Here is a 288,358-nt window from a genome sequence, read left to right as displayed (position 1 = left end):
TGTGCCCTCTGTCTGGAGCAGTCCGAGTCCTTTGTGCCTGGCTACTGCCTGCTGGTCCTGCAACATCCGCTCAAGTTACCAAAAAGGGAAAGGTTTTCTGGCGATCCCCTGCCCTGAACCCATATGTGGGTGCATATGCAGAGCTATGGGAGCACACAGGGGCCTCCTCTCCCTGTTCCGGGTGTCTCAAGGACAGTCAGCACGTCTTGTTCCACATTCTGACCTCTGACCAGGATGGGTCTTTAAGGAGAGCAATGACGAATAGCAGCGGCCTATTATTATTGATGTCACCATCTGATAGGGATGACAGCTGCCTACACACCCACCAGCTGTCTTTGTTCCTGGGCTGTGACTGGGTATCGGGCTGAATCCTAAGCCTTATGCCCCCTGAACCCCATGAATTCCCAGTGTTCCCTCTTCATCCCAGCCTCCCACCATGGGAACCTTTAGTCAAAGGCCATGCTGGCCGGAAGGACTCACCTGGATATAGACTGACTGTGTGCTCTGCAGGACCACCAGGAGGACCACAGCCACTCCAGACAGAAGCCCTGACATCGTCCTGCCACCCATCTTGCCCCCACCGTAGACCACCATAGCCATCCACCCAACTGCCACCTGCTTCCCTGGCCAGCAGCTTTTATAAGCCACACTCCAGCACCCTGGTAACTCATTAACTGGCCAGCTGGGGTGGGGTTGGCACCTGGCTGGCTTTGTCACAAGCCTAGAGTGTATTCCCAGGAAGGGACTGAAGGCAGGGTGGCCCAGGGCCCAAGCGTGTGTTGTGGGGAAGGGCCTTGGACCACACCAATTTCTTCACTTCTCGAGATACTCAACCACGTGAAGTGATAGGGAGACAATTTTACAAACAGGGAGTTAAAGTGACTTGTCCCAGGTCATGGCACTCGTGGCAAAGCAGGGACTCAGGTTTCTTTGACCAGGTCAGCCCATGGTTCTTCTCTGGGGAAAAGATGCAGACAGACAGGCTGGCCCCAGGCAACGTAGGCAGAGGCAGAACTCTGTGCCCCGAGCTCCACATCTCTTCCTCCACTCTTCCCAGCTCTATTCTAAGAACCATCCTTCTGGTTAGTCTGGACCCAGGCTCTCCGCCTGCCTCTGCCAGCATCTCCTATGTGTTCCTGCATGCCCTCGAGTCATGTTTGACTCAACTCACCCGTCTGTACCTTTCAGAAGCCAATAGCCTCTCCCAGCATGGAGGAAAGAGCCTGGCCTTGGAGTCTGATTGACTTGGTCCAAAGTCTGCTGCAGCTGTGTCATCTGGGACAAGTCACATCAACTCTGACTGGGCCTTAGTTCCTTCTTCCATCGAATGAGCAGAATGACAGAGCCCACTGCGTGAGGTTGCTGTGAGAACGATGGGGCCTGCTGGAGCTCGCCCTCTCCTCCTAGGCCACAGGCGCCGTCGCAGGGCCCTTACGCTCACCGTTGCTTTCTAGGCAATGCGTAACCCATGCCTCCGTGGTTGAAGGTTGGGTCAGGGACAAGAGGGTAAAGTCTACAAGGTGTTATCACCACTGCCTGCCCAGGCAGCTATAAACAGTACCTGTGCCAGCCCTCGTTCTGCTGGGCACTGAGCCTGGTACATGGTAGGCACCCACAATAACATTGATTTGAAGCCCAGAAAGGCCAGCTAGGCAGGGAAGGCCCACTCTCCACCCTGTGCCTAACATCTCATCATGCTCCCTCAGACCAACTGTCCTCACGCAGGCCTAACTAATCTCATCTCATGCTCTCACAGACGCTTTCTACCAGCTGCAGTGCTCATCTCCTTTCTTAACTTGGGTATTTCCTCTGTTTTGCTTTGAATCCAGATTTCAGCCTTTACTCCTTAGAGTATGAAGACATTATTGGACTCCTACATGCTTTATCATCCGTGAGCTGAAAATCGTCATCAGTTACAATAACTCTAATTTCTTGAACCTGCACTGTGTGTTAGGCGCAATGCTGTTTTTGTGGGCGTAATCCTGTTTAATTCTATAGGATGAATGTAATGGTTGTCTTCATTTCACAGATGAGTAACCTAAGGCCCAACAAGCTCGAGCACCATGTTTAATATCGTGTTCACCTAACAATAAAAGCCCTTTCAAAGAGAGAGGCAACAAGCAATTATTTGAGATCAAAGAATAGTTACTTTGGGAAGCACGGACTGAGACAGAAACCCAAATAATGTTCTAATTAGGAGACAAAGGTGAGGGGTATTTACAAGAAAAGGAAGGGGAACGATTACATCAAGAGGGAAGGCATTTCTATCAGGGCAGATAACATAACATAGGGATGTAAATTCTAAACAGTTTTTGATGTTTAGCCTGGCAATCACGATGATCTGCTTTCTTGTTATCTCCGCAAACAGTTCTTTGGGACACGGTGTCGCTGGAGGCTGAGTCCACGGTTTATTGCGCCCCGTCTCACTGTTCCAAAGGTTGGACGCGGAAGACATGTGAGGCAGCTCCTCTGGGATGGCAGCTTCGGGCCGCGGCTCTGGCTCTGCTTTAAAGTGGCTCCGTTTATATTATTTTTTTAGAGTTACTGTGAGAGCAAGAGGGGTGAGCACGTTCTATATTTGGAATTCTCGCCTCTACTCAGCTTACAGTGTCACAGAAAGAGGAATTCAGGCCTTGGAGGGAAGAAGCTCTGGGTTTAAATGACTTTTCAGCTGTTTGTTCTCAGACACGTTACTTGGCTTCTATGAGCCTCTGCTCCGTGGAAGGCAGCTCGGCTCACCACTAAAGCACCAGCGCCGCCCTGAGCCTCTGCTTCCTCATCAGTAAGTAGAAGAAACAATGAACGACCTCATAGTGGCCGCTGTGAGTTCACACTTACAAAATCCCACCCCAGCGGAGCCTGCAACAGGTGACCAGCGTGAGCCTGGCCTGCGGGGCCACAGAGTCAGGTGGTGGGGGTCCTGCCTCTCCTTCTCCATGGGGTCCTCCCTGGCAAACCCCGTCTCTGAACCTACAGCCGGAACAGTTCTCATCTTAGTCCTGCGCAGCCCGAACACTACGATGTGCCATCTGTCCAGAACTGGGTTTGACCAAATGTATGACCGTGGGCAAGTGACATCACCCCTGTGACCTCACGTTCTCATTTGTGAAAAGATGATCAGCCTCCAGCTTTTGAGTTTCTCATGAGGTTGCTTGACTCCCCAAATCCTTGTTCTTTCCACCAGAGCAAGTTAAGTCGCATTGACCCTACACGAAGGGACAAGAAAGAAACTTGCAGGTTTTGGAGACCCCTGTGGCCATGGTCTCATTCCCTTGTCCACCTTCCAGCCCCTCCTGCCAGGGCTCATCGTATGTCTCTGTTTTCCTGGGAACAAGTGTGATTTTCTTATCGACCTAACACGGCGCAAATTCACATTTCAATCCATGTCTTTCTAAGCGCTTCACGAATGACCCATCATCCATCAAAACCAGACATAAACCCTTGCTGCTGCACCCACTGAGCCACTGTACACTGATGCCTCTCAGGACACTCCCTTCTTTAGGAACGTGGGAAGCAGCTGTGACTCTGGTCTCTGTGTGGAAGCCTCCGTCAGAGTGAAGGACAGGTGGCCTGTGTGTGTGTTTGGGCTGCTCCTTTCTCCACACAGGGTTTCCTGTTAAGTGCCTGCCACCATGGTGCCCTGAGCCTGTGACTCTCCCTGACTTCAAACTGGCCATTTCCCCAGGAGCATTTGTCACAGCTGACCACTCTGTCCTTGGAATAAAGCACTTTCTCTCCTTAGTGTCTGGGAGGCATGTCCTCCAGCTTTTCTGTCAGTCTCATTGGCCCATCCTCTCAGTTTTCTTAGTTGGGTTTTCTTTCTGTTTTTGACCTCTAGATCTTAGAACGCCCCAGGGGCTCCAGGCCTCAGTCCTCAGACCACTTTCCTTTGTCTACAGCCACCAAGGCTGATGATCCTATCCAGTCTCATGTGCTTCAAAATCACCACTAGGTGCCCTGTTCACTCCCTAGCCTGACCTCTTCTCTCAGCTGTGGACTCACAGATCTAGCTCCTCAGCTTCTCCCCTAACAGCTGGGGGCACTACCATTCATCCAGTTGCTCAGGCCAAAAATACGGGAGTCATTCTCGATGCCTCTTTTTCTTCTACTAGCCAAATTCAATTCACGGCCAAATCCAGTAACTCCACCTTCGCAATATTTCTAGACTCTACTCACATCTCACCATCCCCACTGCTGTTAAGTCCGAGCCATCGTCATTGATCTTTGTTCCCAGGGATTATTGCAACAGCCTTGTATTAGTCAGGATTCTCTCGAGAAACAGACCAATAGGTGAGAGAGATAAATGTCCTATTCTATTATAGATCTCTGTCTGTCTGTCTGTCTGTCTATCTAGATTGATTTTAAGGAAGTGGCAGGCTGGACATTGAGATAAGAGCTGATATTGCAATCTCGAGTCTGAAGCTGCCGGAGAGGCCAGCAGGCAGGGAACTCAGGCAGGGTTTCTGTGCTGCAGTGTGAGGGCAGAATTTCTTTTTTGTTAGGAGACTTCAGTCTTTGCTCTTTTTTTTTTTTTTAAGATTTTATTTATTTATTTTTAGAGAGAGGAGAAGGGGGGAAGAAAGAGAGGGAGAGAAAGGTCGACGTGAGAGAGAAATCTCCATCAGTTGCTTCCCGCCCATGCCTCAGGGTGGACCGAATCTGCATGGGCATGTGCCCGACTGGAGAGTGAACCCATCACCTCTGGCTTTGTGGGACAAGGCCCAGTCAACTGAGCCACACGGGTTGGGGCAGTCTTTGCTCTTGAGACCTTCAGTTGATTGGATGAAGTCTGCCCACCTTAATCATTTAAATTCTACTGATTTAAAATGTTAATTGCATCTAAAATAATATCTCTACAGCAACATCTAGACTAGTACCTGACCAAATAACCAGGCTCCATAGCTTGGCCAAGAGAGAGCTCCAAACAGATCTCTCTATGTCCACTCTTGACCCTCTTCAGGCTTTCCTCTCTGTACTAGCCAGAGTGATTCTGTGGAAACCTAAGTTAGACCGTTTCTCTCTGTTCAAACCTACTAATGGCTTCTCACCTTACGCAGGGTAAAATCCGAACACTTCCACTGGCCTGCAGGGTCCCTGTGGTGTTCCTCCCTATCTATGACCTCAACTCCAAAATCTATGACTTTCACTCTCTGGGTTCCAGCCGTACTTGCTGCCTTGCTGTCACCCAGATATGTCAAAGGTTGTTTACCTTGGGCTCTTTGCTCTTTACCTGCATATTTATATGGCTCACCTCCTCACTTTATCCAGGTCTCTGTTCAGATGTCACTTCCCCAAAGAGACATCTTTCCTGACCATCCTCCCTCAAGAGCTTTCTTTTATTTTCACCCATTTCTTTACCTGTTTTTGTACAACACCTGTCATATATATGTTTTGTTTCTTGCGTTTTCTCTCCTTATTAGAATGTAAGCGCTATTAGAGTACGAAATTTGTCTAGTTTGTTTCCCCGTAAACAATACCTGGCACATAACTGGTGCTCAACAAATACTTTATAAATAGAATAAATAGCGATGATTCAAATATCTGTTCTACCAACCACTAGACGTTGACCTTGGACAATTTTCTACTTCTCTGAGCCTCATTTCTCTCATCTACCATCTTCTTGTCATAGGTAAGTGTTCTGGCACATGGTAAGTATTCAAAAAATGTTGGTTATTATTATTTTTACAGTTGTAAAATCATTTATTTATCAAGATACAGAATCCTTTTTGTGTCTTCTGTACACAACAAACTCTAGGGTATTTTATAACTTAATCAACAAAAATTTACTTAAGGTCTACTATGTGCCAGGAACAATTCTAGGTACAAGGGATGCATCGGCCAACAAAGCAGACAAAGCCACTGACCACAGAGCATTGCCAGTGGCTTGGATGGGGCATCAGAATAGAGGTGGTGAGGAAGGGTTGGCTTCTACAGCTTCATTGAAGTCACAGCCCACAGGATTTTCTGTTTCCTCGGATGGAAGGGGTGAATGAAGAAAGGAGTCAAGGACAACTCTAACCTGGTTCCAAGTCAAATGGCAAGATGAGAACTGTGAGGTGAGAGGACCAAAAGATTGGACATATTACGTTTGCAATGCCTGCTTGACATGTGACTAGAGACGTGGGCCACAGATACACATGTTGTGGTCATCAGGGAGTATCTGATACTTAAAAGTCCTGAAACTGGATTGAGGGAGTAACTGAATGTAGAAGAAGAGAAGTCTCAGGTCCAAGGCATTGAAGAGCATTGCAGCATTTGAAGGTAAGACAGAGCGGGAACAATCAGTAAAGCGGGTGGAGAAAGAGCAGTGATGGAGGCCAATGAAGAAAGTGTTTCAGGAACAAGAACATGCTCACCTGGTTAGGTCTGCTAAGATGAAGGCTAAGCACTGCCCCTAGGTTTGGTGACATGGAGTTGCTTGTAATTTTGACAAGGTCAATTTCAGGAAAGTAATATGTGAAGATCTGATTGGAGCAGGATCCAGAGGAGAGGAGGAGAGGAAGTGGACCCAGGGAGAATGGAGACCTTGCTATAGAGCTAGAGCTCTGAATTATCACTTTAAATTAAGGGGAAAATGGAGAGGTGACAAATTTAAAGAGGATCAGCATATTGGGCCTAACACAGGAGCAGAATCAATCTGGAAGACCCTGTATGGAGAGCTGTATAAAACAAGTTGTGGGGGGTTTCCCAGCAGCCTTCTAAATGCAATTTTGACCTTTCCCTAGAGAAGTGGATGACCCAGTAAATGGTTTTGTTTTTGCTTTGACCAACAGGAATCTCAACCAAATTTGTGCCCCAATATTAGTAACTGAATCTCATTCACTTGGCATCATTTACTCAGTCTACCCATATTGTACTGATCTACACACACATACACTCCTCTCAGTTTTGTCTACCTTCTCTCCAGCCAATTTCTGGGCTGGGGGTTCAGTGACATGTTTAAACACACGTGAATCAGGGCTGCCCTCTGGTGAAGGGCAGGGAACACTGCAGACAGAAAGAGACAAACTGTCCTTGTTCCTTAATGAATCTGGATCTCGCTAGGGCACCACTTGAGTTATAGGTTGAGTAGACATTTATGATTTGAAGGACAATGGAAAGCCCCTCTGTCCTTTTGTCTACACCTAAGGGAGTCCTACCAATGTGACCATGACAGCCACCTAGCAATACTCCTTGGAGCTGCTAGGAGGTGCAATGAGGTCACAGGGAAAGTCCAATGACTTGCTGGCAGATGCCCGAGTCCTTGGTTCCCAGATAGTAGATACTGAGGTGAACAACAAGGCTGAAATGGGGAGGAGAGGAAGGAAAGAATTCAGGCCACAGGAGAGGCCTGGTACTGAAATTGGGTCTTGGGGTCAGCCAACGGGCAGCAGGGGCAGTGGAGAACCAGGGCGAGGATGAGACTGGGACCTCCAGAGATGGTGTTGCCTGTGGTGAGCTGTTCTGGGAGGAGGTGGTGTGTGCCTATGACCCTGGCTCCTGCCAGCATTCCTGCCCTCCTCCCATGGTGGTCAATGGCGTGTGTGGTCAGTGTGTGTGTGTGTACGTGGTTTGTATGTGAGTAAGCATGTGTGTACATGCCTACATGCCTGTGAACATGTGTATATATGTGTGCTCTTTGTGTCTCTAGGTGAGGGTGTGTGCGTGAATATGAATGGGTGTACCGGCATGTCCAGAATATATCCAGGCATTTACTATGAAAAATAGAGACACTTATTGAAGAAGATACAAGATACGTGAAACATTGTACAGAGGACAATGATGCCTCAGTCTCCTTCAAAGTAGGCACCGTGTGACTTCACAGAGTTCTCCCAGTCGCTATCAGCTGCCCCGTTGTATTCTCATGAATCTCATCGATGGTCTAAAATCTCTTCCTTTTCAGAGGTGATTTTAGTTTTGGGAAAAGCCAGAAGTTGCAAGACACCAAATCTGGGGTGTAGGGGTGCCGAGTCACCTGGGTGATATGATGTTTTGCCAAAAAACTCTTCATGAGATGTAATGCATTGAGTGGGCACATTCTCGTGATGAAGCTGCCAAGCACCAGTTGCCCATAGCTGTGGCCTTCTGAATCATCCAAATAATTTCTGCAGAGGGATGTTCAAGCTTAACACAAAGTCTGATGCAGATTTGTTGCTCTACTCAGTCATTTTGAATGTGACATCCACACAGTACCCTTGCTCACACATTGACATCTATTGCCCCCAGTGAACTAGTACAGTGAAGTTGTCATTGTTCATGCATGTGCATTCCAGTCCACTCTCCTTGGCTGCCAGGTTACATTGATGTTGCGTAAACCATTCCCGGTATATTAATGTGGCAGACTTTTCTGGACGGACACTGTATATCCGATAGTGCATGTGAGCAATGTGCATACAAGAACAAGAATGGTGTTTTGGTGTGTGGGAGCATGTGTATATGGGTATGTTTCTGTGTCTGTGTGCATCTGTATATGGGTATGTATATGGGTATGGGAGTGTGTATGAGTATGTGTAGGCCCTCACACGTGTGTGAGCAGATATGTACCTGAGTAGTATGTGATAGCGTGTGTGTGAATGTGAATATGTGATGGTGTAAGAGTGTGTGTTGGGTACTGGAAGAAAGACCACACATGCTTGGCTGTGATGAGTGGCTGGGTGGCAGCAGGGGCCATGTCTGATGTAGGAGGCCTGGTGGTTTGGGGCCAGGGTGGGAGCAGGGCCTGTGGTGCAGACAGATGGAGGCAGGGAGCTGGGAGGCAGGCCATAGCTCAGCTTCCTGGAAGCTGGGGAATATATGGAGGACCCGGGTAGGTGCCCATCCCCTTGGCAGCCAGATCGAAGTGTTCTCCCTTCTTTAACTCCCTCGTCTCCCTCCAGCATCCATCTAGATACAAATCATTCACTTCTCTGAGTGCCAGTGCTCTCAGCTGGGAGATGGAAATGACGCACCTTGGCTGCACCGTGGGGATCACGAGGACCAAAGGAGAGCACCGGATGCCTGCTAGTGATCACTGGCAGCTGGTGACCGGTGAGGCCCTTAGCTCAGGTCTCTACAAGTACAAATACACAGATGTCTCATACATCCTGAGGCTGTAGAAAACTCTGTTTGCAGAGAACATTGGAGCACAGGGAGGTTTGCCAACTTGCCTGGCAGAGCTCCCAAGTTGGCGTCATAAGCACTGTATGCCTTGCCTGTGTGAGCAATAAGTAGATATAAGGCACCCCTCACAGTACTGGACACATTGTAGACCCTCAATAGGTGTCCCTTTGTCCTCTCTGTCCTCCGAATGTCCCTTCTAGGGGTTAAAGAGAGCAACTGAGGGAGAAAGTAAGCCTTCTCCACTTTCCTCCATAAATGCTAGCTACCCTACAGAGGTTCCTGGATTCCTGGCCTCCTGATCTCACAAAGCAGTGGCGCAAATGCTAGTTCATAACTACACCATTAGCAACAGTAATGATAACGACAACATACTGAGAGCATATGACAGGGTTAGGTGGGCCAGGTGCAGTTCTCCATTTGGCCAACAAACATTCACTGGGGACCAGGGCTCAGAAGTGGGTAAGATAGACCCCCTGCTATGTGACAGGAGCACCGGGAGGCACTGCCTGCCTCCAGCTGGACAGTGGGGGAGTTCTGGGGCTCCTCCAGCCCTTTGCTCACATCTTGTGCCCAGCGTGCCTCCCCCCCGCCATGTCCTGCTCAAGCCCCTTCTTCCAGGAAGCCAGCCCTGACCATGGCCCTTCTTCCTCTCCTCTTCTTGGGGACTCCTGTGGCCCTTATTCTCTCATCATGGAACAGAGCATCTGCCACCTTTATTGTTTCTGTTTTTGGTGCAAAGGACCCATCTGTACAGTTAGACAGCATCCCGTCCAGGGCCTGACCTTCATCTCACATCCCTCCAGTGCCTCAGTGGCCCCCCCGCAAGACGGGGACACACTCGTATTTATCATGCTCCGGTCTGGGGGTCCTTTGTGTGCAGCACCCAGGCTGAACTGCTGAGGAAATCCTAACTGCTGAGTCAGGGGCCCCGCTTTGCCAGGCAGGATTAAGGTTCATTAAGTGGGGATGAGAGACAAATTCCCCTGCAGCACGCGTGGGATTGAGGTCCAAGGCACAGCTGCCATTTATGTTTTTAAATTTGCAGTTGGGGACCATTGTGAAACTTGATTGCTCTGTCTTGGGGGCTTCTTGAAGTCCAACACCACAATAAAGCCAATCAGACTCAACCATCAAATGTCAAATAGGAGCTAATGAACCATTCACAGGCTTGGGAGAGAAATCAGGCAATCTCTTATTTCAGGATTTATCCCTTCCAAATATTGAATCTGAACTGTAAGCAGAATTTGCTCTAATTGCGTCCCCCTTCTCACTGCTGTGGGGAATCGTTGGCATTCACTTCCTGTCTTGGCTTTTTGGGGAGAGGCTTGACAAGCCGACCTGCCGCTTTCCAGAGGCACGTGTTCCTGGGCCGACATTCAGAGAGGGAGCAGGCAGAGGCTGCCGGGATTCCTTCCGCCCTGCTGGCTGTGCCCTTGAGCTTGATGCTGGCTGGGTGTCCCCATGCATTCGTGTCAGTCTCTTCACTGGGGAGGTCACATGCCATGAGAGAGGTGGATCCCCTCTCACATGAGCCCCTTCAGGAGCCTGGGTGTGACTTCAGGAGGCTAGGTGGAGCCCAGGGACAATGGAATGTATCTGATCTCTATCTATCTGCTGCATTAGGAGCTGCAAAGACCAGCATCATGGCAGCGCTGGTAGATCAATGCCTGAGTGTGTACGCTGCTCTCTGGTACCCCTGTGAAGCATCTGGCTGGGTGATTTGGGCCACTATAGAAGGATTGCCATCCCTTCTACCTGGGGCAGTGCTATGGCGCAGGAAGTTTCTACTCATTTTCGTTCCCTTAGGAATTTAGGGTAGCACAGTGGTGAATCACTTCCTGTGGCAGAGACGGCTAGTTGTCCATCAAAGTTCCCTGTCCCCTGCCATACTGCCACAGACTTGACTGGAGAGCCGCTGTCTGGCTGCAGACTTGCAACCAGGCTTCATCGCATAACTGGCTTTTACCACTGGAATGTGAGAGGAAGTGATGTGGGCCACTGGTAGTTCAAGGCTCTTAAGTGGCAGCATGCCACCTCCACCCTTATTTCCCCTTTTGCTGATTGGTTTCAGGTGATGACAGAGCTTTGGGGGTTGGCTCCATCACAACAATCAACACATTCAGGAGAGAGGACACGGTAGAAGGAGTGGATTAAATGTTTCTACTTCTTGTCCTTCCCTGTATTGGTGTCCATCGTCATGTCCCTCCCCCCAGCCCCCCATAAAGGCTGAGTGTATATCCCATTGCTTTTGCCAATAAAAAGAGGCTGAAGTGATGGTGTGCCAGTTCCAGGCCAAAGTCTTTAGAAATCCTCCGTGTTTCTGCTTATTTGTTTGCATCTCTGCCGTCTCCATGTGAATATTCTGGACCGGTCTGCTGGAGGAGAGGAGACACACACGGTGAGCTAAGTCGCCCACCTGTTCAGCCCGGGCCAGCCTGCAGGCCCCACCCCATGCTGTGTGAGTGAGCCCTGAGCGCTCAGCAGAGCCGTCCAGCTGAGCCCCATACGACTCCAGATGCTTGTGTCTTAAGCACTGTTGCGTGCCTCTGAAATTTTGTGGTTGTTTGTTACACTAGGACAGGAGATAACTGAAACAGCAGCCTCCCAACCAGGCGTGAATCTGTGCCTTGGAGTGTGATGTGAATGAGGGAGAGGGTTCTGTCATGACTGATGGTTGTGTATTTTGGAGTTGATTTGTGATAGCAGCTTAACTGACCCTAATGAAAATGTCTCACTACTGTGGCTCCCTCATTGTTTCAGAATAAAGGATCCAAAGAAACCTGGCCCCTGAATACCTCTCCAGCGCACACCACCGCCCCCCAATCCCTGCCCCAGCCTGTTTCTCCCCCTTCTCTCCACCCTGGAAGTGCCCTGGATTTCTTTCAAGTCCCCGAGTACTCCAGGCAGTTTCTGACATCATGACCTTATATTTCCCCTCTGTTTTAAAACCCTCTCATCCCCACATAGCAGTTGAAATGTCCCCAAACCCCTCTCTACTTCCTCTTAGCACTCGGCACCTTTGCGACTCCCAGCCTGGCGTGTCTTCCCCATCGTGAGGAGGGAACCCCGCCTGGGTGCTCACGGTCCTGTCCCTCCCACTGGGCACATGCCTGGCACAGTGTACATATTTCTTGAGTATTTCTTGAATAAATGGGCTGATACAGGTGACACTTTCCAGTTCGGGGTTCTTAAGCTTCTTCCCATTCGTCCTCGCAAGGTGGGCTTCTCTGGGTGGAGCAGCCTGGCGCCTCCATCGAACCCTTCTGCTTCTGGTCATTCTCCTTCACTCACTTCAGGAACCTGCCTCAACACTTTAGAGCACTTAATGTGCTCAATAGATGCCTTAATCCTCTTGGCAAGGGTCTTGCCCTTAACTTGTCTGTTTATAGCAATGCCAGCAGCAGTCCGCGTTGTACCATGCTCTGCCACAACGACACTTACGGGGTATTCCTTTTTGAACAGTGCCCATCCCCTTGATGCCTACAGTTTCGCCTTCCCTGTAGACTTGCATGTAACAAATCGATGCACGGAACAACTGTGTTTTCTCAAAGGGCTAGAGGACACATAGCACATGTCTCTTCTCTTTCCCTTTGGGTTGGCCATTTTGGCGAGTTACTAGAAGATGGTGGTCTGTCTGAAAAGCAACACATAGTTTTTAAATGAGTGAATCAGAAAAGTCATGGAAATAATATTCAGAAAGGGTCAGAGTGAAACAGCTATTCAACTTCAAAGAAGTGTCACAGTCCCTACGTTCCACAACTTTTTCACCGCTCAAATGAAAACGGTGTTTCTTTTGTACCTTATTTGGACCCCAAATGGCACACCAGCTTGTCCTCAACTTCTTTCCCGGGAAGGTTTGCCACTCCTGGGGCTCCTGAAGAAAGGGCACAGGAATCTACAGTGACTCTGAAAACTTTCAAGCATTGTTGGATCCCCTAAGGTGGTACATTCGAAGGGATAGCATTTATGGATATGTGTCCTCATCTGTTTATTTAGAAATCCATTGTGTTGTTGATACATACATCCCTGAATTGTTCCAATTCTTCTTTCACCATGATTTGGAAAGAGGCTTGGAAACCTGTTGGGATGTTGTGATCTTTATGGAAATTGTCACCATCATGTCAATTCTCAGTAGTGGCTGAGAACTTCCTCTGTGCAGGCAGTTGTCATGGTTTTACACGCAGTCACTGGCTTAGCCCTCACTTCAGAGATAGAGAACTGGGGCTTTGAGAGATGAGGAGTCCACGGCGGCACACCAGCAACTAACAAAGCCACAGACTGGGAGAAAATGTTTGCAAATCAAATGTCTATAAAAGATTTAAATCCAGATTCTATAAACTCTCAAAAGGCAATAATAAGAAAAAAACCCCTCAATTTTTAAAAATGAGCAGAAGATCTTAACGAAGAAGATACATGGATGGCAAATATGCACATGACAAAATGCTCAGCATCAATGGTCATGGCTTTAATGCAAATTAAAACCACATTGAGATATCAACCTTATACCCAGTAGGACAGCTAAAATTAAAAAGACTGACTATGTCACACTTTGGCAAGGATAAGACATAAAAAGGTACAATCACTTTGGAAAACAGTTTGGCAATTTCTTAAAAAGGCAAATTTGTACCTACCTTATGATCCCAGCCATTGGGTTGTAAGTACTCCTAGGTATTAACATGTCCGTGGGAAGACTTGAACATGAGTGTTCATGGCAGCTTTATTTTTAATAGCACATCAAGTGAATGGATAAACAACTCTTGGTATAACCACACAATGGAGTACTATTCAGCAATGAAAAGGAACATACCACAACATGGATGAATCTCAAGATAGGCTGAGTGAAGGAAGCCAGGTTAAAAAAAGGTGGATCTCCATAATCGCATTTATATAAAATTATAGGAAATGCCAACAAATCCATAAAAACAGAAAGCAGGTTAGTGGTTGCCTGGGGATGGGTAAGTAGGGGGAAATATCGAAGTAGCATAAGAAAACTAGGAGAGAAAGATATGTTTTACCATCTGGAGTGTGGCAATGGTTTCACCAGTGTATACATTTGTCAAAATTTAGCGAATGGTAGGCTTCAGATATCTTCAGCGTTTGTCAATTATACCTCAATAAAACTGTCAAAAACAAAATTCACATGTGAAGATTGAGGGTTTTGGCAACTGTTAGAAGCACTGAGTGATTCAGTTCATGCTCCCTCTAGGTTGCTGTCTATTTGAGAGTTATTTTTAAAAATTAGATCTCCAATAAAGGCCAGGCCCTCTAGTAGGTACTTTTACTTTGTTTCCTCAAGACCTGGGTCATCGGTGCAAGCAGGTGTCCCGCCCGCCCCAGAGTGCATGGGGTGGTGGCAGGGCCTGCTCACAAGGCACATGGGGAAGCCTTGGGGAAATCCCAGTAAATCTCAGTCAGATTCCCTGCTTTATAAATGTGTTGGGCTGGCCCTTTTAGGAAGTGAATTCTGTGGAGCTGTGTTTCCTAAACCTCCTTCCCACATGGTAGAGTGTGGGAGGGAGCTGACAGATCGACGCGTTTCAGGGATGCTGTCAGTCCTTTGGCAGCACCAGCCCCCCTTGCTGAGTGCTAAGGGAGGGGAGGGGAGTCTTCAAGGGCAGGGCTCTGGGTGTTTTCTCTGCCCCAGGCTGTGTGTTGTCATTGTCAAGATCCCCTAGGGACATGGGACTGTCTCATGCATATTCCAGCTTGTCTCCAGTGGAGGCCAACTCCGCAGGCAGACAGGGCTAGGCGGAGACAATGCCTCTGTTCACGGTCTGGCGCTCCTACCCTCTTTCCACAAACTCTAGTGAAGATTTTTAACGATACTCAGAAATGGTTTGCAATGGAAATCGCCACTGGATCCCACCTTCCAGCTGCTTGGTGTGCATATTTTGGGGTTGGGGTGGGGAAGACAAACCCACGGTGGTGAGCCTCGAATTGGCACAGCTGACAGGATAGACAACAGAAGGAACAGGCTCTGGAAACAGGAGGGGATGAGGAAAGACTCAATGAATGCAAGCGTGAGCCCCAGAGTCCTTTGTTTCACCCTGGGCACTACTGATGTCTTTGGCCAAGTCGTTCTTTATTGTGAGGGGCTGTCCTGTACGTTGTAGGACTTGTAGCAGCATCCCTGGCCTCCACCCAGTGGATGCTAGTAGCATTTGCAACACTTTCCCCATTCAAAATGATGACAATCAAAACTGTCTCCGGCCCTGGCTGGTGTCATTCAGTGGACTGAGCACTGACCTGAGAGTCGAGAGGTCACTGGTTTGGTTTCCTTTTAGGGCACAAGCCTAGGTTGCGGGTGAGGTCCCCATCTGGGAGGCAACTGATGGATGTTTCTCTCACACATTGATGTTTCCCTCCCTCTTTTTCTCCCTCCCTTCTCCTCTCTCTGAAAATAAATAAATAGAATCTTTAAAAAACCAAAACTGTCTCCAGACGTTGCCATATACTCCTTGGGAGAAATCCCCCCAGCCGAGACCCTCTGGACTATCCACTTTGGATCTCAGTTGCATCCCCTGCAAAATAGCCACACTTGACCTCCCGGAGGCCAGGAGGTTGGATGAGACCTGCACTGTCGATACAGTAGCCACAAGTCACACGTGGCGGTCAAACACTTGAAATGTGGCTGGTCTGAACGGAGATGTGCTGTGTGTAAATGCAGACTACATTTTGAAGAGTGAGTAGGATGAAAATCATGTAAAATATGTCAGTAATGATTTTTAGTTTGCTTACAGGTTGAAAGGATGATATTTTGGATGTGTTGGGCTAAATAAAATACAGTATTAACATTAATCTCACTAGTACCTTTTTACTTCTTTAAATGTGGCTATTAGAAAATCTAAAATGACCTCTGTACCTCACACCGTGTTTCCATTCATGTTGGTGCAGAGAAGGGACACATGTTAATTTAAGAATCATCCAATTAGCGTGATACTGCACTGACAAGGATAGTGCTGTAGCAGGTAAAAGCATGGACTGAATGTGTTCAAGGGCCAGGGGTAGAGGGAAGGTTTGAGGGAGGAAGAGAGCAAGGCAATTTGTGCAGAGGGAGGAGCTAATGCCAAGTTGCTGCGGTGGGAGCGCACCTGGGGCCTGAGACACAGAGAGCAGGCCCCAAGGTGGGACCACCCAGGGCTTTGTGGGCCCTTGAGTCTTAGAGGGCTCTAGAATGGCACTGCAGGGTCCAAATCTGAGCTCTGTCACTATGTGTGCAGTCTTGGGCAAGTAAGTTACACTCTCAGTGCCTCTGTTTTTACATCTGTAAAGTGGGGATGATGATAATAATAGCACAGTCTTCAGAGGGTTGTTGTGACGATTAAGTTATTACATGAAGAACACATAGAACATGGCTAGACACTTAGTAACTACTCGGTGTTTTCAATATGAACTTCCTGAAGGGGGAAGACTCGATCTTAGAAATCTTGGCTTTCCTCATTCTGAGTGCACCTACAAGTATGCCTTGTGTGTATGTTTCTCTTTCCCATTAGACTTTCCCCTGTCCCAGGAGTAAATCCCAGCCCACTTTGGAGTCTTGCCTTTGGTTCCACATGAACCCGGAGCACACAAAGGAAGGAGCTGAAAGACAGTCAAGGGACAGAGAGAGAGAGCCCCACCAAAGACCTCGAGCCTAGCTTCTCTCTAACAGCAGGATTCCTTACAGCTTCTCCCAAAGTTGCTTCCTGTTAGAGCCACTCTGTAAAAGAGGTGTGATCCTAGCAGGAAGGAAAAGAAAAATGAGCTTCCTCTGGCCTTAGCCCAGTGGAGCGCCCCAGGCTGCTGGGCCAATGTGGGGAGAAGGCACAGTTTTCGCAGCCTCATGAACGTGTTTGGAAAAGTCCTTGATGGCTGAGCTCTTTGACTACATTCTAAGGACCCAGCAGAGTCTCCTCAGAAGGTGACCCCAGAGAACCGAGACTGGTCTAGGATGTTGCAAATTGCCCGGGTGGTTTATATCAACTTTGGTGGAGTGATTTGTATACATAAGAGCTCAACATCTTGACAATCCTTCTGGGTACCAAGCTGTGTAAATAAAACCAAGCACTTCTGCAGCTCTGCACGAAAACTCAACCAGAAATTCCTCACTGTGCTTAGCTGTGAACTTGACTTGCCATCCGTGGAGAGCTTCCGGGGATGAGCCACTGAGTTTGTCTCCTGGGAGAGTGATGTGCATGCCGTGGGCGCCAGCGGCAGGGGAAGGGAGGCGGCCTTCTGTCCACCATGACCCAGGGACGCCTGAATGTGCTTGTTCCTTGTCCTGCTTCCTACACAATCAAGAGCTGAATTTGGTCCAGGTTTTCTTAGAAACTTTGCTCACCCTGGGAAAGGGCTTGGGCACTTGAGCCTTCAGAATTCCCAGGGGACTCTGGGTCATTCTCTCTAAGGTGTAGCCTGGGGGCTACCATGACCCAAAGTGTGGCTGCAGCTCCGGGCAGCTCATCCTTCCAAGACAGTGTCCCAAGCAGAAAGAAAGGAGCTTTTCCTAGCATGCTGAGGGATAATGAGAAATATGTTTGCTTTTGTCTCTGGTTTCTGGCCCAGAGCTTCTAAAACCCTTGTAATTTTCTGAGTGATAGGTGTGCGAGGGGCATCTTGTATTCTAATATTTAATTTTTAATCCTGGTTCCTAACTCAAGAGCTTCTAATACTTTTGTAATCCCTGAGCGATGAGTGTCTTTTGTATGCTCAGAGATGACTGGTGACCGAGATAGCTTCAGGAGTCAGAGATCAGGCCATCCTCCAGGGAGGGTGAGGGGATGGAGACTGATTAGTAATCAATTATACCTCTGTGATAAAACCTCCATAAAAATGCCTAGACTTGAGTTTAGAGAGCTCATTGCCCAAGAAAGAGATGGGAGAACACAATCTAGAACAAAGAAATCATTGCTACTCTTAAGTTTCAGGCTAGACTTTGTAAATCCACAGAAAGACAATAGTCTAGAACAGGAGTCAGCAGACTATGCAGGTGGGGCAGCTCAGGTGGCTGTTTTAGTAAATAAAGTTTTAGTGGAGCCAGCTGTGCCTATTTGCATATGAATTGTCTGCGGCTGCTTTGGCACTACAACAACAGTATTAACTGAGGAGTTGTGAGTGGGACTGTATGGCTCCTGAAGCCTAAAATATTTACTATTTGGCCCTTTATAAAAATAAACACGTTTGTCAATCTGTCTTGAAAGGCAGACTTTGGAGAGAAGAGGCATTTTCTTGGAACTCCTGAAGCTGAATTTTTACATATGAAGACCCAAAGCAGAAGACTTACAACAGAGCAGCAACAATGAGGACTTATCACAATGGGAGTTTTGGCCACACACACTGGGGTCATCCCTCTAGTGCTGAGGCAGGTAAGGCAGGGTGGGTTTTAGATGTGAATGCCCTGGCTTCCCCTTCAGAGTCAGGGTCCCCACTGCCCGTGCGGAACTTCCAGGCACTCAGAAAGGTCTTGCGTTTTCAGGGTGCAGCTCCAGTGTGGGTTAGTAACAACGGAGTCACAGTGTTGATGAAGACTCATTACAAAGGGGAGTCTGTGAGTGGCCTCACCTGTCCCGTACATTCAGACTCTGCTTGGACAACTTTGACACTTCAGGACAGCCTTGCCTGATTCCCCATCCTCATTCCACGAAGTTAGCTGCCCCTTTATATATTTACAAAGAACTCCAGACTTCCCCTTTTATAACACTCATTAAACTCATAATTAGTTATTCAGTATCTATTTGGCCTACCAGAAGATTAATTCTATGATGCCATAACTTGTTTGTATTTTTATCCTTACCGTGTAACTCAGTGATAACACCAAATGAAGTGGATGTCCGATAAATAATTGAATGAATGAATAAAGACCACTTCCGAGTTTACCCCTGCCTGTTTGGTATTTTATTGTCTAGTAGTTCTTGGCACCATCATTATGAAAGGCAGGATCCCCATTTAAGAAAGGAGATGAGAAAACCATTAACTTTGTGGCTGCATTTGCAGTCAGCACTCAGAAACCACAGAAGGCCCTAGAGCTAAGGTGTGTCCTTGACTTTATTGTCTACATTGACACCAGAGTCTCCAGAAGGCTGTTGCTGGTATTTCAAGGGAACGGACTTTTCTACATCGGTTTCTTAGTTGGAGCAGGGCAGCCAACTGGCCACCATTTAACTGGCCCAGTTAGGCGTGATCACTGCACTGCTGGACAGGAGCAGTATGTGCAGGAGGGATGCTCTGGCAAAAGGGCCTTAGATGAAGTGGGGTGGGGGTATGGCCAAACATTCAAATAATTTTGTGCTTTTATGTATGTGTGTTGTACTGCAGTAACAAGTTAAAAAATGAAAAAGAAAAGGAAAATAATCTTGATAAGCTGTTATCCAAAACAATAATGACAATAAAAGGCAACCTTTGTTTTGAGTTAGACAGGAGCCAGATGCTTTGCTAACCTTGCATGTATTTTCTGGTTTAATCCTCACAATAACCCTGTGAGATAGTCATCACTCACCATTCATTTATTAAAAAAAATTTTTTATTTTTAAATAATGTTTATTCTATTACAGTTGTCTCAATTTTTCCCCTTTGCCTTCCTCTACCCATCCCACCCCACCCCACCCCCCGCTCCCACAGTCAGTTCCCACTCTGTTGTCCATGTCCATGGGTCATTCATATGTGTTCTTTGTTTAATCCCTTCTTCTTCTTTCCACCATTGTCCTCCTTCCCCTTCCCCTCTGATAACTTTCAGTCTGCTCCACGTTTCCTCGCCTGTGGTTTATTTTGTTTGTTAGTTTATTTTGTTGAATAGATTCCACTTAGAGGTCAGATCATATGGTATTTGTGTTTCACCAACTAGTTTATTTCACTTAAGCCAGTCATTCATTTAAAAACTATGTAATGTGCACATACCTGTACCAGGGATCGCCCAGACCCTGAGACAGAGCAGGAAACAAGAGAGACCAGTCCCTGCCCTCATGGAGCTTACATTCCAGTGGGTAAGTGCCACGATTAGCCCCACCTTATAATTTAAAAAACTGAGGTTCTGGAAAGTCCAGTAATATACCCAATCCTGTGTCTAGGAATTGATCAGACCAGGATTCAGTTCTAGACGTCCCTGATTTCAGAACTGCTACCAACTCTGCCACGCTGCTTCCTTTACATATATTCTCCCAGAAGCTTGGGCACACAGCCCTCTCTACTGGTTCAGGAGTTTTTTCCTCAGTGCACTGTAGTATGGATGGATTTTATTCATTTATTTTTTTAAAGCAGAAAAGATTTGTGTAACTGCAAAGTGCAAGGAAGGGGAGATTAAGGCAGTGAAGACACCGCTGGGTGGCCCTGCTTAATGGATGAGGAAGATGGAGGGGCTTACCCGCAAAGCTCCCAGGGTTATGGACAGTGTTGCTAATGTGTGAGGGGACTCTAAGATACGTCCCCAATTCAGGCTGAAGCCACCTTTACATGAACCACCTCTGTTTCATTAAGCCTGCATTCTAGAACCTTGGAGCATCCACAGGAAACGAGTCCACTCGTGTTCTGGAGTCCTGTGACTTTTGTTTACTGAAAACCCACTTCAAAGCCTGTGCTCAGACAGGAGTGTCCCCACAGAGGACCATCAGGGATGGAGTGACCCCTCTAAAATACCGTGTCCTCTCCACCCCTGTGAGCATCCAGCTTTCCTCTCTCTGTGGCCTCTCTCGGGGCCTGTTTCTCTTTAATGAATTATTTTTGAAAACACCCCAATTCTCCCCTATCCAGCTCCTATGCAGGTAAGAGAAATTTGAAATATTGAGCTGTTGGTTTTAAGGAAAGCCAGGGTAATCAGTTCTTTGAATCTTAGGTGATAGAAAACACGAGCCAGTTCTGATCACCAGCAGCAGGTCATCTTCTGGGAATGGGTGGGCATTGTGTGCTCCACAGACTTGCTGATGGGGATTGACTCAGTGTCACATTCAGACCGTTTGGCAGGACAACACAGTTAACACTTTAATATCTGCTGAACTTATCTCTCTCCTCAGTTTCAATAGGAACCAAGAATGTGTATTAGAAATGGTTATTTCTAACCATCCTTTGAGATTATACATAGTACTTTAATGCCAATGTGCATATAATAAAATAAGAAATATTCAAGATCATAAAGTTGGCATACTGTTTTGTTTTGGCTTTTATTTAAGTGGATGTTTTCTTTTGCAATGAAGCATTCTGTTGTCAAACACCATTTGGCTCTGTCTCCATGCCCCCATCAAATTCTCCAGACTCTTGCTAACCCAGACCCTATTTGAATACATCGTATGCATATAGGCATTCTGTGGGAACTGGGTCACTACTGCAGAAGCTGCCCATTTTCTCCATGCGTCAACCCTCCAACACTCTCTGAATTCTCTGCCTATGGCTACATACTATTGGCAAATGAACATGGGAGCTGGCACACAGCAGTGGATGAAGGTCAAACACTGACCTGTTCCAATGTGCACCAGGCATGAACCAGTGTCTAAATTGCTTATTTAGAGACTGGCTAGAGATCTGGGGCTCTCACAGGGTTGGCTGAAGAGTGTTGGCTGCTTTAAGACCCTGAGGAACACGGATGGCCAAGACATGGTCCCATTTTGAGCATACTAGAGTTTAAGATGAAAGATGGACATTAATTTGAGGAATATTTATTGCACATGTGCTATGTGGCAGGCACTAGGGAGACAGAATAAGGTGGGGGAAGCTGTTCCCTGGTAGTCCATAACTTGATGGGGAGACAGCCATGTGAAAAGAGAGCTGAGATGCCAAATGAGAAGTGAATGTCAGAGTACTCTTAGGAGAACGGAGAGGGGCATAGAGGGCCAGAAATAGCTTCATGAAGGAGGTGATAGGAGCCATGACTGGTGAATAGGAGTTTTCCAGGTACATGAGATGGGAGGACCCTGGGGTGGAGGTGGCTGAGAGAAAAAAGCACAGCACAATAGTAAGTAGGAATGTTTGGAATAATTGTAATGATGGTAATACTAGCACCCAGTGCTGTGTAGCACCATCGTCAGGCACTGTTCTTAGGTGTTGGGTGTTCTGGCTCACTTAATCCTCACAACAGCCCCACGCACAGGTGAGACGGGGTCACTTCTCCATGGTCGCAGTGTTGGTTAGGGATAGCTGGGGTTCCAACCTTCACAGGCTGGTTCTGGGGTTTGTGCCCTTCACCACTACACTCTGTCATCGTTTCTTCTGAGCACACAACACAGGGGTGGAGGAAAGCTGTGTACGTGTATGTGAGGGCTGACACGGTGGGGAGCACTACCTGCCACTTGCTGGAGCTGAGAGTTTACCCTGTAGCAGAAGATTCTGCATAGGAAAGTCAGCCACGGGACCTGTGCTTTGGAAAAACCACCTTGGCAGCTGTGATGATGAGGAGGAGCAGAAGAATCTGGAGGTGGCTTAGGGCCGCTGCAGTTGTCCAGGTCAGAGCTGGTGAGGCCTGAAGGGCAGGGGCCGTGGGCTGGGAAGGAGGGAAAAGATTTAGGAGTAACTTAAGGAGTAAAATGACCAGGATTGAGGGAGCTTATGGATAGAGAGGGAGTGACAGTTGTCAGTGACTGAGGCAATATAGCTTGGGTGCCATTTGCAGGAGCCAGCTCTGAACTGCGGCTCTAGGCATGTGCAATGTGGGGACTAGCCCTCCACGGAGACGCTTCCAGTTGCGGGCCTGTTCAGTACCACAGACCCCAAGCCACAGAAATAACAAAGAAGCAGAGACCTGAATGTAGCACAGAGGAACTAGAGCACCGCTTACACAGATGACCTATGCCCTCTCACAGGGAGGTGAAAGCTCTTCCTGTGGCAGAATCTGCTAAACCCAGAATCCTCTTCTCCCCAGTCCTAGGGTCCCACTTTCCCATACACTCCCACCCAAGAGAGCAAAGATTTTGTTTGCTTCATTATAACTTCTGCACACCAGGTGCATTTTACATTTTCTGTCACTGCAGTTCATTGTCTCCACGTCTCCTTCCAGACTAATTTCTCGGCCTCACCTTTGCATACTCAAGAGGCTCATTAAAGCATTTTCCCAAACAAAAGAACAGTCTCCTCCTAAAGATGAATTTTGCTGTCACCCCTAGAATGTAGAAACAGCTGCAGGCATTTTGAAAACTGCAACGTTTTCATTTCTACCATAGTATTAAATATTGCAAAAAGGCCAAGAATGGAGACCATTAGATATATCTAGTGTCTCATTGAAAAAATACTTATTGAGGGAGAATTTCGACCGCTAATAACAGAGGGTCAGTCCTCTTACTAAAGACAATGAGAAATGCTGGGCATATTAAAAACAGCCTTTTGTGTCTGAGAAGTCAGCCAGCTCAGGCTGCAGCCCAGGCTCCACTCATCGTTGTGGCCCAGAAAAATCTCAGTTCCTGCAACTGGGTTAAGATGATCCTGGATTTTTAGTGTCTCGCCTCCCAATCACCCCTACCCCTAACATCAAGCAAAAGCAAACATAAATCTTCTCTAGTGGGAGATGTCTCTAGTGAGACTTCAGGTTATGCTTATAAACAATTTTTCTAACACAACATCCAATGTCAAGTCAAAATAAACCAGGAATATGAGCAAATATGATAATATGATGGATACCCATAAAAGATAAGAGATACACAAGAGCTCAGATATTAAAAGTTATCAGACACATTTTAAAATTAGTTTTTGAGTAACTGTTATTTGCCAGGCATTTATGGTAGCCATTGAGGATAAAATAGTGAACAAACAAAACATAATTCCTGCCCTTATAGTGCTTTATAGTCTTCTGGGAGAAAGAGACATTAATGAAATAAGTCACCCTGTAGTAGATTGCAGACATGGACCAGTTCTGAATGTAATTTGGTACCATTGTTGTGGAAACAGTAGGGAGGTTTTTCAAAGAATTAAAAATGGAATCACCATTTGACTCAGTGATTCCACTTCTGGGTATAGGCACAAAAGATTTGAAAGCAGTGTCTTAAAGAGATATTTGTATACACAGGTTTATAGCAGCATTATTGCCAATAGTGAAAAGAAGCAGCTACCCAAGTGCTATCCACAAATGAATGGATAAGAAAAACGTGTTATGTACATACGATGGAATATTATTCAGCATTGGAAAGGAAGCAAATTCTGATAGATGCTACAACATGGGTTAAACTTGAAAACGTGAAGCTAAGTGGAGTAAGCTAGTCGCAAAAAGACAAACACTGTATGATTGCGATTATGCGAGGTTTTTAGAGTAGTCTAAATCATAAGGACAGAAAAGATAATTGTGGTTGCCAGGGATAGGGGAGAATAGAGGGAAAGTCATTGTTTAATAGGTGTAGACTTTCAGTTTTACAAGCTAAGAAGAGTCATAGGGATGGATGGCGATGATGGTCACACAACAATGTGAATGTATTTAATACCTTTGAACTGTACACTTAAAAATCATTAAGATGGTAAATTTTGTGTTATATGTATTTTAACACAACAAAAAAGAAAAGAAAATGAGTCCAGTTCCCACCCTTTCCTATATTCACACCCTTTGCGGTGTAACTTTGCCGCCTCCCAACAACAGATGCGGTCTATGATTGCTCACCCCCGAATCTGAGCGAGCCTTGCGTATGCTCTGGCCAATAGAATGAAGCAAGGGTGATGGTTGTGCCTGTTCTGAGTTCAGATCTCCAAAGACCTTGTGCCTATCTACTCATTCTCTTGGAATGCCAGCACTAAGAATAATTCTGGGCTATACTGTTGGAAAAAGACTCTCCCAGCCAAGGACCCAGACTTGAGAAAGAGTCCGGCCAAGGTCAGCAAACATGCCTACCTGACTGCTGCTGACCACACACGTGTGAGTGAGTCCCACCAAGCCCACTTTGTGTCAGCTGAACTTTCCAAAAGAAGCATGGACTTTTGAGAACAAATATTAATTGTTGCATACTACTTTGGTGATGGTTGTTATGCAGCATTATTGTGGCAAACATGGCTGATATACATACATGAGTTACTATAATCAGAGCAATGAAAAAGAAGATTCAGGGTACTGTAGGACTATTTAACAGGATAACTTGCTATAACTTGGAGAGTAAGGAAAGTCTTCCTTGAGGATGTGATGCTTGAAATGATATCTGGAGGATGAAAATTGTTAAATGAGCAAAAAAGAGCAGAGAACGTTCCAATTGTGAAGGATTCATGTTTGAGCAGAGGCAGTGAGGACATCTGGGACACTAAAGGAAGTCAACAGAGTTGATAAGAGGCAATGTGAGAGGGTTTACGACTAGATTAAGACAGCAGGCCGAGAATAGACTGAAGAGGGCCATGCCTTTATTTTTCCCATTCTATCAAATAGAGGCAGTGTCTTTTGATTCTCCTCTATGTATGACGAGGATATTAGTGTCTGTATTTTTCCCTTCACTCCTTTTCCCTCTTTCATACCCCAAGACTGTCATTTATATACTTTTATATTGCCAAAGTCAATGATGTTTATACTTTAGCTCCAGGTTAGTTCTAGAAATTAACAACAAAGTGTTTATATTACCAAGACTATTTCTATTATTACGACGAGGACCTCATTTCATGCACAGCTACGGGACTCACTATGATTTTAATTTTCTCACATAAATTTAAATTAAAAATAATTTTCTTTTACTCTATTTTTTCTAAACTCTTATAATATCAGAACTTCTAGTGAGAAAAATGTTTCCATAGAGAATTCCTCCGGGGACCTGAGCCCCCTACTCCAATTTAGACTGTTTGTTCAGATGTCTGTCTGCAACTTCTCTTTACTGTATTTATGGATTACGCAGCTATTTCTAGAAACCAATGTTTCTTTTGTTGATCCTGAGAAGGAATAACCTGCCAAGGGCTCCTTGTGATTAATTGGTCTCAAATGCATAACTAGAGTCTAGCAGCCATTGCTGCAGAGGCCTCCCATACACACTGCATTTCAGGGAACAAGACTCAGACTCACCTGTCAGCCTCTTGCACAGTGTTCCTGTCATCTGAGCCAACCCTTATATGGGAATTCCTAGAATGGCTTTTCAACCAATAGGCTGAGATCTGCCCTGTCCAATCAGAAATCCACAGCTATAGCCTTATTTGCATTTTTACTGACCAATCAGGGCAGCTCCATAATGATCAATCAGAACACGCAAATCTCACCAGTCAGGACAGTGCCGTTTGGGCCAATCACACTATATAGATTTAAATTCCCATTTGCATGGAAATAGACCAGTCAGGAATGAGGAGGGAACCTTCTCTGTAAGAGTGGGCCTTCCCTTTGTCACTTGGGAGTACAGTTTCATTTTCTACTGGAGGCTGCTTTGCAAACTGTTTATCTGAATAAAGTTTCTCCTTTTACAACACCCTAGATTGGGAACTTATATTGGCATTAGATTAGTGGCAGTGAACAGTTGTTGACTACTCTTTCTTGGTTTACTACTCCTGTCTTGCTGGAGCATGTATTCAAGGAACTTCCTTAGAGGAGGGAGAGGTAGGCGGGAGAAAAGGAAGGGAAGGGGCAACTCAAGGAACATATAGCAAGGACTCATGGACAAAGCCAAAGTGGGGAAGGATTGAGGGAGGGCAAGGGGAGAGGGGGGCCAGAGAAAGTAGTGGGGGGAAGGTGGAGACAAATGTATTTGGAAAAATTAATTAATTAATTAAAAAATTAAAAAAAAAGAAACTTCCTTAGAGTTGTGGAAGGTAAGTTGTTTTTTGTTCATATATGTCTGAAAATATTTTTATACAGCTCATACATTTGATAAATAACTTGACTTATTTATCTGTAACAATGTAATAATCTATGTTGAAAATAATGATCTCTTAGAATTTCGAAGGTGTTGTTCCATTATATTCCACTATCCGGACTTGCTGGTGGAAAACCTAATGCCTCTTTTTATTTCACTTAACATAGTTTATTATGGAATATAATGCACTTTCAGAAAAATACATATAAATATAGAACTCAGTGGTTTATCACAAAGTGAACATGTGTAACTACTGGGCTCATCAAGAAAACAAAACATTCCTAGCATCCAGACCGCGCCCCAAGCCCCCTGCTGTATCTCCTCCAAATTACTACTCCTTCCCTCACCCCAAAGGTGACTATTATCCTGTCTTTAATGGTAATCATGTCTTTGGTTTACTTTATAACTTTACCACTTAAGTTCATATTCCTGAATCCTGTAGTTTCGTTTTGCCTATTTTTAAAACTTAAATGTCTGGAAAAAAAGAATGTTTGCTTTTGGGCATAACTTCTTTCAGTCAATATTATGTTTGTGAGATTACCATCTTGTATGTAATATTTCATTGCTTGAATATACCCCAATGAATTTATGCATTCTATTGTCGATGGACATTTAGGTTATCTCCAGTTAGTCATTACAAGCAAACCTGCCAGGATCACTGGTGTACCCATATATACGTTCTTTTGGGTAGTCTACATCTAGGAGAATTGTTGGGTTATGTAGCATGTGGTGGCATCTCATAATTTTAATTTGTATCTTCCTGGTTACCAATGATATTGAGCACTTTTCACATACTGTTACCTATTTCTTTTCGCCCTCTTGTGATGTGCCTGTTCAAATTTTTGCCTACTTTTCTATTTACAGTCTTATTGATTTGTAGATGTTCTGAATACAAGCCCTTTGTCAGTTATATCATTGTAAATATTTTCTCCCATCCTGTGGTTTGCCTTTTTCACTCTGGAAGAGATGGTCTTAAATTAATGTTGTCAAATTATAAATCCTTTCTTTATGGTTAGTACTTTTATTTCTTGTTTATGAAATGTTTCCTCACCCTGATATTGTGAAGGTCTTCTCCTGTATTATTTTCTCAAACTGCTATTGTTTCTTTGCATTTAGATTCAAATTCACTTGGAATTCATGTTCATGTATGTTATAAGGTAGGGCTCAATTTTGATTTTTTTCTATATGAATACCCAATCAACCGAGTACCATTTATTTAAAAAACTATCCTTTCTTCAGTTCTCTTTAATATCATTGTCTCTGCAATGGTCATCAATCATTTACGTGCGGGTATGCATTTCTGGGCTCTCTAATCTTTTCCATTGGTTTATCTAATCTTGTAGCCATACCACATTCTCTTCATTAGTGTAGGGTTATTTGTTCTTTACAAGTGACATATTTTGGGACCTCGACATTTTCAAATTATTTTTAGAATTAGTTTGCCACAAAATTAACCCATTGATATTCTTATTGGAGTTGTATTGACTCTATAGATCAGTTTAGTGATAATTGACATCTTTATCTAGTCTTCAATCCATGCACATAGTGTATAACTTCTATTAATTATCTATTTCTGTATAACAAACTACCCTAAAACTTAGTGGATTAAAACAACAATAATTAATTATTGTTCATGATTCTGTGGGTTGGCTGGGCTGGGAGGTCCAGGATGGCCTCACTCATACATCTGACAGTTGGTGAAGGCTGACATGCCTTGGATCTCCCCCATGTGGCCTGTCAACCTCTAGTAGCACAGTTTGTTTGTTTGTTTGTTTTTAACATGGCAGTCTCAGGGGAGTGCTCCAAGAGGTCAAAGGTGGCCTCTTGAGGCCTGTACTCTGGAACTCACACAACATCATTTCTATCATTTTTCTGTTGGTCAGAGAAAATCATCAGGGCACCCAGCTTCAAGGAGGAAGGAAATAGAACCTACTTCTTAATGAGGGGAGCTACAAAGAACTTGAGAAATATTTAATATCCCACATTATTCTTTTAATTAAGACTTAAATTTTTATAATTTATAGTTTTCTGTAGAGGGGAATGTGTTTATTAGATTTATTTCTAGGTTGCTGATTTTTTTGATGTTATCATGTATTATTTTTTCTTTTTCAAACTAACTTATTTTAGTATAAATTATATACAGTGAAATACACCCATTTTAAGTGTCCAGTTTCATGGGTTTTGACAAACATTCACACCCATTTAACTATCACACAATTAAGATAAAGAACATTTTTGTCACCCCAAATATCTCTCATGCCCTTTCATGTCCCCTTCTACATCTGGCCTCAAGCAGTCACTAATCTGCTTTCTATTTCTATAGATTATTTTTGCCATTTGAAACTTCATGTAAGTGTAATAACATAATATATACTTTTTTTGTGTCTGTTTTCTTTTGCTCATTACAATATTTTTGAGAATCATTTGTCTTATTGCATGTATCATCAGTTCATTACTTTTTTACATAACTTTTGATTCACTTTTTATTCATATATTGTAATTTTATTCATGGGGGATATAAAACAAAAGAACAAATGAACAAACAAAACAAAAAAAACCCCTCATAGATACAGACAGCGATTAACAGAGGGGAAGTGGGATGGGGGAGGAGTATGAAGAGAATAAAGGGGGTTAAATATATGGTGATTGAAGTTTTATTACATTTTATTGCTTAGTAGTAGTAATGGATATGCCAAAAGTTTGTTTATCTAGTCTTTGAATGATGGACATTTGAGTTAGATTGGGTTGTTTCCAGTTTAAGGCTACTATGAATAGAGTGGTCAGAACATTTGGCTATAAATGTTATACATTTGCATTTATATTGAATAAATAATGAGGACTAAAATTACTGGGTTGTATGGGAAGTATGTATTTAGTTTTATAATAAAGTAACAAATTGCTTTCTGAAGTAATTGCATCATTTTACGGTCCCACTAGTACTATATGAGAGTTCCAATTGTTCCACTTCTTTGCCTTTGCTGGGCATTGCCAATTTCCTTGTTCTTTCTTGAACCTTATTCACCTAGGATCACTTTTCATCTACTTGAAATAAACCTCTGGAATTTCCCTTAGTGTGGGGTCACTGGTGGCAAATTCTCTCTGTTTTTATTTGGAAATATCTTTATTTTACCTTAATTTTTGAAACACATTATGATGGGCTATGTAATTCTGCTTTGACAATATATTTTCATTTTGTAAATGATATGATTTTATTGTCTCGTGGTTTTCATTGTTGATGTTTAGAAGTCGGCTCTATTTGAGGATCTTTTTTAAACAGTTTTTCTTCTCTGTTTGATTCTAAGATTTTTTCTTTGTCTTTGGTGTTTGGCAGTTTTCTTATGATGTATCTATTTGTGTATTTATTTATATTTATCCTGCTTGAGATTTGTTCAGTTCTGGAAAAATTATCAATCATTTCCTCTTTTATTTATTGAAGAGAGAGAGAGAGAGAGACATCGATTTGTTTCTCCATTTTAATGCATTCATTGGTTGCTTCCTTTGTGCCCTGATCAGAGATCGAACCCAACTTGGGTACCGGGATGATGCTCTAATCAACCAACCTACCTGCCCAGGGCAACCATTTCATCTTGAAATATTTTTCTGACCCATTTTCTCTTTTCTATCTCTTTCTGAATCAGAAAACATTAAATATATAATGGACCATCTCACTTTAGGCTCCATAGCTCAACCTATTTAATATATCATTCATATTTTTGTCTTTACGTGTTGCATTATGGATCTTTTCTGACTTATCTTCAAATTCACTTCTCATTTGAATATGTCAAATCTTATTGTGTCTAAACTCATTTGTTGTGATGTTAATTTTAATTATATTTTATTTCTCAAAATAAAATGTTTTTTATTTTTGGTTCTACTTGGTTCTTTTTCTTATTTCTTTTTTTATTTTAAAATATATTTAATTGATTATGCTATTACAGTTGTCCCAATTCCCCCTCACCCCCCTTAGTTCATGTCTTTGGGTTGTGCATATAAGTTCTTTAGCTTCTCCATTTCCTATACTGTTCATAACATCCCCCTGTCTATTTTGTACCTACTAATTATGCTTCTTATTCCCTGTACCTTTCCCCATTCTCCCTCTTCCCCCTCCCAGCTGATAATCCTCCAAATGATCTCGATATCTGTGATTCTGTTCCTGTTTGGTTGTTTGCTTTGATTTTTTAGATTCAGTTGTTCATTGTTGTGAATTTGTTGCCATTTTAATGCTCATAGTTTTGATCTCCTTTTTCCTAAGTACCTTTAACATTTCATATAGTAATGGCTTGGTGATGATGAATTCCTTTAGCTTGACCTTGTCTGGGAAACACTTTATCTGCCCTTCCATTCTAAATAATAGCTTTGCTGGATAGAGTAATCTTGGATGTAGGTCCTTGCTTTTCATTATTTTAAATACTTCTTGCCAATCCCTTCTTGACTGCAAAGTTTCTTTTGAGAAATCAGCTGACAGTCTTACGGGAACTCCTTTGTAGGTAGCTCTCTCCCTTTTCTTGCTTCTTGTAAGATTCTCTCTTTATCTTTAACCTTTGGCATTTTAATTGTGGTGTGTCTTGGTGTGGCCCTCTTTGGGTCCAACTTGTTTGGAACACTCTGTGCTTCCTGTACTTGTATGTCTATTTCCTTCACCAAATTAGGGAAGTTTTCTTTCATTATTTTTTCAAATAAGTTTCCAATTTCTTGCTCTTCTTCTCCTCTGGCATCCCTGTGATTTGGATGTTGGTATGTTTAGAGATGTCCCATAGGTTTCTAAGACTACCCTTGTTTGTTTGAATTCTTTTTTCTTTTTGCTGTTCTGTTTGACTGCTTATTTCTTCCTTATGTTCTAAATAATTGATTTCAATTCTTGCTTCCTTCCCTCCACTGATGGTAGACTTTTCTTTATTTCACTTAGTATAACCTTCATTTCTTCCTTTATGTCGTTGCCATATTTAGTGAGTTCTTTGAGCATCCTGATCACCAGTGTTTTGAACTCTGCATCTGATAGGCTGGTTATCTCCATTTCCTTTAGTTCTTTTTCTGGGGTTGTTCTGTTCTTTCATTTGGGCCGTATTTCTTTGTCTCCTCAATTTGGAAGCCTTCCTGTGTTTGTTTCTGTGTACTAGCTAGAGCTACCTTGACTCCCTGTCTTAGAAGCATGGCCTTTTGTAGAAAAGGCACCTGAAAATTATGTGGGGTGGAGCCTTGGGTCATAGCCAGGGTGGGGCAATCCACTTCACCACTTTGTGGCTTTGTGTGGTGGGAGGGCTTGGAGAGGGGACAATGAAAGCTGCTATGGTTTCTGGAGGTTTGCCCGGCACTTGCCCCATTTCCAGTCACTTTACTCACTTCCTGTATGCAACTGGTGCCCTTCTGGCTGTTGCCCTGCTGCTGAATCTCAGAGTGGGTGGGTGTGTATATGTTCTAAGTCCAGCTGGATCCTTTAAATAGAGTCTCTTGAAAATCTAAAAGTTTTTTCTGCTATCCCAACCCCCACTGGTTCTTATAGCCAGAAGTTCTTATCTTCCCAGAACTGGGACCCTGGGCTGTGTGATGTGGCCTGGGGATGAAATTGTTCACTCCCAAGGTATCCCTCCCAATTTTTATCTACCATATATTAATGCAGGACCATCTGTTCTGCTGCGCAGCTGCCTCTCCACACCTCACTGTGTCTCTGTGCTTCTCTGTCCATCTCTGTGACTCCACCCTTCCTATCCATCTGGATGAATGTGGCTTGTTTAAAATCTTTGGTTGTTCAACTGCCATTCAGCTCGATATTCTGATGGTTCTGTGTGTTATTTGTTTTGAGATCTAGTAAGACAGCTCTAGTAATCTGAGTTCTAGTAATTCTTTCTGTGGTTGCATGAGGAGGTAAAGCGTATCTACCTATGCCTCCATCTTGACTGGAAGTCTCTCTTTTTCACATTTCTAAGTCACTGTATATTTTTATTTTTCCTGTAAGTTACTATATTTTCTTTGTTACCACTGTGTCTTATAAACCTTGTATTTTATTTAAAAATATTAATTATAATTTCTTAGAGTTTTCTGATAACTCCAATTCCGGAAGTAGGTGTGGGTCTTGTTTTGCTGTCTGGTGTCCGCTGATTTTACTCAGAGCACATAGAATCTTTGTGCTCTTGTTTATGATTATGTGCTGCTCAGTGTCCTAAGGTGAAGTCATGGACACAGATTAGAAAAGATTTTCTGTAAAGAACTATGTAATAATCAGTATTTTAGGCTTTGCTGCCCACATACCTTCTCTGTCACTCCTTTCTTCCATTTGTTCTCCTTCTTCCCCTCCTCCTCCTTGTTCTTGCTTTGAGCAAGCATTTAAACATACGATAACTTCTTTTATTTTGTGGGTCTTACAAAAACAGGTAGAGGGGCTGGATTTGGCTTATGGGCTATGTTTGCTAACCTCTGGGCTAGTTTGTCTTTCTTCAAAGAGTTTTGTCAGTTATTATTATTTTTTTAATTTTTAGATTATCAGCCTGGACTTATTTTATTTTATTTTTTATTGGGCCACTTAGGTGATGTGAGTTAAGGCTTCCAATACATGAAGACAGTTTGCTTTTGGTTCACTCTTATCTTGAGTCCTGCTGGGTGTGTGGAGGGTCTACGATTGGACACCCTACCTTTGGTTTCTGAGCTCTTGCTGGCAAAGCTATTGAAATCAAAGTCCAAGTTTGCCAGGATTTGAAAATGCCTTTGGGTAATGGTAGCTTCAGTGCTTCACTTACTACCCTGGATTCCTGAATCTTCTTTAGCTGTGGCCTGATAATCCTTACTTATCTTGGTGGCTCCACAATGCTTTTAAGAAGTGTTTAGAAATATCTTACTCATTTCTTTTAGTTTATAGCAAGGAGGAGAGCTGAAACAACCTAGCCTGCTATAATAAAAACAAGAGTATTAGAGAGAGGATTTTATTTTCTTCTAAAAATTATATCAAGTTGCCTTTATGAAGGAAAGTGACCTTTTGAGAGATGATTTAAATTTGTTTTTTTTAGTTATGTTAGTCTTAGTGGTAAATGAAACATCTTATTATTAGGAGAATAGAGTATAGCAAATGAATGCTCAGTTGAAAAAAATCATTGTGAATTTATGACCTTAATAAGACATATATTTCAAGCTCTTTTAATTAAAGTGTCCCAACAGTAGCAAAAAACACTTTCACCATTAAGAAGTCCAACCCAGCACCCAGGTTTTGGTATCTGATATCATTCTTCTTTGAAGAAGTAGGAAAAATCAGAAGGGTTCTGGAAAGCTTTATTGTTTTTCAGAAGCAAGGATAATATGAAATGTGTTGGGCTAAAAGGACTATTCATCAAGTTGTGACAATTTGAACATAAAGAATATGAATAATTATCATTGTAATTATTTGGAATAAATTAAATACATGGAAGCTGATAAGTTCCTAATAATAGTCAAAAGAGAAAAGTTAATATAAAATGTACAAAAAGTAATTATAATACAAAAGAAAGGATGGATGTAGTTGAAGATACCTAATTTTTATTTTTACTTTTTACTGAATTTATTGGAGTGACATTGATTAATACAATTATACATGTTATATTGTATGTTCACCACTCAAAGTCAAGTGTCCTACCATCCCCATTTACCACCCCCTTTACCCTCTTCTGCCTTCCTCCACCCCCTTTATTCTCTGCTAATCACCATATTCTTGTCTGCATCTGAGTTTTTTCTTAATCCCTTTACTCTTTTCCTCCAGCTCCACAGCCTTCTTCTCTGACAGTTGTCAGTCTGTTCCCTATCTGGGAGTCTATTTCTATTTTGTTCGTTAGTGTATCTTGTTCATTAGATTCCACATATGAGTGAAATCATATGGTACTTGTTTTTCTCTGACTGGCTTACTTCACTTAGCATAATGTTCTCCAGGTCCATCCATGCTGTCACAAAGAGTAAGATTTCCTTCTTTTCTTATGGTCAAGTAGTTTTCTAGTGTGTAAATGTGCCACAGCTTTTTTATCCACTCATCTACTGATGGGCACTTGGGCTGCTTCCAAATCTTGGTTTCTATAAATAATGCTGCAATAAACATATGCAGTATGTCCAGAAAAAGTCCAGCCATTATTAATATAACGAGAATGGTTTGCATAAAACATTGATGTAAACTGGCAGCCAAGGAGAGTGGACTGGAATGCACATGCATGAAAAATGATGACTTCACTGTACTAGTCAGTGAGGGCAGAAGACACCATTGAGTGAGCATGTATACGTGTGGCCATTGTATTAAAAATGACTGAGTGAGTAGAGCAATGAATCTGGATCAAATTTTGTGATAAGCTTGAACATTTCTCTATGGAAACTATTCAGATGATTGAGAAGGCTTTCAGGGATGATGCAATGACTACAGTGCAAATAAAGGTATGGCACAAATGCTGCAAAGATGGTCGAGAATCTGTTGAAAGTGATCCACATTCTGGAAGGCCTGCAACAAGCAGAACACCTGAGAATGTTGAACATGCCCAGGCTGCAATCAATAAAGATCGGCCACTGACAGTACAAGAATGAGAAGCTGATCTGGGAATTCCCAAAAGTACCATGTCCGAGATTTTGATGCAGGATTGTGGCATGAAACATGCTGTGGCAAAATTTGTTCCATGGCTTCTGCTACCAGAGCAGAAAGAACATTGTGCTGCAGTTGCTAATGACTTGATTCATACTGTTACCAATGAACCAGATTTCCTTGAAGAGGTCATAACTGGAGATAAATCATGGGTCTATGGCTATTTTCTGGAAATGAAGGCCCAGTCATCCCAAAGGAAGTTGCCTGGTTCTCCATGCCTGGATAAGGCACAGCAAAATAGCAGCAAGATCAAGACCATGTTTTTTCATTGGGAAGGTGTTGTCCATTACGAGTACCCTCCTCCAGGCCAAACAATGAACAAGGAGTACTACCTCAATGTTCTTCACTGGTTGAGAGGTGCAGTATGACAAATGGCCACAATTATGGGCAACTGGTGATTTGCAGCTTCTTTAAGACAACATGCCCGCTCATGTATCACATCTTGTGCGGAGGCTTTGGTGAAACATCAGATCACCCAGGTGCCTCAGCTCAGATTTGACACCCTGTGACTTCTAGCTTTTCCCAAAACTAAAATCATCTTTGAAAGGGAAGAGATTCTCATCAGACTGTTGATGAGATTCAGGAAAATACAACGGGGCAGCTGATGGTGATTCCAACCAAAGATTTTTCAGAGTGTCTTTGAACAGTGGAACAGACGCTGGGAGAACTGTGTGAGGTCCCAGGGTGCCTACTTTGAAGGGGACGGAGGCATTGTTGTCTTATGTACAATGTTGCATCTTCTTCAATAAATGTCTCTATTTTTCATAGTATGTGGCTGGATACTTTCTGGACAAACCTTATTCTTTTGAATTAGTGTTTTGGGTTTCTTTAGAAAATTCCCAGAAGTGAAATTGCTCAACCATAGGCAGTTCCATTTTTAATTTCCTAATTTTTGTGACTTTATATAAGCAGAAGAATCTTAATATTTAGAATGTTTGATGTTTTTTAAACACATGGTAGGCTATTATATACATTTAGTGTTTTAATCTTGTAAGCAAGGAAGAATAAACACAAACATGTAAATAAGCCAAGAATCCTGGAAAAAATCAGAAAGGTACCAAGAATAAGGATTGTTTGAAACCATGGGTCAATCAAAGGGGCCAGCCTAATAGGGGGTCAGCTATTGCTCTGCATCAGTGGTCATCTATGATGGTAGGACCAAAGTGAGTTCGAAGATGATAAATTGCCCAAGTCTCCCAAAGAGGAGGAGTGACCACACAGGCTCTAGCTCTCATTTAGATGTTCTTGCTAATTATAATGAAATTCTGACAAGGCCTACTTAAAATTTCCGTAACACTAACAAAGTAGATCAATAGATCACAATGATAATCCATTCATTAGGTAATTCTGAACTTGTGGAATAAAGGGGGCATCATATCTGGGAAAAAGATGAAATGTCAAAAGTCTTAATTTTACATGAAATCAATTCCTCTGATGTAATAAGTGAAATTTTCTTTTAAAGAAAACTTTGGTCAGTGACTGGAGTCTCAGGTTTTATTCTTCTTGGACAGTGTAAATGGGTCCTGTGTCTCAACCAAATACAAATAAGTTGACTCCCCAAATCTTGCAAATTTAGCTTTTCTGAGGCAGCTATTGTTTTTTTTTCCCCTGAGTCTAATAAGATGACTACAACCCAAAGAAGGTACAGACTAGCTCTGTCCAAAAGAAACATCTACAATAGTAGAAATACTCTATGTCTCTCCGACCCATATATTAGTCACCAGTTACCTGTAGCTACTTAGTTCTTTAAATGTGGCTAGTGGGAACTGAATTTTAAATTAAATAACTTAAATTTTAATAACCATACATGACTACTGGCTACCCTATGGGACTAAGTAGGTATAGATATCTTTTCTGATAAAATTTCTGCAATTGTAGGAGTTAGCCCCAGGAGAGGGTTACATTATTTAAATTTAAATTAGTGGTATTAGTATTTTTAAATGGTTTTTAAAATATAACAGTATCAATGAGATTTTAAACATTTTTTGGAGGTATTTTAGGTATTTAAGGAAATCTGATATGATCGTGAGAGCTATGATCTTAAACACTCAGAAGAATAATAAGGTAGTAATCATTTTTTGCATGTTTGTGGAAACCTTGTTTGATAAAACCATCAGGTACGATTTGTATTTTGTGAGTCATGTGTGACTACCAGGAATGCTAATGGCTTTGTTTTTACATTTTAATGTAATTTAATTTTAAAAAGTAACATGGTAATATTTATTTTTAAGTCTACTTGGTGTATGATATTATATTACTTATATTAGTTTCAGGTGTACAATATAGTGGTTTAACATTTTATATATATTTTTAAATTAAATTTATTGGGGTGACATTGGTTAATAACATTCTATAAGTTTCAAATGTATAATTTTGTAACACAGCATCTATAATTGTATTGCGTGTTCACCACCCAAAGTCTAGTCTCCTTCTGTCACTGTATGTATGATCCCCTGTAACCTCTTCGTCCTGTCCTCATTCCTGTCCCCTCTGTGTCTGCGAGTTTGTTTTGTTTGTCTCTTTGTTGCTTTCTGTTTTACATCCCAAATATGAATGAAATCATATGGTTCTTGTCCTTTTCCAACTGACTTATTTCACTTAGCTTGATACTCTCAAGATCCATCCTTTCTCATGGCTGAGTAGTGGAATGCTAATGGTTTAGATGTTTTGTTTTTAGTTATTTACTTATTTATAATTTGAAAAATCTTTCAAAAATTATTTTATTGTTCTATTACAATTGTCCCAATTTGCCTCCCTTTGCTCTCCTCGGCCCCCCTCCCCCCGCCACAGTCAGTCCTCGCCCTGCTGTCCATGGCCATGGGTCGTTCATACATGTTCCTTGACTTATCCCTTCCTCTTCTCTCCTCCCTTCCCCTCTGCCCCCTCCCCTCTGGTTGCTGTCAGTCTATTCCTTGTTTCCATCACTTTAGTTCTGTTTTGCTTCTTTGTTTTGTTCATTAGGTTCCTCTTACAGGTGAGATCACCGGAGGATATATTTACTGATTTTGGAAAGTGAGGAAGGGAGAGGGAGAGAGAAAGTACCATGGATGTGAAGAGAGAAACATCCACCGGTTGCCTCCCTTACACGCCCTCACCATGCCCCGACTGTGCCCTGACCAGGGATGGGACGGCAAACTTTTGGTTAATGGGAAGATGCTCCAACTAACTGAGGCACTCAGCGAGGGCAGTTTTGATGTTTTGAAAGATGCTAAGTGCTCAGTAGCATTATAAGATCAATAGCCTGGATATTAAACAAAGTTCAGGGAGTAGAGAGCATTCCTCTGAAACTGCCCCTAGACAAGTGTCTTCTTTTGGATTTTCCTATCACAAACTCTTTACATTTTATATTTCTAAATATAGATGTGCCTTGCTTTCAGGAAACTCAGCATAGGGTTACGTGCACTTACCTCCCTGAACAGTAATATTCATGGACTATAAATATCTTCAGGAAGGTGCAATGTTTCTAAGTAGACAGTACTCTTTATTTTCTCCACTCAGCCTTCCTAAGTGTGTCTTGGTGGATCACCCAGCCTTGCCCACGTATTGCTCATCCTACCAGTAAGTTCTGCTGAATACTCAGTTGCTGGTATCAAGATTGTAGCTTCACATGCAGTTCCCAAATAACAGGTTGGAGAAGAGCTCAGGAGTGGGGACTCTGGAGCCAGGAAGCTGTGGGTTTGAATCCCAGCTCTACCACTTAAATCTGTGTGACCTGAAGCGAACGACTTTGCACTTGCTAAACCAGACGCTTCTTAGTGGGTTTGGTTAGGATTAAATGGTCTTGGCATTAACACTGATTTATCAATAAATAACCAAATTCTATGTACTCAGCAAATCAGCTCAAATCCCATGTCCAACCACAAGGATCATCCTTGAGGCCCTTATTGTCTGATTTACCCAAAATGATGTGTAGGTTTTCACTCCAACCAAGAACATCCCTCACCCCTTCCAATTCTGCCATTCTTTTTCCGCAGTTTACTTTATTGGAATGGTTACTAAGTCTACTGTTTCCTATTTTCAGTTAGTGAGATTACTCCCTGGTCCATTCTTTCTCCAATTTTTCTTTCATGTCTCTTCCTCCCTCCTCAACCCCCTGCCCTAACTTTCTCAGAGAAAATAGAAACTGTCAGAAGAGAACTTCCACGAGCTTCCTACCCAGCCACCAGCCCCTTCCAGCATCCATACCCCTGGCCTCCACCGTTCCTCCCCTTACTGTGGATGAAGCATTTGTGCGCCTGTCTCTGGCCTGGGCCTTTACAGGTGTGAAGGAGCCCAGCCTCCACCCTGACTCCAATGCTCTGCCTCCTTTGTTTACCTCCCCTTTATCCTGCACCCATCATGTGTTGTTCCTACTCCATCATTCCCATTGTCAAGCAAACATGCAGAAGTGCTCCTGTTCACATGATCTCCTCAAGGAGCCACATAGGGTGTTATCTCCACTTCCTCTTCTCTCCTGAGTGATTATGGAGCCTTCTTCTTTAAGCAGGACTTTGCCTTGCTCAACACTGCTCTCCCCAAGGCCATCGATGGCCTCCATAGGGCCACATCCAAAGGTCGATTCTCGGTCCTCACCATACTCGACCCATTCGCAGGATTTAGCAGCCTCTCTCTCCCTTCTCCTGAAACACTGTACCCTTGCCTAATAGGACACCATGGGCTCCGAATGCCCCACTTGCTGCTCGTTCTGTCTCCTTCACTGCTCTGCATCTTCCCAGCCCCTAAATGCTGCGCTGTTCCAGTGCTCGGACCTTGGAGCTTTTCTCCTTTCTCTACCAACTTGCTTGGTGGTCTCATCCAATGGAGTTTAAATAACATCTACACGTTAACTCTCAAGTCTTAGCTCTCACTCAGACCTCTCCCCTGGATGCCGGCCTTGTGGGTCCAACTTCCCTCTAGGAAAATTTCTGCTTGGATGTCTACTAAACATCTCAAATGTAAAATGCCCCATGTGAGCTCTTGATCTTCCCCATAAAGCCTGCCCTTTCTCCCCTCAGAAATGCTTCCTGCATCCTTTTGATCACTCAGGCCCAAACTCTTGGAGTCACCCCTGCCCCCCTCGGTTTGCCTTGCACCTACATCCATTTCTTTCAGAGTCCTGTTGCCTTCAGAGTCAAAACATACCCGGAATGTGACCACTTCTCACTGCCTCGTTGGCTCCTACTCTGATCTCACCTCCTCTGTCTCTTGGGGGTATTCTCGCATGTGCCTCTCACATGGCCTTCCTGTCTCCACGCTTGTTCCCTAGCACAGCAGTCAGGGTTATCCAGTTAAAACCGAATGCAGATCCCATCATTCTTCTGTTCAAACCCCCCAGCACCCCTGTCTCATGCAGAATGAGAGCCAAAGTCCTTCCAGGGGCCTAAGCAGCCCTGTACAAGTGGGTCCCAGTTACTCTTGGACCTTGTCTACTGCTTGTGCCCTCCCTGCTTTGTCTTTTTTTAAATTAAAAAAAGAGACTAATATAATGGCTTTATTCTTCTTGTTACTTAAAACAAGATGATGTGCTCATCAGCATCATACAGGGAAGAGCAAGTCCCCACTTTGTCCTGGATCAACTGTTACTCATTCATGGTCTTCTTGGTTAAGTCACTTGAACCCACAGTGACAGACTAGGTCCCAGCATATACTTCTGTGTAGAGGTCCTTAGAGATGCTCTCAGCCATCTGGGCTGCCTCCAGAGCACATGCTGACACTTGAAAGATGCCTCCAAGACCCAGGGATGTATCTTTTCTCTGACTGTTTCTTTTGTCTGAACACAAGTTCCAACCTCCCCCTGTGATTAGGGTAGACATGAATTGCCCCTCCTTCCGTTGGCACAGATGAATAGTATTTCTCTCCTAAAATAAGGCTCTGGAGGGCAGCTGCCAGCCATCTCTCTTAGGGCTGTTCCCAGGAAAGGACCTTCAGACTGTCTCTGGCCTCCTTGCTGTCCTTTGACCTTGCTGGGCACATCCCATGTTGGGGTTTGTCTCTTTGACTCATCTTTTCATCTGTATTGGCTTGCTTCTTGGCCATTTCTTCAATATGCCAGGCTCTCCCTCACCCCAGGGCCTTTGCACTTGCTATTTGCTCGTGGCTTGCTTGTATACATTTTCAGGTGTTTTAGTCTCAGTAAGGCTTTACCTGACATCTGTATGTAAAATTAGAACACTCATCTCCTGATATTTTGTTTTTCTTTACTGCATTGTTTACTACCCATTTCCCATCCTTGCTATGAAGTAAGTTCCACAAGGGTCAAAATTTTAAAAATCTCTGTATGTTTTAAAAACAATAATTTCTAGCACTGAGGAACACAGTAAGCACTCAAAATAAAATATTCACACAATAAATGACTGAGTACATGAAGTTCATTTGGCTTGATTAACTTTTGTGCAATGTGAGAATTCTTTGAAATACAATCACTTTCAATTAATTTGCCTAAATTTAGAGTTTTCAAAGCTGTTCTTAGTGTTTGATATAATTGATGTTCCTTTTCGACAAGATCTTGTATAATAGAATAACATTGCATTTTTGTTAGATAAAAAGGCTGGAAAGAAACATTCTTTTAAGTTGACAAAGTAAGAATTCTTCCTTTCTCCAAGTCCTGTATTAGATTGCAAATTATCATAAGGGAAGAATCATGAATTAATATTTCATTTGAATTCCTGAAGGTGGACACATAGTAATATAGAAAACTTTTGAGCCTGAGTATATTGTGTTCAAGTTAAAGCTTTCTTGCAACAGGAGAATGTTTGACTGAGTTCATGCTTTTATGCAAGACCAAAAGTACTCCCGTTCTAGATTCTTCTCACACAGCAACTCAAGGCTCTCTCCTGCTTAAAAGCCTCATGTTGCTTTGTGTAAAGACACATCCTTAGCAAGGTTTGCAAAGCCCTCTTATGTGGTCGTTACCTTTCTCTCCTTTCCTTGTGTCATACACTAGCCACACGGTCTACCTTTCTGTTTCTCAAACGGGTGCCCAGGTTTTGGGGGAGGTTTTACCACTTCCCCGTCCCCTCCCTGCGGGGTTAAGTGCTCTGCCTTTTATACCTCTCCCGCCTCCTGTGCGCGTCAGGAGCACCGCCCTGTGTTTGAGAGTTTGTGAGTGCCCTGGGTCATTGACCAAAGGGAAGCTCCAATGACACTCAGCACAACTTTGGGGTCCAGGAGAGTGTCATGTTTTTGGTATATCATGGGTGATCTGCGAGCAGCTGTCAATAAAAGGCCCTCTCCAGAGCGTGGTGGCAACACTGCTTATGTGGCTCCTCAGGCAGGAAATGACCTGGGGCTCAGTGATGGCCCGTGAGGACTGGCTTGGCTTCCACACTGCCGCCTGGTGCTGGAGAGAGACAGTGCTCCGTAGCTTTGCTGTTCCCTTGGCCAGGACACACCAGATTTCTGCAGGGAGGGTCACTACTCATCCAACTCCCCTCCTCAATCCAGGGCCCAGGGAAGGGGGCAGTCGATCTCTTCTATTTTCTCTCCATTCTGCACGGCTTCATTTCCAAACCCTTTCCCTTTGGGGTCTCAAGAGCTACTTTTTCTTCTTCCACTAAAACCCAATTCTTGTAAATTCAAAACTATTTATGATATAAGGTTCAACACAGAAGCCTATTTTTAGAAGTTGCAAAATAGAGTATTAAATATTTATGTCTTTGCATTCCTAATTAAGATATAAAAAATCTTAATTAGATCTGCAGCAACCAGATGCTTTTGATTGATTTTTGATACCTTACAGGAAGGAACTACGGAAAAGAAAAGGCCAAATGCAATTATGTTTGGATATTACCATGTGATAGGCAACTTCTTTTTTTACCGCAGGACCTTTACACATGCTCCGGCCTCTGGCTTGAGCACTTCTCTTCCTCCTCTGCATGGTGGTGCTACAAAGCTCCCTTCAGGTCTCCTCCTAATGATCGCTCCCTCAGGCAAGCTGCCCCTGCCCTTCCTGTTCCATGACCTCCTGGTCACATACACTGCCGTTCCTTAACGTTGATCACAGTCACGAGTTTATATTGTTTTCATGCCTTTATAATTAAATGCGTATCTCAACGCTAGGTTGTGAACTTTAAGAAAATGAGGACCAAGTTTTCCTTCCTACTTATCCCCAGTATCTAGCCCAATGCCTGACTTACAATAGACACTCAGTATAAGGAAAAGGAATAAGTAAATAAAAAGGTAGCATAAACCTAGCTGTGGTACATCACAGTGTGCTCGAGTCGCCCCGTAGCCACTTGTGGCTGAATGTGCACATCTGTTCCTAACTCTGCATTCAGTGATGTCACAGTAGCTTGAAATCAACGCTGATGGCAGTATTTATACAACAGAAATCAGAAAATGCTACAAGCCAGACCTCTTTGCCCCGACTCCTGCCCCCCATTCCATCTGTTGTTAAGCATTTACCAGCTCGCCACAGGGAACATCTGATTTCTGAGAGTTTTTCTCCTTAACCTCTACCTGTTCACTTGCACACTTTTGATGTAATGTTATGTAATCTCAATATACCCACGGTCAGTTCTTTGCCAGGTTTTCCTCTAACAGCAGGCATTCTTTATTCTATGTAGGCACGTAGTGTAAAATCAACAGTAATTGAAATGTATGGGTTTAAAATGACTGTCATAATAGAACCTAAGGACTTCTCAACAGGCCATGTCACCAAAAATTTCTGAAAGCAAGGAGTCAGAAAGTAGTGGTTACGATTCCCTTTACTAAGAAACTACAGGCACTGCAGAGAAAAGACACCAGTCCGGTGGCAGCATGATGTCACGAGAGAGCCAGCTAACAGGAACACAGGAGAATTCACCTCTGTGCCTCACGCCGCCACGTAAGGGCTGTGCAGCTCTGGAAAACCACCCAGCCTCTCTGGTTCTGTTTCCTCCGGTGAAGCATGATAGGGTAAAGTTTAATGATTCAGTTATAGGCTTCACTGAAGTGTGACCAAGGTTGACTGTGCAGCCTCCAGGTAGAGGACAAAAGCTGATGGAGCTGGGCTAATAATGGAGAGGCTCTTCGCTCACTTCTGTTTTTATCATCTGTGTAATTTGTCTTGTGAGAGCAGGCGTCCATCTGAGGGACATGTGTTTAGTTTTTATGACCTACTGATATTTAGTGAATTCAGAGTCTCAAGTGTAGTTATGATTGAGAATAGGGTCTTGGGCATGGAGATAAGGTGAGGGTGATTCCAAACCACAGACGTAACTACAGTTACCTCTTGAAGAGATATGTTCGTTCTACAAAAATCACAGTTACCTGCCACACATGGTTGCTGCCACAATCATGGATTTCTTCCCAAATCTGCCTTTATCTTGGGTTATGTGTGGGATGCACTGACTCTAGTCGAAGCTATTATTAGTCTCAAAGCAATATAGCACACAGCTCTGCCTTTGGGAGATCGTGGTAGACTCTGTAATGCTAGCAAAGTACTTACCTTGATAAATTTGGAGAAGTTTCTAAGTTGCTTAGGGAAGAGAGATCTAAGAGGCATCATTGACATTGTTAATATTAGCAGCTAGCAAGTGGGGGAGGGAGAAAGAGGAAAAAAGCTGTCTGAGGCTTTCTACCTGCAACTTGTGTCAGCTCAGCACAGGGGGAATGAGTAGTTGTAATGCTGAATGGATTTGGGAGATTTGATACCTACGTGGTCACTCCGATGACTGAATGGGGAACTTTGCATGACCCAAGAGTGATCAGAACTTGCAGGAACAGTGGAACTTGCTGGAACAGTTACTTTGGACCACAAGTCCTGCTTGTTCAACACACTGTTGTTCTTGTTCAAAACACTACATAAAGGTGAAAACTCTTTATGTGACTAGGTCCTAAGTGCCAGAAGGACAAGGTTGGCATCTGCCTTGCTCATCATTGCATCTTAAACACCTGGCACAGTATCTGGTGTATGCCACAAATTCCATAAATTTTTTTTGAATTAATTAATAAATATTGATAAAGCTGAGCAGGCTGCACTGTGAAGGGGTGAGTTTCTTGTGATGGGAAGAATAGAAGCAGGTGGTCCCTGAGGGGGACTTGCCGAGGGGTCCTGCTTTGTGGGTGCCAGATGGCACCTGCTTTTCCTTCCTGCCCTCTGTTTTCCTGGCTCTGGGTTCTAGCACGGCTTACCTACCTTGCCAATAAGGAGTTAACACCTAAACCCAGGATAAGCCCAGGGTTTCAGAAAAGGGTGTGTGTGTGTGTGTGTGTGTGTGTGTGTGTGTGTGTGTGTGTGTGTGTCTGCTGTTGCTTTTTCACAAAAATAAAATTAGCGAGCAAAGTGCAAATCTCTGTGCTTGGTATTTACACATATTATCTCTTATCCTTGGAACAAACCTGAAAAGCAGGTATTATTTTTAATCCTTAACCTCAGAAAGGTTAAGTGATTTACCCAAGGCCACTACCCTACCTAGCTGGTAATTCACCAAGAAGGGATTCAAATACAGGATGTTTCTTCTTAGGAAGGTGGGGTATGGATTCTGTGATAATCTCTCCTTATTAATGAGGTGGGAAGATTTTTCAGGTATGTGGGTCAAAAGGTTCACATGGTTTTAGGGGAAAACCTGGAGAAGGCAGGTTTTGAGAGGCAAGAGGCCTCTGTTCAGAGCGTGTTAGGGCCAAGGAAAGGAAGAGTGTGGCAGAGCGGAAGCATCAGCCCCTCGCCTGCCTTTGCAGGCGGGCACCGTGGCCTGCTGGGCAGCAGCAGACCCAGGACCATGAGCCAAAGCCCACGGTGTGTGCTTGCATCTCCGAGGGTTCTGAGGAGCTGGGTGATGGTTTCTCCAGACCTGAGAATGCATGTCAATGAACACCAGGGCTGCACCACTGTGAAGGACTGAGGATGAGAATGTCATTGCAGTTTTCATGAGTAGACATTTTAGTTTTCAAGCTTTTTAAAAAAATTAAAATATACTATTCCTCATGAAAGCACAAGTCATACGCATACAGTTCAGTGACTTGTCCCAAAGTAAATGCTAGTGTGTGGTTACCATGCAGGTCAAGAAACAGAACATAAAATATACTCTAGACTGCCACCCCATCTCTCCTGGAAGTCACTAATCCCTCACCCCACAGGCAACTGCCACCCTGTTTTTCTGTCACCGCAGGCAGCTTCGATTGGCTTTGAAATTCAAATGGAACCACACAGTGTGTATATTTTTTGTGTCTAGCTTCTTTCGTTCAGCACATGTCTCTGAGATTCATCTAACTGTTGTGTGTAGTGTATTCCTTCTCATTGTTCAATATTATTCCATTGTAGGACTTTAGCACAGTTTTTTTTTTGTAAATTCTATAAATAGACATTTGTTTTTCCATTTTTGGGCTATGACAAAAAATGATGCTATAGACATTCTTGTGCACATATGTTTCTATTGTGTATACCTAAGAATGACATTTTTGGGTCGTAGACTATGCATATGTTAAACTTTACTAGATACTGCTAAACAGTTTTCTCCAGTGATCATACCAATCTACACATCCGCCGGCCAGCGTATGAGGGTGCCAGTTCCTTCACATCTCTACAAGTACTTGGTGAGAGTCCTTTTCACTTTAGCTACACTGATGAGCATGTACAGGAATCTCACTGAGAGTTTAATGTGCCCTTCTCAGACACCCAGAGCAGTCGAACATCTTTTCAGAGGTTTACTGGGAGCCATTTTGTTCTTATCTTATGAAATGTCTATTCAAAGCTCTTGCCCATCTTTTTTTTTTGTTTGTTTTAAGATTATATATATATATATTTTTTTTAGGAAAGGGAAGGGAGAGAGAAAAAGAGGGAGAGAAACACTGGTGTGTGTGGCCTCTCATGCTCCCTGTGCTAGGAACCTGGCCTGCAACTCAGGCACGTGCCCTGACTGGGAATGGAACTGGCCGCCCTCTGGTTGGCAGGCTGGTGCTCAATCCACAGAGCCACACCAGCCAGGGTCTTGTCCTTCTTTTTATTGTTTTCTTTTTCCTTATTGATTTGCCAGTATTCTTAAGATATTATAGACGTGAGTTCTTTGCCAGTTCTGTGTTCTGTAAATATTTTCTCCCAATCTTTGACTTAACTTTTTATTCTCTTAATGGTGACTATGTAGGAATAAAAATTACTAATTTAAAAATATTTTTTATTTTGGTAAAATATGTATCATAATATTTATCATTTTAACCATTTGTATGTGTATAACTCAGGGGCATTAAATGCATTTGCCATGTTGTGTAACCACACCTCTTATCTATACCCAAAACTTAGTCATCTCTAACAAAAACTCTGTGATCATTATACAGCAACTCCCCCTTTCTCTTTCCCTCAATAACCTCTATTCTGCTTTCTGTCCCCATGAAATAGTAATACTTGTCCTTATGCATCTGGCTTATTTGCTAAGCAAAACATTTCAAGGTCCTTTATGTTGTAGCATATACCAAAATTTCAGCTTCAATCCTTTTAATGGCTTAATGAATATTCCATTTTATATATATATATATAAAATCTGTGTATGTATGTGTAGCCATTAATCTATTGATGGACACTTGGGTTGTTTTCTCTTTTTGGCTATTGTGAATAATACTGCTATACACATTGGTGTACAAGTATTTGTTTAAATCCCTGCTTTCAAGGCTTTTGGATGTATACCTAGGAGTGCTGGATTGTATGATATCTGTGTCTAACCTTCTGAGGTTGGACTGTTTTCCACAAACAGTTGGATTGTTTTCCACAGTGGCTGTAATGTGTTACATTCCTACCAGCAATGCCCGAGGGCTCAACTTTTTCCACATTCTCACCAATGCTTGTCTTCTTTTCTTTCTTCTCCTCCTCCTCCTCCTCCTCCTTTGCCTTTTTTTTTGTTATAATCATCCTAGTAAGTATGAAGTGGTATATTAGTATATCAGTGTGGTTTTGATTTTAATTTACTAATGCAAATGATGTTGAGCATCTTTTCATGTGCTTACTGACCATTTGTATATCTTAGAAGAAATGCCTGTTCAAGTCCTTTGCCAATTTTTGTATTGGGTTGTTGTTTTGTTGTTGTTATTAGTTTTAGGAGTCCTTTATGTATTCTAGATATTAATCTGTATCAGATATATGATTTGCAAATACTTTCTCTCATTTTATAGGTCGTATTTTTGCTTCTTTATAGTATCCTTTGATGCACAAAAGTTCCTCATTTTGATGAAGTCCTATTTATCTGTTTTTACTTTTGTTGCCTATGTTTTGGTGCCAATAATTTGTGAAACTCAGTGTCATGAGGATTTTCTCCAGTATTTTTTCTAGCAGCTTTTTTAGCTTTTACATTTAAATATTTGATCTATTTTCATTAATTTTTATATATGGTATAAGGTAAGAGTCTACCTTCATTGTTTTGCATGTGGCTATTGTTTGCCAGTAATATTTGTTGAAAAGATTGTCCTTTTACCACTGAATGGTCTTAGCACCCTTGTCAAAAATCTACTGATCCATTTCTTCACATCTTGAAATTTAATTTCTGAGTCCTCTATTCTATTCAATTGGTATATTTATGTTTGTTCTTATGCCAGCACTATACTGTTTCAACTATTGTAGCTTTGTAATAAATTTCAAAGTCAGGAAGTGTGAGTCCTCCAATTTTATTCTCCTATTTAAAGTTTGTTTTGATTATTTGGGGCTCCTTACAACTCCATATGAATTTGAAGATTGGTTTTTCCATTTCTGTGAAAAAGGCTGTTGGAATTTTTATAAGGGTTGTGTTGAACCTGGTGGTCATTTTGCATAGCATTGGCATCTTAACAATGTTAAGTCCTCCTAGCCATAAATATGGAAAATTTCCATTTTTTAGGTATTCTTTAGTTTTTTTAGCAATGATCTATAGTTTCCAGCACACACATTTTTTTGCTTTCTTGTTAAATTGTTAAAGTGCTTTTAGATCTAATATAATTTAATTCTTTTAGATGCTACTTTATCTTTATTGTTTTATGTGAAAGGGTTTCAGCTGCATCAACAAGCCAAACCTCACACTGTCTGACTCCTTCTCACCTTTCTTCTTCTATGCTGCAGCTGGAGCAGAACCAGCCGAAGGAGCTTCAGACCCTGGGGTGGCAGGGACAGCCACAGCCCTGTCAGCAGGAATGCTGGCCAACTTGCCAATACTCTGGGCAATGACATCTTCCATGTTTTTTTTTTTTTTTGGTTCAGCTCACTGATGGCCTTGTTGAACCAGCTGTCACCCACCATGATGTCCGGAATCTTCTTGATGTCTTTGGTGCTGGGGGAGGCACTACTCAGAGGGGGGCCAGTAGGAGGCAACATAGTACATCTTGGTGACGTCAGGCAGGGAGAGCTACATTTTATTTTAAACGAAATTACTTTCTCAATTTCTTATGTGGTTGTTCCTTGCAGGTATACAGAAACCCAGCTAACAATTGTGTGTTGGGGTTATACCCGGCAACTTTGTAAATTGGTTTATTCACTGTAGTAATTTTCTGGTGTATTCTTTGGGAATTTCTATATATATGCGATCATGCCATCTGTGGATGGAGATAATTTTACCTCTGACTTTCCTAGTCAAATGCCTTTTATTTCTCTATCTTGTCTGATAGCTCTGGCTAGAACTTCCAGTACAGCGTTGAGTAGTAAGAGTGAAAGTGGGCATGCTTGTCTTGTACCTTGTCTTGGGTGGAAGGCTTTCAGTCTTTCACCATTGACTACAATGCTACTTGTGGATTTTTCATAAATATCCTTTATCATGTTGAAGAATTTTCCCTCTATTTCTAGTATTCCAGGAGTTTGGGTTTTTTGTTTTGTTTTGTTTTGTTTTTATCATGAAAGGGTGTCAGAATTTTTCAAATGCCTTTCCTGTGTCAACTGAGATGATTATTGCTTCTCTCCTTTGTTCTATCAATGTGTGTTACATTGATTAATTTTCTTATGTTGAACCCCCTTGCATTCCTGGGATAAATCTTATTTGGTCATAGTGAATAATTGCTTTACTATGCTGTAGAATTGGATTTGCTACTTTTTGTTGAAGATTTTGCATCTGTAGTATTAAGTGGTATTGGCCTGTCATTTTCTTTTTCTGTGATGTCTTTACCTGGCTTAGGTATCAGGGTAATGCTGGTTTCATAGAATGAGTTAGGAAGTTACAGGCCAAGAGGAAGTCCCCTCCTCTTCAATTTTTTTGGGAAAGTTTGAGGCAAATTGATATTGTCTTCTTTAAATGTTTGGTAGATTTAGCTAGGAAAGTCATTTGGGCCTGCACTTTTCTTTATGGTAAGTTTCCTTTAAAAATTATTATAACTAATTATTATTAATTTATTGTCTTATTATATTCCAGGCTGTAACACCTCAGGAGAGCTCCAGCCTATTCAATAACTAATTGTCACCTTGGAAACATGTAAGTGGGGCAGTGTGATCTAAGAGCACTAGACAGAGTAGGTTGATTTTGATGAGAAGTGAGAAAAATTACAGGGTATGGCTACAGAGATGGGTGTAGCTTGACCAGGGCAAGGTCTGAACAGTTAGAAATCAGGATAGTGGCGTAGCAAGGAGGCAGGTGAGAGGGGCGAAAGAAGAACTTTACAATTTTGTTTATGGTTAAGTCCTAATTGTCAGTGCACATCCAGATTTTGTGAGGCCTGAAATTATACAACATAGAGGGAAAAAAATTTTCTCTTTAGGAAAAATAACTTACAAAATTCAGTAGTAAACTGTTTTCTGAGAAGAAAAAAAAAAAAAAAAGAAGTCATGACAAATTGCTGGGTCCAGGAGCTCTAAGGCCCTTTCTTCTGAGAGCTCTTTAGGTATTGTCCAGAAATACCTTTACATCATTTCTTATTACCACCTGTCTTCCCCATCCCTTCTGGAACCCTCAACTATTTCCAACACCTGCCAGCTGTCCCAGGGATATACCCATGTGAGGGGTCCTGAAATTTATGTCTCATTAGCTTCATGGTAATTCTGCTTTGGCTGATAGTCTTCCTCATGGCCAATCTTTTCAAGCTTTCTCCTGGTTAATTCTTAGACTCTCAGGTGATAAAACTATAGGATAGTGATTACTCTATGAATTCTTGTAGGCTTATCATATCCCAAGCTGCTCTGTAGTCTTTTCTTTTTCTGTAGTCTTAAAGTAAAGGCTTTTATTCCTTTCCTGCTTTCCCTGTAAGAAAAAGAGAAATGGAAACTAGAATTATTATAGAGAGGTCAACGGTTTTGTCTGAAACAAAGACTCCAGAAAGTATGTAAATTGTGCAAATTCATTTCCCCCCTCTCTGATATTATTGTGGGTGGTTCAGAATTTATGACAAGTGTCTATTGTTGATTTCACAAGTGGAAAAACTGTAAGTCAAGGGGTCACACAGGCCCAGATTTTTAGTTTTTATTTAGGTAAAATATGTAGCTGAGCTTTCTAAGTGCTCAGGGAAGGTGTCACTGGAAAATATATTTCACTGAATGGTAAGTTTCCAAGTAATACAGAGTAGCATTTCCCTTTTTTTTTTTAAATCTGAGAAATTCAACATGCATAGCAAACATTTACTACTTAAGTCTCATATCACTTATGTCGAGAAGGTTCAGCAAACATTATCTTCATTGCACAGGTTGGAAAAATTGAAACATGAGGAGATTACAGGGATATGTGTCAGGCTCGTCCATTGAAGCTAAGAAATCGAGGAGGCTCCTGCCAGTCATTCCCTCCTCTCCCTTCCCTGTTTAGTTGCTCGTGGGAGAAAGCACGAGGATGGTTGTGTATCCAGCTCCTTTGCCCAGTTAAGCCAGGGCGCCTGGAGACCTTCTGCTCTTGCTCTTCATGGGTTGGAAAATTCAGTAGAATGCTTCTGTTTGCGAGGAATGGAAATCTAGTAGAGTGAGCATAATCAAGAAGGAGGGACTGTATTATAAAAATATAGGAGCGTCTCATGGAACTCCACAGTCACCTCAGAAACAAACCAGGAGATGGAGAGAGTCCATCCCTCATCTCTGTTTTCGTGTTTATTACTGGAGACAAACTTTCTCTATTTCTTCCACTCACAGGGGAAAATTATGGCTCCTGACTTTCAGTTATAGGCAGAGAATCATTTGCTGGGTTTCTCTGTGTCAGTCAGAGAGGATCTGTTTGCTCTTGGGACAGGTGTTCACCCTGGTTCAATCTTACACTGTCACACGGTACAGACATGGCTGCCCAACAGCCTGCTCTGGGGGATCCCAGGTAGTTCCGAGAGAAAAGGGGAGGAAGAATTAGGAGCTGGTCCAATCACCCTCAGAGTGTTTATTTAGTTGGAAAATTTGTGACAGAGCCGAAGGCCTCATTAAGGGCTACCTTGGGGATATCAATCTTCAGCTTAATCAAGCTGGCATAGCAGGCTCCTTTCTCAGAAGGCTGCCCAGTCCTTGCACTGCTTTATAAGCGTTCACAATGTGTGAATAGCTGCAGTGGTGACTATCCTGTAAGATGCCCGGACATCCTCTAAAGATGGTCCTGAGCCTTCCAAGTACAAGATGAAAGTGATTTCAGCAACAGTGGACTGGAGGGGCTGGACAAGATTTTTTGAAAGACTTCATACAGAACTTAATCATTAATTCTTCTATTAAATACTGTCAAGGCACCGGGAATATTACAATATCATAATATTCTTTTAGTGATTTTCCTAAAATTTTTAACATATTCTATTGGAATTAAAAATATTCCAATGAATGTATTGTTAACATTTCTGTCCTCCTAAACATAGCATATGTACAGTCAACATTTAATAAAGCCTGAAACACATTTTTTTCTCACCATTATTTCAGTGTTTGTTCTATCCCTTATCTTTGCTGTAATTTCACATTGCTTTTTACTGAATAACACACTTTATTAAGTATGTAAATGTGGATCAGTATGTGGGAAGACTTACTTAGTTTTTACGCTTTTGAATGTGCCTTTTTTTGCCCTCACTCTTAAATAATAATTTAGCTGAATACAAAATTCTAGGTTGACATCTATTTTCTTTTGTATGTTAAGAATTTTACTACCTTGTCACTTGTCCAAATTGTTCCTGAAAATCAGTTGTTGCCAGCCTAATGGTTCCTTCTGTGTATTTTGGGTTTTTTCTTTTTTCTTTTTCTTTTTTTTTGTCTTATCTCTCCAGGAGCTTTTAGGAGATTTTTGTTATGATTGGTGATCTGCACTTTCACGTGTGCTCCACAGTGTCCTCTCCATCAGAAGGTACATGTCTTTGGCAATTATTAAAATTCTCAGCTGTAATCCCTTCAAGTATCACTTCTCCATCATTCCCCCCTGGTTTCTTCTTTTGGAAGATACCAGAATAGGTTGGAACCTCATAAGGTATCTTGCATGTCTGTTGACTACTATATTAAAAATCATCTTGTCACTCAGGACTAAGTTCTCTGTATATGTCTCACAACTATTTTCTAATTATTCTCTGGATCTAATCTCTAGTTTTTTTGTTTTGGTAGCTATATATTTTTTTTAGTTCCAATATATATTTGAGTGTTCTTAATACCCACTTGGTTTTGTTTCATTTGTGTCTCTTACTCATTATTAATGGGCTTGATACCTTGGCTTATGCCTTTGACTAGTCTAGACACACTAATTTTAAAGTCTTTGTAAGACTGTTTCAGAAAACTAATTTTATCTCTAGGCATTTCATGTTTTGTAGACTGTCTTCTTTATTATTAGATTTCTTCATTTTGAATGTATAATGTGTTTCTCTCATCCTGTTTATGTAGCGATTTTGGAGATTTGGGGTTGCCCCTTCTGACGCACCTTCATGTCCCCAGTACAGCACCAGGTGGAGTTTGCTCTGCAGTGATGTTGAGCTATCACAGACCCAGTCCTGGAGCAGCAGGTGGCTGGCTCAGTTCCTGGCCAGGAAGTTGTATCTATAGCCTGCTTTCCTAAGCCAAGAATCCCCTGTGTATTTCAGGAAGTGAGCTGATAATTGCTTTTTCTTAAGAGATTCCTTTTTATAGAAGAATAGGTTCCTATCCCAGCCTCTGGGTTCAAGCAGTGAGTCTGGTTCTGATCCCCTCTTGTGCATGAAGCACTTTTAGTTCCCATGACATAGTGGGAGTCAAAATTTGATGCTACTATGTACTTGCAGACTTGGAACATAACAGACCTGTGATTTCAAACCCACTCACTGCTTTGTAATTCACTGCCATTGCTGGTCAATGGAGATGTTTATCTTTTTTCCTCTCCCTTTTTATGTTTGATCAATCACTGTAGTTTTTTTGGAGCAAAGAAGGTGGATCAAAGCATTCATATTTGATGTTTCATCTTGATTGGAAGTCCAGTATACACTGTAACATTTTTCATTTTGTTTTAAGATCCATTTAATTTTAGTTTTGGAAAGCTACATATTGTAACTATATAACTACATACTTAAAATAATATATTTTATTAAATAACTTTACTTATATTTATTATAGAAAAAAATGTCCAAAACTGATTTGTATTTTTATTGTTTTAGTGAAAATAAAGCAACATAAAAGTCTGTTGTTTTTCATGGAGATTTCCACACTTGCCATACAGCATCGCATCTCCCCCAGCAAAACCATCTCAAAAATTCTATGATCAACTGGAGAACTGGATGGAGACAGTGCACAATCCATTTCTTGATGGAAGTCAGCTCAATGTGGTGCTAAGAGGCTTGGGGAATCCCTGTGAACCACTCAGCCTTGGCTTTTAGTCCCAGCAACACTGATTACTAGTTGTATGACTTGAGGCAGGTTATCCAAACTTGTAAGCCTCCTTTTCCTCGTTGTCAATGTATTGGTAATAATAGAAACTAATAGTATTGTTTGAGAATTAAATGACATTGTATAGCTGATGTGTTTAAATACAGTACCTGATACATAGTAAGTGCCCAAAGAATAGTTAACCACTATAATCATTATGATTAAATAATGAGTATATGTGTCAACTAGTTTTGATAAGTAAAATCATAAGGTTAAGATATAGATGGAAGTTCATATGAAAAAATAACAGAAAAATAAACTCACTCTTTTACCATGTGTCATGTGTAGTTCAGACAATAAAGACCACATGAATCTCTACCATATGAACAATAAAGTTATATTAAACTGTTATACTCTATTTTGTGAAAAAATTTGACTAAATTGAGTTTTCCAGACTAGTAATTTTAATGAAATTTGCCCTCGCCTTCAGTGGCCAAAATATCATCTTTGAATTTTTCATAGCTATGAGTCAAAATCTTGTCAGGAGAGAAATTGCCTTTTGCACCAATAAAAAGTTAGCATCTCAGTGTTTTTCTACCCTTTTGTTTTTACCAGTAGTTTCTGTCAATAAAAAGAGAGTTCATTTCTTCTCTCCTGAATTTAAAAAATTCCAACAAACTGAAGAATGATCTCAGATTGAGGAGAACAATTCTACTATGGGATGATGCAATGCCTATAAATATTGTCCTATTAGACAAGGGCTCAGCGGTTTAAGTGGCCTAGTTAAACATTTAAGGCTAACCTGCTTGGTCCCTCGGGCTCACAAAACCAAGAACCTAGGGACTCAATACAATCCCAGGAGACTCAACTTTAAAGGTACCTTATTTAACTTGCTTTTAAAAATAGTGCATCATATTTTTATGTGCTTTACTTGGCAGACGCATTGACTAAGGGGGTTGGTCTGTCTGCCTGGTTTAGCATCATTACAACACTTTTTGTTAACTGATATAGGAAGTAAATGTGCTAAAATGAGGCTTTGATGCGTGTGTAAAAGCTTCACTTGTTCACAGAGTAATGAGGCAACTCTAGGGGAAAGAAGAGGTCAAGGGCATGGTTTCTGCTCGAGAGAAAGAAAGGACTGTGTCTTAAGGGTTGAATTCACACCTTATTTGGAACAAACCTCAATGTTTGACTATGACATATCTTTCTTTTTTCCAGTTATATTGAAAAATAATGGACATGCATCACTATATAAGTTTAAGGCACACCATATGATAGTTTAATTTGCACATATTGTGAAATGATTACAACAACAGGTTCAGTTAACATCCAACTTCTTACACAGGTAAAAAGAAAAAAAGAAGAAGAAAAAAACCCTCCCTGTGATAAGAACTCTTCGGATTTACTCTCTTTAAAATTATTTATTTATTTATTTATTTACTTTTAGACAGAGAGGAAGGGAGGGAGGAAGAAAGGGAGAGAAACACGAATGGATGATTGCCTTTCACACGCCCCACAACCCGGGACCTGGTCTGCAACCCCAGCATGTGCCCTGACTGAGAATTGAACCAGCAATCTTTTGGTTTGCAGGCCGGTGCTTAACCCACTGAGCTATACCAGCCAGGGCAGGACTTACTCTATTAATAATGAATTGGTACAGCTGCTATGGGAAACAGTATGGAATTTCTTCAAGAAATTAAAAATGGAACTATGATATGATCAAGCAATTCCACTTCTGGGTATTTATCCAAAAGAAATCAGGATCTCAAGGAGCTCTCTGCACTCCCATGTTCACTACAGCGCTATTCACAATAGTCAAGATATGGACACAACCTTAAATATCCATCAACAGATGAATAGAGAAAGGAAAGGTGTACATTATGCACAATGGAATACCATTCAGTGTTAAACAAGGAGGAAATTCTGCCATATGCCACAACATGGATGAACTTTGAGGACGTTATGCTATGGGAAGTAAGCCAGTCACACAAAGACAAAGTCTTCATGATTCCACTTAAATGAGGTCACTAAAATAGTCAAATTCATAGAATCAAATTGTGGAATGGAGATTGTCAGGGGCTGGAGGGAGGGAGAAATGGGGAGTTACTAATAAATGGGCATGAAATTTCAGTTAAGGAAGATGAATAAGCTGGAAAGATCTGCTGTATAACATTGTACCTAAAGTCAACAGTACTCTATTGTACGCTTACACATTTGTTAAGTGTATCTCATGTTAAATATTCTTACTGGAATACAATACAATACAGAAAATAGGGAAGGAAGCCAAGGAGAGAACCTTGGAGAACTAGGAGAACTACTCAGGTTTGTAAAGTTGCGGAGTCTTTCTGTGGTCTGACATTCTCAACTTTCATGTCTTTGCACAAACTCTTTCCCCATCTTTAGATTCTCTTCCACCATCTCTAATGGTTTGGATTCTTCTAGCATCTCAAATGGAAGTAATGCTCCTCTTTATTGGTACTGTTCACTCTCTGCTTCATGCTATAGCTATTTGCGTACTCATATGTATGTTTCAAGGTCTGTTTTCTGGTGGCGAGGAATCCCAGCTTCTTGCTCCTGTGGTCCAGATTCTCAGTGAGCTTCCAGGAGAAGAGGATGACGATGATAGTGAGGAGAAGATGAAGAAGATTTTGGTGGTGGTGACAGCCCATCAAAATGGAGCAAATAGAACTTCGCAAGTAGACCACCCTTGGTTTGAACTTCATTCACCCTGCCATTTGCTAATTGTGTAGCACTTGGCAAGTTCCTCAAGATAACCAGGTAAAGTTATTTTGAGAATGAAATAAATTAACCGACATTTAGATATGTTGTATTCTAGAGCACACAGTAGATGCTGCTGAAATAGTAAAGTCCGTTTTCTTTTCTGTCTCCCTCTTACCCAGTCCATAGTGGTTCTTAGTTGAGAAAGAGCTCCCATTTTCAATGTATTAGCTAGGTTTCTTTCAGTTGCAAGTAACAGAAGCTCAAATGATGTGATCAGAACTCAGTTTTTCTTTCTCCATTTCTTAGCTCTGTTTCCTCTATGATTGTTCAGTTAGGCAGGCTCTACCCCTCATGGCAGATGTCCACCAGAGCTCGTGTTTATGTCCTCAGCAACCTCAGAGGAAGGAAAGAACCCTTTCCCCAGATGCTCCAGCCAAAGTCTCAGACCTTCATCTAGTTGGTTTCCACTGACCACATGCACATCCCTGAACCAACATTGGGGCCTGGGGCACTGATGCCCTGAGTGGCTATCCAGCCAGAGTCTCCTATTTCCTCTGAGCTGAAGGTAACGATAGCTCACCTGATCCCCATGTACCAAAAAAAAGGGAAGAGATGGCTTCTCAAGGAAAATCAGGGGGCTGTGACCAGAAGCAAGTGACCAAGTGACAAGCAAAACCAACAGGTGTCATTATTTGTATGACTGCAGTGAAGTTAGACACGCCTGGAGTAAGCTTCTCTTCTGCTTTGTGGAACTGCTAAATACTCAGTAGTTTTACAATACCTTATTACCTTCCCAGTTATGGATTTTTTTTTTTTAGTTTGTTTTGGTGGGAGGTCCTAGTGAGCTAAGGTTTGTTTTAGGAATATGGTGGTTCTCTCTGTGTCTGGGAAGGAAAGAGCTGGTGCACTCAAAGAGGCTGAAGATGAAGACTAGCCACATAGATATGGACAGGGCTAGCCACCTTGGGGTAGTGAAGCTCCCAGGAGCAGCAAGGAGAAGGAAGGAGATTATCAGAGTCCAGGGAGAGCTGGTCTAGGAAATTGGGGCTGTTGATGGGAGCCATGGCCTAGGAGGAGCACAACTACTGCATGACCCAAGGCCAGCAAGGAGGGAGCAGGGGGAGGAAATAGAGCCTCCCTCTAGGCCCACCCTCCATTCTCAGGCTGGTCCCTCCCATTGGCCAAACCCAAACAGAAGCCAGAGGGCAAGGACGCCCAGGTGAGACCATCCACAGAGGAGGGTAGAGGATGGAGACTAGCAAAAGAGCCTACTGTTCGCAAGGTTTATTCTCTGGGAGGAAAATACAGTGTGTTAGGCACTTGGCCCATGATCAGTGCAGTTGGGGGATGGGGATGTTTAGTCAGCGTCTGGATAAAATCTGATTTATTCTCTTTGCTTTTGGAAATGTAATAATCTCTCCATCAAAGCTCCATCTATCTGCCAAAATAATGCATGTCCTTTTTTACAAATGAAAGAATTAATGCTATTATGCAAACACTGAAAGCATACCACATTTGCATGCAAAGGGGAAAAAAGAAAAATCTTATTTGCAATAAAACTAATTATACCAATGTGGCAGAAAGACACATGAGCATCCATTTAACACTTGGACAGGACCAGAACTAACTTTTCTTGCCAACCCTGATGAAATAATGGAAGCCAAAAAGAAAATCCTCTGAAAATAGAGGCCTAGATAGAATAAACAGGAACTGGGAATTTCTGACCATTTTAAGACTCCTCCTCAACAGAAACAAAAGAGTGAAACAAAGGTTTTTACAACTACTAACCATGAATATTAATGTTCTATCACTGATGCCTGAACCAAGTTCTTCATTAAAATGGCCTTTTGGAGGAGCAGTGTTAGCATGCAGGATTTGGGAGCGGTGTGAGGTGGTGCAGAGAACGTGCTTTGCATCTGAAACCGGAAGGAAGGTGGATGCATTAGGTTTCAAACTTGTCAGACGTTTATTATATTGCTGTGTTTGACCATCAGGAACAGGAGCTTCGAAAAAAAGGCAAAGGAACCATGTATTCCGAAGACGGGAAAGTTGAACTGTCACCTGCGGGACAGTTAGTTCATAAAATGCTCCCTGGCATCCCAGGCTCCTCATGTCGTTGGATGCAGTTGGTTTGCTTGTCTACCTGCCCCAGCCAGATCAAGAGCTTCCAGGAGGCAGGGCCTATGTCTACCTAGGTCTTGCTCACCTTGTGTCTCCACTTGTTGGTATAGAGTAGGTATCTAGTAAGTGTTGAGTTGAGAAATGTGTTAATGAATGAACCACAGAATTTTAGACAAAGTTCCTTTAGAAATCACCAATTTCAATGGTTCTAAAAGAAAAAGTGCATTGGGAATGAGAGATTGCACAGTGGTGGTAGTAGTGGTAGGAGAATTAGAAAAATGAGATGTACCTGGGAGAGATTTAAAAAACAAACACATGTTCTCCCCATCCACTGGCCAGTCTGGCGTCAACATGGCTATCAGGACCTGGTGGGAGTGAATGCTGTATTTTGAAAAGCTTCGTGAGGGATGGAAGATGGCTGCAGAGTAGCTGGAAGCTCCGTCCACTTGCTCCCGGACCCAGACTGGTTTTGTAGCTCAATCAACTTGAAAATCCAGCTGCGAGTGAGTGAGCGTACGTGTGAGTGTTGTACACAGACGAGTGTGCGGGGCATGTGAGTGAGTGGGCGAGAGCTCGCCCACCTGTGGGGCACTTGGGAGCAGGCAGTCGGGCTCTCCCAGCGGAGCAGCTGCCACCGCCACCACCACCATCCAACCCAGCACTTCTGGCCGTGCAGATCTGGGGCAGGAGCCATTGCAAGGAATTTAAAATATCCTCCTCAGGAAGAGGCCTCTGGAGTGCCCGGACCTTGGTGCCCAGGCGTATCCCTGCGCCCTCTGTCCTGGCAGGGCTGCACCCTCTGCCGCCAGCAGGGGCCGGGATCTGGGGACTGCAGTACTTACTAGGGAAGGGGCTGTTGCCTCCTTGACCCCAGGTGCCACGGCAACCATGAACAGGACAGAATCTGACTGAGGGGGCTGCGGTTTGGCTCAGGAGCCATGAACTCTGGGGGCAGAGAGAGGCAGCCAGGGTGGCGCTGGCTGCAGAAACAGCGTGGCAGGAGCAGACCCACCCAAGGCTGAGAATCACTGGAGGGCGTGGTGAGAGTAGGTGTCCCATACTCTCCCTGCCGTTATACTATCGATGTGGGACTCCTTCCAGGGCCACCCAGGAGAGACCCAGAGAGAAACGCTATCTAATACTGTCATAGGCTCTGGCAGGTTGTGGCCAGCTCTGACTGAAACTGTGCTTTTTGCCAGGGTGGGGTGGGGGTGGGGTGGGGCGGGGGTGGGGGTGCTGTTCACAGAGAACAGGGCCCCTGGGGCTCAATGTTTCAGTGTGAGGGCCACGCAGAAACTGTTTTAGAAGAGGAGCTGAGGCAAGACTAGAGACTCGGCAGGGACCCTGTGCTTGCGTGTGCTTGTGCATGTGCAGCAGCTCTGCCAACAAAGAGCTCCGTGTGATAAAGTCATGCTGAAGGGACCGTGGGACCTGACCCAGCAGGGCTGGTGAGCAGAGGACCATGCAGAGTGGAGAGTTTGGGACTGAGCCTCCTGCAAGAGCAGCAGACTGGGGACTGAACAGCCAGGAGCGGACCAGCTGAGATTCGCTGCAGCCAGGCAGGTCCCCTCACAGGCAGGTGTGCCCAACCCTCTCTTGCAGATTACAGGCTCTGCAGGTCAGTGTGGCCAGGCTCGGGAGGCCCCTGCTGGGTGCATACTCACTGGGGAAAGCTAAAAGCTCTGTAAGGGCCCTTTCTACCAGACACTACAAGCTACACTGTTCCTCGGGCCCTGATCCACTGAAACCAGCAGAGCAGAGAGATTAAAGACAGGTGCAACAACGGGGGATCGTGGCCCTGCCCAGCCTCGGTGCCTAGACAGAGTTGCTGCCTGCGTCAGGCAGGAAAGAGCTGCCCCTTTTACACAGGTTGGCCCCTCATGGGAAATGGGCAGGTAATTCACCATAAACCATATATTATTGGACATAATCTGGGACAGACCAAGATTTGTGGTGATGGGACAGGGAAACATGCCCACCATTATCCTTGAAAACTGAACAGCACCCCCTGGAGGTGACCCAGGGTTCCCACCGTACCAATTGCACCAGAGGCCCTCTCTGGAGACAGGCAGAGAAGGTACTGGCAGTCCTCTCAGGTCATTAAATGAACCACTCCTGGGCCCTAGGCTGATGGAAAGCCAGCAGGACAGAAGAGTGGGAACCAGCCAGATCTGAAGGAGACAGCAGCAGACTGTGGATCGCTTCTGATCCACAACAAACAGGCTGCCTAGGACCAGACCAGAATGCCATCTGGCATTACCAGGGGTGGACCCAGAAAGAGAAGATAGTGGTAAACACTGGATTTATGGAGATGAGTTCCACCTCAGCCTTCTTTGTTATTTGCATTATCTTCTCTCCTGCATAGCTTTTTAACATTCATTTCTTTTCCTTCCAGTTTGTGCCTATTATTTCACTAGCTTTTTAATTTCAGTTTATTTCAAATCTCATACTTTGCTCCTTTCTTCTCTTACTCCATTTTACCTTCTTCCTTCCTCTTCTTATTTTTGTTTTAAATTTTATTGTTTCCTCTGGCTATGACTTGTTTCTATCCTGCACTCTTATTATTTCTCCCACCTCTGCTTCTCAAAACCATTTTTCTTGTCATTAGTTGCCTCACATTCTTTTTCCAATTCTTAAAATACCATTACACTCTTTCCACCTTTATCAGTCTTGGCCCTTTGGTTGTTGATATGTTGCATTTCTTCAGTTTTATTCCTAGATCTTCACTATTTTTGTAGTTAAAATTTTACTTTTAAATACAAATTTTACTGTTCCCCTCTCCCACTCCATTTTGCCTTCCTCCTTCCCTTTTTTTTTTTTTAATTTTACTTTTTCCCTGACTGAGCCTGGCTTTCATTCCTCACTCTTAGTATTTCTTCTCCCTCTATTCTCTAAAAATCAGTTTTCTTTCCTCTAGACATCTCATAAGCTTTTTTCTTTATTTTTTCCTTCTTATTCCCATTCTACTGGTATTAATCTTTGCTCATTTGTTGTTCATATTGCTGTGGATCCTTTTCACAATCTGGTCCCTATTTTTTTCACTATTGTTAAAATTTTTTTAAAACTTCATGCTATGCTCTTCCCTTTTCTTATTCTATTTTCTCTTCTTCCCCCTTTTTTAATTATGATGTAAATTCTATTTTCTTTCTTCACCTTGTTTCTATTCCCTACTCTTATTATTTCTCCTCCCTCTTCCTTCTCAAAATCATTTTACTTTTAGTTAGTCATCTCATATTCATTTTCCCTTTCTTATAATAATCTATTTACATCTTTATTAATATCTGCTCATTTGCTGTTGGTAATGTGGTTGTGCATGGAGGTTATTATATGAGTGTGGGTTTTGTTTCCTGGGTTGTTTTGTTTTGTTCTGGCCACACCTGTACAACAGGATACAAGACATGGTAGGTGGTATGATTCTCTGAGAGTTAGTAGGAGGGAAAAATCTGTCAAAGAACAACCAACAACAGCCAAAACTCAATTACAAAAATAAAGCCCACATAAATGGCATAAAGGGCATCCCAGGAGCATCCAGCTCAGAAGGTCAAGGAGACTGCACCACTGAGTCCCACAAGTCTCTTACTACAGGAGGTCACACCACGAAGATGAGGAGTCAAAGAAGATCAATATAATACTCAGAAATATAAAAGAACAGTCACCTAAAATGGGGAGACAAAGAAACAACCCCCAGTAGAAAGGAAAGGAAGAATCCCCAGAAAGAGTGTTAAAAGGAAATTGAGGCAAGCAATCTATCAGACACTGAGTTCAAAATAATGGTTAAAAAATGCTCAAGGAGCTCAGTGAGAACTATGGAAGCCACAAGGAACTTACTGTGAACTACATCAGCATGAAAAAGGACATGGAAACTATCAATAAAAGCCAGGAGGAAATGAAGAATACAACATTTGAAAAGATGAATGTACTAGGAAGAATTAAAAGCAGGCTAGATGAAGCAGAGGATTGAATGAGCAAGATGGAGGACAAGGTAGAAAAAAATTCCTAGACAGAGCAACAATACAAAGACAGACTCAAAAAGAATGAAGAGGATTTATGGGAGCTGCAGGATAACACAAAATGATATTATTCCTATGATAGGATACCAGAAGTAGAAGAAGAGGAGCAAGGGATAGAAAAACCTGTTTGAAAAAGTAATGATAGAAAACTTGCCTAACTTGATGAGGGAAAAAGTCATACAAGTCCAGGAAGCACAGAGGGTCCCAATCAAGATGAACCCAAAGAGGCCCACTCCAAGACATATCATAATTAAAATGGCAAAATTTAAAGACAAAGAAAATCTTAAAAGACAGCAAGGGAGAAGCAGCTAGTTACATACAAGGGAGCTCTAGTTTCTCAACAGAAACACTACAAACCAGAGGGAATGGCAAGAAGTATTCGAAGTAATGAAAACCAAAGGCCAGCAACCAAGACTACTCTACCCAATGAGGCTCTCATTTAAAATGAAAGGTGAAATAGGAGTTTCCCAGACCAAAAACAAAAAAAAAGGCTAAAGAATACATCTCCAAAAAACCAACATTCCAAGAGATGCTAAAGGGGCTGCTTTAAGAAGATGAAGAAAAAGAGAGAGGGGGTGGGGCACAGAGGTACAAAGAGAAAAAATGGCAATGAATAAGTACTTATCAACAATAACCTTAAAGATAAATGGATTAAATGCTCCAATCAAAAGAAATAAGGTAGCTGAATGGATAAGAAAACGTGACCTACATATATGCTATATACAAGAGACCCACCTCAGGAAAAAAGATCTATACAGCCTGAAAGTGAAGGGATGGAAAAAAAATTTCAACCAAGTGGACATGAAAAAAATCTGGTGTTGCAATACTTTTATTAGACAAAATAGACGTCAAAACAAAAGCCATAGAAAGAGACAAAGAAGGTCACTACTTCTTTGTCTATATCTTGTCTACTAAGGGAGTAATCAAGAAGATATAACCCTTTTAAACATATGTGTACCCAACATAGGAGCACCTAAACATATAAAGCAAATCTTAGAGGACTTCAAGAAAGATATCAACAGCAATACACTCATCTCAGGGATTTTAACACCACATTGTCAACAATGGACAGCTCTTCCATGCAAAGAATCAACAAGAATATTGTGGCATTGAACAACACTTTAGATCAAATGGACTTAATTGATATATACAGAAATTTCCACCCCAAAGATGCAAAATACACATTCTTTTCAAGTGCACATGGAACATTTTCAAAGATAGATCATGTGGTAGGATACAAAACAAGCCTAAAGAAATTCAAGAAAATTTAAATCATATTAAATATCTTCTTAGATCATAATGGCTTGAAACTATAAGCCACTTCTCAAGGAAAAAACTAAAAAGCATTCAAATACATGGAGGCTGAATAACATGCTATTAAATAACGAATGGGTTAACAATGAAATTAAAGAAGGAATCAAAAAGAATCTGGAAACAAATGAAAATGAACACACAACAGCCCAAAACCTATGGGACAGAGCAAAGGCAGTCCTGAGAAGGACGTTCATAGCAATACAGGCCTGCCTAAAAAAGATAGAAAAATATCAAATAAACAACCTAACCCTACATCTACAAGAACTAGAGGAACAACAACAAACAAATTCCAGAGTGAGTAGAACAAAGGGAATAATCAAGGTCAGAGCAGAATTAAATGACATAGAGACTAAAAGAACAATTCAAAGGATCAATAAATCCAGGAGCTGATTTTTTGAAAAGATAAACAAAATTGACAAGCTTTAAACCAGACTCATTAAAAAAGGAAAGAGAGGGCCTAAATAAATGAAATCAGAAACAAATCATGAGAAGTTATAACTGATATCACAGAAATAGAAAGGATTTTAAGAAATTACTATGAAGAGCTATATGCCAAGAAATTGGACAACCTGGGTGAAGTGGACAAATTTCTAGAAACATACAATCTTCCAAAACTGAATCAAGAAGAAGCGGAAAACCTGAATAGACTGATAACAACTAGTGAAATTGGAGCAGTAATCCAAAAGCTCCTGGCATAGAAAAACCCTGGACAAGATGGCTTCATAGGGTAATTTTACCAAACATTTAAGGAAGAAAGAACACTATCGGTCTCAAACTATTCCAAAACATTCAAGAAGAGGGAGGACTCCCCAATTCTTTTTATGAGGCCAGTGTCATCCTAATTCCAAAGCCAGATAATAACAGAACAAAGAAAACCACAGGCCAATATCTCTGATGAACATAGATGCTAAAATCCTCAACAAAATATTGGCAATCTGGATTCAGCAATACATTAAAAAGATCATACACCATGATCAAGTTGGATTCATCCCAGGGATGCAAGGATGGTACAATATTAGAAAATCAATAAATATAATACACCACATAAATAAAATAAAAGACAAATATCACGTGATCATATCAATAGATGCTGAAAAATAATTTGATAAAATCCATCACGCACTTATGATAAAAACACTCAGTGAACTGAGAGGAGAGTGAACATACCTCAACATATTAAAGGCCATATACAAGAAACGTACAGCTAACATCATACTCAATGGGCAAAAACTAAAAGCTTTACCCTTAAGTTCAGGAACAAGACAAGAGTGTCTGCTTTCAGCACTTTTATTCAACATAGTATTGGAAGTTCTAGCCACAGCAACCAGACAAGAAAAATAAATAAAAGGCATCCAATTGGAAAGGAGGAAGTAAAACTGTCCTTATTCGCAGACAGCATATTAATGAACATAGAAAACCCTATAGTCTCCACCAAAAAACTACTCAACCTAATAAGTGAATTTGGCAAAGTAGTGGGTTACAAGTCAATATTCAGAAATCAATGATATTTTTGTACACCAACAATGAAATATCAGAAACAGAAACTAGGAACAAAAATTGCATTTACTATAGCAACAAGAAAAATAAAGTATCCAGAAATAAATTTAACCAAGGAAGTAAAAGATGTGTACTCAGAAAACTACAGAACATTAAAGAAAGAAATTAAGGAAGATACAAATAAATGGAAGCATATACTGTGTTCATGGATTGGGAGAATTAACATCACTAAAATATGCATACTACCCAAAGCTATCTATAGATTCAAGCAATCCCTATTAAAATACCAATGGCATATTTCACAGATCTAGAACAAATATTTCAAAAATTTTTATGGAACGAAAAATGACCCTGAATACCCTCAGCAATCTTGAGAAAGAAGAACAAAGTAGGAGGGATCACAGTATCTGATATCAAACTATATTACAAGGCCATTGTAATCAAAATAGTCTGATACTGGCAAAAGAACAGACACATAAATCAATGGAACAAAATAGGGAGCTCAGAAATAAACTCATGTCTCTATGGTCAACTAAATATTTGACAAAGGGGCAGGAGCATAAAATGGAGTAAAAATATCCTCTTCAACAAATGGTGTTGGGGGGACTGGAATGGTACATGCAAAAAAATGAAGCTCAACCACCAACTTACATTATACACCAGAATAAATTCAAAATAGATAACAGACTTAAATATAAGTTGTGACACGAACGAAGTCCTAGGGGAAAACAGGCAGTAAAATTTCAGATATTCCACTCAGCAATGTTTTTGCCAATATATCTGCTAGGGCAAGGGAAATAAAGGAAAAAAAATAAACAAATGGGACTACATCAAATTAAAAAGCTTCTGCATGGCTAAAGTAACCATCATCAGAATGAAAAGGGAACCAACCATATGGGAAAACATATTTGCCAATGATACCTTGGACAAGGGTTTGAGCTCCAAAATGTTTAAAGAACTCATATGACTCAACACCAGGAAGACAAAAAATCCAATTAAAAAATGGGCAAAGGACCTGAATAGACAGTTTTCCAAGGAGGACATATAGATGGCCCATAGACATATGAAAGATTGCTTAATATCACTAACCATCAGAGAGATGCAAATTAAAACCACAATGAGATACCACCTCATGTTGGTCAGAATGGCTATCATTAATAAATCAACAAACAATAAGTGCTGGAGAGGATGTGGAGAAAATAGAACCCCAGTGCACTTTTGGTGGGAATGTAGACTAGTGTAGCCACTATGGAAAACAGTATGGAATTTCCTAAACAACTGAAAATGGAACTGTCTTTTGACCCAGTGATTCCACTGCTGGGATTATACCCTAAGAATCCTGAAACACTGATTCAAAAGAACCCATGAACACCTATGTTCATAGCAGTGTTATTTACAATAGCCAAGTGCTGGAAATAACCTAAGTGCCCATTAGTAAATGAGTGGGTCAAAAAACTGTGGTACATTTACACAATGGAATACTATGCAACAAAAAGAAAGAAGGAACTCCTACCTTTCACAACAACACAGACGGTACTGGAGAATATTATGCCAAATGAAATAATCCAGGAGGTGAAAGACAAATACCATATGATCTCACCTATAGGAGGAACCTAATGAACAAACCAAACAAATGAACAAAAGAGAAGCAGAGGCATGGAAACCATGAACAGATGGAGAGCAACCAGAGGGGAAGGCAGAAGGGAATAAAGGTGGAAAGAATGGGGAGGATCTAGTCAAGAAACATGTATGAATGATCTATGGACATGGGCAACAGGGTGGGGATGGACTATGGGAGCAGGAGGAGTGGACTGGGCAGAGAAGAGCAAAGGGGGAAAAATTGGGACAACTGTAATAGAACAACAATAAAATATTTAATTAAAAAAAAAGAAAAGCTTCATTAAGTGACTTCCTGGCCAAAAAGGCTGAGAACCACTGACCCACCCATCCAGCTACTCCTCCAGTTTTCCCGGCTTCCAGGGCTCAGCTCGCAGCTGCCACACAATGGGGGCCACCAATTGTTGCTGAGTGAATAAATACTACAGGGATACTACTCAGAAGTAGCAATAATTTGCCCAAGGCCCCATAGAGTCAGGCCTTGGTATTCCAGGCATTTAACATGAATGTTCATCACAGAAGAAATGTTGACAATATTTTTCCTACACCTTTCCCTCTGTCCCCAAAGTTGAAAGCTTTCAAGTGTGAATGAGGATGAAGATCAGGGCTCTCTAGAGATGAGATGTCATTAAACTGTGGGATCGGACTGCAGAGGAAAAGTGGGATTCCCTTGCTAGGTCCTCCACTGAAGTGTTAAAATGTGGCGGACATGCATCTTTGTAGGATTAAGATTAGATGCAGCCTTTGTGGAGGTGCAGTGTGGACTAGAACTAGAAGCTATCCAGTGCAATGGATCACGCCGTGCTCTTCAGTCTTTGTAAGGAAATTACATTGTTACCTTCCAATACAGGAGAGTGGATGAAAGAAATGACCACTCCATCTCCCCAGCTCTCAGTCTGTGAAACTGATGGTTAAGTTGGGTTTATTTATTTAATGACATATATACATATAGTTTTGGCAATATAGTATATCATTAAAAGCATGGATTCTGTGAGTGTACTAAATACCACTGAACTGTATACTTTAATATAGTGAATTTTATGTTTTGTAAATTTTAACACACACATACACAACACACAAACACATGCACAAGGCAGTTGGATTCTGGAGCCAGATAGTTTGAGTTTGAATATTGGTTCTGGCACCTAGTAGCTATGTGACCTTGGGCAAATTACCTAACCTCTCTTTGCCTCTGTTTCTTCATTTGTAAAATAGGGGTAAAAATAGTCCTTGCTTCATGGGGTTGTTGTAAAGATTAAATGAGCTAATATATGTAGAACTCCTAGAACAGTATTTGGCGTGTAATAAGTGCTATCCGAGTGTGAGCCCTCATTAGTGTTAGTGCAGATGGCTACCCCACGGGGAGCTGAGGCTGGTGTTAACTTTTGTTGCTTGTCTACAAGAATTTGCATTATCGAATAGATGAAATGTAGACTAACAACTGGAGTTGTCTTAGTTGTATGACGCTGAATCAGAGGGATCCCCTTTGTGAGAGAGAGCAGCGTCTTTTCCAAGGAACGGTACTAACATAAAAATATTTCTGTGGCATTTCCCGAATCACAGAATCCTAAGTTCTGGAAAAGGGCTCACGGTTCATCTCAGCCTGAACGGAGAAGAAACCGACTCGCCCAAGGTTGCACAGCTAAGTGTGGCCTGGTCTCCTTGCTGCCAGAGCAGAGCTTTTTCTTCCCGTCACCATAGTTACAATAACTCAGCACATGGAAATGCATTTTGTTTCCACATCTGTAATGTTTAAAGTGAAATACACATACACACACACACACATGAGAATGAAGGTGAAGACAGTACTTCAATTTTACAAGGAGCTGTGGGCATCTTGTTGGACTGTACCATGTTTCTGGTTTTAGGGCTCCTAGTTTCAAGTAACAGGATCAAGCTCTGGCTAACTTGAGCAATCAAGGAATTTATTGGAAGGCTAGTTTGAGAATTGAAGGGAGACTGGAAAACCCGGTAGGGAAGAAAATCAGAACAAGAGGCTAGGCAGCGGCAACACAGCCAGGCTCACCCCTCAGGGTCAGTGTGGTGAAGATGCTGCAGACGCAGCTGCTCCTGGACACTCAATGCCAAAGCCCCACACTCTGCTCACTGCTGCTGCCAGTGGACTCTCATCCTCAGGCTTCATTGTCACAAGCAGTCTTTCATCTGCTTCTGTGTCTTTGTATCACTTCCCATAATTCAATGTCCCAGAGGGAGTACCCCATTAGCTGAGCTGGTCAGGTGTCTGAGATCCAGTGTGGTTGGCAGATGGGGGCACAGGGTACGGCGAGAAAGTCTCTGGCCTCCTCAGATAGTGGATTGCGAAGAAGGGCCCTTCCTATAACCAAGTTTTACAAAGAGGGGTCTCCCCCTCTTCCCGGAAGGTGATAGATTGCAGAGTAATTGAAAACAAATGAACACAAATAACAGAAAATCCATGACATCAGGAAAATCTAGGAAAGGCGTATTGCCCAGGTGCCTGCCTTCTCCCCTTTCTGCATCAGCACCCTCTCCTTGGCCTGTGCCCTCCCCTGCTTGCCTTCATCCCCTTTACTTCCCCGTGCTGGGGGGAAGAGGTGCTCAAAGAAGGGCTCCAAGGTCAAATGATTCTCTTACGGCGCCGTTCGCTTCAGTTACTGCCAGGTTCACCCTGGAACCCATGAGTGCCTTCTCTCTCCAATTAGAATAAAATCTGACTGCCTTTTTTTTTAATTGGGATAAAGGTCATATAACATACAATTCACCATTTTAGCCCATTGTAGCTATTCTTAGTCTACATTCAGTGACATTTAGTACACTTACAGTGATGTGCAATCATCACCACTATCTAGCTCCAGAACATTCTCAACACCCTAAAAGTAAAGTCCATACCCATTAAGCAGTCACTCCCCAGTCCGCCTCCCTGAGCCCCTGGAAACCATTAGTCTGCATTCTGTCACTCTGAACTGGCCTATTCTGGAAACTGCCTATAAGTGGAGTCATACACTATGTACCCACCTGCCTATTATTTATCCTTTGTCTCCTCCTGCTACAGGTTCTCTATGCACTGCATCATCCCTACCTCTGAAACCTCATCTTAGCACAGGACAAGGAACAAGCACTGCTCACTTGGCACTTCCCTGACAAAGCCAAAAGAGAGGGAGGGAGGTCGATGGTTCTGAGAACCATCTGAAAGTTGGTGAGAAGCCTTGGGGTGACAATATATTTGGGGTCTCCATGTGATTAACAACAATACATATCAGTAGAGGGCTGCAGAGGAGATGGTGGGCAGCCTGAGGAAAAGCTTTTTAGTTGAGTTCGATTCTTTCTCTCTCCCTGGGCAGATCACTGCTTACCTCTTCATCTCTTCAAGGGGAAGGCACAGCACAGAACGTTAGTGCTGCCTGGGGTTGGCAGGTATATCAGGGCTGAGATGGACTGGATGGGGCAGGGAGCTATTCAAAGCAGGTTCAAGCAGACCTACTGGCCTCCTAGTGTCTCTTCGTTCCTCCACTCTCCTCTCCACCATCGAGGGAGGGCACCTGAGCAAGAGCAGTGCCTGGAATTGAAGCACAGGGTGGCTTTCCAAGGCGCAGGGTTGCCTGGTGGGGAATGTGCAGCACATGCGTGTATTTGAGCCCAGGGCACAGTGCCAGAGGCTCTCTACTCTCTCCCTCTTCATCCCAACCCCCTCCCAGCAACTCAGAGAAAAAGAGCACAAGTTAGGGCTGTACTAGCAGCCAAGATTGCTATCTCAGTTCATGTTGAAGTGATGTCACAAGGAGACCCCAAAAGAGAATTAAGAAATATAAGCATGCATTTCTCTCATACATAATAATTCCAAAAGCTGTGGGTAGCTCTGCTTTATATCATCCCCTAGGGATAAAGAGTGACAGCATCTCTGTCACCTTAACACAGGGCTTCTCGGTATCTACAGTGAAGGTTCAGTGGGCAGGCTGGGATATGACGCCATGCAAGGCTTTGAGCTCACCCGCGGGATGTAGTCTATGCTTTAAACCAGTGGTCAATGTCTCGTGTTATCTCCATAGTGAGAACACATGGCCTAGGAACCCAAGAGAAGTGTTAGAAGTGACCCTTCTATTACAACTAACATTCCACTTAATGGAACTTTTGTTTCTATCTCCATGATCTTGGGCTTGATGGGTTTGGGTGCTGATTCCTAAGAGCAATGTTCCTACCGAGGAACAGAGCCATGGTGCTGATGACTGGAAGCTGAGCTTTTCCCTGGCCACTATGGGACTCCTGATGCCATTGAATCAACAGTAAGAGAAGGGGATCATTTCCCTGACTATCAAAGGGAAATTGGGTTGCTGCTATGCAATAGGGCTGAGAAAACTATGTTCTGAGCTCAAGGGGTCACTTCTGAGGACTCACGGGGCCACTTCGTAGGACTTCTATTTCAATAATAAAGTTCAGTGGAAGCTGGCAACTGAAATAGAGAGGGCTTGTAGGGGCTCAGTTATTTTGAGATGAAGGTTTGTGTCCCTCACCCCCCCAGCTTAGGGGCTGGTAGCAGGTAAGGTGAACACAGAAGGGATAATGAAAGAAGAATCAGTCAGCTCTGGCCTCATGACAGGATACGGAAGGGGAAATTACAGCAGCCAAGTTTATGTTATGCTAATTGATTCCTTATTTCCCGCTCCCTTTCCCCTACTACTTTATATGAAGAGTATTTGTGGTAGCTAACCTCAAAATTTAGATTCCTGGTGCGATGACGCTTGAAATGACATCACCAGCAATAATAATGGTAGCTAATGGCATTTGGGTCTCCTTGTGTTTGGGATGAGATTTTCATCATTCAAATGAAGTGCAAAAATGGAAGCTGGATGGCAAATGGGGTGGAGTGAATTGATTATTCTTTGTTTATTCTGCTACATCCATTCTCCACTGTTTCCCAGCGAGGCTGTTCCCTGTCGAAGGCATTATCTGGACTTCGCTGCTCATAGGTTTTCTGTTCAGGTAAGCCAGTGACAGGCATTTGCAGGAGGCTGGAGGAGGGCTGGGAGGCAGTATAGAGGTCAAGGTGCTTTTTCCCCAGCCCTCTGCTCTGAAGCCATTCTTCTGGCAGAATCGCTGCCTGACTGTACCTGTGGCCAGGCAGCCCCTCCCCTCAGTTCCCACTCTCCTGTGTCCTCTGCTTGTCTCTTCATTCTTAGGGGTGGTAATGGTTTTCTGCTGTGGTGCCTCACCACTCCTACCCACATTTCTGCAAGTAGTCCTTTCATTGAAGTCTCTTCACTTGAGCCATGTGAAGCAAGCTCTATTTCCTGCTGTAATCTGACAGGTCTAGGTCCGTTTCCTCCTCCATCTCCCGAACTCCTGAAAAATAGGAACATTGTCTTAGTTATTTCTGTATGCAAAAATTATCTGACCATAAAATATTAAGTGAATTAATCAAAACACTGCTGAAGATCTGCCTTCTTGCATGAATCTCGCAAAGCCAGAACCAAGAGCAAATTTAACGAGCAGCATGTTCTTAATTTCTATTTCCAGGAAAGCAGTCCAGATTCTTTCCATATTGCCTCTTCCTGCGGGTCCCAGTGCCTTCAGGTATGGCCCCAGGGTCCCAGTGTAATATGTGGCAGGGAGACCCAGTCAATGCTTTTTCAAATTAGGATGTTGATTACAATTGCATGTCCAAATGCATTATTTTAAATGGGCTACACATCCCTGCATACGAAACCTTTCACACATAATTGCTAGTACAGTGTATCAAACAATTTGCTCAACCCTTCAGGCTTCTAAGGTGCTTAATCTCTTTTATTAAGTGAGTCCCCACTAAATAAGCATCTCTGTCTCCTTCCTCTAGGCCCTGCTGCTACAGATAAAAAAAAAAAAAAATCTGTGCTCTGGAGTTGCTGGCTAATGTGTCATCACTTCCAGCTGATCGCAGGTGGTCAGTGCTGGGAGCGCAGACATGAGGGGGTGCTGGCAACTTAAATATATGATTTATAGGTCAGACTGGCGAGAGACAGAAGGCACAGAGGAATGCTTAGGTCAAAGAGTTTGGGGAGAAGAGGTCAAAATCTGAATGAGGTGTCTAAGGCCATGGGCAACAAGAATCTAAGGCCTAAAGCAGGGCCATCTTACATGCCTCCTTTCACGCACCCCTCCCCCACACTCAGAGTGTACAAACAGGTGGCTGAAGTACAGGGGAGAGGGTGGAGGTCCTTGTATAGGCCAAAGATTAAGGATTTCTGCTTGCACTGCCAGTCTTAGCTATCTTTTGTTGGGATAGAGAGTCTTATTTTCCTAGTGCTTACTAGTAAATGATAGTGCACTTACATTTTTATGAGTATGTTTACTCTTCAGAGACTCACAGGATGTAAGAGCTGTCAGAATTCTTAGAAATTATTCATGTTACCTTTATTTTATTTGTGAGAAAGTGGAGGCCCAGAGATTGTTAAGTATTATTGTTAGGAGTATATATTCTACAGACAATAAACTAAACTCTAACAATAAAGAAAATTTATTGGCTCTTATAACTGCAAAATAGTAGGTGACAGCTTCAGGTGTGGCTTGATCTAGCTGCTCACTTCTCAATAGTGTAAATAAGATTCTGTTTATTTTCCACTTTCTTTTCCTTAGGATTCATCCACTGCCTAGCAACTTAGTCTCTATCCTGGTGGTCGTATGTGGCTGCATTAATTCTAGGCCTTACATCATTGATAGGACGTATGGTGGGGAGAGGAATCCTCTTTTTGTAAGAAGCCCTTGTAAATGTCTTCTTAAATCTCATCACCTTGATTGGGTTTCATGTCTGCCTTTGAACTAATTTCTGTAACCAAAAAATTGGATAGATTGATTGCTGTAAGCCCATCAGGCTTAGCTCCTGGAATTTGGGGTCAGGTTATACAAGACCACATGGGTTAGAATGGAGAAAAAGTAGTTTTCCAAAGAAGTATTGGGGTTCTGATGGTGGGACAATGGAGGGATGGATACTGGGGAGGCTGACTGCAAGTGTCCAAGGGCAGTGACTTACGCAAGGTCAAGCAGCTGGGTATAATCAAGTTGGGACTGAAACCCAGCTCTCCTCACTCAGCATTTGAATAGCTATCTAATGGATGGTTATATAGTCCCATTTAAGGTAATATATGGGGGTGGGCAAAAGTAGGTTTATAGTTCATATGGAAAATAATATAATAATTAATAATCTAAGAATAAACTGTTTCATTAATCACAACTGTAAACCTACTTTTGCCCACCCTATATGTATAAGACATCAAAATGGAACAATGGATTGGCTTATGTTTTGTTTATTCTTCAGCTATGATTATAAATAAGTACAAAAACATACCTTGTGAGAGGTATTAAGTACAAATTGCCAGTTATAAAAAACAGTCACCAGGATAAAAAGTACAGCATAGAGAATATTGTCAATAATATTGTAATAGCTATGTATAGTGTCAGATGGGTATTGGACTTATTGGGGCAATCGTTTCATAAAGTATGTAAATGTCTAATTAGTATGTTGTACACTTCCAACTAATATTATATGTCAATTATAAATTAATAAAAATATATAACAATCCTTAACTCCAAAACAAAATTTTAATATCTTGAAATAACATAAAATTTCCAGGCATATTCTAGGGAGGAAAAACCCAAAACATGCCTTGCCATTTAGTCATAATGAATACAATTGTCTGAGTTACATAATTTTGCATCTCATGAAACCATGAGGGCTTTCAGGAGAAATTGAGTAATTTTAGAGATGAGAGTTATATTATTTATAAATGCCCTTTAGTTTTACTGAGGTTTTAGCAGCCAGTCTTCTGGGACATTTTTTTTGAAACTGGAATACAGTTTTTAGACAAACTGTATGAGATACCTGAGGCATAAATTTTTGTTTTTCCTATCTCTGGGGAAAATGCTTGTTAATGTCTCTTAATGAGATCCCTTTCTCTTATTTAAGAATTACAGAGGCAAAGAAGAAGAAAGGAAGGGTTCTGAGCACCTGCCAGGCAGTGTGCTAAGCACTAAAGATATGGAAAAGAAGGTTATAGTTCTCGAGAAACTACATACAAGTTTTGTGGACAGGTAGATAATTAAATAAGCAAAATACTATGGCATTAAGTGTAATAATAGAGTGCTTTGAGAACACAGAGGAAGGCAGAATGTTGGGAGCAGAGAAGAGCCAGGGAAGGCTTTCAGAAGGAGGAGAATTTCTTGAAGGATGGTTAAGTTAGCTGGGAAAAAACAGGGAAGGCTATTCTACACAAGGGGCTCATGAACACTGAGGCATAACATCTTACAGTGAGTTTCCATGAAAATCCAAATAATTCAGAGTGTAAGGTCAGGGGATGGGGAGAGAAAGTGCAGGAGAGGCAGGCTGGGTCTGGGTCATGGAGCGTGTAGTATATCTTATGGGCAAGAGGAAGTCTCTAAACAGTTTTAAGTATGGAAAGACAGGATTTGTGCCTTAGACATATTTCTGTATCAGTTAGGTTCTATGGTTTTAGGTAACTCTGGTTAACTTCCAAAAAAAAAAAGGAAGGAATACGTTGGAAAGATACATGGTTGATCAGAAAACTGAAGGAAAAGAAGCAGAACCCAAGCTCTGAAAGGAGCTGCTAGGGCAGAAATAGTAGGAATTGATCAGCAGTCTCCTTGGTCTGTAGGAATCAGGTCCAACCACCTGCAGTTTTTATGTTGTTCTGTCCAGGATTCAAATTCCAGATGAAAGATGTTGTATTGCCCCAGCTTGAGGGCACACCCAGCCTGGGCCAGGTAAAGTCAGCGTCTTGAGTGGCAGTCTCATCAAGCCTAGATCTCATGAGGGTAGATTCTGAAAGCAAAATCAGGGTGGTGCTACCATAAGAAAGAGGAATGCCAGCCACGTCACCTAAAGCAATGTATGTCCACTTCACCAGCTGGTTGGAAGCTAGATTTGAAGAGGACAAAAGATGAAGGAATTAAAAGGCAAAAGATGATGGAGGTGTGGAATATGGCTGTGTCAGAATTAGAAAAGAACTGGGACTTAAGAATATTTACAGGATAAAAATTGGTGGTTGAAACTAGAAGAAAGGGGGAAGAGTCAAGGGTGACTTCCAGGTCCTATCATTCAGTAATAGATATCACTACTGGAGAGAAGGTAGAGGAAGGAGAGGGGAGATGACAAATTGCTTAGGACACAGTGAGTTTGAGAAACATATGGCATATCAGGTGGCATTTAGAATTTGAAGCTTGTTTTCCATGGAAGGGGCCATGGAAAACAGCAATATTTAAAACTGGCTTGCCAAAGAAAATAAGGTGAAAAGACAGAAAAAAAAATGGAGAGGAGAATGAGGAATGTTCAGGGTCATAGAAAGCCACAGGATTCAAGGAGAGAGCAGATTTGAGCTCTGTTGCGGGTAGAAGCCACATTCTAGAGAATTAAAATATGTAATTGAGAGATGAGGAAGTACTGGTAAAAATGTGTAGGCCGCCCTTGTAACAATCTTGGATGAGAAGGGCTGGGAAACTGCATCGTAGCTGGAAGGGAGTTAACTCTCAATATCAAGGGAGTTATGGGTTTGGGTTTTTTTTGTTTGTTTGGTTTTTTTTTGTAATTTGATTTTTTAAAAGTCAAGATATAATTCACATACCATAAAATTCACTCTTAAAGTATTTTATTCAGTGGCTTTTAGTATTTAACAAAGTTGTTCAATGATCACTCCTAACTCCAGAATATTTTAATCACCCCCTCCCCCTACAAGAAACCTCATACTAATTAGCAGCCACTCCCCATTTTTCCATTTCCCCAGCCCTGGCAATCCCTAACTTTTTGTCCATAGACTTGCCTATTCTGGACATTTCATAATTGGCCTTAACAGACTATGTGATCTTTTGTGTCTGACTTCTTTCATTTCATTTTCAGCGTTCATCCATACTATAGCATGTAGCAGTACTTCATTTTTATTGTCCAACAATATTCCTTTGTATAGTTAAACCATAATTTGTTTATCCATTCATGAAATAACTACTATTTCATTTGTTTCCACGTTTTGGCTATTATGAATATGCTATTAACATTTGTGTACAAGTTTTGGTGTAGATATGTGTATCTAAGTCCCTTGAGTATATACTCAGGAGTGGAATTGCTGGGTCTTAGTTTGGAGAGATTTGATCTTGTTTACAAATTGATGGTACTGTGGGAACCAGTGAAGAGGGAGGGGAGGGAAATACAGAGAGGGTCGGAGGAGAAGAGGTAGGGGCTGGAGAAGGGCAACTTTCTTCATAATCACTCACTTTCTCTGTTGGAACACCCTAACGTTCTAACTTCGTTTCACAAACACTAGACTCTTTGCCCATACATCACACTTGCTGACAACGGAGCGAATTCAATGCGTGGATAAAGCACCCTTAGACCCTTTGCAGATGCGTCCATGAGGTTTCTGTTGCAGTTCATAATTTTGGGATCTCTTCTGGTTAGACCCTGGTACATTCCGGTTTTGTTTTCTCCGGTACATTCGTTCATAGGTGAAAAAGGACAATTCACCATGAAGCCTGAGTCTGATACCTGGTTCCGCAGGTCATTCCAGGCTCCCAGCCGTCCAGGATAGAGAACGATGATGGATACTAGCGGTCGGACACCAAGTACGCCTGCACTCAGCTCCTTACGTTCCCAGTCGCAGCAACCGCGCACGCGCTGCTCCTTTGCCAAAGAGTGGGCGGGGAGTAGGTAGGGAGTGTGTCTCCAGGGCCAATCGGAAGCGAGCGCCCCCGCCCTCCCGGTCGGTGGACCCAGCTTGACCCCGGCGGTGGGCGGAGGAGGCGGGGCCAGTCGCGCGGCCGCGGAGGGGGCGGGGCCCGGGGCCTGGAGGCGGAGCCTAGGGCTGTCAGTCCCGCGCTAGCCGCTGCCGCTACCGCTGCCGCCGCCGCCACGGTTCTTTACCTACTGTGGCCCGGGTGGCTGCCAGCGCTGCTGCTCGCTGCCCGCCGCCCTGGCATCCCAAGCCGCCTCCCATCGCGCTGGCCCGGCGCGCAGGTAAGGCTGACCGCGCTGCCGAGACCTCGCGTCCTCCTCGGCATCGTTCCGTCGCGCGGGCGCCCCCTCCGGGCTGTGTCAGCCCCAAGGCTCCCCTGGCCGCCCGGGGGCGGTTCCGGGGGGCGGGACAACAGTCTTCCCATCCCCCCTTCCAGGCGCCACGCCTGTCTCCGGGGTCTGGGGGCCAAGTCTCCTCATCCCCGCGTGGTTAAGGTCTAAGCTCCCCACAACCCCTCCCGCGCCGATTACACAATCACTGGGTCTGGGGGCGGGGGTCCCCTTTCGAGCCTCGGCCCCACACCTGTTCTCGCGACGCGCTCCCAGGCAGAGGGCAGAGACCTAGCGCGACAGCGGGGCCGGGAAAGTTTCACTTGTGGTCTGGGTTTGTTGACATCCAGAGATGCAGGGAGATGGAGGCTGAGCAGCGAGGATGCGCCTATGCGAGTAGCGTTCTCTTTGCCCCAGGGTGGCCCTGGTCCAGGTTTCCTTTCCAGAAGTCCTGCCGAGAGCCCTGCTCCGGGCCCGGAGTCTGCTGCAGGGCACACCGGGTCTTGCCGCGGCTCCGCTAGGGAGCCGTGGCCCCTGGATTGCTGCAATCTGGGGACGGCTCAGCCTCCCGCTCTACGCTCTTCCTCCTTTCCTAATTTAGCATTGACATTTAGACCAGGTAGGCGAATTTACTTAGCATTTCCCTGACACTTTATAGTTGTGAGGTGCTTTGCCATCCCTGATTAGTTAATTAACAAAGTGAGAAAGCAAAATAGATTCTGAAACGCACGGCTAATGCCTCTCGCAACTCTTTAAAGAACCACTGAAAGCTTTAGGCTGTTTTCGGAGAGAGATGCTTCTGGCCAAGGTGCTGCTGGGAGAGCTATTCAGCGTCTTCCCGTTGCCTGAGAAGGCTTTGGCCATGGCAAGGTCTTCTTTGCCTCTGCTTATGCTGTTTATTGAGGGTCGCCAGTCTATGGTGGGTTATTTTGGTTTTCTTCACTTGAGCAAAGGGGGAATTAAAAGTGTTTCTGGCGAAGCAGTCAAGAAAAAGACTGAGGTTCAAATAACTTTGGATAGTTGTATGCTTTACCCGGTTACCCCTCCTGTGCAGAAAATCTTGGCTCTTTCTGTTCTTTCTCCGTTGTCCCGGTAGGACTATCCAACTGGGTAGGTATTGCTGGTTCCTCATTTAGTCTTAAGACCTCTTGCTACGTGCAGTTTATAGACCTGCCTAGGGACATCCTCTAAGAGTGAGCTTAATTAGCACTTTTATCTGCCCATTAAGCAATACAGCTTGAACTCTTTTGTAATCAGGCTCTGTTGTAGTGTTGGATCTTTAATAATATCTAATTCATTTTAATAGTGTTTCTATAATAATCTTTCTATTAGTATGCCGGTTCTGCAACTCCAGTACTTTTAGTATGGAAGCAGCAATTTACTAGAAATATTATCATGGTAAAAGCAATTCTCAAACAGATTTGCAGCTCACTTCACTTAGATAATTACTACTAGTGGCTGTTAGGGATTTTTATTCTTTGGTGCAGTAGGTGTTACAATGCTTTTGATCTATGAGGTCATTATGAGGTCATTCCTCCCTGGGAGTAACAATTTCAGTCACTAAGTCACTTAAATATTTTTGGACTAATATTGTAAGAGATTTTCCCCCATATGATTTCTTTTTGGACAGGATTCAGAGCTAACAAGATTTGGTTTGGTTTGCCAGCCTAAGCTTTAAGAAGGATAAAATTAATTGTATTGGGAGTTTATAGTAGAGCTATGATGGTGATTTTATTGGCACATGGACCAGACACTGTTTTTGGTGTTTTACAGATACTAATTTTCCTAACAACCCTTTAAGGAAGGTTGTTATAATTACTCCATGTTTCAGATGATGAAACTGAGGCCCAATTGCTTGAGCCAGGGGTCCCAGTTAAGTAAATGACAGTCACACTCTAGCCCAAGTTGAGCCCAAGTCCTTAACAACTGTGCTATCCTGCCTCTGTGGATTATTCTTTCAACAGGTATTTTATTTCTACCTGCTGCCTATACAGCATTGCATTCTGCACTGTGAGGAGAAGAGCACTTTACAGTATAATAACAAACACTGGATTAGGAGCTTTTGTTCTGGTTTTAACTCTGCCACCAGCTAATCTGTGATTTTGAGCGAGATAACTGATCTCCCTACTTTCCTTTTCCTGGTTGGTGGAATAACAGCCATGGAAGCAGATTAACCAACTAGCATTTACCTCCTGGGGAGCTGGAGAGATGAGTCAGTGCATATAAGAATTAAATGTCCTCCTCCCTAAGGAACAGGATAAGATCAAGTGTCAAAGGAGCAGGGTGTGTGCACACGCAGCCTGCACATGGGTCATAGAGAAGGACTGTAAGCTATGCACCTTATACTGCCAGTGGTGACTTTGGGAGTGCAGTAGTTGAGAGATTCCATCTTACATGCATCAGTATTATTTTATTCTGTTGCTACCAGCATTGTTCCTTTTGTAATTAAAAAAAAAAAAGACAACCTCAGAAGAAGTCATCCTGTATCAGTGGGGTAACCATGTGCAGGACTACACGAGAAACATTTGTGAGGGACCGTTTCGCATCATTTTGCAGAAGGCTCGGGGTCAGATGATGGCAGGATCTGAATGGCAGTCCCAGGAGTTCCAAGAATCATGGAAAGTCAAGCTTGGAAGGAAACTTTAACGTCATTGGCTTCAGCACCCTCCTTCTTTTTTCTCCCTCCACCATCTTTCCAGTAAATAAATCCCCCATGTGTGTTGCACCTGTCCCGCTCAGCGCTCGTCCTGCTCTTGCTGGGACACCTTCTGGACCAAATGTTTGGTGTGCTTCACAGATCTGTGCACCAAAGAAGCTGGGATTGTACCTGGCAATTGGGAATGAGGAACTGCAGAGGATTCTGAACCCTTTAGGCTTGTGCTCTTCAAAAATCACCATCGATGTGAAACCTGGATTAGAAGGGAATCAGTAAACCAAGGAGACCAGTTTGGAGGCCTTGGCCAGAATCTAGGGTTCAGGTGATCCAGACTGAGACAGGTGGTGGCATGAGATTGCAGAGGAAGGAATGGGCCCAAAAGATAGACTCCCCTGCACCCCTGTCCACAAGCATTAGAGACGAGGGACAAGTCAGCATCTCCCTGAGGTGGGGGGGGGGTGTTGGGAGCACTACTCAGTGGAGCTGAGGGCCTGATGGGGTGGGAGGAGAGTCAGTTATGTGTGTATACCCCCCAGAGGTGGGAATAGACTGTGGCTAACATAAGGCCTCTGCAGGCCAGAAGACAGAATTTGTTTCTTCTCAAGAAGGGAGTGAACCATTTAAATAAAGTAGGAAACTCCCTTTGCCTAATGAAGAAATATACCAGTATTTCCCCTGGGGTGTTGCAAACTCTTACACTGGCTCCTTTAGCCTGTGTTAAGATTCTTTGTCATGCTGGAAATCCAGTGTTATTTGAAGTTGTACCAGGAGGGCATCGTGGTGATGCTTTTTCTCTGATTTTGTTGGGAAATCTTCTTTTGGGGGATTCTGTTCCACAGTGACACCTGTTACGTAAGCGCTGGAGGGCCAGCGCCCTTCATGGGGAGAGCTTGGAGAGTCATTGGAAGTCTTTCCTTCCAATGAAGATTGTGTGGCTCTGCAAAGTGGGCCGGAGCTGAAATGATTAACCCATTGACAGGAAAACAGGATCATTTGGAGGAAACAAGATTTACCCACAAAGGCAGTAAAAAAGTTGCAAGTGTTGTAAGTTCAGTTTTCTCTTGTTATTTTATATGTTTCTGGCTTAGGATGCAACATTTCTTAATATTCATATTTATAAGTTTATAAGTAGAAATACATTATCTAATAGTATATATGGAAATAAACTGTTTTCTTTTTCTTTTTTTGGCCAGGACAATATTGATCTTGATTTTCCAATACCTTGTAGGCCAGTGCTTCTGAAACTGGAGCAATTTCCCCTCCTAGGGAACATTTGGCAGTATTTGGAGACATTGTTGGTTTTTACAGCTTGGGGTGGGAAACATGCTACTGGCATCTAGTTGAGTAGAGACTAGGGATGGTTCTGAACGTCCTACAATGCACAGGACAGCTCCCACAACAAGGAACTGTTCAGCTCGAAGTTAATAGTGTTGAGGCTGAAAACTCCACTTTAGATGATAAAACAGTTTGTTTTTAGAAGCAAACTGAAGTTTAAGGGAAGAGAAAGAGTAAATAAATCTAAAGTATTTTTTGACTCCTTGGTAGTGTGAAGAGCACCCTCACTTCTGACACGCAGGAGGAAGACCCAACAGGCTGCCAAACACAGCTGCCACCCAGGAGCTATTTCAATAACTGGATTGCTCAATGCAGTAGTTTGGAACAGGAAGTAGAGGTCCTCGTAGTGGGATGAGGTTGTAGGGTAATTTGTGGAGGCAGAAGGGTTTATAGGCCAAGAAGGGAAGTTCAGTCCTGCCAGAATAGTTTTGAAAAGTTCTAGGGAATTTTTCAAAGGTGATTTTTTTGGAGACACTGAGTGTCGTGCTCAGAAGGTACAATTTCTGCTCTGGAAGTGCATGAACCTTCTAGGCTGTTGATCCGAGCACTTCCCAGAGTCTTCTGTGTCCATAGACAGAGTGGACAGTGAAGAACACTTGGTTTTACTTTCAGGTTGTATCTGTGTCTTCCCCAATTCTTCTTTAAAAGCTTTTCTATTATGGAAAAATGTAAACATATACAACGATCAAGAAGAGTTTAACAAACCTTTGTTTGCCCAATGCCCAGCTTCAATGATTGTCAACTCCTGGCTGACCTTGATCTGTACCTGCTCATCTTAGGCTCCTTCCCCTCTTTTTAAATCTAGAAATTAGCTTAAATAATTACTGATTGCCTCCCAACTAGGAGAGGCTTGGCAGTGAAGGAGATATGTGATTTTCTGGTGCTTGGGTCTCCCTGGAGGAAGACAGGTAATTGGCATGTGTGATCACAGTGGCCACAAGGGCCTGAGAAAGAAGAACAGGCCCAGGCAGATCTGGGATCGGGGCTCAGCCTTTCTTCTTGGTGGGAAAGTATGGGAGATCAGAGACAAGTTTCTTTTCCTTTCTTTTTTATAGCCTCACAGGTGGAGAAGCCTCCTTAGAGCTGTCTGCTGGTAGAAATGTGTTTCTGGGTTCTGTGGGTCAGGGTCCTCTCGGTTCCAGGAGGGACTGTGGTTTGTGAGTTTCCTTTTAGGATGACCCCTTTCCTGTTTCAAGACCCTCCAGGTATGTGCTGTGTCGTGGGAAGCCGCATGTTCTGTGTGGCCCCCTGGCACACATCTGATGGGCCTTCACGGATTGCGTCCTCCCTGGAAAGCACAGGGGAGGGGAGGGGCGGGGGACAGAGGCATTATTTCCAGTGCTTGTGGATTCTCTTCTGCGGCAGTTGCTCCTCTGCTTCTGTTCGTGGAGGTAGGGCCGCCCTGTTGCAGCCACTGGCAGCCCAGCCCAGACAGAGATGGCATTGCAGTCTACTCTTCGCGAACGGGGCTTGCTTTTCCCACATGTGTCCCTTGAGCTCCAGGACTAACTTTTTTAGGCCATTGGGGAATTGGGATGCATTGTCTTGGCTCAGTGTTGTGTTGTAATGTGCATATAAGAAGTGGCTTCAAAAGTTGAGAGAGTTCTTGGGTAATCAGATAACTGATATCTATGAATTTTAATTAGTGTTAGTTTCTACAAACATAGACATTCTGGACTAAGCTCACAAGCAGCTGCATTTGTGTGAAGCCCTGGGCCCCTGAATGACTGTACTTCCGGCCTGTATTTTATTTATTAAATGTATTTTCACCTTCTCCTTGTTCCACAAAAAGCTTTAGGCGGCATTAGCTTGCTATGAACATCCTGTATCACAATCATAGATTTTCAGGTACCATGACTTTCAATGGGGAAGGGCAGCTCCTCATCCATTAATAATAGTTATCTACTCTGTGCCTCTGTTATGTACCAGACACTTTATTTACATTAACTCTATTCCTTAGAAGCCTTCTAGGTAGGAATTTGTACAGTAAGTACTTTGGGAGGTTCTTGGAAGCTGTGACTTTATGAGAAAAAATGCATAATGAAACTAGTTTTAACACAGGCGAATTGATATAAACAAGGGTTAAGTTTGTATAGTATATTTCTGGTCACAAAAATATCACCAGACTTCTAAATGAAGACCCTCAACACTTCTAATATTAAACACTGAAATAAATGTGAGCTATACATGCACTTAAGGAAGATTAATAAAAACAAGGAAGATGATAATTTTCCAACCTGCTTATTCCAGGTCAAGGTCATGGGTGACCAGAGTCTATGCTGGCATCTCAGAGCACAAGGTGGAGCCCTGTCCTGGAGAGGACATCCCTCCATCTCAGGGTACACTCACACCTACACCCATGCTCACTCAGATTGGGACAAGGTGGATGTGCCAATTCACCTCATGTGCACATCTTTAGGATGTGGCAGAAAACCCACACAGGCATGAGGAGAATGTGCCAACTCCACACACAGACAGTGACCCCGGCTGGGAATGGATTTCTTCCCCTCATCAACGTTATAACAAAACAACATTGAATGAAGCAATGTTATTCAAGAGCCTGCTGTATTCCCATTTTGCAGATGAAGAAACTGAGGTTTAGGGAGATTAAGGAATGCTAGGAGGTACCCTTGTTTGATTGCAAAGCCCAAGTACTTTCCACTAAGCCTTGTCTCACATGGTTAAAAGTTGGTGGGAGTTTGTACTAGGACTGGTAGAGCAGCTGCTATGAAAGGGGATTGGGAGTTCTGGTTACTCCAGCTAATGAAATCTTCACATTGAATCCCCTGGGAAACATTGCTTTTGAGTGTGATAAATTACCTGTGTCCTATTTTTGAGCTGACTGTATAAAATAGAATTGCAAATTGGTAGCCCTGAGCCAAATTTGGTCAGCAGATGTATTATATTTGATCTGTGCAGTGTTTTGTTTTGTTTTTTTAAAATTGTATGAATTGTCATCATTTTATTTTTTAATTTTTAAAATTTATTTTAGTTTATTATTTTTAAAATATGTAATATTTATTATATTTTCCATTACCATTTAGTCCCCTTATACTCCCCTCCCCCAGCAATCACCACCCTGTTGTCCGTGGGTTGTCATCATTTTAAAAGTTGGAGATTTTACACTGAAGTTTCCAAATTTTCAAATTTCTTGGCTTCTCTTCAACCATCAGAAGACTGTGCAGCACTGGGCCCACATTCTTGCTTGGCAGTACTTACTGAGTGGCTGTCTTCTCCACATACAGGAGAAACTCCCTCTTTCTCTGTCTTTACCTCTCTGCACTCTTCATTCATTCATATGACTTGCCAGGACTCTGAAGGCATTTGAGTTAACAGTACCCTCATAGAAGTTATGCACATTCTCTCTGTCAATGTCAGAGCTGTATTAGGAAGGCTTGTTCTATATTTAAGTTAAAGTGCTCCAGTATTTTTTTCTTTGTAGAGAGCCTGGAGACTCGACTTGGCATGTAAACAGACACATCTACATTTTCCCCTTGTAGCCCCCAGCCATGGCTGTTTGGACTTTTGATGGGTTCTTGGACTGAGGCAGAACAGTCTGATAGTTGGGAGTTGGACACCAAATCAGTGGGCTGAGGAGTCTCGGGCGGGAAGGACTGTTGACTCAGGCTGAGGATGGTGATGATGGAGCAGCTGGACAGCAGGTAGGTGAGAGACCATGTGGCAGCAGAGAGGGAGGAGCTACCTGGACTCTCCTTCCTGCAATTGGGGTTCTACATAGTCACAACATTCATTCAGTGACCTTACTGTGTGCTTACTGTAATGCTAGGTACTGTGATACATCAGTGAACAAAAACAGACAAAGGATCTTTTCTTGCAGAGCTTATACTTTAGTGGGGGAAAACAGATGACTCTAGACCAAAAAACAAATAAATATGGAAGGTGGTGATAAACACCAAGAAGAAAAATAAACTAGGGAAGGAGACACAGAGTGGATGTATGGGGTAGTGATGTTATGCTAGAGAGGTTGTTTAAGGAATGCCTCTTGATAAAATGATAGTTGAGTAAAGATGTGAATGAAGTGAGGAGTGAGCCATGAAGAAACCTAGGGGTGTGGCATTCCATTCAGAGGGTTTCGCAAGTACAAAGGCCCTGAATATGGGACTATTCAGGTGGGAATATGCTTGACCTGTTTGGAGAATAGCAAGAAGGATATTGTGGTTGGAGTGCAATGAGTAATGGAAGAGGGGAAGCGTGTAGGACATCATGGCTGTGTTAAAGACCTTGGATTTTATTCTAGTGAGATAGGAAACCATTGGAAGATTTTGAGCAGGTAACATGACCTGGCTTCTATGTAAAAAAAATATAAACGCTGTATGGCAAACAGACTGTAAGGCAGCTAACGTGTATGTAGGACAATTAACTCAGAGGCTATGTAATAGTCCTTATAAAATTCAGTGGCTACTTAGACTAAGGCAGAGGTGGAGTTGGTGGGAAGTGGACAAGTTCTGAATATATTTTAAATGTAGTGTTGACAGTATTTGATGATGTATTTGATATTGGATGTGAGAGAAAGAGAGGAATCAAGCCCTGGCCGGGTGGATCAGTTGGTTGGAGCATCATCCCGTGCATCAAAAGAGGTTGTGGATTTGATCCCAAGTCGGGGCTTGTACAGGAGGCAACTGATCAATGTTTCTCTCTCACATCGATATTTCTCTCTCTGTCTCATCCTCTCTCCCCACCCCCCTCTAAAATCAATAAACATCTCCTCAGGTGAGGATTTAAAAAAAAAGAGAGAGAGGAATCAGGATGATTCCAACCCTTGAGCATATGCACAAACATTGCTGCAGTAGTTAGCATCTCCCATTCTCTTTCTGGAAAACATTCAAAAGCAACAAGGAAGGAAAAAAAAACAAACACCAAAACCTTGCAAAGTCAATTTCCAGCAAAATTAAGAGAAAAATTTAATCCACAGACATCAAAATGTATGTAAAGACTGTCCCAAGTAAATGTGATCGCCATGCAGAACAAATGGAGAGAGCAGCACAGAGATGGCGAGAGAGCCCTGCAGCAGCCGATCTCAGAAAAGTAATAGAAAAGCCACTTATTTAGGGGGAAAATTGTGGGAACTGCATGTAAAACTGGTGGAAGAAACAACTGGATGCAGTTTGATTCAAAGAAGCAAAAGAAGTGGGTTGTATAAAGACTCACAGGCAAGTGGCCATATTTGTAGGAAGTGTTCTGTCTCTGTGCCAGCTGGGAGGAGAGGCGCCTGTGGGTCATGAAAGCTGAAAGTGCATCGTGGCCATTCTCCCCTCCGCTGCCGAGAGGAACCTCATGCAAACAGCTGCAAGGAAAACAAGTTCATTCATTGGTAATGAAGAAAGGAAATGGTAGACTTCTGTTTCTGATAATGAGAGGCAAGGTTATTTGGACCGAAGTTCTCACTGAAAAATATCAAAATGTTGAATATATATTTTTAAATTTCCTTAAATGCACTAAACAACTGGGAGAAGGAAAAAAAAAAAAAAGCTATGATAAAGGGGAAACTAGAGAGATGTGCAGATCACTAGAACACTTAAGTTGCTTTTGTTCAAGGAACATTTGTTGACCCTAATAAACACGGGATTTGGTTTTGGCAGCCTTGCAGGACAAGGAGGTTAGATGTCAAAATTCATGGCTTGCCCAAGTCGGAAAGTCTCATAAAAGACTTTCTGTATAAAGTTAGAACTACTAAGGGTAAGGATGAACCAGAAGTAAAACTATGTCTCCTCACCCCTAAGGGACAAAGGGAAGGTTGCTAAGGTACTGAGAAGAGTGAGAGGAAAAAGAAAGGTAAGTTGTGGTCACTGGATGGTTTTATAACACTTTGATCTAGAGAACCTCAAGGCATGAATTGGGTTTTAGGTACTTCCAGGTTGCTATTGCACCCTGTTCTCCCCTCCCCTAATACCTGGCAGAGTCAAAGATGAATCTTCTCTGGAGGAGGGCATCTTCCTAATTTTCCAGGGCAAGTGAGCAGGATAGTCAGAAAGAACAGAGCAGAGGAGGAAACAAAACAGGATGAGAGAACCAGCAGAGGCAAGTAATAGAAAAAAAAAAGAGGAAGAGACAGATTCACAAATTCTTTATGTATTTAAATATCAGAGACAAATAAATGTTTCTTATGTTTATGGAACATAAGGTAATCTTGTAAATATCTTCAGGGAATAGGTAACAATTAAAAGTAGCTTGGAAGATTTGAAAAAGACCAAGTAGGTATTCTAAAAATAAAAATACAAAATTGAAATTTAAAAACTTAAACGCTTACGATTAGACAGAATATTAGACAAAATCAAAGAGAGACTAGTGAATCGGACATTGAGTTATCAGAAATTATCCAGAATGCTGTGTAGGGAATCAAAAAGACAGAAACTATGGAAGAGCAGTGAACGAACATAGAGGAGAGAGTAGAAGTTCTAATTAACGTGCATCTAATTGGAGTTCAGAAAGGGAAGGAAAGAAGAAATAGATCAGAAGCAACTACTTGAGGATAGGATGACTGAGATTTTTCCAGAATTGATGAAATCTATTAAGCCAAAAAATTGATAACTAGGGCACCAAAGGCAAAGAGAAAAATCTTAAAACCAACCAGAAAAGAGTGATTTACACACATCTTGCTACTAGTAATAGGAGCCAGGAGACAGTGGAATGATATCTGTAATTAAATAACTGACAACCTAGAATTCTACACACAGGGAAAATGGCAACATAGTGACATTCTCATATAAAGAAGATGAAGAGTTTGCTACCTCTTTAGTGAGTTTGTTTCAGGAAACCTGAATTGATAAACTCTAGGCAGAAGGAAAGTGATTCTAGACTGAAAAAGCTGAGACACAATAAGGAATGGAGGTTTTTTAAAAGAATATTTTTATTTATTTTTAGAGAGAAGGGAAGGGAGGGAGAAAGAGAAGAACAGACACGTTGATGTGTGAGAGGAACATTGATTCAGCTGCCTGGCCTGCAACCCAGGAATGTGCCCTGACCGGGAACTGAACTGGGGACCTTTCGGCTCACAGGCCAGCACTCAATCCACTGAGACATACCAGCCAAAAAAAGAATGAGGGATTTTAAAAAGAGGTGAATATGTGGGTAAATATGAATATAGATGAACAATGAAGTATGAAACAAAATTTTTAATATCTTACAGGCTAAAATATATAGAATTGAAAATAAGACAACAACAGCATGTAAGTTAAGAAAGGAGGTAGAAGTAATCAAGAGGATTCTAAGGTCCTTTTATTACCTGGGAGGAAAGTATGATAATAATTATAATTAGACTATGTATTTTTCTAGAACAATCATGGAAAGAATAGAAGCAGAGTGTGTAATATCCCAACTAATTGAGAAAGACTCATCTATAACGTGAAACTATGGTACGAATGAAAGTAGAAGGATGGAAAAATGTAAACTGTTCAATAACAAGCACAATATCAGATAAAGCAGACATTATGGTTAAAAAAACATTACTAGGGATAAACAATTTTTTTACCATGAAAATATTACAGTTTGAAGTTTGTATACACCCAGCAACATAGCATAATATGTAAACCAAAAAAATGACTGAACTACAAGGAGGAGTAGAAATGTCTGCAGTCATAGCTAAGACATTTTAAGGAAAAACTAGGTCAGAAGAATTTCTCTGTGGATATCAAGCCTTACTATAAAGCTAGAGTAATAATAGAGAAGTATTGATTCCGTGATAAACAATCCAATTGAACAAAATAGAAAGACCAGAAACAAACCTTTGCATTTATGGTCTATTGAAATATTGCAAAGGAAGCATTACAGATTAATAGTGAACTTTGCAATAAATGGTCCTGGGGCCTGTGGATATACACATGGAAAAAAATGTAATTTGACTGCCACTTTGGATGATGCATGAAAATTAATTTTGAGGGGGATTTTTAAAAACTTGAGCATGAAAAGAAAACCTGTAAAGATTTTGAATGATGATATAAGATAATATCTTCATGATCACTGCACAGGGAAGGACTTCTTAAATAAGATGCAAAAACTCTTAACCTTGAATTAAGAAAGGAGTGAGAAAATTGATTACATTAAATGTTAAGAATTTTTGCTAATTAAAAACCACTATGAAAGGAATGGAACAAGTGGTCACAACACTTGAAAAAAATGTGTGAGCTTCAGGAAAACAGAGACTGTGTCCATTTTATTCATCATTGGATCCCAGTGCCTAAGACCCAAATTCCAGCACCCAGGGTACTCTCCACTAAGTACTTACAACTATTTCCAAAAGATGAAGCTCATCTACAGAATCCACAGACATTGTGTCCTTATTTCTCTTTCTTCTGTTGCTATTTATTCTTTAAAGAAAAATAAGAGAGAAAATAGGGCCACTGTTTAATAAACTAATTGTTAAAAAAATATTCAGTGTAGAAACTGTGTTTAAGATTGTGCAGATTGCTGAGAAGAATACATAGAAACATGAAACAAGGGTCTCTTTCTGAAGGACTTGACAGTCTTGTTGGGAAATTGACAAATAGGAAAAGGTAGTTGACAAATCTGGACCATTTTTAAAAATGCAGTTTATGCTCTGGAAGTACAAAGGAGGACAGAGATAACACTCCCAGCCGCTGTAAGATATGAAGGAGGGAAGAATTGATTTATGTATTTAAGGAGAATAAATTTATGGGTAAGAAGAGGAAAGTAGTTTAGGGGAGGGGTGAAGATGAAGCATGCTGTTGTAGGCAAGAAAAATTTATAATGCTTTGAGGGAACAGGCCAATATGATCAGAGTGGAGAGAAACAGATGGAGAGTATATAGATTCTTTAAGAATAAATATGAATGAATAGCTAGGAAAAATTTTGAAAAAGCATTGTAGTGATATAAACATAATGGCCTTACTAGTTATGAAAAATGTATCTATAGGTAAAGTAAGTAAATTATTTTGGTGTTGGCAGAGGTATTATGGAGGACATCTGTATATTTTGCTGCCTGGCAGCATCCATTCTTCTCCTGGCTCTGCGACCCCAGCCTTGCCGTTATTACATGAAAGCAAGGAGGAAGCCACCAGTGGAGGAGAGCATAGCAGAGAAATGAAGAGAAACTGCGTCCAGGTGACATCATTAGAACCACTCCTGTTTGTTTGTTTGTTTTTTCCATTGCTTAAGCCAGTTTGAGTTGGCTTGTATGTTTTTTGGAACCGAAAGAATCAAAACAGACACACAGGAATAGACAGACAAAAAGATCAGGAGAACGGAGTAGAAAATTCAGAAACTGATTTGTATCCACGTGAGAATTTTATCTCATTGGATACTCCTCACTTCTTGCTATGGATTTTCTCTTCTTTATTTCTAAAGTTGGAGTATTTCAGGGTTCAGGCTTTATTCCTAGGTGAGCTTATCCAGTCTTGTGGTATTACATATCTATATGCACATGACTCCTAGGTTTATATCTCCAGCTTTTATCATTCTTCTGAGATTCAGACCCAAATATTCACCTGCCCACTTCAATTCTCCACTTGGGTGTCTAAGAGGATCAGAAACCTAACACGTTCTATACCTAACTCCCCATTCCCAACCTCCCCTACCCCGAACCTGCTCATTCCCTATATCCTCAGGCTCATAAAATGTTACCTCCAATTGCCCACTTGCTCAGGCTCAAAACCTAGGAGTTATCTTTGAGTCTTTTTTTTTCTTTCTTCCTGTAACTCCCACATTTATGTCATCAGCAAGTCCTTTTCAGACTCTTGACTCTGCCTTAAAAACATAGCCTGGATATGATCACTTCTCCTTGCCTGCCAGCCCCTGCCACCGTCCGAGTCATAACCGTGCTTCGCTTGGATGATCGCGGTAGCTTCCTAACTGGCCTCTACACTCCCTCCACCCTCTCCTTACAGTCTATTCTACGCACGTTAGAGGAGTCTCTTAAAAATAAATCAGATCATGTTACTTGCCTGCTCAAAACCAGTGTTTTCCCATTACATTTAGAGTAACCAAAATCATTATCATGGTCTGTAGGACCCTCTATAATCTGACCCCTGCCTAGATTTCTAAATACGTCTTCTACTTTTCTTCCTCTCATTCTGCTATAGGCACAATGGCTTCTTCTTTCTTCCTGAAAGATGCCAGGCACATTTTTACCTTAGGGCCTTTGCACTTTTTCTTTCTGACCTTTTTTTATGGTCCATTCTTTTATAACTCTCAGGTGTCTGATCAGATATGATCCCCTCAAAGTGGCCTTCTCTGACTATTGTATATAAAATAGTCCTTCCTTTTCCTCCATCCCAGACTCTTACCCTGCCATATTCTTCAGAACATTTATCACTATCCTGTTTATTGTCTATTTTCTTTACTAAATGGAAGCTTCATGAAACAAGAATGTTATCTTATTTAATGCTATATTCCTAGGACTGGAATAGTTCTTGGATCATAGTTTGAACCAATACATATTTTTGAGTGACTGATGAAATGAAATGCATATATAATTTAGGTAACATGTCCTATTTTATAAGAAATTTTTTATTCAGGTTTTGAGAAAACTGGTTAGACATTCAAGGATAAAATAGATTATTAATAAAAGGATATTATGGATAGTTTTATGCCAACATATTTGACAATTTAGATGAAATACACATATTCCTTTAAAAACTTACATACCAAAACGAACACAAGAAGAAATAGAAAATATGAATGAAACTTTATCTATTAAAGAATTGAATTCATTATTAAAGACTTTGCCACCAAAGAAACAAACAAACAAGCAAACTCTCTAGGCACATATGGTCTCTTCAAGTAAAGTCTTCCAAATATTTATAAGAAGTGATAATGTCATAGACAGACAATAGTACAGTGATTACCAGAGGGAAAGGGTGGTGTGGAGAGGTAGGAGAGAGTAAAAGGGGGGTAAGTGGTGATGAAAAGAGACTTGACTTGGGTTGGTGAACACACAATACAATACACAGATGATGTATTATAGAGTTGTACCCCTAAAACCTATATAACTTTATTAACCAACACACCCCAATAAATTCAATAAGAAAATAAAAGAAGTAATAACATCAATCTTACACATTATTTGAAAGAACAGAAAAAGAAGTAACGTGTTCCATCTTATCCTCAAGAAAAGCCTTTATACCCAAACCTGACAAGGACATTATAAGTAAACAAATTAAAAATCAAACTCTCATGGAGAGATACAGAAATCCTAATCCAAATATAATCATGAGTCCTTGCTATATATAATCAAAATGAATTCAACAATATATAAGAAAGATCATACATCATAACCAAGTGGGATAGTTTTCAGGAATCAGGAATTCATGAGTAGTTTAACATTTAAAAATAAGTCAAGGTAATTCCCCACAATAACAGGAAAAAAAGAAAAGTACACAGTAATCCATGTAGATGAAGAAAAAATGATAAAATGCAATGTTGATAATGATTTAAAAAAAATTTAGCAAAGGAAATTTCTTAACCTGATAATTAGTACCTTACAAATAACTTATAGCAAACATACTTAATGGTAAAATGTTGAAAACCTTCTCCTAGAGTGTCTGCTATAACTGCTTCTATTTAACATTATATTAGAAGTCCTAGTTATTGTAGGAAAACCAGAGAAAGAAGTAAAAGGTATATGAATTGGAAAGTAAGAAATAAAACTGTTAATATTAGGAGATAACATGATTGTGTATTTATAAAATCCAAAAGAACCTATAGACAACCTTTTAGAATTAATAAGTAAATTTAACAAGGCTGCTGGATGCAGGGCCAATATAGAAAAATCAGTTGTACTTCCACAGACTAGCAGCAAATAGTAGAAAACAAAATTTAAAAAATTATACTATTTACAATAGACTCAAGAAACATCAGAATCATAGGAATAAATTTAATCAAGATGTACAAAATAACTGTACTGAAAACAAGAAGACATGTTGAGAGAAATTAAACAAGAAGTAGATGGGGAGATATACTATGATCATAGATGGGATGACTCAATATTATAAAGATGTCAACTTCCCCCAAATTTATCTGTAAATTATGCAATTATGCAAACAATTCAAAATTCTAACAGGCTTTTAAAATGCACATTAAGAAACAGATTATAAAATTTGTATGGAAAGGAAAAGGGCCAAAATTAGCCTAGTCAATTATGAAGAGTAATAACAAAGCCGGGAGAACTTCCACTATAAGACATCTAGACTTATTGTAAAGCTATGGTAATTAAGACATTGTGGTATTTATGTCAGAAGAAACAAATGGCCCCGTGGAACTGATTAGAGAGATTAGGAAGACACCCTCATATGATCACCTAATTTACAACAAAGGTAGCACTGCAATGCAGTAGAAAAAGAATGTCTTTTCAATAGAAAGTGCTTGTTTAATTCAATATCCATATAAAAAAATTTGTGTTGATCCCTTCCTCAAACCATTTAGAAAAATCAATCCCAGTTGCATTGTAGATATAAATATGGTACTAAGACAATAAAGCATGACCCATGTATATGAACAAAGGGTTGGGGATTGATTGAGGGGGTCGGGGAGCTGGGTATTTGGGGGCAAAGTGGGTAAAGTTGGGACAACTATAACAGCCTAATCAATAAAATATAATTTAAGAGAAAAAAAGAATGTTCATAGTATATTATGCATAATAACCTCAAACTGGAAACAATCAAAATGTTCAAAGACCATAGAATGGATAAAGGAATGGATATAAATTAATACATTGGAATATATACAAGAATGTGAATAATTAATCCATAACTGCATGCAGAAATGTGAATGAATCTCATGAGCATATTGTAGAGAAAGAAGAAGCCAGACAACAAAATAGACAAAACTAATATCTGGTGATTCAAATCAGGAATAGCGGTTACTGGGTAAGGTAAGGAATGGGAGGGGAAATTAAGGGGGCTTTTCAGTTGAGGGTCATGTTCTACAATACTTCTTTCACTGGCTGTTGTGGTACCTGGAGTTTACTTTGTGAAAATTCATCAACTTGTACATCTATGCTTTGTGCACTTCTCTGTATCTTACACTTCATTTTAGATTTTATTTAAAAAACTGGAATCTTGACTTCAGTTCTTAAGCCAAAGTAAATCACCGCTATACTCACTGTTTAAACGTAAAATAAAATTTCTACAATTAAGTATGAGTCAACATTTTTATAATCTTGAAATTATAAGCTGCATAAAATTAAAAATTTATTTGAAAAGCAATATTAAAGTTATAATTCAAAGATAAATGTCAACGTGAGGAAAATATTTGTAAAATAATAATATATTATGTGTTGCCAATCATAGTATCGAATATTAACAGATGGATTATACCACCCTAACCGGTGTGGCTCAGCTGTTTGGGTGTTGTCCTGCAAAGCAACAGGTTGTAGTTTCGATTCCTGGTCAGGACACAGCCTGGGTTGCAGATTTGGTCCCCAGTTGGGGTGCGCATGAGAGGCATCTAATCAATGTTTTTCTCTCACATTATTGTTTCTCTCCCTCTCTCTCTTCCTTCCTCTCTCTCTAAAAATAAATAAATAAAATTGGGAAAAAAATCGGTAATGCCAACTGTTGCCAATGTTTGTGAAGAATTCTCACACCCTATTGTTGGAATTATTTCTATAGCATTTTTTAGGGGAGTTTGGCAACATCCTTTAAAATTTAAAATGTTCATTGAATTTGACCTAACAATCAATTTCCAGGAATTTTATCTCAAGAAATACTTACATAAGTGTATAAATTATAAATATATTTATATATTGAGATATGTGATAATATATAATATATAATTATAAATATCTCAATCAGGATCAAATATTCATTAAGACTTTTTTTGTAATAGAACTGGAAATATTTTAAATATCTCTTAGTAGGGCATGGCTAAATAAAGTACATCTTGTTTAATATCTCAATAAAATATACTATGTTTCTAAAAAGAATGAGGTTGATCTATATCAATTGAAAGAAATCAGATGGCCAGGAGAGATTTTTAAATGCAAACAGCAAGCTGATGAACATTTGTGCAGTGTGATCCTATTTAAATATATTTATAGTTCACTGGAAAATTGTGGGAAAATATACAGCAAGGTATTAACTATGATGATGATATTGTGAGAAATTTTACTTTCTAAGATATCTGAACTTTTTTACACAAAAAATACTAAATATTTTATTAAGCAGGCTTTTGTAGGCAGAAAAACAATGAACATAACAATTACACAAAAGCAAAATGAAATTATTTACCCTGACCAATCCCACATAAGTAAAAATATTCATAGTACATATATTAAAATCAGTGGAAAATATACCAAAATATCAACATTGACCCTCTTTGTGGTGGGGTAACCAGTGATTTTCATGTTTCTTTGTCTTTTCTGAATTCCCTACAACAAGTATGTGTTGATTTAATAATTGAAAGAGACTAATAAGGACTATTAAATTCTGTCTGTCTCCTAGTGAGGCATTTCTTTCCATCCTTGTCTGTCTATCCGTCTATGTGTCGCTCACCGTTTACCTGCACCCTGCCTTTCTTTTTCTTCAGAACACAGATTTACCTTCAATCCTTCCCCACTTCGGAGGGTGGGAGGTAGGGGTGGGTGGGGCAGGGGAAAGTGGTGGTGGGAAAATGGAGACAAATGTATTTGAACAATAAAAAAAAATAAATGTAGACATAAATCATTTAGAAACTAGTACTTTTTAACTTAATTATATAACATACTTGATAAATGATGCTCTATTTTTATCACAGTCAAGGTTGAACCATATATAATGTATATATATTTATAAATATATATTTATTTCATCCTATTTATTATAAATTAAATATAGGTTGGTGAAATATTTTAATGTCAGGAAATATTTTTAAAAAACACAACACAGATTCATTCTCATTGGAAATAATAGAGCACATAGAGAAAAATGTGGAAGTCTCCTTCCCGATTCCACTGCCTTCCCAAGATTTTTTTCTGTACATTTGCTTACATCTGTATGTCCATATACAAGTGATATTTTTTAAAACATAAATGGCATACTTGCTACCTGCTTCTCAACCCTATTCTGTGACTTGCTGTTCCTCGAACTATTTATGCTGTTTCGTCCCACGTGACTGGCCAAAGCACCTTTTGCCCTTTCCTCTAGTCCCTGTGCAACCAGCAATTACAGCCTCTAATTATTTGATGTTTTTCTAAGGGTTTTGGATGGGAGAAGTTCAAAAGGGACAAAGCATGAAAGGAAAGCAGGCAGAGCCATAGTGTGGAGGCAGCAGAAGGACAATGGGGAGTGTGGCAGGATACTGTTTCCAGTTATTCTCTGAGGTTTTGTCCCTCTGGTTCTTTTTAGTTATGGCACATCGCCTTGCCTAGGCAGCTAGGATGGTCCACATTCATTGCCTTAGGGGACAAGTGACATAGCAGAATTCAGAAATCAATGCTCGGCTTTTGATTTTCCAAAGCCTGGTCTTCAGGAGGGCACCAAAGCGCTCAGTGCAAGGAGGAAGGATTTCGATGGATGTCTGATGAGTAAAGTAAGAGTAGGCTCCTCTAGAACACCCGGACCCTCCTCTCCTCCCCAATGGGGTAATGGTGTCCTTGGTCGGGGCAGGGAAGAGTTAGAGGGGAAGGAGGAGAGGCAGGTGCCGTGTTTAGGCCGAATCCTGAAGGGCAGTGACTATGTAAATGCCTCACAAGCGGGGGGAACCGGAGAGCAGCGACGACCTGTGCCTCTGGGTTGAGGTGAAGCCCAGGGGAGTGGTGTGATTCTGGTTCCCATCACTAAGGTAACACTGGAGCGTTCAAGTAGTAACGGCTTCCTGCCCTATGGGGGCAGAGAAGGCCCCTGAGCGCTTCTCAGAGCCCGTGCTCAGCATGAAGCACAGAAAGTGTTCCTGAGTAAGGAAGGGAAGACTGGGAGGCTGGCTTAGAGAGCGGGGGAGGAGACCTTGCGCTTGGGAGAGGAAGTTCCCAGGAGTGGACTAGTGATCCCAGCCTGGAGGGGAGAGAGGAGGTGTGGCGGAGGCTGGGGGCGGGGCATAACTCGGAGGACCAGGTGCCTTGCTGCCTCGGGCACCTGGCTCTCACTGAGGAAGGACATGGAATTTAGACGTAGCTCCGGGGAGATGGGATGGTGAGAGACTTTGAATTGCATGGAATTACCGAAGGGAGGATTTCAATATAAATTAGATTATTAGAGAACAGTATTTTTGCATTCCTTACATCCCTGAGTTCGAGAACCGAAAATTGGCCCCAATACAAATAGAAGAGTTCAGTTTCATTTCTTTGTGTTGGTGGTGGTGCTGCTGGGCTTTGATGTGACTGGGCATGAGCTCAGGCCTTTTCTTAAGTATGATCTGTGGGAACTATTTCACCCTCCCCCACCCTGCGTTGCTGCTTTGTGGGACCCCCACGGACCTTTGGAGGCCAGCACAGGCCTGGTGGTCACAGACATGTTTGCAGTCATATCTGTATGTGAGCAGAGAAGGGAAAGATGAAATCAGCAGAACCAGACCTTTCTGGACAAGACTATGCAGGAACCCAGCAGAGAACACACTCAGAGTTGAAGCTGCAAAATTCAAGAGATGCAAATGAAAACCAATCAAGAACTATTTTTTAAAAAGCAAACAAACAAACTACTCATTAAATTGGAGGGAAAATGCTTATCAATGCCTTGCATTAATAAGGGTTGTTAAGTAATTTTCAGACCTACATTTATCATTGATTCATAGAATTTACAGTTCATTCTGGAAACCACCTGGCACTGTCAGCTTCATCAGTGCCCAGAAACCTCACTTAAGTCGATGTCACAAGACAATAAGCTAATGGGAATGAGGGGACAGGGTGGCATCACTGGATATGCAGGAGAGAAAGTCGTTTCTCTGTGGCAGTTCTAGGTACTCCATGGAACTTTGGATATAAGTGTTTTTGGTTGAGCCGGCCTTATTGTGCTGTGTTGGCCCATCGTCATTTCAGACTTTGCTGCCCTTTGCCACAAATACGTATTTATTCATTTCCCCCATCTCTGTCTTTTCCTTTCTGCCTTCCTGCTTATGCTTTGTACACTTTGCTAACTTCTTGGCTCTTTGCTGTGGTTTTGGTTTTTCTTCTCCTCCCTGAACTCTCACCCCATTTGCCCCTGGTCCCTTTCTTTCCTTGTAACGTGTGCGTCCTTCTCAAGTGCAGCTCTGAACTTTGTGGCGCGCCTTTTTCTCTCCACCTGGCACACTGTCCACCAGTGGGGGAAGGAACATGTATCTGCTCTTCAGGAAATGCTGTCCTTTGGGTGAAAAAGGACTGGTTTCCTGGCAGTGCCAGAATGAAGATCCTCCTCTGCCTGAAACAAACAAAACCCCTTTATCTGTGGAACTTCCTGTTTCCTCCGCTGAAAGCTGGCTTCTCAAACATGGGGCATTATGCCAGCGGTGCATGAAATCATAGGATACACTGGGCACATCTTCTGGATGTTACTTGAAACTTTGGGGGAAAGTTGTTTTGAATTTTTCTTCTTTGTAGAAACTCTTGCCTCACATGGGTCGAGAAATATTACGGAAGGCAACATAAAATTCACATGGTATTTAATGATTAAAGAGGAGTTATAAAAATTTCATGCTCCTGGTAAGCTGCTTTGGTGTATGTCTTCAAAATTCCTGGGGTGTCTTTCTACTCCACTGCTGTTAGGAAGTACTGCAGTGGAGAATTTTGAGCAACACATAAAGTATTCCCTGAAAGTAGCAGATTGCTATAGGTTTGACCCAATGAATTTGGCACTGTGGGCTGATTGAATGTGGTTGGAGAAAATATTGAAATATTAATAGAGCTTTTTCCTTGCCCCTTAAAATTTCCCTATGCCCCCACCTCCTTATTGTGTTATTAATTCATTGCCTGGGGAGTGTTTGGATTGTTATGGAAGGAATGTAAAGGTAAAGAAACAGGGTGCCTATCGAGGTTACACACACACACACACACACACACACACACACGTTTATATTTATATTCCACAGCAGAGACAAGCAAGGCTTCTGATTTGTAAGAGTTGGAATTAGAACACCAAAAGCAAGTCTTTGAAGGAATCAAGATGTCATGGGTTAAATTGTGTCCCCTCTCCACCCCCCCCCAAGTTTATATGTTGATGTCCTAAGCCCCAATACCTGAGAGTGTTACCTTATTTGGAAATACAGTCTTTAGAGAGATAATCAAGTTAAAATGAGGTTTTTAGGATGGGCTCTCATCCAATAAACCTGGTGTCCTTATAAAAGGGGAAAATTTGGACACAGAGACATTCACAGAGGGAAGATTAAGGGAAGAGACTTAGGGAGAAGACAGCCTTCTCTAAGCTAAGGAGAAAGGTCTGGGACAGATCCCTTTCTAAGCCCATAGAAGAAATCAACCTCGTCAATACCCTGATCTCAAACTTTAGCCTCCAGAACTCTAGACAATAAATTTCTGTGGTTTAAACCACCCAATTTATGGTAGCCTTAGTAAACTGATACGCAGAGCACGAAATTATATCATAAAGCAACAGACTGAAAATATCATGTTTCATCAAATCTAAGATGTTATCAGTTGTAAGGTACATCCCAATTTGAAAGCTGTCTACATGAAAAGAAATGTATATCTTAGAATCAAAATATGGCATTGTAGATGAAGAATAAAGTTGCCTTTTTCTATAAAGTAGCTAAACATGGCCTAAACTAGAGATGGGGGTGGAGGGACCAGAGGAGCTGTGCTAGAGATTATATTGCTGTAGGTTTATGGAAAGAGATCCAGTGTTCTATCTTTATGCAATAGGCTGAGCCTTGAAGGTGGGCTGAGGCGAATCCAAGAGCAGGGACATGACCACCTCACTCCCGTTCCCTCTGTTTCCCAGGGTGTCATCACGCTACAACACTAGCAAAAGTACAAGAGGCCAAGGGTGACATGTCAAAGTTTGAGATTAGAGAGTAGCACATGAGAGTGCCCCCCGGACTCCTTGCCTTTAAGATAGTTTTTAAGTAGTACAGAGGAAAGAGTGGACAACAAGTGAGCCAGTGAACCCGAAGGAACCTGTGTTTGAGGTAAAAGGCTATGGATGACCCTTCTGGACTTGATGTTTAGAGGCCAGCATGAGGACCGAGGACATCAATGGAGGATTGATGGGGATAGAGGCTAATGACAAAGATACAGCAGGAGGAAGGCAGTGTGCTGGAGGCCTGGGCAGGCACCATGTGCTAAAATGCCTGAGCCATGTTTGATAGAACCCTGGCAAGAAGGAGGACAGTGGTGGGATACTTTGAATTGATTAAGTTTAAGCTTCAAATTATTACTTATACCCAGAAGTGATTTGGTTTACCTGGAAATAAGTTAGATTAAATTTCTGACTTTGGAGGGAATTAGGTGGGGAAGAGGTCAAGGCAAATTAATTTTGGTTAAAATTAATTTGAGAAAAATGTATCTGTCTTTATATACTTGAGTCCAGATATTAAAATTTTTTACTCAGTACACCAATTTTTAATTCTAACCCATTGCCTCCCACATTATATGCATTTCACTTGTACCCAAAACACTCAGTTGTTTTTCTTAAACATTTTCCCATGGTTTCCCAACCTGCTTTGAGTCAAAGCTGTGACTACCTTTCCCTAGAAAAATGCAGATATGCACAAACATTACCAAATTTTTACATACGATTCAGGGACTTCTATATACTCCAAAACCCCTCACATTGTCAAAAATGGAAACAAACATTTGATTTGTGTTAATAGAAATGTCTTAAAAATTCTGGTTCAAGTCCCTTGCCTTTCTAGAACCCACTGAAATGAAGGTTAAAGATATGTAGAAAAAATGAATTGGAGACAGCTTTGAGAATAAGGAGTGTTGGTAGATGGAAATCAGGTGCACTTGCATTCTATTATTTCAAGAGTTCAACATATAATAGAAAACATGACCTAGAACTCAAATGGGTTCTATTCAGACAGACTCCAAGCTTGGAATTGGAACATGCAGAGGGTAAGAGTGAGCTTTGAGGCAGAAATCTGGGTGGCTAACTGAAAAGATGTCCGCAGGACATTTTGGCTAAGTAACTACTACCATTTTAAGATACGTACAGAGCAGTTTGAATTTTCAGAGTTGTTTTCGGAACTCATGAAAGATTTGCTAAAGGACAGCCCAAGGTATGAAGTTAGAGCAAAGGAGCAAGGCAGAGTAATATTTGAAGTAGACCCAGGGGATGTAATGAAAATCCTGGGGTAGAGCTGGAGGGTAAAAGGAAAAGTCATCTCACACTAGGAGGGAAATACATTTAAGTGCCCTGCTTTTCTTTGTGGTGGGGCTTCCAAATCCTTCTGCCTGTTCTCTACCTAGTATACCAAAGAGGAGGACCTCCCCACAGAAAAGCACTACAGTGTGTCCTCACAGTCAGAGGATGAAACTTCTTGACAGTAAAGGATATGCACATGAGCTATATACTTGTAGATATGCTAATCTACAAAGTCCTCCATCAATAAATATAAATGGTTAACTAAGGACCACCTGACATCTGAGGGAAGTCATCATCAAAAAAGACAAAGACCAAAATAAACAACAAGTCATCTGAAAGGATATGGAGATATTAAAAGCAATTCAGAGATTTTTGCAATAGATGAAACAATGATGTACTGCTATGAAAAATATGTAATTAGAAGATAAGGAAGACTTTTCAGAAGTGGAAACACAACCCTGGCTGGTGTGGCTCAGTCGACTGAGCACTGGTCTGTGAACCAAAGGGTCCTGGGTTTGATTCCTGCTCTAGGCACATGTCTGGGTTGTGGGCCAGGTGCCCAGTAGGGGGTGTATGAGATGAGAGACAACCACACGATGTTTCCTCCCTTCTCCCTCCCTTCTCCTCTGTCAAAAAAAAAAATTCTTTAAAAAAATAAAATACAATTGTTGAAATTATAAAAATGCAGTAAAATGTGTGAATAACAGAAAGAACACTAATAAATTCCAAATGAGTGAACAGAAAGATGAAGCTGAAAAAAATCTTTCAGAACTTAGTGTAAAAAGATGGCAAATGTAAGAGATATGTAAAAGGAAAGTAGATATAGTTTGAGAAAGTCTGATATCTTTATAATAGACACAAAGGAAATAATAAAAGAATAAACTTTTTCTGAGCTAAAGAATCATATTCTTTGATTAAAAGCAGCCCACTGAGTGCTAAGTAGAATTAATAAGAAAAGATCCAAACCAAGATACACTCTGATGAAATTTTACTGCTCTAGCGATGAAGGAAAATACTATAAAAGCTATTAGCTAGAGGGGGAAAATCAGATTGTTCTCAAGGAAATGGGAAATAGATTTTCATATCACTTCACTAGTCAACAACAGTAGATGCGAAATAGATTTTCATATCACTTCACTAATCAACAACAGTAGATGCTAGTATGCAATGGATTGATTAATACTTTCAAAGTTCTAAAGAAAGTAAACAGAGAATTCTATACCCAGCTGTATTAATTAGGGTACTTTTGATGGCAAGGAACAAGAGCCAACCCAAGTGACTTAAACAAAAAGGATGTGTGTTATTTTACAGTATAAGAAATTCAGAGGTAGGGCATCGGCAGTTGTTAAATTCACCAGCTTAATAATGACAACAGTCAAGGTTCGTGATTCTCTGTCATTCTGCTGTCTCATCTGTAGCCTGTTGGCTTTCCACTCAGGCTAGTTTCTTTCTTGTGACAAGATGTTCACAGTAGTTCTAGGCACCATACCCAGAAGCAGCAGTCTTTAGAGGACAATGAGAATGCCTCTTATTCAGAAGATCTGACTGACTTTTCTTCATGTTTTTTGACCAAAATTTTATCACATACTTATTTCTAATCCAGTCATTGGAAAGGTTATAAGATGACCATGATGGACTTAGGTCAGTCAGGATATATCCGCCGTGAACACACGGAGAGAGAGCATACGTGTACAAAAGCAGATGCCATTATAATAAGTATAGGGATGGGAATAGAGGAATGCCGTGACATGTTGTAGTGTCTGCCCTTCAAGCCATATGAGTAAATAAATGTGAGAATAAAATAAACGTGCTTTCAGACATACAGGGACTCAGGAAATTTGCGTCCTACATAGCCTTTCCAAAAAAGAACAATCACTGAAGCACTTTTCTAACCAGACAATAAATGATTAAGAAATGATGAAAATATTGGAACCAAGAAACCATGGTAATAACCAGTAGAGCCATAAAAATAGATCATTGTCTAACCACTGGGAGCAAACTAGTATCAATCAGAAGAAATCAAGAATGTCTTCAAGAGGAAAGTGGCTACCATTACACAAACTGGTAATAGGCTCATGCTGGCATATGCTTCTCCTTTTTTCCCTTCTTCTTAGAAATTCTGGGAAGAAATACAAAATCATTGTCTAAATATGAAGGAAACAGAAGTGTATCTTGGTTCTCAGCAATTGGCATTGAGAAGGGACAGAGATTCCACATGCCCTTTACATGTGAAACATTCTTCTACAAGTGGCACAGATTTCATGACACACATCACATTTGCTTCTGTTGGCCAGTTGCAGTTCTTGGTTCTGCACTCTGAACCATATTTTCAATGCTATTTAATGGTTTTTATTTTTTAGAATCAATTTAAAGATAAAGCATGGAAAAGAAAATTACTGAATAGAAAGTAAAGTAAATTTATAACTTTGGCCATGTTTTCAGTCAAGGAAGCAAAGTGGAGGGGAATAAAGGTGAGGCTTCCCTATTGGGAGTTAATATTGTTTAAATGGAGAAATTGAGTGAGAGAGAGGTGTAAGTGTACTAGCCTTAATGGAAGAAACCATCAAAAGAACAAACCAGAGAAAAAGATATATCACTTCGGGGCATGGGGTTATAATGGACGTTGGGTGGGAGTAAGAAAGACTTTTCTGCTCTCCATTTTCTACCCTTCTTAACTTTATTTTTTTTAAAAAGCAAGTGCATGTATTGCTTTTGTGATAACAGCTTTAGTACGGATATTGGCATGTCATGAAGAGGAATGCACAGGCACTAGAAAAGTTGAGAACACTGAAATGTGTGAAGTGCTGTGTGGTATCTGGTGTGCAATACTTACCAGCTGGCTGCACATTACTGCCTGCTCTCCAGTCACCTCCTGGACCTCTGCTGTCCCTGGAAGCATCCTAGTCACTCAGACGCTATTTCCTGAGCTAAATGCTCCTGTGTAAGGAGACTTGGTACCCTGCGAGGGTAAAGTTTCAGAGACAGCAAAAGGTCAGTATTACCCTTGAAAGTCCTCCAATTGCACATGCAATGCTGGAGATTGTGCTCTCTCTCAACAAGCTCACTGAAGCCGGTGTTTCCTCCATCAATTGCTGTTCCTTGATGGTGCCCTCCACGAAACATGTGACTTATGTTTACAAGCCACATTCTACCAACCAAACAAAACAGTAGTATCTTGATCTCCAAAATCCCACTCAAAATGAGGAAATGCTTATACTTGGAGGGAACTGTAGTAGCTGAGCCAGGAGAAAGAACAGTCCTTATGCCACTATCCCTCCAGGTCATGTGCTTTTGGAAAGAAATGGCACATGCAACAGATGGGGCTTAAAAATCCCTCCTTGCTCCATCTATGAGTCTGTCTCTATTTTGCTTGTTAGTTCAGTGTGTTCATTAGATTTCACATATGAGTGAAATCATATGGTATTTGTCTTCCTCTGACTGGCATATTTCACGTAGCATAGTGTTCTCCAGGTCCATCCATACTGTTGCCAAGGATAAAATTTTCCTCTTTTTTTTTACAGCTGAGTAGAGTTCCATGAGGCGGGGAAGGTTAGGAGGTGGAGGGATGAGCAAAAAGAAAAAAGGACTCATGGACATAGACAACAGTGTGGTGATTGCTGGGGGTGGGGGGTATAGGGGGGACTAAATGGTAATGGGAAAAATATAATAAAGATTAAATTAAAAAATAATAAGAAATAAAAATACCATCTATATTAAAAAATAATCCCTCCTCTCTGTTGCGATGGAATTGGGAGGGACACGGTGCCTAGGCTTCTGTCCATGTAAGTTGGCTACTTGACCCACCAAACTCCATGGTATTTCGTAATTGTGCTCATTATTCAGAAAAAAGATTAGGCAGAAACTTCTGTACACATGGAAACATACAGTCTAATGGCAAGAGCACTCAGAAGTTAAACAAAAGCAACAGTTTAAGTTGTTCTGCTTTCTTCTTCACGTTCTGTGTGATTTTTGGCAAATCACACAACCTCCCCTCTCTGAGTATTTCTAAGTAGGGGATAGATTCTTAATATTTGGCTAGTAAGTCATTCTCACAGTGTGATCTGGGTCTCTGAGACCCTTTCAGGGTGTCTGTGAGGTCAAAACTACTTTCATAATAGTACCAAAAAGTTATTTGCCTTTTTCACTTGGATTCTCTCATGAGTGCACAGGCCACAGGGCACATGATAATGCAGCAGAGTTGAGGCAGAAGCAGATTTTAGAGTCCAGCTGTCTTTTATTAAGTCAGATATTAATGAGACTTGCAAAGGTGTGACACAGCACCGCTCATCTCAAAATTGTTTTTGTTTGGAAAATATAGTTTTTTTTAAATAAAATACATTACTTATGTTAACAAGGAATAGGATTATTAATGTTATTTTAGTGAAATAAATACTGTAATAATTTTTGTTTACTTTCTAACATAACACATAGCAATAGATATAACCCACATAAAAAAAAAGCTCTTTGGGGTCCTCAATAACTTTTAAGAATATAAAGTGGCCCTGAGACCAAAGTTTCAGAATTACTGGACTTGTGCTTTGCAGTTAGCAGGATACTTTCGCACACGTTTTTCCCTCTCCTCCCCCTCACCCCTGCCACACCCTCCACACACACTCTGGAAGACAAATCTGCTGTTTTTAGCTTGGTTGTCCACCAGATCTCAATTTCCTAACTAAATTACATTTTGCAAAATTTACTTCAAAATGGTTTGATCATTCGATGGAAATGGGGAATGGGAAGACTGAAGACTGTGTGTGAACATCTAGCTGTGATTTAATAATCTCTTCTAGTGGTGAGCACTCACTTTTACCCTGTTGTGGCCTTCAAGCTCTCTGTGTAGAACTATTTCATAGAAAATATCTAAAACTGGAAATTCCCAGGAAAATCATAAAAAAGAAACTAGTTATGAAATATTGGATACCCTACATCCAAATCATATCTGTTGAACCAGCCAAGGAAAGATCATAGGCGTTTGGCACAATTTTATATTTCCCACTTTAAGCTAGAAGCAAAAGTATTGAATTTTAGTTAACTCTGATGGTTGTGCAACTTAACTGATAGTCTTAACTTTTAGACACTGGAGAGGGTTTTGGGAGAAACTATTGGCAGATGAATGGTACCTTCAATTGATGGCTAAGATTTCTTGATTTCACTTTTTCGTGAAGGTTGGTTGCAAAGCAAGGTTGTTAGCCATTTGGATATCTTCAGAAGGAATACTGTGGGCAATAATTAGATATTATATATACATATGTAGATATAGATAGATATAGTTATACCATTTTAGCCCCATTTTTACTAATGGGGCAGGTTGAGATCAAGAGCGGTTACAGCTCGTCCATGTTACAATACTTAAGTTTTCACAAACGTGCTGATGTACAAGAGCAATGGAAATAGAGCTCCCCTCTTTTCCTTGTGTTTAGAACCAGTGGACAGGCAAACCTACTTAAATCTTGCTTTAAAATTGACGGGGACACATCTTGATGTCAACTGGGAAGATCAGAGCCTGGAATGCACACTGGGCTCTACTGCTTTGAACTCATGTGCTTCGGAATTCAGCCTGAGCCCTCTGGCGAAATTTTCTGTGTTTCTTTTTCCTCTCCTCGGTTGGCCCAGGGTCTGCACTCTCACCTGGTTTGTGTTCTCTTGCCTCATCAGCAGTGGCAGTGTGATAGGGGACTATAACATTGGACACCTCGACACTCTGCCCAGATTTAGTACCTAACATGGGACATTTGCATTGATTTGTTTCTTGGTGGTATGATTTGTGAGATGAGAAACTACACATTTAACAACAGGTTAATTTAACTGAAATCTCAAGTTTATGTCTCCCCAATGGCACATCTGAGGTTTTCCTCTTTACTGCACTCTTGAGATGATGACACGTATTTTGCCCTAAAAAAGACATTTGTCCATTGAATTGGTCCCTTCACCTCCCCACACCTTAGTTTCCTTGTCAGCAAAGCAGGAAACATGATCCCTCTTTTAGAAAGAAGACCTTTGGAGGTGCTGGGGCTCCACGGCCTGGTTCCCTGCCAATCCGGGCGGCCTCCAGGGAGGGGCAAGCTTTCAGGGTCTGTGCCAGGAAGAGCATCTGAAGGACTTCTTCCCAAAGCAATTTATCTCCCATCACCGGTGCCCTCCTTCTGGCCCCAATGGCGTTAGAGTGTGTGGACAAGGACCCCCTTTGCTGAATTAAGAACAGGGTTCTTTGTGGAGGGTCTCAGAAGACAATAAGGATGCATTTGTATTATTTTTTTGGTATAATATTATCTTTGAAAAGCCAGCTTTTAAATCTTAATTTCTAGATAGGTCACTAATATTTCAAAAACTGAGCAGTTAGAGGAAATCCCAGGAATCCCTGGAAGGCCATAATGAATGATACTATTAAAATTTGCAATCTCATATTAGGATCTGGATAAGTGACTTTCTTGTCCTCACTGTACCACCATCATGTGTGGGCAAAATGTCAGAGCCATTTATCCCTGGGACCTTGCTCCAGGCAGAAGGGGGACACCCCTCATGGCTTGGTCTGCTGTATGAACATATGGGCAGGATGGACAGGGGACCTGCAGTTAGAATGACATATGGACATTCTCCTGGGTTGCAGACTTGCATGTAGGAAAGTGGAACCCTCGGGGTCTGTCCTACTGGTCCATGGAGGCAGGTCACCGATTTGCAGCCCCCTAAGCTGGAGCGGGCCTCACTGGATCACTGCTGGTGCCTGGCTGGGGCTTGGCATCCGTATTTTAAAGTACCCTGGGGTGGCCCTGGCCAGGGGGCTCAGTTAGTTGGAGTATTGTCCCATACACCGCTTGGCTGCAGGTGCAATTTCTGCTCAGGGCACCTACCTAGGTTGTTGGTTTGATCCCCAGTTGGGGTGCGTATGGAAGGCAACCAATTGATGTTTCCCTCTCACATAGGTGTTTCTCTCTCTCAAAAAAACCAAACACACACACACACGCACACACACACAAAACAAACAATAAACATATATCAGGGTGAGGATTAAAAAAAAGTGTCCCTGGGTTATTCTAAGGGGCAGCCAGTGTAGGGAACACAGTGGTGACGGGAAACCCAACTGCCTCAGAGTCTACTTTTCCAGATCTCTCAGGGCCAGTCTTAATCTTTCCTGGCACCTGGGCAGGTAGAGGGATTTCCCAGCAAGTGAGGCTGTCATGTGAGTGGATGGGTGAAACTCCCTGACCTGTGTCATTTGTTGTTTCTTTGTGCTTGACACAGCCAGTAGGAGTCTGAGCCTAGGAGAGGCCAGAGGAGGTGACAAGGCCCCTCTAGTCACTGTGGCTGCTGAGCCATCTGGGTCTGTCTCACTGGGGCCTCTGTTCTGAAGGTGACTGTTGATAGGCACTGTGGTGGGTGGCAGGGGAGAGGAGGTAATTTGGTCCTGTCTTGGCAAGATGTCCTCTGCGTCAACGGGCTGTGCTCAGACAGTTGCTGATTGTCACATTGTGTGTCTGATGCTTTTCCTTTTTTAAAAAATAAAGACCTACTGTTTCTAAAGAGAACTGGCAATCAACCATAAAAGTGTGAGTTTAAAACTTGTTTAAAGGGGGGGAAGATATTTTTTGCAGTTCGGCCAGTAGTAGTGCATATGAGCAGGATGGACAGGGGAACCTGCAGCTAGAATGACATCTGGACATTCTCCTCCTGGGTTGCAGACTTGCATGCGGGAGAGTGGAGCCCTTGGGGTCTGTCCTACTGGTCCACGGAGGCAGGTCACCGATTTGGAGCCCCCTAAGCTGGAGCAGGCCCCATTGGATCAGTGGTCAACACTGCTGGTGCCTGGCTGGGGCTTGGCATCCATGTTTTAAAGTACCCCTGGGTGGCCCCACCAATCACAGCGGACGCAGGCTGGGGTCCTGGAGGACGCTGCTCAGCCCGGCTTATCCCTCCAGTTGATAGATGTGGCAAAATTCTGGGGATCCTGGGAGAGGGGCCAGAGCCAGGAGGGAAGTGGTGGGACCCTCAAGAGACTCTTAGGCAGTGGCTATTTACCAAACAGTAAAAAGAAAAAAAACATTCAGTATTTTACTATAGGGGCACATACAGTCCAAATACCAGGTCTGCTTATAAAAGATGCTAAAAATTCTGGTTAACTTCAACTAGAGTGTGAGACAGGCCAGGTCTAGGTGGAAAATACTGAGGGCATGGCAGTGCCTGGTCATTGTTATGTGTGTCCTCACAGCCTAGCTCAAGGCTGGGCACACAGTAGGAGCTCCGTAAATACTTGGTCACGAAACCTAGTTTTTCAGCCCTCATGACTCTTCTAAAAGCAAGTGCCCCAGGTGCTTCTAAAGCAACATTATTGAACATGACCCCACATCGCCACTGCAGCGGGCCCTGGGTGGGCACGTTATCCCAACACTCCAGGGTGTTTGTGGGCACAGCATCAGCGGGAAGGAGAGGATGTTTTCCTACACGATCATGGAGGGAGTCCTTAACTTGGATTACTTAAACCAGATTGCTCACAGCCTCTCTAGACAACGTACCCTGGAGTCCTAGCCAGTGTTAGGGCTATGTTGACAGGTCCAGACTCTGAGCTCCATGTCTAGGTTATGCTATTAGCTCTGCTTCCTTGTTCTGTTGCAGATTACCTTGTTTCAATCCCTTTTCTCTCTTCTCTCGGTTCCCACAGCACTTTCATTTTTCTCTATTTCTCTCAACTTGCATTATTTTATGATTAATTGTCCATGCGACCTGTTTATCCTCTGGAGTTATCCTGGCTTTGCGATTCTGATGGCATTGGCTCGAAAGCCCATTGCTGTGAGGTGCAAGGCTGGCCTTCTCCTGGTTAGGATTCTGGCGTGGACTGTTGCAAGAAGATGCTTTAAAAAATTCCCCTGTGTCTCCCTCTAGCCCTTGTATGGGTTAATTTTTATATTTACCTCTTTTTTCAATTCTTAAATCTTTTGATATAAAGAGTGAGAATGGGATCTAATTCAAGGGTATAAAATAAATTATGAAGGGTTTTTACTTTTTAGTTTAGTTGGTTTATATTTTCTAAGTTTTCAAAATGAGTGTTTGTTGCTTTTATAATGAACAAAAGTAGTAAAAATAAAAATGATTCCCTATTATGTAGATGGGCTCAAAATAAGAGTGGCAACATAGCGTGAGAGAAGTGCTAATGACCGCTTATTTTGATTTTTTAAGCAATCTTCTTGTATTATAGAAGATATAAGCAAACCATTTATTAACTAACATTTCACATTATTTCAGGAACGATCAGATCTGAAATAAGGGTTTATGATCTGATTTTCAACAATTAGCTTTGGCATCTAACACTTACCTAATCTATATGCTTGATTTTACATTTGACAGAACTAAGCCGTACACACACAATATGCTCTCAGGATATTCAATATCTGCTGTGTGGTGTGCAAACATCTATTTAAGACAGAAGGCAGAAGCCTGTCTGAAATGCTCAGGTATTCTTATGGAATATATAAAACTGAGCTAAAATTATGAAGTCATGAGGGTATACATTTACTTAATTCCATCTGCCCCCCCCATTCATAAAATTTGCCAGATATTTACGGTCAAGGTGGAATGAAACAAACAGTGATGGTGAGTTTAACTGCACAAAATTCAGTGTCCAGTCTTCTGAAAGTATAACAGTAAGACAAAAATTACTTAATATATTACGTAATTTTGAGAAAATTAAGGCAGACAACAAACTTTTTTGATATGAAATGTGAACTGAATGTATTGTGTTTGTTTTTTAACATATATTGGCTTTCCTTTTTGAAGTTAAACTTATATTTATCCCCTTGCTAATCCTTATTTTTAATAGACAGGCTTTTAACACTATAAGGGGTGTTTTGTTCATTGATGTTAAGCCAGAGTACCTTAGGATACTTCACAAACACATCCATTGAAACTGCTGATGTCTCCAGTTTTGACAATTTACTGAACTGATACAACAGGTAGTTCAATTTAGTTGTCATATGGAGAGTGATCGTTCAGCACAGTTTGATATTTAACACTGCAGCTTAACCATAAAAAATACAATTTATGCTAATATGTTCTATTCAGGCCTGTTTCCAACAAAGCCTACAATTTAGCCACTTCGTGTTCTCACAACTGCTGTTTACTAATAATGCTTGATTTCAACAGAAAAAGCCTGCCTTCAATTCAAACAGCATGGGAAACGCGTATTTTGAGGAAAGTTAATCATTTGGTGATTCTTTAATCCTTATGCTGAAAGTTGGGTGTAATTTTCACATATCCTCAGTTTTCTTTCTTCATGTTTTGTTATGCTTCAGATCCTTACAGAATTAAAGCAAGTACAGAATGCTCACAGTTTATGCAAGGGATGCATTCTTAAAACACTCACATAATCCAAAACTTCCACAGTTCAAGTTGAATTTTCACTAAGGAATGAAGATAAAAGCAGAATTTTCTTGACTCAACTGTGCATCAAGAAAAGATGCATTAGTTGTTTTATATGACACTGTCTAAAATTGGCATAACATACGACTGCACTGTGTATATTTTGCCTCATCTTACACCTGTGGAATCATGAGGTTGTCCATCTCTTTGTGTGTCCATGCTGTTGCCTCAGGAATGGGACTGAGGCCCCTTCCTGAATGGTAGGCACGGAGAGCCACAACAGGAATGGCAGAGGGATACCTTTAAAAACGTGGCCACAAACTCATTGGCCCTCCTTCCTCTTGAATCAGGGCTGGCCGTGATCGCTTTGACCAGTAGTGTACGGTGACAGCGATGCTACGTGACTTCCAAGGCATAGTAAGCAGAATAATGTCCTCTCCCCACCCCTCTATATATGTCCACATTTTGACGCCCAGAACCTGTGACTATGTTACCTTGCACTTGCTGTTGTGATTAAGTTAAGGATTTTGAGATGGGAAGATTGATGGTCCAGGTTGGCCCAATGTAACCACAAGTAGCTTTGTAAGAGGGAGGCAAGAGCATTAGAGACAAAGAGAAATTTGAAGATGTTATGCTGATCATTTTGAAGATAGTGGAAGGGGCCATGGGCCAAGGAAGGCAGGTGGCCTGTAGAAGTTAGAAAAGGCAAGGAAACAAATTTATTTAGAGACTAGACTCTATAATTCATATTGTTTGAAAGCGCTAAGTTTGTGGTAATTTGTTGTAGCAGCAATAGGAAACTAATACACCAGACTAGGAAAGCCTGGTTCTGTTAGAATGTTCACTCTCCAGAGGCTCCCTCTCAGGGCACTTCCTCTTGGAATCCAGCAACCATGCTGTGAACAGCCCAGATCACAAGAAGAATCCAGATGTGGAGCTCTGGTCTGCAGCTCTGTAGGAGCCCAGACTTAGAGCCATCCAGCCCAGGTGTCAGATGTATAGGTGAACATCTTCATATGATCCCAACCCCCGGCCACTTGAGTTTGTCCCTGGCTGTTTGAGTCTCGCCAGCTGGGACCCCTGACATAGTGGCACAAGAGGAGCTATCTCTGCTGTTCTCTACCCAGATTCTTCACCCACAGAATCCATGAGCTTAATGAAGTGGCTGTTATTTATCCCAGTAAGTTTGGGTTAATTTGTTGGGGCAAAGGAGAAGGTGAGGATATGTGAACCGAAGCAAAATATCTGTTTGCCAAGAGGCCAGTGCAGGTTGGCCTTTGGCCATTGGTTAATGTAATGGGTTAGTTTGGTCTTTTCTTCTTGCGGAGCTGGAGGAAAGAGAAATGAATAAAAAAAGAGATGTATGGTTTGGTGTGAACCTTGCATGCCGGAGATACCATATGGATACAAAGCCTTTTTGTTGAGTATGTAAGGGTTGGGAGACTCTGTTACATTGCATCAGTTAGGATGATACTAGTAGCAAGCAACTGATACCCTGGAGACCAGTGGCTGAAAATACAAAGATGTTTTCCATCTATGTATAAGAAGCCAAGAGAGGGTAGGTTTAGCAGCTTATTAAGATCCTTCTCTGCCATCCTTAGCATGTTGGTTTGTCCCAAGGCTTGTCCCCTTGTGGTGATAAGCCCAAAAAGACATGGTTGGGGAAAAACATGCAGACACTTTAAATATACAACCACTAACCTCAGGTGAACCCTTATACCGCCCGACAATTCTACACTGTTTTCTAGTCCATTTGCTCTCCATTCATTTTTTCACTTGGCGAATGTTGATTGAGCTTCTATTATGCCATGTGACCATTGCTCATTTTTTTTTCTCCACGCATTTCCAACCTGTACTTTCTTGCCCTCAGTCTCAGATGATGATCTTGTTTCCTATTTCCTGAGAGCAAAGAAGCAATCAGAAGAGAACTTGCTCACCACCACATCTTACAGCATCTGCACCCCTACCACCCACCCGCCTTGCCTTCCTGACTGTGCGTGACCTGGCTGTGTTCTGGTCTGAGGCCAGTCTTTCCTCTTGGGTGCCAGATCCAAGCGCCTCTCACCCGCTCAAGAACATTGCATCCTTTCCCTCTCGGATCACCAATAATCCATCGACTGGATTATTCTTCTCAACATACAAATATGCTGTAATCTCTCCCATTTTAATCTCTCTTAAACTTGCCTCCATCATTCCTTTTGCCCAGGATAAAGCCTTTTGGGCCTCAGTGAAAATATTTTGTATGGTGTATGTATGTACAGTTGAGCCTTGAACACCACTGGTTTGAATTGTGCAGGTTCAGTTATATGTGGATTTTTAAAAATAGATGTGCAGTCAGCTCTCCATATCCCTGGGTTTTGCAATCACTGATTCTACCAACTGTAGGTCAGAACCAGTATTTTCTATCTATGGTTGGTGGAGTCCATGGATAGGGAAGTCCAACTGTATGCACTGTCTACATCGTTTTATATAAGTAACTTGAGCATGGTGGATTTTGATATTGGTGGGGAGAAAGGGGGCCTGGAACCAATCCCCCATAGATACTGAGGGATGACTATAGTGAAGTTTTTGGGGAGTCAGAAGTTACATGTGTTTTTTTGACTGCATGGAGGGCACCTCTAACTTGCATTATGTATCTTTCCAACTTTCTATATCTTTATATTTTACATAGGTCTTTTGCAAATGACATATATACAGCTGGATTTTGTTTTCTCTTCAGTATCACAATCTGGCTTTTAGCTGGACTATTTAGTTCATTCATATTCAGTGTTCCCTCTAATCTGTGTGGGCTGCCTCTCTTATTTGGCCTTGCTGTTTGTTTTGCCTATTTCTATGTTTTGTTTTCTTTCTTTCTTTTTTTTTTTACCTCTTTTTTCATATCATTTCATCTCATTTTCTGTCCTGGTTCTCAGTTTATGCACTCTATTTATATTCTTTTAGTTGTTACTTTGATTACTTAACTATCTTAACGCTCCTCCATGATGATACAAAGACCTCAGAACAGTTTAACTCATTTACCTCCCTCTTGATTATATATTCTTGTTGTCATGCATTGTATTCCTTTTTTTAAAAATTAGAAGACATTTTTGCTGTTTTATACAAAGTGTTGATTTAGATTTATCCACATCTTTGTTACCTTCTCTGCTCTTCTTCCTTCCTATGTCTCAGGTCAGTTATCTGGGATTACTTTTCTTCTTCTCGAAGAACACCCTTTAGAATTTCTTCTAGTGAGTGTCTCCTGGTAGTAAATGCTCTTAGTTTCTCTTTAAAAATGCCTTTATTTTACTCCCATTTTATTTTATTTTTAAAAATATTTTATGTATTTACTTTTAGAGAGAGGGGAAAGGAGGGAGCAAGAGAGGGAGAGAGACATCAGTGTGAAAGAGAAACATCTATTTGTTGCCTCTCACATGTGCCCTGACTGGGGACCAAACCCACAACCCAGGCAAGTGCCCCAATTGGGAATTGAACTGGTGACCCTTAGCTCTGTGGGATGACACCCAACCAACTGAAGCACACTGGTCAGGCCTTTGTCCCATTTTAAAAGCTATTTGCACTGAAAATATGATTCCAGATTGGCAATTGTTTTCTCTTACTACATTGAAGGTATTCCATTGCGTTTGGTGTCCATTGTTGCTATTGGGAAGACAACTGCCAGTTAAAGGTAAACTGTCTTTTCTTTCTGGATGCTTTCAGGGTGTTTTTTTGTCTTAATTTTATGAAGTTTCACTGTGATGTGTCTGGAGGTGGGTTTCCTTCCACATATCAGGATTCACTGGGCATTTGGAATCTGTGATTGGTGTTTTTCTTTTGTTCTGGAAAATTCTTAGTGATTATCTCTTAAAATATTGTTTCAACCCATTTCTCCCTCTCTTTTCTCTCTGGAACCCTGAATAAGTGTATTTGGACCTTATACTCTCTGTATTTAATCTATCTTTTCGACTTTACCTGGTATCGTCTTTCTTTGTGAATATTTTGGGCAATTTCTTTGGACTTTTTCATTAGCGCTCTTTCAACAATGTCTAATCTGCCATTAAACTCAACCATTGATTTTTTTGGTTCTTTTCAAAAAAATTTTCTATTATATCTTTTTTTTCCATTACCTTTTAGCTCCCTTATCTCCTCTCCGCCCCGCAGCAATCTCCACACTGTTGTTCATGTCCATGAGTTCTTTTTCCTTTTTGCTCAACCCCTGTACCCCCAGTCTCCCCCTTCATAGCTGTCATCCTGCTCTCTCTCTATGAGTCTTTCTCTATTTTGCCTGTTAGTTCAGTGTGTTCATCAGATTCCACATATGAGTGAAATCATATGGTATTTGTCTTTCTCTGACTGGTTGATTTCACTTAGCATAATGTTCTCCAGGTCCATCCAAGCTGTCGCAAAGGGTAAAATTTTCTTCTTTTTTACAGCTGAGCAGTATTCCATTGTGTAATGTCCCATAGTTGCTTTATCCATTCATCTACTGATGGACACTTGGGTGGCTTCTGTGTCTTGGCAGTTGTACATAATGCTGCAGTGAACATAGGGGTATTTTTGTTCTTTTGAATTTGTGTTTTGGATTCCTTCAGACATATTCCCAGAAGTGGGATCAAAAGGCAGATCCATTTTTAATTTTTTGAGGTATCTGCTTTCCACAGTGTCTACACCAGCCTGCATTCGCATCAACAGTGTACAGGGGTTCCCCTTTCTCCACATCCTCACTAGCCCTTGTTATTTGTTGATTTATTGATGATGGCCATTCTGACAGGTGTGAGGTGATTATTCTGGAGGTTCTCTGGTTATTTTTTTAAATCTTTGATGTCATTTCCAAATTCTTGTATCCTGTAGATATTGTGAGGCTTGTACTTCATTTCTTTAAACCAAGTAAGCATGACTGTGTTATAATTTGCATGTCATAATTCCAGGAATGCTGGCCTTGGCTTATCTGTTTTTGCTGGTGTTGTTTCTGCTTATAATATGTTGTTTTTTAAGAATGCTTGGGTATGTTTCCTATGTCAGCTACTCATTGTCTTTAAAAAATAACTTGTGGGAATTCTTTGAGGCCTAAGATGAAGGTGCCCTTCTCTAGAGAGGACTTTTTTTTCCTCCTGCCAGGCACCTAGGATCAGTGCTGCTCTAATGTCAATTTGAAATAAACTTTAAAGTCAATAAAATAAAGTAAAATCTTGGGTTGTTTTTTTTCTTTTTTGTTTTTGTTTTTTGCCTACATGGGTGAAATAAATCTGGGCAGCCAATTCGTGCAAGGGCTGTCTGTCCTCCTTCTCCAGTGATCCTTCTTATTCATTTAACTCTCTGCGGGTCTCTGCTCAAATATCACCTTATCTGTGGAGCCTTCCCTGACCGTGTGATATCAAATACAATACCCATGTGGTACTAGCTTCCTGTGCTACCTTATTTTGTTCCTTGTACTTTTTACCACATAGACTGCCTGGCACATTGTAGGCACTCATTTGGTTGAGCATGCGAATAAATGAATATTATCTCAGATACTCAGAATTCTTTAGACATGATTCAGTGTAGTGCAGCAGACAGGTTTTTGTTGACCAGAGATGTGGAAGTATACAGCAGCATCCAGCGTAATCTGTTGCTCTTTAGAAGTCTTCTTAATAAAAGGGTAAAACCTCTTTTCTCTCTCCCCAACACTAACTCATTTTTTAAAACATCACATCTTACATATATTTGATAAATAGCATTCATTTGATACTCTGCCAGAAGGGCACTAACTTAGTAAATAGTTTGTTAAATGGACAGTGATTAATAAATGCATTTGTGCTAAAAATTTCCTATTCAATATAAAAAATTGTATCCATGTCAGCAAAGCTGTGCTACTTGTTCAATAAATACTTACAGAATTTTAATATTATATATGGAAGCCTTGCTCTTAGGGAAATGAATGTCACAATGTTTTGGTTCAAATAATATCCCATATCTTTACTTTTTAAAATCATCACCTGAGGATATAGTTTTTGTGTTTAGAGAGAGAGAGGAAGGAAGAGAGAGAGAGAGAAGGTGTGAAAGAAACATTAACTTGAGAGAATCATTGATGGGTGGCCTCCTGCGCGTGCCCTCACTGGAGATTGGCCTGCAAGTCATGTATGTGCCCTGATTGGTAATCGAACCCCTAACCTTTTAGCATACAGGATGACACTCCAGCAAACAAGCCACCTGGCCAGGGCAATATTTCATATCATGTGCAAGGAAAACCTAAGCAGATTACTTCAGTTTGGCATATAAATTGCCCTCTACTTCTGAACATTCAATAATTAGATGTTGATATAAATAGAGTCTCCTCTTCCTGAGATTTCTCACATTTTAAATTCTGAAGAGGTACTGGAGAGCAGGTTGCTCTCTCCTCTGTGCTTTACATATGAGGAAACTGAGGCAGAGAGAGCATGACTTGAGCCAGGTCTCATAAACAAAATGGATAAGGAATCCAGGTCTTGACTCAGCTCACTTCCTATTTTATAAAGATCTTAACTTTGAAGAAGACAGGCTGTATCTGGGACAAGTTTAGAGTGAATGGATTGCTTTCTAAACAGACTTGTATTCACAGAAGAGAGTTGGTACTTGAGCCCTGCGCTGAAGGCTTTGCCAATGTATTAGGAGGCAAGTCTCCCCTACGGCCAACTGGACATGAGCAAACATCAGACACAGGTCTCCTTTGAGCCACTAGCCTTTGTGGCTAAGTGGGATGGCACTGGCATTCTCTCCTAGCTACTGCTGTCTCCCTTGACTGCACTTCCCCCGATCTGCCAAGCAGAGGGAACTCAGCATTTCTCAGATTTGGAAGTATTTAATAGACCATTCAGGCTCTTTACTATGGTCTGCAAGATTCTGTGTGACCTGCCCCTGCCTAGTCCTTGGATATCATCTTACTGTAATCCATCCTCTCCTTAACTCGCCATGCTTTTCATAGTTCATAGTCCTCAGCCTGGAGCTAGGTTTCCATTCTTTCCATGGTGGCTCCTCCCCACCCTTCATATCTCAGCTTAAAGCCTTCTTGGAAGGGTCTTCCCTGCTATTCCAGCTAAAGCAGATCCGCTTTTCATTCACCTTCTCAGCGCCTTGTTTATTTCTTACCTTGCACCTGTGACAGTTTATAATTGGTTCCGTTATTTGTTTATTTTCTGCTTCTTTACTAGATTGTATGCTCTAGGAGGGCAGGAAATGCATTTGTCTGGCTCAGCCAGCCTATGGGGTGCCTTGCATCTAGAAGGCAGTCAGTAACCATCTGTGTATGATGAACAGATAATGAAATAACCTCTCAGTTAGGGTTACCTCTAAACTCTACTCTGTGGCCTGCACTAATATCTCTCTGTTCATTAGCAAAATCAGATCATTCTATTAGAGCTTAAAGTACTTCTCTGCCCTCCATCCTCCCTGGTTTCTCTTTATCTCTTTATCCTCTCCTTCTGGCTTTTGGGTGATTTTTTCCCTTCCTTTTAAGTCAGGACTCCTTTCCATAAGATTTCACTTTCTAGAATGTGAATTTTGTTTCTGGATACTTCTCATGCATCTTAAAGTTCCGAATGAGTTTTGCATTTCTCCTCATTTCTCCCTTAGTTCATCACGTCGACTTTGATCTGACAGCTTTGATCTTTGTTCTTTTCTATGCAGGCCATATTACTTTTAAGCTTCTTGAAGAGAACAGAATACTGTTTAGATTCTTCCCCATATTTTTTCTTGTTGAAGAGCTTTTATTTGTTGTCCGTTTGCTCATTTTTTAACCAAATAAAGTTCTAGCCAAGCCTACTATTTGGTCAGCGGACAGTATTCAATTTTATTCTTGATTCCTCCACTTTATCTATAGACTGTGCTTGAATCCGCCCCTGTGCACATGAGTGTCCGCATGTTTTCTTAAGTCCTTTCATGGCCTGTGGAAGGTGGGTCGTGGGCTGAGATGTTCGGCAGTGTTGTCATCATCAGGAAACATTATTTCTTTTTTTCTTTTTCTGACTAAAAACCAAACCTCTAGGAGCCACTGGGTGACTTGGAGTTGAGTATGGTATCCCACTGCTTCTTTAGCTTGGGGTGAGTTTGGAACGTGGTTCCAGGGGCTGGCTTAGGTGTGACCGTTTTTTTCTCCACCCAGCTGCACCTTTATTTGCTGTTGTTGTTGTCTGCTAAAACAGTTCATTTTTGGTGGTTATTCTCCCATCTCTTTTCTTTGTTCTCATTCACATTGGGAAGAAGGGAATATATATAGATTGGGGGGTGGTGCGCGCGCGTGTACACACACACACACACACACACACACACACACAGAGTCATGTGCTACATAATGACGTTTCAGTCAACAGCAGACCACATATACAATGGTCCATCTAGCCTAGGTGTGTAGAAGGCTATACCGTCTAGGTTTGTGTAAATTTACTCTATGATGTTTAGATAATGATGAAATCCCTTAATGATACATTTCTCAGACCATATACTCATCATTAAGTGGTGTATGACTATTTATTTATCTTTGTATCTGTTTACCTAGATATATGCATCCAAATGTATGTATATGTCTGTAATTAAGAAAAAGAGTAACAAAGTGTTCATAACATTTTGAACTATTGAATATGTTCCCTGCTTTATAACATTTGCTTTTGTCACTTAAATTTGATATATGTACATTATTGGTATGTAGATATTGCTTTAGGTGGGTCACGTTTGCATTGTTATAAGAAATTTTAGATTGTGTTTTAAATGCATAGTAGGTATTTATGAGAACTGTTGTTTATGAATAGCTTTTCCCCCTTTAGGGAATCACTCATGCGGGTCTTTTATTTTGTTGGAATTTATTTGGTTCAACCAGCATTTTGGGGGCTCCTATATTGTGCCAAGCAGAGCCCTGAGAATACCAGATGGTCCTTCTGTCTTCCAACTTGTCAAAACCTATTTGTATGTTAACTCTTTTTTTCTAAATTGTCAGGCTTAATGATATACCTCCAGTTCTATCATCTAGTCAGTCAGCATGTAATTAATAAAAATGTTAAATAGTACTGGGCAAGAACTGACCCTTGTGGAACTACATTTATTAAATTCCCCTAAGCTGACATTTACATTGACCTATTAATCAATTTTTGCGTTCACTGGATACATAAATTAATTTCCCAGGTTCATGATAGGTAGGTTGTACAAAATAAAACCTATACCATTAAATAAATTCCTCTCCTTGAAGGTGAAGAATCTTTAGATTTATTCTCAAAGCCATGTTGATTTTTTAGCCTGGCTATAGTTCTTTATTAAAATAAGCTGGCCCTGGCTTTCCTGTTTTTCAGGCATTGAGTGCAAATTAGGCAAAGGACTTAGTTCCATTAATGCCTTTAAGTCGCCAACAACCAGTGGTTGATAGCACCAACTAAACACCAACAAGAATCCCTAGTTTGGGGTGTGGTGAGGAAGGAAACTTTATTCAGTGCCAACAGCTCAATCGTGATACACAGGAAGGCTGTCAGGAGGGCCTGTGGTTAGGAGGCCCTGGGGTGAGGCACCCCTCAGGCTGGACAGCTCTGCTCTGCTCTGCTGAGAAGTCTTTGGTGTTTCAGCTCCAGCTGGGGAAACACAGTCTTCAGTTTCTCCAGTGTAAAGGGAAAGTGTCCTCTCTGAGTCAGAGGGAAGTTGACTTACATATACAAGAGTCTCTGCCCCCGCTCCCTGATTGGTCTGTCCTCATGCAAATGAGGACTACAAATCCTTGCAGTTTGATTGGTTCAAAAAACACTGCCCAGATTGGTCAGAATGGAGCTGCTCTGATTGGTTGGTGAAGCTAAAGCTGCACAGTTCCAATTGGACAGGAAAAGTCTCAGTCCTACTGGTTGAAATAGGATTCCAGGAACTCCTTTATAAAGGTTGGTTCAGATGCCTTTAATTCCCAGTGCAGAATTAAAGGATGGGTTACAGTAAATGCATATTTTGGGACTCTGCCCAAATTAAAGTGTGTAAGTTTGTAAAACATAATTTCAACAGGGAATGGCTTCTATAGCTAGGGGCTGTGCGAAGTCAGTTCAGATATGTATACTTTCTGAACAGGAATTACAATACGGTCAGCATGTTTTTGTAGTCACATACAATGGGCTTTACCCTAACCAGAGTATTGGCCTAAGAATGAAACCCTGGCAAGTACTGTTATTTTTTTCTCCAGAATAATTTGAGACTTATCTGCAAGTATCATGACCACTTTATTGGACCACCTAGCTTTCTGTGGCCGTGCTCACTTTTGTAACAGTTCCTGGATCTGGTTTGTTATACTGTTGGCATAATGTGCAATAGAATATTTTCTTTCATAATTTTCTTTCTCTTCCCTCACCTTTGAGAGTGTGCAGGAAGAAGGGAGTTCCACAGTGATGAATCTAGTAACAGAGCAGTGAGAAATATTTATATATACAACAAAATACAGTTTCCTTTTCCTTTAGTGCCTCACATACTCTCTAATCCCCACAAAGCTTGTGGTAACAGCTAAAAATTCCCATTTTACATATATGGAGATGGGGTGGGGGGCATCTAGTGGTCACATACGTTGTGGACAATCACAGAACTCGTAGGGTGTAGAGTAGGACTCGATGTCAGGCCATCTGTGTCCAGTCCCATCTGTCCCCTGCACCCCGCCCAGCAGATGTGACACAGCTGCGTCTCTGCCTTCTCCTATCACTTCCTTCCTGCCCCTTGCTAGCCCAGTGTCCTACAGACCTGATTCTACAAATGGGTATGCTGTGCCCTCCTTGTTCCCCGGTTCAGTGGAGAGGAAGAAGGAACCCTTCTGGAATCTTTGATTTGATTTTCTGCTGAGGCTTCTATAAGGAATTTTCCAAGTGGTGTTCGTTTGACATCTTACCAGGCTGAGGTGATGCCATGCTACCTGTAAGAGCTTGCTGCCTTGGGGACAGTGTGCCTACTGCTACCCATTCTTTGCTTTCCACCCTCATGGCTGCTGTTATGAGGGAAGAACTTCTCTTCTCTCCTTACTCCTGGGTCCAGCTCTCTGGAGCCCACACACCCCTTGCGAGGCAGCGGTCCCTGGGGTGTGTTTCTGACGCAGGCTTCTCTCAGCCATCCTCAGCCGTGTACCGACTGGAGTCCTGATGGCTGCAGCTGGCCCTGGCCTGCTCTTATGCGCTAGCCCCTGGCTGAGACACGGCACGCCCTCCCTGCCCTGTGTTCCTTGGGGAGTATTTGCTCAGCAGCAGAACATTGCTCAACTGGAACTGTCCCCTGGGTTGTCTTTCAAGGCATTTATCCCAGAAGGAAACAACGTGAGCGTTTGCTCTTCTCTCCATGGCTTACCTGTACATTAGGTTTAATAAGCCTTAGTTGTACCAAATCAAACAGCTCACACCTGCAGAGTGGTTCTCTTCACAATAGCCCTTTTCAAAAACAGCTTTACTGAGGTATCATTTACATATCATCAGATTCACCAGTTTTCAGTGTACAATGTAATAATTTTAGAGCTGTGCAACAACCACCACTTTGAGAATATTTTTGTCATCCCCAAAAGATCCGTTGTGCCATTTTCAGTTAAACCCTGTCCTACCCCAGCCCTATACAACCACTTGTCTACTTTCTGTTTCTACAGAGCTGTCCTTTCTGGACATTTTGCATAAATGGAATCATACAATATGTAACCTTTGGCACCTGGCTTCTTTTGCTTAGTATAACATTTTTGAAATTCAGCCATGTTGTACACTCGCAGTAGTTTGTTTCTTTTTATTGCTGAATGATGTTCCAGTGAATGGGTATCCCACATTCTCTTTATCCCTTTACCAGCCGATGGACATTTGGGCTGTTTTCACCTTTTGACTGTTATGAATAACGCTTCGGTGAACATTCATGTACAAGTCTCTATGTAGACAAATACTTTCATTTCTCTTGAGTAGACATTTAGGAAGGGGAATTTCTGTGCCTTATGAAATCTTTCTGTTTAACTTTTTAAGAAACAGCACCATTTTATGGTACTCTCAGCAACGTATGAGGGCTCGTGTTTCTCCACCCCTCGCCCATGCACTGTTCCCTTTTTAGAGGCCGGCTTAGAGCAGATGTGTTCTCAGAGCCTCTCAGCTCTGCCTGTTCCTTTTCTAGGCGCTGCACCTTCATGGGACAGACGCACTCATGCAGGCACTCCTGCTGCCTAAAAGCAGGTCTAAATGACTATGGAAAAATAGAATTTCACGGCATTCATATTCCTGCTCTCCTAATTGGTAGTGGACTTTTCTTCTTTGTGGTACATCCTTTTTCCCCTATAAGGAACAGGGGAGCAGCCAATCGCCCCTAAATGATGATGGTGAACTTAGTAATATACCACACACACCAGGAAGGACATATTCATGTTAAATTGTAAATGGGCATTCTGAGTATGTAGAAATCAATAAGTGTTACTTTCAAAATGCAGACATTGCTGAGCCAGGGAAAGGTGAGCTGAGTCCTGTTAGGCCAGGTGGGATCTGATTGTGTGCAGTGCATGGGACTAAGAAAAAAAGAAAAAAAAAAGAGTGACTAACAGTAATAAGAAGAGAGAAGGGGATTGTGCAGGGCCTGAGAAAAAAGTGTGCAGTTTGGCCTTTCAAGTCAGGATCCCATCACTCGCCGTGTGTCTTTGGGAAGGCAGCAAGCTTCTGGGACCTCAGATTCCTCCTCAGTGAGCTGGGGTGGCTGTGTCGGCCTTGTGGGCACTGATGGCCAGAGCGCGGGCTGCCTCGCACGGGGCCCGGCACTGAAAGGCGGGGATGACACAGAGGGCCTGGGGAGGAGGCAGTGGGAGCCGTGTTGTGGGTCTAGGTGAACGCTGCAGAATGGAGAGCGGTGGTTCTCAAACTTTCCTCTGAGAATTACCTGGCAGCCCAGGCTGCACCCTGAGAATTTATGATCCAGGCGGTGGGGGATGGCACCTGAGAATGTGCATTTCTAACAGGTTCCCAGGTGGTGGCGCTGCAGCTGGTGCAGGTGCTGCTTTGAGAGCCACAGATGGTAGAAAAGCGAACTGCTGGCGAACCAGATTCATGCCACAGGGAAGAGGCGATGCCTTCTTGATAACTCCTGCACTCCAGAGACTCTGCTTAAAAAGATGAGGCCCCTCTCTCCAACGTGTCGCTCTAGTGCAATGATTCTTGGAGGGTTGGAGGAAGACTGGGAAGGTGGCTCAGGATCCTGCTAATATGTCCATATTAGATCCTGCACAGGGACCTTTTCAAACCCTACCTGTCCCCAGCAGGAGATTCTAATGTTGCATTTTAGGAGGGCTCACCACATCCTCCCTTCCCTAATGACTTTGTCTCTTTCGCTTATCGCTTATCGCTATATTCTTGGTAACCAAAGGAGTGCCTGGCACTGAGTAGGTGCTCAGTAAATATTTGTTGAGTGAATAAATGAAGGTTGAGAATTGCCATTTGCATTTATTTACTAGGGCTGCTGTAATGAAATACCACCGACTGTGTGGTATGAATAACAAAAATTCACTTTCACTTGATTCTGGAGGCTGGAAGTCCAAGACCAAGGTGCCAGCAATTTTGGTTTCTCTTGATACCTCTCTCCTTGGCTTGCAGGTGGCCTTCTTATTGTATCCTCACTGGGTCTTTCCGCTGTATGCTTGCAAGCCCTGGTGTGTGTCTCTGTTCAAATTTCCTCTTCTTATAGACACCATTCATACTGGATTAGAGCCCCACGCCTGTGATCTCATTTAACCTTCATTACCTCTTTCAAGTCCCAGCCTCTAAATGTAACTACACTGGGGATTAGGGATTCAAGTATATGTTTTTGAGGAAACACAGGTTAGTACGTAATACCACTGTAGAGAGCCACGGTTGCTGGCTGGAGGGATCGCATTTCTCAGCTGGGGCTTCTATAAACGTCTATAACTCTTAATCTAGTAGGTTCCTTTGTGCCTTACTGAAAGGCAGAGTACAGACATAGACTTGGGCCTTAACGGAAAAAAAAAAGGAATAAAAATACTGACAGGCACAGCTTTGAGGAGGAACTATTCATTTTTTTTTAAAATTCCAGAGTCATTTTCTATTAGCGGTATGATTAATTTTTTCCTATACAATACAGCATGAAACTGTTGAAGTTACTTCTCGGCTACAGTTGTTTGTAACCCTGAATCTTCCCATGTTTCTAACACTGGACTCTCGAGTAGAAGCATCCGCTTGAGGTGTGCTACCCTGAAGGGGGCGGGGCCCGCAGGGCTGCGGGGCTGGGGGGTGGGAATAGGAAGGTGGGACACACACAGCAGGGATTCTTGCTATTTTGCCTGTGGCTGTGGCGGGAGAAAGTATGGAATTTGTCCTTATGCTTTGAGCTCCACAGCATCTAGTCCCACCATTGCACAGTCCTTGGAATACATTGCAGGTTCTCAGCGAATACATTACACCCGAGGCCTCCACTTTATTTGCAGAGGTTGTTATTAATGACTTGATATCACCTGTGTGACTGCCCAGTCCTCTTCCTCTGTTCGTGCTCAGGCAGGAGCATCGGCAGGCAGGAGCATCAGTCAGCCTGGGAGCTGCAGGAGAGATGGTGCTCACCTCCTTACCTGTACCTGCCTCCTCCCCCAGCTGGCAGGCCTGGACCTCCTGAGGCTAGAGGAGGGAAGAGGTAGGCAGCTGGGAGGTGGGGGAACTTGGGGGTACAGCCCTTTCTTGGGGGTCCTTCATTTGTAGTAGCAGCAGGTGACAGTTCACACAGGAAATAAGTGGCTGGAGCCTCTGGATTGTGGAGTTGGAGGAGCCATGGAAACTAATCATCTTCTTCTTGTCTCTTCATGCTGTCCCTGCCAGGTCCTGTCCTGACCACCTCTCTGATTTTTCTTTTTGGCCCATCTCTCTCTCTCTCTCTCTCTCTCCTTCTCTCTCTCTCTCCCCCAACCCCCTACCTCGGTGCACTCACCCTAGTTTAATATACTCCATTTGCCCAACTCCTTCCCTTTACTCAGCTCGCCTACTCTCTGCTTTGGTTCTAAGCAGGTGGGCCGAGAGCGCTGTAAGGGTTTTAAGGTTGTAAGCTTTGGAGATATGTTGAGTACTGTGGTCCTCTTAATTTTTTAGGGCTGCAGTAATAAAATACCACAAACTGGGTGGCTTAGCTTAGAATACCGAAATTTTATTGTCCCTCTGTTCTGGAGGCCAGGTGTTGACACGGTTGTGCTCTCCCTGAAGACACCAGGGAAGGATCTGTTCCAGGCCTCTGTCTTGGCTTCTGGTAATTCCTTGGATTCTGGCAGCACAACTCTAGTGTTCACGTGGCTTTCTCCCTGTGTGTGTGTGTGTGTGTGTGTGTGTGTGTGTGTGTGTTCATATTGTCCCTTTTTATGAGGACACCAGTCCTGCTGGATTAAGGACCCTCTCTGCTTCAATATAATCTCATCTTAATTTGACTATTACATCTTTGGTGACTTTATGTTCATAGCAATAGTTTCGACTTACTATGAGAAATAGCTTTAGATATAGTCTGAATTGCAGTTTCTAAGAATATACTTGTAAATAAATGCTGTACCATTAATTTCTATGACCGTTCTATTTTTTAGATAGCAGGAAATGGAAATTGTTTATACAAAGTAGGAAGCGAAGAAAGGGGCAGTGACATTTACAGGGGCAAATTCTTGGAGGCAAAATTAGAACAGAGTGCAGGTTTACTGAACTTTTAGTTGCCTGTTTGGGGCAGCCTTCTGGACCGAGCAAGCCCAGTAAATAAGGCAAAGAATTGGAAGCTTCGAGTTGGGTTTCTGGCATCAAATGTCTATGCCTAAGCCAATCAATCACCCTCTCTAAACCTTAGATTACTCCCTCTCGGGAGGCAGAATAATACCACCTTAGAGAGACACGATAGGAAAGAATAAATTATGCTGCAGATGTGTTTGGGAGATCTTTAAATGAAAGGTACTACAAGATCAGTGGTAAACTTTCAATTACCACTTGGAATAGAGACAAAAATTTATCTCCCCTTTTCTTTTCCATTTATCTCTGTGGGTCAAACCTGCAATCACAGGTCTAGAGGTGAGCACGGTTGACCTAGAAGGAAGATCAAAGAGAAAATCAACCAGGTGGATGAAGTCACCAGTTCTGAAATAAACTTCTGAGCATGGTACATGCTGTTCAGATTCTGACATGAGGACTGTTTGCCCTGCCATGAGCACTGGCCAGGTCTGCTTCTGCTCCTGAACTGTTCTGCGCTCCATGCCACTTTGTGAGCTCACAGTAGGGCCCTTGATCTCTGAACATGACCTCGACAGTTCATTAACTACTGGTAACTCTGTCCCTCAGCATGCTTCTGGATGGACGCTTGCCATTACAGAATCTTTTTATGTGTCTGCTCGCAAGACGAGCAATACCAGGCACCTGGTCTATGTTATCGCTGTTTAGAAAAACCTCTGCCTTCAGTCTTGGCTCTCTTGGTCTAAAGAAGTATCCTCGGAGAGCAGCACTGGTATGTGCTTTCATTTCTAGCAATAGCCAGCAACAGAATTCACCTATACTGTGCTTGGATAGATGCACTATAACTGAAAACAACTGAAGGAACTATAAAAATTTAAACTGGTTTTTCTGACTTCCAAAGAGATTTAGTAATTTGAACCAGATTCACCAGGTGTGTGGTAGAGTCACCAGCAGAATTCAAGGACAAAATGACCAGATTGATCTATCTATCCAGTATCTACTGCAGGCCCAGTATGTGCTACCAGAGGGGCTGATCTACAAATGTTGTTTTTGTGTTGTGGAATGATTGGGACAAGATTCATTTGTTTATCCACTTGTCTCAGGTCAGATTCCCTGGGAAATAGATTCTGTGATGGAGATTTGCAGGTAGGAGGTTTACTGAGGAATGTGGGAATGTTCTTTGGATCCATGGATAGGGGAATAAGGAAGGCAGGATTGGGTAGACGGGGAGGTTGAGCTGCGATGGCAATCAAAACGAAGGCCTCTGCTTATCCCATGGGAGGCAGAGGGGCTGGGATGGCCCCAGGTTTCAGGTTTTGTTTAGGTCTGCTACATACATCTCTCACCTTTTTTATATCACAAGCATGTTTGTACCCAAAGCATGCTTTTCTCATTGTGATGGCAGAAATACAAGATGCAAACCCCATTGGCCAACACAAGTGATGTGACTAGGCTCAATGTCAGGGGGGTCCCTGGTTATGTTGCTCTGGAAAAAATTTCCCCAAAACTTTGTGGCGTAAGACAATAACAATGATTATATTGTTTTGATGGTTTCTATGGGTCAGGCATTAAGGAAGGGCTCTACTGGATGGTCCTGGATCATGGTCAGTTCAGTTGCAGTCAGATGGTGACTGGAGCTGCCATAGGAAAGGGCTGACCAATGTTCTCAGGCTTCTCCATGTGGCCTCTCTGTGTGGGCTCGTTGGGCTTTCACTCAGCTTGGTGGCGGTAGGATTGTTGGACTGCTTGCAAAGTGGATTAGAACTCCAGCACAGTTGCTCCAGAGAACCTAATGGAAGCTACATTGTCTTTTAAGAGCAGCAATGGAAGTCACATAGCCTCATTTCTGCCAGTCTCTTTTGTTGAGACGGTCACAAAAGTCTGCCCACTTTCAAGGAGAGGAGACACAGATCCCAAGTCTTGATGGGAGCATTGTAAGAAGTGCACGATGAATGGGAGATGCTGGTTGCAGCCCTTTCGGGAAAATACAATCTGCTGTAGTGGGGCAGGGAGGTACTCTTCCACAGTGGGGAGGGAGGAGGCTGGGTCTTTGCTGAACACAAATTATCATGTGCCTTTAGCTTGTGTATGGGGTTGTAAATACAGTGGATACACAAAAATGCATACTGGATAACTCTATTAGGTTGGGTGCCTAGAAACATGGGAAACATGTGCAAGTTATTTATTGAGGGGTTACTCTTATGAAAGCCCCAAATGGAGCGAGAAGAAGAGTAGGGTAGGGAGAAACCAGGCAAAGATGTGGCTGTAGGAGAAGCCTGGCTTTAGCCCATGTTATGGACTGAATGCTTGTGTCCCTCAAAATCTATATGTTGAAATCCTAACCTCCATGTGACGATATCAGGAGGTGGCACTTTGGGAGGTAATCAAATCACCAGTGTGGAAACCCCATCAATGGGGATGCCCTTATAAAAGAGACCCCAGAGAGTTCTCTAGCCCTTTTTCTGCCATGTGAGGATACAAGAAGAAGACAGTGGTCTGTAACTTGTAATAGAGCCTCATCGGAACTTGACCACACTAGCACCCTGATCTCGGACTTCTAGAATGGTGAGAAATAAATTTCTGTCATCAATAAGCTCTCCAGTCCACGGCACCTTGTTAGAGTAGCCCAAAGACACCCTAATTCCATGAGGTGCTCTGGAGGGTGAATTGTACCACAGAGGTTTACTGCCAGAGGCAAGGTGTTCAACTTTCATTCCCTTGCATCTGTCAGTAACAGCTGTCCCTTGGGGGAGGAGAGAGAGGCATCTCTAGAAGAGGCAGCTCCTATAAAGTAAGCAGAAACTTCCAGAGAGGGGTGCAGGTGTGAGCAATAAGCAGCCAACACCTGCAGCAGCAGGAGGATAGGCACACTTGCCTGGTAAATGGGGATCTGAGCAGGACACGAGTAATGTCGGCTCCAGGCCACCCCTTGTACCACTCAGGGTCACCTATTTCTCACTTTAAGCTTACTGTATTCTCTCACAGCTTCTCTAGGATTCTTGCTGGTCAGAATGTTTTAGGTTAGTGGAACAATGTACGGCCCTTATTGTTGCAGTTGGTCCTGAGGCCATAGCTGATACTCATTAACCTTGTCTACTACCCTTTCTAGAACCCCCTCCCGTGGCTGGCACCTCCCTGCTGGTCAAGGTGGCTTGTCTGGCAGAGTGACCCAGACTTTCATCCCTGAGGGCCCTGAGCCCTTGGTTGCCATGCCCTTTTCAGGATGTGGTTGATGTACCTGCCAATTTACAGTTAAAACCTGGCATTGAAGGACCAAAACACATCCTGGTAGATCACCTGCCATTTCTGCCACATGTCATCTGCATTCCTCCCTGCCCCTTTCCGAGCAGCATCCCTGCTTCCTCATGATGATCGCTGTCAACCCCTGCTTGCCAGCAAGACAACTCTATTTCTTGGCCTGTTAGGGGAACGAGGAGCCTAGAGTAACCAAGGAAGCAGTGGTTACAGCTTTAATTTTAGTAAAAATTGTGTCCCATGATGGAAGAAACATCTCTAGACCCACAGAGTCAAAAGTATTAAGTACGGGAAACATTTCCCAAGTGACACCGGGAGTAACAGCGAGTGGGGCTCCTCCCATTCCCCCCACCCCCTGGTTCTCAGACCTGTGCGTCCTATTTGTCAGGAGCCAGCCCCATATAATGGCTCCTGGTTTAAGGTATATGCTACTCCCAAAGGACAGTGTCTTATCTGTGCAGGGCTTTGTGTCCAAGCTTGCACCTCAGCTGTGCATTCAAGAAGCCATTCACATGGTCTGTCAATCCAGCAGCCTGTGAATGGGGTGCTGAGTAGTAGGACCAGTGGATCACATGGTCAGGGGCCCGCGTGCATCTTCTTTCCTGCAAAGTGGATTTCCTTGAAGTGAATCGATGCAGGATTGGACTTTCAGGAGTAGCAGGCAGTGGGATACTCTGTGAGTCCGTGGATGGTGGTGGTGGCTGAAAACTACAGGCAGGAATGATGAGTCCATACCTGGACTATTTGTCAGTCCTAATCAGGATGAAATATTGCCCTTTTCAAGGTGGAAGAGAACTTGTTGCCAGCTAGCTGGTTGGTCTCTTCTAAGGATGGCACCCTATTGGGGGGCTCAGGATTGGCTTTTGTGGCTGGCAGGTTGAACATTCAGCCACAGCTGTGACTAGAGAAGCCTTGGAGAGTGGGAGCACATGGCGTTGGGCCCACGGGCAGTATCTACCTCCCCATCGTGGCTGCTCCGTTCACGAACCTGCTGCAGCACGTTCTTGCTCTGGGCCCCTTCTATGGCAGTCTTCTGTGCCACCCATTCTACAGATGAGAAGTGCCATGTGCAGAGGGGTTCGTTAATTGTTCAAGGTCTCTGAGTTTGTAAGGGCATTTCAAAGTTCATAGGTACCATTTCCTCTGCACCACGTTGCCTCTTCTACGCTCTCAGACCTATTTCCAGGATATCTATGAATAGAAGGAAAAGTCACCTGTGGTTGACTGCATGTGGGTGAATTGACTCACCCATGAAATGCCAGATGTAGATGAGCTTGAGTTTTTCAAAATAGGCTCTGACTCAGGTAACTGTGCTGTTCAAGGACAGGAGCTGGTGCCGGATCCTGTCCTGATTCAGGGAGTGATTCAGACCAAGAGCTGGCTAAATCTGGGAGGAATTTTGCATTGCATTATCACCTTTTAGGAGTTCATCTTACCCTTCAGCTAAGAATAGATGTGGACAATGCATATACCTTTCTGAAATGATCCTCCTTCACTGGCATTCTGAGTTTTCATTCTGTGTCCAATTTAATCGCTAGGGACCACTGCATTTTGAACTTCTTTTTCTCTCTTCTGTCTAGTTTGTCCTTGGGTGATGGCGTTCTCCCAGGTGCTTTTAGATTGACTGGAACATTAAGGACATTGTTGGCTCAGAGAAGTAAATTCACTTGCCTAAGCTATTTATGTGGGAGCCAGGCCTTGACCCCAAGTGGCTCAGCTCCAGAGCCCACCCTCTGTTTCACTGTGTCAGGCTAAGGTTATTTATATTTATTGACAACTATTGATGAGAAACTAACACTTACTTGTTTAGCAGTGTCCCAAGGAATTAACAGCTATTTAGGGATTGGATCAAGATTAACAGAGTAACAATTTTGGATTGTATTTCATTTTATTTTGTAAAATGAATTTTTATTAATTGTGTAAAGATTATTCTGGCAATCCTTTTTTTTTTTTGGTGGGACAGAGGATAGTTCTTTTAACTTTTGTTCATAATGGTTTACAGATTAGTGGGAATTAGGTTTTTAGAAAGTATAGTTAAAAACTTAAATAAATCCCCTATTTTATTGAATAAATGTGAAAAATAAATCGCTGGATCCTCTCATGTTAAATAATTAATTTCCCTCCTAAGTGTGTGTATGTATGTATTTTTTTCTCTTACAAAATCAGTATAAAAGCTTCACTAAAGAAAATTTTAGGCCACTTCCCGGTCCCTTGTAAGGCTTTTTAGACCACTCACGTGATCATCCCTGACCGGCCCTGAATGCCGAAAAAGGAGTTGGGAGAACTACGTGAGTGAATAAGACCCCAAAGCAGGGGCACCTTCTGATTCTCTCTTTCATAGTTCCTATTGTAGTTTCAGTAATTTGTTTCCCAAGTTGTTCAAAAACGGTATAAACTTATATTCAAACAAAAATTAAAAAATTTCAAACACCATACATAACTTTTGGGCCCACACCCCGTTTTATTTCTATTAGTCGAAATATTCTTGAGTTGTACGTGCCCCTTCCGTGTTGCCAGGGATATGCTTCTATATTCTAGGAGGGAATTGGTAACCTTGGCCCTCTTTGAATGCCAAGAGCGCTCTTATGGGAATAAGATGAGAAGTCATCATATTTAGACCTTTCGGTGTTTGTCGTGCACTTGTACTGCTGGTCCATTAGCATGGTGGGCCTGTGGTGGCTGTAGGCACAGAAACTCCTGGAATAGATTCATAGGCAGAACGTGCTTTCTGTTGCTGCCACTTGATGGAGATCCCGGCAAAGGGTGTATTAGATTTCTTGTTTAGGATCAACCTGCATTTCTCCTAAAAACTCACAGCCCTCTGGACTGTTTCATTTCTAATCCTGACCATACACAAAGAAGTAATCAGCTGCAGGCCAGTGTGTGGACTTCTGTGAGCTATGATAGCCCAGCCTTCCTCCCTTAGAGCTAAGTGCATGCTCACCTTCCTTAGTCCCCCTCCCCAGCCAGGCCTTCACTGATGCAAAATATTTCTGGGTGTGGGCCTAGGAGTGAAAATCCAGTATGATGCTGCCTTTGCTTTTCATCTCCTAATTGTTATGCACAAGAACCTGATGTACACCAGGGAGGTCATTGACATTGGAGCCTTGGGGTGTCAGCATGAAGGGTAAGGACTTCCTTTGTGAATGCAGCCTTTGCTGTTGTTCAGCTTCTGCTGGGAGTAACTCCTGGCTACTAGTCTAGATTATTCCGGGAGGGAAAGGAGAGGTCCCAGTTAGCCTGCCTCTTTTGACTGTGGAAGGGTTCCAGAATTTTCTTTTAGTTTCCAGATCACCACCAGAAATAATTTAAGTCCCAGAGGCTCTTCTCTAACCAGCCTAACCCCTGAGTCATTCCTGCATGCTCCGCGTCTCCCACAATGATTGTATTCCTCTGTCCATTCCCAATTTTAATTATGCATTTACTCAATGGGCTTCCCTTCTGGTTAACTTTTCCTGCTAACTCATTAAACCTCTGAGTCACACATTCATTATTAAAGAGAGGGAGAAAAAAATGAAAGAACAAAAAGGAGCTGTGCCCGGGGAGGAACTTGGGGGCGGATCACTGTGTTTAAGCGTGGCTGACTCTCTGGAGGCTGCTGTTACTTCCTCTCCCTGACTAGGCTGTGCCCTGCCTGCCTTGCAGGTTGCCAGACTGAATGCGGTGAGTTTACTCATCCTGGTGGGTTTTCACATGACTTCTTGCTATTGTAGGGGAGACTGACTTCCAGTTCTGGTGAAAGTGCTTCCCTCCTACTTACCTATGCCCCCTGAATTTAGGTGGTCTGGAAACAACAACGAAGCGACTAATTAAAAAGCTCTTATCTTAACTTGTGTCTGGGAAAGAGCATTAAAGGGAATCAGTTTATAACCCAAGAGACACTTTTTAATTATTCTCTTTTCTGTTCTCCACAATTTTTCCAAAGCCACTTCCCTTCCCACTCTACGGCTCACCATGCCATTTCTTTCTTTCCTCACCCTGTCCCTAAGGTAAGTTATTTTACTCCTCGTACACTCTTCTCTAAAATGAGGTTCATGGTGGTGCCTGGCTAGTATGTTGTGAGGATTCACGGAGATCAAATATGTAAACCCCACCTATGCAGTGCCTGAATCATTGTAAATGCTCCTAAAGGTTAGCTATTATTATAATTTTCAGTTCAGCATCCTTAGCTTCAATTTTGATTTTTCTATCTCAGTGAAAACCCTAGAGGAAGGAATATGGAATCTGAGAAAATGATTCTTAAGTCACAGTTACAACAGCTATCATTTACTGATCACAGGCTGCTACCAAGGTCCATCCTGAATTGTTTCTCTAGCATATTCATTTAATTGTTACCACATCCCTGAGGGGTGGATGCTGTCTGGCCCCCATTTCACAAATGAGGAGACTCAGACTTAGAGAGATAAGCAACTTGCCCTAGGCTACATAGCTACCGAGTTGGAGGAGCCAGAATTTAGCCTGACCAACTTCCAAATCCCTGGTTTAATGGCTTTGCAACAACCTGCAAGCCTGTGGTGACGCCAGCCACCAGGCAGGCATGTGCTCTCTGTGTGGGTTTTTGACTGCTGACGGCCATGACCCCTGCTCGGAGCCTTGGGGCCCCTTGTGATGAGTGAACTGCACTTGGAAACAGCTGCTGGGGTGGAGCTGCCCCCCATGACTGGGCTGAGGCCACCAGGCCCCAGAGGAGGTGAAGGCCCTGAAGGCCTCCTTGGTATTCAGACAGAGAGCGAAAAATGTATTTTTCTGCAAAGGTTGGCATTTATTTCTTAATAACCAGTTAAAAATTTATGTAGCCTCCCTAATCAGCAAAATAAAGGCTTTCTGTACTTTTATGTGTGCTAGAAACCACTAATGAGTTATTGGGGATTCATCACTGACTCTAGACTGAAGTAGAAGCCAGTATATCTGGAGTCAGTAAAAACAGCCGAGACACTTCAGCTGCAGGAGAACCTATAACTCTCCCGCACACCCAGGGCTGCACCTGTCTTGGGGCGTTTGAGGATGAGGTTATGATACCCTGTGTAGGATGCCTGGTAGGCATTCTTCCAGCCTGGCGACCTGGAATTTCCTGGGCAGGCCCTGTGCAGCCCTGCAGACTTGTCTCCAGGGCCCTGTCTGAGGGCCCTGTCTCCGGGAAGAGTCCTAGTTACGCAACTCATTGTCCCAGGGGCCAGAATGTAATGCTCTGCTTTGCAGCAAGTGTAAGGGCCAACATATTGCTGGGTTCCAAAGAATGAATAGGAAGAGAGGCTGTTGCAGGCTGGGATTCTGTGGTCCATGCCTGTTTTCTGTGCACAGACTAGGTCAAATACCATCAAGCAGTAGCATTGAATGCTATTTTCTTCTTCCTCCTTCTCTTCTTCCATTTTTTTCTTCTTCTTCTCTTTCTTTCCATCTTCCTCCTCCCTTTTCCCCCATTATGAAAGTATACAAGGGGGGACCCCCCCAAAAAAAACAACTGGAATTATCTTTTGGAGAGTGGACCCCTTGTAGTACAGGCTTCTCCTGCTAGGTGAGTTTTCTAGGATCCCACCGGTATCAGTGTACCAGTTGGTGTTGTTGTGAGAGGCTGCATTTGGCTGCAGTGAATTTTTTTTGAAGACTCTTTCAGTGCGTTTGCCCATTTCATGATGGGTGATTTACAAGCACCCCTGCTCACACCATGCTGAATGTTCAAAAACGGCATGACCCCTGTGCCCCTCCCTCCCTATTCACCTCATCTCACCCCAGGTGACTTTTTTTTTGTTTCCCTGGATAAAAAAAAGTCCTCAAAGGGAAATGTTTTGCCAATGTGGAAGAGGTGAAACAAACATGGCAGAAGCACTAAAAGGCATCAAAATCTAGGAGTTCAAACACTGGTCTGAGCAGTGGAAAAAAGTCTTGATAGGTGTGATGTATCAAATGGAGAGTACTTTGAAGGTGACTACAGTTTAAACATGTAAGAATAAATACACATTTTTTATAAGTTAATTCCAGGTTTTCTCCCCCTCCCCCTTGTATATATAGCAAGAACCTATGTCAAGAAGGTTTGTCAGTTGTTCATTCATTTCTCAAACATTTATCAAGCTCTTTATTGAGCATGAGGTAGGGGGCACAAAGATAAAAGAAAGAAATTCCTCCTGTGGGATGTGCATGGTCAAGGTAGAAGACACTGACATCTGACCATTATAGTAAGTAACGTGTTCCGAGGACTTAGCATATGCCTGGCCCTGCGCTAAGTTACCCTTTAACTGAATCATCTCATTTAGTCCTCATAGAAATACTCTGAGGGAAATTCTAGCATTTTGTCCTTTTATATATGAGACTAAGGCAAAGATGGATTAAATAATTCATCTGTGGTCACACAGATCTGATTTGAACTCAGGCAAGTCAGCATCATCAACAGCTCTGCTCCTTTCCACGCGATTGCAGTGCATGGTGACAGGTGTCCCGCAAGGAGGGGCTAAAAGAAGCGAAATTGGAGCTTGACTTGGAGAGGTGAGTGGGGGTTTTTGAGGATGGAGAGGAGGGGGAAGCGCACTGTAGGCACAGGGGACAGTGTGAGGAGACATGGTGGTGCAGAATACCTGGCACCCACAGCCATCGCCACGGTCCCCTAAGCAGTAGAACAACTTGACAGCTTCTGAGAAGAGAGGGAAAAGATCAGACTTGTATACTAAAAAGACAGCCATCATTTTAAAATGCTAAAGAAAATAGTCACATTAATAAACATCTTTGAGTGTTAGGAATATGAATCGTAGGGTCTTTTTCCTTTTTATTTTGTATATGTTTCCTAATTTTTCTGTAATGAGCTTGTCTTTCATAGTTACATGATGTGCATGTACTTTGTGTGTGCCTGTGTACATACGTGTTAAACGGTATATGTGTTGGAAGAGAGTTGTCTCCTGGTGGCAGCGCAGGGGGAAGAATGAAGTGGGCGAGGAGGAAGCAGTTGGAGAGTCCAGGTGTAAGTCAAGGGCTTTGGTTGGCAGAGGCTGTGTCTGACATGCCTGCACAATCCTCAGCCCCTCTCCCGGGGCCTAGCGGACACCACACATTTCACACACACACACTAGGTCAATGAATGAATGAACAAACAAATAAACAAAAGAGGGAAAATGAGAGCAGTGTGGCTGGAGAAGGGGGCAGAGACTTAGAGAAGGTTTCAGAGAGAGAGCCTCCAGGAATCACACAGCGGTGCCATGGGGATGAGGTTTCTGTCTGAAGCAGCGGGAAGTTGATTATCCTCTTTCCTGTAACAGAGAATGTGGGAAGAAATGCATAAAGAGAGAAGCAAGAGAGGATGAAGAGTTTGATCCTGAATATGTTGATTTTGGGGTAGAATTGATAAAAGAAATTTAGACACTTGCTGCAGAATGTAGCCTGGACGTGGAAGACGGGGACCGGAGGGGGAGCGGAAGACGCCCTGACGGAGAGCTGCCGCTCTGAGCCGGGGCGGGCGAGTCACGGGGGAAGGTCGTCTTCAAACCTTCCAGTGCAGGTGCCCTCTGCCTCAGTTGTTAGGGAATGTTTAGTTGTCCAAATAATTTATTTCTAGCTACATGTTTTGGTTACTTTTTATTTAAGTATATTGGTAGCACACCAAAGCGCACAAATCATAAATAAATGAGGCCTGTCCAGAAAGTATCCATCCATGTAATATGAAAAATAGAGACATTTATTGAAGAAGATACAAGATACAAGAAACATTGTACATAGGACAATGACGCCTTAGTCCCCTTCAAAGTAGGCACCTTGGGACCTTACACAATTCTCCCAAACACCATCAGCTGCCCTATCATATTTTCCTGAATCTCATTGACAGACTGAAATCTCTTCCCTTTCAAAGGTGGTTTTAATTTTGGGAAAAACCATAAGTCACAGGGCACCAAATCTGAGCTGTAGGGGGGCTGAGTCACCTGGGTGATTTGATGTTTGACCAAAGAACTTTGCACGAGACCTGATGCATGAGCAGGAGTGTTGTGATGAATCTGCCAACCACCAGCTGCCCATAGCTGTGGCCTTCTGAATCATCTGGATAGTTTCTGCAGAGGAATGTTTACACTTAATGCAAAATTTGATGCAGATTCATTGCTCTACTTGCCCAGTCATTTTAAATGCGAGGGCCACACAGGACACATGCTCACTCAATGGCATTTAATGCCCACACTGACTAGTAAAGTGAAAGCGTCATTGTTCACGTATGCGCATTCCAGTCCACTCCCCTTGGCTGCCAGGTTTCATCGCTGTTGTGCAAACTATTCTCATTATATTAATAATGGCCGGACATTTTCTGGGCATACCATACATACGTAACATAAAAATTACCCTTGAAACTATTTTAAGTCTAGAGTTCAGTGGCATTAAGTACATCCACATTTTTATGTAGCCATCACCACCATCCATTTCCAGAACTTTTCCCCTTAATAATTCCCCACTCCCCCCTACCTCCAGCCCCTGGCAACCACCATTCTACTTTCTGACTCTATGAATATTTGACTACGTTAGGAACCTCATCTATGTGGAATCATGTAATATTTGTCATTTTGAGATGAAGTTATTTTACTTAATATAATGTCTATATTGTAGCATGTGTCAGAATTTACTTCCTTTTTAAGACGGAATAATAATCCACTGTATGGATATATCACATTTGTTTAGCCATTCATCCTTAGGACACTTGGGATGCCTCCATTATGCTTTGTTTTGTAACTATAAGGTTACTCTTTAGCCAGATATTTGATATATTATGAAATCAAGGAGCTCTGGCTTCCTTTAATTCTTCAAAATTAATATAAAATTTTCAGTCAACAACTTTTAAAGGCTAGAATTGTCACCCGTTTATGTTGTGGTAACTCTAGAGATTAAGCATTGTAGATTCCCGAAGTGGGTTAGAGGTACATTCAACGTTCAAGAGGTGTATGGTCTAGCTGGGGAAATAAACTGCGTTCTCAATTAATGTTATTGTTTGTATGTGAGTAGAGAAGGGTGGGGGATGGCATCAGGAAGTCAGATAGGACTGGCTGGGGCAGACTCAAGAGAGCACTGAAACCAATCTGAGGAGTTTAGACTCAGTAGGGTAGGTAGTGGGAAGCCAATGGAGATTTCAGATCATTTTCAATATTTGTAGATTACCTTGTTTCTTTTTAATTTATTTTTTAAAATTATGTAATAACACATGCTTTCAAAGTTAAAACTATAAATATGCTACATACAGAAAGTCCTGCTTCCATGCCTATCCCCTCCCCACTGCACCTTCCTTTTTCCTGCAGGCAACCGATTTTTGTTAGGTTTTGGCTTATCCTTCCATTCTTTTTGAAAACATAAGCATATACGTATATGTATTGATCTTCTTCCTCTTTTTTGTTAAAAATAGAGTACTATGTACATTCTTCTGCATCTTGCATTTTTACTTAAATTCTTTCATATCAGTATGTAGAGATTTTTTCATTCCTTTTTATATCTGCATAGCACTCCATTATATGTATGTATCATAATTTATGCAGCAGTCATTTCTTGATGAATATTTGGTGGTGGTTTTCAGTCATTAGCTATTATAAATTGTGCTTCAATGAATAGGTGTATGAGGACAGACCCCCTCAAAATGGAATTTATTTATAAAAAATTGTGTATTTATTCTTTATACAGTATTTGTCATTTTGAGATGGCAAATGCTATGTATAAGAGACTCCACTGAACTTCAAGTTTAAACTCCGGTTACCTTGAAAGTACACTCCATTTGATGCAACATACATATTGAAATATGTTTTTCCACTGCTCAAAACAGTTTTTGAACTCATCAATTTTCATGACTTTTAAGTGCTTCTGCCATTTTTTGTTTCACTTCTTCCACATTGACAAAATGTTTCCCTCTGAGGACTTTTTTCATCTGGGGAAACAAAAGATGGCTCTCAGAGTAAGATCAGTTGAATAGGAAGAGTGGGGGATGGGATTGTGCTGTTTTTGGTAAAAAACTGCTGGACACTCAGCATGGTGTAGACAGGTGCGCTCATAAATCACCCATCATGAAATGGGCAAACGAGTGGAAAGTGTCTTCAAAAAAACTTCACTGAAGTTAAATGCAGCCTCTCACAATGCCAGCAGGGACACTGATTCAGGTGGGTTCCTAGAACATTCACCTACCAAGGGAAGCCTGTGCTACAAGGGGTCCACCCTCCAGAAAAACTTCCTTTTTTGGGGAGGTCCCCCCTCATATGGACATATCATTTCATGTGTTGCCACTGTGTCTTTGAGATAAATTTCTAGGTCAAAGGATCAAGACTTAGGAACTTTTGCTATACATTGCAAAAAACAAAACAAAACAAAAACAAAAACAACAACACACAAAACAAAACAAAAAACCACTCCACAGGAGTTGTACCATTTTACATTCTTACTAGCAATGCATGTCAGTCTCTGTCCCTTCACAGTCATGCAGGCAGAGCATGTTGTTAAATTTTGAATTCTTGCCTATCTGATAAGGGGAAATGGTTTCTTCATGTAGTTCTAATTTACATTCACAGATGTTACAAATAGTTTAGAGATAAATCAGTAGACCTTAATGACTTATTAAATGTGGAGACCAAGCAGAGAGAGAGAGAGAAAAGTCAAAGGATTGAAAGACCAAAGAGAAGCAAATATAGGGGGCAATTTAGTGTTTGAGTTGCTCATGGGAGACCCACATGGATGTGTCTCATGGCAGATCTTTGGAGCCAAGAAAGAGGTCATGAGATCCCCATAAAATCGATGATTAAAGTAGGGAATACATCATGCTGTAAACTGATGTGTGATCATTGAGGCTTTGTTGTTCCATTTATAGAGCACAGGCAGGTTTAGAATAATTCCAAAGGGCCCTAGGACCCTTAGTATGGAAATGAGTATTGGCTTCAGCTTAAAGTCACTAGCTGTATTAGCCCCTAGTAAGAGAGTCAGCTTGTCCTTTGAAGCTATGAAGCTAGGCATTGACTCCTCCTATCTATGAAAGTCCTAGAGGGCATCTTCTTCCAATATAAGGCTATTTTGTTCTACATTAAAAATCTGTTGTTTTATGTAACCACTTTCATTAAATCTCTTAGCTAGACGTTCTGGATAACTTGCTTCAGCTTCTTCCTCAGAACCTGCTGTTCCACCTAGTACTTTCAAAAAAAAAAAGCTGAAAGTAAAGCTTTCCTTACACCACATGAACCAACTTCTGCTACCTTCAAACTTTTCTTCTGCAGCTTCCTCACATCTCTCAGCTTTCATAGAATTGAAGAGAGGTAGGGCCTTGCTCTGGATTAGGCTTTGGCTTAAGATAATATTACGACTGGGGTTTTAAATTTAATCTTTATTGTATTTTTCCCATTACCATTAGTCCCCTTAGCCCTCCACCCCCTGCAGTCACCACACTGTTGTGCATGTCCATGAGTCCTTTCTCCTTTTTGCTCAGTCCCTTGATCATCTATCCAGGTCACTCAGACTTTCTCTATATCAGCAATAAGGCTGTTTTGTATTCTTATCATTTATGTTCACTAGAGTTAACACTTCTAATTTCATTCAAGCACTTTTTGCTTTGCATTCACAACTTAGCTAACTGTTTGGTGCAAGAGACCTAGCTTTTGGCCATTCTTGGCTTTTGACATGTCTCCCTCATTAATATTAATTATTTTTGGCTTTTGGTTTAAAGTGAGAGATGTGTGACTCTTCTTCACTTGAACACTTAGAGGCCATTATAATGTTATTAATTGGCCTATTTTCAATATTGTCATGTCTCTGGGAATAGGGATGCCCAAGGAGAAGGAGAGAGTTGGAGAAAGAGCTGGTTGGTAGAGCAATGAGAACACACACAGAATTTATCAGATAAGTTTGCTTTCTTATAAGATTGTCATTTGTGGTGCCACAAAAACAATTAAAATAGTAACATCAAAGGTTGCTCATCACAGAGCACTATAACAAATATAACAATGAAAAAGTTTGAAATATTGTGAGAATTACAAAAATGTGATGCAGAAACATGAGGTGAGCAACTGTTGTCAGGAAAATGGCACTGACAGGCTTTCAGGGTCGCCACACCTTCAATTTGGAAAATACCCAATGTATGTGAAGTGTGATAAAGTGAGGAGCAATAAAAGGAGGTATGCCTGTAATGATTATTATTCCACTGTTTAAAAGTATGCTGAAGCATCTATATTTTAAGGATTTAGCTCAGTTATATATTTTATTAGAAGTAAAAATAAGAGGCAAAGACTGTCAGGATATCAGAAAAGTGTGATAGAGTACTGACTTTTGATAGAAAGCAAAAATCCTGTTATGATTAAAATAAACTGTTTTTCATTGAGATGGGTATATATTCCCTTTTTATGTATGGCTCAAAAATTATTTTTATTAGTATTGCTAAATGAAAATATTGGAAATACTCTAGTTCAGGCCAGGTACCTCAGACTAAAGTAAAATGATCAATATTGTGATTGATTTTTAAAAAAATTATATTTTATTGATTATTCTGTTTCAGTTGTCCTGATTTTTCCTGCCTTTGTCCCCTGTCCACACAGCACCCCCCACTTCCTCAGGCAATCCCCCCCCACCCCACCACTGTTCATGTCCATGGGTCATGAGTATAAGTTCTTTGGCTACTCCATTTCCTATACTGTACTTTACATCCCCATGGCTATTCTATAACTACCAATTTGTACTTCTAAATCCCCTCACCTCTTCACCCATTCCCCCACACCGTCCTCCCATCTGGCAACCATCAAAATGCTCTCTGTATCCATGATTCTGTCTCTGTTCTTCTTGTTTGCTTAGTTTGTTTTTTAGATTAAATATTTGATAAATTTGTATTTATTGCCATTTTATTGTTCATAGTTTTAATCTTTTTCTTAAATAAGTACCTTTAACATTTCATATAGTAACTGTTTGGTGATGATGAACTCCTTTATTTTTCTGTTTTCTGGGGAGCTCTTTATCTGCCCTTTGATTCTAAATGATATCTTTGCTGGGTAGAGCAATCTTGGCTGTAGGTCCCTGCTTTTCATGACTTTGGATATTTCTTGCCAATCCCTTCCAGCCTGCAAAGTTTCTTTTGAGAAATCAGCTGACAGTCTTATGGGAACTGTCCTGTAGGTAACCAACTTCTTTTCTCTTGCTGCTTTTAAGATTCTCTCTTTATCTTTAACCTTTGGCATTTTAATTATGATGTGTCTTGGAGTGGGCCTCTTTGCATCCGTCTTGCCTGGGACTCTCTGTGCTTCTCATGTCTATTTCCTTCACCAAATTAGAGAAGTTTTGTTTCCCCATTTTTTTTTCAAATGGATTTCCAATTTCTTGCCCTTTCTCTTCTCCTTCTTGTACCCCTATGATGCGAATGTTGGCCCTCTTGAAGTTGTCCCAGAGGCTGCTTATACTATGCTCATTTTTCTTTTTTTAACTCTTTTTTCTTCTTGCTATGCATCCATTCTACTGTTGTTTCCCTGTAAGTTGTTCTTTATTTCAATTAGTGTATCCTTCATTTCTAACTGGATCTTTTTTTATGCTGTTGAGGTCTTCACTAAGTTCCTTGAGTGCCCTTATAACCAGTGCTTTGAATTCAGCACCTGATAAATTGTTTACCTCCATTTTGTTTGGTCCTTTTTCTGGAGTTTTGATCTGTTCTTTCATTTGGGCCATTTCTTTGTCTCCTCATTTTGGCAGCCTCCCTGTGTTTGTTTCTATGTATTAGGTAGAGTTGCTTTTACTCCTTGTCTCAGTAGTGTGGCCTAATGTAGTAGGTGTCCTCTAGGGTTCAGTGGCACAGACTCCTTTAAGCTGGGTACTCAAGATGCACCCTTTGTGTGAGCTGGGTACACCCTCCTCTTGTAGTTGAGCCTTGCTTGCTGTTGGCAGATCAATGGGAAGGATTTACCCAGGATGGTCAGCTGCAAGGACTGGCTGTGACCACTGACTACCACCCTCTTCCCTCTGCGAAGGATCAGCTGCACAGGGGCAGGGTGGTGGTTCTCCCTGGTCTGTAGCTGTTTACTAGGTGCACTGGCCCTGGGATTTCCCAGGTGGTGCAGGGCAAGGTCAGCCCCGGCCTGTGTTTTGCTTGGGCTGCCCTTGATGAGCTATAAAGCAATCTGAGATGGGCTCTGCTTGTGCTGGTCTAAGAGATTCTCAGGTGAAGCTGTGAATCTCTAAGCTGTGAAACTAGCCTGGCTGCTGCTAGTGCCAGGCCTGGGACTCATTGAAGCCAGCTGTTGCTTGTTTGACAGGGTTTAGGAAGTTATGAAGCATGTGCCAAGACCAGCCATTTATATGGAAAAGCAGCTTAGGTGGACCCATGAGTGGGGTGGAGTCTCTGGGGATCTCCAAGGTGAATCAAACAGTGTTGATGGAGTTTCAGATATGGCACAAGATTGACAGCTCTGAGAGGGGAGGGTTTAGAAAAAGGACAATGGCTTCTGCTCACCTTGATGCCGGACACTTCAGTTCCTCCCTGTGTACCACTGGTGCCTTTCAAGCTGCCACACCAGTGCTGGAGATCAGAGGGAGTGAGTCTGAGTAGATGAGTCTGTGTGTGGGTTTTTTAAGAGGAATTGCTTGGGGTTCCAGTAGTTTCTTCCATTGACTCAACCTACTGGTTTTTGCAACCAGTGCGGGGACTTATCTCCCTAACTCTGGAACCGTGGGCTGGGACCCCTTGCTCCCAAGATATCCCTCCCGAATTTTTACCCACCACATGTGGGTAAGGGGCTGGCCCATTCTTTTTTTTTTTTTTTGACACTTTTTTTTTATTTGCACTTTGATATTCAGAAACCTGTAGTGTACAATTCATGCAGTAGACTGTACATACATGTTCTAGGTGGAATACATTTTTCTGCTTGAAGGAATACTTTACAGAAAACTGTGTGCAAGATGCTTATTCAATTTCAAAACAGACATAATTGTAGAATCCACTGATTCTTCTCTACAAAGAAAAGTGTTTTTTAAATCAATTCCAGCTTTATTGAGATATAATTAATATATAATTATTAATTTCCCCCCACTTTCCCCTACCCCACCCACCCCCACCTACCACCTTCAATCCTTTCCCGCTTTGACTTTGTCCATGGGTCCTTTATACATGTTCCTTGATGACCCTTCCCCTTCTTTTCCCCATTATGGCCCTCCCCTATCCCCTCTGGTTACTGTCAATTTGCTCTTTATTTCAAAATCTCTGGTTATATTTTGCTTGCTTGTTTGTTTTGTTGATTAGGTTCCATTTATAGGTGAGATCATATGGTATTTGTCTTTCACTTCCTGGCTTATTTCACTTAGAATAATGCTCTCCAGTTCCATCCATGCTGTCACAAAGGCTGGTAGCTCTTTCTTTCTTTCTCCTTAGTAGTATTCCATTGTGAAAATGTACCATAGTTTTTTGAGCCACTCATTTACTGTTGGGCACTTAGGCTTTTTCAAGCATTTGGCTATTGTAAATTGCGCTGCTATGAACATTGGGGTGCCCAGGTTCTTTTGAATTAGTGTAGGACCAGCCCATTCTGTCTGCACCCTTCCTACCAGTTGGTGTATGTGGTTTCTTTAATTCCATAGTAGTCAGACTTCTTTTCAACATGATTTCTGATGGTTCTGAGTGATGATTGTTCTATATTTTTGTTGTAATTTTGATGTGGTTGTGCAAAAGGGTGAGCCATGTCTGCCTACACCACTATCTTCTGAATTTTTAATAATGACAATCTACCAATAATAAGAATTGAATAATGGGAAATAAAAATAATGATTTGGAGACTGAAGACATGTATGTAGCCAAATGACCTTCATCAAGTCCTAGGTTTTTTAGGTCTGAAGCAAGAAGATTGGATTTAATTATCTCCAAGGTATTTTCCAGCTGTCAAATCTCTGTATTTCTGTAATAAATAAATGACTACCAGATTTGTGATCCTGATGTTTACTTTCCCAGTGCATGTCTGATTCTATTAAGAAGAAATATCTGGTAAAACCTGATGGAAACCATCTGTCAGAAAAGGAAGGAGATGGCACTGTAACGCTCTTTGTGCCTGCTTTCTCTACTGTAGGCTTCCTTGGTCCTTGCAGCAGAGCGGGAAGATGTGGTAGATTTTTTTTAAGGGAAGAAGGAAGAGAGATCAAAGATAAAAAGAAGAGAAAGAGCTAGCACTCCCTCTGTCCTCTGAGAGATGCTGGTGGCTCTCCCTCTGGTCTCAAGGCTCGTCAGCACCTGTCTGGTGGACAGCACCACATCTCCTCTAGAGTTTCACCCCTCTAAACCCTGGTTCTTGGAGTTTACTAATCAAGTGGTTCGTTTGCATTCTTTAGAAAATACAATGAAAGCAGGGAGGGCCACATGGAAGGCTTCAAAGATAATACTCTAGATCTTGAATAGGGGCTTGGTTCAAGGATGCCATTTTTATTTTGTGTATTATATTGTAACATACATTATATAAATTCTGTCATAGCAATAGACTTTTCTATGACAAAAGTAATGAATTAAAAATGTACACCACATTCAAACAGAAGAAGAGATATTCTCCTTTAAAGAAAGGCCTTACATTCAGAGGAATAATTAAGAGGCTATTATATATCGACAGAGCTTCAGTAACAAACCTTTCCCTTCTCCCCGACCTCTCTGCCATGTAAAAGTCAGATGAGTAAAGGCCAGCAAGGTAGTGTGAGATGAGTAAAGGCCAGCAATCTCATGTGAGAACAAGAATGTGAATGAAAAGTAGCAGATATTCTCCACTTTTATGGAGCCCAGAAAGGCTGGCTGGGATGTAGCCAGGTCAGCATTTCAACCAGGTTTGTGAGAAGTTTCAAAAAGCAGGGGTCAAGAGTGTGATCTTGTCTCAGAGCATCAGAGGAGGACTCCTAGACTGGATCTCAGATTCTCCCGTATTTTACATTCACGTGATAAAAATGAGCCTAAAAACTATGTTGTCACTAACAGAAAGCAAAACTTGAGGCAAAAAGTTTTATTGTGTGAAGTTCAGAAATACTTTAAACTGCAGACTTCACCATTTGCATTTCTGATCATTTACCTACGTGTGTGGGAGAAGGTCCAGGGAGTCACTGGCTGCTAAAATCCTTTGCATTTGCTCCTCATTTATCAGTTCTCATTCCTGTTTTCTTTATAGTTCTGCTAGACATCATCAACAGACCCTGTTCTGTTGCTTGGTTACTCTAGATTATCTGGTTCCCTTATCTCATTACTTCCCCTTCCCCTGGACTTCCTCTTTCTTCTGACCCTTTCTCACTCATTCCTGGCATTTAAGAGGTGTATACTGAGCACCTACTGTGTGGCAGGCACTGTTCCGGGTGCTGGGATAAAGGAATGAACCACATAACCAGAGTCTGCACTAATGCAGGTTATAATTGTGGTGCAGAGAGGTAGGCATCAACAGACATCTCAGGAAATTAATATATATTTAGGTCCACACATATAGAGAGGATGAAGTGCTGTAAGAGGCGATAACAGGGCCACCTACTCTAAATTGAGTGGTCAGTGAACAAAGCTTTGAGGATGTGGCCGTTCAATTGTGATCTGAGGGGACAGGCAAGTGAAAAGAGAGGACAGAGTGTTTCAGGTAGAAGATAAAGTATGTGCAGAGACCTGAGACAAGAAAAGACCATTGGCCCTGGAGGACCTGAGAGAAAGCTGGTGCCACACGCTAGATGTATACATTGGTGTTAACAGAAAAAAAAATAGTTGATCTGTCCACGTATGTCAGGCTTCATGCAGATCTGGCCACACTATTAGTAAGTTTACTGGTGTGGAAAATGCCCATGATATATTGTTCAATGAAAGAGTCCTATCTTGAGTGTACAGTATCATTCTACATGACTGTACATTTGTATCAGGACTTTCACGTGCAAGTTCTAGAAAGCTCAATCAGAACTTGCTTGGGCAAAATAAGAATTTAATTGTTCACATATCTGAAAAGCCATGGGTAGGGCTGTCCTCAGGTCTGGTTTATTCAGGGGTTCAAATGTTCTAGACCAGTACTGTCTAATAGAGAGCCACATGCATCATCACTTCAACATGTAATCATACAAAAATTATTAGTGAAATATTTTTCATTCCTCTTTTATACAAAGTCTTTGAAATCCAGTGTTTCTTTTATGTCTCATGCTTTAATTTGTACTAGTCACAGTTCGAGGTCTCAATAGCTACATGTGGCTAGAGGCTGCCAGCTTGGACAGTATAAGCCCAGGCCTTAGATTTTCTCAATTTCAATACATGTGAGAATAATCTAGATGGTTTTCTAGAGGCCTGAGCAGGTATTTCTTTGCATCTCATTGGTGCTTATAGAGTCATGTGACCATATTGAACCAATATTGTGACCAGAAAAAAAGTGAAGCAGCCAATAATTTAGTCCTAAATCCCGTGCTATACCCTGTAAGTGCAGAGAGGGCTAGGCCCCACCTGTACTCAGTGTATGGGATAGACACTTGTTATTTTTGGCCACTTGGCATTCATTTATCAGACCTGCAGTAATGGTGTTTGGGGATTCTGTCTGCTCCACATGGAAGAGAACTGGAAGGCAGACTTTTAATGGAAGTTACATCTTAGAAGTGAGATTTCTGGGACGTAAAGGGCAGCCCTTTCATTTTATGTTCTATATATTTCAATTTTCAGTTTCTTGCTGCTAGCATGTACTGTTTTATTTTACTTTTTTCTTTTAGAGAAGAGGATAGGTAAATTTAGGTTTTTCCTGTTAAAAAAAGGTTAAGACCAAATAGGGGACTGGGCTAATACTAGGATGATCAAATATCTTGCTGGCATAGTTCCAGCTTATACCTGTTATTATGGTGTAATTATTTTTTAAAAGAATTTATTTATTTATTTTTAGAGAGAGGGGAAAGGAGGGAGAAAGAGAAGGAGAGAAACATCAATGTTGGTTGTCTCTCATGTGCCCTCTACTGGGGAGGTGGCCAGCAACCCAGGCATGTGCCCTGACTGGGGATCGAACCAATGACACTGGATCCCAGGCTGGCACTCAATCCACTGAGCCACACCAGCCAGGACTAGAGTGTAATTATTAATAAAACTCCAGTCATCTCCAAAGTGTTCCAGCATTGGAGCATAAGGATACCCAATCTAATACTTTAAATTCATGATGTGTATTAATAAAGTTAATTCATACTTTAAGACAATATTTTGAGGCATTAGCATGATTCGATGGAAACACCTTGAAGCCCATTAAAAGGCAAAGTAGTCACATTGTATGTTTCTGCATCTTTGGAAAAGGTAGTGTTCCAAGAGTTAATTTTTCTAATATTGAAACTTGCCTGTTGAGCACCAAAATGTTTTAGCATTAACCATTTTTGATGAAAATAGTGCTCTGATATACCAAGGTCTGTCCAGAAAGTATCCATCCACGTACAATGAAAAACAGACATTTATCGAAGAAGATACAAGAAACATTGTACATAGGACAATGACATTTAAGTTCCTTTCAAAGTAGGCACTTTGGGACCTTACACAGTTCTCTCAACGTCATTAGCAACTGCAGCACTATGTTCCTTCTGCTATGGTAGTGGAAGCTGTGGAAGGGATTTTGCCACGACATGTTTCATGCCAAGATTCCGTGTCAAAATCTAGGACACGGTGGTTTTTGGAATCCCCAGATCAGATTCTAATTCTCACACTGTCAGTCACTGATCTTTGTTGACTGCAGCCCATACATGTTCAACATTCTCAGGGGTTCTGCTTGTTGCAGGCTTTCCAGAATGTGGATCACTTTCAACAGATTCTCGATCATCTTTGCAGCATTTGTATCACATTTTTATTTGTGTTGCATTCATTGAATTGTCCCTGAAAGCCTTCTGAATCATCCGAACAGTTTCCACAGAGGAATGTTCAAACTTAACACAAAATTTGATACAGAATTGTTGTTCTACTCACTCAGTCACTCAGTCATTTTGAATGTGACAGCTACACAGTGCACATGCTCACTCAGCAGTTGCCACACCCACTGACTAGTACAGTGAAGTCGTCATTGTTCATGCATGTGCATTCCAGTCCACTTTCTTTGGCTGCCAGGTTACACAGATGTTGCACAAACCATCCTTGTTATATTAACAATGGCTGGACCTTTTCCAGACAGACCTCGGGATATATGTGTGTGTATAGACACACACAAATATATATATATTTCCCCAACTTCTTAAGTAGAATAAACCAAACTCAGTTGGACCACTTGTTAATACAAGTTATTGTGGCGCTTTCCATGGGGTGAGCAGCCACTCACTGGTGTATTGTGAAGGGATTACAGATGTGTGGAGATAGGATCCCTTATCTCCACTACTTAGAGAAGCCAGTTGGGGCTTGGGGTGACAGAGACCCCTGGATCAGTTGCCTCTGACTAGTTTCCACAGTGTTACTTAAATAGGCTCATTTTCTAAGTGCGTTTTGACTTGTAAAAGGTCAGGAAGCACTAGGTATTGTTTTGTGTTATAATTCAGAGATTCTGGCAGGACTACCTGGCAAGGCCGCCTTGGGGTTAAAGAAGGTGCTTTCCATTTAACCCGAAACCAAGTTTCTGCAGAAGATTACTACACTTTGCTCTTTGTGGCACTCTTTCCTCTCTGCTTTAATGATTGCCATTTCTTTTTATTGTCTTTGCTCTCTCATTTACCATTTTATTTTACATAGGCTCGTTAGGTAAGGCAAACTATGCTTGAGTGTAGCTTGCCTCTTCTAACTGAAGATATAGCAGTGGCTGTTTGCATTATTGTCTTTTTAACTCATTTCTGCCCTGTTTGTTATAGTCCGTATGTTTAAGATAACCTTCGAATGTCCCGTTATGCCTCCTCTTTAGAAATGGTAGAAATCTCTCTCATAGAAAGCTCTTTGCTCTTTAAGGGTTAGTTGTGGTAAAATACATGCATATTTATAATTTCAAAAAGATTATAAATAAATTACTAGGTGATAGCATCATAATGCAGTATCATAGGGCAGAAAAGAATATTTGGTGTACACACATAAAGAGGGAGAAAAATTTTAAAACATGGAGGAAGGTTATGCCTTCCTTTCAAACCAATCTCATAAAGGTCAGTCTTCAGGCTATCCCAACAAATGGTCCTTTGTTACTATACTGAAACTGAATGTCCTTCCGGTCACAACTGGTGTTAGCCAATAAGGCATTACTGATGCTTTTGTGTTCTTATGCAAGTGTGGATATCTTCCAGCATTGTAAATGACAGAGGGAAATACTCAGTAGGTCACATGAGGTCTCAGTTAACATCTTCAGAGTCTGACCTAGGATTGAGTTTTGGTTCTAGCACATATGACTAGCTACTCTGTGCACTGGGTAAGTTTATCGATCCTTCTAAGCCCCAGCTTTCTCATTGAGTTTTTGTGATGATAAAATGAGAAAATGTTCGTAATGTCTCTGGCTTGTAATCTTGGACTTGCAGTAAATGGTATTGTTCCATTTTTGTTATTAATAATAATAATATAGGAAGTCCTTAATGGTTAATGTCAGACTTAACTTGTAGAAAATATAATAAATAATAAAATATAAGTATGATATTTTTGCCATTGGCCCAATTTTGAATCATTAGTTACCTGTCATATTTCTCACTGAATAGTGACATGTACAAGAAATTCAGAAATTGACTTAAATGGGTTAGAGATCCTCTGGAGTTATTTTATTCTTAGGAATCCATGATGTTTACTGTGTAGCATTACATTCTTTGCTAGGCAATTGCTGCTGGTAGGTGCTTTCAGCCAGATAATTGTCTTGGTTTACAGCTGGTAGCTCCATAGTTTATATAGGTTCTGCCTTTCACTTTATGAAAAATCAGTACATCATTTGTATTTTACTTAAGTCCTATGGGATTTTATTTCCATACCTTACATTTCTCAAAAAAACAAAACAAAACAGATATAGGTGTTTCTGGAACATCTGTTATTCCTAAAGCCCCTTAGGGAAGTTTCCAGGAAGACAAAGATTATCCTGACCACCTGTTATACCTTCTTATGCTTGCTGTTGAAAAAGATGCATATATACCTCATTAAAAACAAGTAGCTCTCTCTTTCCTGTTGAAAGATGTAGAGAGCTAGAAGGAGAATTGCCCCTAAACTTGCAGTAGAAAAAAATCTTGCTAAACAGTAAGTTCAGAACTTTTCTTCAGCCCATGGGGGTACTGAGGTTGCTGGGACAACAGCAGGCCCGCACTGTAGGAAGGGACACGCACAGAACCCCCTGGGCAAGAGGCGGCCAGGCACCTATGAGAATTCCATCAGGGTGTTGTCGAGTAAGCTGGGTCTGGGTGAGTTTTTTCACACTGGCAAACGGAGGTGAAGCAAGGGTCCCCAGTAGAGGGGGGGTCCATGCCCTCTGGTAGGCATTTTTCCATGAACCCCACCATCAGCTCATCGAAATGGCTGGGAGACTCTATAGAGAGTCTCCTTGTGATGCACACCTGGAGGAGAGGAGCAGAAGCTGCTCTGGGAGGGACAAGGCGCTCCACCTGGGCCCTTCTCTTCTATGAACAAAATCCTTAATTTGTGGAGTGTTGACAGGAGAGGGATGGGCACTCTTACACTTTGGGGACTGGTAAAATCCTGTTGTTTCTGGAACAAGGGACCAAGAAAAACTCCTGACCTCCTGGTGAAAGGACAGGTATACATACTGGATTCAGAAATAACCCAGAGGAGGGGCGAGATCACTGAGAAGACTACACCTGCAAGACTCAGTGGTGTGGCGCATCTTTAAAACTGAGGGTTAATCACAACACCAGGAACATTTCCTCTCTCCCTCCTTCCACTCCCCAAAACAGGATAACAAAAGAAGGCATAAGTAGAAAAGAATAAAAAAGAAAGAACAGATGGAACAAATTTAAAAAAAAACCCAGCTAGCAAGGTTAGTAGATTTTAAATTCAGTCATATCAATAATCACATTAAATGTGCATGGTCTAACCACAGCAGTTAAAAGATTGAGATTGAGGGATAAAACAAATAAGACCAAATTGTACACTATTATAAACTCACTTTGAATACAAAGACAGTTAGGTTAACAGTAAGAGGGTAGAAAAAGATGTGCTATGCAAACACTAACCAAAATAAACCTGGAGTCATTACATTAATACTAGACATAATAGACTTTAGAACAAGGACTATTCTCAGGGGTGAAGAGGGACATCAACAATTATAAAGGGGCCCTGACCTCTGCGGTCGGTTGGTTGGGTGTCTTCCCACAAACCAAAAGGTCACCAGTTCATGTTTCTCTCCCTCTCTTTCTCTCTCTCTTCCCCCCTAAAAATAAATACATAAAATTTAAATACAAAAAAATAACTATAAGGGTTCAATTTTCCAAGAAGAAGTAACAATCCTAAATATATGTATACTTAACAAGAGTTCCAAAATATATGACACAAAAGCTGATAGAATCAAAAAGTGAAACAGACAACTTTATAATTATAGTTGAAAACTGCAGTTTTTCTTTCTCAGTAAATGGTGATGATAGAACGAGTGGGAAGAATATCAATAAGAATATAATAACTTGAACATTTTGTCAGCCAGCTTAGCCAAACTGACATTTATGGAACACTCCATCCAACAGCACATCCATCTGAAGTGCAGATGGTACATTCACCAAAAGATATTATATTTTGAGCCATAAAGCCAACCTTAACAACCTTAAAAGAAAAGATAATAGAAGGTGTGTTCATGACCATAATGGAATTAAACAAAAAATAAGTAACAGAAAGATACTGGGAAAATCCTCAAATATATGGAAAATAAACAACACACATCTAAATAAACCATGTGTCAAAGAGGAAGTTTCAAGGGAATTAAAAAAAATACTTTGAACTGAATGAAAAGGAAATGCAACATATCAAATTTGTGAGGTGCAGCTAAATCAGTACTTAGGGGAGAAGTTATAGCATTAAATGCTAATATATTTGAGAAGAAGAAAGGTCTCCAATAAGTAATAGAAGCATTCACCTTTAAAAAAAAAAAACTAAAGAAAGGAGAACAAATTTTACTAAGGCTAGCAGAAGGAAAGAAATTGTAAAGATAAGAGCAAAAATCAATGAATTTGAAACAGAAAAGCAATTCAGAAATATCAATCAAACCAAAAGCATCTTCTTTGAAAAGCTCAATGAGCTTAAAAAAACCTCTAGATAGACTGATCAGCTGCCACTATGACCTACAATAGAAACAGTGCATCCAGTAGCAGTGAGCATACCCAGTGTCCAGATCTTGGCTTCTAAATGTCATTCCAATAAAAGGATCTAGGCCTCTCTGGAAAAGTAGATGCCAAGACTAGGCATGCAAAATACAAGGTGATCCTGGAGCATCTTGTGGTGCCACAAAGTGAGGAGGTGCTCATCAACAATGGCAAAACTACAGTGGGATTTTGTCAGGTACAGGAGCCATCTTAAAGGAGCTCTCAATGACCAAAGCTGGAACAATTTTAGCCGATAAGTCAATACATTTATTTTAGGTTACAACTCAAAGAATAAAATTAATATCTGAATCCATATTGATAAAAGTAAAAGTTAAATAAGCTGATCATTTAATGGAAGAAAGGACAACTAATCCTTATAGAAGGATTCCAATGAATGAATATAGAGGAATAAAGGAAATAGGAAATCACCATTGGCACACTGTAACCATAATTGCTGCAGACAGGTCCCCTGATGAATGTTAAATTAGTAGGTGAAAGTTTAAGAAGAAACAATATATAATCTCAAAGTACCCCCCTGCCATATTTATCAGCTACTAAAGGAAAAATAGTATCTTTACAGTGAAGAAACCTGGCGAACACCATCTGAACCAAGGGGAATCAAGCTTAACATCACCAGTAATACGACACATTGACATCTTGCTTCCTTCCCCCAATTTTATGTGCTGAGAAGACACATCATTTCTGTGGAATTCTTGACAAAAACACATAACCCCAATCTAATCATGAGAAAAGATCAGGCAAATGCAAATCGAGGCTTAGTCTATAAAATACGTGACCATGCTCTTTAGAAGTATCAAGGGCATGCAAAACCAGGAAAGACTCAGGATAGTTTCAGCTCTGAGGAAAACAAGGAGAAATGACAACTAAATACAATGTGGGATCCTGGATGGAGCCCTGTAGTGGAAAAAGGGCATTAGTGGAAAAACTGGTAAAATTAGAGAGAAAAAAAAACCCTGTAGTTTAGTTAATAGTATTATAGCAGTATCAATTCTCTAGTTTCGATAAGGGTACTATGGTTATATGAAATGTTAACATCAGGGAAAGGTGGGTGGAGGTAGATGGGAATTCTTTGTCAGCCTTTGCAACTCTTCTTCTGTAAGTCTAAAATTCTTTCAAAATGGAAAGAAAATAAGTCAGGAGAGTTTTTGATCAAATAGTCCTGAAGGAAAGAAGTAGTCTCCTTTGTTTAATAAAGGAATAGGATGGACACCTTTAGACTGTAAATGAGACTTGCGCACTACCTGGGCCCCCAGGTGGTTCCCGGTGCTCTTGGGCTTACAGTGTAAGGGTTACTGATGGGACTGTCTGCCCAGCTCATTTGAAGACACCCTGTTTTTAGGGACATTCTTTAACTCTTTCAATATCTTACTTTAGCTTTTTATCTCGTCTCAACTAGGTCTTGGAAGTGATGATGACCTTAAAATCCTTTTTAAAAAAACTGACTTTTTTTTGAAGCTAATTTTTTTTAATCCTTCTGAGAGAAGGATGATTTTTTTCTTTCCTCCTCCTTTACTGGCTGTGATTGAGGTGCGTGGCTGCAGTGCAAACTGGCGGTTTATCTTCGGATAACAACTGTTTCCAGCCAATGCAGCTCTCTCTCTCTCTCTCTCTCATCTATCACCTATCTATCTAAAAATTGGATTTGCAGGGAAGGCTGCCCGCTCCAGTTCTCTTTTGCTTACTCCAAGTGTGTTTCACACACTTATGTTACTTGCCGGGCCCCTGAAGACAAGTGAATTTTTGACCCCAGGTAAATGGAATAAACTACACATCATTTGTAGTGTTCATGTTTTTGCTAGTCAGAGCACTTTTCCTATCTGACTGAAACTTCTAATTCTTTAGATTCATTTTTGGTGTTATGGCTTTGCATTTTTTACGATTTTTCCATGTTTGTCCTTGCAGTATTTTTGGTTGGGCTGTGGGTCGCAGAAGAGAACCTTCCCCTCCCTGCACCCCTGCACCCTGCTCCCCCCCACACACACATAGAGTTTATTTAGCCACGATATGCAAACTTCCCAAAAGCCAGGTGGTAACAGAGAACGGGGGCCGTGTGGCCTGCCTCAGTGTAGGAGTGGTTGGCACCCAGAGTGTCCGTTTGGGGCACTTGACTGCCATGCCACGGGCTGCCCAATGTCGGGTCTGAGAAGCTCATTTCATGCTGTGCCACACTTCTTCGGCACGAGAAACTTCCAACAAGGGAGGAACTTATCCAATCTCTTGGCTTAGTACTTCCTTAGGAGGGAATTCTTACCAATATCAGACTCTCCTGGGTCTTGAACCCAAACTCAGCATGCTAATGTCGCATCCTCGTCTGAGAGAAAAAAAGCAGACTCGTTCTCAGGGAGGTGGTAGTGAAGCAGCTCTCCGCATCCAGCTCTCTGGTGTACTAGAAACCCCTGTCTCTGTAACCTCAACTCTTTTTCTTTCTTTCTTTTTTTTTTTTTTTTGCCAATAGCATTCACATTATGCTTTTACTAGACTGAATCTATGTATGTGACTTTAAGACTGCTTCATCTGTTAGAATTTTCCTGATCACATTTATTTGATTGGTACCCAGACCTGGCAGCATTTTATAGAACTAGAGCTCGTACCGCTGAAACCAGCGAGAGTTCTTCAGCAGGCCTGCCAGAACGGCCTGGGCAGCTTCAGAGAGGCACCCACGCCAAGGCCCTCCTGTACAAACTTGGAGGCGCCTGTATTTTCCCAAAGCTCCACTGGGATTTTGATCCTCACGCTGCCAGGGACTTTGACTGACACATTTTCTAAATTTCTCTTCATATTCCTTTTTTGTCGTTCATAAATTGATGACGCTTCCACTTCGGGTACTGAGTCTATATGGGGATATGGATTTTTCCAATCATAAAAACACTTCTGCTGGAGAGTCTCTGTGCCTCCTGGTGACACCATCTGCCGTGGATCGCTGAGGTCCCTGATAGGCCTCCTTGTATCTGAGGTATAAAGAGGCAGAAGAAAGAGAAGAAAGGTTAAGGACCAATGTTCTCAGGTTTTGCTTGGTATGCACATGCACGCACGTGCATGTGTGTTTGACTTTGGATTCCAAATTATTTACTTTAGGTAACCAAAAACAAAAAGGATTGGCTATTTTTTTTCCCCATTGAAAACCAGCCCACCAAGGCCCCAAACAGGCTGAATGATTGTAAGACGGGAGTGCGATTGGAGCCATGTCTTTTCTCTTAAACACCATCCTAGAGTGCTAACCCATGGAAGCTTCTCTAAGGAAGTTAGGGGGGAAACCACCGCTAACCTCATTTGACTCCCACCTTGAGCCTCACATTAAAAGTCATCTGACCTTCCCTCTGGTGCACTGGTTATCCTTTCTGGCATGATTTGATAACTTATTTTCTACCTTTGTCATTGATACTTTCCTTCTCCATCTTTGGAAGAGCGAAGAACATGAATTGAGGATCAAATGATCCCAGGTTTTAATCCTCACACTGACATTCACTGGATGGTCTGCCCTCACACAAGGGACATAAGCCTCATATTCATCATCTGCAAACTACGAAGGGGAGGTCTGCCTTAGATGTTGTGGTAAAGACAACATATCCCTATTGTACAGGTAAGGGAACTGAGGCAGGGAAGGATTAAGCAATTGTCTCAAGGTCCCACAGGCTTTGAACCCAGATTGTCTGACATTACTCAGACATCACTCAGTCCTTCTGCCATAGAGCTGTGCTGAGGGTCAGCATATGTTTCTCATCCCTTTTCATGACAGCCCAGTATAGAGTTTTCTGAAATTACTATCCAGTGTCCTGCATTGTACAATGCTTAAGTCAGGTGCTTGGAGTATTTTCATCCTTGACTCCAAGGCTTGCAAAGAATGCTGTCAGTACACTTTTCAGGAGTCCAAAGAGAGGTGGGTGCACAGGGGCTTAGGCAAAGAGAGATTTGCATGGGCTGTGTTTTCATCAGTGTTTATGGATAATTGTTTTCTGCCCCAACAGGAGGTAGCTGTAGTTACTGTTTCAAAAATTAAAATCACTCTTCTAAAAACGAACGAATGAATGAATGACATATTTAATACGTGAGATAACCTTGGGGAGGTGTTCCCAGCATAGTGCCTGGGACATAGTAAACTCTCTATAACTGCTTGTCTCCATTCTCTCCACCTTCTCCTTCATTTGACCTTAGTTTGATCTCTTATTTCCTTTTCTACAAACTGAGGTCACAGTCTTCTCCATTTCATTATCCTTAATATTGATCAGGTGTTTTGATGAACACTGTTTAGTTCGAGTGCTACAACTAAAGCACCTTTAAAAAATTATTTTTATTGTTCGGTTACAGTGGTCCCCATTTCCCTCCATTACTCTCCCCTGCCACACCCTCCCCCCAATATTTTAAAGAGTGATATGAAATTAGAAAGGATAGAAACTACTTTGGATGACAGAATTGGGCTCTAGATGCAGGTTAAAAAGATGGACAATCCCTGGCTGGGAGACTCAGTTAGTTGGAGTGTTGTCCCCTACACTGAAAGGTTGCAGGTTCAATCCCCTGTCAGGGCACATAAGTAGGCTACAGGTTGGATCCCTGGTCAGGTGGTCATGGGAGGCAACTGACAGATGTTTCTCTCTCTCTCTCTCTCTCTCTCCCCCCCTTCCTCTCTCTAAAATCAGTAAAAACATATCCTTGAGTGAGGATTAAAAATATAATCATAATAAAAAATGAAATGATGGACTGATTCTTACAATATAAAATATAATGGGAATAAATGTAAGGTCTTGTGATGGGGTCCAGAAAATAAACTTTATGAGTGTGGAATGGGAAAGGTGCGTGGTTTGGAAGCTAAAAATATTAAAAAAAATACTTGAAATTAAAATATACTCAAGAGTTGGAAGAGTGGCTTGAAAATGTAGTCTTTACTTTGTAGCCGTATTCCTAGCTAAGAATTTTATACTATGCTCATGGATTGGAAGGATTAATATTATTACAATAAAATCTTCTTACTACCCAAAGCAATATACAGATTCATTGCAATCTCTATTAAAATATAAGTGATATTTTTCTCAAAACTAGAGCAACTATTCATAAAATTTATATGGTATTGCAAGAGACCCTGAATAACAAAGTGATCTTGATAAAGAACAGAGTGGGAGGTATCATGTTTCCTGAATTCCAACTATACTACAAAGCTACAATAATCAAAACAATATAATATTGACATAAAAACAGACACATACGTCAATGGAATAGAGAGCCCAGAAATAAATCCTTGCTTATATTTTCAATTAATCTATGACAGTGGAGGCTAGAATATACAAAGGATTAAAGACAGTCTCTTCAATAAGTAGTATTGGGAATTCAGGAGAGATACACCCCCAAAATTAAACTGTACCACTTTCTTATACAATATACAAAAATAAATTCAAAATGGATTAAAGACGTAAGTGTAAAACCTGAAAAATATAAAACTTGTAGGAAAAAAATAGTACACTCTTTGACATTGCTGTTAGCAGTAGCTTTTTGGATATGTTTCCTCAGGCAAGGGCAACAAAAGAAACAAAATAAACAAATGGGACTATATCAGACTAAAAAGTTGTTGCACAACAAAAAAAACCATCAGCAAAATGAAAATACAACCTACTGAATGGGAGACGATATTTGTGAATGATATATCCAATAAGGGGTTAATATCCAAAATATATAAGAAACCCACACAACAGAACATAAAAAAAAAATCCAACAAAAACAAACAATCCAATTGAAAAATGGACATAGGACCTAAACAGACATTTCTCAAAAGAGAATACACAGATGGCCAAGAGACATAGGAAAAAATACTCAACAGCACTAATTACCAGGGGAATGCAAACCCAAACCACAAGATACCACCTCACACCTGTCAGAATGACTATCATAAACAAAATTATCAAATAACAAGCATTGGTGAGGATGTAGAGAAAAGGGAACCTTTGTGCACTGTTAGGATTGTAAGTTGGTACAGCCACTATGGAAAACAGTATGGAGATCCTTCAAAAAATTAAAAATAGAGCTGCAATATGAATCAGCAAATATTACTTCTGGGTGTTTATACGAAGAAAACTGAAACACATCTGAAAAAATATATATACCTCTATGTTCATTGCAGCATTATTTGCAATAGTCAAGATATGGAAGCAACCTAAGTATCCATCAATAGATAAATAGATAGAGAAGATGTGATACTGACCTATATATACAGGATGGGACAAAAGTAGGTTTACAGTTGTTTATATGGAAAATAATGCAATAATTAATAAATAATAATACAATAATAAATTGTTTCATGTACTTACAACGGTAAACCTTTTCCCCACTTTGTGTGTACACGCACACACACACAGACATGTGCGTGTGTGCACACAAGTGCACATGCACAATGGAATATTACTCAGTAATAAAAAAGAATGAAATCTTGCCATTTATAACAACATGGATGGACTTAGAGGGTATTATGCTAAGTGAAATAAGTCAGAGAAGGACAATACCATTTTGAATTTACTTACATGTAGAATCTAACAAAAAAATAAGAGAAACAAATAAAACAGAACAGAAACAGAGTTAAAGATACAACAAGCTGATGGTTGCCATGGTTGTGAGAGGGCAGGGAAGTGTGGTGATGGGGGAGAAAGTGTGTTAAAACAATCAAACAAACAAAAACACACAAAAATGAATTTTATCACTAGATAAGAATGGGAGGGGAGAATGGGTAGCAATTGAACAATTAGCAGCCTTTCAGTAAATTTATTATGATACAATAGTTCAATTTATTTGCAAAATATCTTGGACAATATTATATTATGTTTATAGAAATATAGTAGCTTCTAGGAAATAAATTGGCAAACTCTTTCTGAAAAGGGTGAAATAGTAAATATTTTAGACTTTGCAGGCCATATATGGTGTCTGTTGAAAACTCTTTTCTGATTTTGTGTTTTATAATTCTTTAAAAATGTAAAAATTATTGCTAACTAGTGGACTATAACAAATAGGCTGCATTAGCCACTGTGGAAAACAGTATGGAGGGGCCTCAAAAAATTAAAAATGCAACTTCCTTTTGACCCAGCGATTCCATTTCTGGGAATATATTGAAGAAACCCAAAGTGCTGATTTGAAAGAATATATGCACCCCTTTGTTCATTGCAGTGTTATTTACAATAGTCAAGATATGGAAGCAACCCAAGTGCCCATCAGTAGATGAGTGGATAAAACAGCTGTGGTACATACATACAAGGGAGTATTACTCAGCCATAAAAAAGAATGAAGTCTTACCATTTGCAACACCATAAATGGACCTAAAATGTATTATGCTAAGTGAAATCAGCCAGTCAGAGAAAAATAAAAACCATATTATTTCACTTATATGTGGAATCTAAAGAACAAAATAAACAAGAAACCAAAATCGAAACAGACTCACACAGACAGAGGACTTGTGGTTGCCAGTGGGGGTAGCTGGGTGAAAAAGGTAAAGGGATTGAGAAGTACAAATTGATAGTTACAACATAGCCACGGGGATGGAAAGCACAGCATAAGGAATATAGTCAATAATATTGTGATAGCTATGTGTGGTGCCAGGTGGGGACTGGAACTGTCAGGTCGAGAAGGGGGTGGTGGGGCACTTTATAAAGTACATGATTGTCTAACCACTATGCTGTGTGCCTCAAACCAATACAAAATAATATTGAAAGTAAAGTATAATTGAAAAAAAGGGGCTGCACTGAGGCTATATATATATAGTTTGTCACCCTGTTCTAGAGCAAGGGTGGTGATGAGTCTGGGATCATGCTGTTGGATGTAAAAGAATGAGTTCAGGGAAGGTGATCCGAATGGGGACGGGATTCCAGATGAATTCCCAAGAACAATAATTAAAAGCATTTGTCACTTTTAGTCTGGAGAAGCTAAGACTCTTCATGACATGATCATTGTCTTCAGACTTTTGGACAGTCAGGAGGTTAGGAGTGTCCCAGGCAAAGAACTAGAATCAGAAAGAGTATGCTCTGGAGACAGACTGCAGCCAGAATAAATAAGGAAGACTGTCTCATTATTAATTATCAGTTAGGGAACACTTATTGCCAGGCACTGTTATAAGCATTTTACATAGATGATCTCACTTTATCTTCAACGACCCCATCAAGTAAGTACTGTTCTTATCTCTACAAATGAGACAAAGCAGCATTAGAAGGTTAAATAACTTGCTCAGGGGTACATCCTACTAAGTGGTGGAGCCATAATAACTGCAGCTCTCTCTACTGCCTGCTTGCATGCAGATGAGAGTAGTTTAGCAGTGCCAGGCACATAGTAACTATTGTTGCTGGTAATAATAATTATAATCCCTAGGAGGTATTATGTTTCTCATCATGGTGGTTGTATTAGTTTCCTATGGCTACTGTAACAAATGACCACAAACTTTGTGGCTTAAAACAGCATATTTATTTGCTTAGAATTCTGGAGACTAGTTAATTTGATACAAGTTTCACAGAGCTGAGATCAAGGTGTTAGCAGGGCTGAACTCCCTGCAGAGGCTCTGGGGATAATCTGTGGCTTGCCTCTTCCATGTTCTGGTGGCTTCCATGTTCTGGTGGCTTCCATGTTCTGGTGGCTTCCATGTTTCTGTTGCTTGTGCCCACATTCCTCTGTGGTCATATGGCCACCTCCTCGTCTACCCTCTGCCTCTAATAAGGATACTTATATTACATTTAGGGTCCTCCCAATTAATTCAGGATAATCTCTCCATCTCATGATCCTTAAATTAATCACACTTTTTGCCATGTAAGGTAATATTTATAGTTTCCAGAGCTTAGGAATTGGATATCTTTTGGGGACCATTATTTAGCTTACTACAATGGATTTAAACATAGACTAGATAACCATATTTTTTTCTTTCCACTATTACAAAAAAATACTTTATAAGTTTTATAATTTATTGGTCTATTTTTTCTTGTGGTTTTTATTTGTAAAAATAGAATATATTTTGTATAAGGTATTAGTTAGAAGTAATACTTAATTGTTTTCAAATAGCCATGGTCCAACATTGTTTATTAAATAATCCATTCTTTCCCCCATTTATTTAACGTGCATTTTATCCCTTGCCTATCACATAGCAAATGCTAAATCTGTGTCTTGAGTTCATTCAGTGCCATCAATCCATTTCAAGGTTTCTGCAATTGTGCTATACTGTTTTATTTACTGTAGCTTTAAGGTATGTATTTATAGTTGATACATTTAGTCCCCTCTATTCTTCAATTTTCTTGGCTAATGGCTCTCCTACTGTTTTTTCATTGTGTATTTCAACTTAAAAAAAATCCTTATTATTGTTTTAATGTCATCTGGGAAAGAGATGAAGTAGATGGAAATTGTCTGCCTTCCATAATAATTCTCACCTTATTTTTTTTTTTATTCTAGTGATTTTACTAACTCATCCATTGAAATTGTATGGAAATTATCTTTTAAGAATTCTTTCTAACAATTAAATTAAACTTCACAACCACATTATCAATTGGCTTTAGTCCTCATTACATTTTCTTATATACAATGTCTTCTCCTTTCTGGAGTTCCCTATTTTGGCTTATTTTTTTTCCTTGGGTAGAACAGACTAGAACTTCAAGTAATTTTTTTTTTAAACAAAGAGTATTTGGGTGATATAATTTCTGTGTCTCTGAACATGACATTTTTTGTCATTACATATGAGAGAAATTAGTTTGGCAGCTGGTAGAATTCTTGAGTTACAATAATATTCCCTTAAAATTCGATAAAAATAGTGCCTCTGTCTTTTAGCATAGCATTGTTGATGTGTCTAATTTTCTTTCTTTTAAGTAGCCTGATTTTTTCTCCTCTATCATGAAGGTTGCAGTTGTATCTCTGTTCTTGGAGTGTCAGGTTTCATCTGGAATTGTATATTTTTCACTGATCCTGCTGCCTTGCACTCAATAGACCCCTGTGATCTAAGGCCTAACGTCTTTCTTCAGCTCAAGAAAATATTCTAGTCCTTCATGTATTATTGCTTTTCCTTCCATTAATGATGTTGTCTCTTTCTGGAACTCCTAGGAAACTAATATTGGATATTCTGAATCTCTTGGTTATACCTTATGTCTTATCCATTTAAACCTCTTTTTCTTCTTCTGTTTTTTTTCTTTATGGTATCTTCAAATGAGCTGGGGCTCTGCTGCTATTCAGTCTTGGGCTTTGCAAAGACACTGTGAAATAACTGCCATTCTGTGAGGAGGGAACCAGCCTAGTTCCTTATGTCCTTTAATTTGCTGCTGAACTGGTGCCATTGACCCTCATCCAATCTTTGGTTCTTTGAGTTTGGACTTTTTCAGGATCTTTTTCTGGAAACCTGTGCACTTCCTTCTTAGGGGGTCTATGCAGAATTGTGAGCTCAGCAGCACTAATCAGTTTTCCTCCTCACATCCCATCTATTCGGTATCTTTGCCATAGTCTTCAAACTGTTGGCTTTTGTTTAAGAATCTTTTTTTAAAAAGATTTTATTTATTTATTTTTAGAAAAGAGAATGGAGGGAGGGAGAGAAACATCAATGTGTGGTTGCCTCTCACGTGCCCCCTACTGGGGACCAGGCCTGTAACCCAGGCTTGTGCCCCACACTGGGAATCAAACCGGCGACCCTTGGGTTCGCAGGCTGGTGCTCAGTCCACTGAGCCACACCAACCAGGGCAAAACTGTTGGCTTTAGATGGCTTTTATGATGGTTCCCAGCACTGCCACTGATGTTTTGGTCCTATAGCTTTTGTTTGAGAGGAATAGGAGGGGGTAAATATATGGGTCCAATCTTCCTTCCCCAAAACACAAAGCCCCAGTGTGGAAATAGCAACGGGGGTTGAAGCCCCCTGTGGATGCCTGGACCAAATGATCCTGCAGCCTCCTCTGACCCTGGGAAGGCTTGTCTCTCAAAGTCTAAAGAATAAAGCAGCATGATGAAAGGTTGGAAAAACAACTTTTCCAGAAAGGTCTGGAGAGCAAGGTTTAATTTTGTCAGGAGGACAGAATGAGGTGAGACTTACATGGTGAGTCACACGAAACCTGCAGGAGGGACCAAGCTTAAATTACAGCCAGAGTGACTCAGGTTGGTCACTACCAAACTATCCAGCTCTTCGAAACTTGTGTGGCATCACCAAGCCCAGTTAAGAAGACTCCTTCTCTAGTTAGTTTTATGAAGGGTTAAGAGCTGTTTTCTTTAAGGGCAGAGGATGGACTGAATTACCTTCTCGATTGCCTGCCATCCTTAGGCTATTATGATTATGATATCTTGGGGCCAGTGATTGAAATAAACAGCAGCAGCAGAAAAATCCCCAGAGTAAAAAATCTTGTTTTCACTCAGCCTTACTGTAAAATTTTTTTTTAAAGTGAGGAGACACTATTTTTTTTTGTCAAGAACACTTGTTCCATGTCTTTAAAAGCAAATGGAGACACCTTTAGTTTTTCCCTCATATGCCGGGAAGAACTGGACTTTCAGTGGTTCCCTCCCTGCGGTGAGAGGCAGCCCGGGCTCTCAGCACTTCCTCCCTGCCCCTCCCCCAGGGCTGGGTAGAGAGAGAAGCAGGGAGAGGGCATGGGCCAGGCTGGGGAGAGGAGTGACAGGCCCCCTGCGGTAGGCCTGTGCCTGTCACACAGCCTCCTGGGCTCTGGTCTGTGGTGGCCCTGGGAGAGACAGTTCCAAGCTGTATGGCTGGTGACATTTCCGGCTGCCAGTGCCCAGCCAATCAGTGACAGGCCCAGCTAGCTAGAGCAATGACACATGAAATACGATAATTTTTCTGCTAAAGAGCCTGGGTGGAGGAAAGAGAAGGGAGTGTGTGTGTGTGTGTGTGTGTGTGTGTGTGTGTGTGTCTGGGAGGGGGCGGTGCAGGCAGCACCTGTGACAAGGTGGAATGGTGACAGTGCACTGGGCTCTGACGCTAGGGCTAGGGGGACGTGCCCTGGGGAGTGGCCGCAGGAAAACCAGCGTTGTTCTTCAGGTAGGCTGGGAGCCAGAGGAGGAGCACGCAGTGCCATCCTGAAGCTCAGGGCACACAGGATGGAACCCACCCCCCACCAAAAAAAAACTGAAAAAGGCATGTTTGTTCCTTCCAAACATAAAAGAGGTTAGGAGTTTTTGGTTTTTTTTTCTCACTGTTACCTCTTTAAAAGCCGAAATAAAATAGAGTAAACATCATCCGGATGGCTGAACTACTTGACAAATAATTTTAAAAAACCCATTTGGGCTGGGGGTTGTTTATCCCTGACCTCGCCCCATTTTTCTACGCCATGCTCAACCTAGCCCTGAAAAAATAAAGTAAAAACAAAAATCTTAAAGAAGGGCCTAAGTCTGTATCTTGGGGATGCTAAAGGTTCAGGTGGTAGTTTTGATTCCAGATTCTGTGTTTTTTGTGTTTTGTTTTTTTAAAATGTGTCTTGAAACGAGATCTAGTCCTAGATTACATTATAGTTTAGAAGTATTACCAAAGTAGGATCCTTTGGTTAGAGGACATGGCACCTGAGGCTTCAGGGCAGGACAGGGTGAGGACTGCCCTATAGTTAACTCTGAAGTGGCAGAAATCCGCACTTACTTCAGCCACCTTGGCCAGCTTCCTGGTCCTTTATCAGCAATGAGGGGCTCATGAGAGGTGTCACCCATGCTGACAAGAGTCCCCTGCATTGTCTGATCCCATGAACATGGGTGTTCAGAAGTGAAGGATAATAGTGTTTACATAACATGCTGATTAGTCACTAAGGAGCTCATCACTGCAATAAATGGGTCTAGTTTTGTCTTGCATTTGCATTCCCTCTCTCCATGTATATATACTTACACATATGAAAAATTTTAAAAAGTCACCAATAAATGAAATCATTATCACTGTGTGCAAGCCTGCTTTGTGGCTTTAGGCATGGGACTGACTTCCTGCGCTGGGAGTAATAGCTATTCAGAAGTGATAATTGGTGTACTGTATCTTTAAAAGGTTAAAACCCCTCTCAGAAAAGGTCTGGACTCATAGTGGAGAAGGCAAGCGAGGCATGGGTTGGCTCCGGATTCAGAAAACAGCTGCTGATTAGATTCTCTGTGGACTGAATTTATTTCATGTTTTTCAGCAGCAGGAATTCGAGAAGGATGCTACTGTTTGGCTTTCTGATCGTGATTTATATTTATTCAGAGGAATAACAGAGGGTGGATCTGTTCCCGGCGCGAGCATGCTCACAACCAGCCGACTCTCCCATTATCCAACTGCCTAGTTTGGTGCTTCAATGTACATGCATATTCCGTGTGCATATGTGTGTATACAAACACGCATGCATGCCTGGGTGGACAGATTTATATACAGGCTCTGCTTTAAGGACAATTCTTTCAATAAGGTCTTTACCCCTTACTTGAAACAGGTGTTCATGAAAAAATGCACAAAATCCTGACTGACCGGAATAATTCATGAAGAAGGGGCTGGATCCGTGGGTCAGAGAACACAGGACCAGTTTGCCATCCCAAGGCCCAAGGTAGGGGACTCTGGATTTTTATTCGGCGGATGGATTCCTTGCGCTTGATTGTATTTATTGTGGTTTTGGCCGCGGTCGCCCAGGGGAAATGAAATAGCTAGCTGCGATTCCATTTTGTCGTTGCCTATCTTGGGCACAGTGTCGGGTGCCGAGGCGGAGGAGCCCCCTCGGTGGGCGCCCGCGCGGTGTGTGGTGCCCTCGGTGGGCTGAGCGGGCTGCTCGGCCTGGTGCTGGGGGACCGGCGAGAGCCTCAAGTGACCCCACGCGTCAGTCACCCGCGGCAGCGGCGGCGGCGGCAGCGGCAGCGGCAGCGGCTGTAACCCTGTGCGCGCTGCGCGCTCCTCGCTGGCAACCTGTCTCGGCAGCGGCGCACTGGCGACTCGGCTCCAAAGAGCCTCCGCTGGTCGCGCGAATGCCTTGCTCCTGCAGCACCTGCATTTTCTTCTGCTAGCCTGGCTACTGCTCCGGGATTGCTCAGGCCCACCTGCGGTCTCTGGGGCTGGATTGGTGGGGAATGAGATTCGGAGAAAGCTGGGTGCCAAGGCAGGAGGAAGCTCCCCCTTTCTCCCCTTAATCCTAGCCCCACCTCAAAATGTTCCTAAAGCAAAACCACAACCTCCCTCCCCTCCAAACAAAACAAAACAAAAACCAAACTCTTACTCTCCTGGGGACTCTTGCCTTACCACTAGACAAGTGGGTGCCCCCTCTCCAAGTTGTGCCCCATATTTTACCATCTTTTAAAATTAGAAACACTGCTGGTGCTGAATGGCCCCTGGGGAGATTGTACGGGCTGAGGACTCTCGAGCGTGGTGGACAGCCTGAACGCGCGCAGACTTGGACAGAAGTGGCTTAGCGGGACTCGGAGGCCAGGCGTTGGTTCGTTGAGTGGGGCTGCTTCGGTTTACATTGCAGGTCTGGTGGACTTCTGTGGCTTGGCAGACCGTCCCTTGAACTTTGCGGGCAGTGATTGCCGGCAGGCGGGTCTGCGGGGTCTGCTCCTTGGATGAGCAGCACGTTGGTCCTCGTTCTGCTGCACACCCTCAAGTTCCTGGCAGCCCTTGCCATGGTACCCAGCAGCAGCCAGGAGCCGCCCAGCCACATGGTGTGCTTCCCTAGTGTTAAAACTGGCTCGCTTTCTGGTCTTGGGGGAGGAGTGGTGGGGCGGGGGAGAATGAGGTGTGAGCGGAACTGATCTGCAAGTTCTTCAGCCCTTGTTCGTGTGATTCTGCAGCCCCCAGTAATGATCAGACCACGTGCCCCAGCAGCTCCCCATCATCTCCTGGTCCTCCCCCGGACAGAGGGAGTTGGGTCCCCATATTGAAGATGTTTTTATATAACTGTGTGGATGCTGGGGGCAGGCAGAGTGTGGAGAGGAGGAAGGATCATTTGAGCAACTTAAGTGAAGAACAGAGGCAAAGATCACATGTCTGTTGGGGACAGGGTGGAACTGGCTTTGGGTTGGTGTTGATCTGACGACCCTCCCACATCCCTTTCACCCAGTCATTGCTTGTCTGAACAGTCATGTGGTCATTTTACCCCTGCAGGGAGAAGGTTGGAATCACTCCTGCAGGACCCTCTAGGTCCCTAATGAACAGGAAATCTGATCCAGGGTGACTCCCCAGGCTCACATCTCTTAGGCCCCAGCTGTTCTCTGTGCGTCCCCACTGAGGGGAAGGGTTTCTGCCCCACTGGGGTTTCAGTTTTGCTCTGGGGCTGGGCTGTGCTGTGGGTCTGCGAGCATATTTCAGATGCTGGCTAAGATGCGTGATATATGCTCTTAAAAGCTGTGATAACTTGCAGAAACTGGAAGCCCTGTACATTCTTGAATTAAAATTTTGTGGGTTTTTTTTTTTTTTTTTTTTTTTTTTTTTGGTAAGGTAGGAGAACAGCTGTCCCACTGAGATATCTGCTGTCAGGAAGGTGTGTGTGACATTTGGCTGTCTCTCTTTTCCCACTCTGCTTTGCAATGGCACTCACAGGACTCATGGGCCTCTTTATCACCCCACTTAGTGCCTCAGCCTAGGGCTGTTGGGCAGATTTATTAATATGGTGAGGAAGTCTCGCCCCTTCGGTCTAAGATTTTTTTTTTCTCTCAGTACCCCAGTGGTTCTCTTTAAGGGCCACCTTTCTAAGGTGTACGCGCTAGGGTAATGGATCAAGACGTGCTCGGCTGACACTGTTGTTGAGCTGTCTTTGCCCGTTGTGTTTCAGTGGCAGTGGAGAATTGTGGGCTGACTTTGGGTCCTTGTCAAGTGAGCCACTGGGGCATTTAGTGTATGAAAGTTACAGGCAAGAAGAAGATGCACTTGGTCTGAAGTCCTGGCAGATTCGAGGTCATGACTTGATGGACAATAACATTAAGAAAGCTGTGTGACAACTGGATAGTTTTTAAGTTCTTGCTCACTTCCCACTCTGTGAGTTCCCTGATATATTTCAGGTTCTTTTCTGCTCTCCACACTGCCCATCAAGGAGGCCCTGACATGCTGTTCTTCTTTGTATTTCTAGTGGAATCAAAATATATTTACAAATCTGCAGATATACTGGGCAGGCAGAGAGAGAAACACTAGCTACAGGAACAGGCGGCACTGGTGTTGCCAGCCGGACTTGACCGAAGCCCTTGACCCGTGTTGTTCTTCATCTGGAAAGTGGGTGTAATCATAGCCTTTCCAAACCCACTGAAACATCTTGGGAAGAAAATGAGGTAGGCCAAAAAGTAACATGTGCCTTGTAGCCGGTAGGTATTAAGCTAATACACAAAAATCTGGACCTCACGTTTACATCATTTCACTTACCCAGTTGGGACCTAAGTCATAAACTAAGAAAGATGCCACAAGTCCATGAGCTACAGTTCCTGTATTATGATCATTGCAGAAAATTTCATACCCTCTTTTAGGACTCTTTATTTATGTGAACTTTTGGGGGGCTTGGTTATTCATTTGCCAAGCACACCTAGCAAATTGGAAGAGATTGAGAACATACTGTACAAGGGTTATTAAAGTTTTCTTTTTTTTTTGCATATGTCAGTAAGAAGTATAAGTAATGTAAGAAACAGAAATACTAAAAAAAAAAAAACCTTTAAGTAAATGTAAAAGACACAGGATTCTAAAGCACAGAATTTTAAGACTCTTTAATGTAAGTATTTAGTGTAAGCAAGTCAATGAAATTTTATAATTTTGAGGAGTCTTCAGGACCCATAATTACCAATGCTCATAATGACCCATACATATCAAGAGAAGTTTAAATGACATTTTTTGCGTCCAATTTAAAAGGTAGTGCAATTTGAAATATACCCCAAATGATTTTTTAGCACAATGCTTAAATGAAAAACTGCATTTATGCAGGATTACAGAACCCCCAAGGTTTCTGGACAGCCAGGAGCTTACTGAGCAAAATTATAGCTATAATGTTCTCCTGTTGAAATTAATTGAGAACTTTTTGATCTTTTGTTGAATTTTAGCAGGGAACTATTATGCTGATATTTGTAGTGCTTATGTTCTAATATTTGATGCTACAGAAAATACTAAGACGGAAGAAAACATGTGAACTTGTCTTGCTGTGACAGGCAACATACTCAGAGCTTTCCAACTGGGCGACTGCTGTGCAGTTAGAAGTGATCCAATGACAAAAAAGATGAGAGGTCAACCCTGGTGGCATGCATTTCTTACAACAGTGTAGGGAATGTGGACTCCTCACTACCTGTGTGCTGTTAAAATGCTCATCAGAAAAACAAGTTAAAGATGTCATAGCCCAATGCACCGAGGTTGCGGGTTTGATCCTTGGTTGGTACATACGTAGGAATCAACCAATGAATGCATAGATGGGCGGAGCAGCAGGTAGGTGTTTTTCTCTCTCTCTTTTTCTCCCTCCCCTCTTCCTCTCTGTCTCTCAAATCAATGAATAAAAATAAAAATAAAAAGATGTCATGGCAACGCCCTCATGCTAAGCTGTGGTGTTTACTCAATTCAGATGCTGTGCTCAAAACTGGAAGGCTGTCTGAGTTACAGAAGCAGTGCTTAGCTTTGTCTGACCCACTCCCAATTATCTTAGTTACAATTTACTTCAAAACAAAGGCACAAGGAAAAATAAAAATAGAAGAAAATGATTCCTGACACATTTTAAACTCAATACATATGGCAAAATGGTGAAGACCATAATTAAACGTAGCTGAAGAGTATTGCTCAGTTTGTAGATGCACATACATTTATCATTTTTGGTAAATTACTGGAAGACATTTTTGAACTTGCTAAAAAACCCCCATCAATAACAGGTTATTGAATATGATAGAAGATGCTTAGAACTGTCCAAAGTTTCTATGTATATGACCACAGGGGTACTGGTGTAATTAGACGGGAAAAGGGTGTTCTCTGAATCCCAGGAGACTTGAAAGGCAGAGGTTGAAGGGGGAGGTGATGGAACCACACTCTCCAGAGGGCTGCCTTTTGGGAGGGTAAAAGTTGGGCATATGTACTTGGGCCATACATCCAGCCTACTGATGAAAACCATGCTCATGAGAAATGGGATCCCTCTCCTCCTTACCAAGTGTTACAAAATGCCAGTTGTAGCTGGCATCCTTGCGAAAAATGGAGAAGGGTGGGGCTTTGCATCAGATGTGCAGTTGAGAAGAGAGAACACCCATCAGATTCGGGGAGCATAGCCAGGGAGAAGCACACGGAAGTTAGTTTCAGGAATCTTGGAAACTCTCTGAATGTCCATGGGTCCTTGAGCTGGGGTTCAGGGCCAACTTTAAAACATAAGTAATGTTATGAGTGACTGGGATCCAAAGAAAAGCTGATAAACAAATAATAGAAGTAGAAAAAATAAAAGCAGTTGTTATACTTACATGGCACGCTCTGCTGAACCTCCATCACCACAGTAAGTTTGTTCAGTCATCCATTGGACTTCCACACTTGGTATTTGATTCCGAAATGACCTTAAGATCTGAGGACCCCTGGAAAAAAGTGAACTGATTTAATTTTAATAAAAGAGGAGTCCTGAAAACCTCCTCAATCAAGATTCAACACAGTAGATCCTTGACACTGTCTAAGGATACATCTCAAACCCTTGGCACATCCCCCAGTCTGAAAATGCAGACATTTGCATAGGCCCTTGACTTCCTTCTGAATCAGGTTTCTATCCAGAAAGGAGAGGTTCCCATGATTATTCACAGGACACGAATTATTTGCCTTTTCCACTTGCACTCAAGGAAATAAAGTTTCTCCCAGACAGATCCTGTTTTCCTGGTGGTGTCTTGGGATGAGGAGCTTTGTCAAGGCTCCCAAGTGACTTGCTTTTGTGCTGTAGCTTTGCCACACAGAGTTCACTCTGGTGCTTTAGGAAAGGGACCACTGCCACATGGTGTGGCTCTTAGGGGTTATTCACACATAACTGAAAAAGTGAATGTCGAATCTATAAATGCCAAGCATGTGTTGGAGTTGCTAACAAAATTGCACATGTGTGCAGCCTCCCAAACTGCCCGCACTCTCTGACCCTCAATACACACTCACTGCACTCTTAGAGGCTTCCTCTGACTGTCAGCAAATCTCAGTGAAGGGAATGGAGGCATCGCACAGCTGAAGCATCCGATCAAGGACTCAGATGAGAGCATCACCATTGAAACCCAGGCAAGAGAAACAGTATGTAGTCATTTGCTCCATGCCCTTATTTTAAAGATTTCAAAATGTGAGACAATCCCAGGAGCTTAAAAAGTAAAATAAAACCGCTGTGCTTCTGTTCCTAAATTAAAGAGCCAGATCAGAATGTACTCTGCAGGTTGGGCCTTGCTACATCTTACGGGAGAGGTTCTTGCACAAATGTTTCTGGAGCAATTTGGGTAGAAGCTCTTAGAAATTAAGTGGCTTTAAGAGTTCTACCAGTTGTAGTTGAGTTGGTCATCTTTGTGAAGCGTCTAGAGGAGAGATGGCAGGAACCACGGCCATTTGATATGTTTCTTAATAAATGCTTCATTATGAACTTCTTTTAAAGAATTTTTTCTTTACTTTTAGTAGTCACTAGATACAAAAGAACACTCATTTATTGTATATAGAGGTATAGAGAATGTGCAACACTCATATTCTTGCCGATTTAAGAAAAAGATTGTTACCCTAACCTTTACAGAGCGGTACCTCTCTCCATCCCATCCCATCCCCTCCCGTTTCCTGGACGTTTCTGTTTCTTTTCCCCATGCTTTTCTTCATTGTCTTACCCTCTTATATTTGCATCCCTAAAGAATATCTTGTTTAGTTGTGTATGTCCGTGAACTTCCTACAAATGGAATCATACTGTTCGTATTCTCGTGCTCAGAGTTAACCCATGCACACCAGCACAGCCGCACTGGGTGACAAATGGCAGACGTGCGTCCGTATCTGTTGGCGGTAAATTGCTGCTCACCTGACTCTGCTCCCCTTCCTCTCCCGCCATGGCTCCCATGAGGCCTCTTCACCTACAATTCATTCTTTGACTCATAAATTTGGCGTACCCATGCTTCTTAATTTCTAAAAGTCTTATTTTTATGTATTTATTATAATGGTCAGTATATTCCATAATTCTTTCAATAGATATGATAGTATGTTCTTAGTAATGTAACCTACACAGGTTCTTTCCAGGCTAAGGTAGAAGACTAGTTGGTGCTAGCGAATGGGGTATGGATGTTTTAAACCTGCTAATAAGGGTTTTACCAGAATAGAAATGAATGAAATTGTCTAGATAGGAGATAGTTAGGCTTTAAATGTAGAAGTACATTAGCAACTAGGGAGTTGATTCTTCTTTCTTGGTAACATGGGAGAGCTGATGGATTTGGCCAATACTCAGTTTTACATATTGCTTCTCCTGTTTTGATAGGACATTTCTTCTGGATGTAGCTTTTTAGAGATTGTTTCTTTCCTCTTCCACTTACTAAGAGCTAGATGCCTAGAATTAGTTTTGCTCTTATCGATGGCTTATTGGTTTTTTGTTTTGTTTTGTTTTCCTGTCTTGGGCCCGAATTCTACCCTCAAGCTACCCTTGCACTTTGTTCTTAGTTTGTTATTGAATGATAGGCCTTACCACCTGCAGACCAAGTCTCTCTGGGAGTAAAAAGTGTAAGCATCCAGTTGACTAAGGCTGGCTCTTTCAACCTCCAGCAAACAGGACTTGGATGGCACTGGTATCCCCAGCCCCCTCCCACTGCCCATGTGACTTGGCTGAACTCATCTTCCACGCCTTTGGTCTGGGGGACTTTATAACTCTGTGCTGCTATGAGGGGTTTGTCCAAGGGAGCCCTGACCGATGATACTGGTGTGGTTCACTCCCAGGCAGTCCTGCCCCACTGCACACTTCCCACTGTGACTTCTGAGCAAAGGACTCTGGGTCACCATTGTCCCCTTTCCTTTCTGTGAGCCTACTTGTGGTGGGGTGTAGCAGATGGACATTCTGGCTGCCGTGGGCCTCCTGCAGGCCCGGGGGGGGGAACCGTGCCAGTCTCACGTTCTGTCCCTCTCCTGCTGCCTGCCTGCCCTGTTCGCTTCTCATCCAGCCAGGGCAGTGGGTGCTGTCTTACTTAGGTAGCCAGGAGGGAGCAGCCTGGGTGACGGGGTCCCTCCTTCCAGGGTTTGTGATGATAAGAGCTCATCTTTCTGCTTCTCAGAGCCACGTGGCATTTGCTTCCCCTCCTCTCTCCACCTCCCCTTTCTCCCCTGCAGCAGCCCTCACCCCTGCCCCCACCCCCATAGGCCTTGAAGAGAACAATTCTAGGGTAAATGAACAGTTTTCTTGGACAGAAACAAATGACCTCCCTCTGTCCCAAGGCCAAGTAATTCTTGAAAAGACATTTCCTCTTTTCAAGTTATATATGCATAGTTTTTACCTGGATGGCAGAAGCTACAGAGGAGCCCACCGAAAACCTTGTGGTCTTGCCAGCCTTCTCTGTGGGTCACTCACCAGTTTTGCAGAACATCTGCTCCCCTGGAAGTAAGCTGAAGTTCAGTCGACCTGGCTATCTGGTCATTTTGACTAATTTGTAATGGCAGTTCTGGAAATGCTTGGGGCTCCAGGACCTGCCGCTAGGCTTGGCTTGGAAAGGGGGCAGAGTGGGCCTTCAGGGGAGAGAGAGGAAGGTTGGGAAGGTGAGAGAAGGGGAGAAGGTAGGGAGAAAGGAGGGAAGGAAAAAAGGAAAGAGGGGAAGCAAGAAGAAAAAGCCGTGGCAGCAGAGCGTGCCCAGCTCTGACTCCAGGTTTCCGAGCCCACCGCATCTCGAGTCAGACCGCATGACGTGAAGTCTCTCTTTAAAATCGAGTATGATGTACATAGAAGATTCACCTTTCATAGTGTACAATTCGGTGAGTTCCGACAAACATCTAGAGCACTATAGCCACACCACAGGCAATATATGTAACAGTTCATTTTTCCTGAAGATCCCTTGTGCCCCTCTGCAGTCCTTGCACCCTCTTCCGTCAGCCACAGACCTGTTTTCCGAAACCAGAGCTTTGCCTTTTCTGGGGCTCCATATGGACAGATGGAATTGTACAATATGTACTTTTTTGGATCCTGACTCTTTCACTCAGCACAATGCGTTTGAGGTCCGTTCATGTTGAATGCATCAGCAGTTCATTCTCTGCGTTGCAGAATAGTATCCCATTGTATGGATGTGCCACAATTCATTTATTATTTCATCCGTTGGTGGAAATTTGGGTTGTTCCCAGTTTTTAGCTATTGTAAACAAAGCTGCCATGAACATTTACATACAGGTCTTTGTGGGTACAGATCTTTCCATTTTCTTGGGTAAATATCTAATCAAGTCTCTTTTCTTGTTTATCTCTCCAGTGATTGGAATGCCCATAGTATGTCTTTGTGCCTCTCAGCCTGTCATCAGGTGGCCACTTCTATTTCCTATTTCATGACTGAGCATCAAATAATAAAATAATAATGGGATTTGGACACCATCCCCTGTGCTAGTCCCTAGTATATCCTTTAGACACTATATTCTAACTGTCAGTCTGTTTGATACTCTTAACTAGAGTAGAAACAATACAGCACAGGGATCAAGAGCACAGGCGTTGGAGCCAGACTGCAAGGGTTCATATTCCAACTCAGTCACTTACTGACTGTGTGATCAGGAACAAGTTACTTAACCTCTGTGAGCCTCAGTTTCCTCATCTGCAAAATGGGGATAATAAGAGTATCTACTGAATGGGGTTGTGAAATACAGAGGTAGGTAGGCAGGCAGATACAGGATGGGGCAAAAGTACATTTACAGTTGTTCAAATGGAAAATAATACAATAATTAGTAAATCATAAGAATAATCTCCATGTTTCACGTACTCACAACTGTGAACTTACTTTGGCCGCACCCTACATGCTTATCCCATAGCAAATCCCATGTTGCTGAATGTCTCGACAAAAAGGACCATCAGGGTCTGGAATGTACAGATGTCCTTTTAGTGGCTCACGAGGGACTAGAACCGTCTTCACCAGCTGCTCTGCTGCCTGGCACCCTGGCCTCCGAGCTCCCAGTGGACAGCGAGCACTGCCTCTACCCTGGGAGACAGCACGCTTTCCCCTTGTCTCTTACCAGCTCTTCTTCCAGTGGGGCACTAGCTGCCCTGCTTTACTCCTTGAATTGTAGGTCTGTTTCCTTTCTCCTGAGTGTCTATTTCAAAGAGTGTTACTCTTTGAGAACTGAAACTACAAGTTGCAGGGGATCCTACTTGTGTTGTCCCTGTCCCTTCTCTCAGCCCTGCATCCAGATGTACCATGCTTCCACCCACGTAGGAAGCAAGGCCTGGAAAAGCCACTCCCACACTGAAATCCTTATGCCCTGGTTTTCATGGATCTTCATGGATCACAGGACTTGAAGTCCTAGGCTGCTTAGAGGTATGGCCCGGGCTGACAGCCCCAGAAATATTTTTCCTACAATTCCCTCCAGGGTGTTACCATCGGGGCTGCCTCCACGGCAGTGAGGGCTGGGGACGCGCATTGCCCTGCCCCCTGCCTCCAAAAGCCAAGGGTGAGGCTTCCTTTGGATGGAGACTCTCTTTTTAGGATGGGGGCTATGAGGCCCACTAAGTGCATAATTAAACAGGGATATAGCCTCACAGCCCTAAATTCAGAGAGAGAAACACTTTCTGGAGCCGACCTTTTCCTCTCAAAGAATAAGATAATTCAGAGCTTGGGTGATCAAAAGACCTAGAGTAATGAAAGTGCGGGGTTGGTCCTTGATGTTCATCAAAGTGAGGCAGCAGATCCGAAGCTTCCTATGGACAGACTGCAGCTTCCAAAGCGTGATCCTCTGGGGGTCTGTGGGCATCATTTGTAGTGTCTGGAAACAGAGTGGTAACTATGTGGCAGCCATCTTTAATGAGGCTCTCTGTAAAAGCATGATATTAAGCATTTTCCATGGATAATCTCAGTTAATTCAGTCCGATGAGTAGAAGTTGACCATCTGTCCTTAGTGTAGTGGTTCTATCCTAGGGATTTTCTTGGTCTGATTTTCTTTGTCCAGGGTGAGGCCTGGGCATTTGGGCTTTTAAACACTTCCCACAGTGATTTCAATGTACAGCCAAGTCTAGGAACTGTTTTACAGACAAGGGAATTAAGCCTTCAGAGGTCAAAGTCACTGGCCCAAGGCCACGCCGCTGCGTGAGGGGGTGCAGGATAAGAGCACAGGCCTGCGGAGCTGCATTCCCTGGGCCTGAGTGCCCCTTTTTTGCTCTGATCGGAAGAGTGTCCACACTGGCTCCCAGGTGCTAGGCAGGAAATGGCCAGTAGGGATGCAAATGTGCCAATGGCATTCCCAGCACTTCCTTGCTGACCCAACATCTTTAGAGCCTGCTCACGTGTGTGCTCTGAGTCTGAGAGGCTCCCAGGGCGGAAAGCCTCGGCTCCTGGCCAGCTAAACAGAGGGGCAGGCCATACACCCTTCAGCTCCTGGTCCATGCTTAGCTTGGTTGCGTCTGGGTCCAATGGAACAAGTATGATGTTTCTTGATATTTTTTTCCTAGTGTGACCCATAGCCAGGCATAAAGGTCTTGGTCCTTCTGAGCACAGCAGGAGAAGGGACAAGTCAGGTACGTAGTGGTCTTTTCATCCCTCTCCTCCAATAATAATGACAACAACGGGACTCCCAAGGACTGAGCACCTACTGTATGCATCAGGCATTGCTCTAAGGGCCTTATATCAACTACCCCATTTTGTCCTCACAGGAAGTCTGTGAAGTAATAAACACTATTATTACTCCATTTTTCAAATAGGAAAACTGAGGCACAGAGGATCTGGTGGCAGAAATGAGGGTAATTCTAGGTAGTCTGACTCTGGGGCTCAACTCTTAACCATCAAACACACTGCCTCTCATGGATCCTATTTTGCCTTGTTCTTTCATTGTTTCAGGGATATCATCCGGTCCTCAGTCTGATGATAAACTTACAGCACAGAGCTGGATTCATAGCAGTAAATATCAGTTTGTTGATTTATTTTATTTCATTCCAATGGATTTTATTTCTGAAGATTCTACTATATCACAGTACCAGGTTAACAATAAAGCATGTTTCAGGAAGGTAGCACAGGTTAATCAGCTTTCTATTTCATGATTTATAAGTATTTCTAAATACTCTGAATACTTTCTTAATAGTTGCATCTCACATTCAGTATTAGTAGCTGTACCAAATTCATATCCTTATAGTGTTCCAAGAAGAGTACTTCTGTGCACTTTAGGAACCTCAGGATTTCCTTTAAAGGATTATTTTCCAGAACAAAAATAATTCCACACGGTAACTCTCCCTGTACCATGCATTGCCCAGAAATGAAGTTGTTTGTTTTCTGGGCTCTTCCAGGGGAACCCACACAAAACTCTGTCCCAGTTTAGCAGGAAACATTGCTGGCCCGCTGCCCAGGCACCCCTGCACCGCGTTGACCAGTTCTGTGTGCCCACCCCACACTTTCTGCGACCTTTGCTCTGTCCCCTTCTTCCCAGGATTGCCCTCCTGTCAAGGGAGCTGGAGCGTCAGTAGCCAGTACTTACAGGCGTGGGAATATGAAAGCTCAGCTGCCTTGCCTTGGGAAGGCGGGGGGCAAACTCTGGGGGAGGTGCACTTTACACTCTAGAAGTCGCCCGGGCTCAGGCTGAGGCAGGGACTTCACCTGAGGCCAGACCCTGGCCTGGCTTCTCACCTTCTCGGTCCTGCTCCCCGCCCCCACTCCCTTGGTGATGGGAGCATTTCTTCAATGAATCACCTGCCTGGGAATCCTAGTCTTAGGGCTTCCTTTGGGGTAACATGTGGACTGGATGTTAGTTAGACCAGAAAATACCTGTAAGTCTCTCTTTCAAGCTTTCGTGTTAGTGTCCTGCATCTGCCTTAACCTTCCACCTAAGCCTAGGAACACCCCCTCCACCCCACTACTCGCGGGCACCCACCCATGTTTCTTCTCCTCACTGCTGGTGCATTTCCATCAGTACTTTCTGCCTGCAGCCCACTCACTCCCCAGCTCCCTCTCTCCCCACTTGCTAACCAACTGACCTCTAGTTTCTGTTTCTATTTCATCCTCTCAACATTCAACAGGTAACTCTCGAGTCTCTCTCCTGTGCCAAGCATTCTGCTAGGTCTGCGGGGTACAGCTGTGCATGAAACAGACAAGGTGCTTGCCCTAAAAAACCTTACATTTCTAGGGAGGGGAGACCGTAAACAAACAAGTCAATAAGCAGGATAATGACATATCAGATAAAGGCTGTGGAGGATACATGCTAAGTGATGAGGCAGGACAGTGTGAGGGCAGCCACCCTCATGTAACATGTGACATGTAAGCCGTTGTCTCACCTCTTGCTCACCCTTCAGGACTAGCTGCCCGTTCCCAACCACTCCTGCTTCTAAGAAAAACACCTCTGACTTGCATATCTATTAATGCCAATGACATTGTTCAGACTTCATCTTTCTCACCTTCTGAGGTGCATTTTATTAAGTTTAATTGAAACTTTACATCTTTTCTTCTTGTGGATTCTGTGGCCCCACCCTGTGCTGGGTTTCTCCCTGCTTTTCTACCTGCTCCTGCCTGGCCCCCTTCATTGCCCCTCCTCCCCCTCTGCTTGGCCATTAAGGGCCTGAGTGCCCGGAACGCCCTTCTCCCTGTGGACTCCCCCCTGGCAAACGCTCCACCTCACATTTCAGTTTCCCCACACTGTCTGGGCTCTAAACACAGTCGTCTTCCCCACATCTCCCCTTGGATGAGTCAACATGTGTACAACTTGGCTCAGTTTCTGCTCTCACTCCCGTGCCCCCAACCACCCTTCATCCAGTCCCTGCCCTTGGCTTTTGAGTGTCTCCTCTTTGGATGTCCTCAGTCTCCGTAAAGGGCACCCTGTCTCCCCAGCTGCTTGGGCCAGAAACCAGACTTCTCCCTCTTCTCTCCATCACCCGTCATAGCTAATCCATCAGCAAGCCCTACTGATTCCTCCTCCTGAGGATGTGGGTTTGAATCCTTCTGCTTGTCCATTCTGACTTCCACTTTCCCTGTCCAGGCTTGGCTGCTGCAGAAGCTTCCTAACTGCTCCCCAAAGCCCTGCCTTGACCCTTCCAGGCTGTTCTTTGCCTTGGTCATGGCAGTGGCTTCTTGCTGAGCAGAGGATAACTGGACATTCATCACAGGGCCTGCATGGCCCTGGAAGATCACCCCTGCCCACCCCTGCAACCTCATCTCAGCCACACGCCCTCTCCCCGCTGCCAGCTCTCCTAAATGGCATGTTCTTTCCCATTTAGGAGCTTTGCACTCCGTTTTCCTGGAAAGCACTTCAGGGAGGCCCTCTGTGGCCAGGGCCATATTGTTTGAGAAGGGGCTGCTTACTCTTTCCCTGAAGGGCTGAGATCACCATGGGGACATAGCGTGGCTGAGACCACCCCTGCCTTTCTGTTTTGTGTCTATAGGGAAGTTGGTAAGAGATCTAGGCTGTGGCATCAGGTGGGGGAGGGACACAGAGTGGGGGAAGGAGGACACCGCAGGTGCAGGCAATAAGGGGGCGCATGGTCTGTAGGAAATTTAAAAGCAAAAATAAAACCAATTAGAAGTTTGTTTGCATTTTACTACCACCATGCACTAGCAATTCTAAAAATGCCGCTGCTGAAATACCCTCCACAGAGTGGAGGACTGCTCCCCGCCTCTTCCCTCAGCTGGACCTAGGAATAATTCCTGGGATCCACCAAGAAGTGGCAGCGATGACCGCCATCTACCGACCTCCATGGGCCAGGCGCCTTGTTGGACTGGCGAGGACTCATCACATGACTCCTCACCACAGCCCCATGACACAGGCATTATTGTACCCACTTTAAAGGAAAGCGAGATCAAAGAGGCACACCTTGAATGGCTGGCAGGGAAGCCCTGAGTGTGGCAGTTGGTTCTGAAGCAGAACTAACCCAGAACTAACCCAGAAACAGTCCTGCCAGGGCCTGGTCTTGCTGGAATGCCAAGGTTGTGCTGATGGGAGAAGACCATGGCCCGGAAGCATTTTGGTGCAGGGACAAGAATGTAAATTTGGAGAAAACTCAGGCTGGATTTGAGCCTAGGCCTACCAGTTGCATGACCTTGGAGAGATTATTCTCAGAGGCTTAGTTTCCTTGTCTTGAAAATGAAGATAATAGTAGTACTTTCATAAAGCTATAAGGGTAGTTCAATGATTCAGCGAATGTGAAAGCTTTGTTCCTGTGCTCATTAAATATTAGATTCTATAACATATATTAGGCTCATGGCAGAGTAAATGACGTGTGATAGATATGTGACAAACGTTGTTTCCTTCCACACAGAGCTCATCAGGAGGAGTGTCAATATTAATATTTTTAGGGAAATACCCAGCGCTCCTCAGTGGGGTCTCCCTAAACAGAGAAGAGGGCACTAAAAATATCAGACAATGTGCAAACCACATCAAATGGGAAAATAAATTTCTGGTTGAAGAGGTTTCCTGGTGGAGAGAAGGCCTTCCTTCAGGAACAATCAGTAAACGGATATGTTTCCTGAACATAACACCTGTTAAAAAGGAACTTAATGATACAATTCAAGACATCATGTCAGAGGTTTGATTTTTAACAGTTTAATTTTATTGATGCGACAAGGAAGCATGCAAAATGGCAGTGGCTGTGTGTTCACCTCAACACCACACGCGGGCCCCCACGCCAGCATGCCAGCCCATGGGATTGCGCTGCGCTTCCTTTTTGCAAAGAGAGAACCGTTGGTGTATTAATTAAGCAGTGGGGTTTTAATGCTTGCTGAATGAATAGATCTGGTCTGTCTTCTAGCCTGGGAACCGGAGCTCTTAGATTTTATGTTATTTCTCTAAAATAATCAATTCTTACAACACTCCAGTGAGAAAACAAAGCCTCTGTTTGCTTCAGCTGGAAGGAAGCTTCATTTGACTGTCTTCCTACCTGTGGAGATGCCGTTACCTTTGGCAAGTCGGATGTGGGTGCTGCTCTGTTCACCCCTCAGATGGCGGTCAGGTGCCTTCATAAATCCTCAGAAACCGCCCCTTCTCCTGTCCATCTCCAGCTTGCAGCGTGTGTGTTTGTTTACACATGCGCATATGTCCCCACACGTGTGTCTCCGTGCATGTGTGAAGACACAGCCCTGGGGCCCTGAGGGTCCTCCTGTGAGCCGGGTCTGGGAAGTGGGCCAAATAGCAGAAACTCTCGTGGACAGCAGTTCTGGGCTTTTACTCGAGGGACGCGGGAAAACACTGTCGAGAAGGGTGTAAGACGATGCTTTTTGCTGATGCGATGTCAGCAGTTCTTGTGGGACCGGACTCCAGATCACTTCCTTCCTGTCCCTCACCGTGCTCCCCACCCCGCCACCTCACAGAAAGACCACCTAGGAGGGAGAGGCCTTTCGTTCCAACCTGATGGTTTTGTGTCCATCAGCGATTGCTCACTGGAAACCAAGTTTTTCTTTTTCATTGTTGGATAGAAACAGCCTGAAGTAGTTTTGTATGCATACAGTGAGAACTTTGATTCTAAGAAGGAAACATATAAACCAAAAAATAGATGAAACCAATGTTTCCTGCCCCCAGGATGCTAGAAGATTAAACGACTGCTTTATCCCATGGCACGTAGGGACCATCTGATGAAAATGATGTCGTCGGTGACAGGAGCACTTAGGCTCTGTCTTCCCCCCTGCAGCCCTCTCCAAACACACGCATACTGCTGTCGCCCTTTTCCAGTCCCCGTGTCCTCCCTGCACAGAAGAATCCCCGCTCCCGCAGGATTTAATTACACCTGACCGGGCCTGACAACGATTCTCTCCGTGACCAAGCTCCAGCCAGGTGCTTCGAGCTTTTGTCAACTAGGCCTTACCTTTTTAGCTTCTGTGTTTATTTCTGCATTGACCGGCTTTAGCAAGAATCTTAAGTTGGTTTAGCCAGAACCCTCCACCCTCCATATCAGATCACCCTCGATATCTGATCGAGTGCCCCATCCTCACCAGCCCCGAGCTGATGTCTTGATCTCCCTGGCCCATCTTCAGCAAGAACCCTCTTTGGTCGGCTCCTCCCTTATCCTGATGCTTCCTCTCAGGAACTTTTCATCCTCTGACCCCCACCTGCTCCTTGGGTATAAATTCCTCCTTTTCCTTTTTGTTTTTGGAGTTGAGCCCAGTCTCTCTCCCCCACTGCAGTGGTCCCCTGAATTATGTCTGCCTTAACCTACTTTCACAAATGTCATTGAGTCAGCTTTCCTTCCACAGGCCCATCCCCGAGCGCCGTCAGGATCTCTCTCGTGGCGGGGCCGCCTCTCCCTGAAGGTCCTGTGATGGGCCCCTTGCGCAGGAGAGTAGGACTGAAATGAAAGACCTGGCTTTTTGAGGAGGACTTAGGGGGCTTGGAAATGAGATGGCCTCACAGACTTGAGTGGAATTTCAGCTCTGGAAGAACAGAGATCAGAGAAACAGCACCTGGTGCTGTTGCCTGCACGTACAAACGGACAGGAAAGGCTCTGTCTGCGGACGCAGCCTACGCTCACGGTGATGAAGGAAGGACGAGATAATGCAGCACCAACTTCTGAAGACAAGGAATGTTCCTAAACTGGTTGATGCCCCAGGTCTTTCCCTCATTCATTTTAACCCAGAGTCTTTTTAAAAACAAAAGCTAACGTTTATTGAGAGCCCTCTTTGAGATAGGCACTACTTTTATACCCATGTCAGAGAGGGGAAAAGTGCTGTGTAGAGAGGTTGTGATTTGCAAATGTCCCACAGCTCGAATATGGCAGAGCTGGGATCTGCACCCCAGAAGCCAGGCTCCAGGGCAAACCCCCTTCTACTACACGCTATCATCAAATATATTAAATATATTAATATGCATAGGAAGTGACTATTACTCAACATAATAATCATTTAATACTCACTGAGGCAGTGCTGTTGTGATTCATTGTATGCTGTATATTATTTTAACAATTGAGGATCTTTCCTTTGGACTTTTGCCTGCTGCTCTTCCTGACTTCTAGAAAAATCATGTCAGAAATGGGGCATGTTTTCTAAGGATCTGAGACAGTGAGAAAGGTTCCACTTTGCCTTTCTGGTCTGCCTTTGTCACTTTGCCCAAACACAGTCTCTACCTTTAACCCTTTCTCTTGCTCCCAGCATTTCCATTTTTCTGTACGCAAGTTGTCTTGCTCCTAATATAGAACAGATACAGGTGGAGCATGCAGCGACAGTGCTACTGGAGGGTGGCCGCAGCCATGCCCTGCCCTACCATTTCCCTCTCCACTGTGCGCAACCCCCACCCCAGGCCCTCCTCAGCCTGGCCCTCTACCGCCCTCCTTACCCTTGGGCAGAATGCCTTCACTTGGGGCCACTTGCTGCTCATGGGGCCCCCAGGGACCTGGGGGAAATCAGCTGCCACACTCACGCTGGCTGGTACTGTCAGCATTCTAGGCCAGAGTCACGTGCCTGGGGAAGGGCGGCGGCCCTCAGCCCTGTTTATAAACCACCTCTCCGTTTCTGTACCCCAGACTGAAAGATTCTCATTTAGTTATACTTCTAAACTGATTGCACTCCTAAGTAATTTTTAAAAATATTTTTATTTAGGCAGCAATGTGCCGTGCTGCCAGGCAGCATTTCGGATTGGCCTGGGCTGGCCTGCGTCTGCACATCAGGGCTGCCAGCCATCCAGCCTGCATTTTGATTCACCTGAGCATCTTCATCGCTGGTAAATGTTGGACCATTTGAAATATCCAACAGAACCACGGGGCTCTACAGGTCTGAATAGTCCAGCGTGGGAACATTCTTTTTTTTTTTTTTTTTTTAAAGATTTTATTTATTTATTTTTGAAAGAGGGAGGGAGAAAGAGAGGGAGAGAAACATCGATGGGTGAGAGAAACATTGATCAGTTGCCTCAGTCACACCCCCACCCAGGGATCTGGCCCACAACCCAGTCATGTGCCTTGACCTGGAATCCAGCCGGTGATCTTTCAGTCTAGGGATGATATCCAACCCACTGAGTCACACCAGTCCATGGGAACATTCTAATAAAAGGGGTAAAACAAATGCTTGGACCAGACAGTGTGGGATGCGTATGGGAAGAAGAGGTATGTGCAGGGATGCTAAGAGGGGCAGATGGATGAAAAGCAGGGTGTGGAGGAGAAAATGATACAGTGCCATGAGCATCCTTCCCTTGGCTTGAATGTGGAGCCTGCTCTGGAGGAAGTGACCTGCATGGGTAGGGGCAGCGGCCTTGTGCTTCAGTGGTTGCACCCTATCAGCACTTGGATTTCTTTTCCATGTGAATCCGTTGGAACTGTGCTTTCGTAGAAGTGTCAAGATTTCCATTGTTTGGCTTGGCTAATTACTTACTTGCTTGTGCTTCTAGACACAACCACACTGAACTTGTTGTGGGTGTTTCCTTTTGTCCTGACTTACGGGCACAAGGGTAGTTTCTGCTTTTGCAAAGTGACTAGCCGGGGAGGGTGCTCTCACAGTGAACTTTTGGTTTTCAGATTGCATGGGAAGTCCCGCTTATCTGTTAAATTTAGACAGCATTTTCCCAGTTGACACACTTGGGTCCTCCCAAGGCCAACACTTGAGGAGTGGGGGGCGCTTTGGAGTAGGATATAGCTGAAAGCAATGTCCGATCAAGGACATCCTTCTCGGTGACCCTGCAGTGGTTACCCTCATTGAGCTGCGGCATTTGGGGATGAATACTGTGTTGGAATGTACTAACACCAGCCTCACTGGAGCTCCATTTGAACGTCTGAATAAAGATTTTGGTGTTGCTTCATGTTTTGGGACTGGAAGTGTTGGAATGTTTGCTGTTTTCTATGTGTTAGAAGGGAAAGAGAAAAAGTAAGTGGCATGATCCTTGGTCCCTGTTTTCAAGATTATAACAATATAGGGTTAATGATGAATGAATAAAGGATGAGGAGACCCACCTGCTGCTCACCTTTCTATCCAAGGCTAAGTTAGGTAAGAAATGTAAGCTATAACCTATAAGGTGACTCTAAGAATGAGGTAATGTTGGCGTGCGGGCCATGGCTCCAGATTACAGGATGTGAATCCTGGTTTCTCTGCTTACTAGCTGGGTAGTCTTGAGCAATTTAGGTCACTTCTGTGCACCTCAGCTTCCTCATCTGTAAAATGGGGTAAGGATAGTACTATGGCATCAGGCGTTTAGGAAGAGTAAATGAATTAATATGTGCAAAGTGCTTTGAAGAGTTCTTTTCTCTTGGAGACTGCTTCATCAGTTGTGTTAAATATATAAAAGGTACCTTGGGCTCTGAGGGGAGAAGTAACTTGTCTAAAGCACTGGATTTGAACCCAGTGCTCTCTGGTGTTAGCGTGAGGGTTTTCAACCTGGGCACTATTGACATTTTGGATCAGATAATTCTTTGTTCTGAGGGGCCATCCTGTGCAGTGTAGGATGTTTAGTAGCATCTCTGGCCTCTACCCACTACACACCAGTAGCAACAGCCCATCCCCAGTCCTGACCACCAAAAATGTCTCCAGATATTGCCAAATGTCCCTCGCGGGGCAAAATCACTCCTGGCTGAACACCATTAAGCTAGAGAGTTTAACACTCCAGGGCATGGAGCAGCAGTCTGGTTTCTCAGTTCCAAGGTTAAAAGCCCACTTCCCAGCTATGGCCTTTTTTCTTTATAGACCAGAAGTTAGAGGTAGCCAAGACCCTGGTGCCTGGAGTCTCGATACACTGCAGCCAAGAAGCCTCTGCACCTGGGCCCAGGCTAGTGGGTTCAGCCATGTTTTTGAGATGTTGTCCTTTCTTCCTTTGGCTAGGTGTGCCTTCACCAGACTCTAAGGCCGGCCAGGCCAGGTGGCCGGTTTGCGTTTCTCCCCGTGGCGGTCAGCAGCAGTGTCTGTGCAGCCAGCCTGACCTGGGTAGGGTTTTTTTTTTTGGAAGCACAGCTGATGGGTTTAATTGAAGTCAGAGTGTGAGGGGTCACAGGACAGAAGGGGTCAGCAGACAAGAGGAGAGGCTGTATTCATCATCACTGTATCTTGATGCCACCTCCCTAAGAACCTACTCTCATTTGCTTCTAGAGGTCTTTCTCTTCCCTTCTACCTTTTCCTGTGCTCTCTTTCAGTTTCACAAACTTGAACTTATGGCAATGACGGGCTGTGGTTCGGTGTCAGGGCAGATGTGGGATGTGAGCAGAGCTCCTGTGTTCTCCGCACCTAGCTGCCGACACCCCTCTGTAAGCCCCATTTGCAAGAAGCGTCTTGGCCAAGCCACTCTCATCTATGACCGGGTTCTTACAAAGCTCTCAGTTAGCAGCACGCGCTGCTCTTGGAGGGCAGTGGTGGGGGCGGGGGTGGGAGGGACAGATTTTTTTTAAGGCAAAACCCTAGTGTTTGGCCCCACTTAAAGAGAGCTATGTTGGGTCTTACCTATTCAATTCTTTTTATTTATTTATTTTTTTGTAGGTTAATGGTTTTAAATCAGTATTCACAGCTTGGGTGTCCAAAATGTTTAGTTCTGGTCCAGATCTTGCTTTACCCTAAGCTGTTTTCCCAACACGTTTTTCAACGGAAAGTGATATTTGCCCTTGAGTTTAATTGTGGTCAGGAAATAGGCAGTTCTTGGCGCTGACAGGTCTGGAGGGGCCATTCACATTGAAGTCCCTCATGGGCACTTCTTTCTGTGAGTTTGACTTCTCCCTATTCCACACTGGAAGGCCATTGAGTTTTACAAGCTATACGATGTGACTGTAGGGTGTATTGTGGAAGACAGTTGCCAGTAAACACGATTAACCCCTGCTCTACTCTGGAGGGCTGCCTCTTAAGCAAGGCCAAACGGATGCTCAGAACAGAGAGAGAAAGTGAATTACCAGGGGCTTCTGGAGCGGGCTGTGAGCAGGAGTTTCCTTCCCTAACTGGAGGGAGTATCATTTGTCCAACTAATATTTGCTGAGTCCCAGCCAGGCACTGTGCAGGGGACACACCAATGACAGCCTGTATGATCTCCTGGTCCAGTGGACCCAGCTAGAATTGATACCCAGAGCAGGAGAAGGCAACCCCATGGCCAGGCTTGGCCCTCAGCACGGTGACACATGCCATCATTCCTTCAGTCTCCTGATGCCATCATTTTATGGTTGGGAAGCACAGTTAAGGGGAAATGAGTTTAGTGTTTTAACAGTGTTTAATTAAAACTCTGAATCCCTTCACTTGGATGTGAACTCCCTTCTGTGAGTAGAAATATGTGAAGCCCAGAGTTGGGAGATGTGCTGGGGGCTTTTGGTGTATGGCCTGCCTGCTCTGCCCTTGGTGTCCTCTGTGACCCCGCACTGGCAGTGGGATTCTTGTCCCGGTTAGCTTAGGGCTGAAGGGGAGGACAGCAAGACTGAACAGGTACACCGGACACCAGACAAGTTTCATGGAAAAACACCAGGTTGGGTCGAAAGCAGAGGCAGTCCTTTCTGCTAAGTGCCTCTGTGAGGTCAGGTGGCAGTGGCAGCCTGGGGAGCCCAGAGCCTCTGTGGGAAGAAAGGGTACATGTTAGCCACTTTCCCAGCTTGCTGGCTCATTGCAGGCTCCTACTTGGTGTGAGCAGGGCAGTAGGAAACAGGTAGCCCTCCCAGGCAGCCCTCTTCCTTCTAGATGATCCAATACTTACGTAGTGAGGAGCAGGGCAGGTGCCTGGGTGGAGCGTTTATTTCCAGGTGAGGGCACTGTCTTTTGGGGCCCAGGTTGGGCACATTGACATTTTGCAGGTGTTATAAGGATCCTTGCCCAGAGAATGGAGTTAACTGGTTCCACGTTTTTCCTTGTCCCGTGGTGCAGTTGGCTCTGCCTTAGAGAGCTGTGCCTCAGTCAGCAGCCCGCTGCCCTGCGCCTCCCCAGTCTTGGAGCCGCAGCTCGGGGATCACACATGTGGGCTTGACCCCTGGCTCCACCACTTACCAACTGGGTGACTGTGGGGAAGTTCCTTAACTTCTCTGAGCCTCTGGCTCCCCATTTGTAAAATGGGCCAAGGATTAAATAACAAACTATATAAAAAGGGCCTGTAATGATGGTTCTTTAAAACTCAACATAATTGGCCCTAGCTGGTGTGGCTCAGTGGATTGAGCGCTGGCCTGCGAACAAAAGGGTTGCTGGTTCGATTCCCAGTGTAGGACACATGCCTGGGTTGCAGGCCAGGTCCCCAGCAGGGGGTGCACGAAATGCAACTGCACATTGATGTTTCTCTTCCTCTCTTTCTCCCTCCCTTCTCCTCTCTAAAAATAAATAAATAAAATCTTTTTTAAAAACTCAGCATAATTGTCACTTTGCCATTTTGTAAGAGAAATGTGGGTCCTTCACTCTGCCAGGACTTCTTCTTGCTCTAGATTTCACTGAACTTGTGCCCTGGCAGCCTGTGAAAGTAGCTGGAGGCCCCCAAGCCGCCCTTTAATCTCCTAATAGGAGCGGTTGGGTGCAAGATCTGTCCTGAGTCAGGCCCAGTGGGAGAGTTGCGGCCGGGTGCCCCAGCAGCCTCAGGAGGAAGGGGGTGCTGCCCCTCAGAGCTTAGCTCAGGTCTGGAGTTGGCAGTGGCTCTTTGGGGAGTAGAGTGGCCGTGGAGGGGAGGCCTGAGGAAGCAGATGATGTTGCTACCAGGAACTCTGCAGTTCGTACTTACAGGTATTCCAGGGCACAAAGCTGTAACGAAGATTCCCCAGCAAAGACTCAGAGTGCAAAGTGCACTTTAAAATGTGTGGGAGAGGAGTGTGGCTGCACACACATGTGTGTGATTGTGTACGTGTATAGAGAGAGGGGGAGAGACAGGGCACCTTGATTCTGGAGCTAAAACTTCCACTCCTGACTCTTTCTCGGGTGTGATTTGAATCATTTTATTGGCTCATGTTTCTGACACCCTTATTCTCTGGAAGGCTCCGTACTTCAGGCAGCCTGAGCTCCGCTTCCTCTCTGGCTCTTTCTGCCCTTCTCTGCTGCCGGGCTGTTCTACTCTCTTCTCCTGGACAGACCTTCCTTTCTCCTACTTCTTCCTCTCTCCTCATATGTCTGCCACACTCACCTGAAAATGCCCTGTGCTTGAAAGGAAGAGCTTAGATGTGTGTTAGTAATGAATATTTAAGTCAGTTGAGCTGAGCAATAGAATTTTGGAGGAGGATGGAAACATCCCATATCGGAACTGCCCAAAACAAGAACCGCTAGCCTCGTGAGGCTGGCTATTGAGTATTTAAAACATGGCTACTGCAACTGAGGAACTGGATTTTTAATTCTATTTCATTTTAATTATATTTAAATAGTCACATGTGGCTACCATTTTGAACATTGCAAGTCTAGGGAATATGGCACCTGGAAGAATCAAATCAGGTTCAACTACACTGTGTGGGGCAAGTCTTATTATCCTTATACTAATTATTTATCCTTGATCTGGGCACTTGGTTCTAACAGAATTGATTTTTGTCAGATTGCATATTCAGATCCTCAGATAGCCTGTGGTCTGCTTACCCAGATAAAGTAGAAGCCTAATGTACTGGCTGTGCTGATGGAGCCTGTTAGCTAACTTTTCAGCCTTCACCCTTCTGCACTAGCACCGAGCCCCTCGCAGCCCAGACTGAGGGATAACCCGTGCACATTGGGGGAGGTGCAGGGCGCCCACTCAGGGCACCAAGCTTTCCAGTCCAGGGCCTGCCGCTTCCTGTCTGGGGAAGTTATTTTACCTCTGGAGATGGATTGAGATTTTGTAGGACTTGAAGCTTCTGCAATTTGGGGGACATCTTTGAGAAAAAGGATATAAACTTACAAATACAAGATTACATACAATAGTGAAAAATTTACTTCGAATTAGAAATCACATCCAACATAAGTTTTAAAAACATGACACGTATTACAAACTTTACAGAATCCATAAAAATTAAACATTTTATGAATTATTTACTTACCAACCCTCTAAAATACTTTTTCCCCCTTAACATCTTTTGGCTGAATACTCTTTGATCAACTACTTCATATGATAATAATTTTGTAATGTTTCTAAAGGGAGGCTGTGAAAATCACTTAGTTTTTCTTCTGGCATGGTTGACAAAATTGTTTTTTATTATTATTGATAGTTACAATGCATGAAACATGACTTCATACACTGACGTCCACTTTGTGTTGTATAGCTACAGGTTTGGGTCCTATTCAGGAATTTTGATAAAAATCCATTTTACATAATTCTCACCAAAAAGGGGGAAAGTGCCTAGTATGTTTACAACTGTATTCAATGTATTATCAAATATATTCTGGCAGGAGAAAACTTCCTTTTTTGAGTAGGCATCAGTGAGAACTAAATTCTCGTCCTACTATTTCACATGTCTGACGACTGGGAGAAATTTCCACACACTTGCTTCTGGCTCTGTATGTGTTAATCCTTGATTTCCTTCACTTCCCACATATCCAAGGTGCCAGGTGCTGCACCTCTGAGTCTCTGCGACAGTGAGTTGGCCCAGTGGGTGGTACGCGTATTCCTGGCAGCAGGGGACAGCTATGGGGGCAACTAACAATAACCTGCCCCTGCATTAAAGTGACTGTGAACCACAGACATCAATTTCACTGCACCCAAACTAAATTTATCCCCACATCTACTCCCTCTTAGTTCTCAAAATGCCTGTAACACCACTTGACACAAAGGAAAACTCAGCAGGAGGAGACATCAGAGTGGAAAGAGACAGTGCTCTTAACCAATTGCAGCTAAAATATCTTTCTGTAAATTTAAAAAACATTATGTGATTCTGCAAATACATTGCTAGGGCCTTGAAAGGGCCCACGTAGGAGAGACTGAAAGCTTTCTTTATTAACCTGCAGTCGGTCTGATCCGTGCTCCGCTCAGGGCCTCAGGGTCTTCATCTTTAACATGGGAAGAATAAGGTCCCATTTCATACAGTCCTCATGGGTATTAAATGAGCTGTATTTGAAAACCTATTAACATTGTGCCTGGGGAAGAGACGCTCAGAGGGTTGAAGAATTAATGAATGAATGTTTGCTAGATGTCTGCTTCAAGTCCAGGGGCATGCTTTGGATTCTAGCGTCCCCCAGATGGCTGAGCAAGTCCTAAGGGAGCCCTTCTGTAAACCAAAAATGGGGTGGAGGGCCAGAAGTGAAACCAAGCTCACATGCGTGGGGACACTCCAGGGAATTTTGAGTGGGCAGAGGTTGGTAATTTTTCTTCAACCAAGTCTTGCTTCTCATGACTCTCCCATGTCCTATGATTCGGCGGGATTGCACCTGAGTTATCCAGGGAGAGCCAGAGAAGATTCTCGAGCAGCATGAGACTGAAACGTGGTTCTCAGCTGGTTCAGAGCCTCCTCCGTATAAGGAACTGCTCTGTGGAGAGTGTGGAGTCCTGATGCCTTTGAATCCGATCGCTGTGAGCAACGCGCTGTCCACAACATTCCACAGCCAGTCTTAGATACCCTTGGATCTGAAAATTGGTTGTTGGGCCAAGAGCTGTGGTGAAGGTAACGAGAGATCCTTGCAATTTGAAAGGCATGTCCTGAGACCCACATCCCCACTTGGGCCTGCCCTCTGTGGCTGCCCTCTGTCAAGCAGGGCAAGCCGCTGGGGGCAGAGGGACTGGTGGGCAGAGTCCAAGCACAGAGGGCAGACCATGAGGTCCCTGGGCTTGGCAAGGAAGCACCATGAAACTCCAGCAGAGGCCAACTCTGTCTTCTCTCCTACAAGTGAGGAGATTGGTCCTGATAACCTCTAAAGTTTCTTCCATTGCTCACCTTTTTGGATTTAAAACATCTGAGTGTGCTGGAATCGCTCCACCTCCAGGTGGCCACCTTCTGAAGTCGGGGAGACGGGCAGTGTCTCCCGTCTCCCTTGACCCTTGATGGTTAAAAACCATCAAGAGGTTTTTAAACCCTTGATGCCATGATTCCAGTTCCCCATCCTCCTCCTGCATCGGCACCACTGCCTGTCTCCCTGTGCTGTCAGTAGCCTCGTGGAGAACCGTGCACCCGAGCATCCTTCCAGGTGGCAGCGTTGCCTGTGTTGGTGCCCTGCTGCGTGAGAGAAGCAGGCTTCTATCCGATCTGGTGTACTGCTGTTTTTAAAACAGGAAAACCATATTTATGTCAACAAGGAGAGAAAAATATTGGAAGGAATGTTAACAGTCACGTGGTAAAACAATAGGTCACTTTTTTTCCTTAATTCTTTTCAGTTTTCTACCCCAAATTTTCTATCTAACTATGTACTGTTGCAATTTTGGAGTTGGGGGATGGGTGGGAGATGTTCACAGGGAGGGGTTCGGGAGCCTCTGTCTTCCCAGGAGACCCTAAGGCAGAGGCTGCCCCGCATTAGTTGGCATAAGGGTTGCGAAGTGAACTTGTCAGACTGCAGGTTCCTGAGCTCCACTCCCAGGGATTCTGAAGTTGTGGTCTGGGACCTGCTGCTTGTGCAAACATCCCAGGGACTGCCCTTTGGGGAACATAGGGTACAGGGATTCTGTTTGTTTGAGCTGGGTTAGCAGAAGTGTCAGGAGAGATCTAGATTGGAACAGGCAGGTGAGCAGGACATCCTGCAAGCAGGTCAGGCTGAGACTCCCACAAAATTGTCCCTAGACGAAGTGTCTCCTGGACAGGCAGGGCAAAGCCACGGACAGTAAGTCGTGGGAAATAACCTGCAGGGCGCTCGCAAGAGCAGGCTGTGCCAACAGCAATGTGCCGTCCAACGCTCTGCCCCTCCAGGCGGCCTCTGATGGGCCTGGGAGGGCAAGCTGGGGCCAGAGGTCCTTTTCTGGCCCTGGAACAATCAGCCCAAAATAAAAGTTCTGGTTCCAAAAGCTCTGTGTGATTGTGAATTACAGTTCTCAGCCTCAGTTTTGCGTAACATAAATGATGTTGCCAACCTCATAGGCATTTCATGGGAGAGTGAAATGGTCCATAGCAGGAGGTCATGAACTGCAACTGTCCACTCCTCCTTGCTCCGTGGCTGCCTGAGAGGAGGGCCGCGTGAGAGGCCTCTTGCCAGTGGGGAATGACACAGCCCTGCTTACGGTGCTGTGGTCCGATTGCCTGCTTCAGCCACCTTCACAGCTGCTCTTTCCCTGCCTGGGATAGCTTTTCTGGAGGGCGCAGCCTGATCCAGCATTTCCCTTCTGGCCCCATCCTAGCCCGTCTCTGTGAGCCCTCAGAGCTCCTGGGTAGTCTGAAAATTGTCCCGCTGTTGTCTTTGTGGCCAGGGATCTTTGGATGGTGTCCTTCCAACTCTTTCCATTAGGACTTTGCTTTCACCTCTGTGCCCCCTAAGCGGCCACCTGGCTCCCTTTTTCTAACAGACCCCTATTTTAATCTAGAACTTCTGGCAAGCCAATTCAGCTTGGCTCCTTTTTGGTATGTTTTAAAATTTGCTTTGATTTAACCCTGCTTACAACAAACCAGAGCTGTGATATAGCGAATCCTATTCCAGATACTGAACTCCAACACTAAGGACTTAGCAAGAGATATCCAAGTGAAAAGCCATATTTTTTCAGTCCTTCCTCTATTCCATTCATTCAATAAGTATGTCTTGAGCATGCACTGTAGCAACTAAAATCACCATGTATTGGGTGCTCATTATGTGCCCAGAGTGGCTAGCCCCTGACTTCCAGAAGTGTAGGGTCTACTGGGAACTTAGACAGGAGACAGTTATTTACAGGCTGGTGAGTGGTGTGAGAGGGAAGGTACGGGCTGCCTTGGGAGCAAGTAAAGATGGACACTCTTCTTCTCACCCCCTTACTCCTCCTGAGCCTGGCTATTGCATAATATAACTCATTGCATCGTAATCTCTTTTTCATGTGAAATCTTCTTTTCCTGCAACCCCTAGTTGAGCCACCGTTTTCCTTGCCTATCTACAGGACAAGAGACCTGCCAGGGCCTCCGTGCAGAGCTGGGGTTTTGAAATCCCCCAGCCCATGCAGGGCCTGCGATTGGCCTGGCTGCAGAGCATTGTGGGCTGCCGGCTTCCTTTTCGATTTAAGCAGAACAGTGAAGGGCCAGGCCAACACAGGGGCAGCCCTCCGGTTCCCTTCCCTCCCAATGCAGCAAGCAGCTGTTTATCTGAGAGAAACAGGTTTGCCCAGTGGAACGTTTATTTGGTTTCTTTGGCTGATCATGGGAACACACCTGCCACTTTGCCACTTCCTGCAAATCAAGCAGTTTCTTAGAAAAGGGATACATTCCTTAAAATATATTGTGTGGTTTGGGGGTGAGATATGGCTTCTTGGATTTTTATGATTTAATGTGTCTGCAAAAACATTAAGCCACAAGATAAAAATACACTGACTGCCCCTGATGAGAAACTGGACTTTCTTTAGGATTGGGGCTGTTCACTTTAGTTTTATGCTGTGTTTCATTGTTTTTAAGTTTTATTTTCCCCTCTTCCTGTTACTCAGAACATCTCTTTATGCTTTAAGCACATCAAGGGCAGGCAGTCATTGGTACAGTTCACTACAGCGACCTTCTACCTATCAACCACGATAATTTAACTGACCTTTTATAAGACAAAGGCAAATAAAATAAACTTTCTTAGATCTTATTTTTAATATCCCACTTTAGAGCATCCCTAAGGGTTTTTAATAAGATATAATATATCTTATTATAGATATCTTATTATAGATATATAATAGATTGTTAAAAAAGCAAAATATATATTAAATATGTAAATATATAAAAATAAGTTTTATATCAGTATATATTATGTTCTCATACACACACTGAGGTATACATTAAAATAATCATCCTCAGTTCCTGTATCTATATCTGAAATACTCTACAGTCAGATGTAATTATTATGGCAAATAGCTAGGAGACAGCCCTGAGCATATTTATTAGTAAAGCAGAAGTAGATTTATATTTAGTATGCTATACTTACTAAGAAAGGAAAGAGGATCATGAATATTTTAGAAGATTTTTTCAAATGCATATTTAGAACTGATTGCCTATGTATTGACCAGAAAATTTAAGTAATCAGCATACCCTGTTTCCAGAACTTTCTATACTAAGATTTTCATGTAGGAAGAGGCAGTCAGGCATTGGATAAAAATGTGAAATTGTGGATTCAGATCGGCCCAGTTTATATTGTGACTCCAACCATGACATGTTGACTCAGACACTAGGCCTCTCTCACCTAATGCCTCATCGTTAAATTGGGTGTTGTGACAGTACTACCTCTCACAGTTGTTGTGAAGGTTTAATAAGATAACGCATAAAGAATCCTCAGCGCAGTCCCTGAGCCACACTGGGTTTTGCACGAGAGCTTGCTTGCAGGGTCAGTGCTGCCAGCACCTCCTTCATCATCATCACTGTCATCACCATCTTAATGATCGATTCGTCCTCAGGGGCTTAGCTGCAGCCGACTCCTTTCCCCAAAGAGAGGCATGAGTTTGAGGAAGCTGCACTGTGGCGTGTTGTCATGCAATGTTTCTAGGAAGTTAGGCTAGGATAGCAAGGCAAATTCTTGAGTTTATATTGGAATTTGTAAAAATAGCTAATTGACCTTTTATGCCTTAGTTATCAATAAACTTAGATAAATGCTAGTGTGTTAGCACTAGCGAATGTGACACGCTGCTTTCACAACCTTCTAACGCCTACTGGTCTTGATACCCGATCCGAGATTAGGGAGATTTTGGCTCCTGGGACGCTGGTCTCGTAGGCTTTCCTGTTTGCTCGCGTCTGAAAGCATTGCAGTGGGAGCAAGGAGGCCACACAGAGGTCAGACTCCTGTCATGCTTCCCTTTTAAGATGACTGTCTCATGTCTGGAGACCTTGAAAACCGATCTTGAAATCCAGGGCTTGGTCTGTTCAGCTTTTTTTTCTTTTAAAATTAAAATAGGCTCTCTCAGGGGCAGAAATCTCCTCTTTTTGTCCCTCTCCTCACCCCAGCAAACCCAGCTCTTCCTGAAGGTGACATGTAAATGTGGACTCAGTCAGTATGTACAAATGTATTTTATCCACAGGGCTTGCTGGGTGTTCCTAGAATTAGCGCTGCATTTAAGGGAGCACAGAAGTGCCTTTGTTGTCATGCTAACAGTGTTCTCTTCCTGATGAGCAGCACCACTGACTGGAGGACTGAGGTTCAAATCCCAGCTCTACCATTGATTAATTGGATGACTCTGGGCAAGCTAATTAACCTCTTTGGGCCTCTCTTTTATAACCTGTAAAATAGGGATAATAAGAATGCTAACATCATAGGGCAGTGGAGAAGTTTAGCGGTCAGTGTATGTACAGTACATGTAACAGCACCAGGAGCATAATGAGGGCTGTGGAGGATTTGCTGTTGTAGTCAGCTTTACCTTTTACCTTTACCAAGTAACTATTTGGGCCATGAGCTCCCTTAATTAAAAAAAAAAAAAAGAATACAGAGCCCAGATGTTCTTCAAATACAAGCTGTATAAAGTCATGGAAGCCGAAGTTTCGCAGTATGATACCCCTTCATCTGACGTATGTCAAATCTATCAGATGTGTTTTTCCAGGTAGAGAAAACCAGAGTGAAACAGACAGAGATGGGCTGGAGAGACCGAGCTCTTCGCTGGAGTCCAGGAATAAAAGGAGGTTTACCCGAGAGGCTGCGATCCTGTGACCAGGGTATTCCTGTTTAATTTGAGGCATGCTGGGTAGTGCTCCCAATATAGTAAAGCAGAATTGGTTTTGATTTACTTCCATTCAGAAGCTCATGGTATTTTCAGAAAGAGGGGAAGAGAAGACAGTGCTAAACAAACAGTCCCAGGGTAAATACACAATGGGAAGTGGGGATCTGTGTGTGTGATCCACTGAGGGAAAACCGAGCCTTTCAGGGCTTGAGTATCTCCCTTGAGATCTGCCCCAGTGATGAGAAGAGAGGCCTAGGATTCCTGAGGAGAATTGCATGTCTCACTGCCCAGTCAGGAGAGGCAGCCTGTCTTCGAGGGTGACTGTGCTGGAAGGGAGAGCTCCTCTAGACACCTTCAGGCACAGGGGACAGACCATGCAAGTCAACTGCCATGCCACCTTAATCCCAGAGCTCTTTCTTTCCAAGTAGACTGCCCATTCTTTGAGGACTTGAGGACAGAGGCTAGGCCTTATTCACTTCTAGGAAGGGCTCAAAAAATGTTTAGGAGCCTGTGTTATGCATGGATTCCAAAATCTGGGAATGTTACTGTTGGTATTTAACTAGATATTGATAAGGGGAAGAGAGCAAAGGAGACTAGACGTTGAGTTTAATAAACTCAGGATCCTGCTTGCTTCACCAGGAAGCCACAGCTTTTCACACTCCAGAGGATCATAGCGTTGCTCTGCCAAGGGGGTTAACACTCCCACCCTGCCTCTGGTCCCTGATTGCCAGGTGGGAGCAGGGGAAGGAAGGCAAACATTCAACAGAAGTCAAAATGGCGCAGCCTGGGGGAATAAGGGAATGATCGGGAGGTAGGACCATCTAAAGCCCATTAAACTTGGGAAGTTGATTGGTTCTTTTGAAAAGATATCTGGTGTGTCCCAAGTTGAAGCTAATATAATCCCAGGGTCACAAAGAAGTACTCGCCCCCCACCCCCCGGCCCTCACCTGGTAATGTGCTTGCCCTGTGCACTCGTGAATTCTCCCTCCATAGCCACTTGGACTTCTGGGAAAAAAACTAATCTACCTGGATGATGACTGAGACTGCTGAGCAGCCACCTGTAGGCCCCAAAGAACTAAGCTTTCATATGAAGCAAAAACTCGGGACACTGAGTTTTTTGTGTAGGCCTTGCTGAGGACACAGTTGGACTTTTTCCATGGTGGGACAGAAGGGGATGGGACATTGGAAGCCCAGGGGGCAGCTTCTGTCTCCACACGAATAAACTGTACCAAGCACCATCTCCCATGTGTGGGTCCTTGGGATGCTTTCCTTGTGATCCCCTGAAAAAGCCTAATTGCCACTGACAACAGGGTGACCTAGGAAATGAAACTTAAAAAGGGGCAAATGCTGATGGGGACATTCCCAACCTCAGAAGGGTCATGTCATTACATTCTTTCACAAACTTCCCCTTGTTCTTGGGAGCAAGGTGAGTATAAGGTGTTCCTTCTGTCAACATGGCCTTATTGATGGGATAGAAGAGGAAAAGAAGGAAGAAAGGAAGGAAGGAAGGAAGGAAGGAAGGAAGGAAGGAAGGAAGGAAGGAAGGAAGGAAGGAAGGAAGGAAGGAAGGAAGGAAGGAAGGAAGGAAGGAAGAAACTGGGAGTTTTTGTGCATATGTTTAGTTAGACCAGTTCTGCTTTCACCGCTGCCTGTTGAATTTTGACCCTATGATATGTGTGCATGTGATGTGATGTGATGTGATGTGATGTGATGTGATGTGTGTGGCGTTTTCCTGTTCCATCCTTCTCCCCACCATCAATTTAAATTTTATCACTTGTGAAGGTGGTTGTAAACTAAAACAAAATGACCAAATACTACATATTCAGATTTATGCTAATGAAGCAATTGTTCAGAGATAATCTCACCTCTTTTTATTTATAAAATTCTTTCCCATATAATAAACAAAATAATCTAACAAGCAAAGTAGAAAGCGACTCATAGATACAGAGAACAGACTGACAGCTGTCAGAGAGGAGCGGGGAGGAGGGCAGGGTGGAAAAGGTAAAGGGATGAAGCAAACAACAACAGCAGCAGCAGCAGCAGCAGCAACAACAACAACAAACCACAAACAGCAGTATGGTGATTACCAGAGGGGAAGGGGGTGGGGAAGGTAGGAAAGTGTGAAGGGGGGATAAATGGTGATGGAAGGAGACTAGACTTTGTGTGGTGAACACACAAGACAATCTTTACAGATGATGTATTATAGATTCGTATCTCTGAAACCTATATAATTTTATTAATCAATGTCACCCCAGTAAATTCAGTTAAAAATAAATAATAAATAAATTTTTAAAATAAAGAAAAAAACTATCTTCCTGAGCCTTCGGGGTTTGGCTCCATTGAAACACAGCAGGACTCTGCTACATTTTTGGAGAGAAAAACGGAGAGAACGAAGATGAATGCCGGCCGAAAAGAACATCCTTAAAATGGGTAGTTAGGGCCAGGGTTTTCATGTGTTTTAGAGCGAAGTTTTGTTGATTGCTTACTCTGTGGGGACGGAGGCCTAACAGTGTCAACTAACTCATGGTGCTTAATTCATATTGTGGATTGCTGATGCACAATTAATTCAAAAGCACTCTTAGTTACAGGGTTCCACAGAAGCTTTTTATGGTTCCCTGGTGTATTTTACCAATGAAATTAGGCACTATGGGGGCTGTAAATTTATATGTGGATATATGCTTCTTTAAATCTCAAATGTAAGAGTATTATTTCTGAATCCAGTTTTGCTTCCTGTCTTTAATTATGTGTTCATCCTTTCTATATAACTGTGCTATTTATTTGTAAGAATACTCCAGGACTACTTTAGAAATCAGATTATTTTGTCATGTAGTCAGAAAATGCATTGATTTGATTTTCAGGTTCTAGATAATGAACAGCATTAGAAAGCTAAAAAGAAGCTCATTCATTTCCCCATCGTTTATTCTTAACTTTACTGATACCTACACTACTGTTTAATATGGGTCCCCTCAACATGAAACATTGGCTATATAACTCCTATGCATTTGTATATTTGGGGTGTGTGTGTTTGATATAGTTGAGAATTGCTGAGCTTCAAAAGTCTAAGTACACCTGGGTAGAGCACAGAATTCAATGGAATTGACTCTGCAAGTAAAATGCTAGAATTCATTCACAAACATAGTTCTTGTATCTTCAAATAGCCTTCTGTTGAAAGGAAATAGAATTTAGTTAAAAGTGCTTGAATCGCTATGAGGAAGAATGCTGTCTTTGTCCAAGCCCAAACTCAGAATTATCACAGCTTCAAAAATCTGTCCTGACCACGGAACAGCCTGAGAGGGGACTGGCCCTGCCTGTCAGGTCACGCGAGCACGGGGACCAAATTCCCTCTGCGGAGCCTGAGGGGCCTGTTCCCCATGAGCTGTTAACGTGGCGCCCCCCTAGCTTGGGTGTTTGGCTGAACTTGGGGAAGGGAGAATTCTGCCTCAAGACCTAAACTAAGGCATCCTCCTAGGTAAATTATAACATTAGCCAGAAAAGAAAAGGCGCGTTTTGAGGAGCTCGCAGTGTGTGCGCTTGATTCGTTAGGACGGCAGGCAGCTCTGCGTGCGCATGCCCCTCCCCCTTGGCGAAGCTGGGGGATGGTGTTGGGTGCCTGCGGGAGGACCGCCCGAGGGGGCTCCCGCCCAGCTCTGCGGAGCCTCAGGCCTGCGCGGTCTCCTCTGCGGCGTTTCTGGAGGCTCCACAGCAATGAAACTCAGCTCATCAAAATCGGTTAGGAACAATGTATTTTAGAAACAGTTCTGTCCAAAATGGACACATTTTATCAGGATTTGTCCTCAGCTATCCAGAAAATTTGGTGGGCCGGGGTAGGATGGTTCTCCACATGCTGAAGTTTGGCTTGACATTGAGGGGTGACCAGATAACATTTACACAGATAATGTTGAGGGATAACATTTTTAAAGGGAAAAAAGTCTTGGTTGGGGGTTTAGAAGACCTGGGAATAATAAATGCACTAACAATTGTGGAACATTATATGAATATTGGTTTTAATATATATATTAAAGGCCGTGTTTTAAGAGCTTCACAAACATTACTTCATTTAATTCTCACAAAACGCTTCTGAAGTAGATCCTATTCTTCTTCTTTTTTTATGGATGAGGAAATCAAGGCACAGAGAAGTTAAGTACCGTGCTCCGAGTTTCACAGCTACCAAGCACCAGAGCTGGGGCTAGAACCCAGGCCCCGAGACAGCGCAGAACCCACCTCTTCCCTGTTACTCAGTTCACCCCTCTAGAGTCCAGCCCTTGAAACACCGCTTAATCTACAATGTCAGAGACTCACAGAATTAGAAATATTTTGAGCTGCATTAAGGCTGCCATTTAAAAATTTTGACAAGTACCATTTATTCTTATAATAATTTCATAAAAGGGCAATATTAACCATCCCCCTCAACCAAGTAAGAAGGACACAATCTCAGATTAAAGAACAACAGTCCTTTCCTTTATTTGAACATATACTGAGTCATCCACTTGGCTAATGTGCCTTTAGTACCTACGATGTGTTAGAGATGGGGTTTTAAGAAACAAACCTAGTCATTTAAAAAGCAAACAGAGCCCCACTGCTGTGGCTCAGTGGATTGAGTGCCAGCCTGTGAACTAAAAGGTCCCCGGTTTGATTCCCAATCAGGGCACATGCCTGGGTTGTGGGCCAGGACCCCAGTTGGGGGCATCTGAGAGGCAACCAATCAATGTATCTCTCTCACATCAATGTTTCTTGCCCTCTCTTTCTCCCTTCCTCCCCCTCTCTAAAAATAAATAAAATCTTTTTTTAACAAAGCAAACAGAAAATAGCATCATTACAAATTTATTAAGTGCTTGGAAGGACAGGAGCACAGCTCCGGGATAGAGAATAAAAGTGGGGCGGGGGTGGGGAACTGCTGAGAAAGGCCTCTGCCGGGAGGTGAGGAACCAACACATAACGGGGGCAGGGGGTACATGGGTCCAGCACGTGGGGCACGTCCGTACTGGGATCGCTTGAGGGCCCGAGGAAGGGAGAGGAGCCCCTGTGGCTGCTGGAGCTAGCTCAGGCCCTGCCTAGAGGAGGCCGCAGAGAGCGGCCTGGGCCCAGGGCGCCCTCAGAAGGCAGGCGAGGGGCTTCAGATTTTCCCGGAGGCGCGCAGTGGGAAGCCTTTGGCAGGTGTTAATCAGAGGGGAGCTGTGCTGTGATTTACATTTCGTGGGATAACTCTCAGGGAGCCCAGTCTGGAAGCTCTCCCGGGGCAAAAAGGCCAGGGCTAGGACAAGGGTAGACAGAGACCTGGAGGAGGAAGTGGTGGCAGGAGCCCATGCTTATCCCAGTCAGGGTCAGGACAGGAAACAGCACCGTCATAGTCAGACAGTTCAGGAGGGACCATTTACACAGGCAGTGTGTGGGGGAACCTGGGGGGCGCGGCTGAGAGCAGCGGAGCTGTTACCATGGAGGCACGACAGGCCAAGGAGAGGGGCCAGTTCCTGGCATCCTGAAAGAGAGGGCTGCCTGGAGGGGAGCAGCGACCTTCAGCGGAGGGTTGAGCCAGACCTGTATTCTGGATCTCTCCCTTGTGGAGTGGAAGCCAGGGAACAAACTCATTGACCTTTCCACCTCCCTCCACTCTCCTGGGTCTCATGTCAGCTGCCCCATTGGCTGCAAACCAGGCACAGAGGGTGCCCATGGATGCGGTCCTTTCAGGCCCGTCCCTGGGAAGAGAGCAGAGTTGGGAGCAGGGAGGTCAGAGCTGGTGGGAAACGGGACAGGTTTGTGTGTGAGCAGCTAGGTGGACGGAAGCCCTTTCCTGGGGGTGGAAAGGACCGGGAGAGGAAGACGTGCAGGGAAGGATCGCAAGGACAGCATTTCCTTCCCCCATGGACAGGCTTTGGGAACCACTGACTGGGTCACGCAGGGCTCTGAGTTTTGATCTATAAAGTCAGTAGTGGGACTGAATGACCTCAGCAGTTTCTTCCACTTGTTTTCCTAGATCTTGCAGGGCTTCGAGTGTTTCTCACATAGGAGCTCTTTGAGTTTTCTAGAATCCAGTCCTCCTTGTCCCACCCCAGTGTCCCAAAACTGGGACAGAAAAGCCATGGTGAGGGAGGGGATGGTGAATGTGGTCCTGGTTTTCTCTGAGCAGGAAAGCATTTGGCAGTTGCCTGGCTGGTGACGCCTTATCTCAAGTTTGTATCACTGTGTGGCAACCATGATCCTAAAGTACCTTGTGCCCCAGGCCCCAATGGTAGACCCACCAGGCTGAACAAGAGAAAGACTGTTTTCTTTACCGATTTGTATGCCTGCCAGCCAAGCATAATACAGCAACTGAAGCTGAAAAGATAACAGTAGATAAACCATCCACCTGCCCTTGAGTTACTTCATTTCAGTAATAGGAAATCTTGGAGATTGGCTCTGAGTGGCTTATGAACTTAGTGAGCACATATCAAACTGTCTTGGTTTTACCCTCTTTGTTCTCATTCTTCCAGAAAATAAAAATATTTAGTGCGTACTTAGTGTGTTCAAGGTGCTGTTGTAAGGAGTACATATGTACTAACTCATTCAATTATTAATGCAAGCATCTCAAGGTAATATTCTTATTATTTCCAGGTTACAGATTTGGAAACCAGAGGACAGAGAGGTTAAGTAGCTTGCCCAGAGTCACACAGCTAGTCAAGACCCTAAGACAGGCAGTCTGGCTCCATCCGCCCCCCACTTTTAGCCATTAATTGCTACTCTCTACTACCTCTGCCACCTACGGTCTGTCCTCTAGTCTCTAATATGAGGCTGCCCCTCAGGGAAAGTAACTTTCTGCCTATTGCTTCACCTCTTATTGTTTTCCTTTGTTAATAAATCTTTAAATAAATTAATCAATCTCCTTTATTGAACTTAAAAGTCCTATTGATTGTGACATCAATTATAGCTATGTAAGGTAGACAGCAGGGTGCATTTTGGAATTCTAGAGTATAAGTGGGGCTCTTGAATGCTTTGATTCGTTCATTGATACAGTCATTCAACGAATATTTTCAGAATACCTACCGTGTTCCAGGTACTGTGTCAGGTGCTGGGGATGAAAAGACAAATACATTAGATGTTATCTCTGTCCTTTTGTAGCTATCAGTCTAGTGCAGGAGATGGACAGTCTTGTACATGTAATTAGTTAATGATAGAGTTGAAAATAGAAAGTAATAAGGAGAATCTGACCCATAGTATGAGCTCAAAAAACATTCGTTGAATGAATGAGTTGTGAATGAGTGGGTGACCTGGACCTGTTTGGAAAAAGTGGTATTTTGGCCAGGCTTTGAGGCATGAGTAGGGGCCATCCAGCTGAGGCGGGGGGGGGGGGGGTGGCTGGAGCGTGACAGTCAGGACTGCCGCGCCCTCCCTTCTTGGAGCAGTGGGGACAGGAGGTGCGGGCATCATCCGCCTTGGGTCCTCTACTCAGGACTCATCCTGAGAAAAGACTTCTCCTCTTGCAGCCGCACACCCTCATGTCCTATTTCTTTTCAAATCTGTGTAGACATTGTTTAGGCTGTCTCCTCATTGTATGTCTTCTAAATGTGTCACCTAAAAGGTTTTTTCTTTAATAATTTACATTTTTATGATGTCCGAGATCGATCTTTTTTTTTTCTCCAGGAGGACCACATTTTTAGCTTCGTGCTGAAAGCTAATGGAAGAAGCACTTTCAATGTACAGAAGTTTACTTTATAGACAGGATTATTGAGTGTGTGTGGTCCATAAAGAAAATCCCTGTGTGCGGAACAGTGCCTTCTCTGGAAGCATCGGGTTGAACGTGGCTTTTGAGCTTTGGCATCAGATCTCAGGTGTGGCCGCATCAGGTTCTGCTGTGTCCCCAGTGGGTGCTGGCCTTGGGCCACCATCGTGTGCCCTCCTCACACTGGATGTGGCTTTTGTTCATCTCTTGGCCGAAAGGAAGGCAATCACCTGTTTGCATTTCTTAGGGACAATTAGCAACAGGGGCAGGTGAATTCTCTTAGCTTTTTGACCTCTTGTTTAAGATACTCCTGTTTCTCAGCATTGCCATATGACCTCCTTAAGAGTGTCGTCTTTATTCTAGAAGGTCCTGTCCAGAAGTCTTCACTAAGCAGGTCGATGGGAGAGCCAACACTTGCTCATGTGGAATGGAAACAGGAGGGAGGCTGGGTGCTAGGGAAAACATGCGCCAACAAAATCTGCTGATTTGAACCCTGGCTTTGCTGTGGAGCAAGCCTTCACCTCAGGCAAGCCGTGTGACGGTCTGAATTTCAGCTTCCTCATTTACAAAAAGGGAGAAATGATAGTTTATTGAATAATTATTATGCACAGTCATTATACTGGGAGCTGTCTACTTTTTTATTTATTCACTTAAGTTTTACAACAACCTTATAAAATAAGCATTAGTACCTCCATGTAAAGATGAGAAAGCTGGGGCCTGGAGTGCTTGGAACCACATCCAGAATCAGGCGACGTGTAAAGGCCATACTAGGATTTGAAACCCAGACCTGCCACTAAAATCCACACTATCCCTTTCCTGCCTCAGTTCCTGCACGTTGGTCGTGGTGAGTGCCAAAGAGCCATGAGCAGGTGCTCTCTAAATCTTAAAGCAATCGATTGTTGTATTTTTTTCTCCTGGGTAATCAGTTAGTTTGGCTGAAATCTGAGTTTGTTGTTGCTGCTTTAGGATTGAATGTAAACAGTTTGTGACTGCTGGCTCCAGGGTGTATCTGTTTTCCTTGTTTTGTCAGTCCACGTGGCTACCCAGGGGTCTTAAGAGAGAGGTGCGTGTTTGCATACAGGTATCCCCATGCAAATGGATTCATAGTGTCCTGGCAGCAGCTGCCTCTCACCCATCAGCAGGGGACCCTGTCCTTGTGCATCCTTCAGATACCTGGATTGTTTGCTGAGCGCCTGCTCTGAGCTGGGCGTTGTGCTGTGCGACACAACATTGAAGGGCTTAGACCTTTTTCTGGTGGAGCTTATATTCTAGTGAGAAACACAAAAAAGACCAAAAAAAAAAAACCCATGAAAAATTACATTAAGCATTGGTGGCGATCAGTGCTAAGAAGAAAGCTGAGCACAGAAGGAGGCCAGTGCGGGTAGAGTGGCATTGGCCAGGAGGGAGATGGGAGGTGAAGCCAGGCAGGTGGCCGGTGCAGACCCAGGGGACTTGGTGGGCCAGGGGAAGCACCTTGGTGATGAATTTGTCTTCACTGTTCAGAGACATTGGCTTTTACTTTGTATGAGACAGGAAGCCTCTGGGGCTTTGAGAAAGGGAGAGGGAGAAGGGCAGAGACAGAAGCAGGGAGTCTGGACGGGAGGCTGCGGCAGTGGTGCAGGGAGAAGTGGCGGGGCCTGGGTGACAGCAGAGGAGGGGTGGGAAGTGATTGGGTCCTGGCGGCACTTCAAGGTGGAACTGATGGGATTTGCTATGCCCTTGGTCTGCCTGCCCTGTACCTGCCCTGGAGGTAGGGTAAGGAGAACCGGAGTTAAACCCTTTGCCATTGGCACCCCCATGGCTGGGTGATGGGTGCACATGACTGCATGCAGATGGTCAAGTGAGACCTCATAATGTGCGGCGGGCCTCCTGGACCTTGAGCATCTCAGGTGAAGCACAAGGAAGACAATAGCTCACAGTCTGCACAACAGGCTTTTCAATGAAATGTGTGCTGCAGGGAGGCCGCCCTGGGGTCTGAGCACAGGTGCCAAGTGCAGCTGCAGCGGCATCAGGGGAGGTTCCGGAGGAGTCAGGACAGGGAAGGAAGGCGGCGAGGGGGCTGCTTGGTGGGGACCAGTCCAAATGTTGCAGCTTCTTCCTTAGGCCAGGGGTCTGCGAACTGTGGCCCGCCTGTGAGCCAAATCTACCTGCCACCTGTTTTTGCTCAGCCCTTCAAGCTAAGATCGGTTCTTACATCTTCAAAGGTTGTATAAAAAGTCAAGTCTAGAATATGCAACAGAGACTGTATGTGACCCTGCAAAATCTCAAATATTTCCTATCTGACCCTTTACAGAAAAAGCTAGATGGCTTGGAGAAACAGGGGCCAAGAAAAGGACACCCCACCCATCCTACTTCATGCCACTTCCTGAAGGTTGGGCTGGAATCTACTGCTGGGTGGGAGGGGAGGGCGCCTGGTCCAGGAATGCCTGGTATAAAATAGTGCCCCTCTCCCAGAGGGCAAGTCCTTAGTAACCGTATAAAGACTGAATGGTTGGGAAGACCTGCCCTGGCTCCACAGCATGGTGGCTGTGAGGATCCTGGGGGATGATAGAGTCATATATTTTGTAAACTTTGAAGATCATGGTTTTACCTGTTGTGTCTGGAATGCTCAGAGGTTGCCTTCCCTGTCATGGATGCCCAGGCATTGTGCACCCTTGAGACAGAGTCTGGGTTGAAGGCAGGGCACTTGTGGTGAGTTGGGACATTCGGAGTCTTGCCCAGCTCTTTGAGGCATCTGTGAACAACCTTGAACACATCAGGGACTCTTTACTCTGGGGTTGCTGATGGTACAGGGTGGTTTGTTGGGGGAAGAAACCAGCTTCATGCTCCTCTGTGTGCCTGACGGGCCAGCTGTGTTCCTTGGAAGAACACCCAGCACACCAGAAGTTAGCCAAGGTCAGAGAGAAACTGATCCAAGAGTAGGCTGATTTAGAAAAGAGAAGGTAGCAGGGGAGGAGGGAAGAAAGGAAGAGGCAGGGACAGGGTTACCTTGTTGAACCTGCTTGACCTCCTACTCCAGGCAAGCCAGGCTGGTTCTGGGTCCAGACCCAGCGAATCCCACGGGGAGCAACCAAGCTCACTGTGAGCCCTTGGCAAGCAGCCAGCCGCAGAGCAGGCTGCGCTGTATACAGAGGCCCAGCGGGCAGGCCAGGCAGCAGGGGTGACCCTGGGCTGCAGGTTGGCCCGGCCTCTGGCTTCCAGCATGGGCCGGAGAAGGGAGGGTCTCCTGCTCCTACTGTTGCCAATGCAGCAGCAGTGGTTCCCCCACAACTCCCCGGGGCTGGGTGAAAGAGAGGGGCTGGGGCCTGGGCCCCACCCTCAAACACGTCCACCCCCCACCCTCCCAGTCCACAGCCCACAGACCGAGGAAATCTGTACCCCACACTCGGAAAAGTGCTGGTGTAAACGAGACTCAGATTCTTAGAAAGTAGGCCTCAGACCTGCCTTGGGTGGGAAACTCTGACTCAGCTGGATGCATATCCATCTCTGTCCTAGTCATGGCGACAGGGCTGGGACGCCAGCTGCGGTTGCAGTAGAGGGAGGGGAGGCACAGGGGAGTTCAGATTTGGATATTCTTCTCTATCATAAAAGCCTTATTAATTGACATGTCAACTCCTTCTGCCTGTTATGGGCTCAAAGCTCCGTGGTATATTTTAATTTTTATTTATTTATTTATTTAGCCAAATCCTGAGGCTCCCTGTGATAAACAAATGGTGTTAACCTTGATACCAGCCATAGTTCAAACTCCTGCTGCTGCTCATCCTCCTTGTTGTTATTGCTGCAAATTTTAATTGACTTTTTTCTTATTGCATAGCAAATGTAAGAGCCTGCAAATGAGCTAAACCTGAGTTTACTCCTCCTACCTAATTATTCACAAACTGAATTCAAGTCTTGAGTTTGCTAGTCATTTCTTACTTTGCTTTAAAATAATTCTCATCTCTCCAGAGTACAATTCAGACCAAATCTTTTGTAACAGGGGACACAGCACCCAGCATTGCCCTTCTTTAAAGACAATTGGAGGAAACAGTGGCAAAGCCAAGGCCAGGGATTGCCCCTGCTGTCTGGAATGTGGCAGCTCTCCAGAGCATCCTCTGAGAGCAGCGGCCAGAGGGCAGGAGCTGGCTGTACTCTGTGAGGCCTCAGAATTTGGGGTTCCAGCCTCAGCTTCTCCTACCACCACTGCCTGAGGTGTGCAGGCAGAGGCCATTGGACCGGAGGGCTATGTGGTGGGTATAGCTCGTTGGCGGTGCCTCTTGGGAGAACGGGGTCTCTACTCTGTCCTCATAATTCCTGTCCCATGGCCCCTAATCTCTGCTTAGCTCCAGATGCTGTGTATGGCTCTGACTAAAAGCTGACATCAAGGAGGATATAGGGCTTCAATTTTCCTGAATACCAAGGATAGAGTAGATTTAAAAAAGAGATTCAAGTATCCAAATTGAAAATATGCTTGAGTTGACCCCTAGTGAGGTTAAGTCCAATGATGGGAAAGTGTGTGTGCCTCATGACATGTCCCTTCCCCTTTGCTATGTAACTGTCCTAGCCTCAAAAACTGGCAGGAAGCACAGTGCTCTCATTAATCTCTGCAAGACTTCTCTGGGAACCCAGATTAAGTAACTCTGTGAAGCCAACCTTCTTATCAAAATACTGATGACTAGGCTGAGCCACGGGTGAGAGTCAGAGGCAGGCAGCGCTGAATCATAAACATCCCTTGGCCTAGAGGAAGTTGCTCGATCTTTGTGCCTGTCTTAGTTGCTAAAGCAGTTTGCAATCTGGAGCTGATGCTCCTTTGATAGTCTTTCTTATCCAGTTGGTCCACGGGCCAGCTACCACTCAGCTGTGACACTGGGTAGCTGCTAGTGAGACATCTCCTGTGAATCCCTTTCTATGCTGATGGAAGCAATGGCTCCGTTTTGTATAGGCAAAGCCTTCCCGCCGTCTCAAAGCTCCTGGGAGACGAGAAGCAGGGGAGACATAAAGTCCACCTGAGACATAAAATTTCAGTGACTGTGTATGGTAGATCCAGTCCCTCTGTCCAAAAATCTGCCGTAAGAAACTGACTTATAGAGCAAACAGGCACACTTCAATGTAAGAGCACCAGCCTGAAGATAGCCACAGGCCACTTCCTTGTTGTTTTTGGGCTTTAGAAACAGTGAGAAATCACACTGCTATTCTAGATCTTCGGTATCTCGTCCACAAGGAGTGGGGTGGGGGCAGTGGCCGGCTGGCTCTCACATTCTCTAGCCTTTGCAACCACGCAGCCCTCTGTGCATGTGGCATGCGACCAAGTGCAAACCATTTCCTCCCTCTCCTCTCCTTTCTGTTCCTGCTACCTGACCAGTGTGCTGCAAACTCAAAGGGAGTTTGGAAGGAAGGGAAGAAGACCACATGCTCCAATATAGAGGCCATCTCAAGTGGAAGAGCTTAGAGAACCTGTAGGGTGGGCGACACTGCAAAGTGAAAGACTTTTAGCCACTCACCTTTTGATGTGGAGGATGACATCTTTACCTCTCTCCAAATTTGGTTTCGGAGGAATAATTTGGGGGACATTTTTTGCAGACAGCTTAATCCTACTCAGAAATTTTTCCTAGTGTCCATCAAAGGTCATGGCCCTTCTTAACCTGGATGTACTGCCCATTTCCCCACTGCAATCAGCTCCTGTGATTGTAAATTTTAAAGCCAAGGAGACACTTAGAGGCGGGCTTCTTAGTTTTGACTTGACAGATGGAGAACCTTGGACTATAAAAGGTTAAATGACTTGTCCAAAGTCACACAATGAATTAGTTGGGAGAGCCAGAATCACCGAGATCTAACTTATATACAGTGAACGCACACATCAGTTTTGACAAATCCATGCACCTGTGCAACCCACACTCCCATCAGAGAACCAGAATTAGACTCATTCTCTTGGTCACAAATGCAAGATTGCTGGAAGCACAGAGCCTAATGGGATTTTCAGCTTCCACTTAGAAAGACCTCCATCTCCCTGCTTGTCCCCATTCCCTCAAGTGACACATGGTATTACCCCTTTGCCTTTCCTGTTTTGTCCCAACTGTATTATTCTTTGAGATGGAGTTCAGATTTCTACCTGGTTTAGGCTGGGTTGTCTAGGAAACTAGAAATAATGGTAGAATCTAGGCTGTACAGATTGGATTGGATGATCCCGGGCTCCTTCTTCAGAGCCACATAATCCTGCCATCTTCGTACTGGCCTTCTCTGCCTTTCCCACTGTACTCACCTGCCCTCAGGCCACTGGAGCTGTCCCCACGTGGCCCAGTTTGCTTTCAGCTCCCCAGCTTAAGTAGATGTAACCCTCCAGCTTAATTTCCAAGGACGCAGCAACTGGTAGCTATAGATGCTGGGTGACATGGGGACAGATGACTCTGTATCTGGGAATCTGGGTGACAAGTAGAGAAGAAATGCCTGTGAAATTGAGCTGCTGTTTGACTCATCTTTGTTTTTCAGGAACTGGAAGAGGTATGCATTTCAGACTGTTCACTCCATTCCACCTTAAGCATTACTCCTTCTTCTCTCTCTCTCTTTTGCATTTATTGTTTCTTTCCCTCCCACTGTTATTCAGAGTAAGGCAGCTGTGAGCACTGCACTTGGGGTTACCTCTCTCTGAAAGGGAGCTGCTTATCTTCCATCTGTATCTGTGGAGTGAGAAAACATGTCTCTACGTCAGCAAAGCTGGGTAATCATGAGCCCCCTTGTCTCCAAGGATCTTTATCTGATTCCCTCGTCTGACTCCGAAAACCCAAGTCTCCTGACTTGTCTTCAATGCTCCTTTCACAACAAGCTGCCTGTCTTTGTTGAAATCTGTGGTCCTCTGTCCTGCTGAACCTGTGGTTCATCTCCTAGACTCCCAGCATTTCTAAAGAAGTGGGAGACAAGCTGGGAGGGAAGGGGAAAGATGGAGCGTCCCACAGTGATGTGATGGAGGAAAACGCATGCCAGGATGTTAGCAGCAGTTTGGGGGGTGGTGGAGGAGGAGGAGGTGGTGCCTGTGGGAGGGAATGAGAGGGGAGAGAGGGGAAGGAGAAAAAGAGATGACTCAATACTTACACACTGTGCTGTAAGCATGTGGATAAGTGTGAAAATGATTAAGTCCTATGGTCCTTCAGCAGCAGAGAGGGTAAGGAGTCTGTGTTTCTGTTTCTTTTCTCTATGGCTAATCTCAGCTATGGTCTGATAAACTGTTCAGGGAGGATCAAAGCAGGAGAGGGTGTGAAGGGCCCACATGAGTTGGTAATTTTGTTTGGACAGACACGTTGCATTGATGCTGAATAAAACTTCAACTATGGTTTTATTTTTTTCCCTTTAGCAGAAATGACAAAGCATCACCTGTGGCCTCCTGCTTACAGTTCATGGCTTCCTTTTGGATGTTTTGGCCTTTTACAGTTTTTTGTTGTTGTTTTGTTTTGCAGGGGGTAGGGGGGAGGTTGTTGGTAAAACTGCCCTAACTATCCAAATCTGAACACATCACTTCCTTTCTCTTCAGCTCCAATCTGTTTCTTTACCTTTGACAATGCCACCTGCCCCTCACAGCCACCAAGCTGTAAAATCTAGAAAGGCCTCTGCCTCATCTGTAAGCCCCCTTACCGATTCTTCTCCCAGCACCTTAGATAATTTGCTTTGTAGTATCTTCCAGATCTCTTTCTCTCCCATTGCCAACACCGTGGTTCAACCCTGATCACTGCCGGCCTCGGCCTTTGTAAAAGTTTTCTCGTGTTCTCATCACCCCTAACCTATTTCAAAGCCCCACAAAAAGCTGAAGTCTGTACGATTCTCCTTTAATTATGTTAATCTGCTGTTCGCAAGACTCCAACTGCTCCCTAGTGCTTATTGGATAAAGCCCAGACTTCTCTGTGTGGGATTCAAACCTCTGTGAAATCTGGCCTCCTTCCTCCCTATCAAATTCTCTTCGTCTCTGCCTCCCTTCCACACAGCCTCCTCCTGGGCCAGGGGTGCAGGCAGCATGCACCGGCCCGGGCCTTTCCCAGGCTGCTCTCACAGCCTCCCCGCTTTCCCAGATGCCAGCTCACTTCTAGTCCACCTGCTCGAACTTTCCTCACCCCCCAAGGCTAAACACAGCCCACGTTCCCATAAAGGCCGGCTTGCCTCCCCCTCAGTATGCCTGCCGCCCTCTTGGGCCTGTAGTGGCGCTCCCTGCTGGAATCTCTGTTTTGGTCCCGATTTGCTGTATCGCCAGCTACTATTCTGAGTATCATCTCCTCAATTAAATCATAAGCCCTTAGAGCAGAGAGACTAGGTTTTGCGTTTCCTTTTGATCAACCTCAGTGCTTGGCCCCGTGCAGCATGCACGCAGGCCTCCACACATTCTTTTGGAGTGATTGAAGTGCACTGCTCAGGCAAGTGACAAGTGACTTTCTGTATTCAGCTATAATGTGGTCCCCAGGTTGAGGTGGAGTATGAGTTTTCTCTGGAAGCATTGGCCAATCTGTTGATCACGGAGGGTCCCAGGCAGAGCCAAAGGTCCTGCACAGCACACAGCTCCCCCGACCTCACTCCCCATCTGAGAGTGTGCTTGGGGGGCTGGCAGTAACCGCTCTCCGCCCTCTTAGTTTAGGATTTCACTCGTGTTGCCAAGAACCTAGTCCTGGCTTTGCCTCAATCTGATTCCACCTCCCTCCTGGAAGATGTTCTTCTTTCTGCTTTACTTTGGCTGCTGGTTTTACTGCTCAGCTGCTTTCAGCTTTGTGTGCTTAAGGTGTGCCCACAGGAAAATTTGCCAGAATTCTCACCCCACATGTGACTTCTTCCTGAGACTAGCAATTGAAGAGATGTCAGCGTTCTGTTGCCAACTGCTGTTATGCCTTTGGGGCCAAACCCAGAGAGAAACTCCAACTGTGAGAGCCGAAATGTGGTAGATTTTAGGGGAAAAGTCCCCTTAGTGAAAATGTAGATGCTTCTCTGAAAACACCGCAAACTTCTGGCTCAAGGAGCCAGATACCAGACCTATTTCTAATCCAAGAACAGTTTATTCTCTAAGAGCAGAAAACCAGCAAATCTGGATCCAGGTGTCTGCTTACTACAAACACAGTGGAATTCTCCAAGTCCTAGCAGGCTTCTGACCAGCTCAGGAGAAAATTGCTGTGTAAATAGTTGTGGGACAGTGGGATGAGGAGGGTGTTATATGTCAAATTATTGTACCGAAGCCAAATTCAAAGCAAGGGAGAAAGTTTTACAAATGTGGCTTGGGGTAAACAGGCCCTGGCCACACCTTGGAAGTCTTTGTGCTACATTGACTTTGACCGTGAAGGCTGTTTGTTCTAACAAGACTTGGCCTGTGGTCCTCTAGATTTTTCTATCTTGTCAAAGGGGAGGTTTAAGGAATTCCCCCACTGTGGCATGTTCTCATCTACTAAAGGCATAGCCTTGTCAGTTTGACTTCTCTTTCTGATATAACTCAAGTTCTTATGCAGGGTCTCATGAAATTTGTTCAGGCATCAAATTTATCTGGGGAAAACATGGAGGAAACTGATATCGATGGGCCTCAGAGTCCAGCTGTTGATTTGCAGGGCTTGTTTGCTTACCGCTTTCACTGGCCTCAATGAGCGGTAAATAAGCCCAGGCTTAGAAAGGACCTTAGAATTCACCTAGTTCAACTTACCGCAAGGTAAAGAGATGCCCAGTTCTGTGATGTTTGATTACCTGGCCCTGCATGACCCTTCCCCGTGGTAGGTGTCGGCTTTGAGCTGCTTAGCCTGCTGCCTCTAATTACTAAAATGGACTTCCTTTCAACACATGAGCAGGCAATTCACAAGAGAAGGAAAACAAATGAAAACTGTTTGACAAAACTGTGTCATTAAAGAAAGGCAAACTAAAACAATGAGATGCCATTTCCCCTCCTGACACATTGGCCAAGATTTTCTCTCTTTTTTAAAATTTAATAATTTATATTGTATTTTCCATTACCATTTAGTCCCTTTATACCCCCTCCCCTCCACAACCACTGCACTGTTGTCCATGTCCATGAGTCCGCTTTCCTTTTGGCTTGGCCCCCCCACCCTCTATTCCCCGACCCCAGCGCTGTCTTCCTGCATCCATGAGTCTGTCTCTGTTTTGCTTGTGGTTCATTAGGTTCCACATATGAGTGAAATCATATTGTATTTGCCTTTCTCTGCTCAACTTATTTCACTTAGCATAATGTTCTCCAGGTCCATCCATAATGTCACAAAGGGTAAATTTTTTTCTTTTTTTATAGCTGAGTGGCATTCCATTGTGCAAATGTCCTATAGTTGTTCTATCCCCTCAAGCCAAGATTTCTTCGCAGGGTGGTATTCCGTGTAGATGAAGATTTGAGGAAAGGGCCCACATTTGTTTTTAGAGGACTGTTTGGCAATGTGAATTATAAGCCTCAAAATATATGTCCTTTGATTTGACAATGCCATTTCCAGTGCTTTCTCTTAAGAAAATATTCATGTTCATGTGGCAAAGGTTTAGCTGTGAGGATTTCATTATAAGCATCACCAGTGGCGATGCTTATAATGAAACCCAAGAAGGCTCCGAGTCTCTAACAATGCGGGGTTAGTTCAGTCAGTGGCACCGTACCCTTAGCAGGTCTTAAACATTTTATATGAATTCACTCAGTCCTCACAATACTACTGCGAGGTAGGACTGGGGTTTTCTGGACAGTCTTACAGATAAAGTAACAGCCATGTGGAGTGTGGATGATACAGCTGGCCAGTGGTGGAGACAGGATGGGCACCCAGGCGGCCCGTCCAGAACCCACGTTCTTCACCCGTATGCACCGCTGCCTCTCATTACGCACATGGTGAGTGGAAAATACGTACTCAGGGGCATGTAGCTATGATTCCACTTTTGTTTAAAATATCAAATACCCCCAGAATGTATATGACATTACTTTTATAATTAGGTAAAAAAAATGGTTAAAAAAATTTGTCTTTTATATTCAGCCAAACTTTGATTTTTTTTTTTTTTTTTTTTTTTTTGGCTTTACCCATTTTAAACTCATTCATTTACCCGAGTTTCACTGAGCTCTTCTGATAGGCTGGGCACGGTGACAGCTGCTCTGGGTCCGGAGGGTGGAAGACTGACCACGCCCAGCTGGGTCAGAACTTGCACCCTCTGGGGAATGATAAACAAGTAAACAGACACTGAGGGCTGCCATTTATTGATGCAAACTGTGTGTGGGGCATTCTTCTAACTGATGTTGATATTTCCTATATTTACACTTTTAGTCCTTTTCATAACTCCTTTATAACCGTGGTCAGCATGTAGCATTAATCCCCAAGGTCACCAGCCAGTAGGCAGTGGGGCTAGAATTCATTTCTGGCAGGGATTCCCCAGCCTGCACTTCTAACTTCTCCAGCCTCCCCTACTATGAACCCATTGCAGTCCAGCCACACTGGCCTTATTTCCTGCCTCAGGACCTTTGCCCTTGACATTCTCTCTGCCCAGAGCCCTCATGCTCCCACTAGACCTAAGCCTGTGGCCTCCTCATCATGCAGCTCGCAGAGGCTGCCACGGAGCTCCTCATCCAGCGTGGCTCCCCTCTCACTTCCACAGTCTCTCTCCATCACATTCTGTCATATCACCTTGTTTTATTTTCTGTGTGGCTATTACCACCATCTGACATTATCTGACACTGTTTCACCCACTGGATTGTGAACTCCATGGAACACATAGTCCTTGTCCTCTGGTTCACTGTGGTTTCCCCAGTGCCTAGCATGGTCCCCTCACAGACTAGGTGCTAGCAAATGGGAGGTGGATGAATCAATGAAGGATGATGAACACAGCCCAGAGCAGTGGTCTCCAAAGTGAGACATGCGTGTTGGAGGCCATGGAGGTGAGTTGATCCACTGTGAGGCAAGAAGAAAACAAGATAGACAAATAGATACACAGGGAAACAAACACACATGGATCATCCTTTCTTTCTATTTTTGTGAATGACAGAGTACAAATGTTAGTTATAAAGAAATAAGGGTACACACATGTGGGCATATATAAAAGTTCACTTTGAGGGAACATGACCAAAAAAAAAAAAATACATGAGGATCACAGTCCTAGATGGAGAGACAGCGAGGAAGCAGGCCATTCGAAGGCGCTATTACAGGGACCGCCAGCCAGGTGAGACAGAAGCACGTTACCCAGCCTGCCGTCGGGGGTTGAATAATTGTGAAGACTAACATTTTAAATTGTTTTGTTAATATTAGTAATTATTGTTTTTAAAACTATCCAAAATGCATAAGATTTTATATTTAGATCATTAAAGCCACGTAAATGACCGTAGCCTTTACGGTCATTTTCCTAATAAATGCTAAAAGAGAAAGCACTTAAGATTTCACAACTGACCAGTTAGGGAGGTTAATTTTCAGAGTTCAGGTGTGGCTGTTAGTGACTTGTGGTGAAATATCCAAGTTGTCCTTGCTTCCTGAACTGCATTTTAATCTGAAAAATGGAAAATAAACATGTCTTCAAACTCTGGTCTTCTAGCTAGAGAGTCAGTAGGGTGTAGCAGTGAAAGGACTTAGGCCTTGGAAACTGATGAACTTGGACTTGAATCTCACTTCTCCCTCTTTCTTTCTGCATAACTTTGAGCAAGTCCCTTTTCTTGGATCCCTCACCTACAAAATGAGCATATGGACGCCTGCCTCAGAGGTATCATGTTGTTAACATAAAACAGACATTACACCTGAAGGGCTCAGCACAGTGCTTGGTACGTGATGGGTCTTTCTGCCTACTGGTTCCTTCCTAGTTCTTCTATTTAAAGAGAAAACACCATGTCACTTACAAAAAACCTAAACATACGTCCTTCCGAACACCACGAAGAACACACTTTTTCTCTTTGTACTTGATTAAACTGAGTCGTGTTTGAATGTATTCTTCTTTAAGTAATTTACATTGATTTCATGGAAACCACAGCCATCCTTCCTGGGCCTGTATTGACCTTTGCTACTATGTCAGTGATACCATTAGACTAACCCCCTTTTCCTCCCTGGGCTCCAGCTTGAGTGATGCAGCAGCTGAACTTTGGTGCTACAAGTAACCCTTGTCTTCTGTGCACGGAGGGCTGCAGTTGGGTTGTAGTAGAGCAAACGGAGAACCAGGACCTCAGACTGGGAACCACCTGTGTCCGGGGAGCAAGACCTCTCGCGGAGTGGGGGACAAGGGCTGGGTGGCCTGTTTGGAGGAGAGGAATTAGATCGGGAAGGGGAGGACCGAATTGGGCAGAACTCAGCAGATTCCTTGGCATGCACTGCAGAAGGATTCCCTGAAGGACTGCACAGAAAAGAAATGTGCTGTGTGCTTGGCAGGCCAGAAACCACAGAGAACCTGGCAATGCTTTTTGAGGATTTGGGAGCAGAAAAGCAGACTCCCTAGGTGGTTATTTATAGAGTCAGCAGCAGTAATGATCAGTTAGAAAAAATAAATTATAACTCAGTTGAACCTGAAATAACTTTTCTTTTGCAACCCCAGGCATTCCGCATGGGCCACTTGCACGCCACTCCCTCCTGATAGTGTTCCTGGAGGCTGTGGGTCCACGCCAGGCTCGCTCGTGCCCTCCCCAAAGCTTTAGAGCGGTCAACAAGGCAGCAGAGAGGGAGCGAGTTTCTGGCTAGAGAAAGAGAATGCTGGCTGGACGACCCTTTGCGCCCTCCAAATTGCAAAATTGTCCCTTCTTTCTTTCCTGAACATGCCCGTGACATGTTGCAAAAGGTGAACTTTGTTGAGAACATGGGGCTCTGACATGCTGAGCCTCCAGCTTTCGCACACCTTGTTCCTGTTGGTGTGTGCACACCAGCTTGATTTCAGCATGTGTGTTTTGGCTGCAGCAAGAGCTTACTGTAGTGCCTTCTGAGAAGATGCTTGCTCACTCTGGGTTCACAGACCCCCTAGCCTGTCATCCCCCCTCAGCCATTAAGCAAGACCACAGTGATGCTCAGAATGACAGCTTGGCAGTGGGGTCACCTTGAGCTGCCCGACCCACCACTTGGCATCATGACATTTGGCCACCCATCCTGTTTCCCCTCTTCCACCCATCTGCTCCTCTTTTCTATCCCTTCATTCATTTGCTTTTCAATCAACAAGCATCTCTTGAGTGTCTACAATGTGCCAGGCACAGGTGATGCAGAAATAAAACTAGAGGCTGACAACTGGTGACACTTGAGCTGGTTTGGCCTGCAAATGCATTTTATTTGGCTCACAATGTGGTACCTTACATTTGAATTTGCCTCTGACATATAATGATGGGGTGATTTCATGTGAGAATGCTCCTCCCCACCACGTGTGAAGTTCTGGTGATACTGGCCCACATTCCCTTTTTCCCCTTTAGGTAAGGCCAGTCCCTCTGATTCATCAGAGATCCTGAGACTCCCAATTGTCTGAGTGACACCAAGACAGCTACCATCTAGGTCCCCAAAATGAGCTACTTTACACATTTGTATGACCTGCCTGGCTCCGTGTGCACTTTAATCTGTGACCCCTGATAAAGACTCTAATCTTGGGGCTTTTACGGCAGGGGAAACAGACAGAGCCATGGGTACCTTTGGTACATGGGAAGTACTATGAGAACAGTGTACTTGGGGAGGGCGGAGGAAGAAAAGATTGATTTTAACAAAGAGTCAGGGGCTTCATGGAGAAGGTGAGTTTGAAGTCAGGTTTTGGAAATGCAATGAGGACATGACAAGATGAAGCTGTGAAGTGCAGCCCAGACCAAGGGCTTGGTCTGTACAGAAGCTCAGAGGGGTGAACGAGCAGAGAGGTCCAGTGGGACAGGGCGAGGCGAACCTGCGCAGAGGGAGGAGTGAGGCTATCCCCTCTTCAGGGGGGTGCTCCACAGCCAATCCCACCCAGCCTGAAACCAGAGACCATGGGTCTTCACACCTGTCTCTGGCTAGTGGACATCCCTTTTCCACCTCTCGCCCTGGCAGCGGGGTGGCCCTTGTGTGCAGGTGCTACCTGTCTGCCAAGCTTTCCTGGAGTAACAGAGTCCTGCTCTTCCTCCCCAGCCCAGCCCAGCCCAGCCCAGAACCAGGTGTTGGGGCAGAGGGAGAGGGACAGGATCAGAGGGCAATAGGTGAACCTGGGCACAGGCCCAGAGAGTGGACAGGCTAAGGTTCCATGGTCTCCCTACCTCTCCAGCACCTTTCTCTTCTCGTCCCTTGAAAGCCAGCAACCCTCAACATACGCATTTCCCTGGCCCTCTCGACACACTCACACATTCATCATCGTTTATAGGCTTGTATCCACCCAGAGCTGATGGGTGGCCTGTGGGGACTTGTAGCTTTTGGACAATTCACCTTGGAGAGTTGACGGGTATCTCAAACCCTACCAGCTTTCATCGCTTCCACGCCCCACGTCCTGGCTTTGCCCTGGTTACATACACCCTTTGGCCCCTTCTGCCCCACTCGCTGCCCTCGCTGGCAGCTCCCTTTCTTGCCCTTTCTGCATGTTGAAATTCTTTTTATTCTTTAAGTCCCTTGATGCATGACACCCCTGAACTTTCCTGATTCAGGCAGCCACCAGCAGCAATCACATCGTAACACTGCCAGCAATCAAAGAACTTGCCTGTGGTCCAGATACCCCAATCGGTACAGCATTTTGAAGTCAGGAGAGGACTCAGCCACAGAAGATGCCCTAATAGGATACCTTTATTCCCCACCCCGTGCGTTTCTCTTCTGCAGTGAATGTAGCAGTTTGTGGTGGTGGTGAGGAGTCCTGTGCCTTCCTCCCGATCGCTTGCTGTTCCAGACAGGGACCGGTGGCCGTGCCTATCCTCCCACGGATGTGGCCTGCTGCCAGGAGGCTGGGCCCAGCTGTAAGCGCTTAGTTGCCTGAGTGAGGTGAACTCTTGGTCAAAGGGATGAGAAATTACCCTTTCTTTCAGATTTGTCATTCAGGTTATCACTTAAGGAGGAGTGGAAACAGTTTGGGAGTGACTGGGCTAGAAGAGGTGACACCTGCAATGTGAGGGCTCCTGTGACCAAGTGCCTCTTTGCCTGGAGCATTAGAATTGGGTTAATGGGAAACCGGGTAATGCAGCCCACTGGTTAATTCAGGGTTGGTAAAGGAGACCTGGGGAAGGGAGGGAGGGTAGACCTTCCCGTAGGACCCGGGCCTGCTGGTAAGCGGGAACCTCGGTTTCTCTCAAGTTCTCATCTCTGAGAGTCTAGGCTATCCAGAGAATTTTGGCCAGAGGTCGAGGGAGCTCAGCTTGTTTCCTACTACTTGCCCTGGTTCAGTTCCACCGGCAGTTTCCCCATGTTCTCTGCGGCTTCCCACAGTGGTCTTCTCCTTGGCTTCCTCCTGGCCACATCGCCTATGGCTGTGGCTGCTGGCTGCGCCGCTGCTGGCAGCTTGGCTGGCGCTCCGAATGGCCAGAGCCAGCACTCCAGGTCGTTGCTGCCGGGCTGCGGGCTTCCACACAGCAGCCTGGGACCTGAGGGTGCTGGGGAGAACTGAGAGAGGCGGCAGAGCAGGGCTGAGTGGAGGTGCACGTCCTGAGGCATGTCACCGGTTAGGATCCCTCCAGAAGCTACCTGGTCTTTTTATGAATCATTTAATAACAAGTTACATTCTTTTACTGTTAACTGAGAGTTTTCATGCATTCTAACTTCTTTGATCCTCACAAGTACACTATGCCTTGGGTATTTTCACCACCTCCCTTTTACAGATGAGGAAACTGAGACTCAAGGAGATTTAAATGACTTGGCTAGGGTTTGAACCCAAATCTCTTGACTCTAAAACATCATATCATTCTACTTATCTGTTGCCTCCGAAGTCCTATACCCAGCTGGAGCTGACCTGACAGCATCCTTTCTGTGTGAAACGGCACCAGAGCCGGGGAGCAATTCTGCACCACCCCCAGTCCTGGAACTTCCTGTCTTCTTTCTTCTGTCATTGAGAATGCCAGCCTAAGGGACATTTTATCCTGCACATCTGGGAAAGCTCCAGGAGCCCAGCTCCTACTGTTGAAAGGGAAAAAACTGGAAGGAAAGTTTCAAATCCAACTTTGGGAACCATGTTGGAGGAAGCTGCTCCTGGTGTCTTAGGCTATTTAATTCTTTGGTACATTCATTTGTTCATTCAACAGATACGTGTGGAGAAGCTGTTAAGCACCAGGCACTGTTCTAGGCCCTGGGGTTACAGTGGTGAACAAGACACGCCAAGTCCCTGCTCTCTTGGAGTTCCTGTCCTAGTGTCTGGTGGTAATAAGCCAGTAAATGATGAACAAAATGTTTCAGGCAGTGCTGGGGGCCATAAAAAAGATAGGGAAGGGTAACGGGATAGAGAGAATTATCCAGGAGGTGGGGGTGAGGTCTGCTCCGGTTAGGGGTTAGGGGTTAGGTGCTCAGGAGAGACTCTTGAAGAGGAAACATACCAGCTAAAACTTGGGTAACAGAAGGAGCCTGACAGGAGAAAACCAGGGACAGCAGTTTTTGAGGATGAGGGACCAGGAAGCACAAGGGTCCAAGTGGAAACACAGAATGAGAAGGATAGTAAGGAAATACTATCCTTCGTGGTGGTTAGGTTCTGTGTGCTGTGATCTGGGGTTCAGCAGCTCTGTGCCTCGTGGGAGCAGTTACCTAGGGACCCTGCACATACGTAATGGGATTTCTATGAGAAGACCAGTTCCAAGTTCCAGGACTCCCAGCTGAACTTAGAGAACCAGGAACTGCTTCCATCATAGGCTTCCTCGGAAATGACCATGGAATGGGAAATGCTTTGGCATGCAGGAGAGGAAGAAAAAACCTAAATTCACCAATTGTAGAGACTCTTGGCCCCTGGTATCCTGGTAATGGCAAAAGTCAGAAGGATTTCGAAGTCCATTTTTATGATTTTAAATAGTTCTGCTGGGTTTTTTCGGGGGAGGGGAGAGTTCTGCTCTCTTCTGTTATCAGGATTTCATTTAATTTTTTTTGAATAAGTCACTTAACCTCGCTAAACTTAGTAATATTATATTAAGCGAGGGAGTTAGATTAGATAAACTTGAAGGCATTTTTTCCTTTAAGGCCTTAGAATAAATGCATTTATCACCCTTTTTCTTTGCGTTGCAGCCTTTTCTGCACCTCTGCTTTGGCTGAGGTTAGTGTGCTAAGTGAAAGTGAGTCATTCATAATGGTGGTGGTTCCTTGATGTAAGACAGATCTGCTATTAACCCGTCTTGGCATAGACCAGTGGTTCCCAAAGTGCAGTCCCCGAATCAGAGGTAGCAGCAGCAGCACTTGGGAACTTGTTAGAAATACAAATTCTCAGCCTCTACCTCAGACCCACTGAATCAGAAACCCTGGGGTGTAACCCCAAAATCTGTTTGAACAAGGCCCCCAGGTAACTCTGCTGCACACTGAAGTTGGAGAACAACTTGTGTAGAGTATATGCTTTCAGATCTGGGGTTGCCAGTGATGGATTCTTACGTTTCAGTTATTGTTGTGGCCACAGGAAATGGTTGCGTTTGTAAGATGTTTATCCAGCTTCGCTTGGCAAACAGTCCTGTGACCGTAAAGCAGAAGGCAAGCTCCTGGCTCATGCTGGGATTGGGCCCAAGCTCTTCCAGTTGGCACCGAGTCTTGTTCGCTATTCCAGGTGAGCACCTGCTTAGAGGAGGTGTTAACAAGGGGACACTCTCATCCTGGAGGGAGCCTAGACATAGGGTGCAACAGATGTGCTTTTATGGATGCTGATTTTAGTGATGCTGGTTGTTGATTATGGTTAGTGTTCACACATGTTTAAAGGATTAAACTGTCCTGGGTTTATAAGTCTTTGGTAGACAGATCTGCTTGCACCTGTGTTTTGAAGATCAGTGGTGACAAAAGGTCTTGAGTCCCAAATAGAAAGTCATCTTGTGACTGTTGTACACTGAATTCAGAGTTTTGATCCAGTTTGGTCTCCTTGTCTAAATGTCCACTCATAAAACTAGAATGAGGTGACCAGATGGTCCAGATCACCCAGGACTGTCCCGTGTTTCCCCTTCCTGTCCCTCTCAGTCTGGTGTCTCGGATTTGGCCCTGCGTTGCCTACTCCTGCTGGATCTTGTCCAGTCGAAGGACAAAACGCCCTGACATCTTCCTGAAGAATGGGAAGAAAGGAGATTCTGAAAGCACAGAGTGTAATACCGAGGAAACCAACAGCTGAAGGATTGCCCCACCCCAGCAGGAGCCCAGGGACGGCTGAAACTGGAGGCGTGCAGGCCCAAGCATGGAGGAGGTAAGTCAGCTTCTCTGGTAGGGCTTTGAGGAGGGTTAGTAGTCGGTAGGAATTGGGAGGTGGGGCTGGGATGACCCCGACTGGGCCAGAAGGCAAAGAACGGGAGGCAGATGGTAAAGCAGGAGGTGACAGGGCATGGCGAGGAATAAGCACTTCAGCCCAAGCTGCCCTTGCCTCTCTGCTCACACCTCCTGCCCCTCTTTCTGAAATCTTCCTCTCTGACTGTGCTGTTCCATCCCGGGGCCCTTCCTTCCTTCTGCTTTGCTGTCGGCCCTGCTACCCCTGTTAACCTCTTGCACTGCCTCCCTCCCCACGCTCCTGCTGTGTCCCGCCCACTGCCCGCTCCGGCTGCTTGTCTCATTGCTGTCCATTGTTGACATGATGAAAGCAGGGGAATGGTGGAGTCCCATCGTGATAAGCGCTCTCCCTGTTCACAGATACCAGCAATGACCAAGAGTCACCCCCAGCGGCTCCTGAGCTGTCTGTCCAGGACGCACTGAATTGAGCACACCCAGCAGGACTTTCTCACCTTGCAGCTGCGATCGCTGGAACAAAGACCAGAGAAGCCGAAGCAGCAGCCCTAGTCCAGATGCTTTTTAGAGTTACCCTGAGAAAATTGTCTGTGGAGTTATGACCAGTTTTACCAATGGATATTGTGAGAAGAGACCTTCCCTTCTGCATGGGATTCTATCAACCCTGGAGGCCATTCCCCATGGACTTTGAAGATCTTATATCCACCTTTCAGCAGGCTCTTCTTGCTTCAGCTCTGGGAGTTCTGGTTAATCTTCTCTATGAGAAAAATCTTAATGTTTTCTCCCCTCTGAGTTCTGGATTAAATGGTTTTACCTGAAGCTGGGTCTTTTTAGATTAGAAGTACCACTAGTCATTGCTGTTGTTCAGAAGTTTCCGAGTTCATATCATGCCTATTTCATCTGTGAACAGGGTCCACTCTGGCAGATGCTACTTGGCCTGGTCAGTGTGTCTTCCATCAGCTCCTGGTGCCTTTCCCCTCTCCCGTGTCCCAGGTGAGACTCACACAGTGGCAGTTCTGCCTCTCCTGGTGGGGACCCTGTACTTGGCAGATGTGCTTTGTCTGGATGTGTGAAAGAAAGTGTGGTTTTTGTGAATTTCTGAGAAATTCTTCCTGGAGAAAGTAGCTTAGAGGAGGCCAGCCTTCTCTCAACATTCTTGTCTTTCTTCATTTAAAAGTAACTTTAGTTGTTATCTCTGTTATTGTCAAGAAGCACATGTTTATGATAAAAACATCAGAATGATAGACAAATAAAATAAAAGAAAAAAATTCCCTAATCCTCCTTACCCAGAAGTTAACTACTGAGACTGTTGATAAACCTTCTAGATCCCTTTCTAGGCATATAGTGTCATATGTGCATATATATGTAACTGTAATGCCACAATACCACATATATTCTTTGATAACACTCATTGCTAGTTAAGGTTCATCATGAACAGCTTTTCTATATCAACAAGTTTTAATTACAGGAGAAAAAACTCAGGCCAAGTGTAGTTTACAGAAGATGAGGGTACTAAACCATTTAGTATAAGGGAATAAAGCCATGTGGATACAGCTTGGAGAATGCACATCCCCATTTTCCTTTTTCTGCCACAAGTTACCTGAGTCTGTAGCCATTGTAATGTAAGAGTACTGTACTCATTTACAGAGATATACCATCATGTATTTACCTAATCACATTAGACTGGGCATTTAGGTTGTTTCCAACTTTCCTCTGTTTTAAAGCAGCATCAATTACAATGGTTCTAGTCTCATCTTTATACAGTTATTTCCTTGAGGTAATTCCCCAGAAGGAGATCAAAGGACAATTAGTGAAGGTGACAAAGACCTCCAAGTATGGAGCCAGCATTTACTGCCGTGTGCCCCAAATGTGTTAGAGACTCGGCCACTGGGAGGACCCCCGTGCCTTTTCTGGCGTGACTTCGTATATCCATGCTTGGGTAGCTGGCCTCCTTTCCCTTGCCCAGAACAGAGCATCGCTCTGAAAGACAGTGGAGTTAAGCAGATGGTGAATGAGGGAGTGGTGGTGTCTGTTTGAATTTGGTGTTGGGTGGATCTTGTGATTCCTCATTGGATAGTGAGAAATATTCATTCATTCATAAGCCATTTATGGAGCAGCAACTGTAGCAAGGTGCCAAGCTGGAGGCTGAGAAGACAGAGATGAATTAAACAGGGACTCCATCCTCAGAAAACTCATAGCCTGGAGAAGGCCAATGGCTAATAACCCACATTTACTCCATAGTGGAGTAAGTTCAGTTATACGTCTCAGGGCAGAAAATTTGGACCACTCTGAAAGTCCCAAAGTGAAAACATGAAAATCACACATTATCCACTGGCCTGTTCCTCTCAGCTGTCATTTTCACATGTCTTCAGGCAGCGGGGCTTGCTTGAGGCCATCCTCCCTGGATGCAACCCCCTTTAAGGCGTTGTCTGTGCCCTTCATTTGTTCCTCCAGAGACCCTGGCACCATCTTATATGACTTATTCGGAAATCTGTTCGATGTGAAATCTGAATGGGAGTAAACAAAATTAAAGGTAAAGGGATTCATGGATTGAAATGAAGTCTCGATGTTTTATGTATGCAGGGAAATTTGCATTAATTCATATCCTTCTGCTTGATGGAAACTTTTTAAAAATATTTCATTTTTATAAAAGTAACAATCTCATTTAAGAAAATGTGGGGACTAGAGAGAACTGTTGCCCTGTCTCACCGCCCTACCCCAGAGCTGCTAGCATTTTGGTGATCTTCACCCAGAAGACTGTGTATTCAGGTGGTGTCAGGGACAATATTGGAGGCATACGTGTTTTGTCCAATTTTTATTTTTAATTAAGCACATCTAATAGTGAATTACATTCACATAGTTCAAAATTCCAATAGTACAAAAGCACCGATAGTGAAAAGTCTGTATGGCCCAGCCATCTGGGTCCTTGGACATAGCCAGTGGTATCAGTTTCTTTAGTTTCTTGTGTATCCTTCTAGAGTTTTTTCCATGCATGTAAAACTATACATGTATATAAAATATGAGTGGTTAATGGAGGGCTTGGCATTATTATTACTGATTTCTAAGTTTAACCTGAATTACCTGTTGATCTTAGCGGCCGGCCTGGGATACAGGTAGAGAAGAGGAGAGGAAAGGGCAGAAAGCTCTGTGGTTGTGTGTGTGTGTGTGTGTGTGTGTGTGTGCAGGAGGGAGGTGGGTGGTTGTTGCTGAGGGAGAGAGTTAAGGAACGAGGAGAAGGGAAAGAGCAATTATTCATTCATTCATTCATTTATTCAACCAGTATTTATTGAGCATCTATTAATATGCCAGATTCTAGTCTAGACCCAGGAGTTTCTCGAGTGAGACAAAAGAGACAAAATTCCTTGTCCTTGTGGAAATTTTTAAAAATCGAAGGTGGTAGACAAGAAACGTAATAAACAAGTAAATTACATAATCTATGAGAATGTGGTAAGTGGTGTGGAAAAAAATTAAGTAGGATGCGGGAAATGGGGAGTCTCAGGGGGAAGTTTTAAAGAAAGCAGTCAGTGTGGGCTTCGTTGAGAAGGGGGCAGACGACCACGGACTTGAAGGAGGTGAGAGAGGGAGCCCTGTGGGTATCCGGGAAGGCGCACCTGCAGGAGGAAGGGGCGGTGCAAAGGCTTTACAGTGGAAGTGCGAGTCCCGGAGGCGGCCGGCAGCCCCGCCCCCAGGCTGCCGCTGGCCGCCTGCACCGGGCGGCTCCCCTCAGAAGCCAGGGTCAGGCTGCTGGGATCCATCTGCAGTGCTGAGACTGTCCTGTACCAGATGGTGGTTTCCTTTCTCCAGATTTTTATCTAAATACTTCATTTTACTCTTTACAAGATAATTCTGTGGTTTGGATGTTAATGTAGTCCAAGGAAGGAAAGAAGGGAGTAGCATTATTTTAATAGAAAACGCAGGACTGCTACTCCGGTCCTAGATCCGAAATGAGTCCTGCCCCTTGTTTTCAAGCTGGTCTTCGGTTTCCTCATCTAGAAATTGAAGGGGATGAACAGATGGCTTTAGGACTGTTCTTGGACCCCATAATCAGTTCAGATAGGAAGTGGTGTTGGGTGCTGTCTGGTGGCACTGCAGGGAGGCCGCAGGGGCTTCTGCCTGCAGGGGACTGTGCGGGAGCACATGCTGCCACCAACTTTCCCTGATGAACTGGAGCTCAGCTTCCCCCTTCAGACAGAATTATTCTGAGCAAGTTCAGAATCCCTGATGCTAATAGAGGAGACACAGCGACTCTGCTAATTGCATTCCTCTCCTCGTTCTCTTTCAGCCCTGCCGGGCTGGTGTCTCCCTGCCCCTGAGGTACGCTGGTTCTCAGTCTGCAGTGGCCACAGCTGTGGTGGGGTCTGGGACCCCTCCTTTTGTTCTTTTGGCTTCAGAGGCTCCCTCCCTTCCTTACCACGGTCAGTTTGGATGCCTGGAGCCTTTTATCTGCCCTGGTGAATTAGGCAGTGGGGAGGAGAGGGAGTGTGTCATTGGCATCACCCTTGCTGCATGTGGAACGGAATCGCTATGAATTTAAAAACGGCAATGTGTGTAAAAGGTTGTGGGGGCAGAGCTGGCGCCTTCAGCACTTTCATTTAGGGGGAAAGGTGAAACAGGAATAGAAGCCTTTTCTCTTTCACTCTTAAAGTGTGAGTCACCTTGCTTGGGGTCACTTTATGCTTGTTCCTCAGCGTTTCCTCTGTGTTTCTTGTTTTTGTTTTTTCACTATCCATGTTTGGTATCCTTAGCTGCTGGTAAACAGGGCAACAGATGAGTGACTTCTCCAATTAGGTTTCTCTTCCCTTCCTGGAGTTTTGCGGTTGTTGTTGTTGTTTTGAAGGGGAGCATTGTACCTCCCCTCAGCACTGTGGGAGAAATCTACACACTCATGTGCCTCCCATTGAAAATGGATTCTGAGATGTTCAATTTGTTGAAGTCAACTTCTGATGTTTTCCTAATGCCTTTTAAAATATATACATTTATATGTTTTAAAAGCCCTGTGTTAGTTCTTATATTTTGTGTGATGCCCTTTGTCTCCATCAACTGTTGTGGAGAGAAATTTTATTTGGAATATTCATAACAAGTCTATCGCTAATTATCACTTTAACAATGTGTTATGGAGTGTATCCATGCAGTCATCTGGAAAGGCACATATGCCATGAAATTTGGGACTTGCTGTGCACTGGGTGTGCCCACTCCTAGTGTTTCATCAGATCTTTGCTCTGGGAGGGAGCAGAGGTAGTTTGTCAGAGAGAACGGAGGACTGACTTTGTAGCTGAAAGCGTGCATCCTTCATTCCTGTCTTCACGGCAACAATTTTCAGGGTAAATTGCCTTTGAGTGTAAGAAAAGCCTTGAAATGAAAACCCTTCCACACACCAAATGCCCATTCTGGAAAGCTACAGAGATTGTATCTGAGGTCAGCCCAGGTCAGCCCCAGGTGGACGGATCCCAGTTGTAGATCTAATCGCAGGCAAAGAAGAGGCTGCTGGCCTCAGTGCCTTCCTCGCACTCTGGCAAGAAGGGTGGGGCTGAAGTCACCCTCCCACTGGCAGACCGCAGAAGCAAATGGAAAGGAACGTGACCATCTCAGGAGAGGACAAGCGAACATACCTCTCCCTTTTCTTTCTTCCTGCTCGCTTTTCTCTTGGGAAGGAGAATGAACTCATGCCGGGTTCGTTCTTCAGGATTCTCAGTGGACTGGAGTGTTGGGGGTCTAAATCATCTTATCATGGGGGCACATGGGACTCTTCCCAGCAAGACTTCCTGATGGAAGTGGATGAAGCCCCAGAGGCTGCCTGCGAACGTGGCCCCCTCGTAATGGAACATAATGGAGCAGATCTCCTACTCGAAGAGTTCAGGCCTAGTGTAGTAATAAATCAAGTGGCCTTTATGAAGAGCCATTAATGGCACAGCAGGGAGTGAACTGCCAAACCTGGCTCCATGTGGCTTTGTGGATCTTTGTGGATCCTGCTTTTCACATTAGTGGGGGATTCAGGCCCTCTTTTCGGGGTGTCCTCAGTCTTTTCTGAGGGATGTAATTTGGGTTGTTCTGTTATTGAATCATACCGTAAACTTTTTTTTTAAGATACCTTTGATTATATTTTTTCCATTACCAATTCATTTCCTTATACCCCCCTTGCCCCAGCAGTTGCTGGTTTTCTTACATTTGAAGCTTGGTTTTCCTAGATGTTGCTTTGGAAATAATAACATTAATTATTTTTTGGTTGAGCACTTACTATTTGCTAGGCACATTATTTATGAAAGTCATTAATGAGTAACATTAATGGAGCATTTATGATAACCAAACTCCTAAGCACTTTAGATACTTACCTCACTAGGTCCTCGAACAAAGCTCCCCTTGGAATTATTATTTTCCTGTGAAGAAGCTGAGGCTCAGGCTGGCAAGCTGCCAGAAGGAAGGCATCACTTTTACAATTTTATGCCTGTCTCTACAGCTCTATGCCCCTTTCCCATTTTAAAGCAGCAGGGAAAGTGCCAAAGGAGCAACAAGAAGGTTGGGTACAGGGCAAAAAACTAGGGTGTGTACCTGGCTCTGTGTGGTCCCTTGGGGAATGGGGAATGGGGATGCTGGTTCAGGGCTGGCTTCTCAATGCTGCGCACCATTTGGATCTGGAGGCTTTGCGCCTGTTTAAGAAATATTGTAAAAACTCAGTGCTGGCTGCTTCCGTTAAAAATCGATTCAATAAACCCTGGAATTCTGGTTTGGTTTCTAGATTCTTGTTTGGGGTCCTGGAGGAGCTGGGTGGGGATGTATTTGAGGGGGATAAATTCTGGGTATGTTTACAAAGCAAGCCGCCACAGACATCTCCTGACGCAGCCTTCCTCCACGGGCAGGTGGATGCGGGGCAGGCGCTCTGTGCAGTGCTGGGACGGGCAGGGAGGTGGCGGGGTTGCAGGCAGAAACGCCGGCTGGCTTTGTTGTGGTCTGGCCTGGGCTCGGCCAGGCCACATCTATTAACTGTGCCAGCACCATGCTAATAGGTGGGTGATTCAGCTCCTTCCTGTGTTTTATTACCGGACAGAGACCGTAACAGCTCTTTGATTTAGCTAGTTAATAAAGTCAGCTATCGGGCTCCACTGTTTAACCACTGCCTGGATTGCCTGGGGCTCGTTGCTTTCTGAGAACCTTCTGATATTGTTTTAGAATTGAAGAGAGAGAAGGTTGTGGGATCTGCAGGCTCTGTGGGAGTCTCCCGAGCCTCTGGCTGGCTCCTTCCTGGGCAACCCGGCCAGCCCAGCACCTGCACCCCTCCAGTGCCAGGCCTCCACTGGGTTCTCCTGCCCCGGGGTCTGCAGGATCTGATCAGCTCCGTGGGCGTCATGCCTAGAGGTTAATATCTGAAGGATCTGATGAGCTGTCTGGGAGAGAAGGAGGGAGGGAGTTGTACGAGAATGTGGGGGTTTCCATTTGAGTCTCCTGTAGGTTCCTAGGGCTGCTGAGACAATTTACCATGAACTGGGTGCTTAAAACAAACTTACTCTCTCACAGTTCTGGAGGCCAGAGGTCCAAGATCAAGGTGTCATTAGGGCCATTCTCCTGTCGAGGGCTCTGGGGAAAAACCCTTTCTCACCCCTTCCTAGCTTCTGGTGGCTGCCGGTGTGCTTGGCGTTCCTTTGCATGCAAAGGTGTCATTGCAGTCTCTGCCTCTGTCACCCCATGGCCTTCTCCCTGTGTGAGTCTCTGTGTCTCCTTTTCTTATAAAGACACTAGTCATGTTGGATTTGGGGCCCACCCTAATCCAGAATGACCTCATTTTGACTAATTCTACCTGCAAAGATGGTATTTCCAATAAGGTTATAGTGTGAGGTCTGGAGAGACATGAATTTGGCGGGGGAGCGACACCATTCACTCCAGTCCAGACCCTTTGAGAACAAATGAAAATGACACGGGAACCCTGGTGAACTGATTCATAGAAGTGGGTGTGGAGAAGGGCTGGGCTCAGGCCTCCCAAACAATTGTAGGTGGCCCCATCTAGTCGAACTTTCTGTGACGATGGAAGTGTTCTGTAGCTGTTGTCCACCACAGTAGGCACACTAGACATTTGGCTAGTGCAGCTGAGGAACTGGATTTTATTTTATTTATTTTATTTTATTAAGATTTATTTATTTATTTTTAGAGAGTAGGGAAGGGAGAGAGAAAGAAAAGGAGAGAAACATCAATGTGTGGTTGCCTCTTGCACGCCCCTAACTGGAGACCTGGCCCGCAACCCCGGCATGTGCTCTGACTGGGGATTGAACTGGCGACCCTTTGGTTCGCAGGCCAGCACTCAATCCACTGAGCGACTCCAACCAGGGCAGGCACTGGATTTTAAATAGTCACACGTGACAGTGAAGATCTAGACCTTCCCAAGATGGAAAAGAGAGAAGCAAGGGGGCGAATGTTTCCAAAGTCTGGGCAGAGTCGTTCGCATCCAGGGTTGTCGCCGGAGGTTTACAAAGCTAGGCAAGGTAGACTGCTGCTCCCTCGCCATCCTGATTAGAAGGATGTCATATGAAATCCTCTGCTGGATCTGTGTGTCACAGTCTGTCTCGCTGCAACTCCCTCAGGGTCCTGCCACTCCTGAATGGTACCCGTCAGGGCTGAGTCAGTGCCCTCACTCATGGGTTTTCCCACACACAGCGTTCCCACCACCCTGCTGCCATTTGCTCATGCCCTGGGCCCTCCGATGCTTTAGCTCCATTTCCTTGAATGCTCCTATGGGCAAATTAGGAAGGAGGTGCCATGGAAGTGCCCACAGTTGGCCCTACCCTCATCTCCAGGGTCAAAGAAGGCTTCCTGGAGGGCGGGGTCCTTTAGCTGAGGCCTGTTTCTGCTGCGGAGAGCCCAGGCAGTGTTTGTATACAGAAGGGAGTGCTCGGGATCCTAGACCTTTAGGGCCAGGGGAACCTCAGCAATTATCAGGATGTGATCTCGAATGTTCTTGAAGCACCACAGCCTCTTCAAAGAAAAACTTTCTTGGACTTTTGATATGTAGAGCCAGTAACAGGGGCTGCTGGGGGTTGGTGGGTGAGAGGAAGAAGAGGCCCCACCTTGCCCTCCCCTGTGGACCCTGAAGCACGGGGTGAGGAAACCACTGGGGGAGGCTCACTTCCCCTGTGGCTGACCAAGAAGTGGAGGCCCAGAGAGGTAGAGGAACTTGACAGGGGCACACAGCAGGTTGTGTGATAAGTGCTGTTGATTGGCAGATTTCTGATAATCCATTCCTGGGCCATCTCCAAATGCTTGACGCCCTTTTTAAGAGACGGTAACTTAGTCCAATTGTCATCTGTTATGAACAAACTATGGGTTCTAGGATTAGATGCCCTTTCTGACTTTAATCCCATCAGGAGATGGTATTTGGTTTAGTTGCTATTTTTATGTTGTAGACTGGCTGAGGTTTGTAGGTGGTTCTAAGTTATGCATGGCTACCCCTCCCAGCTACCATGCATTGAATGCGCCCACACATGCCAGGTACTGGGCAAGGTCACCTCACTGTGTCGTTTAATTTTCACAGCTTGGTGAAGTTGGTATTACTGACTCTATTGTATAGAGGAGGAAATGGAGTCTCAGAGAAGTGGAGACAGGATTCCAAGTCCATGCTCTCTGCATAGGCAGATGCCGCCGCCTTAGGAAGATGGAGATAAATGTGAAACACCTTGGATGAATTAGAAAGGGGGTCCTAAAAAAATCAGAATGTCATTTAAGGGCCGAGATCAGACATTATGACTCAGGAGGGATGGGGAGGCCAGACCTGAGGCTGACCACAAGCGGATGCGTCAGCCAGGCGTCCAGACAATGCTATGGGGTCTGAAAGTGTGGAAAGGAAGCAAGGAGTGATGTGACAAAATTATAGAAAGAAAAGACAACTTAGTGGTTGTCAGGGTGGGGGGTGGTTAGTGGGGGTGGATGTAAAAGGGCAACGGGAGGGATCCTTGTGGTGATGGAAGTGCTCTGTATCTTTCCTGTATCGATGACAGTACCTGGGTTTGACATTGTGATATTTCAGTATCACATATTGATATTTCAATATAGTTTTACAGGATGTTTTCATTGGGAGAAAACTGGGTGATGGGTACACGGGGTCTCTCTATATTATTTCTTACAACTCCATGTGAATCTATAATTATCTCAACAAGTTTAATTAAAAATACATATAAATCCTGAAAAAAAATAAAAAAGGAAGCAAGGAGTTCACGGGGCCATCTGAATCCAAGGAGCAGAATTCTGATTCTTTTCATGTGCTGAAAGGAGAGCTTGAACATTGTCTTCTGCAGCAAAGATGTATTCACATGTCCATATTCGAGGCATTTAGGCTTAGCACGGCCCCACAGAGTCAAGGGGGCCACCGCTGCCTGGAGCTGCTAAGGTAGAAACAATGTTGAGGTGGAGAGTGACAGAGGGCCATTGGAATCCCTGGAGGTGGTGGGCTGTTCCTAAATTCTGGTCAGTCAGGCAAGTGATAAACACTTGGGTATCTACTGGGTACCAGGGACTATTCCAGGGCTAAGGACTCAGAGGTAAGAAATCCACTGTGCCTGTCCATAATTCTTGTGTTGTAGAAGAGGAGACAAGGAATGAAAACAGAACAAGAAAACAAATAGGGCATGTCAGGTACTGACAGGTGCTATGAAGAAGACAGAAGAGCAAAATGTGGCCAGAGTGAGCTGGAGTGGTCAAGGAGGGCTTCTTTGAGGAGGTGACATTTGAGGACGATAAGAGGAGGTAGATATGTAGAGAGAGCAGGTTCAAAGTCCCTGAGACAGAGAAGCTTGTTGTGTTGGAGGAAATCAAAAGGTATTGCTGGGGGTGGGTGGGAAATTGGGGGGTAGAGGAAGATGAAGCCAAGGAGATGCTCAAGGTCCAGATCCTATAGGCTCTTGTGGGCTTTGCTAAGGAGTTGGTATTGGGAAACCACCCTAGAAAGTCTGATCTTTTTTTGTGAGGGGTGTATTTTAGAGGGGCAAGAGTGGAGAAAAAGCGACCACGATCTACCACTACACTAGTCAGGCAAAGATGGAGGTGGCGTGACTAGGGCTTTCGTGTGGAAGTGGAGAGTTGTTGGATTGGGGTGTACTTTGGAAGTAGAGCCTTAAAGATTTACTGGTAGTTTGAACATAGGTGGGGCAGAAGGAGAAAAAGCCAGGATGAACCTGGGTTTGCCATTTGCATCCTACCACATCTAACTCCAGGAGATAGGTCAGATTCTTTTTGAACCTTGTGAGTTTCCTTCAGGGGACAACACTAGAAATAAATGAGGATTGGCTGAGAGCCAGTAAGTTGGGTGGTTACCAGCTGGGAATCCAGTTACCAATTTTATTGATCTGGGTTCTTAGGCTTCTTCTTGCTGCAGGTAGCAGAGAACACACTCATGTTGTCTTGTTGATGGGGTTAAACGTAAGGATATTGAGGTGTGATGAGGGAGTTCCAGAAACCATCCGGGAAGCTGCCCCTTGAACCCCAAAGAGAAATGCAGTGTGTTCCTCACCACTAGGGCCATAGACGTTGCTCAAGACCGGGGCATCTCTGGGTACAGGTGGCTTCTCCATGCTTCTGACCCAGCTGTCCTCACTTTGCTGCAGTCACGATTGCCTCATTCTTTACTCCCTGGGTCTCACTCCCAGCTCGCAACAGGGAGAGTTGGCTTGGACAGGCTGGTCCACCACAGGGCATGTCTGCAGGCCAGAGGGCTCAGGCCAGGCCCAGGCTAGGGCAGCTGGAGTCCTTGACATCTCCCCTGAAGGCCCTTGTCTTTGGCTTGTGCATGTATTCTTGACCTAATCATGGCTAGAAAATTGGGGGACACCGAACGTGGCAGTGCAGATGCTGAGGGCCAGCTATGGTCCCCAAGGACATCAGGGTTCATGAACTCACTGGTTCATGGACTGTCCTGTGCATGTAAGTCACATACGCTAGGAAGACAAATGTCAAGTGGACAAGAAGGAGCTAACATGGCAGGTTAGGTTAGCAACTTCTTTTGGTGAAAGCACGAAGAACATAAAATCCTCTCTTACCTGCGTAATACTTTATCTCTAGGGACTCAGAATTAACTCTATCTTTGGTGCTGCTTCTTAGCATGGCCCAGGGAGCACTGCATTCATCCACTGTCTATCGGTTCATTGAGTGCGTTTGTTGAAGGGCACTGTCTGGGCCCCACCTGGTGCTTCAGAATCAGGATCAGTCCAGGGGGGAGAAACACTGCCCAGGGGATGTTGGGGAGATCTGCTTCCTTTCTCTTCACAGTGGCCGACTCTGAATTGACCATGGATTTTCTCCATCAGTCCCTCTAAGGTTAACCATGGAGGAGTAGAAAGAATTTTTTTGTTTTTTGTTTTTCCATTAAATTTGTTAGGACTATAGTTGCTATGGACTGAATTGTGTCCCCCTCAAAATTCATATATTGAAACCTAACTCCCAATGTAGCTATAGTTGGAAATGAGGCCGTTAGGAATTAATAAAGTGAAATGAGGTTATGAGGGTGGAGCCCTGATCCAATAGGATTAGTGTCTTTTTATGGAGAGACACCAGAGCGGGTGTTCTCTGTCTTCATCAAGTGCATGCACTGAGGAAAGGCCGGGTAAGGACCCAGTGAGAAAGTGGCCCTCTGCAAGCCAGAAAGAGAGGTCTCTCCAGAAACTGTATCAGCTGGCACCTTTGTCTTGGACTTCCTAGCCTCAAAAACTATGAGAAAATTAATTTCCGTTGTTTAAGCCACCCAAGACTGGTATTTTATTATGAGAGCCTGAGCAAGCTAAGACAATAATATTTTCGAAACAAGTTGCTTTCTACGTACTTTGGTTTCTTTAATGTCTCTAGATTTTCCTGGTGCTTACTTGCTGGGGGGTCAGTTATTCTGGTCTCTAACCCATGCAGATTAAGTGGTGTCACTGTTGTGCTCAGAATCCTCCAATGGCTTCCCATAGTGCTTAGCGTGAAATCCAGAGTCCTCCTCCTGACCATTGTAATCTGGCCCCTGCCTGCTGCTCCAGCTTCACAGAACAACCCTCCATCTTATATTACTGCTTTCTGGCCCTAAGTGCATTCTCACCTCAGGGCCTTTGCACTTGCTGTTCTCTCTTTCCAGAATGCCTTCTCTGGCCATCCCATCTCAAATAGTGTTCCCTAACACTCTTTATTCTCTTGCCTTCCTTTATTATTTTTTGGGAGCTTTTATTACTACCTGTCACTATATTATGTCTATCTCTTTCACTATAATGAAAGCTCTGTGAAGGCAGGGACAGGTGTCTGTTGTATAAATCGCCAAATTCCCACATAGCACCTGGCACTTAGTAGATGCTCAATACAATAGATGCTCACTAAATAAATACTGAATGAATGAACCTCACCACTAGAATTCTAATCATGACTTAGTAGAGAAGCCTCCACTTTGCTGTTTTAATCTAAGAGAACCAGAGATCTATTTCTTCCTGAATGTTCTGCCTGAGTCAGACCCTTCACACTATCATTATCAGTTGCAGCCAACGTTTACTGAGCACTTGTGTGAGAGAATACATTAGGTGTTGATGAAAACTGTATTTTAGTCCCTGCATTTTATAGGGTAAGGGCCGGCCAGGAAGAACCCACAGAACAGTGGCAGTGACAGGGTCCTCTGGGGAAGGGCTTGTGCATGTGCCCTCCGCCCCAAGGAGCTGTCTGCTCAGAGCGGTCAGTGGGAGGCTCATTGAAGGTGCCCCCTCGCTGCAGAGATCTGAGAAAGAAATTGGCTTTAGGTGGAACAGAGAGGCTCTGATAGTATCTGTAAAAGCTGACAGGCCTCCCAGACGGCCACCATCTCGTCTGTCCTCCATGCTTCATGCTTCTCTAGCCCATTTGTGAGGCACATTCAGTGTGGGCATGTTATGCAAGGTCCAGCCACAGGCTGGGAGGGAACAGGGCCAGCTGGACTCCTGAGGCCCTTCCAGCTTCTTGACCTTTCTTATTCTGTGACTGTGCCAAGGCATCTGGCCCCACTGATGACAGACAGGAAAGCAGGCCCCTGGCAGGGGGTCCTTTATGGGGTTGCAATGCCACCTCCCTCTCCCACTGTTCTTCCCTATTCCGGGGCTTGTGGACTCGCAGTTCCACAAGTGGGAGGTTCCCACGCTGAGCAGGCTAAGCAGCTTCTCCTCCGAAGCAGTGTCCGTTGAGAGTTTGTCAGGGCTTGGATTTCCCACCATGACCCGCCTGTGTTTAGTCATTGTCCAGATGATCTGGACACCAACAGCAGGACTCATGGAAGGGGGGCACCTTTTCTCTGTGGTCTCAGGTGAGGTACTTGTATCTCCCATGACGCGCGAAGCCAGCAGTGGCCAGGGAAGGCTCTGGGCCCCACCCAGCTTTCCTGAGGCCCAGGGACCCACTGTGCTCTTGTTAACAGTAATTACAAATCTGGGGAAGCAGAGGGAAGGGCACAGACTTTGAAGTCAGGTGGCTCTGGATTCAGGTCTCACCTGTACCCTTCATACCTTTGCGCTCTGGACTAAACTCCTTAGCTTCCCTGAGCATCGTTTCCTTGCCTCTACGTTAGGAATAATTTCATCCTGTCACTTTAGTTTCTTCCCTCTTCTTTCCCTCTCTAAGCCAGTGAGCCTCAAGTATAGCTGGCCAGTGGATGAAAGGCCTCAAAAACCAGTCCTCCCATGTGGTGTTGCATCGTGTGGGAAGCTGGACTTGGTGGTCTCTGTTTCCTGCCAGTGCTGGAGGTATAAATCAGTGACAAGAACACAATTTCATGGTCATCAGGGCCATCTGGAGACCCTGACAGACACTCCTTCAAGAACCACTCTCCTAAGCATTTGGTCCCTTTAACTTGTTAAACCCACGCAGTCTAAACACTGGTGTGGGAACCCTGATAGCAGGAGCCCTTGACATTGTTTTTCATGGCAACGTAGTTGAAGAGCTTATTTTCAGCTGGGTTATTGTATCTGTGCCTCTTCCATGTGCTCAACTTGCATTTGTAGGATCTGTCCCCAAACCAGAGCCCACAGTTCAGGGTTCTCATTTAACCTAAGAAGGGTCAGACTCCCAGTGTCATGTGACAGGTACAGATGTAAAACTTGGATCCACTTGTAGAGATCAGCCAGGCCTCTCACCTGGAGGAACAATGAAGGTTATATACAGCCTTGGTTTTGGGACCGGACAGATCTCAGTTTGAATCCAAGCCCCAGCATATACTGAATGGGTGGCCTGAAGTATGGTAGGTAACGTCTCGGTTTCCTTACTGTGAAATGGGAATCTGAGATGGTTGTGAAGGTTAAATTAAATAACCCTGAAAGAGTTGGTGCTTTGACTGAACACTTACTAGTTACCTACCAAGTGCCAGTCACTGTGCTAGAGACCCTTTGAAGACCCAGCAAAGCCCTGTCGCTTTGCTCCTGAGTTTTCTGGTTTATGAGATGCTTTAAAACGCACCCTGTGAGTTGGTCACCATCACCATCCTGGGTGATGGGTGCAAAGGTGAGGGCATCTTCATATTGTGAACAAGGACAGTGAATGGTCCCAGGGAGGTGAAAAGGAACTGGAGAAGGGTCTTGTCACCAGGGTTTGCCAGTGTTGGGCCAGCGGCTGGTCTCTGACTTTTTGCAGAGCCCTTCTTCTATGCCTTTGCGACTTAAAGCCTGATCCATAGACCAGCAGCATCGGCAGCACCTGGGAACAGTTAGGAATGACGATCTCAGGCCCAGCCCCAGCTCTTTTGATCAGAACCTGCATTTTCAGAAGATTGCTCAGGTGATTTGTGTGCACATTAAAGTCTGAGAAACTTGGCTCAAGACCAGGCTCATAGCCTCTACTTGAGGCATCAAATGGTAACTTGTCCCCAAGCTGAGAGTCCAGTCTTTAAAAAAGAGAGTACAACTGTGTTGGATGGCAGCATAGTGCAGTGGCTAAAAGGCAGAGCTTTGGACTTAAACTGTCCAGGTCCAAACGCTGGCTCCACCACTGGCTCCATGAGCTAAATGACATGCATGGTGTGAGATGTGCTCTCTCCTTGCTCCAGTCCCCTTGACTCCATTAACCAAGGTGGAGGATGAGAATACCACCTCAAAATGACTGTTGTTCATTTTGTTGTTCATTAAATATGGTAGCTGTTAGGAGCAGAGAGCTTGCCCCAGGCCAGGCACTGCTCTCAGTGTTCACATGACCATGGACTTGAGCTGGCAGCCTCAACCAGTGTTAACTTTCATCATTACCTCATAGGACTTGGGAAAGAGACCTAACACTTTTCATGGTATTTATGGAAAGCGGAGAATGATTATTTCATAGTGCTCTAAAGGTTTGATGACCCCACGTTCCACATGTCCTTAAATACTGAGTCACACATGAAAGTGTTTCTAGCATTTATATAATCATGAAATTGGCATCCAAAAGCCCATCCATACTCACTGGGTATTGCAAAATGATCTAGGAAGCTCCTTTCCAGCTCAAAAATTCTGTGATTCCCTTGTGGTTTATAGAGACAGTAATTTTGAGCTGCATAACCATGTAAATTACAGAATGCTGGAGCTGTCAGAACCCCTAGTGATCACCATATGCAACACCTCATTCTGCAGATGAGACAACTGAGGCCCAGAAAGGTCCAGTGACTTGTCTAACGTCACACAGGTGGTCAATGGCAGAAACGAAGCTAGAGGTCAGGGCTCTTAACTCCCAGCCCAGTGCTTGCCACTGTGCATGAATGGGCATCTTCTCATTCATTCTTTCAACAAGTATTTCTTAGGGGCTTGTGCAGTGCTGAGTGATGCTTAGAAGCTGAGTATACAGTGGTAAGCAGAATCACAAGGTATCTTTCCTCTGGCGCTTACTTCCGGGTGGGAAAGCAGGTGAAAGACCATGAACAAGTAAGAAAGCAAAGACCAAGACAGTTTTGGTTGTTGATGACTGCATAGAAGGAGAAAAAAAAAGTGACATGCTAGCAATTGATTTGGGCAGAGAAACATTAGACAGGACTGTGAGAGAAGTCCTCTCTGATAGGGTACATTTGAGATGAGCCATGAATAAAGTGAAGGGGTGAGTTGTGCCTCTATGGTGATACGAAGCTTCCAGGAAGAGCCAACCTCCTCCTGCCTCCTGTGCTCTTAATCCTGGTACCAACTGTCACAGGTCAGGTTCCCCAGGAAACAGGCTGGGAGCTGGAGATCTGTGTGTTGGAGGCGTCCTGGGGAGAAAGGGAAGCGGGCTGGGGCACGTGAAAGGTGGGGGTGAGGCAGTAGCCACGAGGCTCAGTTCTGTAGAGTTTTGGCTCTTCAGAGTTGTCCCATGTTGAGGCAAAGGGGCCGGGCCCCATGCAATTAATTGATCAATCAATCATTAGATACAGGCTGCCCTGGGGGAGGGTCCATGACTCCCTTTAGTGACGCAGTTTGGGTAATTCCTGGGGAAGGATTCAGCTGTGAGCCTTCAGCTGGCCACATCCCTACAGCTGGGAGAAGGGGGGTCAGGGCAGAGCCACAGCCTCAACCACGGCCTGTCACTAAGGTGCCAGGATTTTTGTGCTGGCAGGACTGTCCCACTGGAGGATATAAGGACTTCTTTATCTTGATTTCTGTTTGTCTTGTCTGAGTATTCATTTATTTATTATATAATTGTTGATATTTACTGACTTCCAATTAATGGGCTGGACCCTGAAGGGGCAGAAATGACTTAGGCACATATTTCATCCTGGAGTTTATAGGCTTTAGGGGAGAGAAAACAGTTGACAGAGAAATAGTTAAGTGACTATCTCCTTATGGCTCTTCTAGCCAGTGAATTGTACAAAAATGCTTCTTCTGTAACTCGCACTGTGGTCACTTAAACATTGAAATCTGTGGGGTCAATGAGTGCTTACATAAAGTATGCACATCTGAGTGAGTTCACCCTTATTTAATGAACAGAGATCATGGGAATTTCACAAACCCATATGATTAGCTTTTGGGCGGTTAGGGAAGAGGGAAGGGAAAGATGAATTGCTTGTACACCTGAATAATAATAAATACAGCACGTATTTGTGAATCCCTTACTCTGTGCCAGGTGCTGTTCTAAGCCCTACATATGAACTAATTCTTACAGTCCCCCAACATTTCACATCCTGCTGTTATTTTATTTTACAGATGAGAGAATCACAGAAATTTAGGGATTCTTGAGTTATTTTTTAAAAAGTTAGAAACAGAAAGTCAACATTTTAAAGAAGGTAATTAGTAAATCTAAAATTACATGGACCCCTCCAATTTCCTTCTGACCTTTGAATGTATATGAATATATTTGATGGCTTCTCTCAATTCACATGTGTTAGATTATACTGTGCCTTGATAGTTTTATTATATGTTGGGATCACATTTCCCCCTTATTTCTGCACCTCTGAGGATCATTCTGAAAAGTGTTAGGAGCAATGGCTTTCTGTGCTCAGAGGTTTTTGTTGTGACTGTCTACGGGCCACTGGTCTGGATTTATAATCATGCCGTTGGTCAGGAGCCAGGACAAGCAGCAGGATCGGGGTGGAGACAGAGAAGGAAGGCCCTGGGTTTCCTAACTCGAATACGTGAAAGTACATGAGAGCGTTGGAGAACCATAAGACCCTGTGCCAATGTGATATTTTCATCCTGTCTTCATCTGGATTTCCGTAATTGTGTGTCAGCTCTGATTCTAGTTTCTTTTGATAAAAGCAAAAAATTTGTTTGGTTTTTTTTCCATAAGATGCTCTAGCAGTGCTTAGTTGTCTTTAACTTCATTAGAAACAATTTTGTTAGATTGTATTGTGACAGCTGTCATATCAGCATGCATTTTTAAAAAGCTTACTAAAATTGGTGAATTTTTGTGTGGACATTTTAATATTGAAAATGGAAGAAAATATGCAACATTTTCAGCATATTATGCTTTATTATTTCAAGAAAGGTAAAAAAACAACAAAAAAAAGATATGTGCAGTCTGGAGAAGGTGCTGTGACTGATTGAATGTGTCAAAAATGGTTTGCGAAGTTTCATGCTAGAGATTTCTTGCTGGATGATGTTCCATGGTTGGGCGGACCAGTTGAAGTTGGTAGCGATCAAATCGAGATATTAATTGGGACCAATCAATGTTATACCACTTAGGAGATAGCTGCAATACTCAAAATATCCAAATCAATAAAGTTATTGGTGAAAATGAAAAATGTGTCTTTTATTTTGAAGAAAAAACTAAACAGATGTTTTAGTTTTTTCCCAGTATATTCAGGCCGTTGTCAGGACCCAGGACAAGCAGCAGAATTGGGGTGGAGACAGAGACGGAAGGCCCCTGGGTTTTCTAACCCAAATACGTTAAAGTACATGAGGGCGTTGGAGAATGATAAGACCCTGCGTCATTGTGTATTTTTGTTCATCATCGTCTGGATTTCTGTAATCGTGTGTCAGGTCTGACTCCAGTTTCTTTTGATAAAAAGAAAGACCGGTTTTCCAGTAAGCATGATATATTTAAGTGGATGTTGTTCCCATTTTGTAAGGCTTCACCTCTGCTCATGGTACAACGCAGGGGTCAAAAAGTGGATGTGACATGGACAAACAGGTAAGGTCAACAGGCCATGCAGGATCGGGAAGAGGGGGCCCTACAGAGTCTGGAGGTCCAAGGGAGGGCACCACTGAGCCAGCTCCAGGGCAGCTCTGCCTGTGGGAATGTTGCACAGAATTGGCCCAAAGTCCTGATATTTAATGTGAAATCTTAGTTCTTAGCCAACTAATTCAGACTTTTATAAAAGACTGTGTATACCCAATAAAGCATATCCTCAGACCAGACGGAAGGACTGCACTACATGCAAGCAGGGGGAGAGATGCGGGATGGGGTGTTAGGAGACTGACCAGGGCACAGGGTGCTCGACAAACATCGTTGAAGGAGCCTGAATCGGTACTTTGAGCTCTAAGATCCTGGACGGGCCACATATTCTGGATCAGCTTGAGGTTCTTCATCTATACAAGGAAACTTTTGCAAATTTACAGAATTCATAATGTGCACGTGAGCACCTACCATGCCTGGAGTCGGGTAGCCATACGTGCGTTTATGGTCCCAGTGATTCCCCCAGTGCTTGGCAGTGGTTCTCCACCTCGGCTGCACCTGGGAAGGAAAACACCCCCTCCAGGCTGCACCTTAGGCTTCTTACACCAGAGTCCCTGGGAGTGAGATTTGGGACCTGTATTTTGTTTTCAGTTTTCCCAGCTGATTCCCGTGGTGGCCAAGGTAGAGAACCACTGCTTCAAAGAATTAATATCTCTCAGAAATGCCTTCGAAGCCAGTGGTCCATTCCTAGAATTCCCCAGGGAAGGCCATTCATCATCCTGTTAGGAAGGATTACATTTTGGACAGAGTTGAAAGACAAAAGGCCATCAAATCAAATTGGTAATGCCACTTTGATTGTTTCAAAAAGTGAGTTAAGATCTCTTCTAAATAAGGAGAAAAAGGCCCCGGTGTGGTTAGGGATTGGCTCTGACAAAGGCAGTTGTGAGCACCTGTGGATTGTAGATGCGATGGCGCAGCAAACAGGGACACTGGGCAGTCCTGAAGTCCGGGGTGGAGGCTGACAGCCACCCAGTGCGCCGACCTCTCTGAGAACCAGCTCTCTTTACCAGAGTCCAGAGTGCACTTGACAGAATTAAAGTCATTGTTTTCTGTAGTGTGCAGCTGGGTGTGAGAGCTGAATGGGGACAAATTTGGGGCCATGGAAAGGACTTTATGAAGTGAATCTGTGATCTCAAGGAATCTGTGTGGATAGCGTGTATGTGGGGTAGGGATCACCCCCTCTGTGTCCATCCACCCCTACCCCTCTTTTTTCACTGTCTTTATAGTCCTGGGCCTGTGTCTCTCCCAGCTCCGAGCAGTCTTGCCACATGGTTGAGATGTGCCAAGTCCACCTATAGATGAGGACTTTCTCTTCAGAATTACTGTCACAACGGGGCTGCCCACCTCCCCCTGCCCCTCCAGTCAACACAACTGCCAAGGGGGTGCAGACAGCTCAGTAGTGTTTCCAAGACCTGGGAACTTGGCCAGGTGATGTGGCTGAAGAAATTGTGAGCCTGGAGAATGCTATTCATGGGCCACTTTTATTTTATTATTTTATTTTATTTTCACATAGCATGAGGTCTACCCTTTTAACAAATTTTCAGTGTACGATACAGTATTGTTGACTGCAGCGCAATGTTACATAACAGATCTCTAGAGCTTATTCGTCTTGCTTAACTGAAACTTCATGCCCATTGAATAGCAACCCTTCATTTCTCCCTCCCCGACTCCCCCAGCCCTTGGTTTGATTCTATAAACTTGACTATTTTAGCTGCCTCATATAAGGGGAATCATGCAGTAGTTGTCCTTCTGTGACTGGCTTGTTTCCCATAGCATAATGTCCTCAAAGTTCATCTCTGTTGTTGTGTATGGCAGCATTTCCTTTATAGGTTGAATAGTATTCTGTTGTATGTATATACAACATTTTGTTCATCAGTTATTTCATTGATGGCCACCTAGGCTGTTTCCTATGTTGGCTATTGTGAATAATGCTGCAATGAACATGGAGTGCTAATATCTCTTCAAGGTCCTGTTTTCAAGTCTTTAGGATATGTACTCACAAGTGGGATTACTGGGTCATACGGTAGTTCTATTTTTAAATTTTTGGGGAGGAACCTCCATGCTGTTTTTCATAGCAGCTGCACCAATTTACATTCTTACCAACATGACAAGGGTTCCAGTTTCGCATGAGTTGCTTCTCATTGCTCCACGGACCCCCTATGCAGTCTCCTAATGAGTCTGCCTGTGCTAGGGGAGCCAGAAGTAACTTCCCAAGATCCTGCGACTGTTAAGTGACTGAGCCCAGACTCAAACTCATGCCCCCTTGAGTCCATGAGAAAGACTAATGGCCAGGTGTCAGGCCTGGAGCTGGGACTGGGATGTGGAGGTGACAAGGCGAGTTCAGCCTGGTGTGAGAAAGGAGGAGCGGAGGGGAGCCGGCTGACCTAGGGCACTGATCGCCTCCACCGGGCTTGGCGCAGGGAGCTGGGCATCATCCCAGAGCCTGCAGCTCCCAGAGCAGGTGGCGGTGTCCTCAGTGAGGTCTGGGGAGTTTGCTGGCTGAACCAGAGCAGGAAGGGCTTTCAAGGAAGAAGAAATAGCACTTACAAAAGCAGGGGGCGGGCAGAGTCATGACTTGCTGGGAAAATACAAATAAAATAACAGATGCTTGTCAAAGGTATCCTTTGATGTCAGTGTTTGAAGAAGCCAAAGGGCTGCCCTAAGAGTCCCAAGGCCTGTGACTTTCCTGCCTGTCCTTTTCCTCTTTTCCTTTCTCCTGTCCCTTGCTCCGCTACCGCTTCTCTTTCCCTACCTTACCCACCACGTGCTTTTAGGGAAGGCATGCCCTGCTGGAATTGCCCAGGGAATTAGAATCAATGAGATGTAAGTATAGCCTTGCCAGGAACCTTCCTCAGGTTCTGCACTGCAATTTGTTTCTACAGGAATCATTTAGTTACTGGAGTGTACAATGTATTTATTAATGATCAAGATCTGTGGCCTCTAATCACTCTTGGGTCTCTTTTTCAAACAAAGGCCAGCAGTCTCCCAAAGATGGACAGAGCTGCTCTGGTTCAGTTGGGAGGGGAGGACAGGCTCTGCCTGGCCCCTTCCCCACTCTCCCTGCCCATCCCTCACCAGCAGCACCTCAGGTGCCGTGAAACAGTATGAAAAATCAACTCATCTAGAGTTAGGGCCAGAGGGGCATTACTTTTCAGGTGCTGGTGAATGAGTCCAGTTGGCTAATAGCAGCAGGAAGGGGTGTCACCAGGTCTGTCCTTGGGTCAGGAATGGAAAGTGATTCAGAGAACAAAGAATCATGCTGTTTTGGGATTTTAGGTGTTGCCCACGAGGACATCCAGCAGAGTACCCCTGGTGGAAAAGGTGGATGTAATCCATGGATTTGTGGCACCAGAAAGCACTTTTCCAGCCATGCGGGCTCATGTCTCTTACCCGCTTCAGGAAGGATTCCCTGATCTTCGCTGTCAGCAGCGCCCCAAACTTTGGGCAGCCTGGTTACTGCCTTCTCTGGGGAGCTGACTCTCCTGCCTACACGCGGCAGAGGTAGGGAAGAGCTTCAGGTAGAGGAAAGAGCTGGGACTTTGGAGACAAACAGATGAATGTGGGTTCTCTGCGGTCTGGGGAAGATACCACAACTCTCTGAGCTTCACTTTCTTCATCTGTAAAACGGGGGTAGTAAGTTCTCCACTTAAGAGTGAGGAGTTAACGTGGCCGGCGTGGTGTCCGGTGCGCGGAGGCACTGAGCCACCCTTAGTCTGGTCCACCGTTGCCTGAGCAGCTACTGAAGTCAGTGACATTTCTTCCTGACTATTAAAGTAATATCTGTTCATTATAGGAGATTTCTTAAAAATATGCAAGTGTATGGAAGAAAAATAATCTGTTATCCCACCACCTAGCTACAACTATTATTAATGTTTTGGTGTAATTTCTTCCAGTCTTATTTTCTGTGTGTATATACACATACACTTAGAAATGATTTTTACTCTATTTGTAATTTTGGAATCTTTTATTTTTCTCTTAGCATATCATGAACAACTTTTCCATTTCGTTTCCCAAAATTATTTTAAAAACATGATTATTAGTGGCCACCTGAAATTCTGTTATTTGGACCCACCATAATTTACTTGGCCATTTCCCTAGTGATTATTTAAGATATTCCTTATTTGTTACTATTCTTAATTATAATTAATAATATTATCCGTGTTGCAATGAGCATCCCTCTACATATTCCTTAGGCCCACCTCTGATTATTTCTTTGGAATTAGTACATTACTGGGTCAAAGGGAATATAAGGCCCCTCATATTTATTGCCAAACAAAAACCTTGTATCAGTTAACATCATGAGCTGGGTTTTGAAGGATGAGCCACGTTTGAGGTTACAGTTCCTGTTCTGTAAAATGAAGACAGTGCTAAAACTTGACAAAGTTCTCTTCATGCTGAATGGGTCTGCGTTCCTGACCACCAAGGTCCCTGGCCTGGCACCTCCTGCCCTCCTCCCTGCGCCTTCTCGGGTGCTCAGCCCAGTTGTCTCATGAGTCAACATGCGCCTCCGAAGCCTAGGGTGCCTCACGCCCGTGCACGCGGACTTGAAAACCCGAGTCAGTGCTGCCACCAATCCCAGACCACATGTTCTGCTTAGAACCTCCCATTTCTTGGAGTCCCTGCATTCCTCACTCAGCCCTTCCCAGGGGCGGGACAGTTTTCAGCTTTTCACTTCCGGGACAATGACCTGGGGAAGCGACTGTAGGAAGGAGAAATAAGCCTTTTATAAAATATTGACTTGTGAGTGATAAAACATGCAGACAGCACACAGATTCTGGAAGAGAAGGGGGCGTCCGCCCTGGTGAGCGAGCCGGGCTGGCAGCAGCAGGGCCCAGGAGGCGGCTGCGTCCGCTGCCCAGGCTGAGTGCCGCACAGCCCCGCTGCGCGGTTCCCCACCTCGCCCCCTCCCAGGGCCCCTCACCCTCAGGGCGCGGGGTGGGGAGCCGCTTGTGGAACCTAGGGCTCTCTGAACGTCAGGTCAAAAGCTGTGAGGATTAAGGTAGCTATTACACATACAGCACTTAGAACAGAGCCTGAAATTTGGTGATCACCAATAAATGTCAACTCTGATTCTCATTCCTGTGAGTTTCTGTTCCTAATGTTCATGGGAAAGACTAGCTTGTGAAAAACAAACACTGACCAGATACAAAAATACGTTTTCTAGTTTCTTGAGTCTTAGAGCTGTTTTTCAATGGAGTTCGGGCATGGTGGGCTGTCGATGGGCGGGGGAGGGGGGGCGGGGGGGGGGTTGCGTAGTTGCGAAGGGAAATGCCAGGGCAAGGGGCTGGGCCAAGGATAACCTTGGCTGTGTGATTCCGTCCTCAGCCGAAGAGGGGGTATTACTTTTTCTACTATACCAGGTTATTATTAAGTTATAAAATGATAGATAGTAGTTTTGATAAAGCAAGAAAATGATTAGTGAAAAGTAAGCGATAGAAATTTGTATCTGAAGCAGCTGGGACAAGATACCACCCCAGTGTTATGAAGCCTTCTGGGGGAAAGAGTGTGCCATTCAGAATAAGAATGGGGCAGGATCTTGGTGTTCCCTTGAGCTAGTTTCTTATATTCTATGTGTCTTCATTTCCTCACCTATAAAATAAGGATAATAATATTCAAATACTCACCCTACTGAGCCTGATGTGAAGATAAAGCTAGGCCGGGATAAACGTGCTCTGAACACTGAAAAGTCCTGTACAATGGTGGTTTTTTTTACTACAGATTAAATCTGTTACTAGAGTCCACAGCCAGCTTCTTTGCTCCTGCTGCCTACTTTGAAATAGCAAGACACTAGACTTTTATGTGCCAAGAGAGAAATAAATGGATTTTTAAAATATCCATTTTATAAGTGTGCTTTTGAGTCGCTGACAGGAGTTTCCTAGTGCCTCTTGGAACGATCCGGCCCAGAAACAGAGCTGTGTGTGCTCCCAGGGCCACGAGAGGGGAAGACAAAAGACACTGTCTCCCCACCCACCTACACCCTCAGTGCTAACGGGGTTTCTTTGTTGTCCTCCCCAAAGGCAGGGGAGGAATGTGCAGCTGAGGCAGAATTCTCCTCTCTGTCCCCCTAGGCCACCACTCTGGGTGGCCTATGCCTTAGGCGAGTGTGAGTGAGGTAGCAGGCAGAGCCAGGAGCAACCACCGCCAGCCAGGATGCAGTCCAGATTCTGCCTCCTTCCCAAACTGCAAGTTACTAGGAATTATAAGGGAGGCTCCTGGCATGAAGGGCGGGTTCCACTATGTCACTTACTGTGTGACCTTGGTCCAGTTACTTTAACTGAGGCTGAGTCTTGTGTTTGCCATCTGTGAGAGGGGGCCTGTGATGTCTGTACCTTCGAGTTCTTGTGAGGAGATTTAAGCAGCAGGTGCAGTCTTCGATGCATCAGTCAGCTCAGGCTGCCGTAACAAAATACCCCAGACTGGGAGGAACTGCAGACATTTAATCTCACTGTTCTGGAGAAGGGCAAGATCAGGGTGCTGGTGTGTTCTAAAGATTTGGGTGGAAATTTTACACAAAATTTCAGGCTACACGTCTGGATCTCTTTTATCTGGGATTCTGCCTCTCACTTCCTGTTGTTGCCAATATTGGAGTTTCAGGCACCCCAAGTAGGTATGGCCTAACATTAGTCTAAAAGCTGCAAAAATGGGAAACTATCCCCATGCAGCTCCCTTTTTCCAAGTGTCAGCTCCTCTCCAGAAACTGCCTACTTTAGGCTTTCACTCTCCAATGTCTTTGAGTCCTTGTTCGTTGTCATTACTGTTGTTTTTAATATATGGTTGTTATCTGAAAGGGGGTTCATCCAATGGGAACTTACTCAGTTGTACCAGCAACTCAGTCAGTGCTTTTACCTCTGGGTATAGTGAATGATTTTAAAACTCAGTAGATGGGTTAAGGATCTGGTAAAACACAGAAGAAAAATGCATTAGTAAAATAGAACTGAGGAAATTACCAAATTATCTAAAATGTAGCATACAGGCATGAAAATTTGAAAAAATATGAAAGGAGAAAGTCCAGGATATGTCTAAGAAGAATTCAAAAAGGAGAGATTTGAAAGAATAGAGAAGATGCAATAAACAAATAGATAATGGCTGAGAACTTTTCCTAAGTGAAGGCATTAGTGTATTGATATAAGAATCACAATGGCCCCCAAGGATAAATGAAGCTATATCTGCATATTATCATGAAACTGAAGAATATCAAAAATAAAAAGAGATCTCAAAATAACTGGGAAGGATCAAATCATCTACAAAAGAAAATGATTAAATTTATAGACACCACCACAACAATAGAAGCCCTACATTGACTACTGCCATGGAATTATACTTTAATTGTGGAGAGAAAAAAACTAATATAGACTATTATACCTTGCTGTCCTATAATTCAAGAATAAAAATAAAATAAGATATACTGCAGAATAAACTTCAGGAAGAAGGAAGTTATACTCAGGAAGGAGAAAGAGAAAATAACATTAAGCAAAGAAACTGGTAAACATGTAAATCAATATAAATAAGCATGTGTTTTTTAAGACAATACACTTTTGTTTTAAAACAAATCACAAATTTGAGGATATGAAAACCAGGTAGAACTAAAATATTAAACTAATAATTTTAAGGTGAAGAGTTTGGGGGAGCATTTAATCATTCTAAAGTTCTGTAATATTCAGCTGAAAACTAGAAATAATGTCAGATTTTATGTGCATTAAAAATTGTTAAGTTTAAACATAAAGAGAAACATCAGGGTGTACAAATAACACAGGAAGTTAAATGGAAGGTTTTTTAAAAAGATTTTATTTATTTTATTTTTAGAGGGAGAGGAAAGGAAGGAGAAAAAGAGGGAGAGAAACATCAGTGTGTGGTTGCTTCTCACACACCCCTTTCTGGGGATCTGACCCGCAACCCAGGCACGTGCCCTGATTGGAAATCGAACTGGCAACACTTTGGTTTGCTGGCTGGCACTCAATCCACTGAGCCACACCAGCCAGAACTTAAATGGAAGTTTTGACATAGGTACCAAGATGAGGTGCTAGATTGAAATGCAGAATTTCCAAAGGAAATATTTGACCTCTAGTCCCATGACTCTAAGGACCATCAGCAAGATCTAGTATATAAAAGGGGATCTAGGGGTGCATACGGAAGAGAGGATCTTATCAGGAGGATTTTGGGAAAGTCACTGGAGTCCAGACCCGTAAGTATGGAGAGGTGAGGGTGCCTAACCTCTTGACTCAGCCTAAGTATATATAGCGCTGGGGTGGGATGGGGGAGAAGCTCAACTGCTCAGGGCCAGATTTTGCCTCCTGTAGCTGGGAGACACCTGCTTGGGTTTTTGACAAAGAACTGAGATGCTCAAGAGGCCTTTGGCAGGGAAGAGTGAGTAAAGGATTTATTTGGGAAGTATCCACATTTCCACTACAGCAGGACAAAGGATGCATGACAGGTTTCCATGGATGAGCTGTAAGTCATGCAGAGAGAAGTCAGATGGGAGCCTTCCCATTTAAGACCTGCCTGGAAGACAGGGTGAGTCCCTGTGATGTGGACCTCTGAAGGACTGGAGGCTGCAGAACGGGGAGGCTGGAGGGATAGGTTGCAGCCTGTACCTCAGGGGACTTGCAGCCAGATAAGTTTGGCTGGGGAATCTTGAAGCTGGAGTCAACTATACCTCCTTCTGGGCTCAGAGAGTGCAGAGCTGACAGGATCAGTGACAAGATCTTCATTGCCCCTGCTTCCTCTCCCAATCCCTTAGGGGCCTGAAGCCCTGTTTAATAAACTAGGGGCAAGAGTGGAAGGAAAAGAAATTCACTCTGTCTGCCTTCCCTGAGCCCAAGATCCCACCTGTCATAAGCCCTAGCTAGGGAGGGGAAAAACCCCTTGCAACCTGTCCATTTAGGAACAGATGATATCCTATCTTGAAATGAAGGTTCAAGTGTGCATTCATGCAATAAAGCTGTACTGAGGGCCTAGTTCTGTGCCAGGGATTGTTCAACACTGGGGATTTAGCAGTGTATACAAAATACATATTAATTGACTATAAATATATGGGTTTATTTCTGGGCGTTCTGTTTCATTGATCTGTGTGTCTGTTTTTATGTCAGTACCATGCAGTTTTGATTACTATGACCTTATAGTATAGTTTGATATTAAGTAGTATGATTCCTCCAACTTTGTTTTTCTTTCTCAGGATCGCTGTTGCTACACAGAGCCTTTTATGGTTCCATATAAATGTTTGAAATATTTGTTCTAGTTCTGTACAATACATCATTGGAATCTTAACAGGAATTGCATTGAATCTATAGATTGCTTTGGGTAGTATGGACATTTTAATGATGTTAATTCTTCCTATCTATGAACATGGCGTATACTTCCACTTATTTGTACCTTCTTCAACTTCTTCTGTGTCTTATAATTTTCCAAGTACAGGTCTTTTACATCCTTAGGTTTATTCCTAGGTGTTGCATTCTTTTTTAAGGCAATTGTGAATGGGATTGTTTTCTTAATTTCCCTTTCTTTTAAATTGACGTAAAAACATCTTTCTTCATGGGGCTAACATTTTTATGGATTAATATCTAGGACTGGATTTTTCCATGTTCATGAGTTCTTTCTCTTTTTTTCCTTCTTTGCTCAATCCCTTCACTCTCCCATCCCCATCCCCCTCATAGGACTAGGTATTTTTAAGTTGATATTTTATGTTGTCACTTAAAGTGACCACAGGACTGTCTATTACTTAAAAGAGAATAGAAAATTCAGGGGCAAGTAAATGTAAACTAAATATTTAAAACATTTGAACTTTAATGGATGACTACTTACCAGACAAATATTACCAAAAGAAAGTTGATATAACTATATTATCATTAGAGAACAGCATGTTGACAAAGAATGTTGTTAAGGATTTTTAAAAAGGATTCATGAATCTATAACAATTCTGAACTTGTTCATACCTAATAACTTCTAAATACACAAAGCAAAAACTGGCAGAATGACAAACAGAGATAGAACCATTATCAAAAGGGAAATTTAAACATAACTCTCTACAACGAATAGTGTAAATAGACAAAAAGAAATTACTAGGGATACAGAGTATTTTAACAACACAATGGACGACAAGCTTGATCTAAAGCAGAGATTTGCAAATTATAACCCATGGGCCAATTCCAGTCTACTGCCTGTTTCTGTAAATAAAGTTTTATTGGAACACAGCCATATTCATTTACTTAGTCATGACTATGGCTGCTTTTGTGGTCCAACAGCAGTATTGAATAGACAGACTGTATCCGCAAAGCTGAAAATATTTACTCTCTGGACATTTTAGGACATTTGTTGACCCTGATCTAAAGCATTTATACAAAATCCCTGACTCTAACAATTGAACATTACATAGGAAAATTTTGTAAAAATTGATAATATAGCAAATATCAAATAATTAAAAAAACCAATAATATATATGTCTACAAAAAGAACCCAATATCATATAAACATATGACCATGAAAAATTAACTTGGGTATGAATAACTGAGAGAAAATCAATACCCTCATAACTAGGAAAATTTTTTAAATCTTCTAAATAATTAATAGATCAAAGAAGAAATTTTAATGAAAATTATATATTTGATTTAAATGATAATTAAAATTCTACATTTCAAAACTAGTGGGAAATGGCTAGAACAACTCTGAGAGGAAAATGTAGAGCTGCAAATATTAATATTTGAATAGGGGAATCTATTCCAAAAGTAAGAAAAAGAACAAAAGTGAACTCAAAGACAGTAGAAGGAAGGAAATGTTGCAGATGGAATTAATAAAAGAGAAAATAAAGCACCAATAGAAAAAGAAACTAAATCAGAAAACAAAAGATAAAGAACCTTTTAGCAAGACAGACCAAGAAGAAAAACAAAAGGAACAAATAAATGCTATTGAGAATGAAACTGTTTTGTGGTTAAATGGCAACAAACTGGATAGAGCTGGGTGATGGGCACAATGTATTCTTTTTATTAGTCTCTGCGCATTTCTGTATATTTGAAAGATCCATCACACACACACATGCACATAAAATAAAATGTGTAAACAAAAAAAGAATGTGGGCTCTAGATTCAGACAGCCTGGGCTTTAATACAGGTTCTACTGTTGATTAGCGAGTGCCTTGGGAGATATTACTTAACTTCCGCCTGGGCTTCTGTTCTCTCTCTGTAAAAGGGAGATAATAAGAACATCTGGCCCATCAGCATTACACTCCCTCCTTCCCTGGGATTTCAGGCACAAGGTTTCATTGGACCTGATTTTTAAAACTCTCTATACTTAAGCTTGCCCTAGAATAACTTTACACATCTCCCTCACCTGTAGATGGGACTATTTAAACTTCCTTGGAACCTTGGGAAGCTGTCTTGGTGCTCTAGGCTCCACCTGTGAGGGAGTGGCAGGGTAGTCGGGGAGAGGGTGTACAGTGAGGGATGGAGCTTGCAAGGTGCAAGAAGAGGAAAGCACCAATTTTTATTAACCATCCCCTGCCCCCACCAGAGCGCATAAGCTAGTGCACTAGACATGAACACCTATTTGCTCTTTGTAAAAGATGATAATCATGGCATCTACCACTGACAGGGGTCGTTTTTTTCAGTATTGCCTGCCAAGATTTCTCCACGCCGTGGTACATCCTGTTCCTGACTTCTAATGACTGTGTGCTAGTCACTGGTGTGCCAGATCTGTCGTTTTCTCTCCTTACCGATTCCTCCAGCCTCGGGCACTTAGGTTGCCTTCAGTTCCTGGCCACAAGAACCAATACTTATAGATTTCTTCATAGGTGGCCCCTTATAGGACCTTGTGAATGTTTCTTTTGGATTTATAGCTGGGGGTGAACTTTCTGGGTCACAAGGAAGATAAACACTTATTTAACTATGTCCTGCCAGATTGTTTCCCAGAATGACTGAACCCATCTGCAGTCCCATCACCAAACAAGGCACGAAGGTTCCCATCTCCACACACACTCACCAACACAGGTACTATCAATATTTACAATATAGGAAGTTACCAGTATGACACTGTGTTGATTTTGACATTTTTTTAATTACTAATAAATGTGGAGGCCTCTTGGATTTCCTTTTCTGTGAATTTCCCCTTTGGTTTCATGCTCACATGCATTGTCATTTTTCTATTGAGTTTCCTTTCTTTTCTGATTGGTTCTCAGGAGTTCCTTATATATTCTGGAAATTGGCCTGCTGTGGTGTTAAGACATCGCAGGTATCTTCCCAGTCTTCTTGTGTCTGTGACTTTGCTCTGGTTCCCTTCCTTGGACAGTAGAGCTGGCGGGCCTACAGTCGCTGTGCTCAAGCCGACAGAATCAGGATCAGAACCCAGGCCAGCCTTCCTCCTGAGTCCATGCTCTTTCCATAGTGCACCTTTCTGCGTGTTGCTTTCTCCAAAGAGGGCAAGAGCCCGACTCAACCAAGGCAGCATTTGGGTATTTGGAAAGGAAGGGAGCAGTGCATCCCCAGCCGTGATGTGAGGAGGACTACCACTAGGGCTGCAGAAGCCATGTGGATGCTGAAGTATGAGGTCTCGTGATCTTCAAAGCCCTTTTCTAGAGCTGCTGGCAGCTCTAATTTCCCTTTGCCTACCTTGGCATGGGGTAACCATCACCACCCTGGTTGTAATTATCAAGCACTAAGTACATCTCTAAATGGAGCATCAAACCACAGGTCTTCTCGGTGACCTGGGATCCCACTGACAAGCCAAGCTGAATATGCAAAGCCGCCTAGTCTCGCTGTTCCCTGCTCAGCCTTGACATCCCAGCAGGCAGTGTCCTCATTTCCCCAGCATCCTGCCCAAGGATGGAGGGTAATTCACCTCTGGCTCACTTCTGCCCTGTTTCCTGCCAAATCCTGCCCCATCCCCACCCCATCCTTTTCTCTCTGCTGCGTTGAGTTTCCCTGCAATTCCTCTGATCCAGCCTTCCCTCTCCCGCATCACTTCCCTCCGTCGTCCCTCTCACATCTCCACTACGGTTATCCTAACGTACTATGATATGGCTATTTCTCATGGCTGAAAATGAAGCCTGAGGCCTGAACGTGGGTCTCAGCTTTGCTACCCATCAGCACAGGCAGGAAACCCTTCCTCAGCCATCAGTGGATTCATCAACAAGCATTCAATAAATATCTACTCTGTTAATCTTTATGATGGGCACCATCAGTCTGACAATGAATGAGAATCCCTGCCCTTAGTATGCTCACAGTTTAGCATGGGGAAGACATACAAGCCATCAGATGCATACAGCTTGGTGCGATAAAACAAGATGTGCTTAGCGATTAGTTTAGTGATTAACCTGGCCTAAAAGGGGGTGGAGATGATCAGGGAAGGCCTCTTAGAGGAGCTGATACTGGAGTTGAATCTGGAAGGATAGGGATGAATTTTCCAGGTGGCCCATGCCAGTGGAGGGCAAAGACATGGTAAGGAAGCAACTTGGCATTGTTAGGAATGAGGTTTCTATCCCATCTTCCTCATGGGCCTTTGAGAACCACACATGAAAACACACATTGTGAACTGGCAACAGGTGCTGTAGGGGGCGGGGACCCTATTAGTTGTTATCTGATATAAAATTTGCCTTCTGGATTTGATCTGAACTGAGAAATGTTGGGCTTCTTGTCTCACGAGGTTCAGGTGGCCTACTCCTATGGCTGCTTTTTGCCACGAGGAAAGTGCTGCAAAAGTCTGTGCTTTGGGTTAAATGGTGGGGTTCACTCTTCCTCCTTGTTGGAGCTTTACATGGGAGCTCCTGAGAGCCTGGAGTGCAGAAAGACTCAGGGTGTGGAGTCAGGCTGGCCTTGGTTCAACTGCTGGGTCGCCACTTACTGCTTACTAATTCTGGCCCTGCCTCCAAGGCCACCTTGATTAGTTTGGGGTGCTTCACTATGCTTTGGGTGCTCACTCCAGGAACCAATAGGAGGTTAGCGCAGCAATGATGTGTGGATGTTAGTGGATTAATTCCGAAAGCTATTTTATTCCTAAATTCTGGGGGCACATTCTACATGTAACTGGAATAAAATCCAAACTTCCTTCCTTGGCCTAAGAGGCCTCTTCTGTGAATTAGCTCATCTTATCTCCCCCTGCTTTCCTTGAGCTAAGTCTCATTCACACTGGCCAAGATCATTGCCACCTGAGGCATTTTGCACTTGCTGTTCATTCTGCCTAGAACTTTCTTCCACTTGATTTTTATATGGCTGGCTTCTTCTCAGGTATCAGTTTAAATGTCACTTCTTGTCACCTCCTAAAAGGCAAAGATTCACAGCAAGGAAAAAACTTAGAATACACTGAACTTTGGCCAACCATGGCAAAATGACTTCACTGCAGCAGGTGCAAATAAATTAAAACTAAAAACTAAGTTAAACTAGATGTTAAATTAGTCAGCTGATATTTTGTAGAAATCTTTACAAGTAGTTGACATTTACCCAACCATGCAAATTGTTGTAAACTTTTTAAAAAGCCGCTTCTGCCTCCTCTGCTAGAATGTAAGTTCTGTCTTAGTGGGGACCTTATCTGTTCTGATTACTGTTGTATCCCCAGCACCCAGAACAGTGATGTGTATACACTACATACTCAGTAAATGCATTTGAATCAATGGACCATTGAAATAAATGGATTTACTAGAAGAAGCTGCTCTCCATTGAAAAATGGATAAACTAACTCCTCTGGTACCTAGGAATACCTGTGAAACTGAAACATAAATATTTGCGGGACTAAAACATATCAATGCAGAATAAAAGTTTTGGTTGAGATCGTCATGAAGAGTGGTCGTAAAGGAGTAATAATTACAAGATTAGTGTGCTGTGGGAGGCACTGGGGATTCAGCCTAGCATATTTTAGAGCAACTCTTGATTCTGAAATAGGGTTTGAGAAAGTGTTTCACTCAAGGTCTCTAAACTCCATGGCTGTAATGTGGTGGGAAGCACTGGCCTTGGAGTACCAAGGCCTGAGTTCAAGTTCTGCTTCTGCATCTTCTTAGTTGTATGACCTTGGGCATTTCCCTTAAACTTTATGGGCTTATGTTTCCACATCTATGAAATGGGAGCATACTAACCTCCATGGGGGTTATAAGGGCCAACTGTGCACTTGAAACAACCATAGTCCTGATGTGCAAGATGGGGAGGGAGCAGGGATTGTCATCATGTGACCCTGCTCTCTGAGCAGCTTTAGCCCAGGCAGCGCGCACTCAGAGGTCGTGTCAGATAAATGTCTGCTGAGTGCCAGCAGAGGGACACTCACTCTTTTTTAACCTCTGTGGTCAGAAGCCAGCTTTCCACAAGCCTCACAGACATGACGTATTAGAGCTTGAATTTCATCCCTGGCCAAAAAAAAGAAAGAAAAGAAATTGTCCTTGTCTTCTTGGCTCTCACTACTTAGCGTCTTCTGAGGATTTCTTTAAGATAGCAGAACTTACAGTCGCCAGAGTCAAGGATGTCAAGAGATGAAGCCCCTGCCATAAAGGATGGGCTGTGTGGGGGTCAGGAGGGGCTGCCTACAGGAAGGCACTGGAGCCCCAAACATCCCTGAGGTGGGGAGGTCCAGGCCACCACGCCAAATGGTTGGGGAAGAACCTAACCTCCCCCACAAGATGTTGTACTGAATCTTTGAGACAGATGCTGTCATGGTTCTTTCCATATGTGCCTCTCTAGGATAGGGACGGGGGTGTGGGGTTGGGGAGTTAGGAAAGATCTAGCGTGCAGATCCTGCTGCTCTGACCTGGAATTAAGGGAAAGGTGTTATGTAGCATGCTGTGGGGTTCCTCAGCTTTCCTATTTTAATGGTGTCTTGTGTGTTAGAATAACTTATTGAGCATCATACATGTCGTCAGAAGGCACCTGATGATTTCTAATGGCCTTTCCTATTTGCTGGCTCTGTGACTCTGAGGCAACTTCTTTTGCCTAGAAGATGTACTCCCGATGGCCAGAGGCAAAGAGGAGATTGTCACAGTAATTCCTATTCACTGTGGTCCTGGGGAGAGAAGTGACACCTCCGTGAAAGGCCAGAGAGGGACAACTGGAAGAAAGCACGTGGGCTCACCATCTCAGGCTCCCTCTATGTCCCTGACTCTTGCCAGCGTGTTTGGGAAGAGGACCATCTGATGGTGGCTGCCTGGTACAGGTGCGAGTCATTGTTTTCTGGCTGCTGTGCCAGCACTGCTTTCCTGCCATCAGAAAGACACAGTTGGCTCAAAGTGGCGCCCCCTGCTGGTGGGGGCTGTGAGCCGACTAGAAAGAGTGCTAGAGTGGAGTGGAGTCAGGGGCAGGGGGTGTCTAGATGACTGGATTCCTGGGATCTGGGACCTTAGAGACCTCACGGCAAACATGAAGGCCTTGGACCAGGACCTGGCGACAGCTAAGGCTTGTGCCTGCTCTACGAGGCTCTGAGGCCCCGCAGAGCGCAGGCCCATGGGGACACGGCTGGGTTTACCCAGGTCCGGAAGATTCCTGTGCTCCCCTGCCCCATCCTAACAGGCTGCACCTGTGGAGCAGAGACCCTGTATTGCTCTGTCTCATCTACCCCAGGGAGGGGGACGTTTCTCACGTCATAGATGGAGCAACTGTTTGATTAGTAGGTTTTCAGCCTAGTGGTTCACCTAGTGGGCCAAGGAGCCCTGGGTCCTTCACGCAGTCTTGGTATTTGTGAGTTTTCCTTCCCTGCTCAAACTTGTCACTATCACTCTTAAAATGAGGCGTCCAGATGGGAACATAATACAGGTGTGACCCAGCTCTTAGGGGATGCTTGAAAGCTGCTGAGGAGTGTCTAGAATTCAGACATTTCCCCAGCTTCCCGTATCCTTTATTTGAGCCAAATCCAAGAGACATCTGTCCATTTCAGGCTGAGACAGTTTTATGTGTGTGTTTCTTGTGTTTGCAAGTTTGCGCGAAGAAAGCTCTATTGAGAGACAAGGACTGACTTTGGCGCCCCCTTGAGGAGAGAGATGGCTGGGCTTAGGCAGCCTCCCATACCCAACTGGCCATGGGCTGCTGTGTCTGTCTTAAGGCAACAGACAGTTTAATGACCTGGGTTGTTTTGTTTATTAAAATATCATCTTGGGGCCTTTACATACCATTGTAACAAAGGTCTGACTGAGTACCTATCTGTCTTCTTAAGCAGGTGCTTCTGTTCACTCTTCTTTATAACATGGGCAATTGCTTATCTTTAAAGCAATTTTTCTAGTTCTAAGTTGTATAACTCTTTGGGAGCTAGATAGGACCTGTCTTTACAACTTCAATAGCTACCATTTTTGTGATCGTTGCCTCTCCTCTAGGAATTTACTATGACCCTAAAAAAAAATGTATCTTTTTTCCTGACTTTGTGCCTCCAAATTTCTATCTCTCACCTTCTCCTGATGTTTTGCCATTCCTCATCCACCTAATCTGAAGTTCAGCAGGAAGCAGCATAGTACAATGGCTAACAACAATGTCTCTGGAGGGGTCCAGCCTGGGTGTGTGGTCTGGGTCCATTGCTGACCAGCTGTGTGACCTTGGGTGAGTCATATAACCTCCCCATGTCTGCTCCACTATTTAAAAATGAGGGTAATTCCAGGAACTGCCTTATAGACAAATACATGTAAAGTTCTTAGAATAATGCAAATTAGTGTTTTAAAGAACCATTCATTCTTATTGTCGTATTTTTATGGGGTGAGGTGGCAAGTAAAACCCAGAGTTACTGCTGGACTCTCTTCCTTTAGGAAATACAACAAACAAACAAGCAAACAGACAGAAGACATGGATTCTGAAATTTCCAATGATGTTTGTTCTTAGTGGGAGACTAGCACAGAATACTGTCCCCACCCTCAGGAGAAGTTCTGGTTGGCAGGCAGAATGGCCATGGGTGGCCACACAGAGCAGGTCAAGTCAAGGGTTTAAGAGGCGGGGTCATTGCCAGGAAGTTATTCATTTCTGTCCAATAAACACTAAGGGCCTCATGGACCACACCATGCAGCAGGTATAAAAAAGGATCCAGCCCTGGCCTGTGTGGTTCAGTTGGTTGCAGAGTTGTCCCATAACTGAAGGGTTGTGGGTTCAATTCCCGTTTGGGGTCCATAATCTGAATTGCAGGTTTGGTCCTCAGTCTGGACATGCACAATCTCCAGTCCAGGCACATATGATCCCCAGTCCAGGTGCGTACAGAGGGCACCCAATCGATGCTTCTCTCTCGCATCAATGTTTCTCTCTCTTCCTTCCTATATCTCTAAAAAGCAATGAAAAAAAAAATGTCCTTGGGTGAGGACGAAAAAGAAAAAGGATCCAGTCATTGGAGGACTAAGACCAGTTGGAAAGATAACAGGGCAATAAGCAGGCATAGTGCTCTTTAAGGACTGAAAAGGGGCATCCTAGGAGTTGTGAGTAGCCAAGGAGAGGTTGGGAAGTACCCAAGGCCAAGGTGTAGAACAGGTGAGATCCAAGGGAGTGAGAATTTGGGGATATCAAAGTTTCAGGCCATTGTAGAGAAACCCGTGGCCTGAATGCCACATACGTCTTCTGGCTTTTCAAAAAGATCCATGCTGTAAATGGGGTCAAGGGGAGTCAGAAAGCTACTTCTCAAAGTGGTGAGTATAGATTCTTTCTATATCTCTTAGAAAAATAGAACCTACCTTTTTTTCTACAAATAGCACAACAATGAAACTAAATTTATTTCAAATTGTTTCCTTTTTAAAAGAATGTAATTGTATAAAGAAACTCTGCGTAACCAGTATTCACCACAGCAGTGTTTTTAGGGGCCCAGCCAGGAATGAGGGTCAGTACCTTGGAGAGCTCCAAGGGGGTTCCAAAGAGCTGAGACAGGCAACTGTGCAGCTGTGAGGCAGACAGAGCCTGCTGCCTGGATGAGCAAGGTGCCAGCCCCCATCTGCTGTGGGCATCATTGCGAAGGCTGGTGCTTCTCTTAGGTGGCCCCAGAGAGAGGTGGCAGCAGATGGGGACCAAGGGCCCAGGATGGAGACGGAGTACCTGTCCTCTCCCTGGAGGCAGTCTTTCTGGTACCCGAGAGAGATCACTGTACTGATCCTGGAGTTACCTAGTAAGCTGTATCACTAGGGTGTTTGTGGAGTTTTGTTGTCTGAAAGGTGGTTGGCAGCATTTCTATTCTAAGTAAAGTGACTTCATTATTTCAGATAAGAAATTAAGTGTTGTTGCTGCCCAAAGGCAGAACCAAAAGAACTGGGGCAAGCTCAGCAGCAGTTCTGCTATTTCAGCCTCATGGATATGTGGATTTCTCCAGTTACCAAATCCACCCAGTTCTTGCGGGTGGCTGGGGTGTGCAAGACACAGGGTGAGGCCAGGTTTTGAAATGTTTGTGGTTGGCTTTTGGCCCTGATCAGTGGAGCCTGAATGAGCCTGGTATAAAACCTGACTGACCGCACCTACGTGCAGCTGGGAGATGCATTTAGGAGATGTGCCTAGATGCATCTAGCGTGTGCACATACACTGTCCTTTCCCATCAAGTGAGTGTATGGGTTGGATATTTCTCTTTTGGAACACGGCATGTAAAATGTAATTTATAGGTTCAGGAAAGTCCCCAGCCAGTTGTGAACTCTAATGAAATGATGCTGTCAGCAGGTTTTATCCACAGGTCTCCTCCACTTCCCCTTTGAATTCTATCTCAGTTCTTCCACCCACTGGTTCCCCCATGCATTTGAACATCTTTTCTGTGCAGGCCTGGGGTACGCACCCATGGCCATCATATGCCCTGGATTTTTAGGGGGCATTTCCAATTATGGGTACTTTCATTCTGTTCATTAAAAGTGATTCAGTCATAAGTGGGTGATTGAATGTGATTGGATTTATGTGTTTGTAAAATATAGATTCACAAATCAGGAAGTTAATCTTCAGCCAAAACACATATTTGAATTTTGCATGTAGGGAATATGGTCATCATATATTTAAGACAGAGAGAAAAGAACTTTCATCCCCTGGACCATTTTAATCCATTGGAGGACTCACCTGTGTTGAGCACTTGCTTCAGTGGGAAGGAGCGTCTTGATTGGCTAGTGACATCTGCCACGAGCATCATCCAGCCAGTGGTGGTGTGTGGACTGTCTTTGGTACAAGCCATTTCTGTTCCAAGGTCCCACTGTCTTCCAGCTGTCCTCAAGTCTCTCTTGTCAATATATTGTGTGGGGAGTGGGTGAAATGAGTAAAGGAATCAAAAGGTACAAACTTTCAGCTGTAAAATAATTCCTGGGGACATATTGTTCAGCATGGTGACTACAGTTAATAAAGCTGTATTGCCTATTTGCAAATTGCTAAGAGAGTAGATCTCAACAGTTCTTATGACAAGAGAAAAATTTATGTAACTATGTATGGTGACAGATGTTAACTAGACTTACTGTGGTGATCATTTTGCAGTATATGCAAATGCATATTGCATTTTAAATCATTATGTTGGACACCTGAAACTAATAAAATCTTACATGCAATTGTACTCCAATAAAAAAAAAAGTAAAGTGTATGTCACCACTAAAAAAATAAGAAGTTTTAGAGACTGGTGTTGGTGTTGGCTGCACAGCAATACAAATATATTTAATGACACAGAACTATGCATTTAAAAATGGGTTAAAGAAGCCCTGATCTGTGTGGCTCAGTTGGTTGGAGCGCCATCCTATAAACCAAAAGGTTGGGGGTTTGGTGTCTGGTCAGGGCACATGCCTGGTTGAGGGTTCGGTCCCTGGTCAGGATGCAAAAGAGAAGCGGTCATGGCTCACACAAGAGGTAACTGATTGACGTTTCTCTCTCGCATCGATGTTTCTCTCCCTCTCTCTTTCTCTTCCTTTCCTTCTCTGTAAAATCAATAAACATGTCCTGGGGTGCAGATAATAAATAAATAAATAACTATTTTAAAATGGGTAAAATGGTAAATTTTATTTTATTGGGTGTATTTTTCCATAATTAAAAACAAAACCAAAACTTTGAGAAGAAACAGGATATTTGCATAGACTCACAAAATCTCTTTTAAGATATTTATTAATTATACAGGGAGGAATAGTAACTTTACAATGGAGGAAGCTGGCAGACACCATCTGAACCAAGCATCAAAGGTTAATATCACCAGTAACAGGATATATCATGTAGTCCCTCATATATATTCTGTGGCATTCTTGCCAAAATACATCATTTCAATCTAATAATGAGACCATATCAGAAAAATGCAAGTCGAATGGCATTTTTAAAAAGTGAGCAATATTTTCAAGAGCATCCAGATCATAACAGACAAGGAAAGACTGAAAACAGTTAGAGAATGGAACAAGGGAGACAGGGCAACCACATGCAATGTAGAATTCTGGACTGAATCCTAGAGCAGGGAAAGAGGACCTTCATGGAAAAGCTGGTGAAATCCAAATGAGGTCTTTCATTTAGTTAATAGTATTGTGTCAGTGGTCATCTCCTACCTTTGGTAATACTGTGGTTATGGAAGATGTTAACACTGGGAAAACTGGGCAAGAGATATGCAGGAACTCTGCTGTTTTTAAAACATTTCTTTAAGTCTAAAATTATTTCAAAATAAAGAAATTTTTAAAAAAAATAATAAACAGGTTTTCTTTTAAGTGGACAAAGTGGTAAAAAACTTTAAAAGTGACTAAGAACTAGGGCTCTAGAGTCGAATAAAAATGAAAATCTGTCTAAGTCATCAATAGTGAAGGATTATCACCCTAATATGGTAAAACCACCCAGAGGCTAGAAGAGACAGGCCTATGCCTCACAGGAGCCTTAAGCAACAGGCCAGGAAAAGGGAGCATGTCAGGACTCCTCATCACCCCTTGCACAGCACGTCGTCAGCCCTGTTCCGAACTCAGACTGGGTTCTTAGCTTGAGCCCACCTAGTGTAATGGGGAGAACCTGCGTTAGGTGGCAGACAGGCCTGGCTGCAAATCCTGAGTGCTCCAGGTGTTCTGTGTGACCCTAGGAAGCTTACTTAACTTTCCTGTTCTTCGGTTAATTGCTCTATAAAATCGAAATAGTAATACCTACCTCTCAGGTTTACTCTAATAATCAACTTATCAAGCACATTGAAAGTGCCTGTCCTGGTGCCTGGCACAGAGTAGGTGTCCCATAAACAGGAGCCCTTTCAACAGCTTACAAGGATGGAAGACTGCATTGCTTGCCTCAGGGTGGCTATTTGAATAAACCTGTTTTAAATAATGGGTGTTACTTGTACTTCAGGGAATAATTCTACTCCACTTCGACCCCCAAACCCAAAAAAATAAATAAAAGAAGTGACCTTTACTAAATGATTTGGAATTTCAGTGGAAGGTTCTATAATTGCTAGTTAAGAGGCCTGGGAAGCTAGCTCTTGTGCAATAATTGGAGGTGTGCAGGTTGGGACTTTTAATTACGGCCTGGCCGCCTGGAATAGAAACCTTGCCACTATGACAACACCTTTTTGCAACAGCCTGATTAAGTCAACAAATTGTTGGTTCCCAGCCCAAACTGGTTGGTGACAAGGGCTTTCTCCTGCTGGAATCTTTGGGTCTTGACGTGCCAATCAAATTCCTTTACAGAAGCAGGAGCAGGATAAAATGCAGCCTCTGTTCCAGAGGCGTCTGCTGTCTGGTGGGTGAGGCCAGCAGAGACGGACCTGTTAGGGAGAGGCAAGGCAGTGTATGGTGTGTGGAGGCAGCAAAGCCTACTGCTTAGCAGGGCTGGTCTGCCCAGGTTCAAATCCAGGTCCAGCGCTGATGGTGGTGCGTGCCTTCAACAAGTAACTTAATCTCTTTGGGCCCAGTTTCTTTGTCTACAAAATGGGATAATCATAGTACTTACCTCCTAGGGTTGTTGTGAAGATTAAATAGGGTAATGTGCTTGGGACAGGGTCTAGCACATGGTATAATTGTTTGACATTATTGCTAGGTTATCTGAAAAGAGAATGACTTCTGGCTCCAAGTTATCAGGGAGGCAACAGGTACTATTAGGTGCCTCTTCTACAGTCCCACCATTGACTGGAGCCTCCTCACACCTGCACCCGGGCCCCTTACTGCTGGACACCTTGTGCCTTTACACCTGCTCTTTGCCCCTTTGACCTCCTGATGCATTCCCACACCTGCACCATCTGAGACCGAGGTCAAACGTCCTGACCATCATGACATCCTTCCTGGTCCTTGGCCTGTCCAAGACAGGGCCAGTCACCTTTCTCTCGACCCCCCAGGTCCCCTTTCAGCTGGCGATTTTAGCCCTTTCTACACTGCTCAGGTGGCTTGGTCCCTTGTGAGCCTCCCTCATCTGCCCTGCTGGGGGCTGGCAGACCTGGAGGTTCACTCTGCTCCTAACTTGCTAGAGATGAGACACTGGGAAATCACCTCCTCTCACCTCTCATCTTTACAAATGGGCACCACCACCTGGAAGGACTGTGTGTGGCCCATCATTGAGTCTCAATGAAGGTCACACTCTTCCCTCCATCCCTCTCCCCTCACATTGTCTCCTGAACCTGGCATGAGGTCTGGCTGTCCAGAGAGATCAAACACCTGTGTTTCTAAGTGTCGTCCTCTCTTGTCCTCTGGGTTCCTGGGATCCACCATGAGGCCTAACACATGCTGGGGGGTCAGTGTATGTTTGTATATCCTGCCTTCCTCCTCCTTATTCCGTACCTTCATTCTCTAGCACAGGGCTGTCAATGGTGGGGAGGGGGTCTTCAGCATAAGGGTGAGTAGTGGGAATGCGCTGGGCTCAAAGCCAACGGGAGATGGTTTTGGGGTTCAGCCTGGGCCCCCTCCTGGGTTCAGCCCTGCTCTACCACAGAAGAACTAAGTGTGCACTCCTTTTACATTTGAAGCATGTCATTGGGCACGATCTCTCCCACATCAGAGCCCAGGAAGGTGGCGGGGGTCAAGAGTGGGTGGAGGACAGGGGGTGGGATAGGTTGGAAGAGAGGAAATTAAGCTCTGTGACCGTGACCATGACTGAGACCTGGAAATGATTCATCCTGTCCTCCTGAGGGGGCGTATGTTGTGTGGGGGTAAAGGTGGAGGTGGCGAGCACGTCATAGTCTGTGTTCTGTCCCTTGACCTTTCCTGGGAAAAGCAGGGAAGGCATCGAGCTGGGAGCCCCAGCGCGCTGGAGTCCCCCTGAGTTGCCCCAGAGTCTGAGTCAGGCCTGAGCCGTCCTGCCGCTTGGTCTCGGCCCTTGCCGCGCCCTTCCCCCACTTAAGTTCTACAGAAGGGAAGCATGAAGGTGTCCCTTCCTGCTCAGCTGTTACTCATACGAAGCTGTGAGAGAAGCCACCCCCGCCACTGGCCTCTGGCTATGTGCCAGGTGCCCAATAAGCAGCTCACATTTTCACCATGACCTTCAGAGGTGGGTGCTTCTCTCACCCCCTTTAACACATAAGGAAACCAAGGTTCACAAAGGCAACGTTATTTGCCCAAGGTCTCAAAGGGTGTGATTGAGGTAGCTCATCCCCAGGGTTGTGGGCTCCAAAGCACTCGGTCACCGTGAGAGGACATTCTCTCAGAGAGGGGATGCGGAAGCTGAGCAAAGGAAGGATAAGGCCAAGGAGATGTCAGGATCATCCATCCCGCCCTGTGCGGTCAGGTTGGTCGCTCTGGCTGGGTTTCCTGAGGTTGTAACACCCAAGGCTGTCAACAGGAAGAGGGGAGGCATGAATGGGGACAACTTTGGGGGTGGCAGCTGGTCTAGGCTGGAAGGGGCCTCGGTGGAACAGTGAGGGTGTTGGCCCAGAGGACAGTGGTGAGCAACCAGAGAACCCCGAACCTTCCGGAAGGGAGGTAGAGGGCAGGCTTGAGGCTTTACCTGTTGGGGAGGACAGAGACAGCTGACATCCTGGCGCTACCCGCTGTGTACCAGGCCTTACAGCAGGGGTGGGGACCCAGGTCAGAATAAAGCTGAGTTTTTGTCTGGAGGAAGCTCAGTGGAGCGGGGGAGACAAGTAAATGCATCTACATTGGCCATATAATGTCATGTTTCTACCAGATACACATGGGGAAGATGCCCTGGTGGATGCGGGGTGGGGGGCGGTGAGAGAAGGGTGCCCATTTGAGCTGAGTCTAGAATGGCAAGCAGTTGTGCACCAGGCAGCCAGAGGGAGGCAGTGTGGGGAAGCGCGCCAGAGAGCAGGCCCGCACCCGGGGAAGGCAGTGAGGAGGAAGGCAGACAGGCTGGACAGCTGGAAGCAGCAGCTGGAGGGGTAAGCAGGGTCCAGCTGGGAAGCGCCATGGGGTTATCCAGTGGCCCCTGGACCACGGCAGGGTGAAGTCAAGAGTGACTTAGCTAAATACTTAGATGGGTTTTCAGAGAAGTGACCTGGCAGCCAGTGAGGGAGGTGGACAAGCGGGGCTGGGGCTGTTAGGCAGGCTGGGAGATCCCAGGCTGTTAGACAGGGGTGAGAGATGAGAGTGCTGCCAACAGCTGTCCCTCAAGCTGCTACATGAAATCTGGGAATCGAGAATGTGCAGGTGGAACCAGCCACCCACAGCTCCCCTCCTGGGTGATGACCAGAGAAAAAGTGGACCAGCGTGGCCAAAGGTCCTGCAGGTAGACATAGGGACAATGGACAGGGGCCACACTGGCCTGTGCCAGACACTAGGCTGAGTGCTGTGCCTGCCAGGCAGCTGTCTTATGCTGACACATAAGATGAGTAAATGGAGGCATGGAGAGAATAAATAAGTTACCCAGGTTACATAGCTGACCTCAGAGGCTCCCATGGCCACAAGGGTCCAGTCTCTGGACTCTGCCTGGCTTGTTTTCACCAGTTTCTGAGTAGCTGTTGTTACTACTATTTTCATTTATTCACTCAACAAATACCAATCTCACCCACATGCCAGATGCTGGGGAGACTCTGGGGTGAGCTAGGCACAGCTCCTGGATGGACCTCACAGCTCTACACAGGAGAAGGGCGTGTGCACGCGTGCACACACACACACAACACAACATAAGGCATGAAGTAGCCTGAGGGAGGAAAAAAGCAGACCCTCTGAATAGATGCTCTCCATTGAGACTCAGGAGGTGCTTTTCCAGAAGAGGTAGCTCAGAAACCCTTTTCCTTTCCTTCTCCTCGCATGCCCTGTTTCCTCAGCTCCCCAGCTTTTCTCTCATTTTGAACCAGGGGAACACAAGTTCTGGAAAGAGGACCCTGACTCTCGCTTGCATATCCTCTCACCTGGAATTGTAGTGATTTAATGAACATCCCCCCTGGGCCAGCCTGTCCTCACTACAACCCTAGGTGGTGGTACCGTGTCATCCCCCCGTTACACAAGGGTAAACCGAGGCTGAGAGGGAGGGTCGCAGACTTGCCTGAGGTCATTTGGACCCAGCAGCCTTCTGCCTCCGTCACTGAGAAGAAGTACACTGGGCATTTTAATTGAAAGGCATCAGACCAATTACGTTCCCAGTCGGAATATTAAATACTTAAAATCCTTTCATGTAGTTTAATCGTCTGGACACTGTGGGGCTGGGGATGAAAGGCCTCATGCTTCTTGTGCACTTGCTCACCAGGAAAGTTGGCCTTGCTTTCTTCTGGAATCTTCTTGCATAATTAGCTCTTGTCTTTTGGTTGCTGTAACCACTTAACAGAATTAAAAAGTGTGTGCGTATGTTTTGGGGGGCGAGGTGAGGACGAGGATGCTCTAAAACAGCTCAGCTTGTGATTAGTTAAGTTCTCTAATCTATTTGCTCTAACCAGCCCATGGGAGGGCAAGCATGAAGGCACCACAATTAAATGCATGTAAATTTTTTTCTAGACAGTTGTAGAGAATGGATTTCTATAGTTCAGGCCATATTTTAAGTGCCTCAAGTGGTGTGGATGAATTTGACAGTCATAGTAAATTATTTAATAATCTAAGGAATCTAATTTCTATATATCTCTCTCTCTCCCCCCCCCCCTTACTTTCTTTCACATAAAAGCTCTTTTTCATATGTTGAGTCATCTGAGGGAAAGGAGCCCAAGATTAGGTTAGGACACCAGGGATTGGCCCCGGTTGTGCCACCCAGTAGTACGTTACCCTGGGTAAGCGTCTAATGTTGCTGAGCCTCGGTTTCTGCAGCTGTGAAAGCAGCACAAGCATCCTTATCGGCAGGTTTGTCTCAAGATGAAACAAATTGATGTTTGTGAAGCACTGGATACAAACCTTGGCAGAGGGTGCTCTTAGATTTTGCCCAGGAACCTTTTATATCTGATAATGGAGAGAACTGTGAAGCGGGTAAAGGACAGAGCTGTGGGTGAGAGCTAACCCAGGAAAATACACACGGGGCTGTGGGACCACTTGGGAGGGAAGCCCCGCCTCCGTGGAGCAGTTAAGGAGAAATCAGAGGTGGGGACATTTAAAGTGGGTTACACAGAGTAACTAAGAGCTGTTTGCTCAGTTATTTCCATATATCCTACCTTATTCCAAATAAAAATTTGAAATGGTTTACAGACATTCTACAGGAAGGTAAAATAAAGGAGGAAACAAGTCCCAGGGAAAATAAGGGGAAGAAACTAAAATAAAGCCATAGGTCAGGTTTGGACATAAAACTGCTGGGGGTGATTAACGTGTTTGGCACTAAGCTTATTAGCAATGAAGACAAAAAGGGAACGTGATTAGGTTGGCAGTTCTTGGTCATCGTGCCTGTAGGATAAATCCAAACCAGGTGCCCTGTCCTTAGCTTCCCCAGGAGCAGGCTGAAAACCACCAATGAAGGAATAACCCACCAATAAAACAGACCTAGACTTTTAGGAGGGCTTTCAATATTTGAACCTCAAAAGGCAAGAAGGGAGTTGCTTCTGGAGAAGCTAAGGACTGAGGCCTGTTCTCCCCATGACCCCTCAACAAGGGGTCTTTCTGTGTGACATAGTTCTTAGTGACATCACTGCAATAAGCATGTCATCCCGAGTGAATGCTTCTGAGGGGGAGTGTGCCAAGCAGGGAACAGCGTTTTTGGCAGAGGGAACAGCATGAGCCCAGCTCCAAGTCTTTATCAGGGTTCAGTGGAGGGAATGCCTATAGGCCTATTATCAGCATAGCGCTTGGATGGGGTGACCCACTGGAGCCTTTGGGTACCTGCGGAAGCAGTCTGGCGGTGAATGGCATTGCATGAGGTTGTGGGGGGACACAGGAAGGGCAGTGCTGGCGGGTGGGAGACCTGTTTTGAGTTGGGACGAGACAGGGGTCAGGGCCCTTGTGCTTGGACCATTTGGAGCTGAGTTGGAGACTGAGAGGGCAGGTCCTGGGGGGTGCTAGGAGCCTGATTGGCTGGGCTGCCTCTGGCCTTGGCCCCCGCAGCCTGGTCACCTTTATAGAGACATTGCAAGCCGTTTTCTCATATGAAATTTGAAACAAAAACAAAAACACACACTCTGCAGGCTGTCAGGAAGCAAAGTGAGAAACCTGAGCTGTCCCACTGTCAGAGTCTCATATTTTGGGGTTTTTGTCTGTTCTATTTTTGAGGCTGGTAAACTGGTTTCCTGTTTGTTACAAAATGGGTGGTTGTCGCTGTCTGTGCCTGGCCTAAAGGGAGGTGGCCTCACCAACTCCCGTTGTTCTGCCTTAAGCCAGTTCCCCTCTGTGCAGGGGCCAAAGAGGAACCTGGGATTGCCGGGGGCGCCAAGCCGGGGCAGCCCGCCAGCGGCTTCGCAGGACGCCCGCGGGTCTGAAGCCACCGCGCTCTGTGCTGCAGTGCCCTCTCTGGGGAAACTAGCTCCATATCACAAAGAGGGAACATTTCATACTCAGGACTCAAATTAGAGACTCAGTAAGAGCATGAGGGTGGGGCTCAGAAGAATGAGCCACCTATCATTGGAAGGATGAGGGAAAAAACAAAACAGTTGACGTTAATTGATAAATTGATACTTGCTACAGAGCTGTCATTGTCACAACTCCTATTGTATTTAATTGTTACATATTATTCCTATGTACAGATAAGGAGCCTGAGGATCAGGAACATTTGACGAGAGTCATGTACTCAGGATGTTGGCACTTTGATGTCTCTTGGAAAGCAAGCTCAACATTCTTCCCGCTACCTTTTCTTTGAAGCTTAAAGAGCCAACAAAAGTCCTGCAGAAACTCACAGAGCTAGTTAGTAACAGAATCAGAAAGTTAGTTAATTAGTGGTTTCTAGTCTACTGGTTTTCCAAACTGCCTTAGATGCTTTCTAAACTGGCAGGGGACTGATGCCAGTCTGGCATGGACAGAGTTGGATCCCCAAGCCAGCCCCCCCAGCTCGCCAGTGTGCGGGTCTGCATGTGCCAACACCGCCTCTCTCTCAGGGCAACTGGATGGTGCCTTCCAAGCTGGACGTCTGAGTCTCAGGGATCTGCCTCTCCCCGCCCTTTCCCTTCACTCCTTCACATCGTACCCTTTCAGGCCCTGCAACTCCCCTCTTGCCTTTTGGAGTTCAAACATTGAAAGCCCTTCTAAAATCTAGGTCTATTTTATTGGCGGGTTATTCCCTTTCACTGATGGTTTTCAGCCTGCTCCTGGACCCCTGGGGCATTCATGTAGAGCGATGTGAAATCTGTTTTCACATGTGTACTTTCTCGATCAATGGATGCTAAAAGATGTCATTAATTTTTGGCAGGGGTCCTTAAATTCCTCACGCTGGAACCACTACCTGGGGGCTTTCTCAGGTGTTAGTAGCTCTTCTTCAGTAATTTGTTTTCCAGATGAACCCACCCTGGGACTGGGCACGAGGTGGGTAGAGGGTAAAAATCCCTACCAGCATAGGTGGCCTCACCTTGAGAGACCTTGGAGAGGGGAAGAAGGGGACCGGCTTCAGGGGAAGAATGGTCTGGTTGGGACAGGGGGGCTTTTGCTCTCTCCACTGTGTCCCCTATTTTGCTCTCTCCTTCCCTTCCTTCTGCCTTGGATGATGTCCCTCCCCTATCCCTTGCTGCTGAGGCCCTCCCTCCCTCTGAAGCTTAGAGCAGATGACCCTCTGCTAAGGAGCCCGGCATCTTCTCCTTCCTCCCAGCCCCAATCAGCCCTCAGTTTTGCTGCCTGTCCTCAGACCTGCCTTCATCATACCTGCTTTTAAATTCTTTGTGACTTGATTTAATCCATTCGGTAACTGTAGCTCCTTAGGTGTGAAGATAGCATTAATTATAGTTTGTTCTCGCCACATCATGGTTCAGGGCCTGATCATGTAGAAGAAAGGGAGATGGGAGGTTAGTGGGTAGGTAGCTAATTCCGTCCTTTGTCTCGGGGGAAGCCCTGCCTAGGACATTGTGGGAACGGCAGGCAACGGTGCATCCCAGATCAAACCCATCCTCTCACCCTGGACCTGTTGTCTCTCTGCACATCTTGTCACTTGGGTTCCTAACACCCCCATACTTTGCATCTCTTGTGAAAGGGGTTCCTGCCTTACTTTTGCATCGTCAACCCCATGGCTAGCCACATTTGCACTCCCTCTTTAATTCTGTTCTTGCTCTTTATTGCTGCCTAACAAACTTCCCCAAAACTTAGTAGCTTAAGACAATGATTTATTATTTCTCACAGTTCTGGCAGGCCAGTTCTTTGCTGTGCTTGGCTGGGCTCACTCTGTAGCTGCATTCAGCTGGTGGCTGGGCTGGGCCGGGCCGGGCTGGGCTCGGCCGGGCAATCCGGGAGAGACTCACTCATAAGACTGGGGTGAGGGTGCTGGTGTTATTCCCCCGTGTGGCCTCTCATCCTCCAGCAGAGCAGACCCGGCTTCTTCACAGCCTAGTGGTCTCGGGGTTTCAAGAAACTGAAGCTGCTAGTGCAGATCATGAGGGTTCCAGGGAGTGACCACAGCAGGGCCCTGGTTAAATGAGCAGAGGAGCCTGGAGCCTTAGTGTGGGCCTAGTGCTGGGCTAGGAGACACTTGCCCAGGCCCGGGCTTTGGTAGTGGGTACTCTGTGTACCCCAAGAATATTCCTGCAAAGAGACTTCTATCACAAGAGGACATTAGGTAGCAGGGCTCCTCGCAGTGACAAAGAAAGGGGTTCATTGGACAGTGACTCCTTTGCTGTGACCGTTTCTACTCACGCCTAGAGAAAAAGGAGAAGGAGACTTTTTTCATTAATTTCACAGCATAGCTTCTGGAAGAATAAGGGAAAAGAAAGAAAGAGAATGGAAGCCAACACCTATTATTCCTACTTTACACCAGGAGCTTGTAGCTTGTGTGTGTTTTCATGCACATGAGCACACTGGTTGTCAGTGTGAGTCAAGGGCATACTCACTAACATGGATTGTAGGGATGAGTATGGGGTATACCGTTATGTTGTTTTCTTTTCTTAATTCTCTCTTTAATTAATTATAACTGTTAATTTTAGAAAACTTAGAATATATATAAATGTACCAAGAAGATAATTTTAAAATGCTGAGACCTGGTAAGGGTAAATCACCTGCCCAGTGAGTAAGTTATGGAGTGTGGATTTGAACTGGAGACAGGCCACAGCATGTGCCTAGCTCCCTTCCTTACCTGCTCACTCATTCGCTCAACCAACATAGGCTGACTGCTCTCTGCCGTATCATAGACTACATCATCTAATTTAATTTTACAGGAAATGAATCTGTCAGGAGGCAAAGTTAGTGGTGGGGCTGGGATGTATTTTCAATGTCTGTACACATAGGTAGGTAAAGACATAAATACAGACGCGTGGTTGTGTGTGGGTCAGAATGCACACATCTGCTTCCCAGCTCTGCCCACTAGTAACAACACTCTTGTCAAAATGCGCACACCCTGTGCCAGATTTTAGTTTCCATGTACCGTTTCCCAATAAAAGAAACCGGAGCTTCTTGGAGACATGGCTGATTCTGGGGCTGAGCAGGGAAAATACAGCATGAGCTTAAAACACTTTATAGTTCTAGAAAGGAAGGAAGTGCTTAAAGCCAAAACAAAAGATGAGACTCATATGTCTGAAGGACACACGGGTCAACTAGAAAGAGCTCTCAGTGGCGAAATTTGAAACAATTGGAGCAATAAAATAAATACAAATATTTTAAATTATACCAAAAGAATCCGTGAGTGCATTTATTACAAATAAATAATTGAGTAAATAAATAGGGAAGAAGACATGAATCTTCTTTACAGAATTCCAGTTCATATACAGAGGTGGGCAAAGGTAAGTTTACAGTGGTGAGTATGCAAAACACAGTTTATCCTTGTATTATGATTTATTAATTTCCATATTATTTTCCATACAAACAACTGAAAACTGACTTTGCCTACCTCTGTATGCGACTCCCCGTCCAGCAGATGGAGCCTAATTCCTCTCCCCTGGAGGACGGGGTAGATCTGGCAATTCACTTCCAAAGAATAGAGTATGGACAGGGAAAATAGTGACTTCACCGTTGATAATCCTGGGTGACGCCACCTTAGCCAAGAGGTCAAAGCTAGCATCTCCAGCAGGGCAGCTCCCCTGCCGCTCCGGGTGCGACCGCAGTCATGGGACAGTGAAGCACAAACAGCGGGCAAAGAAGTGAAGGGCCGGGGGAGCAGCCCGATTAAAAGAAGGACCTGGACAGCAGTCAGCGCGCCAGGCTCAAGCCACTCGAAGGGCCCCTCTGCAGAGGGGTCCTCCCTGACCAGGCAGAGGAAGCCCAGAAAACCAGCGGAAGTGTTAGGAGCACCTGGCATTGCTGCAAACAGTTTGCATGTGGATGTCCTGGGAAGGCCCAGAAGGTGGCAGGTCCCAAGTTCCCAGGACCCGAGGTCTCTGTGGTGGCACGTGGTTCTGGGTATGGCCAGTGGCTCCACGGCACCCAGGGCAGGAGCCGCCCAGGGCAGCCCACTCCTTCGTGGGCCAGTTCTGATGTGTGGGAAGATCGTCCTCAGGTGGAACTGAAATCCTGCTCCCCACAATTTGCACTGATCATTAGCTTTCTGTGGGAGTGGCTATCTGCACCTGGGAAAACGGAATCCAGCTTCCTTGACCCTTCTCCTCTCCTGACTTTTCACCTCTCTGTCCCTCAAGAACATGGCTTCTGTGCTACATTCACACAGAGCTACTTTCAGTTACTTTGCATCTCCTGGTACAGTTCTGATAGTTCTCCCATTTTTTCTCTATCTTCTGTCCTGATAGCTCCAGTGTATATGATGAGCTTGAGGGGATCCGCCATGGTGTAGATTTGCATCGCATGAACGGTGTCCTTTTGCTAGGTCAAAGTCATGGCAGGAGGGAAGATCCCCGCCAAGACGGCTTCTGCAAGGCTGCGTGCTCCCTCCTGCTCCCTGGTCTCCTTGCAGCTGCTGGCACTTGGTGGCTGGCCAGAGAGCACGTTTCAGTGGTGGCAGCTGAGTGTTTTCCCTGTCACTTCTTGAGCCTCCTGCCTTGAGGCAGGAATCCCTCCTGAGGGAAGGGAGTTGGGGAGGGGCAGATGGTGACAGGCAGGGGCCTCGGAAGTCAGAGCCCTGGGGAAGGTTTCCGTGAGCGCCAGGGAAGCTGGAGGGGGGTGAGTTACACATTCATTCGTCCACTCAGCAGACACGGGGCCTTCCAGGGTACAGTGTGCTGGAGAGCAGGCTCCGTTGCCCTACAGGAGCCCCATGCTCCCCAAAGGACATGGCCCTGCCCCTAGGCTAGACTCCCAGGCCCGAGAGGACAAAGCTTTTTCTCAGGGGAGTGTTCCCTGAACAATTTCTCATATGCTCAGATACCAGAGACCAAGATGAATTACCTGGCCCCTGCCTCAAGCAAGGTGCAGATGGACAAGGAAACGGTGACATGGGAGAGGTGCCATGGTAGATATTTGGGGGCATACAGGACAGGAGGAGCTGTTACTTCTGCCTGGTGAGGGTGTGGTGAATGTATCTGGAACGTCTTACTGGAGGGGTTGTCCCTCCAGCTGCAGCTGGAGCGCTAAGAAAGTGTTCCCAGGCAGTCCACAGAGTGGGGAGAGCAGAGGGGGTGATACCTGAGAAAAGCATGATGTTTGAGGAAACTAAAAATAAATAAGTAGGTTTGGAGCATGGAGTCTGGGAACAGGGAGGGGAAATGTGTCTTTAAGGAGATGAGTAGGAGCAAAATCAGGAAATGGCTTGTGTGTCTATCATATTGGATAGGATTAGCTTTTCTGTATATAATAACAACAGCAGCCAACTAAAATAACAGTGGATTAAACATATAAAGGTGTATTTGCTTTTCTCATAAAAGAACCAAAGGTAGCTGGCGTACACTTGGTATATGGCAATTTTACAATATAAGCAATATCTCAAGCTCTCCCTCTCTTTCATTTACTCCATCCACAGAGCATGGCTTCCATCCTGAAGGTTCCAAGGTTCCATCCTCGTGTTCCAAAATGGCTGCTGGAGCACCAGCCATCACATCCACTTTACATATAGAGAAAGGAAGAAAGGCCATGCAGCTGTGTGTGCTCCTTTCAAAGAACCTTCTTGGTAGTTCTACCCAGTGATTTGCACCTATATCTCACTGGTCAGGGCTTAGTCACATAGCTGCCAGAAATGACGGGAGGTAGGAGTTTGCAAACCAAAATGCCTCATTTCAGCAAGGTGTTAAAAGGTCAGAAGAAACTTCCCCATCAAAGAAAGGGAACAGGATGTTCCAAGGAGTAGCAGCAGATATAAAGGTGAGCATGTGTGAAGGAAAATGGGTTGTTGGAGGAGCAGTGAGTGGATCTGACTGGCTCAAGTGTAGACTGTGTGTGTATGTGTGTGTGTGTGCATACATATATGTGTCTGGGTGACAGGAAGGGGGTTAGGAAGAGTTCTGAGATGGTGTTAGTTAAGATGGCATTATACTGTGAGAGAGCGTGAATGCAGTAGTAGGGAGTTTGGACTTTATTCTACAGGAAAACATGAATCATGCAGAGACTTTCAGAGGGTAAGCTGATCAGACATGGGTTTTTGGAAGATCAGTCTGAACCCTGATGTCAGGAAGAGAAAGCAGGGGAGGGGTGCTGGTGTTAGAATGGATGTATCTTGTTCATGGGGCAGTGAGGGAGCATAACACATACTGCACAGGTGTTGGGATCAGGGGAGTGAAGTGGGCTTGGTGGGGAAGGGCTGCATTGTTGAGACCTGGAGACTTGCCGTGCTAAGCAAGAGGGAGGCACTGAAAGTTTTATAGGAGGCTTTCCTGACTGTGGATTCTTCCACGGCCAGTGGGTATATATCTTTGCTCTTGATTTTGGGTGAATTAAAAAAGGGCACTCACATTTACTGATCGCTTTCTATATATTCAATACCAGGCATACTGCCTCATATCTCCTTGTGTAGATCTGAAAACAAAAGCACAGAGAGGTTAAGCAACATGTCCATTGTCACACAGCTAGGAAGTGGCAGAGCCAGAGCAACCGGTTCTACCAGTCACCTCTGACCCTACAGTCGGAAACAATACCTCACCCTGTTTCATAAACTGGTTGGGATTATTTTGTTTTATATGACCTAGGATTTGACCCTGGTTGTCATGTGTGATCCTGTTTGGTGACAAACCATGTATTCATGAGCTTCTTTAACCTGTGCTTATTCCAATGAAACCCTAAAGGAGTCTTTTACTGAGGCAGCAGGACAGGAGGACGCAGCATGGGCTGGGGGCTGGGAGACCATCTGTCTGGTCGAAGCCCCCCTGGAGACTACACTGGTGGCCAAAGTGTAGTCCTTTACTTCCTGTTTAGCATATTCTCTCCAGAGAACCAGAGAGTTCAGACTAGATCAAAATTCTCCAAATAGTCTGTGGGTTCCACCTTCACAATTCATGCCATACTCATTCATCCCCTATACCAATATTTATTTAAATTCTTCTTTAAATATGTTTACATTTATTTATTTACCTGTTACTGAGCTGTGACCTAAATAATAAGGTCTATAAAATCAGGGATTTGGTTTGATTTTCTCTTAGTCACTTTAAAAAAAAACCCATAACTATAAACAAGATGCTGAAGTTTGTCTTCTTAGCAATAATAATAATAACTAGCAAATGTTGAACTGAACACTTTCCGAAGTATTGTACAGATATGAGTTCATTTAATCTTGGCAATAACTTTATGAGGTAGATGCTTTATTATCCTCATTTTACAGATGAGGAGACTAAAGCACAGAGCGATTACATGACATGCCCAGGATCACATGACTAGACCAACCTTAAAGGATCTTACAACTTGCCTTGGCTGATGTGGCTCAGTGGATTGAGTGCCGGCCTGCAAACTGGAAGTTTGCTGGTTCGATTCCTAGTCAGGGCACATGCCTGGGTTGGGGGCCAGGTCCCCAGTTCGGGGCATGCAAGAGGCAACCAATCCATGTATCTCTTGCACATTGATGTTACTCTCCCTCTCTTTCTCCCTCCCTTACCCTCTCTCTAAAAGTAAATAAAATCTTTTTAAAAAATCCTATAGCCTGCCAGCAGCACCTGCTCCCACTTTGGGGAGCACAGTGCAAGTCCCAGCTCTACCTGATGTGCCATGGTCCCACGGCGGAGCCTGCGGCTGCAGGTGTGGCAGTGGGAGCTGCGAAGTGAGTTGCCCCACCGTGACCCCGGGCCAGGGAGGGCAGTGGTGCTCCATGAAGGGGCCTGCAGCAGCTACTAGGAGCGGACGGGACTGTAAGGGTGGTGCTGACTCCCTGGGTACCATGTGGGACGAGGGACGAGGAGCAGAGAGCTGGAGAGGCCCCTGCCAGGAAGAAACATGGGGATTGGCAGGGGGTGTGAAGTTCTTCAATGGGAAGAAGGCTGGACTTGGCTGCCCAGCAAGTAGAGACAGAGGAGAAAGGATCAGCTGGCTGGTGTGTCCTCCTTTCCACGGGCCAGTTAATAGACACTCATGTGGAGATTTTCTTCTTCCATTAGGCATTAATTTCTAGCAGAATGATTAACACCATCCCCAGCTTTCTCCAAATCTCACTCCCCTGGATGCGATGCCATATCAAGAAACTCTTGCGCCCAGGGCACTAATTACCTGGACCACATCCCAGGACACCGTGGCTGGCTAGGGGGATGCCGGGTGACTCACCTGTGTTTCCCTGAGACAAATGGACTTGGCTGGGCCCCAGAACACATCAGAGCAGCAGGATCCCCTGTGCTTTGTTCCCAGTTGGGAGGGGAGCCTCCCAGCCTCTTCTTCCTGCTTAGGCCTTCTCTTCTTCCTCCTCAGCGGGGCCCTGGCTCCCGAGCTCCTGCCAGGGGTCACTGGCTGGGTGGTCTTCGTGGCCACTTTGCCTCTCTGGGGCTGTGCCCATCTGGATACAGCCAAAACTGCCTTTGAGTAATTTAGAGGCGTCCTGCACGGGGTCCCCGATATTACCACGACCCCACCCGTCAGCTGTGATCAGCGCAGGCATCCGATTGCTTTCTGCCCTCCTGCTGTGGCTCCCATGTATGCTGCTTGGAGAAGCTTTGTTCCTGCCTCTACCTATCAGGCGGTGGCCACACTTTGTCGGGGGGCTCTACCTGGGTGGTTCCAAGGCCTCCAGTTCTCAGGCTCGGGGCAGACTCTGGACAGAGATGGGAGGTGGGGTGGAAAAAGGGTGGAACTTTGTCACCTCAGACCCAAAACAGCTTGCTTGGGTCCAAAATCATAGATAGCCTATCTTGAGTAGTTTCCTAGGCTTCTGTATCTGATCTCTCTCTTTACTGGGGCTCAGAACCAGCCAGGGCACATAGGGACATTTTCCCTGTTCCTTACTTACTTCTCTCACTATCTCTGTCCCACTCCTTACCAAAAATTCTTCTCTTCCAGCTTGAAAAACATATGAGTGGAAGCAGTACAAAGTGGTCTGCTGTGTGTGCGCAGCAGGGGCATAATATATGTAGGGAGTGGAGTTATTGTCCAGGTCTGTGTTGTTCCATATGGTGGTCACTTAAAATGTAACCAATACAGCCAAGGAACTGGTTTTTCTTAATTTATATTTAAGTGTATATTTAAAAACTAAGGCAGTGTAGAACGTTTTCCATCCAACACACTTTATTATTTTGGAAATACTACAGTTCATTTTAACCCTCGCATCCTAGAAGATATTATTCTAGTTCAGCAGGTCCTCGAATAGCATCATTTCATTCAATGTCACTCTGTTATAATGTGGATGAGATGCTATAGGAACTTAACTCTTGTTTGTATCAGTTAGCCTGTGGTAAATTGGCTTTAATATACATTGTTTTGCTTAAAGTTGCAGAACCTATCAATGACATAAAGAACTTACTGTATTATAGTGCATGTCAGATGCCAGCATTGTGTCCAGTACCTCATTAATACTTTTTTTATATTTACCACTCAATGAAATGATAGTATTTGCATATATTGAGTTAAATGAAATACATTACTAAAATTAATTTCACCTTTTTTTTTTCATTTTTAATGTTGCTACTAGAACATTACAAATACCACTCATTTTGATTGGAAAATGTTGGTGTAGGGCAGAAGTCAGCGAGCTTTTCCTGTAAGAGGGCAGCTAGTAAATATTGTGGGCTTTGCGGGACATATGGTCTCTGTCTCAGCTACTCAGCTCTTCATTGAAAATGCTGAAACAGCCACAACACAGTAATGAGTGCGCGTAGGTGTGTTCCAATAAAACTTTATTTATAAAAACAGGTGGCAGGTTGGATTAGACCTGAGAGCTCTTGTTTGTAGCCTCCTGGTCTAGAGTATCAGTGGGCAACCGGAAGCTGACTCTGGAATGTGAACTAGGAGGAACAAGGAGGATTAAATGAGCAACTGGAAGGCCAGAGCAGGCCCTGAGAGGAAGATAGAGCCAGAAAGGGGAACCTCATATTTACTGAGTGCTTGATGTGTGCCAGGCATTTTTCAGATTATTTTACTCATTTAATTTTCTCAGCAAACCTGTGGAGTAGATACATGTGCCACCATTACCCCCATTTCCTAGCTGAGGAGCCAGGGTTCAGGCTCAGGCAGCCCGGCCCAGAGCCTGCATGCGCTGCACCGCCTCCTTCCCTCACCGTATCCCTCAACACTTTTACGAGGTGGGTGTCAGTAACCTAATTTCACAGATGAACACCTGGGGCACAGTGGCGATAAGAACTTGCTTGAGCCTCCATCTGGTACCTGAGCCTGCCCTTGATCCTAAGTCACCTGCCTTCCAAGCAAGTTCTCCTGCTGTGTGTCTTCTTGCAGGGAATGCTACTGATTGCAAAGCCAGGTCTTGATGCCTCCTTGTCCTGGGTGTTGACTCCCTGGCACGTGTGGCAATGGTGATGTCTTTTGGAGCGGGGCCAGGTGCTCTCCCTGCTTCTCCTGGGGGCTGGGCTGGGCTCAGGGCCTCATGTTACCCCCTCGTCTCATAACAGGCCAAAGAAAAGGAGGTAGCACCTTGATACCCCACTTGAAAAAGTCACTTGATTTCGTGTTTTTCAGTTATCTTTCACTGGGTTTTTACTGCTCCAAGGAGGCTGCAAAAAGCATGGAGTAGGGGACACCAGAGAGCCATTTTCCTATGTGCATGTATAAATTGGAGGAAAATTGGTCTCAGAGTTTATATAAAGCTTTATATTTTGTTTTGTTTTTTTGTCTCATTTAATGTTACCATGGGTAATTTCTCACGCTAATTAATATTTTCAAAAACATAAGTTACAGTGTCTTCCCAATATTCTCTTTTATAGCGTTGTCATGATTCATTTAATCACTAACCCTTGTTGGACGTTTAGGTTGTTTTGGATTTTTGGCTGTGATGAATAATGCTTTGATAAACATCTTTGTACGTAGATATTTGATCTGTTACTTTACAGATCTATTCTAGATTTCCAGGAGTGGAATGACTTGTTCCAAGTATGTAAAATTCTGAGTGCGGACCCCTCCCCCATTCCTTGCCCACTCCGTCAGCTTTAAGGCCTCTTGAGCTGATCAGATGACGGGCAGAGAGGAGAACTGAAAGCAGTGAGAGAAGCTGAACTGATCCTTATGCAGAAGGAGGGCCTAGACGTGTGGCAAGAAGAGGGAGATCCCAGAGGGCAGATGGGCTGAGCAAGCTTAGCCAGAGAGGAGGAGGGGACTGAAGAGAGGGAAGTTGGGGCAGGTCTGAGAAGGGGGAGGAGAGCAATATGAACAGCTGTCTTGTGGAGTGATACTGGTAGGAGAAAGAACAATGGCTGAGGATGTTTAGGAGGCTTGGCTATAACTTGTGCCGGCAATTTCCCTTTGCTACCTCTTTGGGAGACCAGTCAAGGATTAATCATAACGTTCAAAACTTGGGAGAGCCCTAGCATGTCTGGCTCAGTTGCTTGGGCATCATCCTACAGACTGAAGGGTTGCCAGTGTGGTTCCTGGTTGGGGCTCATGCCTGGGTTGCGGGTTCAGTCTCAGTTGGCGCATGTGCTGGAGGCGGCTGATTGATGTTTCCCTCTTGTGTCGATGTTTCTCTCTCTTTCCCCCTCCCCTACCCCTCTCTAAAAAATAGATAAATATATTTTTAAAAACCTCAGAAGAACCCAAATTGTGTTTCTTTTGGATGTATCACGATACTGAGACAGGCATTGAGGTCCAGTTTTATTTGGGCTACAGGGTTTTAATAGAGGTCATTGAGTTACATACCAGAAAAAAAAATCTAAAAACTTACACTCTAAGACAGGACCGCGCTTTGTAGCACCCTCACAACAATAACTGTGACTAGTAATTTTAAAAGAGTGGTTTCTATTTAAACTGGGATATGATAGTAAGATTACACTAGAATTTACAAGGTTTGACCCTAAGCCAAGATCTTATTCATTTCCTTGAGCAAGTCATGAAAACACTTGGATCTCTGTCCCATTACTTATGTAACCAGACGGCCTGACCCAACCCTTTTCAGTT

At 43.8% G+C, this 288,358-nt stretch overlaps 1 protein-coding gene and 1 long non-coding RNA gene across 2 annotated transcripts in view; one reads left to right on the top strand and one right to left on the bottom strand.

The window, feature by feature from the left end:
* The window catches only part of GUCA2B (guanylate cyclase activator 2B), a 2,565-nt gene extending 1,965 nt beyond the window's left edge, over window positions 1-600 (bottom strand). The window contains exon 1 of the mRNA XM_054571591.1: window positions 481-600. Within this exon, the coding sequence (XP_054427566.1) occupies window positions 481-600 (120 nt within the window). The remainder of the gene's footprint in view (window positions 1-480) is intronic.
* A 78,439-nt stretch (window positions 601-79,039) lies between these two features.
* On the top strand, window positions 79,040-228,899 carry LOC129069356 (uncharacterized). The gene is made up of 4 exons (XR_008528993.1): window positions 79,040-79,180; window positions 170,142-170,252; window positions 227,917-228,136; window positions 228,574-228,899. It is a non-coding gene; the product is annotated as an uncharacterized LOC129069356 (long non-coding RNA).
* Window positions 228,900-288,358: the final 59,459 nt, after the last annotated feature.

The sequence above is a fragment of the Pteronotus mesoamericanus genome, unplaced genomic scaffold (genome assembly GCF_021234165.1).
Source record: "Pteronotus mesoamericanus isolate MK-2021 breed Mesoamerican mustached bat unplaced genomic scaffold, CSHL_Meso_final contig_221, whole genome shotgun sequence".
Classification (NCBI taxonomy): Eukaryota; Metazoa; Chordata; class Mammalia; order Chiroptera; family Mormoopidae; genus Pteronotus; species Pteronotus mesoamericanus.
This window is presented reverse-complemented; position numbering and strand designations above follow the sequence as displayed.